General features: G+C 42.0%; 5 protein-coding genes across 14 annotated transcripts; 2 read left to right on the top strand and 3 right to left on the bottom strand.

Moving 5' to 3' along the window:
* Positions 1-12,653: 12,653 nt before the first annotated feature.
* RMP64 (ribonuclease MRP subunit p64) lies at positions 12,654-28,762 on the bottom strand. 2 transcript variants are annotated; one of them, XM_075852464.1, is made up of 9 exons: positions 28,371-28,762; positions 26,763-26,917; positions 24,666-24,742; positions 23,384-23,515; positions 18,906-18,983; positions 15,341-15,690; positions 14,884-14,942; positions 14,072-14,343; positions 12,654-13,074 (listed from the first exon to the last, which is right to left on the bottom strand). In XM_075852464.1, the coding sequence occupies exons 1-9, from the start codon at positions 28,453-28,455 to the stop codon at positions 12,720-12,722; spliced, it is 1,563 nt and encodes a 520-aa protein (XP_075708579.1). In that variant the 5' UTR covers positions 28,456-28,762; the 3' UTR covers positions 12,654-12,719. The 2 variants fall into 2 exon arrangements, with proteins under 2 accessions (XP_075708579.1, XP_075708580.1); XM_075852465.1 differs by lacking the exon at positions 28,371-28,762 and adding an exon at positions 28,164-28,185.
* On the top strand, positions 28,546-31,094 carry LOC142742572 (uncharacterized). The gene is made up of 3 exons (XM_075852472.1): positions 28,546-29,862; positions 29,961-30,114; positions 30,436-31,094. Exons 1-3 carry the CDS (start codon positions 29,676-29,678, stop codon positions 31,001-31,003), a joined length of 909 nt encoding a protein of 302 aa, XP_075708587.1. The 5' UTR covers positions 28,546-29,675; the 3' UTR covers positions 31,004-31,094.
* A 6,240-nt stretch (positions 31,095-37,334) lies between these two features.
* TEX30 (testis expressed 30) lies at positions 37,335-72,765 on the bottom strand. 6 transcript variants are annotated; one of them, XM_075852475.1, is made up of 6 exons: positions 72,549-72,765; positions 61,054-61,162; positions 60,458-60,716; positions 53,968-54,019; positions 51,416-51,618; positions 37,335-38,628 (listed from the first exon to the last, which is right to left on the bottom strand). In XM_075852475.1, the coding sequence occupies exons 3-6, from the start codon at positions 60,578-60,580 to the stop codon at positions 38,464-38,466; spliced, it is 543 nt and encodes a 180-aa protein (XP_075708590.1). In that variant the 5' UTR covers positions 60,581-60,716; positions 61,054-61,162; positions 72,549-72,765; the 3' UTR covers positions 37,335-38,463. The 6 variants fall into 6 exon arrangements, with proteins under 6 accessions (XP_075708590.1, XP_075708589.1, XP_075708593.1 ...); XM_075852474.1 differs by lacking the exon at positions 72,549-72,765 and adding an exon at positions 72,364-72,435; XM_075852478.1 differs by lacking the exon at positions 61,054-61,162.
* A 29,607-nt stretch (positions 72,766-102,372) lies between these two features.
* POGLUT2 (protein O-glucosyltransferase 2) lies at positions 102,373-182,641 on the bottom strand. Its single transcript, XM_075852471.1, has 10 exons — positions 182,135-182,641; positions 166,637-166,842; positions 160,566-160,771; positions 158,159-158,236; positions 150,129-150,298; positions 138,078-138,315; positions 128,411-128,620; positions 114,591-114,680; positions 103,531-103,635; positions 102,373-102,711 (listed from the first exon to the last, which is right to left on the bottom strand). Exons 1-10 carry the CDS (start codon positions 182,305-182,307, stop codon positions 102,694-102,696), a joined length of 1,494 nt encoding a protein of 497 aa, XP_075708586.1. The 5' UTR covers positions 182,308-182,641; the 3' UTR covers positions 102,373-102,693.
* BIVM (basic, immunoglobulin-like variable motif containing) lies at positions 182,169-243,679 on the top strand. Of its 4 annotated transcripts, none has more exons than XM_075852469.1 (10): positions 182,169-182,393; positions 226,311-226,879; positions 228,631-228,754; positions 229,140-229,235; positions 229,377-229,481; positions 231,834-231,928; positions 233,126-233,258; positions 233,398-233,481; positions 236,069-236,165; positions 242,340-243,679. In XM_075852469.1, exons 2-10 carry the CDS (start codon positions 226,414-226,416, stop codon positions 242,634-242,636), a joined length of 1,497 nt encoding a protein of 498 aa, XP_075708584.1. In that variant the 5' UTR covers positions 182,169-182,393; positions 226,311-226,413; the 3' UTR covers positions 242,637-243,679. The 4 variants fall into 4 exon arrangements, with proteins under 4 accessions (XP_075708584.1, XP_075708585.1, XP_075708581.1 ...); XM_075852470.1 differs by lacking the exon at positions 182,169-182,393 and adding an exon at positions 219,844-219,864; XM_075852466.1 differs by lacking the exon at positions 182,169-182,393 and adding an exon at positions 220,606-220,751.
* The last annotated feature ends 3,228 nt before the right edge of the window (positions 243,680-246,907 follow it).

The following is a 246,907-nucleotide window of genomic DNA, read 5'->3' as shown; positions in this document are numbered from 1 at the left end:
TGTTGCATTTTCTCATTTTCACAAGGGATGAAGGAGGAAAAAAACAACCATTTTTTATAAAGCAATTTCTCCCGAGTACGGAAATACCCCACATGTGGTCAAAAGTTTTTTTCATTAGAAATGAATTAACCCTTTCAGGACTGATCCATTTTTTGCTTTCATATTTTAGATTTTCACTCCCCGCTTTCCAAGAGCCATAACGGTTTTATTTTTCCATCAATAGAGTGGTGTGAGGGCTTATTTCTTGCGGGAGGAGCTGCAGTTTTTTATTGGTACCATTTTTTGGTACATAAAAAGTGATTCAAAAGTTGTATTACATTTTTTTTTTAGAGCGAAGGTGACAAAAAAAAAAAAAATAGCGATTTTGGCGGTTTCAATTATTACATTTTTTTAAGGTGTTCACTGTGCAAATTAAATAATGGTATATTGTAATAGTTCTGACTTTTACGGACGGAGCGATACCAATTTTGTTAATTTTTTTACATTACTTTAGAAGAAAAATGCGAAAAGGTGTTTTGTTTTTTTAACTTTAAAAAAAAAAATTCTCACTACTAATAACTATAATTCTTCTACACATTTTATTAGTCAATCCCCTTAGGGGACTTGATCCAGCGATCATTGGATCACTGGTACAATATACTGCAATACTAATGTATTGCAGTATATTGTTATTCTTACAGGCTTCTGTAACAGAGCGATCGCTGTTCCTGTCCGTTAGTACCGAGGGGGCCTGCTGTAATACACAGCCGACACCCGCAGCGTATGGAGCGGGCTCAGCACGTGAGCCGGCTCCATACATCAACCGCCGCATCATGACGGGCAATTAAGTCATAGTGCGCAAAGGGGTTAATGCGCAGCGGATGGTTCAAAGTGAAAATTGCAATTTTCCACTGATACGCCATTTTAGTGCATAATATGTTGTGCCCAGTTTGTGCCACAGAAGACAAATACCTCATAAAACGTTAAGCGGGTTCTCTCAGGTATGGCGATGCCATACGTGTGGGCGCAAACTGCTGCTTGGGCACGCTGCAGGGCTCAGAAGGGAGGGAGCGCCATTTTGCTTTTGGAGCGGAGATTTTGCTTGGTAGTTTTTCTGTTTTGGGTTTCGCTGGTATTTCAGTTTATAATGTGGGGTATATGTAATCTGTGCGGAGAACATCAGGGCATAATAAGAGGGTATGATAATGGGGTAAATAAACAATATTTCATAGATCTGTGGCCAGTGTCGCACTGATAAATGGCGCCCGATCTTATCCGCTTTTGGAAAACTCTGCACATTTAGCATCGCCATATTCTGAAAGCCAGAACTTTTTTATTTTTTTCCCCACCGGAGCTGTGTGAGGGATTATTTGTTGCGAGACAATCTGTCATTTTCATTGGTACCATTTTGGGGTACATGCGATTTTTTTTGATCACTTTTTATTCAATTTTTTTGCAATCCTGAGCAAAAAACAGGAATTCTGACACCGTTTTTTAGGTTTTCTTTTTGCGGCGCTCACCATACGCTATAAATTACATTTTTACTTTATTCTGTGAGTTGGTACGATTACGGCGATACCATATGTATATAGGTTTGGTCCTTTTTTTTAGCGTTTGCACAATAAAATGACTTATTTATAAAAAAAAAAAAATTCAGTGTCACCATATTCTGAGAGCCGTAATTTTTTAGTCAAAAAAGCTGTGTAAGGGCTTGTTTTTTGCGGGACGGATAGAAGTTTTTATTGGTACTATTTTCGGGTACATGCGACTTTTTGATCACTTTTTATTCTTTATTTAGGGAGCGGTGGTGACCAAAAAAATTGCGATTCTGTCGTAGTTTTTTATTGATTTTTTTTGGGGTGTTCATCGTGCGGGAAAAATAACATTATGGTTTTATAGTTGGGGTTGTTACGAACGCGGTGATACCAGATATGTGTACTTTTTTAACGTGTTCATTTTTTTTCTATAATAAAAGTCTTATTATAGGAAAAAAAGCATTTAGTGTTTATAGAACTTCTAACTTTTGTTTTTACACTTTTTTTAAAACATTTTTATTACTTTTTTTTACTTGTCCCACTAGGGGACACTTAGTCTTGCAGCTTTGATCGCTGCTAGAGTACATTACACTACACACGTAGTGTAATGTACTCTAACTGTCATTGTGACGTGACTGTCACACTGACAGGAAGCAGAGGAGGAACGGCCGGAGGCTGTTCCTCCGAGGCTTCCGTACATAGCAACCCGGAGGTCATTATCTGACCTCCGATTGCTGTGACAAGCATCGGTAGCCCCCACGATCACTTCGTGGGGGCTGCTGATGTGCTTCAAACCACTTAAATGCGGCGACGGCAATCCGTCGCCGCACTTAAGGGGTTAACTGCCGAAAGCAGCGGCGATGGTCCGCTGTCCGGCGAGACTGATGTCTCAGCTGTCTAGGACAGCTGTCAGCGCGGGTCTGTCACTCTGTGTTTACACAGAGTGACAGTTTGAAATGCGGACGAAAATGAACGTCCTGGTGCGGGAACTAGCAGCCGACCATGACGTTCATTTTCGTCCTTGGTCGTTAAGGGGTTAAGTTAAAGGCATTGCATGCAGCATTTTCGTGACTTTTGTTGTGGCACCAGTCTAACAGGCCAGTTTTATGTAGTTGTGATGTAGATACATCAAGAAGCAAGGAAAACTTAGCAGCTATGCCACTGAACTGGATTTTATGTAGTGCATTAAATCCGTGCCTTTGGCTGCAGTATTCATTCTCAAGTTGCAAACTGCATAACAACTGTTCATTAGGAGTAGGGTTGCACGATGCATTGAAACTTCGATACGGTTTCGATACCGTTGTTTAGTGTACATCGTGTTCCAAATTATTATGCACATTGGATTTAAGTGTCAAACATTTAATTATTCGTTTTTCAATTAAACTCATGGATGGTATTGTGTCTTAGGCTGGGTTCACACGACCTATTTTCAGACGTAAACGAGGCGTATTATGCCTCGTTTTACGTCTGAAAATATGGCTACAATACGTCGGCAAACATCTGGCCATCCATTTGAATGGGTTTGCCGACGTACTGTGCAGACGACCTGTCATTTACGCATCGTCGTTTGACAGCTGTCAAACGACGACGCGTAAAAATACAGCCTCGTCAAAAGAAGTGCAGGACACTTCTTTCAGCCGTAATTTGAGCCGTACTTCATTGAACTCAATGAAGCACAGCTCAAAATTTACGGCTGTCAGAGAAGCCTCGCAAAATGCGAGGAGGAATTACGGCTGAAACGAGGCAGCTGTTTTCTCCTGAAAACAGTCTGTCATTTCAGCCGTAAAAGCCTCTCACCGTGTGCACATACTCTTAGGGCTCTTTGTAATCAATCTCAGACACCTGTGATAATTAGTTTTCCAGGTGTGCCCAATCAAAGGAAGGAAAACTACTTAAGAAGGACGTTCCACATTATTAAGCAGGCCACAGGTTTCAAGCAATATGGGAAAGAAAAAGGATCTCTCTGCTGCCGAAAAGCGTGAAATACTGCAATACCTTGGACAAGGTATGAAAACATTGGATATTTAAAGAAAACTTAAGCGCGATCATCATACTGTGAAAAGATGTGTGGCTGATTCAGAGCACAGACGGGTTCATTCAGATAAAGGCATAATGAGGAAGGTTTCTGCCAGACAAATTAATAGGATTAGGAGAGCAGCTGCTAAAATGCCATTGCAAAGCAGCAAACAGGTATTTGAAACCGCTGGTACCTCTGCAGTCCCGCGAACCTCAATGTGTAGGATCCTCCAGAGGTTTGCAAGTGTGCATAAAGCTATTATTCAGCCACCCCTAAACAATGCTCACAAGCAGAAACGGTTGCAGTGGGCTCAGAAATACATGAAGACTAATTTTCAAACCGTGTTGTTTACGGATGAGTACCGTGCAACCCTGGATGGTCCAGATGGATGGAGTAGTGGATGGTTGGTGAATGGCCACCATGTCCCAACAAGGCTGCGACGTCATCAAGGAGGTGGCGGAGTCATGTTTTGGGCTGGCATCATGGGGAAGAGAGCTGGTAGGCCCCTAAAGGGTCCCTGATGGTGTGAAAATGACCTCTGCAAAGTACGTAGAGTTTACGACTGACCACTTTCTTCCGTGGTACAAAAAGAACCGTGCCTTCCATAGCAAAATTATCTTCATGCATGACAATGCACCATAGCATGCTGCAAAGAATACCTCTGTGTCATTGGCTGCTATGGTCATAAAAGGAGAGAAACTCATGGTGTGGCCCCCATGTTCCCCTGACCTCAACCCTATTGAGAACCTTTGGCGCATCCTCAAGCAAAATATCTGAGGGTGGGAGGCAGTTCACATCAAAACAGAAGCTCTGGGAGGTTATTCTGACATCCTGCAAAGATATCCAAGCAGAAACTGTCCAAATACTCACAAATTCAATGGATGCAAGAATTGTGAAGGTGCATCAAAGAAGGGGTCCTATGTTAACATGTAACTTGGCCTGTTAAGTTTTTTTTTTATTGAAAGAGCTTTTGATTTCTGTAAATATGACCTCCTGATGCTGCAAATTCAACAAATTACCATTTTAGTTATCTTTACAACCTTTAAAATGTTTTGATCAATGTTGTGCATAATAATATGAAACATTGCATTTTGAGTTTTTTACATCTAAAAAAAAATCTGTTATCATTAGGAGATTTGTTCAATAAAATTTGCATTATACTCCAACGGTTGATGGCTGGAAGATTATACTGACTGTCATTTGCATAGACTATTTAGGAAAATCAGCAGAAAATAACATTTGCATAATAATTTGGAACGCGGTGTATTTCGATACTAAGCTTTGTGGCCGCCCTGCTTACTATAGTACCACAAGAACGTAGTCAGAGCGGGGCTGCGGTTGTGTGATAGTCATTGCCACGCTCCCGAGTCGTGGACCAGGGCTGCACTAATGATTGCCAGCACTGAAGACAGAACATGGCGAGCACACTGCAAAACACCCCCATGTTCTGTCTTCAGTGCCGGCGCTCATTAGTGCAGTGCAGTGCCGGCCGCATTACCTCATGATGACCACTCGCGCACACGTAGGGTATGTGCACACACACTATTTACGTCCGTAATTGACGGACGTATTTCGGCCGCAAGTCCCGGACCGAACACAGTGCAAGGAGCCGGGCTCCTAGCATCATACTTATGTACGATGCTAGGAGTCCCTGCCTCGCTGCAGGACAACTGTCCCGTACTGTAATCATGTTTTCAGTACGAGACAGTTGTCCTGCAGCGAGGCAGGGACTCCTAGCATCGTACATAAGTATGATGCTAGGAGCCCGGCTCCCTGCACTGAGTTCGGTCCACTACTTGCGGCCGAAATACGTCCGTCAATTACGGACGTAATTAGTGTGTGTGCACATACCCTTATTGTGGCTGTATTACACAACCGTAGCCTCCCTCTAACAGCAGCGATCAGAGAAACCTCATCTCCCCTGCTATTCCCCTGAATCCTGCGATCAAAGCTGACCGCAGCATTCAAGTGGTAAATGAGAAGGGGGATGCTCTTTGGATCGCGTCACAGGAAATTCCTGTGACGTGATCGAGGGACACACCATATATGGGCAGACAGCTCAGGGTCCATTGAAGGACCCCAGGGATGTCTGACCATATTTCCTGTTAGGGCATACTGAGGTATGTCCTAATAACTGCCTGTGTGCTATCAGTATATAGATATATGCCAGTACATTAAAGTTTAAAAAAAATAGGTAATGTTAAATAATACAAAAAACTACTTTTTTTTTTTTTCTTTACAATACTTAGTCACAATACACATTCGGTATTGTCGCGACCGTAATAACACATTTATAGCGTCATTCATGTTTAAGCGATTCTAAAATTAAAACTGCTTTGTTTCACTTATTAACGTGAGGCACAAGGTATGATTTTCAAACCTCCATGTGCCCCACACATAAACCCAATGTTGTCCATTATGACTGAGGAACATGATGGTGTTAATTACTATTAATGTGAGGCACACGGGAGGTTCAGAATTCATCACACCACATGCCTCACAACAGAAAACGGAAGAACTTTTTATTAAATTAATATTGTTGTTGGCAAACTATCGTTTTGGTATCGAGTATCGCAATACTACAAGAAGTACCGGTATCGAAGTATTAAAGACTGTACTATGCCAGCATCATCTGGAGTGCTAGAGTCCGTACAGTACATAAAGGTGGCATTAGAGATGGTTTTCCCACCATTAGAGAAGAACTTGTATTTTTATGTTATTTTTAAAACTGAGCATTGCCTGTAAGGGTATGTGCACACGACAACGGCAAATATGTCTGAAATTACGGAGCTGTTTTCAGGAGAAAATAGGTCCTGAATTTCAGACGTAATTGCATGTACTCGTGTTTTTTGCGGCGTATTTTACGGACGTAATTGGAGCGGTTCTTCGTTGGAGTCAATGAAAAACGGCTCCAATTACGTCCCAAGAAGTGTCCTGCACTTCTTTGACGCGGCCGTAATTTTACTGCTGGTCATTACGCCTGAAAAATGGCAGTGTGCACATACCCCAAGTCTTCATACAAGCTTTGGCTCCTTAATGAGAACAAGCATTCTCTAAATCTATCGCTCTGCAAAAATAATGACCGGTGCACGGAAGGCATCCAGTGCGGTCTGCATTTTGCGAATACGTTGCTAGGAAACACCTGGGAAATTCCATCACAAGACCTTCCTAGGGGTGTTTCCAGGGGGGGTGGGACACGATGGTGACAATTTCCTCCTTCAGTTTTGGTTTTGCAGCCTGCAAAATACGGATGACACAGAAAAACGTCCGTAACACTTCTGAGAGATTTATGTAGTAAACATTCTGCCATTGGTGGCACATGATCTGCAGCCTATAGCTTCTAATCAATTTCTTACATTTCTAAACAATAAAAGGCAAATGCAGATTTCTATGAAATTAGTGCTAAATATCACCCCTATGTTTGCTTTTTAAAGAGTACCTCTGGTTTTCTCACAACCACAGAGGTGCAGCTGTGGGAAAAGCTTCTGGAGCAGAGGTATTTTGCATATTTTTTTCCCCAGAAAGCAGTTCCCTAACGACTCCCTACCAGCTGGATCTCCCTAAGGAGAATCATCCGTACCTCAAGCGAGTCTATACATAGGGTGGCACTCTTACAGTCAATGAGAACCCTACTCTGTATGGATGGGTCTCTCTGGTTTGGCTGAAGACCCATACCATTTCAAGGTTCATACATTGACATAAAGGGTGGAACCAGAGAGAGATTGTCCATGAGGAGAAATACATTAGCATTAACATAGTGCTTTAACCCCTTCCCGACATTTGACGTACATGTACGTCATGGAAAGTACTGACTTCCCGCATCTTGCCGTACATGTACGTCAAACGTTTGGCACCGGCTCAGAAGCTGAGCCGGTCCCATCATCACCGGATCTCAGCTGTATCTTACAGCTGACATCCGACTGTAACGGCGGGGACCGAAATTAGCTTCGATCCCCGCCATTAACCCCTTAAGTGCAGCGCTCAAACGCGATCGCTGCACTTAAGGTGTTTGCAGCTCATCGGAACCCCAGTAATGAAATTGCCGGGGTTCCGGTGGCTGCAATGGCAACCGGAGGCCTAATACTGGCCTCCCGGTCTGCCTAGCACCGAAGCCGGTCAAGATCCGCCCGGCGGCGGAGCCTGATCGGCTTCCGTAGCTGCCGGCAAGATGGCGCCGGGTCAGGAGCTGATCCGGCGTCATCAGCGGTGGAAGTCAGCTGTACTGTACAGCTGACATCCACCTGTAACGGCAGGAACCGGAGCTAGCTCCGATCCCTGCCATTAACCCCTTCGATGCAGCAATCGAAAGCGATTGCTGCATCGTAGCGGTTACAAGCAGATCGCCAGCCCTGACAGGCAATCGGGACTGGCGACTGCTGTTATGGCAACAGGAGACACAATGGTCTCCTGCTCTGCCATTACGGAAGCCGATTTAGGCCCCGCCGGGAGGCGAAGCCTAAACGGCTTGCTGTCAGTGAATGACTGACAGATCTAATACATTGCACTACATAGGTAGTGCAATGTATTAGAAAAAAAAAAATCTGACCGTTGGACCTTCAAGTCCCCTAGTGGGACTTGAGAAAAAGTGTAAAAAAAGTATAAAAAAGTGTAAAAAAAAGTGCAAAAAATAAAAGTTTGAAAACAATAAAAGTTTCAAGTAATCAAATAACACACAATCCCCCTTTTACTCTTATCAAGTCCTTTATTATTGAAAAATAATAATAAACCATATGTATTTGGTATCGCCACGACCGTAACGATCAAAATATTATATTATTTATTGCACGCGGTGAACAGCGTAAAAAAAACCCGTAAAAAACGTTACCAGAGTTTCTGTTTTTTAGTCACTTTGCCCTACAAATATTACAATAAAAAGTGATCAAAAAGTCGCACGTATCCAAAAATGGTACCTATAAAAACTATAGCTCGTCCCGCAAAAAACAAGCCCTCATACAACTCCGTCGACAAAAAAATTAAAACGTTATGGTTCTCACAACTTGGCGACAGAAAAAATACATTCTTTTTACAAAAGTAATTTTATTGTGCAAAAAGTTGTAAAACATAAAAAAGTTCTATAAATGAGGTATCGCCGGAATCGTACTGACCCGCAGAATAAAGGTAACATGTAGTTTATAATGCGTGGTGAACTCTGTATAAAAAAAAACCAAAAAAAGCTGTGCCAGAATTGCGTTTTTTGGTTTACCTGGCATCCCAAAAAATAGGATAAAAGGTGATCAAAAAGTCACATGTACCCCAAAATGGTACCAATAATAACTACAGCTCGTCCCGCAACAAACCAGCCCTCATACCGCTACGTCTATGAAAAATAAAATTAGTTATGGCTCCAATAAGTCAGGAAATAAAAAAATATGCAGTTGTGCCCGAGGAGAACATTTCTTCTGTTTCAAGAGGCGATTTATCAAGGACCTAAAATTAGGGAACCAGGAAGGGAGGGCCCAATCATATCCGATGGAAGCGACGGTGCCCGTATTATACCAGGATAATACTTTCCCAGCAAAATTCCCCAAACTACAAAGGCGCGGAGTGTGGACCAAAAGGGGGATAAGAAATGACACCATTTATCAGTGCGACACCGGCCTGTGCAGAAAGGATTGCTTCACAGCGTAACACACATCTATGGATTATTTTTATTTTTTTATACCACCTGACTATGCCCCTTATATACTCCGCCCCGCTTACATGTACCCCCACATTATAAAACACCAGCAATACTCAAACAAATATAGTACCAAGCAAAATCCGCTCTCCAAAAGCCAAATGGTGCTCCCTCGGCCCTGAACCCTACAGCGTGCCCAAACAGCAGTTTCCTTCAACATATATGGCACCGTCATACCCGTGAGAACCCTTTTAACAATTTTTGTGGTGTGTGTCTCCAGCGTCATAAGCTGGGCATGACATATTTGCCACTGAATGGCATATCTAGGGAAAAATATAAATTTTTAATTTGCACCATCCGCAGCGCATTCATTTATGGAAAAGACCTGTGGGGTGAAAATGCTCACTACACCCCTTAATAAATGCCTTGAGGGGTGCAGTTCCATAATGGGGTCACTTATCAGGGGTTTCTTTTTATTATTTCACATCTGAGCCTCTGCAGTTGTGAACCAATACTTTGTAAATCGCCAAATTAGGCCTCCACTCCGCATGGTACTCTTCACTTCTGAGCCCTGTCATATGTCCAGACAAAAGATTAGGGCCACATGTAGGGTGTTTCTAAAACCGGGAAACACCGCATAATAATTAGAGAGCTGTCTTGTTATGGTGGCACAAGCCGGGCACCACATATTGGCATATCTATGGAAAAAAATCCCATTTTCACTCTGCAACATTGAGCGCACACTAATTTCTACAAAACACCTGCAGGGTTAAAATGCTTACTACACCCCTTGGTAAATGCATTGAGGGGTGTAGTTTACAAAATGGGGTCACTTCTGGGGGGTTTCCACTGTTTTGGGCCCACAGGTGCCCAGAAACCAATCCAGCAACATCTGCACTCCAAATGGCGGTCCTTCCCTTCTGAGCCCTGCCGTTTGCCCAAACAGCAGTTTATGACCACATATGGGGTATTGCCGTACTCGGGAGAAATAGCTTTACAAATGTTGGGTTCTTTTTTTCCTTTATTTGTTGAGAGAATGAAAAAATTTGCGCTAAAGCTACGTCTTATTGAAGAAAAAGGACTGTTTTTATTTTCACTGCCTAATTCTAATAAATTCTATGAAACATCTGTGGGGTCAAAATGCTCACTACACCCCTAGATGCATTCTTCAAGAGGTGTAGTTTCCTAAATGGAGTCCCTTTTTGGGCGTTTTCATTGTTTTGTCCCCTCAGGGGCTTTGCAAATGTGACCTGGCCTCCGCAAATCATTCCTGCTAAATGTGATCTCAAAAAGTCAAATAGTGCTCTTTCCCTTCTAAGCCCTGCCGTGTGTCCAAACAGCCGTTTATTACCACATGTGGGGTATTGTTTTACTCGGGAGAAATTGCTTTACAAATTTTGTGGTGCTTTTTCTCCTTTAGTCCTTCTGGAAATGAGAAAAAATTAGCTAAACCTACATTTTCTTTGAAAAAATGTAGATTATTATTTTCAGGGCCTACTTCCAATAATTTCTGCAAAAAAACTGTGGTGTCAAATCGCTCACTATACCCCTAGATAATTTCCTCAATGGGTGTTGTTTCCAAAATGGGGTCACTTGTGGGGGGTTTCCACTGTTTTGTCCCCTCAGGGGCTTTGTAAATGTAACATGGCCTCCGCAAACCATTCCTGCTAAATTTGAGTTCCAAAAGCCAAATGGCGCTCTTTCCCTTCTCAGCCTCGCCGTGTGTCCAAACAGCCGTTTATTACCACATGTGGGGTACTGTTTTACTCGGGAGAAATTTCTTTACAAATTTTATGGTGATTTTTCTCCTTTAGTCCTTGTGGAAATGAAAAAAAATTAGCTAAACCTACATTTTATTTGAAAAAATGTAGATTTTCATTTTCACAGCCTACTTGCAAAAATTTCTGCAAAAAACCTGTGGGGTCAAAATGCTCACTATACCCCTAGATAATTTCCTCAAGGGGTATAGTTTCCAAAATGGGGTCACTTGTTTGGGGTTTTCACTGTTTTGTCCCCTCAGGGGCTTTGTAAATGTGACATGGCCTCCGCAAACCATTCCTGCTAAATGTGAACTCCAAAAGCCAAATGGCGCTCTTTCCCTTCTCAGCCAGCGTGTCTCCAAACAACCGTTTATTACCACATGTGAGGTATTGTTTTACTCGGGAGAAATTGCTTTACAAATTTTGCGGTGCTTTTTCTCCTTTAGTCCTTGTGGAAATGAGAAAAAAAAATCGCTAAACCTACATTTTCTTTGAAGAAATGTTGATTTTAATTTTCACGGCCTACTTCCAATAATTTCTGTAAAAAACCTGTGCGGTGAAAATGCTCACTACACCCCTAGATAATTTCCTTGAGGTGTCTAGTTTCCCAGATGGGGTCACTTTTGGGGGATTTTGACTGTTTTGGCACCGCAAGAGCCCTTCAAACCTGACATGGTGCCTAAAATATATTCTAACAAAAATAAGGCCCCAAAATCCACTAGGTGCTCCTTTGCTTCTGAGGCCGGTGTTTCAGTCCAGTAGCACGCTACGGCCACATGTGGGATATTTCCTAAAACTGCAAAAACTGGGCAACAAATATTGAGTTGCATTTCTCTGGTAAAACCTTCTGTGTTATAAAAAAAATTGTATTAAAAATGTATTTCTGCAGAAAAATATGAAATTTGTAAATTTCACCTCTACTTTGCTTTAATTCCTGTGAAATGTTTAAAGGGTTAAGACATTTTCTAAATGCTGTTTTGAATACTTTGAGGGGTGAAGTTTTTAAAATGGGGTGACTTTTTTGGGGTTTCTAATATATAAGGCCCTCAAAACCACTTCACAACTGAACTGGCCCCTGTAAAAATAGCCTTTTGAAATTTTCTTGAAAATGTGAGAAATTGCTGCTAAAGTTCTAAGCCTTGTGAGGTCATAGAAAAATAAAAGGATGTTCAAAAAACGATGCCAATCTAAAGTAGACATATGGGGGATGTTAATTAGCAACAATTTTGTGTATTATAACTGCCTGTCTTACAAGCAGATACATTTAAATTGAGAAAAATGCTAATTTTTGCAATTTTTCGCTAAATTTTGGTGTTTTTCACAATTAAATACTGAACATATCGAGCAAATTTTGCCAGTAACATAAAGTCCAATGTGTCACGAGAAAACAATCTCAGAATCGCTTGGATAGGTGAAAGCATTCCGGAGTTATTACCACATAAAGTGACACATGTCAGATTTGAAAAATGAGGCTCTGTCAGGAAGGTCAAAAGTGGCTAAAGAGGGAAGGGGTTAAACTACTGTGCATGTTGATTTTTGACTAATTGCACAATTTTTGCTTTGTTGCATTTACTATTATTGAAAGTTCCAGAAAAAAAAGTTACTTAATGCACTAGATCAATATAGCCAGAGGCCAATATGCTCAGTTCTGAGCATATAACAAATAAAGAACACTTGAGAGCTAAAGCTTATTAAATTTGTCTGACTACACAACATTAAATACAATTATGCCCAGAGACCTTGACTACACAAAATTGTGCATTTATTGCTTCCCATAACAATTCATCCTCCCCTCCACATAGAAGAGTCTGTTAGATTCCAATTGATGAGAATATATCATCAATGTCATCCGTGTCAGTAAGACTCCGCTCTATTCCTTTAGCGCTAATGCTGGACTCCTGGAGCTCAGATGTTGGAGGCCTCAAAGCAGAATCTGGAAACAAATCTAAACACAGTGGAGATATTTTAAAATCCTTCGTTTTCGCTTGAGAATGAGTAATGCTTGACTTCTGAAGTCTGTGCCTTCGGGAGAAAGTGACCACGTGTTTCCAAGCTGGCAGAAATCCTTGTATTCTCAAACATCTTCTTAGGTGATCTTTATTAAGAGTCTGCCAACGCAAACTGTGACACATCGACTTTTTCCAACACTGCAGCTTCTTTTTTAAACTTTAAAGATAATTTGGGAGAAAAGGAGTACAATAAGTTACAGTCACCAGTGAACAAATCATGAAAAGTTAAAGACGAAATCAACCAAAACATGCCAAACAGACCATTTTAGTTAGGCCCAAAGATGCCATGCAAACGAGAGAATTCTGGAAATACAGGGATGACACTCGCAGTTCAAAACCGTCCTCCACAGCCGCTAATCCGTGGCCGGAGCCAACTGCTTCCGGCAGGTACCTCCGGTGCACAGAGGCACTGGACCAGCTGATCTGGGCGGGGTCCGGGTGTCGACCCCCACAGATCATGTACTGATGACCTATCCGGTGGATAGGTCATCAGTTCTCAGAAGCTGGAAAACCCCTTTAAGCACTTGTTAAGTGAAAAAGACCCCGAATGGATAATTGCAAAAAATCCATAATTCCATAGTCTAACAGTCTGTAGAAGACACTGACGGACTGGACATTAGAACGCATTTATACGGATGCTGTTTTAGAACATGGATATCACAAACATGTGCAAAAGGGGTTCCAGGTTTTCAGAAAAGATGCGTTTAAAGTTCAAATGTTGCAGAGAGAAATCATCATTTTAAATCTTGACCCCATAGGAAGAAGCAATATTATTACCCACAGTTACATATTTAAAATGTAATTTCACAGGTATGTATGATAAAATTGCAGTTAAGCTTTTATTGTGTGTGGAGTATTAAGTGTCCCTCCAGTTCTACTCGCCCACCAGAACGGATATCGGACATGGCGGGAGACTCGCCTGCATGCTGGTCAGTACAATTGCCATGGCAACTGTTCCGCCCAGCCAGCAGGAGCGTCTCCCTCTATGCCCAATATCTGTCCCTCCAGCTGTACTCCAACGCATAAACTCTTTATCCGCTTTAAATTAACACGAACACAAAGCAGCTTTTCAGATTAATGTGCCGTTTTTGCACTATAGAGCTCTTACTATTTAAGGCATTTGCATATGTCTGCGCAGCTCTAGTCAAACACACCTGTATCCTAAGGCTTCAGCATGTCGCAGTCTGTTGCATCGAAGATATCGGTTCCTGAAGAACACACACTCTGTTTTCAGTTTCCTCGCTTTACACCATTTTACAGCATAAAGTAGCTGTTTGGAAAGAGCTTTAAAATCCTCCGCTGCCTTAATTTTAGGCACCAAGTGTCTCACACATTCCTTTTTTCTCCTGTGTTGTGACAAATCAGGTTTATTCTTGGACTCATTTGACTTCTGTTTCTCTGCAGGGTCTTGGTTGTAAACAGATTTCTACATGGAATACAAGATTATATAAAGAACACTCATAAAATATAAATTTAGAAGAAAAAAAAAAAAAAAAAAAGGGGAGTTATGCGCTATATGTCAGACGTGACATTACTAGGACAGGAACGGGGCTAGGCGGAACATTAATGCTAGTACCGCTATATCTGTTAAAACAAAAACAGATGTTCATCCCACTGAGCAACTATCCCATTGCCCATAAAGATACCAGAAACAGTCTGCTGCAGTAAACTGAGGGCGGGCATGATCATCGATACTTTATCGTCACAACCACTGCCTGCCGCTAGAAAATAAGAAGAGACAGACACTGGGCAATGAGAATCCCAGGACAGAATAGCAACTGTTCTGTGCAAATCCAATAATGTGCATCCCAAGGAAACAATATATTAGGACAGACCGAAACCCACTAGCGATGTTATCATTACACTTGTACCAAGTTACTGAAAGTTTCACACGGCACCGACAACAATATAGAAGACTTATTGCCATCAATGAGCAAGTTTATTCATTTTAGATCAAACAACTTACTTGTACGCCGCTTGCTTTTACCGGCAGAAATAACGCCTTATCAAGAGCGTCCAGTTTGCCTGCGTGCAACACAGAAACACAAGGCATGGTTTATTTCTGCACAGACTGACACATAATAAAGTCATGCGTTGTCTTAATCAGTGTTTCCCAACCAGTAGCCCTATAAAAAGGTATATTCACACATGCGTTGCAGAAATTTCTGCCATTATCCCATTTACCTTAATGGACCCTGCAGAAATCCAAGCACAAGCTGCAAAAACAGCCCCCAGTATGGAACGGATTTCAATCGCAAGACTTTCTGCAGAATACATTGCATGTGAATATATCCTAACTGCTGCAAAACTACAACTCCTACCATTCCCTGACGGCCTGCAGCTAGGAGGGCACCAGAGGACTTTTAGTTTTGTAACAGCCGGAAAAACACATCACCTTCTGAGAAGACCCTTCATTTTCCCACCTCTATTAAATCTCTGCCTCTGTATTGGTCGTCCCACATCAACAAGTGTCCCATTTGTTTCTTTTAGATCAACAGCTCCAATTTTGCTTTTCTTCTTTTCCTCCTTATCCAGATTAATGGTGTCAAATATTTTGTCGAGAAATCGTTTTTTGCCTTTTTTGGGAAACAGGTTTCGTAGTTTACGTGCAACTAAATCACCGAAAATAGAGCCAATGTGGTCTTCGATATTTGTAGGGAACACAAAGTCCTTAAAGTAGGGCATTTTCTGAAAGTCAGACACCTCTTGCTGCAGAGATCTGTGTGTGCTGTATAAGACAATGAGGCGTTTTAACAGTCCTCTGTACAAAACCCTAAAATAAAAAAAACACCACATGAATTACTGAATGATTAGTGTAAAGAGTAATCATTTGTGAGCGGGAGCAATTCTCAGTAATAGAGCATGGACGGTGCCGTGGTTTCCCTGCAGCCCATCAACAGACATGCTCATATTCAACATTATTCATTCTGTCCTAAACTTACAGGATAAAAGTACACCAGACATGCAGAAATTTATGACAACGCACGCCGTGTGATAAAGATGGCGCAAGACTAGACCCGTTAGACACTTTTCTCTCTTACGTCACCTCAAGTATGCCGTACTTTACACCAGTATTTTGCGAGAAAATGGTGCACAGCATTAATACATTAGTTATTTTATAACTTTTAGCAACGCCATATTTCAGACGCTTTTCAAAAACGGTCGACAAAGGTGCAAAGAGTGTCTCTTAGACACACGATAAATTAGGCACACACGGGATTTGTTTCACTTTTTTGGTGCAATAGGTGCCAGAAATCTGCCACATTTGCTTAATATATCCCGTTTTGTAGACATAAATATCAGCCTTTATTCTGCTCATGGATTCCTGAGGCGGTTGTCACGGTCCTGCTCCACTATGAGAATCTTATAAAAGGGAGCTATTATAAGAACACATACATTTTAGGGTATTAAACGTGAAATTACTCCAACAGAGGGCTAGGAAGGCTGTTAAGGGCGGGTTCACACATGGCGGAATTTCACTTAAATTCCGCTGCGGACACTCCGCAGCGTTAATCCGCAGCGGAGCCGTTTCTCCATTGACTTTCACTTTAATTTAGCAGTGTTCGTTTACACGATGCGTACAATTCCGCTGCGGAGCATAGGCTGCGGAGCGGAATTTGGTGTCCGCAGCATGCTCTGTCTGTTGCGGAGCAGTGGCGGACTGGTTGCGGACTCATGGCGGAATTTCTCCATTGACTTCAATGGAGAGTCAAAATTCCGCAATGAAGTCCGCAGATCTTATGTGTGCTGCGGAGCGTATTGTTTTTACTACCATGACATTTCTTCATTCTGGCTGGACCTATGTATTTCTAGGTCTACAGCCAGACTGAGGAAGTCAATGGGGCTCCCGTAATGACGGGAGCGTTGCTAGGAGACGTCTGTAAATAGTCACTGTCCAGGGTGCTGAAAGAGTTACGCGATCGGCAGTAACTGTTTCTGCACCCGGGACAGTGACTACCGATCTCAATATACATGTATCTGTAAAAAAAAATATAAGTTCATACTTACCGAGAACTCCCTGCGTCTGTCTCCAGTCCGGCCTCCCAGGATGACGTTTCAGTGTAAGTGACGGCTGCAGCCAATCACAGGCCAAGCACAGGCTGCAGCGGTCACATGGACTGGAGCGTCATCCAGGGAGGTCGGGCCGGATGCCGAAAGAGGGACGCGTCACCAAGACAACGGGCGGTAAGTATGAATTTCTTTGACTTTCACTAGGGAAAGTGCTGTCCCTTCTCTCTATCCTGCACTGAATAGGGAGAAGAGAAGCACTTTTCCTGCAGTCCGCAGCGGCCAGTCCGCATCAATTTTCTGCACATTTTGTGCAGATCCGCTGCAGAATCTGCAACGCAGATTCTGTGCGGCATTGATGCGGACAGTTGCGGAGGAATTCCGCCATGTGTGGTCATGCCCTTACACTGGGATCACGAGCTCTAATTTTACAGAATCCATGATGGCTATGACGGATCAATTTCGGTACATTTTGTAACAAATCCCACTCCGGGTATGTTCACACTGGCTATTTTCAGACGTTTTTCGGGCTGTAAACATCCCGAAAAACGGCTTAAAAATCTGAAGCAGAACGCCTACAAACATCTGCCCATTGATTTCAATGGGAAATACAGCATTTTGTTCCGACAGGGCGTTTTACGCCTCATTTTCAATACACGGCGCGTAAAAAAAGGCGCCCCGTAATAAGAGGTGCATGTCACTACTTCAGCCGTTTTTGGAGCCGTTTTTCATTGACAATAGAAAAACAGCCGTAAAGAACGCTAGTTTGATTAAAAAACGGCTGAAAATCAGGAGCTGTTTTCAGACGTTTTTTTGTTAAGCGTCTGAACATAACCTAACTCATAATGGGTCTGTCAACTGTTTTTTTTACTGGGTAGAATGGCGCAGCAGACTACACTACTCTGCCCATTAGGGACAACAACAAAAAAAACATGACACCATTGTAAACAGAGTGCAAGCTTCAGACTTGAAAAATGTATAGGAAAGGGTGGTTCAAAAATTTTTTAAAAAGGAAAGTCATACTAGATCCATGCTGTGATTTAAAGAGGCTCTGTCACCAAATTATAAGTGCCCTGTCTCCTATAGAAGAAGATTGGCGCTATAATGTAGGTGACAGTAATGCTTTTTATTTAGAAAAACAATCTATTTTAAACCACTTTGAGCGATTTTTAGCTTTATGCTAATGAGTTTCTTAATGCCCAAGTAGGCGTGTTTTACTTTAGACCAAGTGGGCGTTGTACAGAGTGTATGACGCTGACCAATCAGTGACCAGTCAGCGTCATGCACTTCTCTCCATTCATTTACGCTGCACTAGCGATATAGTTATATCGTTAGGTGCAGCCACATCCCCTAAGACTAACGTTACTGCAGTGTCCTGATAATGTATATACATCACTACCAGCCTGGACGTGATGTTTATTCAGAATCCTGACACTTCTGAATCTTTTCTGTGAGATTCCAGCAAGGCAAGCGTAATCTCGCGAGATTACAATGTAACCTGTCATTTCAAATGAGAATACGCTTGCCTTGCTGAAATCTCAGAGACGCTACAGACGTGTCAGGATTCTGAATACACATGACGTCCAGGCTGGTAGTGATGTATATTCATTATCAGGACACTACAGTAATGTTAGTGTTTGTGTATGTAGCTGCACAGAACGATAGAACTATATCGCTAGTGCAGTGTAAATGAATGGAGAGAAGTGTATGACGCTGATTGGTCAGCGTCATACACTCCTCTGTACAACCCCCACTTGGTCTAAAGTAAAACACGCCCATTTGGGCATTAAGAAACTCATGACAGACCCTCTTTAATCCTCTATAGTGACTGTTTGCATTACTTTATTCCTTAACTATTTTCTCAGCTTCTATATATGCTCAAGTGCATTAATAGAGGTGAAAAGTGCACGAAGAGGGACAACACACGCTGGCACTACAACTTGGAATTTGACTACACGGTAGAGTAAGAAGTATACAGACCATAAGCGGCTCAATAATCCCAGCAACACAACGTTTATGATAATAAATTCCTCTAAGTTCAGGTGCTGTAAACATAAACTGTTCAGGTTAGTAAAGGAAAAAAGTGCAGAATGTAAAAAGTATTTTATATTCAAATGAGTAGTACACGATGGTGCAGGGTAAACATGCCCGCCCTACTATTGAGAATTTAGCCCCCTACACTTCCAGTTATGGCATTCTTTACTTGATATGTATTTAACATTGTCAAAGACTAAAGCAGCTTCCTGCACAAAACTGAAATAAAAAAATAAAAAATCAAGCAAAAAGTTTTTATAATCCACACAAGCACTGGGGACCAATACAATGAATAAACTGCACTGCCAGGTGGTTGCGCTTGCTGCTAGTAAAAATAAATAAATATTAAATTAATTTATTTGTTTTGCTCGTTTCTAAGGCTCTTTCACATCATCATTTGCCTCTTACTAGGTTCCATCATTTTCACGGAATGCTGTAGTTAACATCTTCACTGATATCTATACAATTTTTCTGATGACAAATGCAATTATTTGGCTTTAGTAAGCATCCAAGCTATCCGGTATCCGTTGTTTTTGGTGTGCAGAATAGCGCAGTCGGCTATGCTCCTCTACACAGAAAAACAAAAACACCACACAAATCTAATGGATACCAACTCAATTAGAACTCATTACTCAGCAGCCTTGATGCAAATATGAACAGAGCCTATGGACTGTAGATCACTCCTCATAAGGCCCCTTGCACATAACATTTGGGAGATTTGCTCTCCTGTATGTTTGTTTAGATAAAAAGGTCTATCGATTCCCGGCACAAGAGAGGGGGGGAAACATTTCCTAAAGGTTCCTTGAAACAACCATCGAATAAGCGCCAACCTAACAAGTGGATCGGCACTCATTTAAAGGCCCTTTTACACGGGCTGATGCAGACAAATCATTGTTGATACGATTGTTCGTTTCCCACAGTTTGCATATCGTCGGCAGCAGATCCCCTAATATTTTTAGTCTGCATAAAAGATGCGATCAGCCGACAAACAAGCATTTGCTCGTTTGTTGGCAGATCACTGCCATGTTTACACGGCCCAATGATGGGGAACGAGCGCTCTTCCGAAAGCTTGTTTGGCCGATTATCGTCCGTGTAAATGGGCCTGAATGGGGCATACCTGAAAATCTCAACCATGGCTCATTAGGTCAAAGATGTAAAAACAATGCATACTTTCTCAGTTATGACCCCACAAATAACCCATTTAATACCAGTGCAGTCATCCTCCAGTAGTTCTGGACTTTCCTGGACTTGCATGCACAGTTTATCACCACTATATGTGCATTTTATCACTAGCTCTAGCTGTGCAGCGAGACCATGCATGTGCGGTTTCCCTGTGCTCTCTGAGTTGTGTCTTTTTGGTTTCCCGTCATCGAGCCTCTTCCCTGCATTTACTACTCGCTACTTGGCTGTGTTACAGCTGCAGCTGAGTGTGCACAGAAGATCAAGACAGGGATCAGGACAAGACAGGGAGGTGCCTTCAGGAGAAAGGAGACGCAGGGCATCACTGCAGCTACCCAGGTAAAAAGGGAGGTCACGCGGCCTCAGCAGCAGGACCGCCATGCCTGCTGTGGGAAGAACGCAGCACCAACGGGACAAAATCAGTCCAAAAACATGAAAAAAAGGGACCAAGGTTAATTTGGCAAGTGGTAATCGATTTTCCTCATATAGGAAAGTCCTGGGCTCTTGGAGAAAAAAGTTTGAATGTGGAATAAACCCTTTAAGGAAACATTAGAAAATATTTACCCTCTCCCCTGCTCCTTTTGATCTGAAAAGACGCACAGGAGAGCGGATCTCCTTAATGTTATGTATAAGGGGCCTACTTTTGGAGCTACGTTGTTTTTTTAAGCTCCTTTGAATGTCACGTTGATGATCAGTTGATCAGTCCGTAGTCAGACAATGGAGGTCTTATTTGGCTTTTGCACGTTTTAAACAAAACAGGAGTGGATGCTTAAGGGTATGTGCACACAAAGTTTTTTGCAGGCAGAAAATTCTGCCTCAAAATTGCGTTTGGAATTTTGATCTGCCTGCACACCATTTGTCACGGTTTTCGCCTGCGGCCATTGAGTGCCTCGGGCAAAAACGCTGCTAAGAACGCTTTCTCTGCCTCCCATTGATGTCAATGGGAGGTCAGAGACGTTAACGCCTGAAGCAAGGGCACGTTGGTTCTATTTCCTCTGATCCGGTCTTACGGATCGTGGGAAAAAAACACCTCTGCCTCCCATTGAAATCAATGGGAGGCGTTTTCAGACGTTTATTGGCGCGTTTTGCGATGTGGTTTCTACATAAAAAAAACTGTGTGAACAAGGCCTAAAAAAGGAAAAGAACAACAAAAGGACTTCACTTTATTTAGATCTAACCCTAGCTTTGGTTGTCGGGGAAAAACCTCACTCATTCAACAAGGCCTTTATGGGACTCTGAAAGGACCTCAAATCTTTCAGGCACAGTAGAAAGTTGAAAACGTATACATTTACGAGATATCCATAGAATATGTTGTTAATGCTTGATAGGTGCTGGGCCCACCCCAGGGACATGCACTTACCAGAACAACTGAAGTCTCATGACCCCCATTTAACAATTACTGACAGTCAGTCCCCATGGAATTTAATGGAAAGATGGCCGCACTTGTGCAAAGCACTCTACTAAAGTCTATGGGAATTACATAAAGAGCCAAAACAGCAGCGCCGGGCTTTTACCATAACGCCCGCAGTATACAATGAAGAGTGCTGCACGCAAGTGGGGACTGCACCTGCCGTGATGCAGCTAATAGGGGTCACTGGACCCCAATTTTCCAATAGGTGTGTGCATTTGACATCTACATTCCTTAGGATCTGTTCAGATCTGCATCAAGGCTATTGACCATAATGCTTATTAATTTGGCATCCATCAGGTATAGTGTGAATGTTTTTTTGTTTTTTAAGGTGAGGTTTTAAAAGGTGGATGGATATGCCATTAAAGGGTAACTAAACGTTTAATAAACTTCTGACACGTCATAGTGTGATCGCTCAGCCGCTTCGTTTTAGCGATTGGTGGGGGTCTCAGTTCTCAGACCCCCACCAATCAAAACTTCTGACATGTTAATATGACATGTCAGAAGTTGAACATTTAGTTACCTTTTAATGTTTAAGATGGAAATACCCTTTAACGGGCTCTTACATTTACATATCTAAAGCACCTATATAAAAGTCGTCTGCTTTTTCATTTGTGTTAAAAACCTTGACTTCTTAAAAAAAACAAAAAAAACTCCCACTGCTTTTAGAGTTATTTCCTGTAGATTTCTGGATGGCCAATTAGAACCACTACTCAGAACTTCACAGCAAGCGCAGGCTTTAAAAGAGCCCTACAAGAAGACAGGGTCTGCAGCAGACTAGTGAAACTTTTAGAGGTGAATAGAGAGCCTAAACTGAGGGAAAAGTGACACTAAAGGTTTTGTTCAGTTTTACATGAAAAAGTATTTTGCTGTTGAACAGCGTATAAAGCAATGACAAAAAAAAAGTTAAATTCACTGTGATTCAACATTATTACACAATAAAACAGGAGACTATCCTAGAGAGGAGATCACTTTATAGGCAATCTATTCACCTCTCAAATCAACTCATTGTGCAACATGCAATATGTTACTGGCAATTCATGACATCCTTATGCAACTAGTTTTATCCTGGCAACAAATTAGTGCTAGGTAAGGGGACTTTGCCCTTTGCGTATATGGTAAAAGGCAAATGAAGCCTCTTGTAAACCTGGTGACTATGTCAACTGGAACTTGAACATTTTTTGTATTGAGAATAGTTATAGTATTCGACTGCTTGAAAAAGGCCCCAGTGAGTTGCTTCTATGATGTCCACGTGCCCCAATAGGGTATTTTTTTTTTTAATGTACGGATTAAAAGGATTTAGTGAATTATAAGTTTTAGTTTCAGTAACATTTATGGTCTGAAATACATAGTGAATGGTAGGGCAGTGAACTTACTGTCCCCTGCTCTACCATTGTAGACATCGTGTCCAGCGATACATAGTGAATGGTAGAGCAGGGACCCTACGGCCCCCTGCTCTACCATTGGATTCAACTGTATATGCTTCCTGAAGATGCCAATACAGTTTAAACCGGGAGAAAACAATTGGTGAAACCGAAACCGCCATTGTAACACTTCTCTTCAGTGATAAGACAGAGACACTGCTGAACCACCCCTAGCCTGTACAGCAAAGTTGAAAACGAAGCTGCGTAAAACAGGATGTTTCCATCTATTAGGAGTGCTCCAGGGGCCAGAGTAAAAACTAGTCTTCTAAAGTCTTTTATATTAGCTGAAGACCTTTACTGGCACATAAAATAAGAAATACAAGCATTGTTCGTTATAAATAACACCATTAGCACCTGCACCATTTACCATACAGATTCCCCATTGGTTTATAGGAAATAAAAATAAAGGATACTGAAAGGCCTTACAGCAGCAATCCATGAGACGTACTAATAACTTGCAGGAACCCAGAATTTTCATGGACACCAGCTCTAAAATAGGCTGACTTGGCACAGTGCAGTACTGTGAGCTTTCAAGCTCCGCTTTCCTAAAGAAATTGAAGCTAAAAGGTCAGGTCTCAAAGTCCTTAGCATATAAATTTCCTAAAAATGCAACAAGCAATGGACAAGTAAAATAAAATAAAAAATTGAAGTAAACTAATCAAATACGGTATATCTAAAAAAACAAAGTTTCCATCCACACTACATAACCGGATATATTAACAAAAAATAATAAATTATATATATATATATATATATATACACACACACACACACACAAACTTCTGTCGTAAAAACTTATTTTTTGAGAAGGCTTTATACTAGGTTGTGATACAAGGCATGTTCATACAGTCATGTAAGCATTAATGAGGTCAGGCATAGATCGTAAATGATTAGGGCCTAGTTTTGAGCTGACGTTCCTACAGATCCCAGCGATGGATGTGAAACAGTCTCCCCCTGCTCTCCAAACCATCTACTAGAGAAGAGCTACTGACTGACATGGCACTCCTGGGGTGCTGCCTTTATGTCATTTTCACAAGAACTGTGAGAGTAGCAAACAGTGCCCTCCAACTTCAATTTGTTTGGGGGGGGAGGGGGAGGAGAGAGACTAGAGAGTGAGGTACTGTTTCATCTCCATAAAGCACAGTAGAAATGCCTTTAGTTAAAACAAGACAGTCACACGATAGTAGAAGCGCAAAAAAAGAAATAAAAACATTTTGAGAAACAGACAACCCATGGCAGTGCAGCTTTTTTGGAATCAAATTCTAAGCAGATCATCAAGTAAACATGTCTATTTAAGGAATGGAATTAGAAAAGGATGATCGTTTTTCTTTCTAAAGCCAAGTTCAGGTTGCAAATTCTCAAGGCAGAACCTGCACCAAAAAAAATTCATGTGAAACCCCATATACACATGGCAGCAAAAAAAAAATCGCCTCAGAAATCAGAGTATGCTACCGATTTGAAAATCCACTGCATTCTTACTCCTTTGCAGAAATAGTGTAGATTTTCATAGCGGATTTCAAACTTTGTAATGCAGAAGGTGAAATTCACAACAGAGTCCACATTTGGCCCATGCAGATTTTGCGGTTTTATTGGGAAACCTGCAATGGAAAAAGTCAGCTACATGTGGACAGAAAAATGAAGCACTTTCCCCAGCATGAAATCCACGGACATACAACGGACTGACTATAAACATACTTCGGGCATAATTCCATCAACTCTTTTAAGGAGTCTTCTAAGCCCATCGACCGTATTCGCTTTGTACATTGTTGTACCTTGAGGGGGAAACAAAAATAAAAGTGCTTAGAATTTGGTTTTCATAATGCAATATTTTCAGTGGGAATATGTGTCACTTCATACAAACCTATTACACAAATATCTCCCTTTACAAATAGAACAAATTTGTGTAATTTGAGGAAAGAGCAGATGAAAGGAAACCAAATATCAAGTGGCAGCTCTTCAGGGTGGTCAAGGAGAAGAACCACGATGCGTATTAGATGCTTCGTTCTGGCGATCCGCCAGAGCTTGCAGTCAGAACGGAACCCTGACAAACAAACGGAAACCATCGGTTTTTGCTTGAATTGCCATTGATTTCAATGGTGACGGATCCGGTGCAAATGGTTTCCGTTTGTCTCAGTTGTTCAAGGATTCCGTCTGCTTTTTTTGAGAATCCATGCCACTCTTGTACACGGGCTATGCCTCTGTGCCTACCATATCATACCAGACACTGCCTATGGACAGGAGTAGAGCGGTTTCTGGGTGGGAGGGGGTAGTTTTATGTGTTGAGACTTTTATTTTAATGTTTATTGTAAAAAAAATAAAAATATTTTTCAACTCTAATGTACTGGCACATATCTATATACTGATAGCAAACAGGCAGTTATTAGGACATACCTAAGTATGCCTTAACAGGAAATATGGTCAGACAGCCCTGGGGTCCTTCAATGGACCCCGAGCTGTCTGCCCATATATGGTATGTCCCTCGATCGCATCACAGGGATTCCCTATGACGTGATCAAAGGGGCTTCCCCCTTCTCATTTTCCTCTTGAATGCTGCAATCAGCTTTGATTGCAGCATTCAAGGGAATAGAGGCGGAGATCAGAGGTTTGTCTGATCTCCGCCGTTAGAGCGGGGCTGCGGCTGAGTAATACAGCCATTTCCCCACTCCTGACAAGTGTGCGCGCACGTTCAGCATAAGGTGATGCGGACGCAGCTGCACTAATGAGCGGCGGCACTGAAGACAGAGATCATGGTGGAGTTTTGCAGTGCGACCTGCCATGTTCTCTGACTTCAGTGCCGATGCTCATTAGTGCAGAGCTGGTCACATCATGCTGACCGCACACACACTTGTCAGGAGCGGGGCAATGGCTGTATTACACAGCTGCAGCCGCGCTCTTACTAGTCATGTGATCCAATAGGAAGTTGTGCGGCGGCACAGCTTCGTGTAGAAATACATGCATTAACAGTATGGAACCGTTTAAGCGTGCACGGCTTCAAATTGTATCGATATTTCGATGCATCATGTAACCCTAATAGACACATTCTTCTAATATATGAACAGAAAATAAACCTTCAGAGAAAGCAGCCCTGAGGCTGTGGAGCTAGCAATGCAACTGCAACTACCACTGCTGTAGCCTAAACGTGCACTGAAGTGACAATACAGGCTGCCATAAAGGTTCATGCAGTCTATTGGTAGATCATTCCATCTTGTACACGGAGTAATTCTGTTAAGAGCATGGTCTAATGAAATTTGAAACTTAGTATGATAACGAAAGTATCATCAACAGTGGACATTTAACACCATCTGCTGTGTAAGGGCTCAGAGATTGTACGGAGCTGTAATACACCCATGTACACAATATAGCTCGGAGCTCATCTTTTAAGTCTGGACTTTATATTGTTTGTCCATGTGGTTCTCCAGTGCCGGCGGGTGAACAGGAAAGCAGATCTCTCTATTAACTACAAGCTTACAATGTAAGTCAAAATTATACAAAACTTATTTTAACGGAGTTTCCCAGCACATTTATATACTTACTTTTTCTTGCTGGATATATGCAAGAATGGATTGTGGGCATGTACAGCAATATATTGGAGAAGCGGAGTGATCCACTGACTACATTTGGTGTACATCATCATGAGGTCCAAACAAGTTCCTATTCAACACTACAGATATTTTATAAGTCAGTAAGTTTACATAACGTGTGTCACGGTATGGCACTACCCATCCGGCGACCAGCACTGATCTCACACTGATGACACCTTTTACAAGCCCTTTTCCCATATAAAGTGCATACCTGTTTTAAAGCTAGATATGGTTTATGACAGCACAGCTGATGGTGATACACATACAGGATGGAATCCAAAGTTGCAACTTCAGCATGCAAGGCCTTGCTCGTAATAAATAAGTGCACAGAAGAACATCTATCAAAAATCTCCTTCATACATTTTTCTGGAAGAGAAAAGAAAAAAAGTATTAAAGTCTTTTCAGTGTATTTAAAATATGATCACCCAGACCAGCAGCGATAAATAATAAACATTGCTAAAACAACTCTATAGATAGTAGATGTAGACTTAACAAGCATATCCACTGGGCGGCATGGACGTGGCCGCAAACCGCACCGACACGCTGTTCAGCCCAGTTGTCAAATTGCTTGTAACGGGCCGCAAAGCGTTGCAAGTAAAACTGCTGGTTACCTGTAAAATCATGCGGCCATAAGTCCCTGTACACACAGTGTTTTGAAGGCAGAAAAAAAAAAAAAGCCTCAGAATGCCTTCAGGAATTTTGAGGCAGATCTTAAAAGGTCAACAAAACATTCAACAAACTTCTGACATGTCATAGTAACATGTTAAGATGTTTTAATTGGTGGGGGTCCGAGGACGGAGACCCCCACCAATCGCTAAAACTAAGCAGCAGAAGCGCTGAAATCGACGTAGCAGTGTACTGACTCAATAGAAAGCCTATGAGCCCGTACTCCGATACATCGGCTATCCGGAAAAAGCCGAACAGAAACTAAGCGGCTCACACAAACACTTCTGCAGCTTCGTTTTAGCGATTGGTGGGGGTCTCAGTGCTCGGACCCCCACCAATCAAAACTATGACATGTCAGAAGTCTGTTAAACGTTTAGTTACACTTTAAACTGCCTGCACTTTTTTCTTGAGGTCTTTGCCCACAGCGATTGAAGCTAATGCAAGTATCGCAGGCAAAAAAACGCTCAAACTAGCGCAACTGATTTTTTTCTGCCTTCCATTGATTTTAATGGGAGGTCAGAGGCGGAAACCTCGTCGAGAAAGGACATGCCACTTTTGCCTCTACCTCCCATTGAATCAATGAGGGGTGATTTCAGTCATTTCTTCTGTTTCAGCGCCAAACAACTCAGTTTGAACAGGGACAGTTCATTAATAACCAGCAGTTTTACACACAACACCACGCGGCCATTAACTAGCAGTTTGACAAGTGCCCCAAACAGCATGATGGCGCAGTTTTCTGCTGCACGGCGGTCACACAATTACGATTTACATAGGTGTATTATGGCTCTGTGGGAAGGATCCAATAAGAAATGGTTCTGTGTGCCCCTGACAGGACCCAAACACATCTTAGGATGGCAATATGGAGCATTTACATGCCATAATACACCCGTGCAAATAGGGCTGTAACCTACGATCATATATGTAAAGCACAATGGCCGTTGGTTACCAGGGCACGCTGTGTTTATTTCCACACCACATCATGTCCATGCCTAGCGGTTCTGAGGCAAATATTACATGAGGCTTTTTGTAGAAGACTGTAGTCCGCGGACACATTACAAGGACACACTCCAAGTCTATTTACCACAGCAGGATTAGACATTGTTATACTGCAGCCATGACAAGTACTTTATAACAGTAGGTCTTCTTATATCACCTGTTTTGGCTCCGAGGGGCACGGTTAACTGACAGTGAATAGCAGGTCGGGGGATATAGGTACGATTCCACGGATCAGGCGCCATACTGCAGAACCGTACAGTATATCACCCTGCAGCAACGTGCAACAAAGTTTACACTGCCCCGGAAGTAGTCTCCTCACACCGCTAACTACTTCCGTGTCGCACGCAATAAAATCCCTCCCCGGGAAGCCGTGTGTGCCGTGGCACGGTCCGTGGCTGATCCAGCACGCGGGTTGGAAGTGCCCCGGTTATTAAAGGAGACGTGCACGTACATGAGAAGTCTTCATATTAGGCCTTGTAGAAAAAAAATCATTCTGACTAAAGCGTCACGACCTCATCTGACCATGCTGCGGAATATGTGAGAGGCTGGCCGATGGAAATCTGCTGATTGGATCGGACCACTTTCCCCTATGACTAGTGGTGCTGCATGCACGTGATTATAGGGCCAGGGTGACCCGCTGTCGCCCATGAGTCTCCGTAAAATTATGGGATTCCGGTGACCCGACTTCAATGCTTCCCTAGTTGCGACTATTGTCAAATTTCCTACAGGGTTGGAGGTTTTTTTTTCAGCGGGAAAAATAGAGGCTACTACCGTGGTTTTAACCCTTTGGAGATACAGCCAACTTTAACTTTAGATTTTGCTATAGTTACGTTCCAAGAGCCATAACTTTTTATTTTTCTGTTGATTAAGGGTGAAATGTAGTTTCTATTCGTAGCGTTATAGGGAACTTGCGACATTTTGTTCAAAAAATTTTTGCACAAACGAGAGGACCAAAAACAGCAATGCTTGCATTGTGATTTTTTTTTTTCTTTTTCCCCCTACAGCGTTCATCTGGCGTGTTAAACAATGGGATATTTTAATAGTTCAGACTTTTTTGGATTCGGCGATACCAATTATGTTTACTTTTGAAACAGCCGGCACCTGCCACGCATGATTCAGTCTCCGCTCCTCAGATTTCGCACTCCTATCGAGCAGCTGTTTGAAGGGGCCACAACGTAATTTTATCTCTCTGGATAAACCCATTATTTTTTCATAATGAAGAGAAATTAGGCCCCATGCACACGAACGTAAAAACGGCCTAATTACGGGCCCATAGACTTCTATTGGCCACGGGTACCTTCCCGTTTGCTTAGAAGTCTATGCGGCTCCTGTAATTACGGGTGGCTACGCGTGTGCACCCGTAATTACGGAAGCGTTGCTAGGCGACGTCAGGGGATTTACCTGTCTGCAGGCTACAGCCTCCATTTCTTAGCAGAGTGGCTGAAGAGAATCTGAGCAAAAAATGGCACTCACAAAACCGCAGGTGGAGAGCCTCATTTTATTTGTGCAAGACTACCCAGTGATCTGGGACAAACACCGGGAGGAATACAAAGACACTGTGGCTAAGGAAAAAGCCTGGAAGGAGGTGGTGAAGTCCCTCCACCAGGAGAAATGGGAGTCGGCGACGGTGAAAGAGCGCCGTAATCTAGGTAAGTTGCCACCCCCTCCCCCCAAATGTTATTGCAATCACCCTTTTTTTTAAAAGAAAATGTATACTAAAAATCTGTGGTTTTTTTCCCTCACACAGTGGCCAATGCTAAGTCGCGATGGGGCACCTGCCGCGACCAGTTTCGGCGCGAGATGGTGTCAAAAGGCCGCAGGGGGGAAGGACAGATGACGAAAAAGCCATATGTCTACACCCAGCAACTGCAGTTCTTGAAAGCTGTCATGGACATTGGGCCGTAAGTATACAATTATGCCAAATGTCACATGCTATTGTGTTTATTTTATACGCATGCGGATATGTTATATCTCCCAGATACCTGTGTGACATCGCATAGCCCCATCCGTCACACCTTGATATGTGGTCAGGAGACCTGCTATTGTGTTTATTTTATACGCATGGGGATATGTTATGTCGCACAAGTACCTGTGTGACATCGCATAGCTCTATCCGTCTTTTTTTTTTTTTAATTATTTTTTTTTATCTCCTTTTATAAAAGCTTTAATAATATTTTATCTACCTATATTGAACTGATTCAATACTTTTATTTTAAACATAGAACTAGCGATAATCATCAGGAAGTTGACTCTGACGCTACGTTGGTGGAGTCTCCGTCAGGGACCACGAATCCACCCTTAGAGAAAGGTACGCCTGTGCGTCGTCGTAAGAGAAACCGACAAGTAGAGGAGAGACTCTCGTCCATAGACGCTCAAGTGCTGGCCCATCTCCAGCAAAGAGCAGAGGATAGTTTGGAGGACGTTTTTGGCAAAACAGTGGCTCAACATCTGAAAAAGATGCCGTCTGAAAGGCAACTTCGATGCCAATTGGCAATCCTTGGCGTCATTGACACCTTCATGAACAATCCTGCTCCGATGGAACTCTGCAATGCAATAGAGCTTCATCGGAGCAGGCATGACATGCAATTTTCCCCTATCACCGCTCCACCCCCACCGCCGCCATGTGCCTCCACCTATCGTGGAAATGTGCCCTCCTCCCAGCCTCAATTCAGCCAGGATCGGCCAAAGTTCAGTGCCCCCTGCCAGTATCCTGGTGACCAATACGCGTATCCGCAAGTGCAGGGAGGGGAACTGCAAGGTGCTAATGTGGCGGGGCCTTCTAATGAATGACTGTCTGTTTTTGTATTTTTTTTTTTGGTTATCTGACTGATTTTCTTGTTTTTCTTAAATTTGTGCTAGTTTTACTAAAAAAAAATTGTTGCACCAAAATACTTTGCGTTGTCATTTTATTTTTATTTTTTTGCTTATTAGGTACAATACATTTCACATGTATGGTAACAAACGTTGTATGTATGTAGATTTCCACCTTACACTTCATATTGGTCTGGATTTTAGAAAAAAAATCTGAACGTGTGTTACTTTTAACCAACAACCAAAATGATCATTTTCATGGTGTTTGCATTTTTTATTTATTGAAAAAGTGAACATATAATTGTAATGAGGTATTGGTATGTATTTCTGCGCACAATACCTTTTACCATTAACTTACATAACCTACAATGATATTGCGGCAGAAATACATAAACTCAACGTCAAGGGTCCTCATTGGCTTGCGAGTCCCTAACTAATAACTCCAACCAGGATCAACTAACTAAAATAAACAGTCTGGAACCAATTAAAAAATTATAACTTTCCATGCGCTGTGGATTGCATCTATCTGCCAAGGGACCGACACAACAGAGGACACAGAGTAGTCCGCATAGAATTCCCGCGTCATCAGTCCTGCTGCAAACTAGATCACAAACTATCTCCGCACAGGAATCGCACATGGCTCTCACAATGCACAAATGGCACATAAAATGGCGTTTTAGCGATCATGTGATTCTTTCAAGGGGTTAGGACATGATTGTGACATCATTTCCAGGCCCCACTTTTTTTTTTTTTACGAGTCCGTAAATACGGGTGGAATACGTGTGAGGCCTCATGCACACGAACGTAATTACGGGCCGTAATTATGGGCCCATAGACTTCTATTGGCCACGGGTACCATCCCGTTTGCTTACGGGATGGTGCCTGTGCCATTGAAAAATATGGAACATGTCATATGTCAGGCCGTAATAACGGCACGGGCAGGTCCATAGAAGTCTATGGGGTTCCCGTAATTACGGGTGGCTACGTGTGTGTGCACCCGTAATTATGGGAGCGTTGCTAGGCGACGTCAGGAGATAGTCACTGTCCAGGGTGCTGAAAGAGTTAATTGATCGGCAGTAACTCTTTCAGCAACCGGGACAGTGACTACCGCTGGAGTTAATAGTATTAAAAGTTAACTTACCTGCGTCTTCCTCTAGTCCGGCCTCCCGGGATGACGTTTCATCCCATGTGACCGCTGCAGCCAATCACAGGTTGCAGCGGTCACATGGACTGACGCATCATCCAGGGAGGTCGGACTGGATTTCAAAAGAGGGACGCGTCACCAAGACAACGGCTGGGGTACGTATGAACTTCTACTTACAATCGCTGCATTCCGCTGTGGAAACTGCCTGAAATGGCTGCCCCTTCTCTCTATCCAGCACTGATAGAGAGAAGGGGCTGCTGATTAGTGCAGTGCAATTTTGAAGAGAAAACGGGTCCATAAATACTAGTGGAATACGTGTGACAAAGTACCCGTATTTACGGGGAGGAAATAATACGTCCGTATGCATGAGGCCTGACAATGGACCCGTATTTACGCCAGTGTTACGGGTGGAAAAAAATATGTTTGTGTGCAGGAGGCCTTAGTCCAATACTTGTGAACTGCAGAACGAAGAATTCTCATTCTTGAACCAAGGCACCAGTGATCTACTTAGGACCTGTCAGATTTATAAGTAGATCCCAAACGACTTGTTGTCTATCTGGGCTTTGCGCCAATGGGAGTTCATACGTACCCCTTATGCCTATATGCGCATACTGTATCTGCACAAAATCATCATAACTGAAGAGACCCAAAGCCTCCATGATCTAGCTGGCAGTAAACATTTTAGAATACATAGTTGACAATTTGCCTGAATTGGCACAGGAGAGGGTGATTAGATGTGTAAGGGTATGTTCACACGGACTATTTTATTTAAAAACGGCCGCGTAAAAAAAACACAGTTTTTCCCATTGAAATCAATGGGCAGATGTTTGTGGGCGTTCTGCTTTCGATTTTTTGGCGGAAAAATCAGAAGCAGAACGCCTACAAACATTTGCCCATTGATTTCAATGGGAAAAACTGCGTTCTGTTCCGACGGGGCGTTTTTTTAAGCGGCCGTTTTGAAATAAAGCCGGGTAAAAAAAACGCCCGCGAAAAAGAAGTGCAGGTCACTTCTTGAGCTGTTTTTGGAGCTGTTTTTCATTGACACCATAGAAAAACAGCTCCGAAAATGCGAGTTGCTCAAAAAACATCTGAAAATCAGGAGCAGTTTTCCCTTCAAAACAGCTCCGTATTTTCAGACGTTTTTGAGTTTGTGTGCACATACCCTAAGGGTATGACCTATTTTAGATTTATGCTAATGACTTTCATTTTTTAGCTTTTGACCAAGTGGGCGTTGTGGAGAGAAGTGTATGACAGTGACCAATCAGCATCATACACTTCTCTCCATTCATGTACTCCGCACATAGTGATCTTGCAAGATCTGCTGTCACTTACTCACACGAGATCATGCTTGCTGTCATTAAGTCCCACACAAACATTACCGAAGTGTTGGGATTGTGAATAGACATCGCTTCCTGGCTGGAGGTGATGTCTATTCACTCTCAAGACACTTCAGTAAAGTTAATATGTGAGTAAGTGACAGCACATCATGATCTCGCAAGATCACTATGTGCGGAGTACATGAATGGCAAGAAGTGTATGACGCTGATTGGTCATCGTCATACACTTCTCTTTACAATGCCCACTTGGTCAAAAGCTAAAACATGCCCAGTTGGGCATTAAGGAAGTCATTAGCATAAAACTAAAATAGGTCATAACTTTTTTGATCGTTTTTCTAAATAAAAAACACTGTTGTTATCTACATTACAGCACCGATCAGATTATGTAGGAGATAGGGCACTTATAATGTGGTGACAGAGCCTCTTTAAGGTTTTAAAATACCTTCGGTATTAAGGGGTTAATGCACATGTACATATGCTATAAATATGCCCTACCATTCTTTAATTTTAGGACTTCCTCACGTGACATGCCTCCATGACACTAGAATTAAAAGGTACAGAGAATGAAAGTTGTGACGCAGCCCTGTGTTTTGAGCTCCTTTAGGCCACATACACATCAAAACCCCAGAAAAATGCAGGTATTTCTGCAGGTAAAATCTGCACTTAATGTTGCATGTTTAAGGCCGGGTTCCCACGTAGCGTAAACGCTGCAGAATTTCGGCAACAGAATTCGGTGTGGAAATCCCGCAGCATTTACAGTAGCAGCAAAGTGGATGATTCAGAAAATCTCATGCCCACGCTGCGGAAAAACACGCAACGTAAACGTTCATAAATTTACCTGCGGTGCGGAATTTAATTCTGCAGCATGTCAATTTATGCTGCGTTTTTGTTGATTTTACATTATGGGTTTTCCCCATTGAATTCAGTGGGGATGCAAAAGCCGCAACAGAAAGACAAGTGTTGCAACTTTTGTGGCGTATTCGCAGCGATTACGCTGCAAAAAAACGCAACTATGGAAAAAAAATAAAAAACCATACTTAACCAGAACGCCCTCCTCCTTCCTGGGATGACGTTTCATCCCATGTGACCGCTGCAGCGCCATCCAGGGAGGCCGGACTAGACTGCGATGGATGGACGTGTCAGCATAACAACGACCTACTTAAGTATGAGCGGTTTTTACAATGTGGTGCGGTTTTCGGACAGAATGTACTGTGGGTTCCAAGTCGGATACGCTGCGTGGTTTTTACGCAGCGTATCCGTCCCGTGGGAACCCGGCCTTGGTGCGTTTTTTACATTTTGATGCAGAAACAGGAGTGGATTTTATGCTGCATGTTATGGTGTGTTTTTTTTTTTACAAACTTATCAGATACAAATCAAGATAAATTGTAAAATCTGCACTGCAGGTGAATTTACATGCGGGCAAATTTCACAGATTGAAGATGAAATTACTTTGCTGGTACAGTATTATGATGTGCACTTGCCGCACAAAAATCCACATGTGCATTTAGGGCTCATTCAGATGAGCGTAAAACTCGTGAAAATCACGCACAGCACACGGACCCATTGATTTCAATGGGACCATTCACACATGCAGGAGTTTTCACGCAGCGTGTCCGTTGTCCGTTGCGTGAAACTCGCTGCATGTCCTATATTGGTGCATTTTTCACGCACCTAGTCGCCCATTGAACGCTATAGGTGAGTGAAAATCACGGACAGCACACAGATGCACATCCGTGTGATTTGCGCATCAATTCCATTAAAAAAAATATATTTGCTTTGCGATTGCGTAAAAAACACATGCCACTCGCAAAGCACACTAATGCATAATGCAACACACACGGACCAGATTGACACGCATGAATCTGATACGCTCGTGTGAATGTAGGCTTAGCCTAAAAACATTACAAACATCATTGTGAACAGCTGGACTTTTAGGGTCTTCTAGTTGATGGTTTTTTTTTAGACTTCTGTATCCATATGGTGCATTTCTCACTCTCTGCTGGATATACGGTTGATCTGCAGTTGTTTTCTCAGTATCCCACGTGCAGTTAATGAAGTGATCGTGAGGCTCTATCCTGTAGCACAGATGTTACGCAAATGTATCTGCAAGACGTTCTCTATAGGAATGACATTCAGAACATTTTCCTTTGCAATCTTCAAGCAGTCAATTACTATTCCCCAAGCATAATTTATTGTGAACGCAAATTATATCTAATAGCTTCTTAATTGAGATACCCCCTAGCAATGTAATAAAAAAATTGTTTAGTAGCCATTTGTTAGGCTATGTTCACACTGCATCTTTTGCCTCCGTTTCAAGTATACGCCAGGAACCACTTCCGAATTATACGTTAAACAGAGGCTGTGACGGGTGCCTAACAGTGGAATTAGTCACCCATAGGCTGCAATGGCATCCGTTTAATGTACACATCATGAAAAGATGTTGAGAATCTCATGACTTATCCATTAAACTTTGGTATCCGTCACCCAAAGGCTTTCCCAACGTACATGTTAAACGCAGGGCAAAAGCGCAGTGTGAACCCAGCCTTAGTTTACCAATTTAAAACACATTCTATCTGATTGCTAAGGCTGGGGCTAGACATAGAATTTTGTTTTAAAGTGAGCGATAAATCGCTGTCCATAGTAATGCATTAACCTGGAGCGATTTATCTCCTTACAGAAGAATCGCTGAGATATCCCTGCGATAAATCGATGTCCATAGAAAATCGCTTAAAACGCTACAGTCAATTGATTTGCTTACAATTTATTTTAATCTTGACATGCTGGAATTTTAGAGACACACACTTGTCTGGAGCGATTTTGAAGAGATATTCAAGCTATTCAATGCATTCCTATGGACAGCGGCGGTTTTTTTGTAGTAAGATTATTAGCTGTAGCCGAATGGATTCCTATGGAGAGCGATTTATTTCTCGCTACAAAAAAAAAGTCTATGTCTAGCCCCAGCCTAAAGGGAGGTGATAACATGAGGAAATGTTCACGTGAATGCACATACTGCAGATACCCAATATATGTGGATGGGGTTTTACATGCGGAAAACCGATCAAGGTGTGGATTTTCATATCCACAGCATGTCAATTCTTTCACCATGGATTTCACCCCTTCAATGTATAGGACTGAAATCTGCAGTGAATCCACAGCAAAATTTTGCAGATAGCACATGGAGCCATTCTTTTATATGGCCTGATGCACACAACCGTGATGTTGACGGATCCGTGTGGGGGCCACAAAAACTCAGGACAGGTCATTTTCTTTCCGTATTTGTGGATCATGTGACCTACAAACCGGTGACATCAATCCCAGCCTTCCTTTTTTTTTTTTTTTTGCGGATCTGTCCGTGAAAACCGATGACACACGGATGCACTACATTAGGCCTAAGAATTTTCATCCAGCTCCCAGACTTAAAACAAGTTCTGCGCCCCGAATATTGCACCTAGAGCTTTGATCCTGATATGGTTTAATTCACTTAATGCAGTGTTTCTCGAGTTCCTTGGAGCCTGGTCAGGGGTTCCCCAGAACACAGACAGCAAGACCTGTCACTTTTACAATAAAGATAGCAAACTGATTTCAATTTGCTCAAAGATGTTTAGCAAAACACATCTCCGCAAAAATGTAGAATTATATCCCTCTACACTGAACTTCTTTGGGGTAGGAATGAGAGTAGGGGTTCCCCAGGAGTGGAAAAGTCAGGGGTTGTCCCCATGGTCCTATGGTAGGGAAACATTGATTTAAAGTCATGCTGTATTACATATGTATTTGGCAGTAAAAGGCTAAACTAAATTAGTTATAGAAATAAAAGAATAAAATGCAACAGTGCCAAGAACCACAATGTGAACAAATTTATTAGAAAAAACATAAATTCAACTGTGTGAAAAATGAAGCATGAAAGTAATAATGTAAAATTGACAAAACAGAAAAGTGAACTCTATACAGTTTGGTCAGATGTGTCTGCCAAATTCACTACCCAGTGAAAATAACTGCAGCCATAGATTGTACCGTATAATTTTATTACATCACGACAAGTCATTCTGGGTGATGAGCACTGTGTCCAAAGGACAGAGATCAAGGCACAGCTTTAAGAAATGTGGCACCATTAACTCTATAAAGTGAAAAGGTGATATCACATGTACAGTATATAAGTACATATTCACAGCTAAGCCCAATCACTTATGGCATTTCAATATTACATTATAGGCATGACCTGTACTGCCAGGCGGGAGAACATCTTAAATGGATTTTACTTTATTATAGGGAATCTATAAGATGTCCTTCTACAAGGAAGACAGTGGGTTTTCCCTGTAGGCACTAACCTAGGCACTAACTAAACAAATCCCTAGGCTGAACGATCACTAAGAGCACATGCTTACTAAAAAACGTCTGAAAAATACGGACATGCACTTCTTTTTCGCGGGCATATTTTTACGTGCCGTTTTTTGAGAACAAGGCAAAAAAAAACGCCCCGTCAGAACAGAACGTCGTTTTTTTACCATTGAAATCAATGGGCAGATGTTTGGAGGTGTTCTGCTTCCAATTGTTCGGCCGTTTACGGCCCGAAAAACATCCGAAAATAAGCCGTGTGAACATACCCTTATGCTGAATACAAAAGTAGGCACACAAGCCCTCAGCGCTTCTTAGGTTACGTGCAAATCTGACACAAATTCCTGCATGATCAGTGGCAGAAATCCGAGGCATTTCTACTGCAAATTGTCATTCAACGAGGACAATCCTCTGATTTTCCATGCAGAAATTTTCCACAGCATGTAAACAGGGTTGTGGAAACCCCATTCACACGCATTGTGTCCAGATTGTCGTCAGATTTAATGCAGAATTTACCACGCCAAAATCTGGTTCTAATCCACAGGTGTGAACAAGGCATTATTGATCATGAAGGCTCACGAGAGGCCAGTGTGTAAGCCTTGATATGTGCATAGTTATCAAACGGTTTACAGCTCCACAATTTCCTGAATCCACGACAAAGTCTGTTCATTCATTTCTGGCAACACATCTTCCAATGTTTTTCCCTTGGTTGTCAGTCCATGATTTGCATTTTCAACCCAGTGGATCTTTACAGGAGCTTTAATTTTACTCACAACATTTGTCATCAAGGTCTAAAAAACGATGGATATAAAGAAATAAAAGGTAAATACAGATGTAAGTCTATCACAGCCTGAAAGAACGATTAAAATCTTTATAGATTCCTCAATGATAAAACTGGCTCTTAAGCCCAATAATACCGAACACAGGCATAAGAAAGTGGTCAAAGGGGTGAGAAGCGTCAGCGGGTTATAGGAAATGCATCCACCCGCAGATCGCAATCTCCCCTTATATAGAAATCCTCTCAACCATTGCCATTAGATAAATAATCCTACGCGTTTCAGTATCCCCTAGTTTGTGGGATACATCATGAGGGATTATGCGCTCATTTAGGCCGGTTAGCACTGTTTCTGTGCTTATTCAGTCTTCCGGCGTGTGCACGACTCTAGTACATTGGCCCACACACACGGAGGACACGCCGGATATTTAAAGGCTTAAGCCCTCCTACCATTTGATGTCAGTTCGGCAGTCCACCAATCCACATTCAGCACGTCATTACTGACATCCCGGGCGGTGGCGAGCCTCCCTTGTGACTGCCAATCAGCGGATCCGGACGACGAAGCGTCCCTAGTAACCCTGGGGAGCTCCAGGCGGTTTAAACATCACATCGTAATCGACACAGCAGTGGAAGTAAACAATGCAGATGTTGATACAATTCCGTGCATGTCATATGTTCAATGTTAGCCACAGAGCATCTCAAAAAAAGAACACATACTGGGTCACCTAACAACCATCAGTAAACAAATTCGGTAGGACAGACAAAAGTCCCGAACTGGATTAGTAATACAGGTATGTAATAGTTTGGAATACAGGAGGTGGAAGAATAATACAGTAAAGTTGATGCAGATTTTATCAGAATACTACGGGTCAATAATGAGCTATCATGTTAGGTCAAAGGAAGCAAGTATATGAAATTTGTTCATTCAGACCAGATGGATTGATAGTCTGCATACGAAAGATCCAATGTGCTTCTTTCTGCAGAATTCTCTTATCAAAGTTTCCACCTCCTTGAAATTTGAGGGTCGTTGCATCCCCTTAACCCCTTAAGGACGCAGCCTAGTTTTGGCCTTAAGGCTCAGAGCCCATTTTTCAAATCTGACATATTTCACTTTATGTGGTAATAACGTCGGAATGCTTAAACCTACCCAAGTGATTCTGAGATTGTTTTCTCGTGACACATTGGGCTTCATGTTTGTGGTAAAATTTGGTCGATATATTCAGTGTTTATTGGTGAAAAATTTCAAAATGTAGAGAAAATTTTTAAAAAATTGCATTTTTCAGAATTTAAATGCATCTGCTTGTAAAACAGACGGTTATACCACCCAAAATAGTCACTAGTTCACATTTCCCATATGTCTACTTTAGATTGGCATCGTTTTTTGAACATTATTTTATTTTTCTTGGACGTTACAAGGCTTAGAACATAAACAGCAATTTCTCATATTTTTAAGAAAATTTCAAAAGCCTTTTTTTTAAGGTACCTCTTGAGTTCTGAAGTGGCTTTGTGGGGCCTATGTATTAGAAACCCTGATAAAACACCCCATTTTAAAAACTAGACCCCTCAAAGTATTCAAAACAGCAGTTATAAAGTTTTTTAACCCTTCAGGCATTTCACAGGAATTAAAGCAAAGTGGAGGTGAAATTTGCAAATCTCATTTTTCTTGCTGAATTTCAATTTTATTCATTTTTTTTTCTGTAACACAGAAGGTTTTACCAGAGAAACACTACTAAATATGTATTGTCCAGATTCTGCAGTTTTTAGAAATGTCCCACATGTGTCTCTAGTGCACTCGTGGACTAAAACACAAGCCCTAGAAGCAAAGAAGCACCTAGTGCATTTTGAGTCCTCTTTTTTATTAGAATATATTTTAGGCAGCATGCCAGGTTTGAAGAGGTGTTGAGGTGCCAAAACAGTAGGAATCCCCCAATAGTGACCCCATTTTGGAAACTACACCCCTCAAGGAATTCATTTAGGGTTGTTGTTACCATTTTGACTGCACAGTTTTTTCACAGCACGTATTTGAATTGGGCTCTGAAATGAAAAAAATGTCATTTTTTCCAAAAAAATGTCATTTGTGATCAAAATTTCTTATTTTCACAGGGAACAAAATACCCCATTTTGTTGCCCAATTTGTCCTTAGTGTGGCAATACCCCATTTGTGGTGATAAACTGCCGTTTGGGCCCATGGGAGGGCTCAGAAGGAAAGGAGCGCTATATGTTTGTTGGAGTCCAGATTTTGTTGGATTGGTTTTCGGGTGCCATGTCGCATTTGCAGAGCCTCAGAGGTATCAAAGCAATGGAAACCCACCAAAAGTGACCCCATTTTGGAAACTACACCCCTCAAGGAATTCATTTATGGGTAATGTGACCATTTAGACTCCATAGTTTCTTCACAGAACTTATTTGAATTGGGCTGGGAATTAAAAAAATATATATTTTTTCCAATAATATGTCATTTTAGCTCAAAAATTCTTATTTTCACAAGAAATAAAATACTCCATTTTGTTGCCCAATTTGTCCTGAGTGCGGCAATACCCCATTTGTGGTGATAAACTGCCGTTTGGGCCCATGGGAGGGCTCAGAAGGAAAGGAGCGCTGTGTGTTCTTTGGAGTACAGATTTTGCTGGATTGGTTTTCGGGTGCCATGTCGCATTTGCAGAGCCCCAGAGGTATCAAAGCAATAGAAACCCACCACAAATGACCCCATTTTGGAAACTACACCCCTCAAGGAATTCATTTATGGGTGTTGTGACCATTTTGACCCCATAGTTTTTTCACAGAACTTATTTGAATTGGGCTGGGAATGAAAACAAAATGGTTTTTTTCAAATAATATGTAGTTTTGGCTGAAAATTTCTTATTTTCACAAGAAACAAAATACCCCATTCTGTTGCGCAATTTGTTCTGAGTGCCGCAATACCCCATTTGTTGTGATAAACTGCCGTTTGGGCCCATGGGAGGGCTCAGAAGGAAAGGACCACCATTTGGCCTACTGGGGATTTTCTAGTGCGAAGTCATGTATGCAGAAGCCCCTGAGATACCAGTACAGTTGAAACCCGCAAGAAGTGACCCCGTTTTAAAAACTACACCCTTAAGGCATTCATATAGAGGTGTAGTGAGCATTTTGACCGGAGACCTACACCCCATAAACTGTAATGTGGGTTCTCCCGGGTATGGCAATACCCTACATGTGGCTGTTATCAGCTGCCTGGACACACAGCAGGGCCCAGAGGGGAAAGACGAGGGGGGATAAGCTGTGCGGAGTGCATCAGGGTAAGTAAAATTGGGGTAAATTATAAACCAAGGGATGTATGATAAATTTTAAAACACTTTCATACAGAGCTCTGGTTATTCGGGACACGTGTCACATTGATATATTGCGTCATGCATTATCGCCCTCTTATAGCAGACTTTGCACCTCTTTTGACTTTTTCCCTTCTTGCCAGTTTGGGGAACTTCCCCTGGAAAGTGTTGCCGCCCTGGTACGATGCGTGTGGCCCCGCTTCCAGAAGTACTGGGTGCCCCCCCTTCTTGGTCCCTAAAGATTAGGTTCTTGGTCACCTCTTGAAATTCCAGGAAAGTTCCCCTCTGGCCTGCACATCGACGTAGCACGTACGCATTGTACAAAGCCATCTGTATGATGTGCCCGGCCAGCTTCTTATACCACACCGCATGGCGCTGTAGGGCTTCAGGGCTTGATCTTACAAGTCCATCCCTCCCATGTACCTATTGTAGTCCAGGATGCAGTCTGGTTTGGGGGTGGCCTTTCCTTCATATATCCTAAACCTGTAGGTATACCCTGATGCACTCTCACAGCTTATACATCTTCACGCCATACCTTGCCCTCTTACCCGGCAGGTACTGTCGGAATTGAACCCTCCCTTTAAAATGTACCAGGGACTCATCAATAGAAATACACTTCTCGGGGTGTATGCATGGGAAAACCGGGCACTGGAACGGTCTAATAGGGGTCTCCGTTTATACAAACGGTCAAAACTGGGGTCATCTCGGGGTGGGCACGGCTCATTATCAGTATAATGTAAGAAGCAAAGTATTGCCTCATTTATTTATTTTTTTAGGTTCCAGTTCAGTTCTGAAGTTGCTTTGAGGGGCCCATATATTAGAAACCCCTATGAAATACCCCATTTTAGAAACTAGACCCCTCAAAGTATTCACAACAGCATTTAGAAAGTTTATGAACCCTTTAGGTGTTTCACAGGAATTTAGAGCAAAGTAGAGGTGAAATTTACATTTTTTTTTTGTCAGAAAATCCTCTTTATACCATTTTTTTTTATAACACAAAAGGATTTATCAGAGAAACGCAACTTAATACGTATTGCCCAGATTCTGCAGTTTTGATAAATATCCCACGTGGCCCTAGTGCGGTAATGGACTGAAGCACCGGCCTCCGAAGCAAAGGAGCACCTAGTGGATTTTGAAGCCTCTTTTTTATTAGGCACCATGTCCGGTTTGAAGAGGTCTTGTGGTGCCAAAACATTGGGAACCCCCCAAAAGTGACCCCAATTTGGAAACTAGACCCCTTGAGGAATCCATTGTAGTTTTCTTGGGGTGCATGCGGCTTTTTGATCAGTTTTTATTCTATTTTTAGGTGGCGTGGTGACTAAAAAACAGCAATTGTACGATTGGTTTTTTTTTCGTTTTTTTTTACAGCGTTCACCGTGCGCTATAAATGACATATTCACTTTATTCTGCGGGGCGATACGATTACGGCGATACCAGATGTTTATAGTTTTTTTTTATGTCTTATGGCGTTTGCACAATAAAATACGTTTTGTAAACAATCATTCACTTTTTGTGTTACCTTATTCTAAGAGCCAGAACGTTTTTATTTTTCAATCAATAAAGTCGTGTGAGGACTTATTTTTTGCGTAACGAACTGTAGTTTCGATCAGGACCATTTTTAGGTACATGCGACTTTTTGATCTCTTTTTATTCCATTTTTTGGGAGGTGAAGTGACCAAACAATTGCGATTGTGGTTCGGTTTATTATTATTTTATTTTACGGCGTTCACCGTGCGGGATAAATAATGAAATAATTTTGTAGTTCAGGCCGTTACGGACGCGGTGATACCAATTATGTATAGTTTATTTGTTTGTTTATATATTTTTATTAATAATAAAGGACTGATAAGGGAAAAAGGGGGATTTTTACTTTTAATACTTTTAAATCTTTTATCTTCTTATTTTTACACATCTTTTTTTAACTTTTTTTTTACTGTATTACTTTGTCCCACTAGGGGACTTGAGGGCAGGAGGCCCTGATCGCTATTCTAATACACTGCACTACATGCGTAGTGCAGTGTATTAGAACTGTCAGCTACTCACTGACAGCAAGCATAGTGGGTCCTGACGTTGTCAGGACCCACTAGGCTTCCGTCTATGGCATAGCCGGACGCCATTGTTTGGTGTCCGGTTGCCATAGTCACCATCGCCGGCCGCTATCGCGTAGCAGGCCGGCGATGGCAGCTTAACCCCTAAAAAGCCGCGATCTCTATAGAACGCGGCTTTTAAGGGGTTAATCAGCGGGGACACAGCGATCGGTCCCCGCTGTAGGAGCTGTGACAGCTGCTGAACAAGAAGGCAGCGTCACAGCTCCTGTATGTGTCGGGAGGACGGCCGAAACGGCCGTTACTCCCGAGACGTACTATTACGGCATGGAGCGCTAACGATACAGCTGCCATGACGTAATAGTACGTCAAGGAGCGGGAAGGGGTTAAATACAGATGTAATTGCTTTGTCGTAGTCCATTATTACATTCTGTCGCACAACACACAATCAGGTCATATATATATGGTCCATATAATGGTCCATGAATAAATATATTTTCTAGGACTACACATGCACTCACAGAGGAGCAATAGAGTATATGGGAGTTATTAAAATACATATGGCAGAATGCTGGCTCAATTTGCACCAAAAAACTGGTGTACATGCCTTGTGTCATATTTATTACATGCTTTAGACACTATTTGCGCCTCATTAGACAGTTTTAAAAAGGAATGTGGCTTAACGGAAATGGGCATGGCTTAAAGAGATTCTGTCGCCACATTATAAGTGCCCTATCTCCTACATAATGTGATCAGCGCTGTAATGTAGATAACAACAGTGTTTTTTATTTTGAAAAATGATAATTTTTTAGGAAGTTATGAGCAATTTTAGATTTATGCCAATTACTTTCTTAATGCCCAACTCTGCATTTTTTTACTTTTGACCAAGTGGGCGTTGTAAAGAGAAGCGTATGACACTGACCAATCAGCGTCATTCACTTCTCACCATTCATACTCAGCACAGTGTGATCTCGCGAGATCAAGCTGTGCAGCGATTCAGTCCCACACAAACTTTACCAAAGTGTCGGGATTGTGAATAGACATCGTGTCCGTGATGTCTATTCACGGTCAAGACATTTCCGTAAAGTTAATGTGGGTGTATGTGACAGCACAGCGTGATCTCGCTAGATCACGGTGTGCGGACTATAAATGGAGAGAAGTGTATGACGCTGATTGGTCAGCGTCATACACTCCTCTGTACAACGCCTACTTGGTCAAAAGTAAAAAACACCCAGTTGGGCATTAAGAAAGTAATTAGCATAAATCTAAAATTGCTCATAACTTCCTCAAAAATGATAATTTTTCAAAATAAAAAACAGTGTTATCTACATTACAGCGCCGATCACATTATGTAGGAGATAGAGCACTTATAATGTGGTGACAGAGCCTCTTTAAAATGTGCAAATTTGCATCAAATTGGCGGAAAATATTGATCTAAAGTAAGCCAACCAAAAAGTGGAGTAAGGAAGGGAAAATCTTCTAACATATCTAGCAAGATGGGCCAAAGTTATTATATATTATGCGCCACTGTGATAAATTTCGTGAATCTTCTGCCTGGTCTAATTTTAAGCTATCGTAAAGAAAGGAAGGCAGGTCAGAATTTAGTTTAACCCGGTGTATATATGACGCTGTCGGGAAGGGGTTCCCGCAAACTGCAGTACCATTACGTTGCGATGATAGTGCGGGCTCAGAAGCAGAGCCCGCTCCATCACCGCCGGGAGTCAGATGTATATTACAGCTAACATCCTGCTGTAACGACAGGGACCAGAGCTAGTCTCCGATCCGGCCAACTAAGTCCAGAGATCCTGCGCTCAATAGAGATCATAGCATCTGAGGGGTTTTTAGCCAACCGGCACCCCAGCATCGCGATCGCTGGGGTGCTGATAGTTGGTATGGCAACTGGAGGCCGCCGTGTCTGCCTTGTCCGGCGGGTCCTCATAGGCTTGCTGACAGTGTATGACTGACAGCTCTAATACACTGAACTAAGCATGTAGTACAGTGTATTAGAATAGCGATCAGAGGTGCAGGCCTTCAAATCCCCTAGTGGGACAAAATAAAATAAAAAAGTTTTAAAAAAAAGTTAAAAAAAAAAATTGCCTTTTTTTCTCAGAAGTATTTTATTATTGGAGTAAAATAAAAAAAACTATACACAATTGGTATACCCAGGTGCGTAACGACCCAAACAATAAAACTATTACGTAATTTATCCCGCACGGTGAACGGCGTAAAAAAATAAATTTGAAAACACGCCAGAATCACTGTTTTTAGGTCCCATCACCTCCTAAAAAATGGAATATAAAGTGATCAAAAAGTAACCCCAAAATGTACCAATAAAACAAAAGCCCGTCCCGCAAAAAAAAAAATCCCTGACAGCTTTGTCCACTCAAAAAGAAAAAACTTATGGGTCTTAGAATATGGCAACGCAGAATACAAATGATTTTTTTTTTTAAAAAGTGATTTTATTGTGCAAAAGCCGCAATACATGAAAAAAGCTGTATAAATGTGGCATCGCCATAATCGTATCAGAATAAAGTTAACAGGTAATGTATGCCGCACTGTGAATGCCGCAAAAAATAACCCAATAAAAAACAAACAATTCCAGAATTGTTTGTTTTTGATAATTTCCTCTTCCAAAAAATAAAAAGTGATCAAAAGCTCGTATATGTCCCAAAATTGTACCAATAAAATCTATAGCTTGTCTCGCAAAAAACAAGCCCACACACAGCTCCATCTACCGAAAAATAAAAAAAGTTATAGTACTAGTAATGCAGTGATGAAAAAACATCACGATGTGCAAAACAGAGGGGAACATTCCATCAGTTTCAGAGCCCTAATATTTAGGAACTAGGAAGGGAAGGGACATAGCACATCTGCTGGAAGCGAGGTGCCCGTATTATACCAGCGCAAAACTTTCTAGCAAAATTTCACTACAAACAAGGAAAATTCCCCAAAAAGTGCAGCGTATTACAAAAGGGAGATAAGAAAGGATACCATTTATCAGTGCGACACTGGTCTGTGTATAATGGATTCCATACAGCGTACCACACATCTATGGATAGTTTTATTATTTACCGCACTATTATACCCTCTTATTATGTCCTGATGTACTCCGCACAGATTACATATGCCCCCACATTATAAACTGAAATACCAGTAAAACTCAAGCAGAAATACTACTAAGCAAAATCGACGCTCCAAATGGCGCTCCTTCCCTTCTAAGACTTACTGTGTGCCCAAACAGCGGTTTATGTCCTCATGTAGTTAGGAGACGTCCGTCGCTTTAAGGTTGTCATGACTACTAGCCTAGCTCCTGGGTGGCCCTGGTTTGAGATGCAGAGCCAATCTAATTTCTCTGTCTGCTACCTATCAGGGCCAAGAGTGTAGTATTTGAATCTGTTCAGTCTTCTCAATGTTGCTCGTGATTCTCTTGTGTATGCATGTTTTGATCAAGCTCCTGGTTACACCCCAAATCACCTTGACTGTTTGGATTCCTTGAACAGGACTTCAGCTTGTCTTTGAATTTACCCTCTGAGCATCGATTTGGACTTTTAGTATCTCCTGGTTTTGTACTCTGCTTGCTGATTATCCCTTTGGCTTGTCTGGTTATCCATTCTGGTATTGCCTGTAGTTGCACTTCCTGTCCAACACCGTATTCTGTAAAAGCAACCTGGGTTCTATGCAGCCAAATCCAACCTGCCTTGCGGTGGGCTCTGGTGAAGACCATAGAGTAGCCTTAGATTCAGCTGACCAGAGCGGTGATGGACTTGTGGTAGCGGATTTACTTGCATGCGTGATCCAGACAGTCTCCAGCAGTCTTTGGGGAATTGCTCATATAGCAATTCCATAAACTTGCACTCTGGGGAATTGCTCTGGTAGTGATTCTCTGACAAACGTAAGGCATTGCCATACCCAGGAGAACCCGCTTAACAATTTATGGGGTAAGATTCTCCAGTAGCACAAGCTGGGCACAACATATTGAGCGGTGAAATGGCAGATCAGTGGAATAATTTAAATTTTCACTTTGCATCATCCACTGCGTATTAATTCCTGATAAACACCTGTGGTGTCTAAATGCTCACTACACCTCTTGATAAATGCCTTTAGGGGTGTAGTTTCTAAGATGGGGGTCACTCTTTTTTTGATACATTAGGGGTTTTGCAAATGCGACATGGTGTCCACAAAGAATTCCTGCTAAATCTACGCTACAAAAGTCAAATGCAACATTATGGAATTGCAAGTTGAGATATTCCCCAAAGACTGCTGGAGGCCGCCGGGAGAAAGCATGCAAAAAAATCTGCAACCTCAAATCCGTAACAACTCTGATCGACAGAGTCTAAGGGCTCATTCAGACGAAAGTGAATAACGTCCGTGTGCTGCGCTTGGAAATCACGCGCAGCACACGGACCCATTGATTTTAATGGGGCCGTTCACACGTGCAGGAGTTTTCACGCAGCGAGAGTCTGTTGCATGAAACTCACTGCATGTCCTATAGTGGTGCGTTATCACGCACCAAAGCACCCATTGAAGTCAATGGGTGCATGAAAAACACGCACCACAAACAGATACACATCCATGTATGATGCGCGATTTGCACATCAATTCAATTGAAAGTATTTTTTTTTTAAAAGATGTGCTTTGCGAGTGCGTGAATAACGCATGCCACTCGCAAAGCACACTGATGCATAACGGACCAGATTCACGCACGTGAATCTGATACGCTCGTGTGAATGTAGCCTAAGACTAAGGTTTTCGCCAGAGCCGACCCAGGATTGTTTTTGCTGCATAGAACCCAGGTTGTCTTAGCAGAGTTTAGTGTTGGATAAGAGGTGCAATGAAGGCAAACCTGAACAGGAACCAGACAGCCAGAGGGTAAACAGAACGTCCAAAACAGTAAGCAAGTGGATATCAGGTAAAGCAGAGGCCAGGACCAGCCGGGAGCATATAATCAAAATCGGTAAAACAAAAGGGTTATCCAAAGACACGCCAAGATCAATTTTCAAAAAGTCCAGAAGTCAGAGGTAAAGGGTGTAGATAAAAAGCTTGATCAAAACACATGCAGACAGGAGAATCACAAGCAAAGAACAGGTGGAGGAAGCCAGGAATAAATACTAACCCTACACCTGACAGGCAGAAGGACAGAGAAAAGAGATAGGCTCAAAGTAAAACCAGAATCGCCCAGAAGCTAGAACAGTAGTCATGGTGATCTTAAGGAAACAGGCATTTTCCTAACATACAGCTCCATTTCTTCTTAACCGTCCCATATGTCTAAGCACAGCCTATCTGTACACATAGGGAAATAGAGGATTGTCTCAAAATGCACAAATACAACATATATCAAACAGTAATAATAGAAAAGTCTACATGTATCTAAATAGAGACGTCCAAATATATAAACCAAGCGTAACTTGGTGCATTGACCAAAACTATATCAATAAAAGTACAAACAAGAGGTCAATACTCGCACAACAGATCATAACTGGTCATAAAAAAATCACTTTATTGGGTGATAGATACAAAACATTAAAAGAGGAGTCACAAAGGCATCCGCCGAAACGCGCGTCGGGTCCTGGCGTCTCTCCTGTGCAGGAACGTGAATATAGGTATGTACTCTACTTTGTAGGGCCTTTGTTTTGTCCTTTTCAGGCCTGTGATAAATTTGACCTCATGGTATATTGATTGTTGCTTATGCCCTGTTTTTTGTTACACACGTGTGCACCTTTGTGCCTTCATCACTAGTATTATACATTGGCACGGACGGCAGTATAGAAGTGTTACATATCATGTGCTAGGCATAAGTCAGTATCCTCTCATTTACCTTTATATCCACATGTCTGTATACTTCTACTCATGCTTGTAAATGCTTTGACTTTACTATATTTTGTCCTGCACAGGCTGACGCCATGTTGTTTACATTGCGTGACTCATCTTTTAATGTTTTGTATCTATACCCTAATAAAGTGTTTTTTTTAATGACAAATTATGATCTTTTGTGCGCATATGACTAAACAGCAGTTTATAACCACATATGAGGTATTACCATAATCGGGAGACATTGCTTTACAAATGTTGGGGTGCTTTTTCTTCTTTATTCCTTGTGAAAATTAAAAATGCTGATCTAAAACTACATCTCATTGAAAAAAAATAATTATATTTTCATTTTCTCGGCTTAATTCTAATAAATTCAGCAAAAAAACCTTTGGGGTCAAAATTCTCCCAAATTGAGTCACTTTTGGGGTAGATCCCACTGTACTAGTACTACAGGGGCTCAGCAAATGTGACATGACGCCCAGAAACCATTCCAAAAGCCAAATGGCGCTCCTTCCCTTCTGAGCCCTACCATGTGTCCAAACAGCAGTTTATGACTGCATATGGGGTATTGCCATACTCGAGAGACATTTTTTTCAAACGTTGGGGTGCTTTTTGTCCTTTAGTTCTTGTGAACATTTTTGAAAAAATTGTTAAACCTACAATTTAAATTGGAAAAAAAATTTAGATTTTAATTACATTCAATACTTTCTGCAAAAAAAACCTGTGGGGTCAAAATGCTCACTGTACCCCTAGAGAATTTCCATGAGAGGTGTAGTTTCCCAAATGGGGTAACTTGTGGGGGTTTCCCAGTGTTTTGGCCCCACAGAGGCTTTGCAAATGCGACATGGCCTCTGCAAACCATTCTAGCTGAATTTGAGCTCCAAAAGTCAAACGGCGCCTTCCTTTCTAAGCCCTGCCGTGTGTCCAAACAGTTGTTTATGACTACATGTGGGGTATTGCCGTACTCGGGAGAAATTGTTGTACAAATGTATCAGTGCTTTTTTTACTTTAGTTCTTGTGGAAATGAAAAAATGATAAGTTTTATTGGAAAAAAAAAAAGATTTTAATTTTCACAGCCCAATCCTAATAAAATCTATGAAACACCTCAAGGGGTGTAGTTTCCAAAATGGGGTATTTTTTAGGGTGTTTGCTTTGTTTTGGTACCACAAAACCACTTCAGATCTGACATGGTGCTTAAAATATATCCTAATAAAAAGAAGGCCCCAAAATCCACTAGGAGCTCCTTTGCTTCTGAGGCCGGTGCTTCAGTCCAGTAGTACACTAGGGCCCTATGTGGGGTATTTCTAAAAACTGCAGAATCTGGGTAATACATTTTTAGTTGTATTTCTCTGGTAAAACCTTCTGTGTTACAGAAAAAAATGGATTAAAAATGCAAAAAACGCTATTACGACAAAAGACTAGACAAGTATCAGAAAAAAAATGATTTGTTATAGGACACTGGCAGATTTATCAACAGGGCATGCCCGTGCTGCACTGACTGGCGCACTATTGGTATGGTGTGTCGGTATTGATAAATCTTTCCCACTATGCATGCAACATGCATGTTTTGAATCTTTATTTTATTTTATAATTTTTGTAAATGTTCATGGTATGAAGCTGAAAAATCTACCATCCTCAGTCTTACCTTGTCACACATCTCATCGGCTGAACCAGAGATAAACAAGGCTGGTTTTGTTAGGCGTAACAGATCTTCATCTCGTAGCTTGCTTTTTGCTTTGGGAGGGTGCAGGGGATAGGACAGGCAGATCAGACCTTGGATGAAGCAGTCATCTTGTTCACAAGCTGTTTTCATTAGAGAAGCGGCAGCCCGAGAGCCCATCGATCGTCCTGTTCAACATAGTCAATATAGTGTTATACTGCGCAAATGTTAATATGTTGTCTTTCTGTATTTTTTATGCTTAAGCTGTTTACTTTTTGCTTCTGTATTCATATACTATACTTGTGTCATATACTTACTCACCCACGCTCCAGAACCATCTTCTTCTCCCCAACAACCGATTTCACAATGAGTCTAGCACAGGCTGACAACAATGCTTGGTAGAACAAAACACTACCCAGCGTATCCGACCTGGAACCCACAGCACATTCCGTCCGAAAAACCGCACCACATTGTGGTTCCGTTTTCTTGGTCGGAATATCCACTGCGGAGAGTAGCGGTAGAAAAAAAAAACCGTTTATACTTAACGCAGCTGTTGTCACGGTGACGCGTCCCTCCTTTGATGTCCGGTCCGGCCTCCCTGGATGACACTACAGCCCATGTCACTGCTGCAGCAGTCACATGGGTTGAAACGTCATCCCAGGAGGCTGGAATGGAGGAAGAAGCAGGGAGTTCTGGGTATGGGTAAGTACAATTTTTTTTTTTTTCTGAGCTGAGATTTTTGCGGCGGAATCACTGCGATTCCGCCACAAAAGTTGCAATACTTGGCTATCTGTTGGGGAATGGGGAAAACCCGCAACAGAAAAGCACAAAAACGCAGCATAAATTGACGTGCTGCGGATTTAAATTCCGCACCGCAGGTCAATTTGTTAACGTTTTTGCTACGTTTTTTTCCCGCAGCGTGGGCATGAGGTTTTCAAAACCTCATCCACTTTGCTGCTACTGTAAATGATGCAGAATTTTAGCACAGAGTTCCATTGTGGAAATTCCACAGCGTTTAAACTACATGGGAACCCGGCCTTACGGACTACTGGACAGCTTGTCTAGGCTTCTGTGACCCAATTTCTCCATGCTGCCCATCTCTGTACATTTTGAGTGACTTTTGCTTTTTTTGTTGCCCATAGCAATCATACCTCCAACTATTCCCAATCAATAGACCAACTAGGGGCATCCTGAGGCCAAACAAGTATCTCAACCCTAACCGAAATCCTGGTAAAGGGGGCTGCTATAGATTAATATGGGCTGTTCGGTTGTTATTTTTTTCTGGGTATCGCAGGAACCAGATTACAACTTGGTGTCCTCACTAAAAAAAACACATTGTGCTAACTGGGATAGAGTTGTAAAACATGCACTAATTAGCATACGTGCAGCTCGCATATTTTCAGATTCCGCTGAACTTCTGCCATTTACCCGTGTTTCAGGCATCCTTTGGTCCACTGTGTCCTCAATGCCCGCCCCATTTACTCTTTATTTCCGCCTCAATGCCCACCCTATTTACCTCTTGTATAGCCTCAATGCCCGCGCGCCACAGAGAACGGACTGTGCTCATCACAATAGAATACAGTATACAGGGATGATGGGGGTTATATATAGGGTTGGGGGGTAATATACAGGGATGATGGGGATTATATATACGGGGCTGATGGGGGTCCCTGTATAGAACCCCCATTATCCCTGAATATAACTCCCATCAGCCCTATATATAACCCGCGTCATTCCGGTATATACCATCCAGCCATCATCCCTGTATATATCCACCATCATCCCTGTATATTACTCCATCAGCCCTGTATACAACCGCCATCATCCCTGCATATAATCCCCTTCATCCTTATATATACTATTGGGGTGGGCACTATCTGTTCGCACGGGTAAATGGGGCAGGCATTGGGATAGAAATAAAAAAGAGTGAATGAGACAGGTATTGAGGACACTGTGGACCAATAGGATGCCTGAAACGCAGGTAAATGGCAGAAGTCCAGCGGAATCTGAAAATATGTGTGCCGTTCTTCTACCCCAAGGCCCTGTTCACACAGAGTTTTTTGATACGTTTTAAAATCGCGGCAATAAATGGCCGAAATTGCCTCCCTTTGTTTTCAATGCGAGGCGGAGGCCTTTTTCTTTCCGGGGAGCAGAAAAAGAGCGACAAGCTCTATCTTGAGGCGTTTTCCGCCTCAAAAACCCCATTAAAATTAATGGGAGATGGAAAAAACGCCGCAAACGGCCAACGCGTTTTTTTCCTTTACCTGTTGAAGAAATAGGTAAAAAACACGTAAAAAAAGCGTCCAAGAACGCCTGTGGTGCAAAACCACATTAAAAAAAACGGAGCTGATTTTTCTGCCTGCAAAAAAAACTCAGTGTGAACAGGGCCTAAGAAACCTAATAAAGCTCATACTGCTTTGTGCTAGTCCACTATGGGCAGTAGAGTCTCAGTATATGTGGCTTCCTAGTGAATAGCGCACACATTTCTCTATTTATCAGTATAAAAAAACTCTACTATATTAAGTGACAAAACTCACCTGCAAGAAAGACACCAGCAACTTTATATTCTTCATTAGACTTTAGGTATGTCTAGGAGTGCAAAGAAAATATTACTTCACTATCAGAATACAGGTGTGTGTTTGTTTGTATATATCTATGCAGGTTTGTTCTGTTACTGCCCCATATATTTGAATGGGTTTTGCAGAAATGGGGTTTGAGAAATTTCTGCAACAATCTGTCCTGTGTGAAAATAACCTAGTGATCTAGCAGGACCTTGAAATCCCATATGCCAGTATGTAAAAGTTATTTTATTTTACCAATACAAATAGTTTTTTCTTTATATTTTGGATGGTTTAAGGTAGAAACGTTACATTAAAGAGTATCTGCATTTTCATCAAACTTTTGATATATTTTGGATCGGTGGGGGTCTGGGTGCTGAGATCCCCACAGTCACTGAAACAAAGATACAGAAGTGCTCAGCTTAGTGCCCTGCATCTTTGGCTGTGATCGGCGCTCCCTGTTGGGCTGAAGACAGCTCACATAAAATTTCTATGAGCCCGTCTTCAGACTGACAAGAGCACTGATCACAGCCGAAGATGCAGGGGACTCCGCTCATCACCCCCACCAATCCAAACTTCTGATAAGTCTCTATGACAAAAGTTACTGAAAGTGAAGTTACTCTTTAAATTTCATGTATGCTAGATCGGCCTCCCGCCACTGCCCACCAGAGAGGATCAAGAGTTCGTTAAGCCGATAGAGACCTTTGCACCAAGAAGTAATGTACGTATACCGAGCAGGGCAAGCTGAACCAATCCCAGGGAACAACCAAAACATCCACTGCAAAAACCAGAGGCTCACTAATCTGTGCCACAAACTGGCGTTTGCAAATGAACCTAACCCATCAGTTCCACGTCTGGGGTTCCGTACCATCAGCATAACTGGTTGAAGACGTCCAGATGAAGAGACCATTTTCCTGGATCTAGACGTTCTCGGCTGACCCTCCAGCAGATGGGTCAAGAGAAGAAGAGACAAGTATATCGCCTCTAGCTCCAGAATGCTTTATGGAAGTACAGTTTCTGTTGACAATCAAGCGCCCTGCACTTTTAGATTTTGGAAGACTCCATCCCTGAAGACTTGTGTCCGTTGTTAGGACTGTCCAGTGAAGTGGAAGGAAATAGCAGCAGAGTGATAGTTGGAGAATAGAGATACTGGAGGAGTGCACCGCCATCAGGAGCAGAATAGGACGGTCAAACAAGGACGGGGACTGCTACCAGCAGGATAGAATTGTCTGTTGAAGAGGAGGAGTGTGGAACTGAATGCAGGGGATGAACTCAAGATCATGGCGAGATTGTGACCTTGATGAGACCATGGAGCACAGAACTCGCATGCAGAAGCGGAGAAGAAAAGGTGTCCCCTTCTGAAGAACTCGAATGTTCTGCCAAAGAGAGGACAGTCTGTCCTGAGGGAAAAGTGAGGGAGGACTTCTGGTAATTTATCACCCAGTCGAAGAAAGCAAGGATGTCTAGGGTGATTTGAAGGAGGTTTTAGCAACAGAAAGGGGCTTTCATCAGGATGTCGTCCAGGTAGGAGATGAACTGGGCTGAAGAAGTGCTATGACTGTGGCGAGCACCTTCGTGAAAACACAAGGAGCCGTCACCAGGCCAAAAGGGGAGAGCTACAAAATGATAGGACATATTGGGATGTGCAGATAGGCGTCCTTGATATCCACCGAGAAGGGAAACTCACCCTGTTCCATGGAAGTGATCATAGTCAACAGTCCCCAGTGTCCCACCCGAACAAAATTATTGAGATGCTTTAGTTCCAGGATAGGGCGGACAGACCCGTCCTATTTTAGGACCATGAAAAGGCTGGAGTTAAAGCCCTGAAACCTCTCCTTCTGAGGAACAGAAACGATTACGCCTTGGAATAGAAGAGAGTCCACAGCACGAAAGAAGGAGTGACTTGGGGGGGGGGGGCAGATTGAAGGAAACAGCTTGGGGGTATGGAAACTAATTTGATTTTCTAGCCTATAGAATTTACCTTGCAGACCATGCATCTGAGACGTGTCCAAAAAAGGAGGCGTCTGCCCCCCACCCAAGCTGGCCGAGTGAGGGCTGACCTTCAGGCAGATGTGACCCTGTTGAAACTCTGTTTAGGGAGTTTAGGCCGCGGACCCTAGGAAGGATGTCGCTTGAAGCCCGATTTCCTCTTCGTGTTTTGTTGAGCCCGACTTTCTCGTGGCCTTTCTTGTGGGCTGGTGAAACAACGAAAGGACTTAAAACGAGATCCAGACTTCTTGGTGGGACACAAATGCCGGGTCTTTTCTGAGGCCGAAGAAAACTGCTGCCCGTAGGTTGCCTTCAGAAATTATCTCGACCAAAGAGACGGAGAGAAAGGGAATCCTGTGAGTGAGTGCATGCAAGCCATATCGGCTGTCCAAGTTTTGAGACAAAGACTGCAACAGATCAACACGGTAAGTGGCGTAGAGTGTGCTAGTATTTTACCTTCGTCTAGAGAAGCTTCACAGAGATACTATCTGAATAGGAAGTCTCTCAGGGAACGGATACATCAGATCCAGACATTTTTTGTGAAGGAACGCCTGTCTGGGGGCTTACACTCCTTGCAGATGACTTCATCAAAATCCGAGTGGTGGGGAAAAAACCATAGAGTAGAACTTGGTCCAACAAATGGAAAAACCCACTTGACTAGAGGAGGGCTTGAGGTCCTTGATCTGGAGCATCTCCCGGACTGCAGCAATAAGGCTGTCCACCATGGAGGCAAATTTGGAGCTCTGTTCGGCATCCAAGACAGAGAACTCTCCATCTGACAAATCCTTACCCTGTGGAGCAGAAGTATCATAGAGGGCCTCCAGCAGGACAGGGGAGGCCAATGAGGGGGGAGTGGCGACCTGATCCTTTTACGAGGTCTGCTTCAATGAAGGTCCTGAGATTGAGGTTCAGTTGATAACCTCGTGGGAGGGGACTGGTCGGCCAGATAGCCCAGAATGCCCATCATAAGTAAAGTCAGTCAGAGACAAGGAACATGCTTAGTCCGGCTTAGCAGGTTCAGAGTGTGTGTAGCAATTGCCATCAACGGCATTGTCTCCCTCCGAGTCAGTCTCGGAGCCAGGCAGGTAGGACAGAGGAAGTCAGATTAACCACGCTGAAATTTAGTGTTGCACCAAGTGCAAGCAAAAATGGTAGCCTCTAGGTTCTGACACATCAAGTTGTAGCAGATTACAACGTGAAGAAATGAGAGTAATCTTAGTGCACAATTACTCCACTAAGATGAGTAATGGTTAGAAGGAGTAATGGTTAGAAGGTGTAATGTGTTTTCTGGAGACCCTTAGGAACTGCTGCTGCAATGTACAATTGGACGCAATACAATAGGAAGGGGTGTAGGGGAGAAATAAAGTCTACCAGGTTGGTGTGTATAGGGCTTCAGTCAGGATCCTTCAGCCACAGAGCCAGGAATGTGGAAGCTTACTTTAGAGGCAAGCACCACTAGTGCAGGGAAAGAGAAAAAGGAAGCCACGCTGCCTATTATCACATTTAGTCCCGCCCCAACTCCAGACAGGGTGCACCAATGAGGAGGGATAGAGAAAGCCCCACTAACAGCCCATTGGATTAGGGGCTTAAGGACACGCCCCATGCCACAGAGTGAGGCCTAGTAGGCCCAAGATAAGGGCAGATTTACACGAGCGTGTGCGTTTTGCGCACGCAAAAAACGCTGCGTTTTGCGTGCACAAAAGGCACTTAACAGCTCGGTGTGGCATCACATAGGATGGGCAGCTGCGAGATTTTCGCGCAGCCGCCATCGTTATGACACTCTGTTTGGATGTTTGTAAACAGAAAAGCACGTGGTGCTTTTCTGTTTGCAAACATAATCTTGACTGCTGTTGCGCGAATCACGCGCGTCCCACGGAAGTGCTTCTGTGTGCTGCGCGTGATTTTCATGCACCCATTAAATTCAATGGGTGCGTGATGCGCGAAAAATGCAGAAATATAGGACCTGTCGTGAGTTTTACGCAGCGGACTCACGCTGCGCAAAAATCACTGACAGTCTGCACTGCCCCATAGACTAGTATAGGTCCGTGCGACGCGCGTGAAAAGCACGTGCGTTGCACGGACGTATTACACGTTCGTGTAAATCCGCCCTAAAGCCGGGACTGTAGTAAATGTTGTGGCACAGAGCCAGCCAGAAGAAGGGGGAAGAGCTGCGTCGCGATAAAGAGGGGTGCCGCTCAAAGCCGGACCAGAAGGCTTACAACCAGGAGCTAAAGTAAAAGGCCTGGTCCGACCCACTGCAGTGCAGCTCAGGGAGCCCAGCTAGAGGATGAGGAAGAGCCAAAAGGAAAAGAAAACAGCTAGGAAAAGACGGCTAACAGGAGAAAAGGTGGTTTTAGGAGCAGGCAGGAACACTGGGTGACCCCATGGCCGGCAGGCCACAGAGAAGCTATGCTACTCTGTTCCACTATCCTCAGAGAGGTAAGGTGATAACTGCATGAAGAAATCAACGCTGTTAGCCTTCCTCATAAATGGACAACAGGGAGGCTGTGTCACCTGTTTCCCAACATAAAAAGAAAAGCGACCTGCAAAAGGTCTGCCTCCTACAGACACTAAGTTAAACTGGTTAGCTCATTATCCGAAGAAGTGGTATATGCTGTCTAAGGGGGGGGGGGGGGGGAGAGATAGCCCTTTTGGCTTAATATCCGCCTCCTAGTTGCAGCAGCAAGAACCCACGGTGTTCTGTATCCCCAAATGACACAGACAAGAAAGCAACATTTGCGGATTTGTGAGGATATTTGAACTCACTTGGTTTCACTTGTCATTTGCTTGAGAATAGCACTAACACTTGCAATGTAACTGTATTGATGCAATAAAAATTAATGGAATCTTACACTGGACGCGAGTGCTGTCATTTTGGAGATCTTCATGGAGCTACATTTTGAGGCTGGGATTCACTTAAAGAGGCTCTGTCACCAGATTTTGCAACCCCTATCTGCTATTGCAGCAGATTGGCGCTGCAATGTAGATTACAGTAACGTTTTTATTTTTAAAAAACGAGCATTTTTGGCCAAGTTATGACCATTTTTGTATTTATGTAAATAAGGCTTGCAAAAGTCCAAGTGGGTGTGTTTAAAAGTAAAAGTACAACTGGGCGTGTATTATGTGCGTACATCGGGGCGTTTTTACTACTTTTACTAGCTGGGCGTTCTGACGAGAAGTATCATCCACTTCTCTTCAGAACGCCCAGCTTCTGGCAGTGCAGACACAGAGCGTGTTCTCGAAAATCTGGTGACAGAGCCTCTTTAAAAAGGCTCCGTCACCACATTATAAGTGGCCTATCTTCTACATAATGTGATTGGCGATGTAATGTCAGATATGGTCAGTGTCCGGGTCTGTGCCTTATAACCACATTGATTATTAGGCCTTATTCACATGAGCATGTGTGTATTGTGCGCGCAAAAAACGATGCGTTTTGCGCACGTAGCAGTTCCGTGTGGCATAAGTATTTGGTGCGTGCCTGCGTGATTTTTGCGCATATGGCATCGTTATGAAACTGTTTTAAAAACAGGAGGTGCTTTTATGTTTTCATTCATTTATTTTACAACTGTAGCTTGAATCACGCGCGGCACACGGAAGTGCTTCTGTGTGCCGTGCGCGATTTTCACGCACCCATTGACTTTAATTGGTGCATGATGCGTGAAAAACGGCCAAATATAGGACATGTCGTGCGTTTTACGCAGCGGACACACGCTGCGTGAAAATCACGGACAGTCTGAACGTCCCCATTGCCTAACATAGGTTCGTGCGACGCACGTGTTTTTCACGCGCGTATCACGGACGTAAAATAAGTTCGTGTGAATAAGGCCTTACAATGAAGGGGCCGTGGACTCTTTGAAAAATTGTGTCCCTTTGACTTCCTGACTTGGACATCTTCAAGTCTGAATCTCCTATTCACTATAATAGGACTGTAATGCAAGTCAGAAAACAAAGGGTCACCTTTTTACAAGACAAGGTGTGTGCACATATGCTGTGTCCGGACCTGTGGATATGTCATAAAAGATGGAAAAACCCCGTGGGGTATGTTCACATGTAGTGTTCTCAGGCGTATTTCGGGACGTTTACGCCTCGAAATACGCAAGCAGAACGCCTCCAAACATTTGCCCATTGATTTCAATGGGAAATACAGCGTTTTGTTCAGACGGAGCGTTTTTTTATGTTGCCGTTTTTCAAAAACGGCATGTAAAAAGACGCCCGCGAAAAAGAAGTGCATGTCACTTCTTGGGACGTTTTTGGAGCCGTTTTTCATTGACTATAGAAAAACAGCTCCAAAAACAGCCGTAAAAAACACAGTGAAAAACGCAGGCTTGCTTAAAAAAACGGCTGATAATCAGGAGCTGTTTTCCCTTGAAAACAGCTCCGTATTTTCAGACATTTTTGATTTTGTGTGAACATACCCTTTTAGTTGTATGATGTGGAATGTGCATTTGATAACAGTATTTACTTAAAATGATGTACATACCAGCACTGCACAGTAAGCTTTCGTTCTGTACACTAAATTGAGCCCTTTACAGGTAAACCTTAGACACAGCAATCCGTGGGAGGCCAAGTACTTTGCCAGAGACACTAATTGTGAGAAATTCATGTCACCTCCAGCGCCATGTGTCAGAATAACTCCATATCTAACTCCACTGTAGATTGTAGGACGAGAAAGTATCGCATCCAGGTATTTCTCACCAAACGGTATTGTAATCTTTTCCTGGAAACACAAACCATACTCCCTAAAAAATGAACATCCACATGATATAGTGCCCCAACATTATATCATTCCCCCAAATACATGGTAACACCTAATATATTCCTGTATACAGAACTCAATATCTAGTATTATACAATCTGATCCTGCTGCTCACATCGCTCCTAATTAATTATTGAGTTCAGGTGTTTCAGCCACACACATTGCAAACAGGTGCATAAAATATAGCACACAGCCATGCAATCTCCATACGCAAACATTGCTAGTCGTGTGGGTTGCACTGAACAGCTCAGTGAATTTAAACATGGCACTGTAATAGGATACCAGAAGGAATGCCATAGAAAAAACAAAACATTATTTACCTCACAGATTCCCCGGCGTTTCAGCACTGACTCTAGTCCTCCACGCCACTGTTTATTGACATGGCTGCAGCGATGATGTGCCCGTATACTAGGGCTGGACAATTACGACCTAAATCAAAATCACCATTAATTAAACATGTGACCTCGATTACAATTATTGAACGATCATTTAGTCCACACCCCTTTTTGTATGCCAATCCTCCTATTTGCATAAAACGCTGTTGAATTAATATTTATCCGCTGAGCCTGCTGTATATAATATACACTGACACTGCCCCCACACAGTATAATGCCCTCATAGTGCTCCCCACACAGTATAATGCCCTCATAGTGCTCCCCACACAGTATAATGCCCTCATAGTGCTCCTCACACAGTATAATGCCCTCATAGTGCTCCCCACACAGTATAATGCCCTCATAGTGCTCCCCACACAGTATAATGCCCTCATAGTGCTCCCCACACAGTATAATGCCCTCATAGTGCTCCTCACACAGTATAATGCCCTCATAGTGCTCCCCACACAGTATAATGCCCTCATAGTGCTCCCCACACAGTATAATGCCCTCATAGTGCTCCCCACACAGTATAATGCCCCATAGTGCTCCCCACACAGTATAATGCCCTCATAGTGCTCCCCACACAGTATAATGCCCTCATAGTGCTCCCCACACAGTATAATGCCCTCATAGTGCTCCCCACACAGTATAATGCCCTCATAGTGCTCCCCACACAGTATAATGCCCTCATAGTGCTCCCCACACAGTATAATGCCCTCATAGTGCTCCCCACACAGTATAATGCCCTCATAGTGCTCCCCACACAGTATAATGCCCTCATAGTGCTCCCCACACAGTATAATGCCCCATAGTGCTCCCCACACAGTATAATGCCCTCATAGTGCTCCCCACACAGTATAATGCCCTCATAGTGCTCCCCACACAGTATAATGCCCTCATAGTGCTCCCCACACAGTATAATGCCCTCATAGTGCTCCCCACACAGTATAATGCCCTCATAGTGCTCCCCACACAGTATAATGCCCTCATAGTGCTCCCCACACAGTATAATGCCCTCATAGTGCTCCCCACACAGTATAATGCCCTCATAGTGCTCCCCACACAGTAGAATGCCCTCATAGTGCTCCCCACACAGTAGAATGCCCTCATAGTGCTCCCCACACAGTAGAATGCCCTCATAGTGCTCCCCACACAGTATAATGCCCTCATAGTGCTCCCCACACAGTATAATGCCCTCATAGTGCTCCCCACACAGTATAATGCCCTCATAGTGCTCCCCACACAGTATAATGCCCTCATAGTGCTCCCCACACAGTATAATGCCCTCATAGTGCTCCCCACACAGTATAATGCCCCATAGTGCTCCCCACACAGTATAATGCCCTCATAGTGCTCCCCACACAGTATAATGCCCTCATAGTGCTCCCCACACAGTATAATGCCCTCATAGTGCTCCCCACACAGTATAATGCCCTCATAGTGCTCCCCACACAGTATAATGCCCTCATAGTGCTCCCCACACAGTATAATGCCCTCATAGTGCTCCCCACACAGTATAATGCCCTCATAGTGCTCCCCACACAGTATAATGCCCTCATAGTGCTCCCCACACAGTATAATGCCCCATAGTGCTCCTCACACAGTATAATGCCCTCATAGTGCTCCCCACACAGTATAAGGCTCTCATAGTGCTCCCCCGCACCGTATAATGCCCTCATAGTGCTCCCCACACAGTATAATGCCCTCATAGTGCTCCCCACACAGTATAATGCCCCATAGTGCTACTCACACAGTATAATGCCCTCATAGTGCTCCCCACACAGTATAATGCCCTCATAGTGCTCCCCACACAGTATAATGCCCTCATAGTGCTCCCCACACAGTATAATGCCCTCATAGTGCTCCCCACACAGTATAATGCCCTCATAGTGCTCCCCACACAGTATAATGCCCTCATAGTGCTCCCCACACAGTATAATGCCCTCATAGTGCTCCCCACACAGTATAATGCCCTCATAGTGCTCCCCACACAGTATAATGCCCCATAGTGCTCCTCACACAGTATAATGCCCCATAGTGCTCCCCACACAGTATAATGCCCTCATAGTGCTCCCCACACAGTATAATGCCCTCATAGTGCTCCCCACACAGTATAATGCCCTCATAGTGCTCCCCACACAGTATAATGCCCTCATAGTGCTCCCCACACAGTATAATGCCCTCATAGTGCTCCCCACACAGTATAATGCCCTCATAGTGCTCCCCACACAGTATAATGCCCTCATAGTGCTCCTCACACAGTATAATGCCCTCATAGTGCTCCCCACACAGTATAATGCCCTCATAGTGCTCCCCACACAGTATAATGCCCTCATAGTGCTCCCCACAGTATAATGCCCTCATAGTGCTCCTCACACAGTATAATGCCCTCATAGTGCTCCCCACACAGTATAATGCCCTCATAGTGCTCCCCACACAGTATAATGCCCCATAGTGCTCCTCACACAGTATAATGCCCTCATAGTGCTCCCCACACAGTATAATGCCCTCATAGTGCTCCCTACACAGTATAATGCCCCATAGTGCTCCCCACACAGTATAATGCCCTCATAGTGCTCCCCACACAGTATAATGCCCTCATAGTGCTCCCCACACAGTATAATGCCCTCATAGTGCTCCCCACACAGTATAATGCCCCATAGCTTCCCCCACACAGTATAATGTCCTTATAGTTACCCTCCACACAGTATAATGCCCCAGAGTATAACGCCTCCCTTAGCTGCCACCACACAGTAGAATGCCCCCCGTAACTGTCCTCCACACCGTATAATGCCCCCCATAACTGCCCTCCACACAGTATAATGCCCCCATAACTGCCCTCCACACGGTATAATGCCCCCACACCTGCCTCCACGTAGTATAATGCCCCCATAACGGACTTCCACACAGTATAATGCCCCATAGCTGCTTTCACACAGTATAATTCACCCCACAGTATAAAGTCCCCATAGCTGCCCCCTCAATGTATAATGCCCCCAATAGTGCCTGATAAAAATATTAATCTACATACTTGCCTAAACCCGTTCCATAGGGTCCCATGCTCTACCATTGGATTTAACTGTATCTGCGTCCTGAAGATGCAGATACAGTTTAAACCGGGAGAAAATAATATTGATAAAACCGAAATTCGCAAGGAGGATGTCAATTAATTGTGCTGAATTTAGATTATTTTTCAATCAATTGCCCAGCCCTACCGTATACACATATATTCTGCTTCAACCAATCACTGGCCTCAGCGGTTCTGTGCTGTATACCCACTGAGACCAGTGATTGGCTGCAGCGATCATGTAGGTATACAAGAACATCATCGCTGCAGCCACGTCAATAAACAGCGGCGGGGAGGACAGAAACGGAGGCCCTGGAACGCCAGGGATCTGTGAGGCGAGTAATGGCTCTTTTTTTTTTATTGCATCCCTTCTTCCTTGGCCACATTTTTTAATAAGTCAGAAAACCCCTTTAACTACAGCATACAAAGACATTTTTGAACATCTGTATGCTTCCAACTTTGTGGGAACAGTTTGGGGAAGACCCTTATCTGTTCACAAAAATAAGACCATAAAGGCATGGTGTGATGAGTTTAGTATGGAGGAACTCGAGTGATCTTTAGGGTAGGAACACACACGGCGTATTCAGGGCAGATACGCTGCGTCAAGCTGCGCAGCGTATCCGCCCTGAACACCTCAGGGAAAGCCGCCCGAAAACCCACACCACACTGTGGTGCGTTTTTTCAGGTGTATATTCCTCTGCGTAAATTATCGCACATTCTTACTCACTCCCTCCCTCCTCTGACGTGCGCTCCGGCCTCCCTGCATGACGTTGCAGGCCATGTGACTGATGCAGCGTGGCCTGCAACGTCATCCAGGGAGGCTGGACTGGAGAAGAAGCAGGGAAATCTGGGTAAGTATAACTTTTTTATTTATTTTTTCTTACTTGCGACTTTTGCAACAGAATCACTTTGATTCCACCGCAAATATCGCAACACCCACCACTTTGTTGAAGGTTTAATCACCCCATTGAATTCAATGGGAAAACCAGCAACAGAAGAGCTGCGGTTCTGCAGCATTAATTGACGTGCTGCAGTTGAAGTCAATTTTTGTGCGTTTTCTGCGGCTGCATTTTTCCCACAATCCCTAAAAATTACGGTACTTTCAAACAATGAACAAAAGGAAATAACTAGTCACTCACAGCACAATGCAAAGAAAATAACACTACAGTCATACACAGTACAATTATAATAAAACTACACACACCCCCTATACAGTGCACTAAATATAATACAACAGCTACAGTATAGATATAGTGATAACACTAGTCTCACCAACACAGTGCAGTGACGTATTGATAACACTACAGTGATGATTATACTAGTTACACAGCACAGTACAGTGATGATTACACTAGTCACACAGCACATTACAGTGATGATTACACTAGTCACACAGCACAGTGATGATTACACTAGTCACACAGCACAGTGATGATTACACTAGTCACACAGTACAGTACAGTGATGATTACACTACTCACACAGTACAGTATAGTGATGATTACACTACAGTCACACAGCACATTAAAGTGATGATTACACTAGTCACACAGCACAGTACAGTGATGATTACACTAGTCACACAGCACATTACAGTGATGATTACACTACAGTCACACAGCACATTACAGTGATGATTACACTACAGTCACACAGTACAGTGATGATTACACTACAGTCACACAGCACAGTACAGTGATGATTACACTACAGTCACACAGCACAGTACAGTGATGATTACACTAGTCACACAGCACATTACAGTGATGATTACACTAGTCACACAGCACATTACAGTGATGATTACACTACAGTCACACAGCACATTACAGTGATGATTACACTAGTCACACAGCACATTACAGTGATGATTACACTAGTCACACAGCACATTACAGTGATGATTACACTACAGTCACACAGCACAGTACAGTGATGATTACACTAGTCACACAGCACAGTACAGTGATGATTACACTAGTCACACAGTACAGTATAGTGATGATTACACTACAGTCACACAGCACAGTGATGATTACACTACAGTCACACAGCAGTGATGATTACACTGCAGTCACACAGCACATTACAGTGATGATTACACTACAGTCACACAGCACAGTACAGTGATGATTACACTAGTCACACAGCACATTACAGTGATGATTACACTAGTCACACAGCACATTACAGTGATGATTACACTACAGTCACACAGCACATTACAGTGATGATTACACTAGTCACACAGCACATTACAGTGATGATTACACTAGTCACACAGCACATTACAGTGATGATTACACTACAGTCACACAGCACAGTACAGTGATGATTACACTAGTCACACAGCACAGTACAGTGATGATTACACTAGTCACACAGTACAGTATAGTGATGATTACACTACAGTCACACAGCACAGTGATGATTACACTACAGTCACACAGCAGTGATGATTACACTGCAGTCACACAGCACAGCGATGATTACACTAGTCACACAGCAGTGATGATTACACTACAGTCACACAGCACAGTGATGATTACACTAGTCACACAGCACAGCGATGATTACACTAGTCACACAGCACAGTGATGATTACACTAGTCACACAGCACAGTACAGTGATGATTACACTAGTCACACAGTATAGTGATGATTACACTACAGTCACACAGCACAGTGATGATTACACTGCAGTCACACAGCACAGTGATGATTACACTGCAGTCACACAGCACAGCGATGATTACACTGCAGTCACACAGCACAGCGATGATTACACTACAGTCACACAGCACAGTGATGATTACACTACAGTCACACAGCACAGTGATGATTACACTAGTCACACAGCACAGCGATGATTACACTACAGTCACACAGCACAGTACAGTGATGATTACACTAGTCACACAGCACAGTACAGTGATGATTACACTGCAGTCACACAGCACAGCGATGATTACACTACAGTCACACAGCATAGTGATGATTACACTACAGTCACACAGCACAGCGATGATTACACTACAGTCACACAGCATAGTGATGATTACACTACAGTCACACAGCACAGTGATGATTACACTAGTCACACAGCATAGCGATGATTACACTAGTCACACAGCACAGTACAGTGATGATTACACTACAGTCACACAGCACAGTGATGATTACACTGCAGTCACACAGCACAGTACAGTGATGATTACACTAGTCACACAGAACAGCGATGATTACACTAGTCACACAGCAGTGATGATTACACTAGTCACACAGCACAGTGATGATTACACTAGTCACACAGCACAGCGATGATTACACTACAGTCACACAGCACAGCGATGATTACACTACAGTCACACAGCACAGTGATGATTACACTACAGTCACACAGCACAGTGATGATTACACTGCAGTCACACAGCACAGTACAGTACAGTGATGATTACACTAGTCACACAGCACAGCGATGATTACACTAGTCACACAGCAGTGATGATTACACTAGTCACACAGCACAGTAGTGATGATTACACTAGTCACACAGCACAGCGATAATTACACTAGTCACACAGCACAGCGATGATTACACTACAGTCACACAGCACAGTGATGATTACACTACAGTCACACAGCACAGCATAGTGATGATTACACTACAGTCACACAGCAGTGATGATTACACTACAGTCACACAGCACAGCGATGATTACACTACAGTCACACAGCATAGTGATGATTACACTGCAGTCACACAGCACAGCGATGATTACACTACAGTCACACAGCATAGTGATGATTACACTACAGTCACACAGCACAGCGATGATTACACTACAGTCACACAGCATAGTGATGATTACACTACAGTCACACAGCACAGTGATCATTACACTAGTCACACAGCACAGCGATGATTACACTACAGTCACACAGCACAGTACAGTGATGATTACACTACAGTCACACAGCACAGTGATGATTACACTGCAGTCACACAGCACAGTACAGTGATGATTACACTAGTCACACAGAACAGCGATGATTACACTAGTCACACAGCAGTGATGATTACACTAGTCACACAGCACAGCGATGATTACACTACAGTCACACAGCACAGCGATGATTACACTACAGTCACACAGCACAGTGATGATTACACTACAGTCACACAGCACAGTGATGATTACACTGCAGTCACACAGCACAGTACAGTACAGTGATGATTACACTAGTCACACAGCACAGCGATGATTACACTAGTCACACAGCAGTGATGATTACACTAGTCACACAGCACAGTAGTGATGATTACACTAGTCACACAGCACAGCGATGATTACACTAGTCACACAGCACAGCGATGATTACACTACAGTCACACAGCACAGTGATGATTACACTACAGTCACACAGCACAGCATAGTGATGATTACACTACAGTCACACAGCAGTGATGATTACACTACAGTCACACAGCACAGCATAGTGATGATTACACTAGTCACACAGCACAGTGATGATTACACTACAGTCACACAGCACAGTGATGATTACACTACAGTCACACAGCACAGTGATGATTACACTAGTCACACAGTACAGTACAGTGATGATTACACTACTCACACAGTACAGTATAGTGATGATTACACTACAGTCACACAGCACATTAAAGTGATGATTACACTAGTCACACAGCACAGTACAGTGATGATTACACTAGTCACACAGCACATTACAGTGATGATTACACTACAGTCACACAGCACATTACAGTGATGATTACACTACAGTCACACAGCACAGTACAGTGATGATTACACTACAGTCACACAGCACAGTACAGTGATGATTACACTAGTCACACAGCACATTACAGTGATGATTACACTAGTCACACAGCACATTACAGTGATGATTACACTACAGTCACACAGCACATTACAGTGATGATTACACTAGTCACACAGCACATTACAGTGATGATTACACTAGTCACACAGCACATTACAGTGATGATTACACTACAGTCACACAGCACAGTACAGTGATGATTACACTAGTCACACAGCACAGTACAGTGATGATTACACTAGTCACACAGTACAGTATAGTGATGATTACACTACAGTCACACAGCACAGTGATGATTACACTACAGTCACACAGCAGTGATGATTACACTGCAGTCACACAGCACATTACAGTGATGATTACACTACAGTCACACAGCACAGTACAGTGATGATTACACTAGTCACACAGCACATTACAGTGATGATTACACTAGTCACACAGCACATTACAGTGATGATTACACTACAGTCACACAGCACATTACAGTGATGATTACACTAGTCACACAGCACATTACAGTGATGATTACACTAGTCACACAGCACATTACAGTGATGATTACACTACAGTCACACAGCACAGTACAGTGATGATTACACTAGTCACACAGCACAGTACAGTGATGATTACACTAGTCACACAGTACAGTATAGTGATGATTACACTACAGTCACACAGCACAGTGATGATTACACTACAGTCACACAGCAGTGATGATTACACTGCAGTCACACAGCACAGCGATGATTACACTAGTCACACAGCAGTGATGATTACACTACAGTCACACAGCACAGTGATGATTACACTAGTCACACAGCACAGCGATGATTACACTACAGTCACACAGCACAGTGATGATTACACTAGTCACACAGCACAGTACAGTGATGATTACACTAGTCACACAGTATAGTGATGATTACACTACAGTCACACAGCACAGTGATGATTACACTGCAGTCACACAGCACAGTGATGATTACACTGCAGTCACACAGCACAGCGATGATTACACTGCAGTCACACAGCACAGCGATGATTACACTACAGTCACACAGCACAGTGATGATTACACTACAGTCACACAGCACAGTGATGATTACACTAGTCACACAGCACAGCGATGATTACACTACAGTCACACAGCACAGTACAGTGATGATTACACTAGTCACACAGCACAGTACAGTGATGATTACACTGCAGTCACACAGCACAGCGATGATTACACTACAGTCACACAGCATAGTGATGATTACACTACAGTCACACAGCACAGCGATGATTACACTACAGTCACACAGCATAGTGATGATTACACTACAGTCACACAGCACAGTGATGATTACACTAGTCACACAGCATAGCGATGATTACACTAGTCACACAGCACAGTACAGTGATGATTACACTACAGTCACACAGCACAGTGATGATTACACTGCAGTCACACAGCACAGTACAGTGATGATTACACTAGTCACACAGAACAGCGATGATTACACTAGTCACACAGCAGTGATGATTACACTAGTCACACAGCACAGTGATGATTACACTAGTCACACAGCACAGCGATGATTACACTACAGTCACACAGCACAGCGATGATTACACTACAGTCACACAGCACAGTGATGATTACACTACAGTCACACAGCACAGTGATGATTACACTGCAGTCACACAGCACAGTACAGTACAGTGATGATTACACTAGTCACACAGCACAGCGATGATTACACTAGTCACACAGCAGTGATGATTACACTAGTCACACAGCACAGTAGTGATGATTACACTAGTCACACAGCACAGCGATAATTACACTAGTCACACAGCACAGCGATGATTACACTACAGTCACACAGCACAGTGATGATTACACTACAGTCACACAGCACAGCATAGTGATGATTACACTACAGTCACACAGCAGTGATGATTACACTACAGTCACACAGCACAGCGATGATTACACTACAGTCACACAGCATAGTGATGATTACACTGCAGTCACACAGCACAGCGATGATTACACTACAGTCACACAGCATAGTGATGATTACACTACAGTCACACAGCACAGCGATGATTACACTACAGTCACACAGCATAGTGATGATTACACTACAGTCACACAGCACAGTGATGATTACACTAGTCACACAGCACAGCGATGATTACACTACAGTCACACAGCACAGTACAGTGATGATTACACTACAGTCACACAGCACAGTGATGATTACACTGCAGTCACACAGCACAGTACAGTGATGATTACACTAGTCACACAGAACAGCGATGATTACACTAGTCACACAGCAGTGATGATTACACTAGTCACACAGCACAGCGATGATTACACTACAGTCACACAGCACAGCGATGATTACACTACAGTCACACAGCACAGTGATGATTACACTACAGTCACACAGCACAGTGATGATTACACTGCAGTCACACAGCACAGTACAGTACAGTGATGATTACACTAGTCACACAGCACAGCGATGATTACACTAGTCACACAGCAGTGATGATTACACTAGTCACACAGCACAGTAGTGATGATTACACTAGTCACACAGCACAGCGATGATTACACTAGTCACACAGCACAGCGATGATTACACTACAGTCACACAGCACAGTGATGATTACACTACAGTCACACAGCACAGCATAGTGATGATTACACTACAGTCACACAGCAGTGATGATTACACTAGTCACACAGCACAGCATAGTGATGATTACACTACAGTCACACAGCACAGTGATGATTACACTACAGTCACACAGCACAGTGATGATTACACTAGTCACACAGCACAGTGATGATTACACTAGTCACACAGCATAGTGATGATTACACTAGTCACACAGCACAGTGATGATTACACTGCAGTCACACAGCACAGTACAGTGATGATTACACTAGTCACACAGCACAGCGATGATTACACTACAGTCACACAGCAGTGATGATTACACTAGTCACACAGCACAGTGATGATTACACTACAGTCACACAAGCACAGCGATGATTACACTACAGTCACACAGTACAGCGATGATTACACTAGTCACATAGCACAGTGATGATTACACTAGTCACACAAGCACAGCGATGATTACACTAGTCACACAAGCACAGCGATGATTACACTACAGTCACACAGCACAGTGATGAGCAGAGTATTCATCCAGTAGCTTATACCACGTGTTACTATGCATCCTCTGGGCACGACTAATCCACTAACAGTACAGCCACAGTCCTGCACATACTCTCCAACATGTACCTCAGTATAATCCCCATGGCCTCCACTACACGTTGTTACCAGCACACACATCTGGGGGGATCTACACGATGAGGGGGAGGAGCTAGAGATTCTTTCCGGTTATTACGACATTCACATACACTTTGCTGCTGTGTAGACAGGGCTCGTATTTTTGTTCTCTCATTGCTAATAGCTTTCCATCTCACCTATGTTATCACAGTGATGTCAGTCAGTCAGTCAGCTGTGCGTGGCAGAAGGTGTGTGGTGTAGCTATCGTAGTGTGTGTTATTTCTCCATGTTCTCTCAAAGGCTGTGGCTTCTGATCTGTAAACACAAAGTGCCCTTTCCAGAGGACACACGGGAGATTTATGAAAATTGTTCAAGTGAAAAAATGTCTTGGTACCCAGCCAGAGCCACAAATTACAGCACAGCTTTCATTTTCGAAGAGCACTATAAGAAATCAAAGCTGTGCTGTGATTGGTTGCTATGGGTAACCAAGACAGTTTTTTTTTCTGTTAGGCTCCTTAGAGTCATTTTTTATAGAGATCTGTGTCATAGTTTGTTTTTGTTTTCTTTAGAAAAACCACTGTGGATTTAGCTTAGGCTTCCTTCACACACTTTTTTGCAAAAAAAAAAAAAAAAACTGCATGAAAAAACTAGTAATGTTTATGCGTTTTTAATGGCGTGTTTTTGCTTATAGGGTGTTTTACTACGTGCATTTTGAGCTGCCATTTTTGCACATCATACGGTTAAAAGATCATGTGATGCAAAGATTTCTATTTGCAACACATGGTTTATTCGCTAAAAAACGCTACCAGAAACACCTAATGCCTAAACGCATAAAAAAAACGCCCTGCACATTGACACATGCGTTTTTTTTGAAGAGGCAAAAAAAACCTATGGAGGTCTACAGGAGAAAAATGCGACTAAATGTCTGAAAAAACACCATTGAGCCAAAAAACAGACAAAATAAAAAACGGCACAAATAAAATGCACTGTTTGTACTGCAATTAATAATTTCCTTTAGGCCCTATGCACACGACAGTATTTTCATCTATCCCGAAATACTGTCAGTAAATATGGATCACTAGACATCCGTATATACGGGTCCTTAAAAGAGGGAGGTTGAAAATGATGTCAACATGTTGCCTAGCAATGCTTCTGTAAATACGGACAGTTTACGGATGCACATCAGTAGCCGTCCGTATTGCACGTCACAGTTACTTTGTCAGGGTTCTACTTTTGTCTTCATAAAAAAAAATGACAAAAAAAAACTAATAAAGGACCCATGTACACGACAATATTTTCATCTATCCCGAAATACTGTCCGTAAATACGGATCCTTACAAAAAGAGGGAGGTTGCAAATTATGTCATCAACATGTTTCCTAGCAATGCTTCCGTAAATACGGACGGTATACGGAGTCCTTGCCGTAATTACTGACAAGAATAGAACAGGTTCTATAATTTTTTCAGCACAGACACCATCCATAAAAATACTGAAAGGTGTCCGTGGCCAATGGAAATGAATGGGTCACGTAATTAATGGCAGTAATTACCGATGAAAAATACTGTCGTGTGCATGGGGCCTCAGACTTCAAGCTAACCTCTGACTGCAAAATTTTTTGCGTCAAAAAAACACCAGGAAATCTACCACAAAAAGTATTTGTGAAGGAAGCCGTAGGATATGTTCATATTGGTCGGATAAGTTGCAGAAAAGTAAAAAGCATGTCCGGCCTAAAACCTTCAAGGAATTCCAGCCGAAAGATCACACCAAATTGTGGTGCAGATTTTCGTCAAGGATCGCCACTGCGGAAATCAGAGTAGGAAAAAAGAGCCAATAATCAGCCTCGTGTCCATATACCCAGGGGCAATCTTTCATGATTATCCCCCACAGTGCCCTGAGAGATCGCCCTCTTTAGGGGGTGGTCCTACATAGTAATACCCAGCAAAATCGTGTTGCCATTGGCCACTGAAAGCAAGCCGGGCTTCGGTCACGCACAGCCACCACTACGTGGGACCTTACCCTTTTGCGCACGCAAAAAACGCGGCGTTTTGCCTGCTCAAAAGGCACTTGACAGCTCCGTGTGGCAGCATCATATGATGCGCGGCTGCGTGGTTTTCGCGCAGCCGCCGTCATTATGACACTCCATTTGGATGTTTGTAAACAGAAAAGCACGTGGTGCTTTTCTGTTTTCATTCATCCTTTTGACAGCTGTTGCGCGAATCACGCTGTTCGCATGGAAGTGCTTCCGTGTGACAAGCGTGGTTTTCACGCACCCATTGACTTCAATGGGTGCGTGATGCGCAAAAAACTCTCAAAGAACGGACATGTTGTGACTTTTACGCAGCGGACCAACGCTGCGTAAAAATCACGCACATGTCTTCACGGCCCCATAGACTAATATAGGTCCGTGCGACGCGCGTGAAAATCACTCGCGTTGCACGGACGTATATCCCGTCCGTCAGAATAAGCCCTTATAGTGCAGCAGAATATAAACACTTGGGGCAGGTTCATCTGTGTCATAGCTGCAGGACTATTAGCCTTTTTTATATCTTTTGCTATGTGATGTTGTACCACACAGTAAGGGTGTCTTCACACGGTGCGGTTTAGCGTTTTTTGCCGTGCGGCTGGAAAAATGCTTAAAAAATTCTATTTTACAAATTTCAAAAATCCGTGCGGCAAATCCGCACGTAATACGCGTCGCGTGCATTTGGTCTATGGTGGAAAAAAGGTGGTTTCATATAAATAAAGCTTATTTACCTTGTAAGAAAAAGTCACACAAATTTCTACTAGATTTTAGGGCATATTTATCAATGTACAATAGTCTAAATCAGGGGTCTCAAACACGCAGCCCGCATGTGGCCCCTGAGGCTGTCATCTGCGGCCCTGAGGGGCACCGAAGCTCCCTCGGGACAGGAGGGAGCAGGCCAAAGGAGGAGCGTGCGTGCGCTTCTACATGACGTCATGAAGGAGCGTAAAACCTTTCCCATTCTGCTGGATCGTTAGTGGTCGGTGAGCAATGGCCACACAGCCCACTGTAGATAATGCAACACCCCCTGTAGATAGCGCCAATGGGGCTCCCTCTAGGAGTGAAATCCACAGCCAGAGCGTTGCCGACGCACAGTCTGGGGATTCCCCTGCTGGAGGAGCCACTGAAGTCACTGTCCATATATGGATAGTGACTTCAGGGGCTCCTCCAGCAGTACTCTGGCTGGGGATTCCACTCCTAGAGGGAGGCTCAGTGAAGCTATCTCTAGGGGGGGGCAGGGCACTATCTGTAGGGGGTGTGTGTGGCACTATATAGGGGGTGTGTGTGGGGCATATCAATAGGGGTGTGTGGCACTATCTATAGGGTGTGTGTGTGTGTGTGGGTGTGTGGCACTATCTACAGAGGGCATTGTGGCATTATCTACAAAGGGCACTGTGGCACTAACTGCAGAGGGCACTGTGGCACTATCTACAGAGGGCACTGTGGCATTATCTACAGAGGGCACTGTGGCATTATCTACAGAGGGCACTGTGGCAGTATCTAAAAAGGGGCTGCCCAATCTTGACATTCTTGTGTCTGCCAAACGCTGCCAATTGAGCGGCCAAACTGCATTTAGCGACACTTAAACTGGAAAACTGGATTGTTAAAATAACCACGTGGAGTAACCTTGCAAATTTCTGGTAAGTTTAAACCTAGCGGTATTATTATAGTAATGTAGTATTATTATAGTAATGTAGTATTGTTATAGTAATGTAGTACAGGGTGGGCCATTTATATGGATACACCTAAATAAAATGGGAATGGTTGGTGATATTAACTTCCTGTTTGTGGCACATTAGTATATGGGAGGGGGGAAACTTTTCAAACTGGGTGTTGACCATGGCGGCCATTTTGAAGTCGGACATTTTGTATCCAACTTTAGTTTTTTCAATGGGAAGAGGGTCATGTGACACATCAAACTTATCGAGAATTTCACAAGAAAAACAATGGTTTGCTTGGTTTTAACGTTACGTTATTCTTTCATGAGTTATTTACAAGTTTCTGACCACTTATAAAATGTGTTCAAAGTGCTGCCCATTGTGTTGGATTGTCAATGCAACCCTCTTCTCACACTCTTCACACACTGATAGCAACACCGCAGAAGAAATGCCTCCCGATATGACCCCCTTAGACGTTTCAGTCCATGTGACGGCTGCAGCCACTCACAGGCCAATCACAGGCTGCAGCGGTCACATGGACTGCCGCGTCATCCAGGGAGGTCGGGCTGGATGGCGAAAGAGGGACGCGTCACCAAGACAACGGCCGGGTAAGTATGAATTTCTTTTACTTTTACTAGGGAAAGGGCTGTCCCTTCTCTCTATCCTGCACTGATAGAGAGAAGGGAAGTACTTTCACCTCAATACGCAACGGCTAGTCCGCATCAATATAATGCCCATTTTAGGCAGAGCCGCAACAGAATCTGCAACGCAGATTATGTGCGGCATTGATGCGGACAGTGGCGGAAGAAATACACCACGTCTGGTCATGCCCTTATAGTAATGTGGTATTGTTATAGTAATGTAGTATTATAGTAATGTAGTATTATAGTAATGTGGTAGTATTATAGTAATGTAGTATTATTATAATAATATTGTATTATTATAGTAATGTAGTATTTTTATCGTAATGTAGTATTATAGTAATATAGTATTCTTATAGTAATGTAGTATTATTATAGTAATGTTGTATTATAGTAATGTAGTATTGTTATAGTAATGTTGTATTGTTATAGTAATGTAGTATTATAGTAATGTAGTATTATTATAGTAATATAGTAATGTAGTAGTATTATAGTAATGTAGTATTGCTATAGTAATGTAGTATTATTATAGTAATGTTGTATTATATTAATGTAGTATTATTATAGTAATGTTGTATTGTTATAGTAATGTAGTATTGTTATAGTAATGTAGTATTATAATAATGTAGTATTATAGTAATGTAGTATTATTATAGTAATGTTGTATTATTATAGTAATGTATTATAGTAATGTAGTATTATTATAGTAATGTTGTATTGTTATAGTAATGTAGTATTCTTATAGTAATGTAGTATTATTATAGTAATGTTGTATTATATTAATGTAGTATTATTATAGTAATGTTGTATTGTTATAGTAATGCAGTATTGTTATAGTAATGTAGTATTGTTATAGTAATGTAGTATTATAGTAATGTAGTATTATTATAGTAATGCTGTATTGTTATAGTAATGTAGTATTGTTATAGTAATGTTGTATTATTATAATAATGTAGTATTATAGTAATGTAGTATTATTATAGTAATGTTGTATTATTATAGAAATGTAGTATTATAGTAATGTAGTAGTATTATAGTAATGTAGTAGTATTATAGTAATGTAGTATTCTTATAGTAATGTAGTATTATAGTAAAGTAGTATTATAGTAATGTAGTAGTATTATAGTAATGTAGTATTCTTATAGTAATGTTGTATTGTTATAGTAATGTAGTATTATTCTAGTAATATAGTATTGTTATAGTAATGTAGTATTATAGTAATGTAGTAGTATTATAGTAATGTAGTATTGCTATAGTAATGTAGTATTATTATAGTAATGTTGTATTATATTAATGTAGTATTTTTATAGTAATGTTGTATTGTTATAGTAATGCAGTATTGTTATAGTAATGTAGTATTGTTATAGTAATGTAGTATTATAATAATGTAGTATTATAGCAATGTAGTATTATTATAGTACTGTATTGTTATAGTAATGCAGTATTGTTATAGTAATGTAGTATTGTTATAGTAATGTAGTATTATTATAATAATCTAGTATTATAGTAATGTTGTATTATTATAGTAATGTTGTATTGTTATAGTAATGCAGTATTGTTATAGTAATGTAGTATTGTTATAGTAATGTAGTATTATAGTAATGTAGTATTATTATAGTAATGCTGTATTGTTATAGTAATGCAGTATTGTTATAGTAATGTAGTATTGTTATAGTAATGTTGTATTATTATAATAATGTAGTATTATAGTAATGTAGTATTATTATAGTAATGTTGTATTATTATAGTAATGTAGTAGTATTATAGTAATGTAGTATTCTTATAGTAATGTAGTATTATAGTAAAGTAGTATTATAGTAATGTAGTAGTATTATAGTAATGTAGTATTCTTATAGTAATGTAGTATTCTTATAGTAATGTTGTATTGTTATAGTAATGTAGTATTGTTATAGTAATGTTGTATTGTTATAGTAATGTAGTATTATAGTAATGTAGTATTATTATAGTAATATAGTATTGTTATAGTAATGTAGTATTATAGTAATGTAGTAGTATTATAGTAATGTAGTATTGCTATAGTAATGTAGTATTATTATAGTAATGTTGTATTATATTAATGTAGTATTTTTATAGTAATGTTGTATTGTTATAGGAATGCAGTATTGTTATAGTAATGTAGTATTGTTATAGTAATGTAGTATTATAATAATGTAGTATTATAGCAATGTAGTATTATTATAGTACTGTATTGTTATAGTAATGCAGTATTGTTATAGTAATGTAGTATTGTTATAGTAATGTAGTATTATTATAATAATCTAGTATTATAGTAATGTTGTATTATTATAGTAATGTAGTAGTATTATAGTAATGTAGTATTCTTATAGTAATGTAGTATTATTATAGTAATGTAGTATTATAGTAATGTATTCTTATAGTAATGTAGTATTCTTATAGTAATTTTGTATTGTTATAGTAATGTAGTATTCTTATAGTAATGTAGTATTATTATAGTAATGTTGTATTATAGTAATGTAGTATTCTTATAGTAATGTAGTATTGTTATAGTACTGTAGTATTATTATAGTAATGTATTGTTATAGTAATGCAGTATTGTTATAGTAATATAGTATTGTTATAGTAATGTAGTATTATTATAATAATGTAGTATTATAGTAATGTAGTATTATTATAGTAATGTTGTATTGTTATAGTAATGTAGTATTGTTATAGTAATGTAGTATTATTATAATAATGTAGTATTATAGTAATGTAGTATTATTATAGTAATGTTGTATTCTTATAGTAATGTAGTATTCTTATAGTAATGTAGTATTGTTATAGTAATGTTGTATTGTTCTAGTAATGTTGTATTGTTATAGTAATGTAGTATTATTATAGTAATGTAGTAGTATTATAGTAATGTAGTATTCTTATAGTAATGTAGTATTCTTATAGTAATGTAGTATTATAGTAATGTAGTAGTATTATAGTAATGTAGTAGTATTATAGTAATGTAGTATTCTTATAGTAATGTAGTATTCTTATAGTAATGTTGTATTGTTATAGTAATGTAGTATTATAGTAATGTAGTATTATTATAGTAATATAGTATTGTTATAGTAATGTAGTATTATAGTAATGTAGTATTATAGTAATGTAGTATTGCTATAGTAATGTAGTATTATTATAGTAATGTTGTATTATATTAATGTAGTATTTTTATAGTAATGTTGTATTGTTATAGTAATGCAGTATTGTTATAGTAATGTAGTATTGTTATAGTAATGTAGTATTATAATAATGTAGTATTATAGCAATGTAGTATTATTATAGTACTGTATTGTTATAGTAATGCAGTATTGTTATAGTAATGTAGTATTGTTATAGTAATGTAGTATTATTATAATAATCTAGTATTATAGTAATGTTGTATTATTATAGTAATGTTGTATTCTTATAGTAATGTAGTATTCTTATAGTAATGTAGTATTGTTATAGTAATGTTGTATTGTTCTAGTAATGTTGTATTGTTATAGTAATGTAGTATTATTATAGTAATGTAGTAGTATTATAGTAATGTAGTATTCTTATAGTAATGTAGTATTCTTATAGTAATGTAGTATTATAGTAATGTAGTAGTATTATAGTAATGTAGTAGTATTATAGTAATGTAGTATTCTTATAGTAATGTAGTATTCTTATAGTAATGTTGTATTGTTATAGTAATGTAGTATTATAGTAATGTAGTATTATTATAGTAATATAGTATTGTTATAGTAATGTAGTATTATAGTAATGTAGTATTATAGTAATGTAGTATTGCTATAGTAATGTAGTATTATTATAGTAATGTTGTATTATATTAATGTAGTATTTTTATAGTAATGTTGTATTGTTATAGGAATGCAGTATTGTTATAGTAATGTAGTATTGTTATAGTAATGTAGTATTATAATAATGTAGTATTATAGCAATGTAGTATTATTATAGTACTGTATTGTTATAGTAATGCAGTATTGTTATAGTAATGTAGTATTGTTATAGTAATGTAGTATTATTATAATAATCTAGTATTATAGTAATGTTGTATTATTATAGTAATGTAGTAGTATTATAGTAATGTAGTATTCTTATAGTAATGTAGTATTATTATAGTAATGTAGTATTATAGTAATGTATTCTTATAGTAATGTAGTATTCTTATAGTAATTTTGTATTGTTATAGTAATGTAGTATTCTTATAGTAATGTAGTATTATTATAGTAATGTTGTATTATAGTAATGTAGTATTCTTATAGTAATGTAGTATTGTTATAGTACTGTAGTATTATTATAGTAATGTTGTATTGTTATAGTAATGCAGTATTGTTATAGTAATGTAGTATTGTTATAGTAATGTAGTATTATTATAATAATGTAGTATTATAGTAATGTAGTATTATTATAGTAATGTTGTATTGTTATAGTAATGTAGTATTGTTATAGTAATGTAGTATTATTATAATAATGTAGTATTATAGTAATGTAGTATTATTATAGTAATGTTGTATTGTTATAGTAATGTAGTATTCTTATAGTAATGTAGTATTGTTATAGTAATGTTGTATTGTTCTAGTAATGTTGTATTGTTATAGTAATGTAGTATTATTATAGTAATGTAGTAGTATTATAGTAATGTAGTATTCTTATAGTAATGTAGTATTCTTATAGTAATGTAGTATTATAGTAATGTAGTAGTATTATAGTAATGTAGTAGTATTATAGTAATGTAGTATTCTTATAGTAATGTTGTATTGTTATAGTAATGTAGTATTATAGTAATGTAGTATTATTATAGTAATATAGTATTGTTATAGTAATGTAGTATTATAGTAATGTAGTATTATAGTAATGTAGTATTGCTATAGTAATGTAGTATTATTATAGTAATGTTGTATTATATTAATGTAGTATTTTTATAGTAATGTTGTATTGTTATAGTAATGCAGTATTGTTATAGTAATGTAGTATTGTTATAGTAATGTAGTATTATAATAATGTAGTATTATAGCAATGTAGTATTATTATAGTACTGTATTGTTATAGTAATGCAGTATTGTTATAGTAATGTAGTATTGTTATAGTAATGTAGTATTATTATAATAATCTAGTATTATAGTAATGTTGTATTATTATAGTAATGTTGTATTGTTATAGTAATGCAGTATTGTTATAGTAATGTAGTATTGTTATAGTAATGTAGTATTATAGTAATGTAGTATTATTATAGTAATGCTGTATTGTTATAGTAATGCAGTATTGTTATAGTAATGTAGTATTGTTATAGTAATGTTGTATTATTATAATAATGTAGTATTATAGTAATGTAGTATTATTATAGTAATGTTGTATTATTATAGTAATGTAGTATTATAGTAATGTAGTAGTATTATAGTAATGTAGTATTCTTATAGTAATGTAGTATTATAGTAAAGTAGTATTATAGTAATGTAGTAGTATTATAGTAATGTAGTATTCTTATAGTAATGTAGTATTCTTATAGTAATGTTGTATTGTTATAGTAATGTAGTATTGTTATAGTAATGTTGTATTGTTATAGTAATGTAGTATTATAGTAATGTAGTATTATTATAGTAATATAGTATTGTTATAGTAATGTAGTATTATAGTAATGTAGTAGTATTATAGTAATGTAGTATTGCTATAGTAATGTAGTATTATTATAGTAATGTTGTATTATATTAATGTAGTATTTTTATAGTAATGTTGTATTGTTATAGGAATGCAGTATTGTTATAGTAATGCAGTATTGTTATAGTAATGTAGTATTATAATAATGTAGTATTATAGCAATGTAGTATTATTATAGTACTGTATTGTTATAGTAATGCAGTATTGTTATAGTAATGTAGTATTGTTATAGTAATGTAGTATTATTATAATAATGTAGTATTATAGTAATGTAGTATTATTATAGTAATGTTGTATTGTTATAGTAATGTAGTATTGTTATAGTAATGTTGTATTATTATAATAATGTAGTATTATAGTAATGTAGTATTATTATAGTAATGTTGTATTCTTATAGTAATGTAGTATTCTTCTAGTAATGTAGTATTCTTATAGTAATGTAGTATTGTTATAGTAATGTTGTATTGTTCTAGTAATGTTGTATTGTTATAGTAATGTAGTAGTATTATAGTAATGTAGTATTCTTATAGTAATGTAGTATTCTTATAGTAATGTTGTATTCTTATAGTAATGTAGTATTCTTATAGTAATGTAGTATTGTTATAGTAATGTTGTATTGTTCTAGTAATGTTGTATTGTTATAGTAATGTAGTATTATTATAGTAATGTAGTATTATTAAAGTAATGTTGTATTATAGTAATGTAGTATTATTATAGTAATGTTGTATTATTATAGTAATGTAGTATTATAGTAATGTAGTATTCTTATAGTAATGTAGTATTATAGTAATGTAGTATTATAGTAATGTAGTATTATAGTAATGTAGTATTATTGTGATGTAGTAGTATTATAGTAATGTAGTATTCTTATAGTAATGTAGTATTCTTATAGTAATGTAGTATTCTTATAGTAATGTAGTATTGTTATAGTAATGTTGTATTGTTCTAGTAATGTTGTATTGTTATAGTAATGTAGTATTATTATAGTAATGTAGTATTATTATAGTAATGTTGTATTATAGTAATGTAGTATTATTATAGTAATGTTGTATTATTATAGTAATGTAGTATTATAGTAATGTAGTAGTATTATAGTAATGTAGTATTCTTATAGTAATGTAGTATTATTGTGATGTAGTAGTATTATAGTAATGTAGTATTCTTATAGTAATGTTGTATTGTTATAGTAATGCAGTATTGTTAGGGCGGGTTCACACGTGGCGGAATTTCACTTAAATTCCGCTGCGGACACTCCGCAGCGTTAATCCGCAGCGGAGCCGTTTCTCCATTGACTTTCACTTTAATTTAGCAGTGTTCGTTTAGACGATGCGTACAATTCCGCTGCGGAGCATAGGCTGCGGAGCGGAATTTGGTGTCCGCAGCATGCTCTGTCTGTTGCGGAGCAGTGGCGGACTCATGGCGGAATTTCTCCATTGACTTCAATGGAGAGTCAAAATTCCGCAATGAAGTCCGCAGATCTTATGTGTGCTGCGGAGCGTATTGGTTTTACTACCATGACATTTCTTCATTCTGGCTGGACCTATGTATTTCTAGGTCTACAGCCAGACTGAGGAAGTCAATGGGGCTCCCGTAATGACGGGAGCGTTGCTAGGAGACGTCTGTAAATAGTCACTGTCCAGGGTGCTGAAAGAGTTAAGCGATCGGCAGTAACTGTTTCTGCACCCGGGACAGTGACTACCGATCTCAATATACATGTATCTGTAAAAAAACATATAAGTTCATACTTACCGAGAACTCCCTGCGTCTGTCTCCAGTCCGGCCTCCCAGGATGACGTTTCAGTGTAAGTGACGGCTGCAGCCAATCACAGGCCAAGCACAGGCTGCAGCGGTCACATGGACTGGCGCGTCATCCAGGGAGGTCGGGCTGGATGCCGAAAGAGGGACGCGTCACCAAGACAACGGCCGGTAAGTATGAAATTCTTTTACTTTCACTAGGGAAAGTGCTGTCCCTTCTCTCTATCCTGCACTGATAGGGAGAAGGGAAGCACTTTTCCCGCAGTCCGCAGCAGCTAGTCCGTATCAATTTACTGCACATTTTGTGCAGATCCGCAGCAGAATCTGCAACGCAGATTCTGTGCGGCATTGATGCGGACAGTTGCGGAGGAAATCCGCCACGTGTGGTCATGCCCTTATAGTAATGTAGTATTGTTATAGTAATGTAGTATTATTATAATAATGTAGTATTATAGTAATGCAGTATTGTTATAGTAATGTAGTATTGTTATAGTAATGTAGTATTATTATAATAATGTAGTATTATAGCAATGTAGTATTATTATAGTACTGTATTGTTATAGTAATGCAGTATTGTTATAGTAATGTAGTATTGTTATAGTAATGTAGTATTATTATAATAATCTAGTATTATAGTAATGTTGTACTATTATAGTAATGTTGTATTGTTATAGTAATGCAGTATTGTTATAGTAATGTAGTATTGTTATAGTAATGTAGTATTATAGTAATGTAGTATTATTATAGTAATGCTGTATTGTTATAGTAATGCAGTATTGTTATAGTAATGTAGTATTGTTATAGTAATGTTGTATTATTATAATAATGTAGTATTATAGTAATGTAGTATTATTATAGTAATGTTGTATTATTATAGTAATGTAGTATTATAGTAATGTAGTAGTATTATAGTAATGTAGTATTCTTATAGTAATGTAGTATTATAGTAAAGTAGTATTATAGTAATGTAGTAGTATTATAGTAATGTAGTATTCTTATAGTAATGTAGTATTCTTATAGTAATGTTGTATTGTTATAGTAATGTAGTATTGTTATAGTAATGTTGTATTGTTATAGTAATGTAGTATTATAGTAATGTAGTATTATTATAGTAATATAGTATTGTTATAGTAATGTAGTATTATAGTAATGTAGTAGTATTATAGTAATGTAGTATTGCTATAGTAATGTAGTATTATTATAGTAATGTTGTATTATATTAATGTAGTATTTTTATAGTAATGTTGTATTGTTATAGGAATGCAGTATTGTTATAGTAATGTAGTATTGTTATAGTAATGTAGTATTATAATAATGTAGTATTATAGCAATGTAGTATTATTATAGTACTGTATTGTTATAGTAATGCAGTATTGTTATAGTAATGTAGTATTGTTATAGTAATGTAGTATTATTATAATAATCTAGTATTATAGTAATGTTGTATTATTATAGTAATGTAGTAGTATTATAGTAATGTAGTATTCTTATAGTAATGTAGTATTATTATAGTAATGTAGTATTATAGTAATGTATTCTTATAGTAATGTAGTATTCTTATAGTAATGTAGTATTATTATAGTAATGTAGTATTATAGTAATGTATTCTTATAGTAATGTAGTATTCTTATAGTAATTTTGTATTGTTATAGTAATGTAGTATTCTTATAGTAATGTAGTATTATTATAGTAATGTTGTATTATAGTAATGTAGTATTCTTATAGTAATGTAGTATTGTTATAGTACTGTAGTATTATTATAGTAATGTTGTATTGTTATAGTAATGCAGTATTGTTATAGTAATGTAGTATTGTTATAGTAATGTAGTATTATTATAATAATGTAGTATTATAGTAATGTAGTATTATTATAGTAATGTTGTATTGTTATAGTAATGTAGTATTGTTATAGTAATGTAGTATTATTATAATAATGTAGTATTATAGTAATGTAGTATTATTATAGTAATGTTGTATTCTTATAGTAATGTAGTATTCTTATAGTAATGTAGTATTCTTATAGTAATGTAGTATTGTTATAGTAATGTTGTATTGTTCTAGTAATGTTGTATTGTTATAGTAATGTAGTATTATTATAGTAATGTAGTAGTATTATAGTAATGTAGTATTCTTATAGTAATGTAGTATTCTTATAGTAATGTAGTATTATAGTAAAGTAGTATTATAGTAATGTAGTAGTATTATAGTAATGTAGTATTCTTATAGTAATGTAGTATTCTTATAGTAATGTAGTATTCTTATAGTAATGTTGTATTGTTATAGTAATGTAGTATTATAGTAATGTAGTATTATTATAGTAATATAGTATTGTTATAGTAATGTAGTATTATAGTAATGTAGTAGTATTATAGTAATGTAGTATTGCTATAGTAATGTAGTATTATTATAGTAATGTTGTATTATATTAATGTAGTATTTTTATAGTAATGTTGTATTGTTATAGTAATGCAGTATTGTTATAGTAATGTAGTATTGTTATAGTAATGTAGTATTATAATAATGTAGTATTATAGCAATGTAGTATTATTATAGTACTGTATTGTTATAGTAATGCAGTATTGTTATAGTAATGTAGTATTGTTATAGTAATGTAGTATTATTATAATAATCTAGTATTATAGTAATGTTGTATTATTATAGTAATGTTGTATTGTTATAGTAATGCAGTATTGTTATAGTAATGTAGTATTGTTATAGTAATGTAGTATTATAGTAATGTAGTATTGTTATAGTAATGCTGTATTGTTATAGTAATGCAGTATTGTTATAGTAATGCAGTATTGTTATAGTAATGTTGTATTATTATAATAATGTAGTATTATAGTAATGTAGTATTATTATAGTAATGTTGTATTATTATAGTAATGTAGTATTATAGTAATGTAGTAGTATTATAGTAATGTAGTATTCTTATAGTAATGTAGTATTATAGTAAAGTAGTATTATAGTAATGTAGTAGTATTATAGTAATGTAGTATTCTTATAGTAATGTAGTATTCTTATAGTAATGTTGTATTGTTATAGTAATGTAGTATTGTTATAGTAATGTTGTATTGTTATAGTAATGTAGTATTATAGTAATGTAGTATTATTATAGTAATATAGTATTGTTATAGTAATGTAGTATTATAGTAATGTAGTAGTATTATAGTAATGTAGTATTGCTATAGTAATGTAGTATTATTATAGTAATGTTGTATTATATTAATGTAGTATTTTTATAGTAATGTTGTATTGTTATAGGAATGCAGTATTGTTATAGTAATGTAGTATTGTTATAGTAATGTAGTATTATAATAATGTAGTATTATAGCAATGTAGTATTATTATAGTACTGTATTGTTATAGTAATGCAGTATTGTTATAGTAATGTAGTATTGTTATAGTAATGTAGTATTATTATAATAATCTAGTATTATAGTAATGTTGTATTATTATAGTAATGTAGTAGTATTATAGTAATGTAGTATTCTTATAGTAATGTAGTATTATTATAGTAATGTAGTATTATAGTAATGTATTCTTATAGTAATTTTTTATTGTTATAGTAATGTAGTATTCTTATAGTAATGTAGTATTATTATAGTAATGTTGTATTATAGTAATGTAGTATTCTTATAGTAATGTAGTATTGTTATAGTACTGTAGTATTATTATAGTAATGTTGTATTGTTATAGTAATGCAGTATTGTTATAGTAATGTAGTATTGTTATAGTAATGTAGTATTATTATAATAATGTAGTATTATAGTAATGTAGTATTGTTATAGTAATGTTGTATTGTTATAGTAATGTAGTATTGTTATAGTAATGTTGTATTATTATAATAATGTAGTATTATAGTAATGTAGTATTATTATAGTAATGTTGTATTCTTATAGTAATGTAGTATTCTTATAGTAATGTAGTATTCTTATAGTAATGTAGTATTGTTATAGTAATGTTGTATTGTTCTAGTAATGTTGTATTGTTATAGTAATGTAGTATTATTATAGTAATGTAGTAGTATTATAGTAATGTAGTATTCTTATAGTAATGTAGTATTCTTATAGTAATGTTGTATTCTTATAGTAATGTAGTATTCTTATAGTAATGTAGTATTGTTATAGTAATGTTGTATTGTTATAGTAATGTTGTATTGTTATAGTAATGTAGTATTATTATAGTAATGTAGTATTATTATAGTAATGTTGTATTATAGTAATGTAGTATTATTATAGTAATGTTGTATTATTATAGTAATGTAGTATTATAGTAATGTAGTATTCTTATAGTAATGTAGTATTATAGTAATGTAGTATTATAGTAATGTAGTATTATTGTGATGTAGTAGTATTATAGTAATGTAGTATTCTTATAGTAATGTAGTATTCTTATAGTAATGTAGTATTCTTATAGTAATGTAGTATTGTTATAGTAATGTTGTATTGTTCTAGTAATGTTGTATTGTTATAGTAATGTAGTATTATTATAGTAATGTAGTATTATTATAGTAATGTTGTATTATAGTAATGTAGTATTATTATAGTAATGTTGTATTATTATAGTAATGTAGTATTATAGTAATGTAGTAGTATTATAGTAATGTAGTATTCTTATAGTAATGTAGTATTATTGTGATGTAGTAGTATTATAGTAATGTAGTATTCTTATAGTAATGTTGTATTGTTATAGTAATGCAGTATTGTTATAGTAATGTAGTATTGTTATAGTAATGTAGTATTATTATAATAATGTAGTATTATAGTAATGTAGTATTATTATAGTAATGTTGTATTGTTATAGTAATGTAGTATTGTTATAGTAATGTTGTATTATTATAATAATGTAGTATTATAGTAATGTAGTATTATTATAGTAATGTTGTATTCTTATAGTAATGTAGTATTCTTATAGTAATGTAGTATTGTTATAGTAATGTTGTATTGTTCTAGTAATGTTGTATTGTTATAGTAATGTAGTATTATTATAGTAATGTAGTATTATTATAGTAATGTTGTATTATAGTAATGTAGTATTATTATAGTAATGTTGTATTATTATAGTAATGTAGTATTATAGTAATGTAGTATTATAGTAATGTAGTAGTATTATAGTAATGTAGTAGTATTATAGTAATGTAGTATTCTTATAGTAATGTAGTATTATAGTAATGTAGTATTATTGTGATGTAGTAGTATTCTAGTAATGTAGTATTCTTATAGTAATGTAGTATTCTTATAGTAATGTTGTATTGTTATAGTAATGTAGTATTCTTATAGTAATGTAGTATTATTATAGTAATGTTGTATTATAGTAATGTAGTATTATTATAGTAATGTTGTATTGTCATAGTAATGCAGTATTGTTATAGTAATGTAGTATTATTATAATAATGTAGTATTATAGTAATGTTGTATTATTCTAGAAATATACTATTGTTATAGTAATGTAGCATTATTATAATAGTAATGTAGTATTGTTATCAGGGGCATAGCTAAAGGCTCATGGGCCCCGATGCAAAAGTTCTTATTGGACCGGGCCCCCCCCCTGCAAACTTGTCATGGCCGACGGCCCGCAGCTTTCAGCTGCATCGCTGGGTCTCCTAAGTGACCCAACAATGCAGCACTAGCAGCCAGGGGCATCACTAAGTACTTAAAATGTCAGGGGAAATAGCGCCAATACATATACCCCCCCAAATAAAATTGTGTGTATGTCTGTGTATAGGAGACAGCATATCTATAGCACTACGACCCTATAAACTATGGATAGGATTAGATACAGTGGCTCAGCAGACAGTATCACACATGATAGGATTAGATACAGTGGCTCAGCAGACAGTATCACTGTAAAGGATCTGCCAGACACAGCTTCTGTGTCGACGCCCATGGTTAATCAGTCTGCATCTGTTCCTAAGTCTGATAGAGTGACTCGATCTGCTACCACTCAGGCTGGTAGGCTGAGGAGTGGGAGAACCTATCGCAGCCTGGCCAGACGGTTCTAGCTCCCGCCCTCGGTCTATTTATACCTTCATTTGCTGCTTGTCCTTTGCCTGTGATTCTATCTTGTTTCCTGGCTCTGCTGTTCCTGCTATTACTATTGACCTCTGCTTCATATAGACCCTGGCTTTACTGACTACGCTCCTGCTCTGCGTTTGGTACCTCGTACACTCCTAGTTTGACTCGGCTCGTTCACTACTCTTGTTGCTCACGGTGTTGCCGTGGACAACTGCCCCATTTCTATTAGCTTCTGTGTACCCTTGTCTGTTTGTCTGTCGTGCACATATTGAGCGTAGGGACTGTCGCCCAATTGTACGCCGTCGCCTAGGACGGGCCGTGCAAGTAGGCAGGGACTGAGTGGCGGGTAGATTAGGGCTCACCTGTCTGTCTCCCTACCCCGACATTACAATCACACATGATAGGATTAGATATAGGGCCAAGCTTGCTGACATTGCGGGTCCAGCACGGGACCCAAGAGAGGTAAGAATGATAATTGTTTTGCTTTTTTATGTGTTACTAATTATTTTTATGTGTTTGTTTTATTTTAGTAATGGCCGCTCGCTGATTGACAACCTCCATTACTAAGCCGGGGCTTAATGTTAGACATGATCAGTATCACACATGATAGGCTTAGATATAGGGCCAAGCTTGCTGACATTGCGGGTCCAGCACGGGACCCAAGAGAGGTAAGAATGATAATTGTTTTGCTTTTTTATGTGTTACTAATTATTTTTATGTGTTTGTTTTATTTTAGTAATGGCCGCTCGCTGATTGACAACCTCCATTACTAAGCCGGGGCTTAATGTTAGACATGAAGAGGCTAACACTAACCCCCATTTTTCATGACCAGCCAGATACAATAATGCAGCAGCAGGCTAGCATTACCAGGGTGGGAAGGTCTGATTTTTCTGGCCTGTCCCAGCCTCATAATACCAGCCTGCGGCCGCCCTAGTGCCCTCCATCACTACAGATGGTCAGGTACCGGATTGTACCTGGTTCTTCCCAGCACCCCTGGTGGCGGTGGGTACCGGGGTAATAATGGGGGTTAGTAAGCAAAGAAGAAGGTAGGATCCAGCGCTGGGTGCAATTAAAATGGATTTTCTGTTCCAAGTTTAATGGAATGAAATTAAAAGGAAGTCCAGTTGCATAGGGTCCTGGGTGTGTGAAAAAGTGGTGGTGCGTGTCCTCGGGGCCTACGCGTTTCGGACGTCTGCTGCGTCCTTAAACTTGGCTGTAGTAATGGATGCTGTCAATCAGCCGGCGGCCATTACTAAGGTGGTAGTAATATAGTTAAAACAAAACCCCACAAAGACATAGAAAAAATATGTTATTGAAATAAAAAAAAAAACATACAACCCTCACTAACCATTTTATTGATAATAAAAAAAGCCGTCATCGTAGTAGTCCTCGAATCTGATGTAGTCCAACGACCGAACCTGTAAGAAAACACAAACACAAAAAAGACGATTAGTAACACATGTGGTAGGCTTAGATACAGGAGGACTAAAGAGATAGTTGGCAGGTATGCAGACTGCTGAACTGCCCGCTGTATCACAGTAAAGTTACGGTATAGGTGCTAGCCTGACAATGATATTAAAAGCACAGTAGCCCCCCCCCCCCATGTTTCGCTGCAAAAGCAGCGTCCTCAGGGCATCAAATGGGGCTAATGACCGCGCGCTCGAGTTTCCCTTCCTTTAAAACCTCGGCTTGCAAACAGGTGAGTTCACCTGTGTTTAGAGCCAATGTAATCGCCTGAGACGAGACAAGCCTCCATCCAAAGTGATTGGCATGAGAGCTGTCCAATCAGGAGAGTAATAGAGTGCACCAATCGGTGCATGCAGGGCGCGCATGCGCATCACGTCAAAACCAGAACATAGTCGATTCCATGAGCCATCTCGTAAAGAGGTAGGTGTGCGCATGTCTAAGCACTTAGATTCTGCAACAAATGTATCAGGCGAGTAGTAGAAGAATCTAGTGATAGGGAACGGAGTACATGATAGTTCTCACTTAGAAAAAATGTACTGAGGCTGTTTGAGAGCATATATAGGAACGCTGAGAGGAAGCAGTAACGAATCATAAATAAATGTTTCGATGCACAGACTAAAAAAGGCAGTTAACCAGTACGCTATAGCAGAGAAATTATAATGTCTAGTGACAGATAACTGCGTATGTGCTGATGAACAGATCATAAATTAAGATATGTACTGCTAGAGGAAAGGGAATTGATGATATAAGAGATTAAATGTTAGGCCAAATGGACCTAGAATTACGATAATGTGAAAATGATATATATATATATATATATATATATATATATATATATATATATGTAAAAGTAAATACCATATATGTAATCACAATTAGAGATTAGAGATCTGGAGGCGCAAAATGTAACACTGAGGAAGATAGACAATTTTGAGCGGAGCTTGCTGCTCACAGAGCATGCAGTTAGTGGGTTAGAACTGGAGGGTGAAGACATGGGTGAGCAGGATCAGGTAAGTAGCTGGGTTAATGTAGTTAGGGGCAGTAGATAGGGGTCAAAGACAAGGAAGGCCGATCCGGTTTCTGGCATTGCAAGCAAAATTGCCAGGTTGGGTGATGATGCGAGGGTGTCAGTCTCCGAAAAGGCAGCCCTAGTGGATACTGATCTCCCTAACAGCCGGGAGAACAGCCCAGCTAGTAGTCGGCGGGATGGTAATGCAGGTAAGCCAAGACAATTGATAGTTGTAGGGGATTCTATAATCAGGAAGACGGATAGAATAATTTGTCGCCAAGACCGCCTCAACCGAATGGTTTGCTGTCTCCCTGGTGCCAGGGTTCGGCATGTGGTGGAACGGGTGGACAAATTGCTGGGAGGGGCTGGTGATGATCCAGCTGTTGTGGTCCATGTCGGTACCAATGACAGAATAAATGGTAGGTGGAGGAGCCTTAAGAATAATTTGAAAGAACTAGGCTACAAGCTGAAGGGAAGGTCCTCCAAAGTAGTATTCTCCGGAATACTGCCTGTGCCATGCGCATCACAGGAAAGACAGCGGGAGCTCAGGGAGTTAAATGCATGGCTTAAGTCTTGGTGTAGAGGAGAAGGATTTGGGTTCCTAGAGCACTGGGCTGACTTTTCATTGGGGTACAAACTGTATTCTGCAGATGATTTGCACCTAAATGGAAGGGGGTCCGCTGTGCTGGGGGAGAGAATTCTAGCTGGGGTGGCGGAGTGTTTAAACTAGGGCTGAGGAGGGAGGCCAATGTAGGAAATAAAGGGGTAGTTAGGTTAGAGAGGGGTCAGACTATATTGGTGGGGGGAGAAACAGACGGTGGGGAGAGGACTAGGCAACAAGATAAGGAGATCCTTTCGTTACAAAACAGCAGTGAAAATAAAAAGGCCCAAATGTCAAATAATCACATTTCTGATAGTGAAATTGAAACATTTAAAGGCAAGTTAAAGTGTATGTTCACAAATGCCAGAAGTCTAGCAAGCAAAATGGGGGAGCTGGAGGCCTTAATACTGGAAGAAGATATAGATATAGTTGGTGTTGCTGAAACATGGCTGGACTCTTCACATGACTGGGCTGTAAATCTACAGGGTTTTACACTGTTTCGGAAAGACAGGGCAAATAGGAAAGGTGGTGGTGTATGTCTGTATGTGAGAAGCGATATGAAGGTGAGTGTAAATGAGACATTAGAGGGTGAAGACTGTGAGGAGGTTGAAACCTTGTGGGTGGAATTACAAAGGGAAGTAAACACTGAAAAAATTACTTTTGGTGTAATCTATAGACCCCCCAATATAACTGAAGAGATAGAAGGTCAAATATATAAACAGATGGAGCGGGCTGCACAGGCGGGTACTGTAGTGATAATGGGAGATTTTAATTTCCGGGATATTAATTGGTGTCATGGTTCGGCTTCAACTGCAAAGGGGAGACATTTCCTCAACCTGTTGCAGGAAAATTTTATGGGCCAGTTTGTGGAAGACCCGACTAGAGGTGAAGCTCTGTTGGATCTGGTCATTTCTAATAATGCAGAGCTTGTTGGGAATGTCAATGTTCGTGAAAACCTCGGTAACAGTGATCATAATATAGTTATATTTTACCTATACTGTAAAAAACAAACGCAGGCTGGGAGGGCAAAAACATTTAATTTTAAGAAAGCCAATTTCCCCAGGATGAGGGCGGCAATTCAGGATATAGACTGGGAAGAACTAATGTCAAATAATGGGACAAATGATAAATGGGAGATTTTCAAATCTACCTTGGGTAATTATAGTGCAAAATGTATTCCTACAGGTAACAAGTATAAACGACTAAAATTAAACCCCACATGGCTTACACCTTCTGTGAAAGGGGCAATACATGACAAAAAAAGGGCATTTAAAAAATACAAATCAGAGGGTACATCTGCAGCCTTTGTAAAATATAAAGAGCTTAATAAAATCTGTAAAAATGTAATAAAATCAGCAAAAATACAAAATGAAAGGCAGGTGGCCAAGGATAGTAAAACAAATCCTAAAAAATTATTCAAGCACATAAATGCAAAAAAGCCAAGGTCTGAACATGTAGGACCCCTAGATAATGGTAATGGGGAGTTGGTCACAGGGGATCAAGAGAAGGCAGAGTTACTAAATGGGTTCTTCCGCTCTGTATATACAACAGAAGAAGGAGCAGCTGATGTAGCCGGTGCCAGTGCTGTTAATATATCAGTTGATATACTGAATTGGATGAATGTAGATATGGTCCAAGCTAAATTAAATAAAATAAATGTACACAAGGCCCCGGGACCAGATGGGTTACACCCTAGAGTTCTTAAAGAGCTTAGTTCAGTTATTTCTGTCCCCCTCTTCATAATATTTAGAGAGTCTCTCATGAGTGGTATAGTGCCAAGGGACTGGCGCAGGGCAAATGTGGTGCCTATTTTCAAAAAGGGCACTAGGTCTTCGCCGGGTAATTATAGACCAGTAAGCTTAACATCAATTGTGGGGAAAATGTTTGAGGGGCTATTGAGGGACTATATACAGAATTATGTGACAATAAATAGTATTATAAGTGACAGCCAGCATGGTTTTACAAAGGACAGAAGCTGTCAAACCAACCTGATTTGTTTTTATGAAGAGGTAAGCAGAAGCCTAGACAGAGGGGCCGCTGTGGATATAGTGTTTTTGGACTTTGCAAAGGCATTTGACACTGTCCCTCATAGACATCTAATGGGTAAATTAAGGACTATAGGTTTAGAAAGTATAGTTTGTAATTGGATTGAGAATTGTCTCAAGGACCGTATCCAGAGGGTTGTGGTCAATGATTCCTACTCTGAATGGTCCCCAGTTATAAGTGGTGTACCCCAGGGTTCAGTGCTGGGACCACTATTATTCAACTTATTTATTAATGATATAGAGGATGGGATTAATAGCACTATTTCTATTTTTGCAGATGACACCAAGCTATGCAATATAGTTCAGACTATGGAAGATGTTTGTGAATTGCAGGCAGATTTAAACAAACTAAGTGTTTGGGTGTCCACTTGGCAAATGAAGTTTAATGTAGATAAATGTAAAGTTATGCATCTGGGTACGAAAAACCTGCAAGCATCATATGTCCTAGGGGGAGCTACACTGGGGGAGTCAATTGTTGAGAAGGATCTGGGTGTACTTGTAAATCATAAACTAAATTTCAGCATGCAGTGTCAATCAGCTGCTTCAAAGGCCAGCAAAATATTGTCGTGTATCAAAAGAGGCATGGACTCGCGGGACAGGGAGGTAATATTACCACTTTACAAAGCATTAGTGAGGCCTCATCTAGAATATGCAGTCCAGTTCTGGGCTCCAGTTCATAGAAAGGATGCCCTGGAGTTGGAAAAAATACAAAGAAGAGCAACTAAGCTAATAAGGGGCATGGAGAATCTAAGTTATGAGGAAAGAGTAAAAGAACTAAACCTATTTAGCCTTGAGAAAAGACGACTAAGGGGGGACATGATTAACTTATATAAATATATGAATGGCGCATACAAAAAATATGGTGAAATTCTGTTCCATGTAAAACCCCCTCAAAAAACAAGGGGGCACTCCCTCCGTCTGGAGAAAAAAAGGTTCAACCTGCAGAGGCGACAAGCCTTCTTTACTGTGAGAACTGTGAATCTATGGAATAGCCTACCGCAGGAGCTGGTCGCAGCAGGGACAGTAGATGACTTTAAAAAAGGCTTAGATAATTTCCTAGAACAAAAAAATATTAACTGCTATGTGTAGAAATTTTTTACTTCCCCTTTCCTATCCCACTTCCCCTTTCCCATCCCTTGGTTGAACTTGATGGACATGTGTCTTTTTTCAACCGTACAAACTATGTAATTATAATAAGGTAAGTATAGTAACAATATAATTTTTGGAATAAGTATCAGCAGTTTCTCAATAAAAGAGGTGAAAGTGATAATTTAAGAGGTAACTGAATAAATACAAGAGTGACTTGTAAATTAAAAGGAAATTATAAGAAGGCTATAAAAGTAAAGCCTTCATTTAGCCCGTTAGGACTCAAGAACTTAATCTGCGGATCCATCGGGCTTCGTAACTGCAACAGCTTCTTGTCCAGATTACCAGCCCTAGGGCCCAGTTTGATTTGGGTGATACCCCAAAATTGGAGGGCACTGGTATTGCCATGATGAACAGCCCTAATGTGTTTGGAAAGAGGAGTATCCTCTTTGGTGTTAATGGTGCTGATGTGTTTGGAGATCCTTCTTCTGAGTTGTTGAACGATCTTGCCCACATACAGTTTAGGACACGGGCATTTGGCTGCATATACAATACCACTGCTCTGACAATTGATAAATTGTCTGATGGTAAAGGATTTACCATCAGATGGATTACAAAAAGTCTTAGTGGTAGGCATGAAGGGACAAAATGAACATCTGCCGCACGGGAACGAACCATGTGTAGGGGGTGGAAGCCAACTAGGCCAATGTTTTTGTAGGGCAATACCTAAGAGCCAGAAGGAACTGCTCTGAGGAACATACTTTTAAATCTTAATTTCTCTGCTACAGCGTACTTGTTAACTTTATATCATTGAAAGCTATATTTTATTTTCATTAATTTAGTAGTTGGGAACTAGGGATTCATTGTGCCTCAGGCACACTAGTTTTCTGAGGCTTAGATACAGGGCCCATGTGTGATACTGTCTGGCAAGGTACGCTTAGATACAGGGTCCAGCAGACAGTAATCTTATACAGTATAAGATTACTGTCTGCTGGAGCCTTGTATCTAAGCCTCTTTTTACGAGGCATTTTTCCCCTTGAAATCAATGGGCAGATGTTTGGAGGCATTCAGCCCCCGCATTTTTACCCGTTTTTCAGGGGGTTTACGGCCCGAGAAACTGCTGAAAATAGGCCGTGTAATCATACCCTCAGGGTAAGTTCACAAGTAGCATAAATACTGCAGATTTTGTGCAACGGATTTCGTTGCGGAAAATCAGCAGCATAATACAGTAGCAGAAGAATGGATGAGATTTGAACAAGTCTCATCCAGACAATGCGTAAATGATGAGAGGAAAAAAAACGCTCAGAAATTGACCTGCGTTTTTTTTAATCCGCAGCATGTCAATTGTATTTGCATAATCGCTGCTTTTGTGTAGCGGGTTTTCCCAATTGAATTCAATGGGGAGGTAAAAACCGCTATAAAAATGTCAGTTGCCCCACTGAGCTCAGGGAATACCGCGCTGTAAATGCGGCCACTGGCGGCACACATTTATGGCATAGTGTGAGAAGGGGTTGAAAAAAAGATGCATGTCATAACATTTTCAAACGGGGTGGGTTGGGGTTTTGATAAATAAATAAATACCCGGAGTGCTTCTTTAACCCCTTGGAGACGCAGCCATTTTTGGATTTTCGTTTTTTCCTCCCCGCCTTCCAAAAGCCATAACTTTTATAATTTTCTATTGACATATCTGTATGAGGGCGTGTAAATTGTGGGGCGAGTTTTCGGATTTTCACTGAATTATTTAAAAAGGCTCTGTCACCAGTTTATAACTTCCCTATCTCCTACCTAATCTAGTAGGCACTTTGATTTAGATAACTACTGGGTTTTTTTGTTTTTTTTAAAATGTTTATTATTGACCAAGTTATGAAAATTTTTCGATTGCGTGTGCGTTGTAAAGAAAAGCATATTACGCTGAACAATCAGCATCATACACTTCTCTTCATTCCAGCCCAGCTTGATTCACAGCACAGCGTGCTCTTGCGAGATCACGCTTTGATGTCACTTCCTCCCGCAGGTCCTTCACCGGAGCGACAGAAGACTGAAAATACATCGCCTCCAGCCGATGCAGATTCGGATAAACATCCTGGCATGGCTGGGGGCGATTAGATTAGGTAGGAGATAGGGAAGTTATAAACTGGTGACAGAGCTTCCTTAATGTGCCATATAATGTACTGAGAAACTGAAAAAAAAAATCTTTGTGGGGTGGAATTGGAAAAAAACTGTGAATCCACCTTTGTTTTTTGAGTTTCGTATTTACGACGTACATCGTGCGGTAAAAAAAAATTTTTTACTTTATTCTACGGGTTGATACGATTACGCCACTTTTATAAAGAAAAAACATTTTGTTAAAAAACAAAATAGTTTTGGGCCGCCACATTCTAGGAGCCAAAACTTTTTTATTTTTCAGCCGATTCTTATGGTCTGAAGGCTTTTTTTTTTGTGGGAAAATCTGTAGTTTTTATTGGTACCATTTTGGGTACATGTGACTTTTTGATCACTTTTCATTCCATTTTTTTTTGGGGTGCTAAGGTAACAAAAAAAACCCAGCAATTTGGGTGTTTTGATTTTTACGGCGTACCCCGAGCAGGTTAAATAACATTATATTGTAATAGTTCTGACTTTTTTACAGACATGGCGATACCAGTTATGTAAACTTTTTTAGATCACTTTAGGGAAAATATTCGAAAAAAAAAATAAATGTTTAACTTTTAATTTAAACATATTTTTGTACATTAAAAAAAACTTTATTTAACTGTATTTTACTTTTTTTATTAGTCCCCCTAGGGGACTTGAACCAGTGATCGTTGGATTGCTTCCATGATATACTGCAATACTACTGTATTGCAGTATACCGCTATACTGACACTATGAATTCCTACCGGAGGCAGGGCTTCATAGGAGTACAAAGATGGCAGACCTGGGGCCTTCATTAGGCCCCCAGGCTGCCATAAAAACCATCACCCACCCGATCGTGTTGCGCGGGGGTCTGATGGCACATCAAAGGCGGCCACCCCCCCTTATTTTAAGCCCTTAACGGCTTAAATGCTCCGGTTGCTATTGACTACGGAATTTAAGTAGTTAGACGGGCGGGATCAAAGTGATCCTTGATTCCGCCCGTTGCACTGGGGTGTCAGCTGTAACATACAGCTGACACCCGCTCGGCATGGAAGGCGTTCAAACTGTGAGCACGCTCCATACTTCCCCTTGGCAGCTGTCACATACATGTACGTGGCATGTCAACAAGGGGTTAATAAGTACACTATGCTGTTCATTGGCGTCATTCACTTGCAGACTTTACACTCCATTCATTTCAATATGAAGCAGAGTAGGAGGAGACTTGAATGACCTTTACTTCTACCCTGCTGAGAGTGATAATCGATCGGGAGATAGTTCGAATAAGTTGGATATCTTACATAATAGGGAATTACAAGCTAAATGTCTGTAGAAGGAACTTGATAGTTAATAAAGTCCTGTGATTACAGCAGCATTGGCACTATCTTCTCAGTGTGAGAGGAGGCAAGTCTGATGTGAGCTAGCAGGCTTGAAGAGTGAAAATAAATAAATAGGGCGGGTGTTCTCTTATTCTATATTAGAAACTTGTATTTACACACAGGTTTTTATGTCAATCACTGGAGGTACGCTTTATTGAAAACCATATTTTTGTAGCTGCATGGCAGGGGCAGGATCTCTCTACGTGTATGCCAGGATGTCGTGTACAGATGCCGGTGCCCTAAGTTCCCAGAAATCATTGCGGCATCATCGAGAGTATTGCACGCTGGAGAGGACCGGAGGATATCCGTATCCACTGCTAGCCAGTACAGTATATGGATTTTGCATAGCAATGGTCAACAGAGGTTTTGTTTACTTTGAGAATGCCACTTAGCAACGGGAGATAGAGAGTAAAAGAAAGTAGGTATTGAGCCATAATTTGTAAATATACTATATTTGTAACTCATCATTCTGCAAAGTATGCAGTTCAATTGCAAAAAAAATACAATCAAAATTATAGTAACACTTTAAGCATTTAGCAAAGGTTAGTATTTGTTAAAGGAGGTTGACAGATTCTCCATGTCCGATCCTCTTTAAAATACTCCATATGTACGGAATAGTGCACCTCAATAGTGCAGACCAAAGCAAGTAAAGCTCTGTGATAGGTCTCCACGGACAACATGTTAGCCAATTTTAATAAATGAGACTTTTGAATCACACCCAGCGGAATGAGTGCATGGATCTTGTCAATGAGTAGAAGCTATCCATGGGTACAAAATAAGAAATAGCAGCTATTGCTCGGCTAGGATTTGAATCCAGGATTGCAGTTCTGCAAGTCACCAAGTTGCTTGATTCAATCCATTTATTTAATCGCCTACAGGAATTAGGAGATAATGACTAACTATGATCGACAATCAATTGCTTTTAGCATTCTTTTTGTCAAAAAAGCCACATTTTGTCATAATGTAAAATCATTTATATAGATATTGTGGTTTATAAAAGGAAATTTAGTAATCTGCTTAAAAGTTCTTTCAGTTCAGCCTGCTTCAAAACAGGGCATAGTAAATGGAAAATAAAAAAAATAACCAAACAATTCAGAAACAATGTACCACATACTTATCTTAGACCTTAACTTCTTAAATAGTTATTGCCAACTCAGACATTTATGGCACATCCGCAGGGTGTCTCATAGATGCGGGTCCCAGCTCTGGGAACTGCACCTCTAGTGAAAACCCCGAGTTCGCCAGGTGAGGCAGCCGCTTGCTGCCGATTCTAGGCAGGGACTAAGTGGAGAGGTAGCCGCACGCTGCTCGGCTGTTTCTGTAACTCCCATGCGTGTGGCTCACCATGTGGCCACCAATCTACTTAATGCCCATCTAGAATCGGCAGCCAGCAACCGCCTCACAAGGCGAAACGAGGGTCGGGTGACCCCCATTCTCACGAGAGCTGGGACCTGCATCTATCCATCATTTATGGCATATTCAGTGGATATGCCATAAATGTATGAGTTGGGGATAATCCTTTAAGTACCAGCCTATTTTGGGCTTTCAGGACCAAGCTATTTTTTGTTCTTTTATTGCCGCATTCCAAGAGCCATAGTGTTTTAATTTTTCCGTTAACATGGCCGTATCATGGCTTTTTTTTTTTTCAAAACAAGTTGTATTTTTTACTGGACCCATTTTGGGTACATATCATGTGTTAATTAACTTGTATTCATTTTTTGAGGGGGGAATGAAAAAAACGTAGTTCCATCATTGTTTTCTGTTTTTGTTTTACGCAGTTTACTGTGCAGTATAAATCGCTTTATTCTACTATTATGACTATGGCAATAACAAATTTATGTAGTTCATGTTTTAATACTTTTGCACGATAAAAGCAAGTTTTCTATATATAAAAAAAAAACAACATTTTTGCGTGCCGCATTCTGGCGATATAAAACTGTATGATGGCAATACATAGTATTCCAAAGCCTTATTGCCTGTCAGTGTATCATAGGACATAGCCTTATAGGCAGACCTGGTGGCCTTTGTAAGGCCATGGTAACCCGTTGGCACCTGCTCCCTCTATCAAGATCTTTAGATGCTGCGGTCACTATTGAACATGGCATCTAAGGAGTTAACAACTGGGATTAGAGGTTTCTCTGACCCTGGCCGTTACAGAAGGAGCCAAGGTGTCAATCACATGTACATTTAGTCTTCAAATATAAGGTCCTCATAGTTATTGGGCAACATTAGAAGAGCCTCTTGTTCACATCAAATGTAACAATCGTGTTAGTGGCAGTGGTCAGTTTCATGTGATTATATTGAAAAGGACAGGAAAATGAAGGAGTAGCCCCATGATGTGTGTGTTTGGGGGTGTTTAGCATGACAGACATGAGATAATTGTCAGCCAAAACAGATGATTATGACGGATTTGTTGAATTACTCATTCACGTCAAGGATGATTACCGCCCGTCAATCTGTAGAACGTGTAAGTGATTATGTTTTTTTATAGTATAAACAGGCAAAACATTATACAAGAGCTTGACACCATTTCCATGGTGGTAAAATAAAAAACAACACTGTATGTGACAATATTTATCATAGACGTTTATAGCAGTATCGGCAGAAATACAGTCACACGACCAATTAGTCATAGATCAGGTAGTTGATTTTTAGCGCATGTCTATGGCAATTACGCATGTAGTTGAGTAGTTTAAGTCCTGTACGGCTCCAATGGAGTATAAAATTGGAAACTAATAATATGTCATACATTTCTGTAGACGTTAACACATCAACTTAAAAAGTATAAAACAATAGGATATATAAATTTTTTCTTATATATTACAAAATGAATCCCAAAAACCATATTAGTGTTCTGTGTAATAAAATAGAAGGCGCCTGTAAATCATCTGTCATCAAAGTTCATCCTTGACCTACAAGAAAGAAAAAAAAAGTGATATTTTTGTCTAGTAGTGCACAACAATTTGTTCCTTGTTTCTGCTTACTTTAACGGAATATTTATAGGTATACGACAGAAATATCCCTAGACTGTCAGTAGTGCTTATTATTTGTGCATTCTCTCTCTCTTCTCGAACATTGATCAGACTGTGGCTGGGGTGATAAAATATTTATCTATTTTAATGTATAGTCATACGTCACTGCTATGTTTTTTTTTTTTCTTTTATGCAAGATCATCTGATTCTTTTATAAAATGTAGTTTGAGAGCTGGAATCTGATTCGTTGCTATGAGCGACATGGATGTATTTAGAGCGGAGGATTGCCTAGCCTAAATCCAGTTGTAGAAATGTGAAAAATATTAGGTCTTCCTTACTAATTTACCACGGATTGTTACGCCAATATGTCATTACAATGTAGCTTTTGGCGTATTCCCACAGATGGCACACTATGGGAAATACAGTGCAGCTACCGAACTATAAAAGACTGTACCTGGAATAGTTCACCAACAGTTTTCTGCATGGAAAAGAGATGACAAGCTTTTGTAAATAAGTCGCAGTGTTGAAAGCCACACTCTCCGTTTTCTGACATATACGAAAATGCTGTATATGTTGGTAAAAGTGACAGGTGGCCTGATAAATATAGCGACAAGGACGCCATACTTTTTAATGCATATGGTGTCTTTATACCCTAATAGAGCATAGTGGTCTTATATAGAATTCCCACGGTACATAAAAAAAATAAAAACATTTTTTTTTTGTTTTGTGATTAATTTAATCGATTATTTTTTTTCTCACCTTATTCCTTTGACATTCGCATGAGAAGAAATTATCTGAGGAATTCTCCACTTTTTCCATTCCATCTCTTATTTTTGGTTCACTCACCTGCAGTTTTGCATAGCCCTAAAATAATTGAATGATATTTAGTAACAATGATCTGAGGGTATTCCATCAATAAACAATACTTGTAGACCCTCGGATTGTGTGCTCCATCCCTGCAATGGTCACCCTCTACTAGATGTGGCCCAGAGCCAAGGCGTCTTGCCCTGGCAGCAGAGGGGCTTCTGGGCCTCAGGGTTGCTCCTTCTTCCTTCTGCGGATGCGGTATTGTGGTGGCAGGCGCCGCCGTGCGGTGCTGCAACCAATAGAGTAGGGACCTACTTATCGGAGGTCAGCCATGAAGTGGCAAGTGGGCTTATACAATTTGACCAAAATGCTAACTAAGAACCTCATGTTAATTTTCATTGATTGATATTGTGGATGTGCAGTCCTTAATTCTCCTCTCCAACCAGCAACATAAATTGATATGCTGCAGATTTCTAAATCCGCACCGCAATTCAATTTACGTGCGAACAAATTCTGCAACATGAAGAGGAGATCACTTGACATCTCATTTACTTTGTTGGTACTGTGTTACGCTGCAGCAAAATCCATGTGACAAATCCATACGTAATACGAATTGTGTGCATGTGGCCTTACAGCAGCCTTTTATCCTTGCAGATTCTTTGCACAGTGTATCACAGCAGTGACTTCTAGCGGTCCATTCAGACATTGCGGACACTGCAGATTTTATTGCAGAAATTTCTGAAACTGAAAATCTGTTCTATTCATCGGAATGGGGTTGTTTCTACAGCAAGAACAAAATCTGCAACAAAATCCACCGCATGTGCGGGAGACCTTAGGCTGGATTCACACATGGCGTTTTGCAGCATTTTTCATTGCAATTTTAGGTAAAAAATGCTGCAGCCAGATGTTACTTTAAGTCTTTGGGGACAAAGCTAACGTTCGCTTTTTCAGTTTTGTTTTTCCATCGTCACATTCCGAGAGCCATAACTTTCTTATTTGTGGACATAGCCATAGGAGGGCTTGTTTTTTTGCAGGTCAAGTTGTAGTTTCTAATGGCACCATTTAGTGTACTGTGTAGTGTACTGGAAAACTTAAAAAAAAAAAAATCTTTGTGGGGTTAACTTTATTCTGGGGGGCAATAGGATTACATCGATACCATATTTATATAGTTTTTTTTTAATGTTTTACTGTTCTGAGAGCCAGAACTTTTTATTTTTCTGTTGATTGAGTGTTGTGAGGGCTCATTTTTTTGAGTGTCGAGATGTGTTTTTTGGTACTATTTTCGGGTACATGGGATTGTTTGTCCACCTTTTTATTCCATTTTTTGGGGGAAGTTGGGTGACCAAAAAACAGCAATGCTTGCATTGTGGACATTTTTATTTTTAGTATAGTAAAGCTTTCTACACGCATGTAGCTTATGAATAGCTGGTAAATACCTCATAAAAGTTGTTAAGAAGTCTATCGATTTAGATAGTACAAAAGTGGAGTTTCATTTATACCTTTAGGCCAAATGCACACGATGCGTAATATACACAATGTATTTTTGCCAAGCGTATATTACTGCGGCAAATCTGAAGAATAATACAGTACCACCAAAGTAAATGAAATTTCAAGAAATCTCATCTACACAGTGCAGATTTTTTCAGCACGTAATGACCTGCGGTGCACATTTTAAAATCCGCAGCAAGTCAATTTATCTTACGTTTTCGCTTGCAAATTGCATCTGACAAGTTTATAAAAAATGCACCAAACTCTACAGCATAACCGCACCTATGCAAAAACCGCACCTGCGGAATTACCTGCAGTTACGTGTGCATGTAGCCCTAAGAATCCAGGAGGGAGTGTGGTATCTTGTGAGAGCTGGGTAAGACCTAGGTAGATTGTTAACTAGTAGAGCTACCAGGTCAGCTGTTCAGTCAGAAACTTGTTATCAGTTGCTCTGTGGACAGACCTTAGAAATGGAGTACACGATCCTGTGTCAAGCATTATGTAGATACAGTGCTGTGCATTTTTGATGTTCTCATACATAGTTAAATGCTACAAATCCTTGGTGTTTTTGAAAGACCGTATAAGTGAACACTGCGTAAAAGAATGTACTTGTAAAAAAACAAAAAGTAAAAAAGGCACACAAACCTTTTATTATTACAATTAGGTATTTTGCTTATTACTCGTCTTGATTTCAAGCAAAATTGGCATTGTATTGTATTTCATGGCTTCGTATTGTAAAAGTGAGGGTTAAACCAATAAACAGGATGTTAAATATTAAATTACTTCAAGGTAATGGATTTTACTACATATATCATAAAAAAACGAAAAGAATATTAACGCTATGCTGTTAAGTAGTAGGAGAGGGCTAAGTCAGCAGAAATATTAGCAAATCCTTAATCTCCTAATTTACCCAACAAATGCTTTATTACATTACATTTTAAAAGAGGATGGTGAGTGTGGTTTATTAGGCTCTTTTAGATTTGAGGAGGGACAATATTACATAGTTACATAGTTAGTACGGCTGAAAAAAGACACATGTCCATCAAGTTCAACCAAGGGACGGGAAAAGGGTAGGAAAAATTTCTACACATAGGAGCTAATATTTTTTTGTTCTAGGAAATTATCTAACCCTTTTTTAAAGCCATCTACTGTCCCTGCTGTGACCAGCTCCTGCGGTAGGCTATTTCCATAGATTCACAGTTCTCACGGTAAAGAAGGCTTGTCGCCTCTGCAGCTTGAACCTTTTTTTCTCCAGACGGAGGGAGTGCCCCCTTGTTTTTTGAGGGGGTTTTACAAGGAACAGGATTTCACCATATTTTTTGTATGTGCCATTAATATATTTATATAAGTTAATCATGTCCCCCCTTAGTCGTCTTTTTTCAAGGCTAAATAGGTTTAATTCTTTCAATCTTTCCTCATAACTTAAATTCTCCAAGCCCCTAATTAGTTTCGTTGCTCTTCTTTGTATTTTTTCCAACTCCAGGGCATCCTTTCTATGAACCGGAGCCCAGAACTGAACTGCATATTCTAGATGAGGCCTCACTAATGCTTTGTAAAGTGGCAATATTACATCCCTGTCCCGCGAGTCCATGCCTCTTTTAATACACGACAATATCCTGCTGGCCTTTGAAGCAGCTGATTGACACTGCATGCTGTTATTGAGTTTATGATTTACAAGTACACCCAGATCCTTCTCAACAAGTGAATCTGCCAGTATAGCTCCCCCTAGGACATATGATGCATGCAGGTTGTTGGTACCCAGATGCATAACTTTACATTTATCTACATTAAACGTCATCTGCCAAGTGGACGCCCAAACACTTAGTTTGTTTAAATCTGCCTGCAATTCATGAACATCTTCCATAGACTGAACTATATTACATAGCTTGGTGTCATCTGCAAAAATAGAAATAGTGCTATTAATCCCTTCCTCTATATCATTAATAAATAAGTTGAATAATAGTGGTCCCAGCACTGAACCCTGGGGTACACCACTTATTACCGGGGACCATTCAGAGAAGGAATCATTGACCACAACTCTCTGGATACGGTCCTTGAGCCAATTCTCAATCCAATTACAAAACTATATTTTCTAAACCTATAGTCCTTAATTTACCCATTAGACGTCTATGAGGGACAGTGTCAAATGCCTTTGCAAAGTCCAAAAACACTAAATCCACAGCGGCCCCTCTGTCTAGACTTCTGCTCTACTCTTCATAAAAACAGATTAGGTTAGTTTGACAACTTCTGTCCTTAGTAAAAGCGTGCTGGCTGTCACTTATAATGCTATTTATTGTCACATAATCCTGTATATAGTCCCTCAATAGCCCCTCAAACATTTTCCCCACGATGGATGTTAAGTTAATATACTTTGCTTTTAACAAGAGCTGGTGCCGTAAAAATAAGATATAACCAAGGCACCATAGAATGCAGAGGAGGCCTGGCTCTGAGCTGTAATTTTGGGACAAATTTTAAAAGGGGTATATACGCTTTATAAAGACACTACTTGGATTCCTTGATACAGGTAAAGAAACAACATGCATGAGAAGTGAACACCGAAAAGATAATGTCCAAAAATAGAAAGACTTAAAGAATGGGGTCAGTGACCTACAGGACATTCTGGGTAACAGAAAAGTAACTAGTATAGAAGGGCATAGGCTCTCACGCAACATTCAAAAAAGAAAAAAAAATATTACGAGGAATTTAAAATGGGCAGAACAAACCCAGAACCACAAATCATGTGGCCTTGGTATTCTAAAAGCAAAAGAGAAGAATGCTAAACTATAAACCTTTAACAATTTTAGTCACAACAATTTTCAGACAGAAAAGATGTGCGGGACTACTTGCAAGTTAACTTAGGTAAATTTCTCCTTGGAACGTAAAAGGACATTACGGCAAATATTAAAAGGCTAATATACAATACTGCCATTTACAATTTTAAATTCTATGTACAAAGATTTGCATAAACTAATTTTATCAATGTGGCTCTGTAAGCAATGAGGGTAAAATCTCGAGAATTGATGAGATATAAACTAGGAGTAGGAGGTAACGTTACAATACAATGTACATGAAAACGCCTGCTATAAACATCTATTCTAGCATCTGGTATAGACAACATTATGTGGGTTGGTTGGTAGATTGCAGTGTTTTTAGCCTCATCAGGATTATACTTGAGTGATGGTCTGTCATGGAATTTCTGTATCATTTAGACTTTATTACAGCGGAAGACCCAGCTTATGATATGCATTCTATCTAGACTACTGTGTATAGATAACCCATAAGTGGCTATGTTGCAGTCATCTTAATCTGTGAAATTAATCTAGATTTGTAAGATAACTAATGAACAAGGTTCAATGTCTCTTGATGGGACTTCAGATAAACCAAAATAAAACTACTGCCAAGCGTAAATAAAGTTGCTTCATAAAAAAACTTATGGATAGAACTTTGATTACGGAATCAGATAATGCGTCAGGACAGTGCAAAACAACAGGTATAATAGTAGAGACAGCAAATACTTCCCGAGAAATAACAAGAATAAATCATGGCATAGTCTGTGATCAAGAGATCAGCAGCACAACCAAGTCAATTTTCACCAGCAGGAAGGGACAACGCCCCAATCATGGGTGGTGCACGCAGCAGAGTAAGTCCCTGGTCCAAGGGAAACAAATGTATACAAATTGAAGAAAAAAACGACAACACTCTGGATAATCCAACGAAAAGTGTGTTTTATTCACCAAGCATAAAAACACTTGCAACGTTTCAACCCAACATGGGTCTTTATGAAGCACGGTAAAGTTGGGTTGAAACGTTGCACGTGTTTTTATGCTTGGTGAATAAAACACACCTTTCGTTGGATTATCCTGAGTGCTGTCGTTTTTTTTTCTTCATTGCATAGTCTGGTCACAATCCGCTTGATACTAAGATTGTTTTGCAAGCAAGACACCTTTCTAAACATGTTACCAAGATATATACTAAAGTATTAAATGTTGTTTTTTTTACCCCATCAAAAAGGTGGTCATCCGGTTTGCACAGACAACGGTGGCTTCCGGTTTCCATTTTTTCAATGACTGCCATTTATGCTGTATCTACTACATTTGCCATAAAAGTCTGACTGTTGGTGGTCCACACACTAGGACCCCCAACAATCTTAAGTGCTCTGCCTGTTTCAATAGTCTGCAGTGCTCTTTATTATCGTGTTGTTTTTGGACACTGACTCATCGGCTGTTGGACCTGGTGTATTCATACTGTATTCACTGGAAACAACCTGACAGCGGACATGTAATCTCCACTCCACTAGTCATGTGACTGAAACCACTTCCAGTAATGATTCTAGATTGTCACAGGAAAATGGTGGTATATTTATGCCTTATTTATATGTTTAATCATTGTATTGAATGTAGGTTACATGTACACATTTATTTTCATTTCAACATTTTAAGGCTACATGCACACATGCAGAAATTATGCACCAAAACCGCAGAAATACGCAGGAAATTTGCAGGTAAAAAAAAAAAAATTGTATGCGTTTTTCAGTGCAGTTTTTACGTTTTGATACGTTTTTTGGCGCATTTGTATGCCGCGGATTTTGAAAATCCGCACCGCAGGACAATTTACGAGAAAAAATACCACAGCGTGTACATGAGATTTCCTGGAATCTCTTTGACTAAGCTGGTACTGTATTAAAATACGCGCGGCAAAACCGTACATAATACGCATCGTGTGCATTGACCCTAAAAGAGTAGTTTTCTCTTGATCAGTTTAAAACTTAGACTAAAAAGACTAAGGCTTTATTCAGATGACTGGGTGTCAAATCGGCCGTGAAAAATTGCAGTTTTTGCAAGAAGATTTGCACTCGTGCGAGAGTCGTTTTCACAGATCCCTCATAGAATGGAGTATATTGAGGGATCTGGGAAAAATAGGACATGTACTATATTTTCCCGGGCTATAAAAACACCCACAAAAAAAACGGCTGTGTGAATAGCCCCATAGACATGCATTGATTTATTTAAATGCAGACGTGTAACGGCCGTTAAAAAAACGTCCAGTTTTCCCGGTCGTCTGAATGAGGCCTAAGACTAATAGGCATGAATGAATAATGGAAAGGTAGTGTCTAGTTTAATGTAAATTGTATTTTGAAAAGTTTTGCAACTATACATTTTTTAATTTCTCACCATAATAAAGATCTCTGTTTGCTGACTGTAAACGGAAACACTCTTGTTTACATCCAGAGAAACTGGTCCTGATCATATTAAACTGCAAAAGGGGGCACTAGGACCAATGCTGCAACAAGGGCACTGCTGCTGGAATTTTTTTAGCGTATATTCACACATGGCACATTTGTTGCAGAAATTTCTGCAACTGTCCCATATATCTGAAAAGCTCCTGCAGAAATACATACACATGATGTAGAAACAACAAATATGGCACTTGTAGACATACTATTAAGGCATGGAGCAGGGGTAAGCAACCTTCAGCACTCCATCTGTTGTGAAACTACAACTCCCAGCATGCTTTGACCAAAGGCTTTATTATTCCAGCCACAGGCTTGTCAGAGCATGCTAAAAATTGTAGTCTTACAACAGCTGGAGTGCCGGAGGTTGCTGACCAATGGAATAGAGTCTCCTATTGATGGGGTAAAGAAGAAAGGACTGCAAGAGTTGATAGTGCAGGAAAACCAGGATTATATAAACTGATCAGTCATAACATTAAAAAACCTGCCTAATATTGTACAGGCCCCCTTGTGCCTCCGTAACAGCTCTGACCCTTCGAGGTATGCCCTTCACGAGACCTCTGGAGGTGTCCTATGACATCTGGCACAAGACGTTAGCAGCAGATCCTTCAAATCCCGTAAATTGGGAGGTGGGGTCTCCATGGATGGGATTGAGATCTGGGGAATTTGGAGGCCAAGTCATACCTTGAACTCTTCGTGATGTTCCTCAAACCATTCCTGAACAATTTTTGCCGTGTGGCAGGGTGCATTATCCTGCCGACAAAGGGCCACTGCCATTACAGAATACCATTGCCATGAAGGGGTGTACTTGGTCTGCAAGAATGTTTAGGTAGGTTGTACATGTCAAAGTAACATCCACATGAACGTCAGGACCCAGGGTTTCCCATCAGAACATCGACCAGAGCATCACACTGCCTCCGGTGGCTTGCCTTCTTCCCATAGTGCATCCTGGTGCCATCTTTTCTCCAGGTAAGCAACGCACACCCGCTCAGCAGTCCTCATGATGTGAAAGATAATGTGATTTATAAGACCAGGCCACTTTCTTCCATTGTTCCACGGTCCAGTTCTGATGCTCACGTGCCTATTGTAGGGGCTGTCAGCACTGGACAGAGGTGAGCATGGGCACTATTAGGGTATGTTCACACAGTTTTTTGCAGGCAGAAAATTCTGGCTGAAAAAAATCTCCGTTTTTTTTTTTAAGTGGTTTCGCACCACACGCGTTTTTTGCCGCAGTTTTTTATGGCGGTTTTCTTTAGCTATTTCTTCAACAGACAAAAGGAAAAACCGCAAGCTTTTTTTGCGAAAATCACGTAAAAAAAGCATCAAAGATTGTGGCAAAAAACGCGTTTATTTCCGTCTCCCATTTATTTCAATGGGGTTTTTGAGGCGGAAAACACCTCAAGATGGGGCATGTTGCTTCTTTTTCCCGCGAGCTCGCGGGCAAAAAACGCCTCCTCCTCCCATTGAAATCAATGGGAGTCAATTTCAGTCATTTTTTGCTGTGTTTTTTTGCCGCAGTTTCCACGGCAAAAGCCGCTGCAAAAAACTCAGTGTGAACAGGGCCTTACTGGTCTGCGGCTATGCAGCAAGCGACATCTTTCTATCATAGCCAGCATTAACTGTTTCAGTAATTTGTGGTATAGTAGCTCTTTTGTGGGATCAGACCAGACGGGACAGCTTTCGCTCCAACGCGCATCAATGAGCTTTGGTAGCCCATGTCCCTTTGCAGGATCACTTGTCCTTCCTTGGACCACTTTTTGGGGATGTTATGACCCAGTCATCTGGCCATTGACAAATCTTAACCCTTGCCCATTTTTCCTGCTTCCAACATATCAACTCAAGAACTTACTGTTCACTTTCTGCCTAATATATCTCAACCCTTGACAGGTGCCATTCTAAGGAGATACTGTTATTTACACCATCTCTCGTTGGTCTTAGTGTTATGCCTTGTCGTTGTAGATCAGCATTTACGCTGATGGAGAGAAACTGTCTGACCAAATGACCACTTGGCTTTAATTGTTTAGTAATGCAATACTTTTCAAGACAAACCAACCTCATCCTCAGGCATAAGAATGGAATCACGCATGCAATTTGTGGCAGCTTTTTTTTAGCCAAGGCCAGGAGTGGTTACAAAAAAAAACAAAAAACAGTTTTGTATTCACTCTTGTGTTTCGAATCAAAAACTTCATGTGTGATTTCAGCTTAATAGAATATGTTATTATATGAGCCATTTACCCTGCAGCCCTCTTTTCTGCATTACATTAATAGAAGATTCAATGCAGCACCGTGTATCTTTTCCTTGCAGCGATTACAATTCTGGATTCGTTGAAGACAGCAGTCACCACCGGAGGCTAATCGCTACAACGTGAGTGAATTTCCATTTTACACACATTGCCAGACGCTCAAAGTTCTTACCAGATTACTACCCCATGAAGCCCTGATGCTGCTTTTTCCTTTTATCAGTGTGGTGGAATTAAGGCTGATACATTAAGGGTATGTTCACACGCTGAGAGGCAGTTACGTGTGAAAAGACAGACTGTTAACAGCTGCCTCGTTTCACACGTAAAAGCTCCTCCTCGTAATTTACGAGGCGTCTGAGACGCTCGTAAACCTTGAGCCGTGCTTCATTGATTTCAATGAAGAACGGCTCAAATTACGTGGCAAAGAAGTGCCCTGCACTTCTTTGCCGAGGCAGTAAATTTACGGGTCGTCGTTTGACAGCTGTCAAACGACGACTCGTAAATAACAGGTCGTCTGCACAGTACGTCGGCAAACCCATTCAAATGAATGGGCAGATGTTTGCCGACGTATTGTAGCCATATTTTCAGACGTAAAACGAGGCATAATACGCCTCGTATACGTCTGAAATTTGGCCGTGTGAACATACCCTTATGGAGACAACTCAAAAATTTGCTACAACATGCACATTGGAGATACACCAAACTCCTCAAGTACAAGTACCTCTTAGTGATGTGCCTAAAACCGCCACTCACGGCCCCCGACTTCAGATATAGTAAATAACAGAAATAACATAGCAGTAATAGGCAAAGTACAATTGAAATAGCCTTGGGTGTAAATTTATTGAAAATTCTTTCAATCAGATGGTTCCAGGCTTAAAGACATACAAAAATTATCATTTACATCAGAGTTAATTTTACCATCTATTATTAAGTGGCTCTATGACCACATTATAAATGCCCTATCTCCAACATAATGTGATTGGCGCTGTAATGTAGATAACAGCAGTGTTTTTTATTTAGAAAAATGACCATTTTTGCTAATGAGTTTCTTAATGGACAACTGGGCGTGTTTTACTTTTTGGCCAAGTGGGCGTTGTGGAGAGAAGTGTATGACGCTGACCAATCAGAGTCATACACGTCTCCCCATTCATTTACGCTGCAATAGTGTTCTTACTAGATCACTATGTGCAGCCACATACACACACACTAACGTTACTCAAGTGTCCTGACAGTGAATATACATTACCTCCAGCCAGGACGTGATGTCTATTCACAATCCTGACACTTCTGTAGCGTCTGTGTGATATCTACAGCAAGGCAAACGTAATCTCGTTTTAAATGACAGGTTACATCGTAATCTCGCGAGATTACACTTGCCTTGCTGTAAATCTCAAACAGACGCTACAGAAGTGTCAGGATTGTGAATAGACATCCCGTCCTGGCTGGAGGTAATGTATATTCACTGTCAGGACACTTGGGTAACGTTAATGTGTGTTTATGTGGCTGCACATCGTGATGTAATAAGATTACTACGTGCTGTGTAAATGAATGGAGAGAAGTTTATGACGGTGATTGGTCACTGATTGGTCAGCGTCATACACTTCTCTCCACAACGCCCACTTGGTCAAAAAGTAAAACACGCCCAGTTGTCCATTAAGAAACTCATTAGCATAAAGCTAAAATAGGTCGCAACTCCATAAAAAAATTATCATTTTTCTAAATAAAAAACACTGTTGTAATCTACAATACAGCGTCGATCACATTGTGTACAAGATAGGCCACTTATAATGTGCTGACAGAGCCTCTTTAAGACGCCTGATCTGAAGAAGCCATTGAACAGAATGGAATGCCCATTTTTAGATTCGGATCACTAATATAGTACATACTTGAATCAAACAAGGCATTTTAAATAGAAAATAAGATTACAGCCCATGCCTTATAACCCAGTGACCACAGCACTTAGCATTAAATCCATCCAGCATGATAATAAAATGAATGCACACACAAGGCTAGCAAGATTTGCTGTACAGTTATTTTAGAACAATGCAACTTACTTGGAAAAGCTTAAAATAGTAGCAGAAAACATGATCACCCATTAAATTGTTTCTTGCAAACTTTTGTCCAGCCTCTGCAATTTTCTTAGCCTATAAATGAATGTATGGATGAAAGAATGGATTAAATGAATATCTATCTAATGTATCTCATATCCACACACGTGATCAGATTTGAATGTTAATACATACAATGAGACCTCTTTGAGTCGACCACCCAAGATTGCATTGAAAAGAGGTCTTCAAGCAGAGTGGTCTTCCCAAAGAGGATGTCACAGAAAAACTGGTCTGAACAAGGGGGTGGTCTTACCAAAGAGGTGGTCTTTTGGAGGTAAATAAATGCAAGACAGAATAAAAATGTATGAATGAATTAAAAAAAAAAAGTAATACACCTACTATGAAAATATTATACAAGGCAAATTAATCTCTACATTATTCTAATCTGCAGAAGCATATATACCCATCATTTTAATTACATATGTATTTCAAATTAAAATGTTTTATATTCGAAGTAGTTAAATAGAAGTTCTAAGGCTGTATATTCACATGCCAAATAACACTGGTAGTGTGCTGCGTGGCAAATAACCATCCGGCACAACATTTTACTGCAGATAACCAATTCCGCACAGCTTGTAGAGGTGAAATACATGGTTTCAAAGTGTTTTAACTGTACAAGCTGTATGGCCAAAAGCCGGATTGCAAAACAGTGGCAAAAGCACACAGTTTTGCAGCTCAGTTGTTGCCAGCGGCACACACTACCAGTGGCATTGGGCACCTAAGAATGGACCCGAACAGTAAACAAAGGACGTTAACAATTGGTCCATGATGGATAAGATAATAACCCTGTGAAGGGATGTATACCCTAAATCATGAATTCTTCAATGTCTGTGCTATTATTAAAGAATACATGGTTCCCTAAGGATGTGGCACAAAATGTACCACTGAATTGCACTTAGTCAATGACAAGAAGACATGGCACAGTGTATGAAAGATGTTAGCGGACTCCTTCGTTAGTGGAAGGGTTGGTCCCTGTGATCACTGTTATGAACAGGGGAAGGATCCAACGAATCATTATTTGCAGTGGAAACTAAGCATTACACAGCACTATTTGAAATCAATGGGTAATCTGTGTAATACACTTATAGAGGACGCCCCCACCCCAATTCCCTATTAGCACAGAATGTGTATTTTTCCTTATTGTATCTAAAGATTACATGACAGTGTCCAAATACATAGGTAAAAACTGTTAGGCTGTAATCACATGTTGTGGTTGTGGTACAGCACAATGCCTCACCACTACCACTACAAAAAAACTAATGAAACCGCTTGCTAACACATACTGTTTTGCTGCAGTCAGCGTTTGTGGATGGTTGTAAAAAAAATGTTCACAGAGCCAAACAAATGTAATGGCTTTGGTAGGCCAGCGGTTATAACAGAAAAAAAATTACACAATAAAACGTAAACTTTTGTTAATAGGTTGTTCTTTAACCCCTTCACGACTGCCGTATAGCCTTTTTACGGCAGCCGTTCGGGGTAGTTCTTCTGAAGCGCCGCTTTTTCACAGCGGCACTTCAGAAGAGCTTTACCCTGCATCGGGCGGGGATCTCCTGAAGCCTGTGCTGTTGTGAACAGCCTCGGGTTTCAGGGCAACGATCGGAGACCACTAGCAGTGGTCTCCAATCATATTTAACCCCTCAGATGCTGCGCTCAATAACGAGCGCCGCATCTAAGTGGTTTTGGGGTGATGGGGCTCCCTCACCCCACTGGCATCCCGTGATGCAATCGCGGGGTGTCAATGGTTCTATGGCAGCCGGGGGGGGCCTAACAAAGGCCCCCAGGTCTGCCTCTAGTGATTGCAGGTTAACAAATGCCTGTCAGTTTCACACTGCCAGGCAATAATACAATGCAATTGCAGTGTATTATAAAAGCGATCAAAAGATCGCACAGTAAAGTCCCCTAGTGGGACTAAAAAAAGTTAAAAACGTTTAATAAAGTTTGAAATAAATAAAAAGTCCCAAGTAAAAAAAAAGAGTTAAAAAAAAACACTTTTTTCCCTACAAAATACTTTATTATGAAAAAAAAAAAGTTAATAAATACACATATTTGGTATTGCCGTGTCCGTAACGACCCCAACTATAAAAAAATGACATTATTTAACTTGCACAGTGAACGCCGTAAAAAAATAAAATAAAAAACAATGCCAGAATTGCTATTTTATGTTCATTCTGACTTTAAAAAAAATAGATAAAAAGTGATCAAAAAGTCGCATGTACTTCGAAATTGTACCAATAAAAACTACAAGTCGTCCCGCAAAGAATAAGCCCTCATACACCTGCATTGGCGGAAAAAAAAAAAAGTTATGGCTCTTCAAATATGGAGACACAAAAACAATAATTTAAGGTTTAGTTTAGTGTAAAATTTGTAAAACATAAAAAACCTATATAAATATGGCATCGCCGCAATCGTAATGTCCCGCTGAATAAAGTTACTATGTTATTTATACCACACGGTAAACTGCGTAACTTTAAGATGCAAAAAAGCATGGTAAAATTTCCAATTTTTATACTCTACCCCAGCAAAAAAGTAAATAAAAAGTTAATCAATAAATTATATGTACCCCAACATGGTGCTATTAAAAAATACAACTTGTCCCACAAAAAAAAAAGTCCTTATACAGCTATGTCGATGGAAAAAGAAAAAAAAGTTATAGCTATTTGGAAAGACTTAAAAATGTACTCGCTCATTAAGGTTTAAAATACCTTCGGTATTAAGGGGTTAAAAAAGTGTGTCAAAAATGCTATAGGGAAAACAATCTGACCCTGTTAAACCCTACCAGGTCACCCTGCCTGAACAGAGCAACGCCCGTACTCAAGGGATGGCCCCGACCTCCAACAAGGGTTGCCAACCGTCTGTAAATTTACGGACAGTCCGCAAAAATGGTTGTTATTTTCTGCCATCCATAGCGTCCGGCAAAAAAAAACACGATCCGGGATTTTTCCCTCATTCTTCGGAACTTTGCACTGCGCCGAAATGTACATACGCAGTGCAAAGGAAAAATAGGCTGCGGCCGGGCATAATTTTCAGATTACGCTTTAATCCGCGGAATCTGGAAATATTCAGGCCACTGCCAAGTGATGTTGGTGACGGCCAATGTGAGGTCAGTGAGTGGGACCAATCCAGTCACCTGACCTCACCTCAGCGTCATGAGGTCAGGTAACTCAGGTCTGGTGACTGATCCACTCCCATGCCGTCACCGACCCCAGTCAGAAGTGTACCTGTCAGCTGCGCAGCATTACCTCGTCTCCTCCTACGGTGAGTCACGTTAGGGAAAGCGGTGAGTGTAGCAGTAGGCTACCACTCCACTCTGTTTGCAGTGTCACACTAAGAGCCAGGGGTGGGAGTGTGGCACAAAGAGCAAGGTGGGGGGAGTGTGGCGCTAAAAGAAGGGGGGAGTGTGTCGCTAAGAGCAAGGGGAGAGTGGCACTAAGAGCAAGGGAGGGGAGAGTGGCACTAAGAGCAAGGGAGGGGAGAGTGGCACTAAGAGCAAGGGAGGGGAGAGTGGCACTAAGAACAAGGGGGGGAGAGTGTGGCACTAAGAGCAAGGGGGGGAGAGTGTGGCACTAAGAGCAAGGGGGGGAGTGTGGCGCTCAGAGAAGGGGGGAGTGTGGCGCTCAGAGAAGGGGGGAGTGTGGCGCTCAGAGAAGAGGGGGGTAGCACTAAGAGCAAGGGGGGGTTGGCACTAAAAGAAAGGGGGTTCGGCACTAAGATAAAAGGGGTTTGGCACCGAGAGCAAGGGGGGGTGTTTGGCACCGAGAGCAAGGGGGGGGTGTTTGGCACCGAGAGCAAGGGGGGGGTGTTTGGCACCGAGAGCAAGGGGGGGGTGTTTGGCACCGAGAGCAAGGGGGGGGGTGTTTGGCACCGAGAGCAAGGGGGGGGTGTTTGGCACCGAGAGCAAGGGGGGGGGTGTTTGGCACCGAGAGCAAGGGGGGGGTGTTTGGCACCGAGAGCAAGGGGGGGGTGTTTGGCACCGAGAGCAAGGGGGGGGTGTTTGGCACCGAGAGCAAGGGGGGGGTGTTTGGCACCGAGAGCAAGGGGGGGGTGTTTGGCACCGAGAGCAAGGGGGGGTGTTTGGCACCGAGAGCAAGGGGGGGTGTTTGGCACCGAGAGCAAGGGGGGGTGTTTGGCACCGAGAGCAAGGGGGGGTGTTTGGCACCGAGAGCAAGGGGGGGTGTTTGGCACCGAGAGCAAGGGGGGGTGTTTGGCACCGAGAGCAAGGGGGGGTGTTTGGCACCGAGAGCAAGGGGGGGTGTTTGGCACCGAGAGCAAGGGGGGGTGTTTGGCACCGAGAGCAAGGGGGGGTGTTTGGCACCGAGAGCAAGGGGGGGTGTTTGGCACCGAGAGCAAGGGGGGGTGTTTGGCACCGAGAGCAAGGGGGGGTGTTTGGCACCGAGAGCAAGGGGGGGTGTTTGGCACCGAGAGCAAGGGGGGGTGTTTGGCACCGAGAGCAAGGGGGGTGTTTGGCACCGAGAGCAAGGGGGGGTGTTTGGCACCGAGAGCAAGGGGGGGTGTTTGGCACCGAGAGCAAGGGGGGGTGTTTGGCACCGAGAGCAAGGGGGGGTGTTTGGCACCGAGAGCAAGGGGGGGTGTTTGGCACCGAGAGCAAGGGGGGGTGTTTGGCACCGAGAGCAAGGGGGGGTGTTTGGCACCGAGAGCAAGGGGGGGTGTTTGGCACCGAGAGCAAGGGGGATTGGCGCTATTTACAATGGGGCTGTGTGTGGAGCTATCTACAAGGGGGAGCTGTGTGGCGATATTTACAAGGGGGAAACTGTGTGGCGCCATCTACAAGGGGGGAACTGTGTTGCGCCACCTACAAGGGGGGAGCTATGTGGCGCTACCCACAAGGGGGGAGCTGTGTGGCGCTACCTACAAGGGGGGAGATATGTGGCACTATCTACAAGGGGGAGATGTGGCACTATCTACAAGGGGGGAGCTGTGTTGTGCTATTTACAAGGGGGGAGCTGTGTGGCGCTATCTACAAGGGGGGATATGTGTGGCACTATCTACAAGGGGGGAGCTGTGTGGCGCTGTGTACAAGGGGGGAGCTGTGTGGCGCTATGTACAAGGGGGGAGCTGTGTGGCGCTATGTACAAGGGGGGAGCTGTGTGGCACTACCTACAAGGGGGGAGCTGTGTGGCACTATTTACAAGGGGGAGCTGTGTGGCGCTATCTACAAGGGGGAGCTGTGTAGCGCTATCTACAAGGGGCTGGGTTACCGATGGGGCACTTTAATTGTAGCGAGCACTGAGGGATCATTATTACCATCTTGACCACTGGATTACGAGTTTGTTTAGAGGATGGGGTATTGGTGGGGGAAGGTGCTAAAAAAGCGAGAAACCAACATGTCCGTGTGTCAAATTCTGCATAGACGAGTCGTGGCTGGAATAAGTAGTCACAGTGGTCTGGGCCGGATGGAGAAAAAAAGGGAAAGTGAACGACTAATCACCTAAGTTAGCGGGGGAAAGCTACACAGAGCTGTGACTGGTGGGTTACTTCTGGAACACTGCACAGGCAATGATTTTGGAATGTGTCCGTAAAATATTTGATCTGTCCGTGATTTTTAGCTCAGTTGTCCGAAATTTCTGAAGTGGAGGTTGGCAACCCTCCAACCTATACCCTAGATGCCCTGTTAATGGCCTATCCGATTTAAAGAGGCTCTGTCACCAGATTTTGCAACCCCTATCGGCTATTGCAGCAGATAGGCGCTGCAATGTAGATTACAGTAACGTTTTTATTTTTAAAAAACGAGCATTTTTGGCCAAGTTATGACCATTTTTGTAGTTATGCAAATGAGGCTTGCAAAAGTCCAAGTGGGTGTGTTTAAAAGTAAAAGTCCAAGTGGGCGTGTATTATGTGCGTACATCGGGGCGTTTTTAATACTTTCACTAGCTGGGCGCTCTGAAGAGAAGTAACATCCTCTTCTCTTCAGAACTCCCAGCTTCTGACAGTGCAGATCTGTGACGTCACTCACAGGTCCTGCATCGTGACGGCCACATCGGCACCAGAGGCTACAGTTGATTCTGCAGCAGCATCAGCGTTTGCAGGTAAGTCGATCTTACCTGCAAACGCTGATGCTGCTGCAGAATCAACTGTAGCCTCTGGTGCCGATGTGGCCGTCACGATGCAGGACCTGTGAGTGACGTCACAGATCTGCACTGTCAGAAGCTGGGAGTTCTGAAGAGAAGAGGATGTTACTTCTCTTCAGAGCGCCCAGCTAGTGAAAGTATTAAAAACGCCCCGATGTACGCACATAATACACGCCCACTTGGACTTTTACTTTTAAACACACCCACTTGGACTTTTGCAAGCCTCATTTGCATAACTACAAAAATGGTCATAACTTGGCCAAAAATGCTCGTTTTTTAAAAATAAAAACGTTACTGTAATCTACATTGCAGCGCCTATCTGCTGCAATAGCAGATAGGGGTTGCAAAATCTGGTGACAGAGCCTCTTTAATAATCCAGAGAATGGGTGGGGTGTAAACACACAGTGACATTTGTTGTGATACCATTAGGTAAAATAAAAAAAGAAGAAAAAGCAGCAGTGCAGTATTCAGATAAATAACAAACTGACCTATATTTCTCAAGGATTGAAATGGTGTATTGTAAAAAGTAATAATATACATGTGCTACATTTCAGATCTCATTGGCCTTATGTTTCTCTAATAGAAGGAGGTACTGCACATAAAAAAAGAAACAAAATAAGTACAGATAATAAACACAGTTCCAACGCGTTTCCCCTGGTAAAATAACAGGTTTATCAGGGAACCACACAATCATAAAAACAAAAAAAACTGATTGCCACCAGGATAACTGGTGCAACCTGAGATAAAAGCTGGATCAATGAGCTGTTATAATGTATAAGCTGCCCAATATACTTAACAGGTGAAAAGAGAAAAAAGAAAAAAACCAGTACCAGCGGTCTGTGGCAGACTTGACATGGTGACAGGGGTCGTGAGTAGCAACATACAAATGACCCAGACAACACTGACTACTGAAGTGTTTTCTTCTCTTTTTTCTCGGTTCACCCGGGGCGAGCTCTAATTTTTATTAGTCAAAAAATAGAAATGGGCACATCAAAAATGAGACAACAACCTGTTAAAGTTGAAAAAAGATATATTCTTTCTATAAATATGATGGTATGCAAAAACACTATAACAATAGTGTGATGGGGTGATTACTTTTTTGCACTTTCGCACTTGTTATAGTGTTTTTGTATACCATCATATTTATACAAAGAATATATATTTTTTCAACTTTAACAGGTTGTTGTCTCATTTTTGATATCTCCATTTCTATATTTTGGCTATTTTTGAGATTATGTGAAGAATCTCATTGGCACATTACACCCCTATGTATTGTAAGGTCTATTTATTTATTGTATACAGTAATTTCTATTAGTACCACTGGGAGATACATAAGACTTTTTATTCACTTTTTATTAAATTTTATTAAAATTTTTGTGGGATATGAAGGGATATAAGTTTTTACGGCGTTCACTGTGCAGTTGAAATAAAGTTATATTGTAATAGTTCAGACGCGACGATACCAATTTTGTTTATTTTTTTACATTTGTTACATTACTTTAGAGGAAAATTTTTTTTTTTTAACTTTTTATAGATAATATATATATATTATATTATATTTTTTTACTCAGCGGGTGAGCAGGCTCCATACATCACCCCCCGCACCAGGACGTGCTATTATTTAGTAGTGCAGGAACGAGTTAAAGCGTACCTGACTTTCAGGTGAGTTTTCAGAATAAACTTTTATATGTCTTGTACATGAGAAATAACACTATATCTGACCATTATGTGACTTGTATCCTGCATTTGTTTTTTAGCTGTTGTCCCCTCTGCAATCTCTGATGCTTAGTTGTTTCTGAGCTAGTGGGCGGAGCCTAAAGGCTATCTTGTCTTCTATACACTACACACATAGAGTTAAGGGAGCAGGATATACTCTTCTGTATTACATACATAGAAGCTGCAGCAACATGGAGGACATTATTCAGCAATAATGAGCAGTGTAGCTGGGAATCAAGCACTGGTGTGACATATAACTCTTACCAGCAGCCTGTGTCTCCTCTCTGCTCCTCCCTCCCCTCTCCATAAGACTTCTATGGGCAGTCTGTGTCTTCCTCTCCCTGCTTCTGTTCCCCCTCTCCTTAGAATTCCATCGGCCACAGTGTTTGTTGTCCACTCTTACTCTTCTCCCTCTCCCCTCTTCATGGACTTCTCTTCATGGACTTCTATGGGGACCATCATCAGAGTCTCTCGCTGTACTCCCCCTCCCCTCTCCATAGACTTGTATGGACAGTGTGTCTGTCTCTCTCTCCTCCATACTCCCACCCCTCTCCATGGATTTCTATTGGTAGGTAGTGAAGAGACACACCTCCACTTCCCGAAGTCGGTCAATTCTGCTCTGTAACCAGGGACGGACTTTGCTTGAAAACATAGGATGCACAGTAGATTGCTGTAAGGGTGGCACCTAGGGGCAGTAACTTCACATAGAATTTGCATGAATAAAACAACTACATTTTAAGAGTAAGTAAAATATATAGTTGATCTATATCCGTTATAGTATTAGATTAACATAAGTTGTTTGAAAAGGTAGTGTCCATTTATTTTACATTTTAGAACAATAAAAATAAATTGTTGTGAAGGTGGACGTTCCCCTTAAACCTACAAAATATCCCTTGTGACCCAGAAGATATTCATACTGTCACGATCCGTGAGTATGTGGACCCACTAGGCCGCACCGCCGTAGCAGAGTAGCAGCTGGCCAAACAGTCCTAGTACAATAGTACCTTTTATAGTCCAGACAGTAATGGAGGCTCGGCACAGATGAACTTGTAGACACCAGACGTGGTGTATAACAGCAGGCATGACCGGTGGGACAACACGACTCCAACAGGTTAAGGCACAGGAACAGATATAGCAAGGGATACAGGATACAGGTAGCAGGGCACAGGAACAACGGAAACGGGATAACACTAAGGGACCATTTGCTAAGACTAACATGGGTAAACACAACAACGCTCAGGCAATGAGTAAAAGGGCAGAGCCCTTTTTATAGTCCAGGGTGATCATGGGCTAGCTACAGATCTTAGTCATGTGTGTGCACTGGCCCTTTAAGGCCAGGCGCGAGCGCACACCCTACGGGAACCAGTGCAGCGATGCAGAAGTGAGTGCCGGCGTCTCTCAGTAGGGAGATGCCGCCTGGCACTCACTCGTCCATGGCCACCGGGGGGCAGGTAAGAATGACGGTCTGCGGCTGTGAACGTTACAGTATCCCCCCTCTTAGACCCCCTCTTCATGGGGCCAGAGCGAGAGAGGAACTTCTTAATCAGGGTGTGAGCATTGAGGTTCTCTTCTGGCTCCCAGGACCTCTCCTCTGGACCAAATCCCCTCCAATCCACCAAATAAAAAGTCCTTCCTCCTACCCTCTTGCAGTCCAGGATCTCCTTCACCTCAAACACATCAGATGAACCGCTGGGAGCCACTGCGGGTCCACTAGTCTTACTATAGTGGTTCAGGACCACAGGCTTCAGGAGGGACAAATGAAAGGAGTTGGGGATTCCGAGGTTAGGAGGCGGCCTTCACATTTTTGTCAGCAAGTTGGTAGTGGAGAACAAATTGGAATGAGGGGGGAAGAGTAGCGACCACCTGGCTTGACGGGGGTTCAACCGTTGGGCAGACTGGAGATACGTGAGGTTCTTGTGGTCGGTATATAAATCAGGATGGGGTGAGCTGCGCCCTCTAGTAGATGTCTCCACTCCAGAGCCAATTTGATGACCAGTAACTCCCGATCCCCAATAGAATAATTGCGCTCTTCAGGAGAAAAAAAGTCTAGAATAATAGCCACATACCACTGCCTTCCCTTTGGAAACTCTCTGGAACAGAAGCGCACCTGCACCAACAGAGGAGGCATCCACCTCCAACAAAAACTGTTGAGATACGTCATGATGATGGAGGGTTGAGGCTGACGTGAAGGCACTCTTGAGGCTATTGAATGCAGATTCTGGCTCTGGAGTCCACACCTTGGCGTTCATACCTTTTTTGGTGAGGGTAGAGATGTGAGCCTTCAGTAAAGAGAAGTTTGGGATAAACTGCGGGTAGAAGTTGACGAATCCCAATAAACACTGTATGGACCTTAGGCCTTGAGGTCGTGGCCATTCCAGGATGGACTTTACCTTCTCAGGATCCATCTGGAGGCCTTGGTCCGAGATGATGTAGGCCAGGAAGGGTAGAGAATTCTTCTCAAAAATGCACTTCTCCAGCTTGGCATACAAACGATTCTCCCTTAATCGCAGCAGAACATGACGGACAGGACTCCAATGAGACGTCGGATCTGGAGAAAAAAAATTTCTGAATATCATCGAGATAGACCACAATACAGACATAGAAGAGATCTCGGAAGATAGCATTGACAAATTCTTGGAAGACCGCGGGAGCGTTACACAGACCGAAGGGCATTCCAAGGTATTCATAGGGCCTGTCTCAAGTGTTGAATGACGTTTTCCATTCGTCACCCTGGTGGATCCAGATAAAATTGTAAGCCCCACGCAAGTCTAGCTTAGAAAAAAATCTTGGCTCCACGTATGTGGTAAAATAGTTCGGAAATTAGTGGCAATGGATATTTGTTCTTGACCGTGATTTGATTGAGACCACGGTAGTCAATTCAAGGTCGAAGAGATCCGTCTTTTTTCTTGACAAAGAACCCGACCACGGCCGGGGAGGAGGGTTTTTGCATGAAACCCCTCTCCAGATTCTCCTTGATATAGACCGACATAGACGGACCCTCTGGCAAGGAGAGAGGGTATACCCGTCCACGTGGAGGGGACGCATTTGGAACCAGTTCAATGGGACAGTCATAAGCCCGATGTGGGGGAAGCGTCTCAGCCTCCTTTTTGCTTAAGACATCTGAAAACTCATCGAATTGAGGGGGCAATTCTGCCAATGACTGAGGCAGAGGAGGTTGGACAGGATGGATCTGCAACAGACAGCAGCTGCGACATTTGGAGCCCCATTGGAGAATCTCTCCGGAGTTCCAGGCCAGGGCTGGGGCACGTGGTCGGAGCCAAGGCAGACCCACTAGGACAGGATTGACGGCTTTAGGAAAACAAGAAACAAAATAAGTTCAGTATGAAGGTCTCCAACTTGGAGCTTCAGCGGCTAGGTTTCAGATACAATCAGGTCTGGCAGAGGCAGTCCATTCACTGAATCAACAGCCAAAAATGTCTCCAGAGGGACTGGAGAAGATCCACTAGGTCTTTGTGGATGAAGTTTGCCGCGGACCCAGAGTCCAGATAGGCAGAGACCGGGTGCGTCTTCTCGCCAGACACTATGGTCACGGGGATGGACAGTCTAGAAGAGAATTTTTTATTCAGCGCCGTTCCACCTAGGGTTGTCTCCCCAACCAATTCTAGGCATTGGAGTCTTTTTGGCTTCTCAGGACACAAACGAACAACATGGCCTCCGAGGCCGCAATACAGATAAAGTCCCGAAGTGTGTCTGTGTTGTTTCTCCTGGGCTGACAATTTGAGCCGGTCCACCTACATAGGCTCCTCTGGTGGAACAACTGGTGAGGGCAACAGGGATTGCTGGAAAGTAGGAGCCAGCCTGGGGAATCTTCTCTCCCGACGAACCTCTTGGGATCGCTCCCGGATCCTCATGTCAATCCGGGTGGCAAGAAGAATGAGGTCATCCGGGGTAGGTGGCAGATCATGAGCGGCAAGTTCGTCTTTAATCACGGTAGACAGTCCCTTCCAGAATGTAGCCACCAAGGCCTCGTTGTTCCAGGACAGCTCTGCCACCAGGGTGCGAAACTGAATGGCGTACTCGCCCACGGAGATGTCTCCCTGGTGAAGGGTCAGCAGAGATGCAGTGGTTGACGAGATTCGTCCACGTTCCTCAAATGCCGTGCGAAAAGTCTGTAGGAAACTCTGGAAGTCAAAGGTCTCTGGTCCCTGACTCTCCCAGATAGGATTTGCCCATGCTAGAGCCTTGCCAGTAAGGAGAGAGATGATGAAAGCGATCCTTGCGCCATCGGAAGGAAATGCTCCGGCATGTAGACTGAAGTGGATCCGCCACTGGTTCAGAAATCCCCTGCAGGTACTCGCTTCTCAGTCATAGCGAGGAGGTAGTGGCAGCTAAAAACGGGAGTTGGCACCAGTACTGACAGTTGTAGTAGGAGGAACAGCCGGAGCAATAGGAACAGGTGCTGTGATGGCTGCAGCATGCGCATCCAGTCGCTGTGTAATGGAGTTCACTGCCAGAAGGAGTTGGTCTTGTTGTGACTGAAGGTCTCGCAGGTATGCCTGCATGGCTTGCGACGTCGTCTTGGTCTTGGGTTAACCAGCGGGGTCCATGACCTGAGCGTACTGTCACGATCCGTGGGTATGTGGAACCACTAGGCCGCACCGCCGTAGGGGAGTAGCAGATGGCCAAACAACAGTCCTAGTACAATAGTACCTTTAATAGTCCAGAAAGTAATAGAGGCTCGGCATTGATTAACTTGTAGACACCAGACGTGGTGTATATCAGCAGGCGTGACCAGTGGCACAACAGGAGTCCAACAGGTTAAGGCACAGGAACAGGTATAGCACGGGATACAGGTAGCAGGGCACGGGAACAACGCGAACAGGATAACACTAAGGGACCATTTTCGAAGACTAACATGGGTAAACACAACAATGCTCAGGCAATGAGTGAAAGGGCAGAGCCCTATTTATAGTCCAGGGTGATCATGGGCTAATTACAGACCTTACTCATGTGTGTGCACTGGCCCTTTAAGGCCGGAGGAGAGTGCGCACACCCTACGGGAACCAGTGCAGCGATGTGGAAGTGAGTGCCGGCGTCTCTCAGGAGAGATGCCCCCCGGCACTCACTCGTCCATGGCCGTCGGGTGGGCAGGTAAGAACGACGGTCCGCGACTGTGAACGTTACACATACTGTAAAAGTTATTGAAGGTTAATGATGAAATATATCCTATAGGACTATATTTTGCTTAATGCCTAGGCTAAACGCCTTCCCTACAGATATTATTGTCATAGAATTTTACATTATCTCTAATAATAGTATGAAGGATTGTCAATTGCATACACTATTTATTGAGTGGAAGAGAAAGAACAGCAGGCGTCTTTAGCAGTCTGTAAAAGACCCATATGTATATGGAACTAGTGTGATTGAAGATTAACTCCATATAGGATCTTAGTTTCGTGAAGACGTCAGTCTGTCAGTGAAGCATGTTGGGAGAACATTAATAATGATCTGAACAATTCCAAGAAATTGATCATGTTTGGGTTGTAATCCTGCACAAATGAACCTTTACATTTTCTGCCATATACAGGGTGGGCCATTTATATGGATACACCTAAATAAAATGGGAATGGTTGGTGATATTAACTTCCTGTTTGTGGCACATTAGTATATGGGAGGGGGGAAACTTTTCAAGCTGGGTGTTGACCATGGCGGCCATTTTGAAGTCGGCCATATAAATGGCCCACCCTGTATATATATATATATATATATATATATATATATACACACACACACACACACACACACACACACACACACAGTATATCTCTAGGTTTGCTACAAATAATAACTGGTAAATGGTTATGATACCTCTTCTCAGATGAGAAAATATTTAAAGGCTAACCACATAACATAGCCATAATTATGCAAAATGACTCAACAACATAAACGCATAAAAACTCACTCATACTATAATGGCTTTCCATCCAAGCTCATGTAACCTACCTCTGCCTCATGATCTTTAACCCACTGGATTTTTTCAAGCAGATCACTAAGGTCTTTTTTAAAAGGCACATAATGCTTCCAGGGTTGGAGCTCATTATAAAAGTGTTCATAGTAGATGGAATCTTGCTTAAGTATTACACTATTCCCAACAAGGAGATATGGCATTCTGTACGCTGCCACTGTCCCATCAATAAGAATCTGATACTTGTACTGAAAGGTGGAAAGTTAGAAAAAAAAACAAACAACTGTTAGTATGGAAAACATTTCACGTTCCCTTTCATTCTGAAATTCACAGCACAATAAAAATAACGTACATTGTATTGTGTATATGGTAACATTGTATTGTGTAAATGGTAACATTGTATGTTCACATTTATATTTTAACGTTCTGCTATCCTCTCCATTTTTTGTTAAGAAAACTTGGTAATTGTACAAGAGGAAAGGATAAAGAGGCATTCCGAATGTAAAGCATTGCACTTCTCACTCTACCATAATCCATTACTGTTTTTTACTTAAAAAGACAAAATTAGGGGTTCCGCTGAGATTTATTCATATCTTATTCCTTACATTTGGTGGCACTCTACGTGTTTAATACCTGCTAAGACTGTATTGTTTTTGTCTGGGGTAGAATAAAGCTACCAGTTTTTGTGAATAATAAATATAGCAAGTTATGAATGAATAAAAGGTGTTGTGTGTATTAGCCAATCCTAAGCCCTATTATTTAATAGATCGAGTCCCCCACTCTGAGCAACTCAAAAAAAAGCAACTCTCCCTTGAGGACCAGTATTTTAAACAAAAAGGAGAAGACTCTATGATTCTACTGAGACGTTTCTTTCCAAGTTTATTGGATTTGTTTGGTGCAGCATGACATCTGAAAGTTCACTGAGAGGAATCTAACACTTTGCATCCATGTCTGTACATAATGTACAGTACATATACAGTAGACACATTTGGTGTCCCCTATTTGCCACAGAGCATTATATCAAAAGAACGAAAAATGAAGGTCATAAGCCTGTAGTATGTTCTAATAGCTGTTTATTGCAGGTACATTACATTCTTTAAAGGGTAGGGCTTGCATAAAAATACCACAGGGTGTGCCTACAAATATTACTGACACAATTTCAACAATCCACGTTCCTCTCTAATAACATTTTATGAAACAAATGTCATGGTATAATGTGCAAAAGTACACTACTTAATTCTTTGAGAAAAGTACAGTGTGGTGACAGCAGGTTCAGTGGCTTTGGTGCCATTTACCTCTTTAAAGTGCGCCTAACCTTCAGGTGTCTTTTTCAGAAAAAGCGGTCATATGCGGTCTTGTTTTTCTCAGAATTAGTGGGTGGAGCCTAACTACTATCATGGCTTCTATACACTCTACACAAAAGAGGAGAATCGTGCTCTTCTATTTCTATCGAACACACACACACACACACACACACACACACACACACACACACACACACACATATACACTACCGTTCAAAAGTTTAGGGTCACTTAGAAATTTCCTTATTTTTGAAAGAAAAGCATAGTTTTTTTCAATGAAGATAACATCTAATTAATCAGAAATACACTCTATACATTGTTAATGTGGTAAATGACTATTCTAGCATCAAATGTCTGGTTTTTAATGCAATATCTACATAGGTGTATAGAGGCCCATTTCCAGCAACCATCAGTCCAGTGTTCTAATGGTACATTGTGTTTGCTAACTGTGTTAGAAGGCTAATGGATGATTAGAAAACACTTGAAAACCCTTGTGCAATTATGTTAGCACCACTGTAAACAGTTTTGCTGTTTAGAGGAGCTATAAAACCGACCTTCCTTTGAGCTAGTTGAGAATCTGGAGCATTACATTTGTGGGTTCGATTAAACTCACCAAATGGCTAGAAAAAGAGAGCTTTAATGTGAAACTCGACAGTCTATTCTTGTTCTTAGAAATGAAGGCTATTCCATGCGAGAAATTGCCAAGAAACTGAAGATTTCCTACAACGGTGTGTACTACTCCCTTCAGAGGACAGCACAAACAGTCTCTAACCAGAGTAGAAAGAGAAGTGGGAGGCCCCGCTGCACAACTGAGCAACAAGACAAGTACATTAGAGTCTCTAGTTTGAGAAATAGACTCCTCACAGGTCCTCAACTGGCAGCTTCATTAAATAGTACCCACAAAACGCCAGTGTCAACGTCTACAGTGAAGAGGCGACTCCTGGATGCTGGCCTTCAGGGCAGAGTGGCAAAGAAAAAGCCATATCTGAGACTGTCTAATAAAAGGAAAAGATTAATATGGGCAAAAGCACACAGACATTGGACAGAGGAAGATTGGAAAAAAGTGTTATGGACAGACGAATCGAAGTTTGAGGTGTTTGGATCACACAGAAGAACATTTGTGAGACGCAGAACAACTGAAAAGATGCTGGAAGAGTGCCTGACGCCATCTGTCAAGCATGGTGGAGGTAATGTGATGGTCTGGGGTTGCTTTCGTGCTGGTAAAGTGGGAGATTTGTACAAGGTAAAAGGGATTTTGAATAAGGAAGGCTATCACTCCATTTTGCAACGCCATGCCATACCCTGTGGACCACGCTTGATTGGAGACAATTTCATCCTACAACAGGACAATGACCCAAAGCACACCTCCAAATTATGCAAGAACTATTTAGGGAAGAAGCAGGCAGCTGGTATTCTATCTGTAATGGAGTGGCCAGCGCAGTCACCAGATCTCAACCCCATAGAGCTGTTGTGGGAGCAGCTTGACCGTATGGTACGCAAGAAGTGCCCATCAAGCCAATCCAACTTGTGGGACGCGCTTCTGGAAGCATGGGGTGAAATTTCTCCCGATTACCTCAGCAAATTAACAACTGTAACCTCATCCTCTAGGGAGTTAATAATCAGCCTTGTCTTGAGGAGACGGAAAAAACTGTCAATTCAGAGTGAGTGAACAGTTGGGGGATGGGGGGTGCTTGATAAGTGGAGAAAAAAAATAAAATAATTTTCTAATAAAATATATTACATAGTTTCTTATAGTCGCTTGTACTATTGATTTAGGCACAGTTTGTTGAAAAGTTAGTGACCATTTAATGAAACATTCTAATGCACTCTAAAAATGTTGCTGCCTAAGTATAGGTCTTTCCATAATTTAAGGAACACCTACTTCCACTCGTAGTGAAGATAAGAGGTAACTACACCCCAAATATATAAGAACCCTATTACATTATTAGGTCTTCTTTTCATATATGATTTAGGCGGGATTCACACAACCGGATCGTTCCCGAGCTCGAGTGTCGGCCGGTAAAATCGGCCATTTTGCCCGGCCGGTTTGCATTAAGTTTTACATCCGTGCCGGGCTGGGCAGATCCGGACAGTGACATCAGCGGCAACTCCTGAAGGGGAATCCCCATGTGTTCGGGGATTCCGCTTCAGGAGTTTCCCCTGATGTCACTGCCCAGATATGGACAGAGACATCAAGCGCTCTGTCCAGGAGCGGAATCCCCGAAAACACGGGGATTCCGCTCCTTCAAGGAGCTAAAGTGCGGCTAGCACATAGCAGAGCGGGTAGATACCTCCCCGCTCTGCTATAGTGGCGTCGCTACAGTAGTAGTAGCAGCCGCAGCAGCAGCATCTGCAGCTGCTAGCGGCGCCATCGAAGGTGTCGCCGGGCCAGGGTGCTTTTAAAACAAGCAGGGGAAGGGAGCCAGCGCAGCGCTCCCTCCACCTGCTGTACACCCCGGCCCTGCCACACAGTGTACAGCGATGCCATTCATCAGAATGGCATCAACTCCTCCTCCGCACATGCACTCTGCGCTGTGAGGAGGAGGAGATAGAGCGCAAGCGCCGGAAAACCCGGCCATCACTCGGGACACATCCCGGTGATGGCCGTGTAATACCCGGCCCCATAGACTTCTATGGGAGCCGGGCGGCCGGGCGAAGATAGAGCATGTCCTATTTTTTGACGGCCGGTTTTCCCGGCCGTCAAAAAATCGGTCGTGTGAATAGCCCCATTAGGGGTCTATTATTCCTAATGCAGCCGGGTGCCGGCCGACTTATGAACGGCCGGCACCCGGCCGGGAAACCCTGCCGTGTGAATGAGGCCTAAGTGTTCATGAGAGTCAAAACATGTACCCAACAATTTGATAAACAACTATTCTTGGTTTCATAAAAATGAATAACAGGTTGTCACAGACAGGAAATGTATAAATCAATTTTCTTTCTATTTAAGTTACCATTTCTAGCAGACATTTTTAATTCTTTCCTACCTTGGTCGAGCTTAGCGTTCCCCTGCCAGCTGATATCTGTGTAGGTACCACACTTGACGTTGAACATGGTTAGATGCACGAAAAATGGACAATTCTCTAAATCTGTCATTTCTACTATTGTATGGCTACCATAAGTGTTTGGAAAGTTTTATTTACTTTGATTTGTATACTGAATAGCAAAGTTGAAAAAGTTTGAATGTGGAAAAGAAGTCTGAGTGCTGAGCACTCTCTATGCACAAATTACATTTAAAATGGGGACAATCCTTTTTATAGACCAACCCTGGTGACATTTACATAAGTAGGGCTGCTAAATGCTTCCCATGTTTTGGCATCTCAGCTTGAAGTACCTGTAAGTCTTGCAAGCATCACGAGTAAACAGCACGCATCCTAAGGACAACAATGTTCAGATGGTAATTTAATCAACATAGAAATGAGTTCCGCCTAATTGCAACTGAATTGGATTTTATATAGTTAATTTACCAGCACCCTGATTGCAGCGTTGATGAACTGGGGAGCTCCAGACATGGCAGTGGTAATGACATCCCATTCAATGTTACAAAAGATACTCCATATACGCTGCCCATAAAACGTGGAGCAGTTTAGACAGAAAATCAGCCTTACTGACTTGAGTTGCTACAGATACCCTGACAGATAAAATGATCTATGAGAACAGACTAGGCAGATATTCCCCATACCGATCTCTTCTATTATGACACAGCTTAAAGCATTTCAGATGCAGAGAACTATATTGATCTATAAACGTCAGCAAACTCTTCTTTGACAACATAAAATGGAATTATGTGTTGCTTCAAGGAAGGGTAAATGATTCTTTTATTTTCCAAGAACCAATTTAGATTTATGGCTTGGGGAACAGAAGACAAGTTTTGTTTAGTCATTATTCTGGAGTTTGTGTTTAAATGCTTATAAAAAGGTTGTTGACCCCAGAACTTTTCACATCTCGCAGCCGAGGCAAAGGTCTGTTTCTCAAGGAGAAATCCGCACATACAAACACGCTTTTCCATTTAGATCTATTTTTGCTTGTGTCCTCACAACAATTGCATTTCTCAAAAGATTCAGTACTTCTCACCAAGAAATGACTCTGGATGTTAGGGACACTTACTAACAATGCAAATATGAGTCACCTCTTAATCTCTGCCGGCCAAGAGCGCTTTAGTCAGGTCACAAACAGCATCAAAGAGGTCTAAAAGAAATCCTCCCAATACCCCTTGGTGCCGCAGCCATAGTTCATTTTTTAATTTTATTTTTTTCCTCCTCACCTTCCAAAAGCCATAATTTTTTTATTTTTCCGTCAACATAGCCTTAGAAGGTCCTATTTTTTTAGTTTTTAATGTCGTCATTTAAAGTCCATATAAGGTACTGAAAAACTAAAAAAGAATCCTTATGGGGTGGAATTGGGAAAAAACGTATTCCTCCAGTTTTTTGGATGTCATAGTTACGACATCCACCGTGTGGTAAAAACGACACCTTAACTTCATTCTGCAGGTCAATACGATTACGGCGATATTACATTTACATGTTTTGTTTTTTTATGATGTAATAGTCTTACAAAGAAAAAAATAGTTCAAAAATTATTTTGTGTCGCCATATTCTGGGACTCATAACTGTACATGTAGTTTTTATTTGTACAATTTTAGGGTACACGTGACTTTTTGATCACCTTGTGCTTCATTTTTTTGAGTAGCAAGGTGACCAAAAAACATCAATTCTGGAAGTGTGAATTTATTTTTTCCTCCAGCGTACATCCGGGGGATTAAATAAGGTGATATTTTCAGAGTTTGAACTTTTAAGGATGCAGCGATACCAATTATATTAACTTTTTTTTATTTCTTACATTACTTAAAAGGGAAAATGGGAATATTATTTTTTCTTTACTTTTAATATTTTGTTGTACATTTTAAAAATTTGATCGAGCATTTTTTTTTTTTTTATTCATCCTAGGAGACTCTAACTTGCAATAATTTTATGAATTGTTCATTATGCTGCAATACTTATGTATTGCAGTGTATTGCTCTATTTATCAGCTCCTAATATCAAGCCCTCGCTTTACCGGGTGGGGGGGTGGATTGGCTGACGAAATAGAAGCCCTCTTTCTAAAGGCTTAGATGCCGCAGTTGCTATTGACCGCAGCATCTCAGTGATTAAACGGCCGGAGTAGGTAATATACAGCTAACACCTGCTGAGTATGGAGTGGGCGCAACCTGTGAGCCCGCTCTATACTCCCCCTTGGCGGCTGTGACGCACAGTTACGTCACGTGTCACCAAGGGGTTAAAACCCAAATTGATTGCTCATACCAGAACAGATGCACTTCCCCAGGTATAGTATTAGGTCTCACTTCTACATCTAAACTGTTAAAAATCTTTTGTGTGTCTATGCTTCGAATGGGAGAAGCAAATACGAAAAAAACAGACTGATGTTACTAGACATTTTACTCCCCTTCAACTCCACTGCTGGTCCTTCTCTTAGCATCTAGGGACATATAGAGACATGGGAAAGCATCTATAGAAAACTGAAACTTCAAGGTTTGAAAAAAACAAACAAAAAAAAAAACACACACATAGAGACACACAACATGCCTAGAAGAACACAAGTTTTAACCACATTGTGCGATTTCGACTTTCGGTACTGTGTAAAATCTTTCTGCTGTGTGTGAACTTATCCTATTTATCCTTTTTGCACCTGATATACAAGTGACGGACATCTCAATGGACCAGAGTTGCGTTGTTTCTTGGAAAAATAGCAGCAAGTTTGTTTAGCAAACAACGGAGTAGCCATGAGAACTGTGTAACTGTTAAGTGCATAGAACTGAAATGTATGTCATTCTATACATTCTAATAAATATTGGTTTGTCTGAGATTTTTCCCCCTCTATTTTAAAGAGGACAGGTACATTTTAACGAGGTTTAACTGTATTTTTGTCTAGTCTTATCTGTTCTATATAACTCATGCACTGAAATAAAAGTCACCAAACTGTACTATTATGATTTGTGAAGGAGCCTACCATGCAACAACATTCTATGTTTGTTTGTAGAGGGTTAATGTTTTAACTGGTTACCAGGACGCATTCTGTCTGTCATTATTCTCTCTCTATGAAAGTGTTCTCATGTGAGCGGTTTAAGAGTACTACTGACCAAAGTCCAATTGTGCAAATGGCACACACGTACCTTCACACCACTATATTCGGCACTTTCCCTTCACATATCACAAATTGTACATCTGATAATTGTTATACTACCTTACTATTAAGATAACTAGTACGGCATGGTCTTTTATAGCAAATTTCTTACATTATCTAAATATACATCAATGTTTTATTACCACTGTAAAGATAATACAATCACCTTGTAGATGTACCATTGAGATACATTTCTAGATTAGAAAAAGTGCGTAGATTTTACTTTTAAATTTGCACAAACTAGGTAGAAATTCGGTGCAAAGATCGCCTAAATAAATGAAAAGTGGGACGAAGTTATTCTACATATAATAGTGGTGGCCCTTTGACAAATTTAAAATAATAGGGTTTGTGTTAGGGAATTTTGGTTTTCACAAAGTTTGCTGCTTTAGTTTTTATAGTGGCAATTTGCATTAACTCTAGATTGTTATGAAGAGTGATCATATGAATTGCAATTAATTGCAAAGTCATTCCTTGCCATGAAAATTAACTTAATCACAAAATTCCCATTTCCACTGCATTTCAGCCCTGCCACAAAATGACCTGCTAACATCATGTCAGTGATCTTCTCAATAGCCCAGGAGAAATTGTAAACGATGACAAGGCAGCTGATGTCACTCTGTCATGCTGATTGAATTATAAGAGCAGACTGGTTGCTTTAAAAGGGGGATGGTGCTTGAAACTATTGTCTTCTTCTGTTAACCATGGTTACCTCCGAGGAATACACAAGCAGTCATCATTGCTTTGCATCAAAAATTGCTTTACAGGCAAGGACATTGCTGCTTGTAAGTTTGCCCCTAAATTAACCATTTATCGGATCATCACGAATTCAAGGAGAGAGGTTCAATTTCTGCATAGAAAGTCCAGCAACTGCCAGGACCATCTCCTAAAGAGGATTCAGCTACGGAATCGGTTCAAGTCCAGTGCAGAACCTGATCAGGAATGGCAGCAGGCAGGTGTCAGTGCATCTGCACGTACAGTGAAGAGAAGGCTTTGGAGGCTGGCCTGGTGTCAAAAAGTTAATTTTCTCTGATGAAGCCCCCTCCAGACTGTTTAGGACATCAGGTGGAATAATTGTCCGGAGAAGAAAAGGCGAGCGCTACCATGAGTCCTGTGTCATGCCAGCAGTAAAGCATTCTGAGACGACCATTCATGTGTGGGGTTGCAAGGGAGTGGGCTCACTCACAATTTTTCCATGAATAAAGAATGGTATCTAAACATCCTCAAAGAGCAACTCCTCCCAATGATCCAGGAGCAATTTAGTGATGAACAATGCTTTTTCCAGCATGATGGAGCACCAGGTCATAAGACAAAAGTGATAACTAAGTGGCTCGGTGAACAAAATATTAAAAATTTTGGGTGCATGGCCAGGAAATTCCCCAGATCTCAATCCCATTGAGAACCTGTGGTCAATCCTCAAAAATTGGGTGGACAAATAAAAACACAGAACTTGTGATAAACTCCATGAAAGAATTGGTTGCCATCAGTCAAGATTTGGCCCAGAAACTGATATCCAGCATGCCAGGGCGAATTGCAGAAGTCTTGAAAAAGAAGGGTCAACATGGTAAATATTGAGTCTTTGCAGAAACTTGATGTATTTGTATCTATAAAAGTTGAAAAACGAATGAAAGGCTTATGATTGTACTTCAGTATACCATAGAAACATCTGACTAAAAGATCTAAAAACACTGACGCAGCAACTTTGTGAAAACCAAAATTTGTGTCACTCTCAAAACTTTTGGCCAGGACTGTAGTTGCTTTACAAACTAAAAACTCAGGACTGCTGCCTAAAGCGGACTATTCACTTCATATACTGGCCTGAACGCTTGTTCCGACGTCAGCTTTTCCTCCCGGCTTCACCATTAACATACACGCGCATTTTCTTTTTTTTCAGTGGAAGGGGGTTAAGAAGCTGCTGCCAAACCCTTCGACCAGCGGCTTATCTTTCGCAGGAAAAAAAGGACTACTGCCGTCAGGGAGAGACCCCCAAAAACATTAGACAGTCAGTCGATGCTGCCAAAAATCAGAGGATTCAGACAACTTTCACCAATTGAGTATGGCCAGCTTAAACTACAGTGACCTTTGCATTAGGGGAAGGTGGAAAAGCACAGTGAAAATGGTGTCTTAGAAGGCATCTTTATAACAGCCGAGCTTAGGTTGGCCATCTACAATATGCTCATTATATCCTGGAAATAAAAAAAAGTGATACTTACTAAAAGTTACGTACCTTAAAGAAATCAAAAAATGGTATGGGTTGAACAATTGGACCATAGAGGTTCTCATCATGTTTGAAGAAAAAGAAGTGGGTAAAAGCAGCATCTATCATGTCTGGATGATTCCTGCCCAGTTTCACCAGTTCAAGTCTCTCCTTACAGCTGTCTCGTCCTCTCCAAAAGGCAGTGTTGTTCTTCTCCTCCCATTTAGGGCCAGTGTTTGCCTGAACAGACATCATGTCTAGACTCACCCTATGGAGATAATATTAAGAATGGATTTATATAAAATGTAGTAGACCATTTTTTGCAATTAAAAAAAGAATACATTTGACATATTATGGGTTTACTTTAGGAACTGAAAACAGACAATCAGCAAGTCAATTCAGCCATTGTAATCTACATGGTCTCTAATCTGAAGATCAGTGAATTGGTTGGATTAATATGCCAAAATTGAAGACCCTTTAACAGGGGCCAATTATCAGGCAAACGAGCATTCATGTGAACACTCGTTCCAGATCATTGCCCTGTGTAAACAGGGCAACGATCAGCCGATGAACGAGCAAACGCTCATCGGATGATTGTATTGTTTATGCTGCAAGAAATATTTTCGTTGTCGGCAGCACAACTTCCTATGTAAACAGGGAGACGTGCTGCTGACATAATAGAAATGTATGAGGATGAGTGATCGTAGTAACAAGCGCTCGTCCCCATGCATTGCTCCTTGTAAAAGGAGCAAACGAGCGCCAATCAATGAGCTGTCGTTTACACAGCCCATGTCGGATCCTTACACACTATGCAGTATTCAAGTTTTTTACCCTGAGGCTTTTGAGGAAACCTTCTATAATCAGTTGCTTAGACTTTTACGGCACTGTAATTAATTGAATCTCTTGTTTTGCAGCAATTGAACTTGCTGTCCACAGAATAATAGCTCAATTTATAGCAGCCTACAGTGCATTCGGAAAGTCTTCAGACCCTCTCACTTTTTTCACATTTTGTTATGTTGAGGTCTTGTGCATTATCCCATAATGACAAAATGAAAACAAAAATATAGAAATTTTCGCAAATTTATAAATCAAAAATTCTAATTTCACATGGACATAAGTATTCAGACCTGGGGGTCTCATTTTTCTACATCAACTTTGAAATGCTTTTACACGTTGATTGGAGTCCACCTGTGGTAAATTAATTTGATTGGACATGATTTGGAAAGAAACACCCCTGTCCATATAAGGTTTCACAGATGACAATGCATATCAGAGCAAAAACCAAGCCATGAGGAGAATAAGAACTGCCTGTAGAGCTCAGCAACTGTTGTGTGGAGGCACAGATATGGAGAAGGGTACTGAAAGTTCCCAAGAACACTATTGGCTCCATAATTCTAAAGTGGAAGAAGTTTGGAACAACCAGGACTCTTCCTAGAGCTGGCCGCCCCACCAACCTAAGTAATCGGGGGAGCAGGGCTTTAGTAAGAGAGGTGACCGAGAACCCAATGGTCACTCTGGCTGAGCTTCAAAGATCCTGTGTGCAGATGGGAGAAACTTCCAGAAGGTCAACCATCACTGCAGCACTCCACCAATCTGGGCTTTATGGCAGAGTGGCCAGAAAGAAGCCGCTCTTCAGTAAAAGACACATGAAAGCCCACCAGGAGTTTGCAAAAGAGCACCTAAAGGACTCTCAGACTGTGAGAAACAAAATTCTGTGGTCTGATTGAACCAAGATTGAACTTTTTGGTCTCAATTCTAAGCGTCATGTATGGAGAAAACCAGGCAATGCTCATCATCTGCCCAATTCCATCCTGACAGTGAAGCATGGTGGTGGCAGCATCATGCTGTGGGGGTGTTTTTCAGTACCTGGGACAGGGAGACTGGTCAGGGTTGAGGGACAGATGAATGAAGCAAAGTACAAAGATATTCTTAATGAAAACTCTGGAGTGCTCTGGACCTCTGACTGGGCCGAAGGTTCACCTACCAACAAGACAATGACCCCAATCTCACAGCCTAGAAAACACAGGAGTGGCTTAGGGACAACTCTGTGCATGTCCTTGGGTGGCCCAGCTACAACACTGATTTGAACTAAGTGGAGTTCTAAAACCGGATTGTGTTGCTGTACTTCTATTCGTTCCAGCTGAGCAGCTGACGAGGGGGAAGGGGTTAACTGGACACAGATTCGTTCCAGCTGAGCAGCTGACGAGGGGGAAGGGGTTAACTGGACACAGGTGGTATAAATTAGTCAGCAGACCTCATTTTGAGCTTGCTCTTTCTGAGCTTGGTGGTTTAAGTGGCTTGTGAACTAAGTGGAGTTCTAAAACCGGAGTTGAAAAGAGGAGTTGAAGCCCCAGTAAGTACTCTTCTTTTTCTTTGACAATTGTTCGCTGTTTTGGTGTAACTTGGATAATGGATAGCAAGATTGGAGGTTTTCTTCAGTGCACAGTTTGTCATATGTATACACGACTGGAGCCGGAGTTCCAGGGTGAATATCTCTGTGGCAGATGTGAGCATGTTGTTCACCTGGAAGCTCGCATTAGAGATCTGGAGGCGCAAAATGCAACACTGAGGAGGATAGACAATTTTGAGCGGAGCTTGCTGCTCACAGAGCATGCAGTTAGTGGGTTAGAACTGGAGGGTGAAGACATGGGTGAGCAGGATCAGGTAAGTAGCTGGGTTAATGTAGTTAGGGGCAGTAGAAAGGGGTCAAAGACAAGGAAGGCCGATCCGGTTTCTGGCATTCCAAGCAAAATTGCCAGGTTGGGTGATGATGCGAGGGTGTCAGTCTCAGAAATGGCAGCCCTAGTGGATACTGATCTCCCTAACAGCCGGGAGAACAGCCCAGCTAGTAGTCGGCGGGATGGTAATGCAGGTAAGCCAAGACAATTGATAGTTGTAGGGGATTCTATAATCAGGAAGACGGATAGAATAATTTGTCGCCAAGACCGCCTCAACCGAATGGTTTGCTGTCTCCCTGGTGCCAGGGTTCGGCATGTGGTGGAACGGGTGGACAAATTGCTGGGAGGGGCTGGTGATGATCCAGCTGTCGTGGTCCATGTCGGTACCAACGACAGAATAAATGGTAGGTGGAGGAGCCTTAAGAATAATTTTAAAGAACTAGGCTACAAGCTGAAGGGAAGGACCTCCAAGGTTGTATTCTCAGGAATACTGCCTGTGCCATGCGCATCACAGGAAAGACAGCGGGAGCTTAGGGAGTTAAATGCATGGCTGAAGTCTTGGTGTAGAGGAGAAGGATTTGGGTTCCTAGAGCACTGGGCTGACTTTTCATTGGGGTACAAACTGTATTCTGCAGATGATTTGCACCTAAATGGAAGGGGGTCCGCTGTGCTGGGGGAGAGAATTCTAGCTGGGGTGGCGGAGTATTTAAACTAGGGCTGAGGAGGGAGGTCAATGTAGAAAAAAAAGGGGTAGCCAGGTTAGAGAGGGGTCAGACTATATTGGTGGGGGGAGAAACAGAATGTGGGGAGAGGACTAGACAACAAGATAAGGAGATCCTTTCGTTACAAAACATCAGTGTAAATAAAAAGGACCGATTAATGTCAAATCACATTTCTGATAATAAAAGTGAAAAACTGACAGGCAAGTTAAAGTGTATGTTCACAAATGCCAGAAGTCTAGCAAGCAAAATGGGGGAGCTGGAGGCCTTGATACTGGAAGAAAATATAGATATAGTTGGTGTTGCTGAAACATGGCTGGACTCTTCACATGACTGGGCTGTAAATCTACAGGGTTTTACACTTTTTCGTAAAGACAGGACAAATAGGAAAGGTGGTGGTGTATGTCTGTATGTGAGAAGTGATATGAAGGCGAGTGTGAAAGAGACAATAGTGGGTGAAGACTGTGAGGAGGTTGAAACCTTGTGGGTGGAACTAGAAAGGGAGGTAAACACTGAAAAAATTACTTTTGGTGTAATCTATAGACCCCCCAATATAACTGAGGAGATGGAAGGTCAGATATATAAACAGATGGAGCGGGCTGCACAGGCGGGTACTGTAGTGATAATGGGAGATTTTAATTTCCGGGATATTAATTGGTGTCATCGTTCGGCTTCAACTGCAAAGGGGAGACATTTCCTCAACCTGTTGCAGGAAAATTTTATGGGCCAGTTTGTGGAAGACCCGACTAGAGGTGAAGCTCTGTTGGATCTGGTCATTTCTAATAATGCAGATCTTGTTGGGAATGTCAATGTTCGTGAAAACCTCGGTAACAGTGATCATAATATAGTTACATTTTACCTATACTGTAAAAAACAAACGCAGGCTGGGAGGGCAAAAACATTTAATTTTAAGAAAGCCAATTTCCCCAGGATGAGGGCTGCAATTCAGGATATAGACTGGGAAGAACTAATGTCAAATAATGGAACAAATGATAAATGGGAGATTTTCAAATCTACTTTGAGTTATTATAGTGCAAAATTTATTCCTACAGGTAATAAGTATAAACGACTCAAATTAAACCCCACATGGCTTACACCTTCTGTGAAAGGGGCAATACATGACAAAAAAAGGGCATTTAAAAAATACAAATCTGAGGGTACAGCTGTAGCCTTTGTAAAATATAAAGAGCTTAATAAAATCTGTAAAAATGTAATAAAATTAGCAAAAATACAAAATGAAAGGCAGGTGGCCAAGGATAGTAAAACAAATCCTAAAAAATTCTTCAAGCATATAAATGCAAAAAAGCCAAGGTCTGAACATGTAGGACCCCTAGATAATGGTAATGGGAAGTTGGTCACAGGGGATCAAGAGAAGGCAGAGTTACTAAATGGGTTCTTTAGCTCTGTATATACAACAGAAGAAAGAGCAGCTGATGTAGCCGGTGCCAGTGCTGTTAATATATCAGTTGATATACTGAATTGGATGAATGTAGAGATGGTCCAAGCTAAATTAAATAAAATAAATGTGCACAAGGCTCCGGGACCAGATGGGTTACACCCTAGAATTCTTAAAGAGCTTAGTTCAGTTATTTCTGTCCCCCTTTTCATAATATTCAGAGAATCTCTAGTGACTGGTATAGTGCCAAGGGACTGGCGCAGGGCAAATGTGGTGCCTATTTTCAAAAAGGGCTCTAGGTCTTCCCCGGGTAATTATAGACCAGTAAGCTTAACATCCATCGTGGGGAAAATGTTTGAGGGGCTATTGAGGGACTATATACAGGATTATGTGACAATAAATAGCATTATAAGTGACAGCCAGCACGGTTTTACTAAGGACAGAAGTTGTCAAACTAACCTAATCTGTTTTTATGAAGAGGTGAGCAGAAGTCTAGACAGAGGGGCCGCTGTGGATTTAGTGTTTTTGGACTTTGCAAAGGCATTTGACACTGTCCCCCATAGACGCCTAATGGGTAAATTAAGGACTATAGGTTTAGAAAATATAGTTTGTAATTGGATTGAGAATTGGCTCAAGGACCGTATCCAGAGGGTTGTGGTCAATGATTCCTTCTCTGAATGGTCCCCGGTTATAAGTGGTGTACCCCAGGGTTCAGTGCTGGGACCACTATTATTCAACTTATTTATTAATGATATAGAGGAAGGGATTAATAGCACTATTTCTATTTTTGCAGATGACACCAAGCTATGTAATATAGTTCAGACTATGGAAGATGTTCATGAATTACAGGCAGATTTAAACAAACTAAGTGTTTGGGCGTCCACTTGGCAAATGAAGTTTAATGTAGATAAATGTAAAGTTATGCATCTTGGTACCAACAACCTGCATGCATCATATGTCCTAGGGGGCGCTACACTGGCGGATTCACTTGTTGAGAAGGATCTGGGTGTACTTGTAAATCATAAACTCAATAACAGCATGCAGTGTCAATCAGCTGCTTCAAAGGCCAGCAGGATATTGTCGTGTATTAAAAGAGGCATGGACTCGCGGGACAGGGATGTAATAATGCCACTTTACAAAGCATTAGTGAGGCCTCATCTAGAATATGCAGTTCAGTTCTGGGCTCCAGTTCATAGAAAGGATGCCCTGGAGTTGGAAAAAATACAAAGAAGAGCAACGAAGCTAATAAGGGGCATGGAGAATTTAAGTTATGAGGAAAGATTGAAAGAATTAAACCTATTTAGCCTTGAAAAAAGAAGACTAAGGGGGGACATGATTAACTTATATAAATATATTAATGGCACATACAAAAAATATGGTGAAATCCTGTTCCTTGTAAAACCCCCTCAAAAAACAAGGGGGCACTCCCTCCGTCTGGAGAAAAAAAGGTTCAAGCTGCAGAGGCGACAAGGCTTCTTTACAGTGAGAACTGTGAATCTATGGAATAGCCTACCGCAGGAGCTGGTCACAGCAGGGACAGTAGATGGCTTTAAAAAAGGGTTAGATAATTTCCTAGAACAAAAAAATATTAGCTCCTATGTGTAGAAATTTTTCCTTCCCTTTTCCCTTCCCTTGGTTGAACTTGATGGACATGTGTCTTTCTTCAGCCGTACTAACTATGTAACTATGTAACTATGTAATAAATTAGCAAAGATTACTAACATTCAATTTTCACTTTGCCATTATGGAGTATTAAGTGCAGAATTATGGGGAAAAACATTAACTTTTTTTTATTTTAGCACAAGGCCTCAACATAACAAAATGTGAAAAAATGGAAAGGTTCTGAAGACTTTCCGAATGCATTGTATTTTCTGTGAATGCAATGCCAATAAAGGCATTTGTGATGACTGCAAATGTATATCAGTATTGACAGTATACAGGCTGCCATAGACATGTGGAAGCCACATACAGTGCTGTAGGGTTGCAACTGGTTCCCTTCATAACAGTTAGTTATGCAATTGCTTATTATAATCTGTAAAGTGGCTCTAGCCTGGAGGTACAAAATGACTCTCAAAAACAATTTAATCGTACACACTATAATTCAGTCATTATTTAGCTCATTCTAACAAACTGTTTCATTCATTGGTGTTTAATGTAAACATCCAAGTCTAGAGGAACGGAAAAAAAATAACATAATAAAGATACAGATGGCAATACAAAATCTGTTCACATAAGTCAGTCTCTACACAACAATAAATGCTTTATAACAATGTTTTATTGTCTGATACATTCTGAATAATTTACTTCTCAAAAGGAAATAAACAGAAGAATTCTTGTTAGGATTTAATGAGCACAGAGAAATATATGCTTAAAGAGGCTCTGTCACCAGATTTTGCAACCCCTATCTGCTATTGCAGCAGATAGGCGCTGCAATGTAGATTACAGTAACGTTTTTATTTTTAAAAAACGAGCATTTTTGGCCAAGTTATGACCATTTTTGTAGTTATGCAAATGAGGCTTGCAAAAGTCCAAGTGGGTGTGTTTAAAAGTAAAAGTCCAAGTGGGCGTGTATTATGTGCGTACATCGGGGCGTTTTTAATACTTTTACTAGCTGGGCGCTCTGATGAGAAGTATCATCCACTTCTCTTCAGAACGCCCAGCTTCTGGCAGTGCAGACACAGCCGTGTTCTCGAGAGATCACGCTGTGTCGTCACTCACAGGTCCTGCATCGTGTCAGACGAGCGAGGACACCGGCACCAGAGGCTACAGTTGATTCTGCAGCAGCATCAGCGTTTGCAGGTAAGTAGCTACATCGACTTACCTGCTAACGCCGATGCTGCTGCAGAATCAACTGAAGCCTCTGGTGCCGGTGTCCTCGCTCGTCTGACACGATGCAGGACCTGTGAGTGACGTCACAGCGTGATCTCTCGAGAACACGCTGTGTCTGCACTGCCAGAAGCTGGGCGTTCTGAAGAGAAGTGGATGATACTTCTCGTCAGAACGCCCAGCTAGTAAAAGTATTAAAAACGCCCCGATGTACGCACCTAATACACGCCCTCTTGGACTTTTACTTTTAAACACACCCACTTGGACTTTTGCAAGCCTCATTTGCATAACTACAAAAATGGTCATAACTTGGCCAAAAATGCTCGTTTTTAAAAAATAAAAACGTTACTGTAATCTACATTGCAGCACCGATCTGCTGCAATAGCAGATAGGGGTTGCAAAATCTGGTGACAGAGCCTCTTTAACTACTGAACACAAAACATATAGCAGGACTATAAAGACCATAAAATGGAGAAAACGGCGCAGAACAAATTTATCGTTTTTTTTTAAACGTTGGACAAGTATCTTCTTTTTCACATACCACCAATATCTTGTGAGATGCCCACAGAACCTAGCAGTAGCCACATTTTACTGTAGATCACAGCGCAGGAGTGTCAGCTACTGTACCAGACCATGGATGTTGGAAACGGTGATCATTTTTCATAAGAGCAACTTAATTTTGAGACATATTAGAATATTTGATCAGTGAGGTATGGGTGCGGAGACACCCACCATTGCTGAAACGAAGGTGCAGAAGCACTAAGCCAAGCACTCTGACCCTTTGGCTGCGATCGGCGCCCCTCGTTAGGTAAGACAGGGTCATACACGTTCTGTTCCACACCTTTGTTTCAGCGATGGTGGGGGTTTCAGCACCCGGACCCCCACCAATCAAAACTTGTGATATGTCTCTAGGACATATCAATTGCTTTGTGAGAGTAAAGGTACTCTTTAAATATATAAATCATATTTTACATTTTAATTTGAAAATATCAAATAATATCTCTACTAAAAGGGGTTGTATATGTTTTTTTTTAATATTGATTGGTCAACTACTTTCCATATGCCCTATTAGAGCATGTGAACGTCATAGAGGGAGATCCCCGCCTAGGTCTCTAGTCAGCGTGGATAGCCCATGGAAAGAGCAACCCCCCCCCATACTCTGGAGGACCCAGCACCACCAAATGTTACATAGTTGGCTACTCATTTGAATTAATAATACATTTCCTGCTCAGTGTCGTTTCCTAGGGATAACAAATAAATCGCCAAATGTTTCAGCTGTCAGACCTAGAGCTGGCCATACACATTAGATGTAAAGCAGCCGAACTTGCTGATTTCGGCAGGACCGGCTAACTATATAACGTGTATGGTGGTGTCCCGAATCTCCCCCGATGGCAAATATCGGAAGAGGGAAGGGTCAGCCATGTTGAAATTCAACAGCGGCTTTCTCCCTTCTGCTCATTGAAAACACATGGACGATTAGTCGAGCCAAGCATGCATGTGTATGGGAATGTCCGGAGGAATAGATGTCGGACAAATGATCGAACATATGATGGGACAATTTCTTTAAGCTGTGTGCTTAAAGGGATATCTGGGTCAATTAAAAATAAGTGCTGCCATACTTGTTTTTTTAAAAACCAAAAAGATGTCCCATAGTTTATAAAATGCTAACTTTTCTGCATGCATCCTCTGTTCATCTCTTAGGGTATGTGCACACGAGAACTGGCTTTTACGTCTTAAAAGACAGACTGTTTTGAGGAGAAAACAGCTGCCTCGTTTCACACGTAAAAGCTCCTCCTCGCATTATGCGAGGCGTCTTTGACGGCCGAACATTTGAGCTGTTCTTCATTGAATTCAATGAAGAACGGCTCAAATTACGTTTCAAAGAAGTGTCCTGCACTTCTTTGACGAGGCTGTCATTTTACACGTCGTCGTTTGACAGCTGTCAAACGACGACACGTAAATTACTGGTAGTCAGCACACCCATTCAAATGAATGGGCAGATGTTTGCCAACGTATTGTAGCCGTATTTTCAGGCGTAAATCGAGGCATAATACGCCTCGTTTACGCCTGAAAATAGGTCGTGTGAACCCAGCCCAAGAGTTGCATAAACTGGATGTTACTGTTGTTTATTTGGTGTGACTGACAAAACGACACATGCTGGGGCAAACTGTATTTTGTTGAATTAATCGTTGAACAACGACAAGTACTGCAACTTCCTACTATACTTTGTGTTTTAATTTCTCAACTAAAATTTCTCAAAGCTGAGAGTTTGTTACAATTGTATCCAGTCTAGTGAATCCTCTATGAGCTGAGCAGCCCGGTCCCCAGGCTGCTACATTTTACCTACATAGATACATTTAAATTTATTATTAATGAAAACTAATAGGTCTGTATGGGTTTTCGGCCTCTGGATGTAAAGATTATTTTTCATTCAGTTGCAGGAACCAGAGGTTTTGAAAATGGTGAGGAATTGTAACACAAAGTAAATTAGATAACTTTCCACTATATAAGAGATTTGTGCTGCCAATGTATGAAGCTCACAGAGGATTGTCTAGACTGGATACAATTGCAGAAAACTCATCTGTGAGAGCTATTGGGTCCGCAAAAGGTTTTTATCCAGTGGATGTAAACTAACAGCAAACAAATATCTTGACTATGATGAGTAACTAATATACAAGGCGTATTATAAAAAGTGGCAGAGCTTTTCATTATACAATGATTACATAAAGCTGGAAAACCTTTTAGTTAAAGTACTGATACAGGTACGGCTGCCTGGATGAGCACTCAATTCATATAGTATTCACCGAGATCAGTTCCAGGGACAAGATTACAATATATGTATTTATCAATGTCACATGTGCTGAATCTTTGCTTCTACACGATTAAAAAAAATCCTAAAATTAAACTTTCTTTTATTAAGTGTTTATCCACAAAAAGAAACCATAAAAAACCATAACAAATATCAGGATCAATTATTCATAGTAATGCAATGTGAAACTAATAACCAGCGATAATGTCATTCAATCGTGAGGTATACATTTCTACAAGTTCGTAATCTCCTTAAATTTCCTGTACAGGTTCCGGTCACATCTTCTCCCAGCAAGATCAGCTGTTTGCTGGGGGTCTAGGATGCGACCGCTCTCATATTGTCTACGGTGAGACAACCTCTTTAATAAAACTGCTTTCTCGAAACATAGGGGTTTTGAGATCTATAACAGGTTTCCCGGTTCTTATCAGATTGTTCCCACAGCTAACAAGAGCAATTCTTATTATATTAGGGCTTCTTAACAGATTTATTAACCTTACTAATAGTACATATTGTACTTTCCTTTGGGAATCGTGCCCCAGAAATCTGTATAGAAAATATTTAGTGATGCACTATTCCAAAACTGATTGTAATCATTACTATTATTAGAAAATCCAAAACTGATTGTAATCATTACTATTATTAGAAAATCCAAAACTGATTGTAATCATTACTATTATTAGAAAATCCAAAACTGAAAATAAAGCACGTCCACCCTTGGATACTAAATTTTACACATATATATATATATATATATATATATATATATATATACACACACACACACACACACACACACACACACACACACACACACACACACACAAGTGTATATATATATATATATATATATATATTTGTAGAAGAATGATCGAGGCACTCACCGAAGCAGGCAAACAATTTCTTTATTACAAAAAGATCTTGGTCAGGATGTGGAATTGCCTACGGCCGTTTCACGTGCGTACACGCTTTCTCAAGGCCCTTTTTTGTAATAAAGAAATTGTTTGCCAGCTTCGGTGAGTGCCTCGATCATTCTTCTACAAATATATCCAGCCGATTGTGCTACCCTTTCGATGAGCAACTCCGTGGCAATTTACCTGCAATCATCCAAATAGAAAGTAAGCCATACCTTTATACTCCCATTCCGATTGTGCGGTTTTGGCAGTGCCAGCCTCCTTCCTTCTTCCCATTGAGTATATATATATATATATATATATATATATATATATATATATATTTATTTTCATACATACACACACACACACACACACACATATATATATATATATATCATGATGATGCAACATTTCAGTCCCACCCTGGGACCTTTCTCAAGCATAGTGATACAACAACACAAGTGGTATATAAGGCATGTGCCTCATTTACAAAATTAACATCATTAAAAGTATATAAATGCAAAAATTGCAGGGATATAGATCATTTGTTGATGTTTTTTCCAATGATCTAGAGCGATTCACAAGTATTATTAGGTATTGCTGATATTGCAATTCCCTAAATACAAGTGAGGTTCACCAAAGGTTTCAAAAGAGAAATGACCTTCTTGTAAAGTCTTTACATTATTCCTGTGTAAATCTTTCACTTTTCCATTCTATCATTGAAATAAATAAAAACACAATTACATAAGGACCAAATTACCTTCCCATAGTCTCTAATACAGAATCGGTCAGGTCGTACGTGGGCATTACAATATCTTTTGTTTCTAGAGATCCACACCAGGAGAAGATGGGGTGAAAGGGCAATACCTTCCTCTTTTCTAATGGCCAGTCCCCTAAATTTACAAAAAATTCAACATCTGGAACTTTCACCTGTAAAATAAATACATTAAGATGAATTCATCACAGCAATTGATGTAAACGTGTCAGTCATGTAATGGAAAACTACTAATGAAAAATAACTTACCTTGTAGCCTACAAATCAGTAACATTTACACCATATATTCTTCAGTGCAGTGTATACAGTGGTGTATGCTGCCACCTGCTGAAACCTTGCATTGTATTTACAAGGATAAAGAACTCCAGAATGTGTGCACAATACACCAGTATTTCCCAACTATGTGTAGCCCCTAGGCACCTTACATGTGGCTCCAAGGCTGGGGCGCTCACAGGCACTTGGAACTATAGCCAGCACTATAGATCTGGGCTTTTCATGTAACTTAGCATTCTTTCACTCTTTTGGTTGTAAGTTTTGTTATGGGTTTTATTTTAAGATTTCAGGTAAATGTAACATGGGGCTATTGTGGCAATCACAGCCACGGGGCTATTGTGGCAATCTCAGCCACGGGGCTATTGTGGCAATCACTGCCACGGGGCTATTGTGGCAATCACAGCCACGGGGCTATTGTGGCAATCACAGCCACGGGGCTATTGTGGCAATCACAGCCACGGGGCTATTGTGGCAATCACAGCCACGGGGCTATTGTGGCAATCACTGCCACGGGGCTATTGTGGCAATCACTGCCACGGGGCTATTTTGGCAATCACTGCCACGGGGCTATTGTGGCAATCACTGCCACGGGGCTATTGTGGCAATCACTGCCACGGGGCTATTGTGGCAATCACTGCCATGGGGCTATTGTGGCAATCACTGCCACGGGGCTATTGTGGCAATCACTGCCATGGGGCTATTTTGGAAATCACAGCCATGGGACCAATGTGGCAATCACTGCCATGGGGCTATTGTGGCAATCACTGCCAAAGGAATCATTGTGGCAAGCACTACCAAAGGAGCCATTGTGGCAATCACTACCATGGCGCCATTGTGACAGGCACTGCAAAGTCCATGGGGCCCAGGTGGCAGGAATTCTGGCACCATGGGGATGCTGTGGCAAATGTGAATTGCCGATAACATGCTTTCATAATTATGGCCCCTGAAAAGAAGCTATTCAAAGTTTTTACTACAGTAAACATATAACCTGCAGAGAACCTAGAGAGCAGCTTTTTGGGAAAGGGCAGGAATCACAATTGTAGGTACGGTATTTTCAAAAGTTTGGTATTTTCCTTTTTATGTCCTTATAAAGGGTTTTCATAAACACATTAAAGGGGTTGTCTCAGGACGCCTATATACACAAAAAGTGTCCAAGTTCAAAACGTATTATTAATGGAAGCATCGGAGTGTCTTTATACTTTGAAAAGACTTACTCAGATATATGTTATGCTTTATTCATCTCTAATGTGGCTCCTCTGTTGTTCCTGGTTAGTGGGCAGGTAAAGCAGGGGGGCTTCACAGAGCTGTCAAATGTGAATCCCTATGCCAGCTTCCCTGACTGCTGCCCTGCACTAGTTTTCAACACTAAAACATGTAATGGGCGGTCAATGTAATAAAATCCCATACATATAATATAATGCACTACTTGGGGAAAGAAGATAAGAGCAGGATGCGCCTCTGAAACCCAGAAGTGAGGAGCCTCCTGCTCCTATCTGTTGCTATAAAGCAGTTGACAGAGCATTTAAGGCTGACTTCACATGTCCGCTTAGAATATGAGAGTGTGCGGTAAACTTTTTTTTTTTTTTTTACCTGGTAGCCTATGGTAGACGGATGCCACTGTATGCCTATTCAGCGTCATGAGTCGGCATTATACGTCAATAAATACTCTCAAAGTATACCTCCGATGCACACTGCCAACGCAGTGTGGCCAGACCCTTACACTACAGCAGGACGTCTCAGCCATCCTGTCACTGTACTACAAGCAGGAGGGAGAGATCACAGTGAGTGAGATCACTCTGCCCGGCTTGTAGATGACAAGAATAGGGAAAGCAGAGGACAGGGCTGTCCTATCTGCATTTTTAACGTCCTCTTTAGAAGGGAACAGATAGATGACATAACAAATGACTACAGGAATAGACAGGGAGTGCTCCATTGGCATTTCATTTACAAATATCATTTTAGCCATGCATTTTCTGTAAATACAGATAGTTAAGAAGATTCATATTTTCAGGTATGGAGCATCGGTAAATGGGATGTCTGTGGTAAGGCAACCCCTTTAAACACTTATTGTGGCTATCTACCTACTGTTTATAATTCTTGATCTAGTTTGGAGTCTTCTGCAAATGACTAATATTATTATTTTTATGTTCAAAATGCTAGCAGTGGTTTAAAATACCAAAGTCTTCCATAAAAGAAACAAAAGTCATAAATTAATCATAAAACTTAAGTGAGAACACATTTTAACAAAATAATCAGCATATTAGCTTTGTAGTTGAGACCTTGATGAAAATGATGAACGTTAAAGAGGCACCATCACCAGATTATAAGTGTCCTATCTCCTACATAATCTGATCGGTGCTGTAATGTAGATAACAACAGTGGTTTTTATTTTGAAAAACGATCAATTTGAGCAAGTCATGAGCAATTTTAGATTTATGCAAATTAGTTTCTAAATAGACAACTGGGCGTGTTTTTACCTTTTTACCAACTGGGCGTTGTAAAGAGAAGTGTATGACGCTGACCAATCAGCGACCAATCAGCGTCATACACTTCTCTCCATTCATGTTTAGCTGTAATTGCAGCACAGCGTGATCTCGCGAGATCATGCTGTGCTGTCACATACACCCACACTTGAGAGTGAATAGACATTGCCTCCAGCGAGGATGCGATGTCTATGCACACTCCTGACACTTCGGTAAAGTTTCTTACAATCTGGTGACAGAGCCTCTTTAAAGTGTAACTAAACTTTTGACATGACATAGTGACATGTCAAAAGTTTTGATCGTGGGGTGGTACGAGCACGGAGACCCCGACCAATCGCTAAAACAAAGCGTCAGAAGTGCTTGGCTGGGTGCTGTGCCGCTTCGTTTCTGATAGTCTTTCCTCGGGCCGGTGTAGGGCTCAATAGAAAGTCCAAAGAAAGCCAATAAGAAATAAAGAGGCACAGCGCTTACTCGAGTGATTCTGCCGCTTTATTTTAGCGATTGGTGGGGGTTTCAGTGCTCAGACCCCCACCATTCAAAACTTCTGACATATCAATATGACATGTCAAAGGATTTTAAAAAGTTTAGTTACCTTTTAAAGTCACTCTTCACCATTAAACAATTCCATAATATATAAATTATTTCACAATAAAATCCCAAAGACTCCCTTTTACAATAACAATAGTGAAGCAGAGCACATTTCCAGCTGCCAAGCAGCAATTAGTTATGACGGCCTATATTCTGTAAATGAGGTGAGCAAAGCGGACATCTCAAATCCTGTCAGCCTCACAAGTCGTTTATTGAATAAAGACTCCCGTAAACAGCTGAGAATGATTACTCCGCACTATTATCAGTATCACTCCTAGGGAAAAAAAGATGCTTGTAATAGTATGCAGTGCTAGAAAGCAATTCCTAATATAATATAAAAGAAAAACACATACTTTGAAGATGCAAGGTTCTCTTCAAGTCTGGACTGGGATCATAATTGGCAAAACTTGTAACATTACAACAATAAATAAATACGCTGTGTATACATGGTTGCCAGGAGTTCCTTTTAAATGTTCCGATTTTCCCTCAAACCTGCCCTACTTGAAGTAAAAGCGCAGTAAAACCAGATGCATTTCATTGTTGTTTCCCAAAGCCCTGTCAGTTTGGAGTAAAATGCGTGTGGATTTCAACCATGTGACAGTAAATATACCCTGAAGGATTCTTGAAGCAGCCTAATGAACATCTAAGGCCTCCTTCATACTTAGCGGAAATTTCCACTGTAAATCCGTGGAAAATCCACAGCAAAATCTGCATGTGTAACATGCGGATTTTGCTGTGGATTTCTCCCTTTGCAATGAAAAAGGTGAAATCCGAAGTGAAAATTCGCAGCAGATACTGACATGCTGCGGATTTAAAAACCCGCTCTGCAGGTCAATTTCTGTGCAGAGAAATTCTACAGCATGTAGACGAGATTTGCCCAAATCTCATCTACATGGCTATTACTATATTGCGCTACGGATTTGCCATGTACAGCTAATACGCAATGTGTGCAGTGGACCTTATAAAGACATCACGAAGTGCAAAACTACCAAAGAACTATTCATTCTGACTCAGGCCCTGCACAAACAGATGCTAAATATGATCCTTGAACCTAATCCTCTTCATGGGTCATTTGACATGCTGTGAAAGCCCTGGTGTTCATTGAACCTTATTGTGAAAGTTCCTTCATTCCATCTCAAGGAATGAACTTTGAAATCATAGTTTCCAGGATCCTGCAGGGAAATAGGAGTGCCAACGGAGTGTAAAGATATATATAGTATAGTGTTTATGCATGGTGGTCTCGTAATCCACAGGAAATCAGAAGGGAAACCACAGGGGGAACATTTTCAAAACTAGTGCAAAGTAAAGATGGAGCCAATAGCCACCAATCAGATTCCAGCTCTTTTCGGAGGCCCTTTTAAAAATGAAAAAAGCAACTTGATTGGTTGTTATGGGCAACTGCTCCAACTTTACATTGCACTAGTTTTGATAAATCTCCTCCTGCGGTCTTCTTTTTACAATTGATTCCTAAAATCTCTCCCTTTGTACCCTGCCCTGGTCGAGGAAGAAGGGGAACTATCTCTTTCCTTCAGATTTTTCTGCTAGTTACTGGAACCAACTAGAAGGGATATTTCCCACATTACAAAAAATGTGTGAATTTTTGCTACATTTTGTGCATGACAGTGGTGCAGTTTTAAGCAATGTCACTATGACCCTAACTCCTCTCTGTATAAATGTAGCCTAAGGCCATTTCACACAGCTGCAATTCACACATATTTTTCTACGGAAACTGTGGCGAAATAAGCAGCAAAACCGCTTACAAACAGCGTACAATTGATTTTAATTGAAGCAAGTCAGCAGAATTTTTCACATGCTGAATTGAAAACTGGATCATGGAAAAACGAAGTGACATGTCCCTTCTCGACGGGTTTTCCGTGTGTATTCTGTGCGAAAAACGCTTTGGGTAGTCACACATGAATTTGCCCCATCGAATCGGGCTAATATGGCTGTGGATCAACGGCAGATCAAAATGCAAATCCGCGTCAGAAATTCGAGGTACAGCCTGTAATTTCTGCTGTGGATTTTGGGCCAAAAATCCGCCATGTTAACATGGCCTAAAGGATGCAGAGACCACTTGAGCCGGAAATATGAGTTTTGGAAGAAGCAGTGAAAGCTTAAAGAGGCTCTGTCACCACATTATAAGTGTCCTGTCTCCTACATAAGGAGATGGGCGCTGTAATGTAGATGACAGCAGTGCTTTTTAGTTTAAAAAAACTATCTATTTTCACCACGTTATTAGCGATTTTAGCTTTATGCTAATGAGGTTCTCAATGGACAACTGGGCATGTTTTACTATTGACCAAGTGGGCGTTGTACAGAGGAGTGTATGACGCTGACCAATCAGCATCATACACTTCTCTCCATTCATTTCCTCAGCGCATAGGGATCCTTAGTATAAGACATAAGTCTTATATTATAACACATTAACAATACTGAAGTGTTTAGACAGTGAATAGACATTCCACGGGATGTCTATTCACAATCCCGGCACTTCGTTAATGTTTCTGTGGTAGTTACAGCAGAGCAAGAGTAATCCCGCGAGATTACGCTGTAAATGACAGGTTACAACGTGATTACGCTTGCTCTGCTGTAACTACCACAGAAAGATTAACGAAGTGCAGAGATTGTGAATAGACATCCCGTGGAATGTCTATTCACTGTCTAAACACTTCAGTATCGTTAATGTGTTCGTATAAGGGCTCGTTTACACGAGCGTGTTATACGCACGTGCGGCGCGTGATTTTCACGCGCGTCGCACGAACCTATAATAGTCTATGGGGCCGTGCAGACAGGTGCGTGATTTTCACGCAGCGTGAGTCCGCTGTGAAAAACTCACGACCTGTTCTATATTTGTGCGCTGTTCGCGCATCACGCACCTTTATGTAGGAGACAGGGCACTTATAATGTGGTGACAGAGTCTCTTTAACTGTTGCTTCATGGAACCAAGACTTTATCTCTACTTTGTACAGTATATCTCTTCATCTACCTTCAGCACTTCACGTACATTTTATCTAATCTCCATCAACAGCCATATCATGAAATTACAACTATCAGTTAAACCCAACAATTGGTATCTAAGAGAGTAAATAGATAGTACAGTCATATTTCTAAATACAGCTACTGCTTTTTTCTCTGTGAACACACTCTCTTTTTTTTTTCAATTTACAAGTTCCCAACAGTGATATATAAACACATAAATAATCCATTCACCCATTATAATCCCTTCCTTCCATCTCACTCATGGACACGTGATTAAATATCATATCTACTTTTCTTTTTCTAATGCCCAGTTCACGCAGAGTTCCTTTGCTTTGTTTTTGACGCGGAAACCGCGCCAAAAAATGGCCAAAATCACCTCCTATTGATTTCAATGGGAGGCAGACGCGTTTTTTCCCCGCGAGCAAATAAAAAATATCTTGGGAAAAGAAGTGTCATGTTCTTTCTTCCCGCGTTTCTGTCTCTGACCTCCCATTGAAATCAATAGGAGGCAGAGAAAGCGTTTTTCGCAGCGTTTTATGCCTGTGGCTCTCAATGGCCGTGGCCAAAAAATGTTGCAAAAAACGCTGCAAAAAACGTGGCAAAGAAAGTGCAGGCAAGTCAATTTTTCTGCCTGCAAAAAACTCTGTGTGAACATACCCTAAGGCCTCATGAACACGACTGTAGCCATGTGCACAGCCGTGATTTTCTGGTCGGCCGGGGGCGGAGTGTCACCCGCAAGCCGCCCGCAAATCGCGGGCCGTGCCTATTATTTCCTATGAGCCTGGAACGCAGAACACGGCTCTAATAAGACATGCCCGTTCTTTCTATGGTTCGGGCTCCTGGGCCATGCACAGACCGTGGAAACCACGGTCGTGTGCATGGCCCCATAGGAATGAATGGGGCCGCAATTCTCCCGTGGATTTTCAGGGGAATTGCGGCTGCAAAAGCACGTTCGTGTGCATGGGGCCTAAGACTTGCTATTTATTTAGGCTTATGTCAAGCCATTTCATTGTTATTAAAAATGTTAAGATATTTATAAATTGTGCATACTGAGGAGGATCCTTTTATATCCACCGGTTCATTATAGCTTTTTTGCAACAGCAGCAATCAGAATCAAATTGATTATTTGTTAATTTTTTCTAATCTGAAAAGACATTGTCAAGATCTATTCTATATGAAAAATAAATCTCCATAGATTACGGAAACATGAAACTTTAGATATGTTCTGGATTAAATCATGTATCTATTTCCAAAATGTATTGAAAAGCACTGTCAACTGCACTTTTTAATACAAATATGTACACAAAAAAAAAAAGTGTAGTTAATGGTAGATGTATACAACTGTATAGGCATAAAGTTGTATACGTCAGTCTACTGCACATTTGTGAATATTGCCAACCTTCCATATAAAGCTTTTAAATGATCATGAGCCTTGTTTAAATGCATATGTAATATCAGCTTCATATTTGGCACCTGAGTTGTTTTGAAATGCTGTCGTTCTACGGTACTCACCTAAACTATAAGGAGACTACATCCTGAGCAGTGCCCTAATATAAAGCAATGGAGAGCCTTGTGCAAACTTCCAATGTGATCAAACAGCCGAAATGTTGTGTACTCTGTATAATATTCATCTGTTCATTATACTTCATTATCAGATTAGTAGCACTGTCAAAGTTTACTGGAGTTACTTACTTTATTTGTCAAGGACAGAAGCAGAGAATCCATGAAAATTCTGAAGCCAACATGTTCCCCATATGTTTTTAAATAAATCTATAAAAAAAATGAAAGATTCAGGACACTTGTGAGGCTGTTATAATGAAAGGGTTTTTATGTAATCATCAAATAATGAAATCATGCAACTTTCTAATCATACTATCTCTGCTTGCTAGATAGAATTGTTCATTAGACTATGTGCCCTCACTTTGGAAAATGAGCCACGCACGTGCATTAGCCCAACATTATTTTCTGGTAAACCAACACATATACATTAGGGAATAGTATAAAAAGTGATGCATAAAGGAACCTGTCAGTAGGTTTGGTGCCAGTAAACCACCAGCGTGTTGTTATGCAGCGAGGGTTTAGTGTTCCAAACCTACCTGCCTGCCTCAAAAATGGACATTTAGGGAATAGTTAGTAAAGTAGATTGCAGCTTATCGAAAGAAGTGCGAGTAAGGAGTCCAGCGGCATCAGGCGCACGCGCATGCGCACATAAAGCCTAGGTCAGTACACCTCTCTTCACTGTACGTGCACAGTATATTGTCCTCGGCTTCATGTGCCTAATGCCGCTCCCGGTCTCATCTCTGTAAATTGTCATTTACTTTACAAACGGTTTGTTTTTTTGAGGTACGCAAGTTTGAAACACTAAACCTGCCGGTGGTTTAGTGGCTCCAAACCTACTAACGGGTTCCCTTTAAAGTAGAGCCACTACTGGAATCATTGCCTTTACTACTAGCAGGAGTGATCGAATTATATTGCAGGGTAGCTATAGGCAATTCAACCAAAAAGAATAAATTCCTTTATTTTACACGAGAGGTTATTAGAAATTTCCAAAATACAAAGTTAGTCAGCATGTTCTAACGAAGTAAAAAAAAGTGTGCAAGTGCCGTGACTGTGTTGCATTAACAAGATGCAGAAGAATTCCGCGGCCACTGCGATTAAGGGCTTGTCCACACATTGCTGCGTATTTTCCATCTGGAATTGCAGTCGGAAAATACGCAGCAGAATACAGTAGCAGCAAAGTGGGTGAGATTTAACAAATGTCATCCACACGCTGCGTAAAATGTCTGAGCAGAAATTCACCTGCGGTGCGTATTTTTCGTTCTGCATGTCAATTCTTGCTGCGGAAAGTGGACTGAATTGCTGCGTTTTCCAGAAGAGATGCCACCACCTCCCAGCATTGTTAAAAACGCACTAAAATCCGCTCCATTTTCTGCAGTAAAAACCGCAGGAAATGGTGCGGTTTTCCGCAGCGGAATGTCTGCTAGTATTAACGGAAATGCTGCAGAAATTCCGTTATGTATGGACAAGCCCTTTTACCTGCACAAGAGAATCACCTATCTCTCTTGGGTCTGTAATAAAACCTATGTATGTAAGACTATGCATATTCCTTGTATATTTTTCTTTGTATCCTGCTCTTTACATGTAGTAAATAGAGAACCTTTCGCGTGCAACCAGAAGCTGGGATCTGACGAATAACATGTATCTGATGTAAGCAGCAGCTGTTTACATGTGGACCTCTACCGTTCCGAATCAATACATTGAAAGGTATCAGTGACGTTTCATTCTGTTGAATCAGACTAAGGCTAGATTCACACGAGCGTAGCAAACCTCGGACGTGAAAAACCGCAGTTTTCACGTCCGAGGTGCATTCGTGCTGCACCCCTGCGGGAAGCGTTATCACGCATCCCCCATAGACTAGAGTCTATGGAGGGATGCGTGAAGTGCAAAAAATAGGACTTGTCCTATTTTTTAACGGACCCTTCACGCGCTCCGTTGAAACAACGGCCGTGTGAACGGCCCCATTGAATTACATAGTCCGTGTAACGGCCGTTGTTTTTCCATGGCCGGCACACGGACGTATTCAACGTTCGTGTGAATAAGGCCTAAATGTATCAAGGTTTCCTGCTCAATAAGATGGCCCTTATGTAAGATGCTTGGATTTAGGCTGACTTATAGTAACCTGAAATATAAGTCATCCGTGGTATACAGATCAGTGACATATTTATAGACAGCTCATATACATCATTGGAAAATACTAATAAACAAATGCGTCCGTAACACTTATCTAGTTCAAATAAATCAAAAGGTGCCATAGATGAAAGACAGTAAGCATTCTGGGTATAAACTATGACGGGTGAAATAATACCAAAGCACTTTATGAAATATATCCAGACACATTTTTTAAAACCAATCCTTTCATACTGTCGGATCGTGTTGACCATATTACACTATTGGGATAAGGTCTCCTGTCATTCCATCTTATTGCTACCGTCATGAAAGTAAAAGGGTTTCTATTAATCCGGACTGTGACGTATTTTAGCACGCTTAGTGTTACTTACAATAAAATAACCACATAATGCATCATATCCAAAGAACATACCTTATTATCCTTGATGGTGTAATGACACAGACTCTGGCGGTCACCAAATCTTTTTGGGATTTCCACTGCAATCTTGTCAGGATCAACCGTTGGAAAATGTTTCAGATCACGCTCAATTTGTGGAATGGAGTCATTACAGGACATATGTTTTAACCAGATGTCACGGTCTGGTTCAGGGCAATGACATTCTTCACTGTAAATTGGACCTTAAATTTAATATGATGCAAAGTGCGACAAAGTTAATGACTGAAGATCTGTATGTACTAGTATTTACATTATATAAGCATGGACCAAAGCACTATCACCTACAGTACCAACTTACTTACCCCTATTGATGTTATGATAAACCCGAGCTTTGTAAAATGTATTTATATTGTTGTAAAAGCCAAAATATGTCTGCTAAATAGTAAAAAAAAAAAAAAGTGAATGAGCTTATGCAACAATGTCACGATTTACTCTCCATACTTCTTATAGTTTGTATACTTTATATTTATACTCTATACTTGTATACTTTATATTTTGCATACATAGATGCAAACATGCTTACAGTGGTTAGAAGTAGAGATTGTGTAGTATTTCCCTTGGCCTTAAGATGTCACTGTTGCAATTTCTTTATTATGCTTTATTTAACCCCTTCCCACTGCGGCCAGTTTTGACCTTCCTGACCGAGCCTAATTTTTCAAATCTGACGTGTCAATTTATGTGGTAATAACTTTGGAATACTTTTACCTATCCATGCGATTCTGAGACTGTTTGTACTTTATGTTAGTTGTAAAATTTGGTTGTTTCATTCAGTATTTAATTGTGAAAACCACCAAAATGTAGCGAAAAATTGCAAAAATGTGCATTTTTGTAAATTTAAATGCATCTGCTTGTAAGACAGATAGTTATACCACACAAAATAGTTACTGATTAACATTTCCCATATATCGGAATGCTTTTACCTATCCAAGCGATTCTGAGATTGTTTTCTCGTGACACATTAGACTTTGTTACTGGCAAAATTTGCTCGATACGTTCAGTATTTAATTGTAAAAAACACAAAAATTTAGCGAAAAATTGCAAAAATTTGCATTTTTCTCAATTTAAAGAGGCTCTGTCACCAGATTTTGCAACCCCTATCTGCTATTGCAGCAGATAGGCGCTGCAATGTAGATTACAGTAACGTTTTCATTTTTAAAAAACGAGCATTTTTGGCCAAGTTATGACCATTTTTGTAGTTATGCAAATGAGGCTTGCAAAAATCCAAGTGGGTGTGTTTAAAAGTAAAAGTCCAAGTGGGTGTGTATTATGTGCGTACATCGGGGCGTTTTTAATACTTTTACTAGCTGGGCGCTCTGAAGAGAAGTAACATCCTCTTCTCTTCAGAACGCCCAGCTTCTGACAGTGCAGATCTGTGACGTCACTCACAGGTCCTGCATCGTGACGGCCACATCGGCACCAGAGGCTACAGTTGATTCTGCAGCAGCATCAGCGTTTGCAGGTAAGTCGATCTGTGGGACCAAAACAGTGGAAACCCCCCAGAAGTGACCACATTTTGGAAACTACACCCCTCAAGCATTCACCTAGGGGTGTAGTGAGCATGTTAACCCCGCAGGTGTTTTGTAGAAATTAGTGTGCACTCGATGTTGCAGAGTGAAAATGGTATTGTTTCCATAGATTTGCCAATATGTGGTGCCCAGCTTGTGCCACCATAACAAGTCAGCTCTCTAATTATTATGCTGTGTTTCCCGGTTTTAGAAACACCCTACATGTGGCCCTAATCTTTTGCCTGGACAGTTGACAGGTCTCAGAAGTGAAAGAGTACCATGTAAAATTAAGGCCTAATTTGGCAATTTACAAAGTATTGGTTCACAATTGCTGAGGATCAGATGTGAAATAATAAAAGAAACCCCTGAGAAGGCATTTATTAAGGGGTGTAGTGAGCATTTTCACCCTACAGGACTTTTCCATAAATGATTGCGCTGCGGATGGGGCAAAGTAAAAATTTCAACTTTTCCCTAGATATGCCATTTCAGTGGCAAATATGTAATGCCCAGCTTATGCCACTGGAGGCACACACCCCAAAAATTGTTAAAAGGGTCCTCCCGGGTATGGCGATGCCATATATGTGGAAGTAAATTGCTCTTTGGGCACGCTGTAGGGTTCAGAGTGGAGGGCGCGCCACTTTTAGAGGGCGGATTTTGCTTGGTAGTAGTTTTGTTTGAGTATTGCTGGTGTTTCAGTTTATAATGTGGTGGCATATGTAAGCTGGGCCGAGTATATCAGGGGCATAGCCAGGTGGTATAATAATGGGATAAAAAAACAATAAAATGATCCATAGATGTGTGTTACGCTGTGGAGCAATCCTTTATGCACAGGCACTGATAAATGGTGTCCTTTCTTATCCCCCTTTTGGTCCACACTCTGCACCTTTGGTGTTTGGGGAATTTTGCTGGGAAGTGTTGTCCTGTATAATACGGGCACCCTCGCTTCCAGCAGATCTTTGGGAATGCCACTTCCTGGTTCCCTAATTTTAGGGCCTTGATAAATCGCCTCTTGAAACAGAAATGTTCCCCTCGGACCTGCACAACTGCATATTTTTTATTTCCTGACTTATTGGAGCCTTAACTAATTTTATTTTTTCATAGACGTAGTGGTATGAGGGCTGTTTTTTTGTGGGACGAGCTATAGTTGTTATTATTGGTAGCATTTTGGGGTACATGCAACTTTTTGATCACTTTTTATCCTATTTTTTGGGAGGCCAGGTAACCAAAAAACTGCAATTATGGCATCGTTTTTTTCGGGGTTTTTTTATACAGCGTTCACCATGCGTTATAAATTACATGTTAACTTTAATCTGCGGGTCAGTACGATTCCGGCGATACCTAATTTATAGCGCTTTTTTATGTTTTACAACGTTTTGTACAATAAAATGACTTTTATAAAAACAATGTATTTTTTTTCTGTCGCCAAGTTGTGAGAAACATAACTTTTTAGTCGACGGAGCTCTATGAGGGCTTGTTTTTTGCGAGACGAGCTATAGTTTTTATAGGTACCATTTTTGGATACGTGCAACTTTTTGATCACTTTTTATTCCAATATTTGTAGGGCATAGTGACCAAAAAACAGAAATTCTGGTATCGGTTTTTACGTTTTTTTTTTTTACACTGTTCACCGCGTGCAATAAATAATATAATATGTTTATAGCTCAGGCCGTTACAGCCGCAGCGATACCAAATACGTATGGTTTATTATTTTATTTTCAATAATAAAGGACTTGATAAGGGAACAGGGCGATTGTGTTTTATTTTATTACTTGAAACTTTTATTATGTTTTCAAACTATTACTTTTTTTTCACACATTTTTATACTTTTTTTCCAAGTCCCACAAGGGGACTTGAAGGTCCAATTGTCTGATTTATTTTTTTCTAATACATTGCACCACCTACGTAGTGCAATGTATTAGAGCTGTCAGTTATTCACTGAAAGCAAGCCGATTAGGCTTCGCCTCCCGGCGGGGCCTAATCGGCTTCCGTAATGGCAGAGCAGGAGGCCATTGTGTCTCCTGTTGCCATAGCAGCAGTCGCCAGTCCCGATTGCCTGTCAGGGCTGGCGATCTGCTAGCAACCGCTAAGATGCAGCGATCGCTTTCTATCGCTGTAACGAACGGGTAATGGCAGGGATCGGAGCTAGCTCCGGTTCCTGCCGTTACAGGTGGATGTCAGCTGTAACATACAGGTGGAGCCGTTTTTCATGGACTCCATTGAAAAACAGCTCCAATTACGTCCGCGAAAAACGCGTGCACTTGTCAAAACGTCTGAAATTACGGAGTTGTTTTCGCCTGAAAACAGCTCCGTAATTTCAGATGTATTTGGCGTTGCCGTGTGAACATACCCTTACGCTGTGAAGCAATCCGACACGCACTGATAAACGGTTTCCTTTCTTATCCCCCTTTTGTAACACTGCACCTTTTGGGGACTTTTCCTCCTTTGTAGTTTTGGAAATTTTTCTGGGAAAGTATTGCCCTGGTATAATACGGGCGCCCTCGCTTCGAGCAGATGTGCCATGCCCCTTCACAATAAAATCACTTTTTTAAAAAAAAGCATTTGTTTTCTGTGTCGCCCTATTCTATGACCCATAACTTTTTTATATTTGCTTGGACAAAGCTGTGTTAGGAATTTTTTTTTTGTGGGACGGGCTGTCGTTTTTATTGGTACTATTTTGGGTACATGTGACTTTTTGGTCACTTTTTATTCCATTTTTTGGGAGGAGATGTGACCTAAAAACAGCGATTCTGGTGTTGTTTTTAATTTCACCATGCGGGATAAATGACGTAATAGTTTTAGAGTTTGGGTCGTTACGGACATGGCGATATCAATTATGTATCGTCTATTTATTTATTTTTGCGTTTTTTTTCCAATAATAAAAAAGACTTATTACGGGGAAAAAGGCAATTTGGCTTTTCTAACTTGAAAACATTGACAACATTTTTATGAACTTTTTAAGACTTTTTTTGCGCCATTAGGGTATGTTCACACGTAGTCAACCAAAACGTCTGAAAATCCAGAGCTGTTTTCAAGGGAAACAGACCCTGCTTTTCAGACGTTTTTTTACCAACTCGCATTTTTCGCGGCGTTTTTCGCGCCGTTTTCGCGGCGTTTTTTACGTCCGTTTTTGGAGCTGTTTTCATTGGAGTCTATGAGAAAACAGCTCCAAAAACGTCTGAAAGAAGTGTCCTGCACTTCTTTTGACGAGGCTGTATTTTTACGAGTCGTCGTTTGACAGCTGTCAAACGACGACGCGTAAATAACAGGTCGTCTGCACAGTACGTCGGCAAACCCATTCAAATGAATGGGCAGATGTTTGCCGACGTATTGGAGCCGTATTTTCAGACGTAAAACGAGGCATAATACGCCTCGTATACGTCTGAAATTTGGCCGTGTGAACATACCCTTACTGTTCCTGGCCGTTAGAGCAGACACTGTAAAAGACAGCTGACACCTCTCTGCAGGACAACTGTCCCGTACTGTAATCATGTTTTCAGTATGGGACAGTAGTTCCACGGAGAGGCAGGGACTCCTGGCATCGTACATAACTATGATACTAGGAGCCCGGCTCCCTGCACTGTGTTCAGTACGGGACTTGAGGCCGAAATACGTTCCGTCCTTTACGAACCGAACATGCTCGTGTGAATCCAGCCTGAGGCAGCTATCCACTCTATGTAGGGGATGGGGATTTAGTAGATAATGTGGAATAGAGAAAATTAGGCTATGTTCACAAGGATTATGGTCAGCCTGAAAAATGCAAGGCTAATTTCAAGAGAAAATAACCTGCGTTTTTAAAGCATTTTTTATTTTTGCAAGCATTTTTGAAGCGGATTTTGAGGCGGATTTTCAAAGCTTTTTTTTTTTTTTTAAGAGTCAATGGAAAATGGGAAAAATTAGCTGGCAAAACGTTTAAAAAATGACATGACACTTATTTTTCACGTAACAGATTTTTACGAGGCGTTTTTTCATTCACATGGGACGTCATCCCAGGAGGGCCGGACTGGAGAAGAAACAGGGAACTCGCTGTGATTCCGCCGCAAATGTCGCAACACACACCACTTTGTTGCGGGTTTAAAGAGGCTCTGTCACCAGATTTTGCAACCCCTATCTGCTATTGCAGCAGATAGGCGCTGCAATGTAGATTACAGTAACGTTTTTATTTTAAAAAAAAACAAGCATTTTTGGCCAAGTTATGACCATTTTTGTATTTATGCAAATGAGGCTTGCAAAAGTACAACTGGGCGTGTTTAAAGTAAAAGTACAACTGGGCGTGTATTATGTGTGTTACATCGGGGCGTTTTTACTTCTTTTACTAGCTGGGCGTTCTGACGAGAAGTAGACTACCACAGATTGACAGATTTACCATAACTTCACCTATCTTAGATTCTGCATAAACCACACGAATGGAGCTGAACTACAATACCAGACTTCCCCTCTAAAGCTCCAGACAGAAGCTGGTATTTCAAGTGGGATCATGAGCTTCCAAGTCACCCCTGCAGTTTACATCTCAACAAACTCCTATTATACAGAAAAAAAAAATACCTTTAAGGAAATAAGGAGACTTTGCAACTTGTCTGCCATTCATTTTAACCTCAATCTGAAGGCTGCTGTAGCTAGCATACAGTTTGTATCTTACAAGGAAGGAGCCATCTCTTCTGTCAAGTAACTGAACCCCCACTCTGGTGTACTGCTCCCCCGGTGCAGTGATGTTGACTTGAAACTGTTCGTTTTGAGGAGTAGACGTGAACCTAAAGAGAAGACGACAAATAGATTAGTAAACAATTAATATAGTATATCTGCATCTACCTTGCGGTCTAGTATCTCTAGTCACTCTTTTACCAAGACAAAAAATTGGTGGGAAAATTTAAGGTATAGTATCTCCACCATACCTCCCAACCGTCCCGGATCCGGCGGGACAGTCCCGGTTTCTCACCCCTGTCCCGCCGTCCCGGGCGGTCTGCAAAATGTCCCGCTGGGCGCTGCATCAAGACAGCTGATCGCTGCTGACTGCAGCAGCGATCAGAAGAAGGCAGGAGTCTTGCGGCGGTGTTCCCACTGGGATCGATGCCGGAATGGGAGTGGACCAGTTCAGTCACCTGAACGGTCACCTGACCTGTCATCTGACCTCACTGGTCAGGTGACTGGACTGGTCCACTCCCAGGCCGGCATCGACACCAGTGAGAACGCCACTGCAAGACTCCTGCCTTCTTCTGACGGTGAGTGACGTCAAAGCAGAGTGGAGAGTGGCAGCAGTAGGGCCAGCTACCTCTACCGCTATGGCGGCATTGTGGAACAAAGTATAAGGGAGTTGTGTGGAGCTATCTACTGGGGGGGGGCTGTGTGTGGAGCTATCTACTGGGGGGGGGCTGTGTGTGGAGCTATCTACAGGGGGGCTGTGTGTGGAGCTATCTACAGGGGGGCTGTGTGTGGAGCTATCTACGGGGGGGGGGCTGTGTGTGGAGCTATCTACGGGGTGGGGGCTGTGTGTGGAGCTATCTACGGGGTGGGGGCTGTGTATGGAGCTATCTACGGGGGGGGCTGTGTATGGAGCTATCTACGGGGGGGGGGGCTGTGTGTGGAGCCATCTACGGGGAGGGCTGTGTGTGGAGCCATCTACAGGGGGGCTGTGTGTGGAGCCATCTACAGGGGTGCTGTGTGTGGAGCCATCTACAGGGGGGGCTGTGTGTGGAGCCATCTACAGCGGGGGCTGTGTGTGGAGCCATCTACAGGGGGGGCTGTGTGTGGAGCTATCTACAGGGGGGGCTGTATCTGGAGCTATTTACAGGGGGCTGTATCTGGAGCTATTTACAGGGGGCTGTATCTGGAGCTATTTACAGGGGGCTGTATCTGGAGCTATTTACAGGGGGCTGTATCTGGAGCTATCTACAGGGGGGCTGTATCTGGAGCTATCTACAGGGGGGCTGTATCTGGAGCCATCTACAGGGGGGCTGTATCTGGAGCCATCTACAGGGGGGCTGTATCTGGAGCCATCTACAGGGGGGCTGTATCTGGAGCCATCTACAGGGGGGCTGTATCTGGAGCTATCTACTGGGGGGCTGTATCTGGAGCTATCTACAGGGGGGCTGTATCTGGAGCTATCTACAGGGGGGCTGTAGCTGGAGCTATCTACAGGGGGGCTGTATCTGGAGCTATCTACAGGGGGGCTGTATCTGGAGCTATCTACAGGGGGGCTGTGTCTGGAGCTATCTACAGGGGGGCTGTGTCTGGTGCTATTTACAGGGGGGCTGTGTCTGGTGCTATTTACAGGGGGGCTGTGTCTGGCGCTATTTACAGGGGGGCTGTGTGTGGAGCAATCTGCAAGGGGGCTCTGGTGGATGATTTTTCCATTGACCGGTAGCAGAGTTACACAACTGGAAAAAAAAAATCCCCATCATGTAACTCTGCTACCTGTCTATTGAAAAGTCATCAACCACAGGGTTTCCCTCTTGACTTTCATTGTTCTCAGCCTTCTGGTTTGTCCTGCAGCTGCTGAAGCCGTGATGAGCAAATGTTATACCCAAGTTAGGAACATAAAGACGACATGACCGGATCCATAATATCTGTGATATCCAGACGGTCTAGAGTGACAGTGACAATCCGCAGTGACAATGTGCGCGCGTTATTTGCAGAAGGATCTGGTCGTGATTTGATGTGTTTATGCACGATATTGGGAGTGGTTAGGGGCGTGGCTTAAAATGTCCCTCTTTTCCGAATTCAAAAGTTGGGAGGTATGTCTCCACGATGCAGAGAAAAACAGAAACTGTGATATACAGCAGTATACAATTGTGCTAGATTGAAAAAAAATTCCTATTAAAAAAATGCAGCCAAACCTTCAGTATGCCCGCTGTGGATCCCACAGATTTCACGTGTCGGTGGGGACAGCAGGGAGAGCCGATCGCTTCTCGAGGAAGATACAGCCAGAATCATAAGGATTAAATCCTTCCTTATAGATTCTTTCTGAATAGTTCACATTCTTATCAAAAAAGATTTTTACAGCTCTCTAAAGATATGCATTAGGCAGGATTCACACACTGCGTTTTTTGATGCGTTTTTTTTAGTGCGGCCAGATGTTACATTAGGTATATAGTGAAACATCATATGCTTTACACACAACTGCGTTTCTGTTTGTGGCGTTTTTTTAAGCAATTTTGTGGTTAGTGGCATTTTTTCAAAACGCAGCATGCTCTGGGTATGGTGTTTTTTCAGTTATTTTCCAATAGGCTTCTCTACAGGACTTCAAAAACAGTAGAAACAAAGTATGAACAAAATGACACAAAATGAAAAATTACATTCAAAATGGCTAAAAAAAACGTACATTTTAATAACGCTTATGTTTTAAGAAGCGTTTTTTATGCAGTTTAAATTGTGAGAAACATTCTGTGTGTGACGGTGATCTAAGGATTAAAATATACTGTACAAATAATTCAAAATCACAATAACACAAGAGAGCTTTAGGTTGTGATCTTTTGCGTCTGCTCAAAGGAGGCCTTAGGGCAGAGGTCCCAAGCACGCGGCCCGCGGGCCGCATGTGGCCCCTGGGGCTATCATCTGCGGCCCATGGGACGCAGAGCCGCTAGTATCGGCTCTGCTCCGAGACTCTGGAATTCCCTGACATCGCTGTCCACATATGAACAGCGATGTCTGGGGCTTCCCCAGAGCCGGAGTCCCGGGCAGAGCGCTAGTACAGGCTCTGTTCCGGGACTCTGTGGAATTCCCTGACATTGCTGCCCATATATGGAGAGTGTGTCAGGGTCTTCGCCCAGAGCGGAGTCCCGTGCAGAGCTCTAGTATCGGCTCTGCTCCGGGACTCTGTGGAATTCCCTGACATCGCTGCCCATATATGGACAGTGTGTCAGGGTCTTCCCCAGAGTGGAGTCCCGGGCAGAGCTCTAGTATCGGCTCTGCTCCGGGACGCTATGGAATTCCCTGACATCGCTGCCCATATATGGCAGTGTGTCAGGGTCTTCCCCAGAGCGGAGTCCCGGGCAGAGCGCTAGTACAGGCTCTGCTCCGGGACTCTGTGGAATTCCCTGACATCGCTGTCCATGTTTGGACACACGATGTCTGGGGCTTCCCCAGAGCCGGAGTCCCGGGCAGAGCGCTAGTATAGGCTCTGCTCCGGGACTTTGGGGAAGCCTCTGACATCGCTGTCCATACATCGACAATGATGTCAGGGGCTTCCCCAGAGCAGGAGTTCCAGTGATGTCAGGACCACAGCTGGAGTACCAGGAAGAGCCTACTAGCGCTCTGCCCGGGACTCCAGCTCTGGGGTTACCCCTGACATCTCTGTCCATATATGGACAGTGATGTCAGGAGCAGAGCTGGAATCCCAGGCAGAGTGCCAGAAGTGGCTCTGCTCCGGGACTCCAGCTCTGGGCAAGCCCCTGACATCACTGTGGCAGCATCTGCGAAGGGCACCGTGGCAGCATCTGCGAAGGGCACCGTGGCAGCATCTACGGAGAGCACCGTGGCAGCATCTGCGGAAGTCACCGTGGCAGCATCTGCGGAGGGCACCGTGGCAGCATCTGCGGAGGGCACCGTGGCAGCATCTGCGGAGGGCACCGTGGCAGCATCTGCAGAGGGCACCGTGGCAGCATCTGCAGAGGGCACCGTGGCAGCATCTGCAGAGGGCACCGTGGCAGCATCTGCAGAGGGCACCGTGGCAGCATCTGCAGAGGGCACCGTGGCAGCATCTGCAGAGGGCACCGTGGCAGCATCTACAGAGGGCACCGTGGCAGCATCTACAGAGGGCACCGTGGCAGCATCTACAGAGGGCACCGTGGCAGTATGTACAGGACACTGTGGCATTATCTAGGGATGTGTTGCATTATCTACAGAGGACACTGTGGCAGCATCTACAGAGGGCACTGTGGCAGCATCTACAGAGGGCACTGTGGCAGCATCTACAGAGGGCACTGTGGCAGCATCTACAGAGGGCACTGTGGCAGCATCTACAGAGGGCACTGTGGCAGCATCTACAGAGGGCACTGTGGCAGCATCTACAGAGGGCACTGTGGCAGCATCTACAGAGGGCACTGTGGCAGCATCTACAGAGGGCACTGTGGCAGCATCTACAGAGGGCACTGTGGCAGCATCTACAGAGGGCACTGTGGCAGCATCTACAGAGGGCACTGTGGCAGCATCTACAGAGGGCACTGTGGCAGCATCTACAGAGGGCACTGTGGCAACATCTACAGAGGGCACTGTGGCAACATCTACAGAGGGCACTGTGGCAGCATCTACAAAGGGCACTGTGGCAGCATCTACAGAAGGCACTGTGGCAGCATCTACAGAGGGCACTGTGGCATTATCTACAAGTGGGTGTGTGGCAGTATCTGCAGAGGACACTGTGGCATTATCTAGGGGTGTGTTGCATTACCTACAGAGGGCACTGTGGCATTATCTAAAAGGGCACTGTGGCCTTATCTAGGGGTGTGTAGCAGCATCTACAGAGGACACTGTGGCAGCATCTACAGAGGACTCTGTGGCAGCATCTACAGAGGACTCTGTGGCAGCATCTACAGAGGACTCTGTGGCAGCATCTACAGAGGACTCTGCGGCAGCATCTACAGAGGACTCTGCGGCAGCATCTACAGAGGACTCTGCGGCAGCATCTACAGAGGACTCTGCGGCAGCATCTACAGAGGACTCTGCGGCAGCATCTACAGAGGACTCTGCGGCAGCATCTACAGAGGACTCTGCGGCAGCATCTACAGAGGACTCTGCGGCAGCATCTACAGAGGACTCTGCGGCAGCATCTACAGAGGACTCTGCGGCAGCATCTACAGAGGACTCTGCGGCAGCATCTACAGAGGACTCTGCGGCAGCATCTACAGAGGACTCTGCGGCAGCATCTACAGAGGACTCTGCGGCAGCATCTACAGAGGACTCTGCGGCAGCATCTACAGAGGACTCTGCGGCAGCATCTACAGAGGACTCTGCGGCAGCATCTACAGAGGACTCTGCGGCAGCATCTACAGAGGACTCTGCGGCAGCATCTACAGAGGACTCTGCGGCAGCATCTACAGAGGACTCTGCGGCAGCATCTACAGAGGACTCTGCGGCAGCATCTACAGAGGGCACTGCGGCAGCATCTACAGAGGGCACTGCGGCAGCATCTACAGAGGGCACTGCGGCAGCATCTACAGAGGGCACAGCGGCAGCATCTACAGAGGGCACAGCGGCAGCATCCACAGAGGGCACAGCGGCAGCATCCACAGAGGGCACTGCGGCAGCATCCACAGAGGGCACTGTGGCACTATCTAAAAAGGGGCTGCCCAATCTTGACATGTGTGCTGACTGAGCCGCCGGAATGCATTTAGCGACACTTAAACTGGAAAGCTGGATTGCTGAAATAAGCACGTGGAGAAATATCTCAAATTTTAAACCTAGTGGTATTATTATAGTAATGTAGTATTATTATTATATTAATATAGTGTTATAGTAGTTCAAGTAACTAATTGATTAACAATGATTTTGTATTGTATCAAATTTGAAAGTAATGCGGCCCGTCAACTTCCCATTTTTTCTATATGCGGCCCACTTACCCGGCCGAGTTTGAGACCCCTGCCTTAGGATATGTTCCCACGGGTCGGATACGCTGCGTAAAAGTCTGCAGCGTATCCGACCTAGAACCCACAGGGAATTCTGGCCGAAAAACTTCACGTAAATTGTGGTGCAGATTTACGGGCAGAATCTTCGATGCGGAAACAGTGCTGGAAAAAAGTCAGTACTTACCCCCCATGTATTGCCACAGCGGCACATCCCACTGTTCTCTGTACAGGTTTGCCTTCTGGGATGACACCGCAGCCCATACGATAACAGTGGCTGCAGCAGTCACATGGGATAACACGTAATCCCAGAAGGTCGAGCCGGACGCAAAACAGTAGGAACGCGTATCTATGACAACCCCGAGGGGTAAGCATTAAATTCTTTATTAATTTTAAAGAAAAAAAAGGTATTTGTTTTTTTTTCTGTTTTGTGGCGGAATCGCAGCATTTGCTATTTGTTGCAGGTTTTTACCTGCCATTGAATTCAATGTGGAAAACCCGCAAAACAGAAAAAGTTTCTGCAGCATAAATTGACATGCTGCGGATTTAAAAACCAATCAACTTTTTTGTGGCGGAATTTTTCTTCAGCGTGTGGATTTGTTCAAATCTCATCCTCATTGCTTCTACTTTAAATGCTGCGAATTTCCTCACAGAAAACTAAGTTTATGTTCACACAAGTTATTTTCAGCCGTTTTTTGGGCCGTAAACACCCCGAAAAACTGCTCAAAATCCAGAGACTGAACGCCTCCAAACATCTGGCCATTGATTTCAATGGGAAAAACAACGTTCCGTTCCCACGGGGCGTTTTTTATGTGACCGTTTGTAAAAACGGCGCGTAAAAAAAAACGCCCCGTAAAAAAGAAGTGCATGTCACTTTGTGAGCCGTTTTTTATTGTTTCAATAGAAAAACAGCTCCAAAAAGGCTGTAAAAAAAACGCATCAAAAAACGCCTGATGCTTAAAAAACGGCTGAAAATCAGAGGCTGTTTTCCCTTGAAAACAGCTCCGTATTTTAGAGCTGTTTTTTTGTTTAACGTGAGAACATACCCTAAAGGAGTTTTATGGAGAGGGAAATTGATCGCCTATCCTCATGATAGGCCATCAATATCTGATCAGTGGGAACCCCACTCGCAGCACCCCCGCCGATCGGCTGTTTTGATGCGAGCGCTACTTCCCCTTCATTCCCTTTACTCAAACACTTGTAGCGGCGGTTCACAGTATTAGGGCTTATTTAGACGAACGTATAATAGGTTCGTGCAACACGCGTGATTTTCACGCGCCTTGCACGGACCTATGTTAGTCTATGGGGCTGTGCAGACTGTCCGTGAGTTTCACGCAGCGTGTGTCCGCTGCGTAAAACTCACGACATATCCTATATTTGTGCGTTGTTCGCGCATCACGAAGTCAATGGGTGCGTGAAAATCACGCGCAGCACACGGAAGCACTTCCGTGTGATGCACGTGATTCGCGCAATAGCAGTAAAAAGTATGAATGAAAACAGAAAAGCACCATGTGCTTTTCAGTTTACAAACATACAAACAGAGTGTCATAATTAGAGATGAGCGAACTTATGATAAGTTCGGTTCGGCTGGTTCGCCGAATTTCTTGAAAAAAGTTTGATTCGGACAGAACTAGTTCGGACTGAACCTGTAATTCAAGAAAGCCCATAATAAATCATGTATGGAGCTCCCGTAATGACGGGTGGCTACATGTGTGCACCCGGCATTACGGCAGCGTTGCTAGGCGACGTCAGTAAATAGTCACTGTCCAGGGTGCTGAAAGAGTTAACTGATCGGCAGTAACTCTTTCAGCACCATGGACAGTGAATTCCGATCACAATATAGAGCAAACTGTAAAAAAAAAGAAAAGAAAAAGACGTTCGTACTTACCGAGAACTTCCTGCTTCTTCCTCCAGTCCGGCCTCCCGGCCGTTGCCTTGGTGACGCGTCCCTCTCGACATCCGGCCCGACATCCCTGGATGACGTTTCAGCCAATGTGACCGCTGCAGCCAATCACAGGCCAATCCCAGGCTGCAGCGGTCACATGGACTGTCGCGTCATCCAGGGTTGTCGGGCTGGATGTCAAAAGAGGAACGCGTCACCGTTGCCTTGGTGACGCGTCTCTCTTTCGGCATCCAGCCCGACCTCCCTGGATGACGCGGCAGTCCATGTGACCGCTGCAGCCTGGGATTGGCCTGTGATTGGCTACAGCCTGTGATCGGCATGTGATTGGCTGCAGCGGTCACTTGGACTGAATCATCATCCCGGGAGGTCGGACTGGAGGAAGAAGCACGGAGTTATCGGTAAGTAGGAACTTCTATTTTTTTTTACACGTTGATGTATCTTGTGATCGGAAGTCACTGTCCAGGGTGCTGAAACAGTTACTGCCGATCGCTTAACTCTTTCAGCACCCTGGACAGTGACTATCTCCTGATGTCGCGTACCGGAAAATCAGTGACTCATAAGCCGGGTTCGGTCAAAACGTGTTCGGCCAAACCCGGTGAAGTTCGGATTCGCTGCGAACCGAACTTTTCCCGATGTTCGGACCGAAACAGGGTTCGGTTGTCCCGGTTCGCTCATCTCTAGTCATAAAGATGGCGGCTGCGTGAAATTCACTCAGCCACGCATCATACGCTGCTCACTCACAAATGAAGATGTTTTGCACCTTTTGCGCGCGCAAAACGCCGCATTTTTTGTGCGCGTAAAACGCACATGCTCGTCTGAATCCGGCCTAAGTGTCAGTGTTTCACAGTATTGAGCAGCGTGAGCGATGAAGGGGGAGCAGTGCTCGCACGAGTGACGTGGCACCTTCAAAAAAGGCCAGGATTGGGGTCCAGCACACATTTGTGCATTTTTAAGTGTTTTTAGATTTTGTCTGTTTGCTTTATACTTTGCATTTTTTTTGCATATTGTGGTAATAAAGTGATTTCATTTATATTTAGATGTGCAGTCTGCTATACGTATGTCCTTGACAAACACATTTTTTTTACGTTTATTGAACACGTTGACAGGCACTCTTCCAGTATCAGTATGTGGTGCCCGCTACTCTCTTTATTGCCACTTCAAAACAGCTGATTGGCGGGAGTGCTGAGAGTGAGACCCGTACTTATCAGATCTTGATGGCCCATCCATAGTAACCACCGCTCCATTAATTTTTATGGGGCTGCCTAGCGCTATCTTCAGCAGCCCCATAGAAATGAATGAAGTGATGGTTGAGCAGGCGCACTACCATTCCATTCCTATGTGACCCACAAGAACGGCAAGTTAAGCTCGTTTTTGTGATCGGTGGGGGTCCCAGCAGTCAGACCCCCCACTGATCAGATATTTATCACCCATCCTGTGGTGATAAATATTTATTATGGGAAAACCTTTTTAACCCGTTAGTGACCAGCCCATAGTGTTTCTACGTTGGTCACTAACGGGGCTTTATTCCGATGCAATAGACTTTTTACGTTGCTGCATCGGAATAAGTAAACAGAGCAGGGAGCTGTCAAATCTCCCTGCTCTCAGCTGTCAGAGGCAGCTGAGGGCTGGGGGCGTCCCTGTTCGAACGTGTGAGATCGATGTTAGTATTGATCTCACCCGTTTAACCCTTCAGATGCGGTGCTCAATATCGAGTGCCGCATCGGAGTTGTTTTGGAGAGAGGGAGGGAGCTCGCTCTCTCTCCCACCGACACCCGGCGATAAGATCACCGAGTGTCTGTAGTGAATGCCTGCTAGGTCATGCCAGAGGCATGGCCTAACAGATGCCTGTCCGTTTTACACGGTCAGGCAGTAATACACTGCAATACAAAAGTATTGCAGTGTATTATCGGATAATCGCATAGTGAAGTCCACTAGTGGGACTAGTAAAAAAGTTACAAAAAATGTTTAATAAAAAGTGAGAAAAAAAAAGTGAAAAAAAAAATATTGAAATACCCACTTTTCCCCCTTACAAACTGCTTTATTATTAACAAAGAAAATAAAGTAAAAAAGTTACACAAAGTGTTTTTACTGTGTAAGGCTATGTTCACACGGAGTATTTTGGGGGAGGAATATCTGCCTCAAAGCTCCAAACGGAATTTTGAGGCAGATATTCCTCCCCCAAAATACTCCGTGTGAATAGCAATGATCGCGCCGTTTTTCGCCCGCGGCCATTGAGCGCCGCGGGCAGAAAACACGCTTTCTCCTGCCTCCCATTGAAGTCAATGGGAGGTCGGAGGCGGAAGCGCCCGAAGATAGGGCATGTCGCTTCTTTTTCCCGCGAGGCAGTTTTACTGCTCGCGGGAAAAAGACGCCGACGCCTCCCATTGAAATCAATGGGAGGCATTCTCGGGCCGTTTCTGCCGAGTTTTGCGACGCGGTTTCCGCGTCAAAAAACTCGGCAAAAGACCCCGTGTGAACATAGCCTAAAAGTAGTAAAACATACAAAAACTATACAAATTTGGTATCGTTGCAATCGTAACAACCCGCTGAATAAAGTTATTGTGTTATTTATACCACACGCTAAACGGCGTAAATTTAGGACGCAAAAAAGTGTGGCGAAATTGCTGGGCTTTTTTCTATTCCCCCCCCCCCCCCCACCAAAAAAGTCAATAACAGTTAATCAGTAAATTCTATGTGCCCTAAAATGGTGCTATTAAAAATTAGAAGTTGTCCCGCAAAAAACAAGACCTTATACAGCTATGTCAACGCAAAAAAAAAAAAACGTTATAGCTCTTTGAATGAGACGATGGAAAAATGTAAAAAATGGCTTGGTCATTAACCCCTTCAGGACACAGCCTGTTTTGGCCTTCAGGACGCAGCCAATTTTTTCAAATCTGACATGTTTCACTTTATGTGGTAATAATGTCGGAATGCTTTTACCTATCCAAGCGATTCTGAGATTGTTTTCTCGTGACACAAAATTTGCTCGATACATTAAGTATTTAATTGTGAAAAACACCAAAATTTAGTGAAAAATTGCAAAAATTAGCATTTTTCTAAATTTATATGTATCTGCTTGTAAGACAGATGGTAATACCACACAAAATTGTTGCTAATTAACATCACCCATATGTCTACTTTAGATTGGCATTGTTTTTTGAACATCCTTTTATTTTTCTATGACATCACAAGGCTTAGAAATTTAGCAGCAATTTCTCACATTTTCAAGAAAATTTCAAAAGGCTATTTTTACAGGGGCCAGTTCAGTTGTGAAGTGGATTTTAGGGCCTTATATATTAGAAACCCTCGATAAGTCACCCCATTTTAAAAACTTCACCCCTCAAAGTATTCAAAACAGCATTTAGAAAGTTTCTTAACCCTTTAGATGTTTCACAGGAATTAAGGCAACATAGATGTGAAATTTTCACATTTCTTTTTTTTTTTGCAGAAATTAATTTTTCATCTATTTTTTTTGTAACACAGAAAGTTTTACCAGAGAAACGCAACTCAATATCTATTGCCCAGATTCTGCAGTTTTTAGAAATACCCCACATGTGGCGCTAGTGCACTTATTGACTGCAGCACCAGCCTCAGAAGCAAAGGAGCACCTGGAGGATTTTGGGGCCTCCTTTTTTATTAGAAAATATTTTAGGCTCCATGTCGGGTCTGAAAGGCACTTGCGGCGCCAAAACAGTGGAAATCCCCCAAAAGTGACCCCATTTCGGAAACTATACCCCTTGAGGAAATTATCTAGGGGTATAGGGAGCATTTTGACCCCGCAGGTTTTTTGGAGAAATTATTGGAAGTAGGCCGTGAAAATTAAAATCTACATTCGTTCAAAGAAAATGTAGGTTTAGCTAATTTTTTCTAATTTCCACAAGGGCTAAAAGGAGAAAATGCACCACTACATTTGTAAAGCAATTTCTCCCGAGTAAAACAGTACCCCACATGTGGTAATAAACGGTTGTTTGGACACACGGCAGGGCTTAGAAGGGAAAGAGCGACATTTGGTTTTTGCAGCTCAAATTTAGCAGGAATGGTTTGCGGAGACCACGTCGCATTTGCAAAGCCCCTAAGGGACCAAAACAGTGAAAACACCAAAAAAGTTACTCCATTTAGGAAACTACACCCCTTGAAGAATCCATCTAGGAGTGTAGTGAGCATTTTGAACCCACAGGGGTTTCATAGATTTTATTAGAATTGGGCAGTGAAGATAAAAAAAATACTTTTTTTCCAACAAGACGTAGCTTTAGCTCAAAATTTTTCATTTTCTCAACAAATAAAGGAATAAAAAAAAAAACAACATTTGTAAAGCAACTTCTCTGGAGTACGGCAATACCCCATTTGTGGTCATAAACTGCTGTTTGGGCACACGGCAAGGATCTGAAGAGAAGGAGCGCCATTTGGCTTTTGGAGCACAGATTTTGCTGGATTGGTTTCTTGACACCATGTCACTATTGCAAAGCTCCTAAGGTGGCAGTACAGTGGAAACTCCCAAAAAGTGATTCCATTCACAAAACTACACCCCTTGAGGAATTCATCTAGGGGTGTAGTGAGCATTTTGACCCCACAGGTGTTTCATAGATTTTATTAGAATTGGGCAGTGAAAATTAAAAAAAATCCTTTTTCTTCAATAAGACTTAGTTTTAGCTGAAAATGTTTCATTTTCTCAACAAATAAATGAAAAAAAGCACCACAACACTTGTAAAGCAACTTCTCCTGTGTACGGCAATACCACATATGTGGTCATAAACTGCTGTTTGGGCACACAGTAGGGCTCAGAAGGGAAGGAGCGCCATTTGGCTTTTGGAGTACAGATTTTGCTGGATTTGTTTCTGGGCGCTATGTCGCATTTGCAAAGTCCCTGTGGGACCAAAACAGTGGATCCCCCCCAGAAGTGACCCCATTTTGGAAACTACATCCCTCAAGGTATTCACTTAGGGGTGTAGTGAGCATATTAACACCACAGGTGATTGGCAGAAATTGGTGTGCACTCGATGTTGCAGAGTGAAAATGGGATTTTTTTTCTATAGATATGCCAATATGTGGCGCCCAACTTGTGCCACTGGAGACACACACCCCAAAAATTGTTAAAAGGGTTCTCCCGGGTATGGCAATGCCATATATGTGGAAGTAAACTGCTGTTTGGGCACACTGTAGGGTTCAGAAGGGAGGTAGCGCCATTTGGCATTTGGAGTGTGGATTTTGCTTGTAGTAGTCTTGTATTGAGTCTTACTGGTGTTTCCGTTTATAATGTGGGGGTACATGTAAGCCGGGCGGAGTATATAAGGGGCATAGTCAGGTGGTATAATAATGGGGTAAACAAAACAATAAAATAATCCATAGATGTGTGTTACGCTGTGACACAATCCTTTCTGCACAGGCCGGTGTCGCACTGATAAACTGTGTCCTTTCTTATCCCCCTTTTGGTCCACACTCCGCACCTTTGCAGTTTGAGGAATTTTGCTGAAAAGTGTTGTCCTGGTATAATACGGGCACCCTCGCTTCCAGCAGATATGTTTGGGCCCTCCCCTTCCTGGTTCCCTAATTTTAGGGGCCTTGATAATTCGCCACTTGAAACAGAAGAAATGTTTCCCTCGGGCCGGCACAACTGCATATTTTTATTTCCTGGCTTATTGGAGCCTTAACTAATTTTATTTTTTCATAGACGTAGTGGTATGACGGCTGTTTTTTTTGCGGGACGAGCTGTAGCTTTTATTGGTACCATTTTGGGGTACATGCAACTTTTTGATCACGTTATCCTTTTTTTTTGGGAGGCAAGGTGACCAAAAAACAGCAATTCTGACATTATTTTTTTAATTCTTTGTATACAGCGTTCACCATGCGTTATAAATTACACGTTACCTTTATTCTGCGGGTCAGTCAGATTCCGGTGATACCTAATTTATAGCACTTTTTTATGTTTTACAACTTTTTGCACAATAAAATAACCTTTGTAAAGAGAAAGGATTTTTTCTGTCGCCATGTTGTGAGAGCCATAACGGTTTTAAATTTTTAGTCGGCGGAGCTGTATGAGGGCTTATTTTTAGCGAGACGAGTTATAGTTTTTATAGACACCATTTTTGGGTACATGCGACTTTTTGATCACTTTTTATTTCAATTTTTGGAAGACAAAGTGACCAAAAAATAGCAATTATGTCAGTATTTTTTAGTTTTTTTTTTACGGCGTTCACTGTGCGGAATAAATAACATAATATTTTTATAGTTCAGGTCGTTACGGTCGCAGCGATACCAAATATGTATGGCTTTATTATTTTTTTCAATAATAAATGACTTGATAAAGGAAAAAGGGCGATTGTGTTTTGTGTTATTATTTGAAACTTTTATTGTATTTTTACAACTTTTATTTTTACTTTTTTTACACTTTTTTTTTTACACTTTTCTTTAGTCCCACTAGGGAACTTGAAGGTCCAACTGTTTGTTTGATGTTCTAATACATTGCACTACCCATGTAGTGCAATGTATTAGAACTGTCAGTTGTTCACTGACAGCAAGCCGATCAGGCTCCGCCTCCGGGCGGGGCCTAATCGGCTAACGTAATGGCAGATAGGAAGCCTTTGTTAGGCTTCCATTTGCCATAGCAATCGCCCCCCCGCAACAATCGGCCCCCGCAATCGCGTAGCGGGGTGCCGATGTTGCTATAAGAACTTAAATGCGGCGGTCACTATTGACTGCCGCAATTAAGTGGTTAATCGGTTCGGATCACCGCTGTGATCCGACCCGATGTTTTCCCCCAGTACTAAGGCTGCTAGTAGCAGCCTGTACTGGGAGATGCCGGGCTGCGGGGAGCGTCTGTGTGCTCTGTTAGGAGCACACGTGGATTAACGGGCTGCAGGCACAACGACCAGCTTTGCAACCCGTTAATCTACGTGGGGTGGTCGTGAAGGGGTTAAGGTCTAAAATAGGCTGGTCATTAAGGGGTTAAGTGAATGACTGTCCATCCATCAACAATCACACTAAGGCCTGATTTACACGAGCGTGTCCATTTTGCGCACGCAAAAAACTCGGCGTTTTGCGTGCGCAAAAGGCACTTAACAGCTCCGTGTGTCATCAGTGTATGATTTTGACACTCCGTTTGGATGTTTGTAAACAGAAAAGCACGTGGTGCTTTTCTGATTACATTCAGTTTGACAGCTGTTGCACGAACCACGCAGTTCGCACGGAAGTGCTTTCGTGCGACCTGCGTGGTTTTCACGCACCCATTGACTTCAATGGGTGCGTGATGCGCAAAAAACGCAGAAATATAGAACATGTTGTGAGTTTTACGCATTGGCCCATAGCCTAATATAGGTGCGTGTATTACGCTCGTGTAAATGATGCCTAAATTTCAGGCACTGAGGGTGGAGGGGTTTGAGGTGAACCTCCCAAAAACCACTGCCTTGAGCAGCAACAGAGCTTGTCCCTCCGCTGCATAAAGTACATAGTAAAAAGTGGAGGGGCTGTTCATAGTAACCCATAATGGAATTAGTAACCTAAACTTGGTTGCCATGGCTATCGGCTTCCTTACTAGTCTGTAGTCACTGTCTGTATTCAGTGTCGCACTTTCCGGCACAGTTGTGTACTTACTTGTTCCCTTGTGTGTCCGCAGCCTGGATGTAGAAATAGCGGGCAGGAAGAGCAGCCTCTCCCCGCAGCCCGGGACCCCATACTCGGCTGAGCTCTGCACATACAGAGGGGGGGCTCTCAGCGCAGCGCAGGGGGGCTGCTACAGCGGCTACTGCCAAGAGCTGCCAGAACATTGACAACACACTACAGGCAGCCACCAGACATGAGCCGGAGCACGGACTGTTTACTGCTCTGTGCCGGGACTGCAGCTGCCAATAAAGTAGGAACTACTGTGTGCTCCAGATGTGCGCAGTCTACAGAGTCTATGGGAGGGAAGGCGGAGATCAGCGGCTCATGTGTACTGCTGCTGCTGGGGGACATCCCTGCACTGCACAGGCGCTGTGACTGCGGACGATGTCGCTAATAACAGCAGACGGCCATGATGGAGGAGCCGTGGGAGACCAGTACAAAGAGAAATCGCAGACATTGCCTCAGCTGACTGCGCCGCCCCCTCAGCTGTCTCTCAGACTATACTTATATTCCGTGCAGTGTCCTGTACCAGGAGGGCACTCTGTGCAATGTATATCTGCGGATGGCAGTGCTGCTGTACTCATTGATCTGGGACCTGCATGCCTTTCATCTGCAGCCAGATGTTATATGCAATTTAGAGATGGCTTAAAGGGGTTATCAAAAAAGTTGGCCAATGTAGGAGGGATGCAAAAAAAACAAAAAACTAGCTATTACCGCACAGATCCCCGTCGTTCCAGCGCTGTCGCTCCGTTCCTTCCCGCCGCGGTGTATTAACATAGCTGCAGCGAGGACGTGCCCATATACCCACGTATATGCAGCCAAGCACTGGCCTTAGGGATCCGGTGCCGTATACCCACTGAGACCACTTATTGGCTGCAGCGATCATGTGGGCATACAAGCACATAATCGCCGCAGCTATGTCAATACACAGCGGCGGGAAATAACGGACGTGGCGGCGCTGGAACAACAGGAATCCATGAGTTGAGCAAATGCTCTTTTTTTTTTCTGCATTTCTCTTACCGTGTCCAATTTTTTTTTAAATAACTCGGAAAACCCCTTTTAATATATAGTTACATAGTTCGTACGGTTGAAAAAAGACACATGTCCATCAAGTTCAACCAAGGGATGGGAAAGGGGAAGTGCGTGCACGCACGCCCGCGCGCGCGCACACACACACACACACACACACACACACACACACACACACACACACACACACACACACTCTCTCGCTTCATATTCTGGATTTAGATCATCCTGATCAATAGATATTTAACTGGTTGCCGACACAGGACGAGTATGCTCGTCCTGAGCGGTGAGCACTTCGCGCATTAGGACGAGCATACTCGTCCTGTGTGACAGCCGTCCCTGCGCGCGTCTGTGCGCGCGATCGAGAGCGGGGCAACGGCTGTAATACACAGCCACGGCCCCGCTCTGACAGCGGAGAAAAGAGAAACATCTTTTCTCCGCCGTTAATCCTTTGAACGCTGCGATGACAGCTGATCACGGCGTTCAAAGAGGGGGGACTGCACATTGATCGCGTCACAGAAAATAACTGACGCGATCAAAGCCCACAACTCGTATGGCCAGACAGCCCAGGGCCCATTGAAGGACCCCAGGGCTGTCTGAACATATTTCCTGTTGTTAGGGCATACTGAGGTATGCCCTAACAACTGCCTATGTACAATCAGTACACAGGCTAATGTACTGGCATATAGATCTATGCCAGTACATTACAGTTACAAAATCAAAATGATAAATCCCTTTATGGGATTAAAAAAAAAAGTTAAATGAATGTAAAAAAAAATTAATGATAAATAAATAAATAAAAAGTAAAAAAAATACACAGAAACACACATTTTTTATAATAAATAAACTTTTTAAAATATAAGTCCTAAAACATGAAATAATATAGACATATTTGGTATCGCCACGACCGTAGCAACCTGTACAACAAATGTATAACATTATTTATGATGATCGGTGTATGGTGTAAAAAAAAAATATTAAAACTGCAGCGGAACTGCTTTTTTTCTGCATTTTCGCCAAAATAAAAATTTATAGAAATTAAACGATAATGTATTTGTACCAAAAAATGGTACCTACATAAAGTACAACTCGTTCCGCAAAAAACAAAGTCTCATACAACTACGTCGTACAAAAAATAAAAGAGTTATGAGCGTCGGGATGCAAAGAGGGGAAATTGCTCTGTCCTCAAGGCCAAAATTGGCCGTGTCCATAAGGGGTTAATACCAATGAGTTTGTGATTACATTTCTTCGTTGGACACATATACTGTATACATATAGTTGTAGTAGATTGTACTTTATCCTTTTTAACAGTTGTAGTAAAGTTACAACACTTTGCATTCCTGAGGTTTATTACATTAAGTACAGTTTATGGGAAACAGATGGGAAAATTCAGGTAATTTAAAAGATTATTGGGCAAAATATCTTTTTTCTAGTCAGGTTTTTTACTTTATATTCTGTGACAAATAACAGTCAATGCCCACAGATGTCTTGTTTTATGTTAAAGGGGTTATCTGGTGACATAAAATTCATAGCCTATCCTCTGGATAGGCCATCAATATCTGATCGGTGGAGGGTCTAACTTTTGCACCCCTTACAGATTCCTATCATTCAAGTGTATTAACAAAGCTGTAATAATGTGCACAACCACTAAGAATGTGACAGCGTTGAGCAGTGCAGAGCTGTGAAAGCAATGAAGCGGAAGCGCTCGCCTTAATGCCACGGCCCCTTCAAACAACTGATCGGTAGAGGTGCTTAGAGTTGGACCTCCACCGATCAGATATTGATGGCCTATCCTGAAGATAGGTCAGCAATTTGAAAGAATAAATTAAAGGGGTTATATGGAGATGTAAAATGGAAGGAATAGGAAAGAAGCAGAGAAGTAGCTCTACCTGTATTTTGAGAAGTAGGCTTGTACTCAACAGAAGTTTCAGTATAAAAAAACTATAGTATTTTGAGATTTACTTTCCTGTACTTAGTTTCTATTCTTCTTTTTAAAAAAAACAACAAAAAAAAACATCTGTACTGTACTCGTTATGCAGAACCTAATAAGATGCCTGTCAGTTTTACCCTGACAGGTATAGTACACACAATACAGACGTTTTGCAGTGCATTATGAAAGCGATCAAATGATCGCATAGTGAAGTCCCATAGTAGAATTAAAAATAATTGTAAAAAAAAAAATCAATACATTTTATAGAAAAAAAATAAAAAATCCCAAGTACGAAAAAACTATTTTTCCCTTTCCAAAATTCTGTACTATGAAACTTTTGTCAGAAAAAACTACACATAATTGGTATCACCGTGTCTGTAATGACCTGTACTATAAAATCATCAGTTTATAAATCCGGTGAACTTCGTTAAAAAAACAAAAAACAATACTAGAATTGCTGTTTTCAGTTCAACCCGCCTGCCAAAATATAAAAAATGATCAAAAAGTCAGATGTACCCCACAATGATACCAATGAAGTCGTCCAGCAAAAAATAAACCCTCTTGGTGACACAAACTATTTTTATTGTGCAAAAATGGTAAAACATATACTAGATCAGGGGTCTCAAGCACGCGGCCCGCGGGCTGTCATCTGCGGCCCGCGGGACACAGCCACTAGTACAGGCTCTGCTCCGGGACTCTGTGGAATTCCCTGACATCGCTGTCCACATATGGACAGCAATGTATGGGGCTTCCCCAGAGCCAGAGTCCCATGCAGATCGCTAGTATAGGCTCTGCTCCGGGACTCTGTGGAATCCCCTGACATCGCTGTCCATATATGGACAGTGTTGTCAGGGTCTTCCCCAAAGCAGAATCCCGGGCAGAGCACTAGTATAGGCTCTGCTCCGGGACTCTGTGGAATCACCTGACATCGCTGTCCATATATGGACAGTGTTGTCAGGGTCTTTCCCAGAGCGGAGTCCCGTGCAGAGCGCTAGTATAGGCTCTGCTCCGGGACTCTGGGGAAGCCTCTGACATCACTGTCCATACATCGACAGTGATGTCAGGGGCTTCCCCAGAGCAGGAGTCCCAGTGATGTCAGGAGCACAGCTGGAGTCCCAGGAAGAGCCTACTAGCACTCTTCCCGGGAGACTCCAGCTCTGGGGTCGCCCCTGACATCCATGTCCATATATGGACAGTGATGTCAGGAGCAGAGCTGGAATCCCAGGCCGAGTGCTAGAAGTGGCTCTGCTCCAGGACCCGAGCTCCGGGCAAGCCCCTGACATCACTGTCCATATATGGACACTGATGTCAGTGGCTTCCCCAGAGATCCGGCGCAGAGCCTATACTAGTGCTCTTCTCTGGGACACTGGCTCTGGGGTTGCCCCTGATATCACATTCCGGTCCAGGAGGATCCCCTGACGTCAGGGGCTCCAACAGCAGAGGAATCCCCAGCCAAAGCGTCGGCAATGTTCTGGCTGGGGATTCCAATCCTAGAGGGAGCCCCAATGGAGCTATCTACTTGGAGTGTGTGTGGCATTATCTGCAGAGGGCACTGTGGCAGCATCTGCAGAGGGCACTGTGGCAGCATCTGCAGAGGGCACTGTGACAGCATCTGCAGAGGGCACTGTGACAGCATCTGCGGGGGCAATGTGGCAGCATCTGCGGGGGCAATGTGGCAGCATCTGCGGGGGCAATGTGGCAGCATCTGCGGAGGGCAATGTGGCAGCATCTGCGGAGGGCAATGTAGCAGCATCTGCGGAGGGCAATGTGGCAGCATCTACGGAGGGCACTGAGGCAGCATCTACGGAGGGCACTGTGGCAGCATCTACGGAGGGCACTGTGGCAGCATCTACGGAGGGCACTGTGGCAGCATCTACGGAAGGCACTGTGGCAGCATCTACGGAAGGCACTGTGGCAGCATCTACGGAGGGCACTGTGGCAGCATCTACAGCGTGCACTGTGGCAGAATCTACAAAGGGCACTGTGGCAGAATCTACAGAGGACACTGTGGCATTATCTAGGAGTGTGTTGCATTATCTACAGAGGGCACTGTGGCATTATCTACAGAGGGCACTGTGGCATTATCTACAGAGGGCACTGTGGCATTATCTACAGAGGGCACTGTGGCACTATCTAAAAAGGGGCTGCCCAATCTTGGCATGTGTGTCTGACAAACGCTGCCAACTGAGCCACTGGACTGCATTTAGCGAAACTTAAACTGGAAAACTGGATTGTTGCAATAAGCACGTGGAGAATTAGCTAAAATTTTAAACCTAGCGCTATTATTATAGTGATGTAGTATTATTATAGTAATGTAGTATTATTATTATAGTAATATAGTAATATAGTGTTATAGTAGTTCAAATAACTAATTGACTAACAATAATTTTGTATTGTATCAAATTTGAAAGTAATGCGGCCCATCAACTTCCCATTTTTTCTATATGTGGCCCACTTACCCGGCCGAGTTTGAGACCCCTGATCTAGATGGTACACACAAAAAATAATGGCGAATTGCTGCTTTTTTCCACCTCCCAAAAAGTTAATAAAAGATTACAACTTTGAGGGGACAGTTTGGGAGGACTCTTTTCTGTTCCAGCATGACTGTTCCCCAGTACACAAAGAGACATGATTTGATGTGTTTGGTGCGGGGGAACGCAAGTGGCCTGCACAGAGCCCTGACCTCAACCTCTTTGGGATAAATTGGAACGATGATTGCGAGACCTTCTTGTCCAACATCAGTGCCTGACCACAAATGCTAATTTGGCTAAATGGGCACAAATTTATGAGCATTTTTTTGGCTGACTTTTTCCTCTGTATGAGAATGAAATTTCAAATCTCACCCACACTGCTGTTACTGTATTATGCTGGGGATCTTCCGAAATGAAATGTGTTTCAGAAAATCTGCAGTGTATTACAGTGGCAGCATTGGCATCGCTGCTCTACTGTTGCAGGTTTTCCCCATTGAATTCAAAGGGGAGGTAAAACCTGCAAAGAAGAGCTATGTGTTGCGACTTTTGCAGCGGAAATGCTGCGATTCCGCCACAAAAATCGCAATTGAGAAAAAAAAAGCTATTTTTTATTTTAAAATAATAAAAAAAAGCTTATGCTTACCACCTGTCCTTAGTACTAGAGACGTGATCCTCTATTCTGAGAGTACGGCCGAGGTAAGTAGAAACTTTTTTTTTTTAATTGCTGCAGGATTTATGCAGCGGACATGCCACCTGAAAAACGTCACCACAATTTGGTGTGTTTTATTTGGACAGGACTCCCTGCGGGTTCCAGGCAGATACTCTGTGTAGTATAAGGCTGGGTTCACACCCCCTATTTACGGACGTAATTCGGGCGTTTTAACTTCGAATTACGTCCGAAAATACGGCTCCATGAAAACATGATTACAGTATGGGACAGTTGTCCTGCAGCGAGGCAGGGACTCCTAGCATCGTACATAACTATGATGCTAGGAGCCCGGCTCCCTGCACTGTGTTCGGTCCGGGATTAGCGGGCGAAATACATTCCGTTCATTACGGACGTAACATGGTCTTGTGAATCCAGCCTAAGGCCTCATGCACACGGCCGTGTCCGTAATCACGGCCTACGATTGCGAGCACGGCCGACTGCCAAAGGTCACATTTTCGTGCCGTGCTCCCATACAAAGTATGGGAGCACGGCCCGTAAAAATCGAAATGTAGGACATGCTCCATAATTCCCGGAGACGGTTCTATGGCACGGACACCTATCCGTAGCGGTACGGAAATATGTCCGCAGCCAATAGAACTGGACGGGTCCCTAATTGCGGACTGTATTGCGGTCCGCAATTACGGAGCTTTTTTACGCTCGTGTGCATGGGGCCTTAGGGTGTGGCGTCTTTTCTGGGTGTGTCTTATGGGTTATCTGGTGGGTGTGCCTTATCTGGTGGATGGGCGTGGTTTTCCAGAATTTCTGCATACAAATAATAAACAAAAATGTCTGCACTAGTTTGGCTGACAACTATTATGGTGGCCGGTATGTCTCTGGTTATCTGCCTGTTTACAGGCAGGTGATGTCTCACTTTATAACTAGAGCTAGGCGATATGTGCTGACCACTACTGGTAGCGTGAAAACCAGCATAGATATTGCCACACACTGCTCCCTGTATATATTGTCACACACTGCTTCCTGTAGATAATGCTCCCTGTAGGTAGTGCCACATGGCCCCCCTGTATATAGTGCCGCACGGTCCCCTGTAAATAGTGCCACATCGCCCACTGTAGATAGTGCCACAGTGCCCTCTGTTGACAGTGTCACACATTCACTTTTTAGATAGTGCCACACAGCCCCCCTGTAGGTAGAGCCACACAGCCCCCCTGTAGATGATGCCACATAGCGCCCCTGTAGATGATGCCACATAGCGCCCCTGTAGATGATGCCACACAGCCCACTGTAGATGATGCTACACAGCCCTACTATAGATGATGCCACACAGCACCCCTGTAGATAGTGCCCCATACTCTCTCTGTAGATACTGCCACATACTCCCCCTGTAGATATTGCCAAACCCCTCCTCCCTGTAGATAGAGCCAGAGTCATTGTGGCTCCCTCTAGGAGGGGAATCCCCAGCTAGAGCATTGCCGATGCTCTGCTCAGGATTCCGCTGCAGGAGGTGCCCCTGTCGTCACTGTCCATACACGTTGTCAGTGGCTCCCTCTATGAGCGTAATCCCAGGCCAGCACGTCGGCAATGCTCTGGTCGAGGATTCCACTGCAGGAGTTGCCCCTGACGTCACTGCCCTTATATGGACAGTGAAGTCAGGGCTCCATCTATGAGCGGAATCCCAGGCCAGGACGTCGGCAACACTTTGGCCGGGGATTCCGGCGCTCCAGGAGGACACTGATGTCGACTGTGGCTCCCTCTATGAGTGGAATCACAGGCCAGCATGTCGGCAATGCTGTGGTCGGGGATTCCGCTGCAGGAGGTGCTCCTGATGTCACTGCCCTTATATGGACAGTGAAGTCAGGGGCTCTGTCTATGAGTGGAATCCCCGCCCGGGGCGTCAGCAATGCTCTGGCTGGGGAATCCGCTGCAGGAGGTGCTCCTGACGTCACTGGCTGCCCTTATATGCACAGTGAAATCAGGGGCTCTGTCTATGAGCAGAATCCCCAGCCAGGGCGTCGGCAACGCCTTGGCCGGGGATTCCGCTCCAGGAGGAGTGAATGGCAGAGCAGGAAGCGGATTGTTTCCTGCTCTGACATATTATTCAATTGTATCTGGTATCTGCGTCCTGAGGATGAATATAGTAGTTACCGGGACAAGTGCAGGGACAGTAATTTGCCGGGACTGCCTCTGTAAATTCTGGACAGTCCCGGCAAATTCGAGACTGTTGTTGCAACGACCCGCCCTAGGCGACAGGGTACAACTGGGCGGCGGTCCCTGCACTCAGTAAGTGCACGACAAACACGACAAACATACAAGGGAACACAAGCAAGGGAAAGGGGCAGTTGCCCACGGCAACACCGAGAGCAACCAGAGTGGTGAACGAGCCGAGTCAAGCCAGGAGTGTGCGAGGTACCAAACGAAGAGCAGAAGAGTAGTCAGTAAGCCAGGGTCTGTATGGAGCAGGAACAAAATAAAAGGAGCTGTAGCTGGGCCAGAAAACCACACGAAAAAGAATCACAAGCACTGGAGGAACAGGAAAAGCAGGCTTAAATAGACCGAGGGCGGGAGCTAGCTGAGTCTGGCCAGGTTGCGATAGGCTCTCCCACTCCTAAGCCTGCCAGCTTGAGTGGTGGAAGCTGGAGTCAGTCTCAGGGATGTAGATTCAGGTGCTGACTGATTAATTAAGGGAGTTAACCCCGAAGCTGTGCCTGGCAGATCCTTTACAGTTGTCAAGTATGTTAACAGTGCAATCCCTTCGATGGACAGACTCTCAGCTGTAGTTTTCTCTTTCATTTTTCTGCAGCAAGCTGCTGATCTTCTTACCACCAGACTCTCTCTCACCACTCCCGAACCATATTCCCTTCTTACCGGAACTAACGGCGCATACCACTTCCGCTTTAGTTCTCATCTGATATTCCAGCACTCTTAACCACCACCGCCCTCTGCTTACTGCTTCAAATACTGCAACACCAGCACAGACATGGGTTACACATATGAATTTCATACATACACATTTATTTCATATACATGAAATTTTCATGACTTATCCAATAAAAAGGGATGCCATTAAAGCCTATGGGTGAGGGATGCGTTAAAGGTATGCCTAAGGCTACACGAAGGTGTCTATTTTGTGTCTGCAAAAAACGCTGCGTTTTTCTTGCGTTACAGTTCCGTGGGTGCGTGAAGTCATACTTCAATGTGTGTGTGATCCGCAAAAATGCACCAGAATAGGACATGCAGTGAGTTTCACACAACGTGCACATGCTGTGTGAAAAACAACGCATGTCTGAATAGCCCCATTTCATAGGTCTGTGTGTTGGCCGTGAAAAAAATTGACAGAACACGGACGTGAAATACACTCATCTGATTTAGGCCTAAGGCTGGGTTCCCACAGTGCAGATTTGCTGCAGATTTTGCATGTATTAGGCTGCGTTCACATCCGCGTCAGGACTCTGTTCCGACGTTCCATCTAAATTTTCCGTCGGAACGGAGCCCTGACTAACACAAACAGAAACCAGAGGTTTCCGTTTCCATCACTATTGATTTCAATGGTGACGGATCCGGTGCAAAATGGTTTCCGTTTGTCTCCGTTGTGCAGGGGTTCCGTCGTTTTAATGGAATGAATACAGTAGTCGACTACGCTATTGATTCCGTCAAAACGACGGAACCCCTGTACAACGGAGACAAACGAAAACCATTTGCACAGGATCCGTCACCATTGAAATCAATGGTGATGGAAACCTCTGGTTTCCGTTTGTATCAGTCAGGGCTCCGTTCCGACGGAAAGCTCAGACGGAACGTCGGAACAAAGCCCTGACGCAGATGTGAACGCAGCCATATTTAAGCCAAAACCAGGAATGGATCTCTTGTGGATCCAATTCTTGTTTTGGCTTACAAAATGTATTAAAAATCTGCAACGAGTCTGCACTGTGGAAATCCAGCCTTAGAGTATGTTCAGAAGCTTAACAAAATACGGCTGAAAATACGGAGCTGTTTTCAAGGGAAAACAGCCTCTGATTCTCAGCCGTTTTTTAATTAAACTAGCGTTTTTTACGGCCATTTGGAGCTGTTTTTCTATTGAGTCAATGAAAAACGGCTCCAAAAACGGCTCAAAAAGTGACATGCACTTCTTTTTACGGGGCGTCTTCTTACGCACCGTTATTTGAAAATGAGGCATAAAAGACGCACCGTTGGAACAAAACACTGTATTTCCCATTGAAATCAATGGGCAGATTTTTGTAGGCGTTCTGCTTCCGATTTTTCAGCCGTTTTTTGGGACGTTTACGGCTTTTAAAAACTGCGGAAAATAGCCTGTGTGAACATACCCTTAGTGTTATACATTGATTATAGCAAAGTATATGTGCACCTGCGGATTTGCAGCCTTTTTTTACTGCGTTTCCGCTGTAAAATCTGCTACAAAACAAATCTTTTGCCAAATTTATGTTCCCCATTGAAGTCTCTGGGCCAAACATGCAGCATCTCCACACACAGAACCCGCAGCACAAATTGACATGCTGCGGAATTGAAAGTCGCACCGCAGAACACTTTCCCCACAACTATTCTGCGTCTTTTTTTTTTTTTTTTACACAGCGTGTGCCTGAGATTTGTGAAATCTCATTCACTTGGCTGCTACTGTAAATGCTGTAGAGTTTATGCTGCGTAGGAACCCAGCCTAAGGCCTTATTCACACGAACGTGTATTACGTCTGTGATATGCGCGTGAAAATCTTGCGCATCGCACGGACCTATGTTAGTGAATGGGGATGTTCAGACAGTCCGTGATTTTCACTCAGCGTATGTCCGCTGCGGAAAACTCACGACATGTCCTATACGTGGCCTTTTTTCGCGCATCACGCACCCATTGAAGTCAATGGGTGCGTGAAAATCGCTCACGGCACACGGAAGCACTTCCGTGTGACGCACTTGATTCGCGCAACAGTAGATAAAGGAATGAAGGAAAAAATAAAAGCACTTCCTTCATTTCTTTTTCTAAACTTTAAAACCGCGTGTCATAAGCATGGCATATGCGTGAAAAATCACGCAGCCACGCAGCACATACTGATGACACACGCAACTGAAATGCGCAAAAAACGCAGCATTTTTTGCGCGCGCAATACGCACGCGCTCGTGTGAATAAGGCCTAACAGTGACATCCTTAACCCATAGGTTGTATTGGTATCCGTTTAATTCATACGTCATGAAAAGGGTCATGAGATTTCAGGACATATCCGGTAAATGGATACCATTGTAGCCTATGGGTGACGGATGTACCTGTTGGGTATGTTCCAATGGCTTTTTTTCAGGGGTATTTCCGGTATAAAATTATTATTACCATACCATAATACATTAGAAATATGCCTGCAAACAGTTCCCCATTGATTTGACTGGGAAATACACTGTGTGGTTTGTATGAGGTGTATGTTTACGCTGCTGAATAAAAAAAAAAAAACTCTTGGAAATATATACCTCTTAAAAAAGAAGTCACTTCTGAGAGCATTTTATAAGCTGATTCTCCATTGACACCACAAAAAAACCTTTTAGAAAATATGCCTCAAAATACGCTTCAAAAAATGCTTGCAAAAATAAAAAAACATTTTAAAATCGGCTCCAAAAGTGCCTGGATTCAAAGGCTGTTTTTCCTTGAACTCAGCCTCGTACCTCAAGCATATGCCGTATGAACATACCCTTAGGCCTTATTCACACGAACGTGTATTACATTCGTGATACGCGCGTGAAAATCACACGCGTCGCATGGACCCATGTTAGTGAATGGGGCCGTTCAGACAGTCCGTGATTTTCACGCAGCTCATGTCCGCTGCGTAAAACTCACGACATATCCTATACTTGGGCGTTTTTCGCGCATCACGCACCCATTGAAGTCAATGGGTGTGTGAAAATCAAGCGCAGCACACGGAAGCACTTCTGTGTGACGCGCGTGATTCGCGCAACAGTAGATAAAGAAATGAAGGGGAAAAAAAAGCACTTCCTTCATTTATTTTTCTAAACATCAAAACCGCGTCATAAGCATGGCATATACGTGAAAATCACGCAGCCACGCAGCACATACTAATGACACATGCAACTGTAACGAGCAAAAAACGCAGCGTTTTTTGCGCGCGCAATACACACACGTTCGTGTGAATAAGGCCTTAGGCTGAGTTCCAACGTGCGGAAATTCCACAGCATTTACAGCAGTAACAAAGTGGATAGGATTTAGAAAATCTCATGCCCACACTGCGGAAAAAATGTAGCGTAAACGGTGCGGAATTTAAATCCACATCACATCAATTTATTCTTCATTTATTTCTTCATTTTCTGTTGGGGTTTTTCCCCATTGAATTCCATTGGGGATAAAAAAAACAGCAACAGAAAGCCAAGTGTTACGACTTTTGTGGAATCGCAGCGATTCCATGGCAAAAATCTCCCAATTTTTTTTTTTTACTTACCCAGAATTCCCTGCTTCTTTTCCAGTCCGGCCTCCTGGGATGATGTTTCATGCCATGTGCTGGCTGCAGTCAATCACAGACGTCACATGGCCTGCAACGTCATCTTAGAAGGCGGGGCTATGCGCAGAGAGGAGGGAGGGGGTAAGTATGAACGTTTGTTTTTCTTCCCAGCGCTGCATTCCACAGCGGAAATTCAGCTAGAAAAACAACACCACATGTGGTGTGGTTTTTTGGACGGAAGGTGCTGCGGGTTCCAGGTCAGATACGCTGTGTAGTTTTTACGCAGCGTATCCGACCCGTGGGAACTTGGCCTTAGGCTTTATTCAGACGAACGGGAATTACGTCCGTGCAACGCGCGTGTTTTTCACGCGCGTTGCACGGACCTATATTAGTCTATGGGGCCGTGCAGACATGTGCGTGATTTTTACTCAGCGTGAGTCCGCTGAAAAAAAGTCACGACATGTCCGTTCTTTGAGCGTTTTGCGCGAATCACGCACCCATTGAAGTCAATGGGTGCGTGAAAACCACGCATGTCGCACGGAAGCACTTCCGTGCGAACAGCGTGATTCGCGCAACAGCTGTCAAAAGGATGAATGAAAACAGAAAAGCACCACGTGCTTTTCTGTTTACAAACATCCAAATGGAGTGTCATAATGATGGCGGCTGCGCGAAAAGCACGCAGCCGCGCATCATATGATGCTGCCACACGGAGCTGTTAAGCGGCTTTTGCGCACGCAAAACGCCGCGTTTTTGCGTGCGCAAAAACGCCACGCTCGTGTGAATCCAGCCTTAGGCTGGGTTCTCGCAATGCAGATTTGCTGCTGATTTTGCACGTATTGTTTAAGCCAAAACCAGGAACGAAACCTAAACAGAAGAAATCTATAAAAGAAGCAATTCTGATGCAATTCTGGTTTTGGCTTACAAAAGGTATGCAAAATCTGCAGCCAATCTGCACTGTGAAAACCCAGCCTTAGATTGGATTTATACGTGCCACAATTTGTTGCAGAAATTTCTGCGAATGAAAATCAGTTCCATTCATGTGAATAAAATTTGCTGAAATTCATGCAGCTGCTGCAGAAACAACCCCATGCAGATGAATGGAACTGATTTTCAGTCGCAGAAATTTTTGCAACAAAATCTGCCGTTTGTGACTGCACCCTTAGGTCATGTGCACATGGCGTATATTCCGGCTGAAAACTATATTCAAGCTGCAAATCTCATCCACATTGTTTCCGAGATATGGGAACACGGCATTAGGCTTTGTTCACCCAGTGCAGATTTGCTGAAGTTTATGCCAGTATTTTTAAAGTCAAAACCAGAAATGTAACCTAAACCTCTTTCCCGACATCTCCTTCCCCCTCGCCATGTTTGTTTTCTCTACCAATCGACGTGTCATTTCTTTTCCACATTTGTTTTTATGTAGCTCAAGCATAAAGACATTTGTACATTTTACAAGCAATATAGTTCTATACACAACACCAGAATAGTGCTCAGTACATACGACGCAAGTGGCGCAAAGTATCGTGCCGCTTCACTCGTAGAATGGCGCTGAATGGCCGGGCACGAAACGTACCCGGCCATTCATTGCTTCTAATTTTACCTGTGTCCTATAGACGCAGGTATGATTATAGTGCAAGAGGGGGTTGCGCCGGCGCCCCCCCTCTATGTTGCGCCCAGGGCACATGCCCCTCCTGCCCCCCCTAGCTACGCTCGTGCCTAAACATAAGAAATATATAAAGGAAGACATTATTGGTCTACTGTACCAGATCCAATACTTGTTTTGGCTTTAAAAAAAAAAAAAAAAGCATGCAAAATCTGCACTGTGTGGACAAAGCCAACACTTAATGTATATGTTGGGAGCTTTTTTCAACGTATACGTTAAACGTAGGCAAAATAAATTCATGAAAAGAGGAGCTTAATTGTGGCAAATTACCTATTTAGCATTCCGTTTAGCAGTTTGCTTTGGTTAAAAACTTGTTTGGAAGGGCCTGTTCACCTCACCGTTCGCTTTCCGTTCCGGGGTTCCGTCTGAGGTTTCCGTCGGTTGAACCCCACAACGGAAAGTGAAAGTGAAACCACAGCTTCCGTTTCAGTCACCATTGATCTCAATGGTGATGGAAACATTACTAGTGGTTTCCGTTCGTCACCATTGCGGCAGGTTTCCGTTTTGACGACGGAATAAATAGCGGAGTCGACTGCGCTATTGATTCCGTCGGAAAACTGGAAACCTGCCGGAATGGTGACGAACGGAAACCATTAGCGATGTTTCCGTCACCAATGATATCAATGGTGACTAAAACAGAAGCTATGATTTCACTTTCCGTTGCGTGGATCACCTGATGGAAACCTCCGACGGAACCCCGGAATGGAAAGCGAACACTGATGTGAACGGGTTATAATAATGGGTTAAACGTTTTATAATAACATTCCAACAATCCAGTTATGCAAGCGCCGGAATATCAGAATTGTTTATTCAGAATTCCACTGCGGGTCAATTAGGCTATGTTCAGACGCTTAACAAAAAATGACTGTAAATACGGAGCTGTTTTCAAGGGAAAACAGCCCCTGATTTTCAGTCTTTTTTTAATTAACCCCTTAATGACCGGGCCATTTTGCACGTTAATGACCAAGGATTGTTTTTTGTTTTTTCACGGTCGCATTCCAAGAGTCGTAACTCTTTTATTATTCCGTCGACATAGCCGTATAAGGGCTTGTTTTTTCCGGGACGAGTTGTATTTTGTAATTGTACCATTTTTAGATGCTTACAATATATTGATTAACTTTTATTAACTTTATTTTAGGAGAGAATTGAAAATAAGCAGCTATTCCAGCATTGATTTTCACGTTATAAGTTTACGCCGTTTACTATGCAGCGTAAATAACATGTTAACTTTATTCTATGGGTCGGCACGATTACGGGGATACCAAATATGTAAAGGTTTTATATGTTTTTTCTATGTTTGCACAATAAAAACCCTTTTAGAAAAAAATTACTTGTTTTTGCATTGCCGCATTCCAAAAGACGTAACGTTTTTATTTTTCCGTCGATGTGGCCGTACTTGGGCTTGCTTTTTGCGGGACAATGTGTAGTTTTCATTAGTACTATTTTGGGGTACATAGGACTTATAGATTAACTTTTATTTTATTTTTTATGGGGGGAATGGGAGAAAAGAGAGAATTTTGCCGTTGTTTTTTGCGTTTTCTTTGGACGCCGTTCATCCGGCGGTTTAATTAATGTGTTTATTTTATTGGTCAAGATGTTACGATCGTGGGGATACCATATATGTGTATGTGTGATTTGTTTTGACCGTTTTATTAAATAAAACCACTTTTTGGGGCAAAAAAGTAGTTTTATTTGACTTTGGCTGTAATTTATTTTTTTTTTTTTTCACAAACTTTATTTAACTGTTTTACATTTTTTTTTTTAGTCCCACCAGGGGACTTCACTATGCGATGTGCCGATCGCATATATAATGCTTTGGTATACTTCGTATACCAAAGCATTATTGCCTGTCAGTGTAAAACTGACAGGCAACCTGTTAGGTCATGCCTCTGGCATCGCCTAACAGGCAGATGCTGAAGACAGACCTGGGGGTCTTTGTTAGACCCCCGGCTGTCATGGAAACCCGACGGCGACCCGCGATTTGTTTGCGGGGGCGCCGATCGGGAGACAGAGGGAGTTCCCCCTTCTGTCAAACACATTAAATGCCGCTGTCACTATTGACAGCGGCATTTAATGGGTTAAACTGCCGGAATCGGCGCGCGCTTCGATTCCGGCAGTTGCAGCAGGAGCCAGGCTGAGTATAACAGCCGTGCTCCTGCCGCTGATCGCGTGTGTACACTGGCAGTACCCGCGCGATCACAGGACGGATATATCCGTCCTCCTGCGCGAACTAGCAGCTGCTGAGGACGGATATATCCGTCCTTCGGCGTTAAGGGGTTAACCCCTTAGTGTCTAAGCCTGTTTTGGCCTTGCGGACACAGCCGATTTTTGCAAATCTGACATGTGTCACTTTATGTGGTAATAACTCCGGAATGCTTTTACCTATCCAAGCGATTCTGAGATTGTTTTCTCGTGACATATTGTACTTTATGATACTGAAAAAATTTAGTCGTTAAATTAAATATTTATTTGTCAAAAACACCAAAATTTTGAGAAAATCTGCATTTTTCTAAATTGTAATGTATCTGCTTGTAAGGGCAGATACAGACGGACGTTGCGTTTTTGCGCGCGCAAACAACGCAGCGTTTTGCGCGCGCAAAAACCATTTGACAGCTGCGTGTGTCGTCCGTGTATGATGCGCGGCTGCGTGATTTTCGCGCAGCCGCCATCATAGAGATGAGGCTAGTCGAAGCCCGTCACTGTCCAAGGTGCTGAAAGAGCTAACTGATCGGCAGTAACTCTTTCAGCACCCTCGACAGTGAATGCCGAACACAATATACAGCAACCTGTTAAAAAAAAAGAAAAAGTTCGTACTTACCGAGAACTTCCCGGCCGTTGCCTTGGTGACGCATCCTTGGTGACGCGTCCTTGGTGACGCGCCTCTCTTGACATCGGGCCCCACCTCCCTGGATGACGCGGCAGTCCATGTGACCGCTGCAGCCTGTGCTTGGCCTGTGATTGGCTGGAGCTGTCACTTGGACAGAATTGTCATCCCGGGAGGTCAGACTGGAGGAAGAAGCCGGGAGTTATCGGTAAGTCAGAACTTTGGTTTTTTTTACAGGTTCATGTTTATTGGGATCGGTAGTCACTGTCCATGGTGCTGAAACAGTTTAACTCCTTCAGCACCCTGGACAGTGACTATCTCCGGACGTCGCGTACCGGAAATTTTTTTGCCGGGTTCGGCCAAAGCGAGTTCGGCCGAACCCGGTGAAGTTCGGTTCGATTGTCCGGGTTCGCTCATCTCAAAGACACTCCATTTGGATGTTTGGAAACAGAAAAGCACATGGTGCTTTTCTGGTTACATTCATCCTTTTGACAGCTGGTGCGCTGTTTCAGTCGGTTCGCATGGAAGTGCTTCCGTGCGACCTGCGTGGTTTTCACGCACCCATTGACTTCAATGGGTGCGTGATGCGCGAAATACGCGGAGATATTGAACCTGTCGCGCTTTTTGCGCAGCTGACAAACGCTGCGCAAAAAGCACGGACTGTCTGTACTGCCCCATAGACTTGTATTGGTCTGTGCGTGGCGCGTGAAAACCACGCGGCCCGCACGGACCGAATACACGCTCGTGTGAATCCCCCCTAAAACAGATAGTAATACCACACAAAATATTTACTAGTTAACATTTCCCATATGTCTACTTTATGTTTGCATCGTTTTTTGAACGTGCTTTTATTTTTCTAGGACGTTACAAGACTTAGAACTTTAGCTGCAATTTCTCGCATTTTCAAGAAAATTTCAAAAGGCTATTTTTTCAGGGACCAGTTTAGTTCTGAAGTGGCTTTGAGGGCCCTATATATTAGAAAGTCCCCAGAAGTCACCTCATTTTGAAAACTACACCCATCAAAGTATTCAAAACAGCATTCACAAAGTGTTTTAACCCTTTAGGCGTTTCACAGGAATTAAAGCAAAGTAGAGGTGAAATTTACAAATTTAATTTTTTTTCTTCGAAAATTCATTTGTAATACATTTTTTTCTGTACCACTGAAGGTTTTACCCAAGAAATGCAACTCAATATTTATTGCCCAGATTCTGCAGTCTTTAGAAATATCCCACATGTGCTCCTAGTGCGGTAATGGACTGAAACACAGGCCTCAGAAGCAAAGAAGCACCTAGTGGATTTTGGGGCCTCCTTTTTTTAGAATATATTTTAGGCACCATGTCAGGTTTGAATAGGTCTTGTGGTACCAAAACAATAAAGACCCCCCAAAAGTGTCCCCATTTTGGAAACTATACCCCTCAAGGAATTTATCTATGACTATTGTTAGCATTTTGAACCCACAGTTTTTTTGCTAAATTTATTTGAATTAGTATATGAAGATGAAAATCTACTTTTTTTGTGAAAAAAATTAGAAATGTTAAATTTTTACAAGGAATAAAGTAGAAAAAACACCAACATATGTAAAGCAATTTCTTCCGATTATAGCAATACCCCATATGTGGTAATAAACTGCTGTTTGGACCCACAGCAGGCCTCAGAAGAGAAGGAGCACCATTTGGATTTTGGATTTCAGTGCCGTGTTGCGTTTGCAATGCACTGGAGGGATGAAAACCCCCCAATAGTGACCCCATTTTGGAAACTACACCCCTCAAGGAATTTTTCTAGGGGTAAAGTTAGCATTTTGACCCCACAGTTGTTTTGCTGAATTCATTGGAATTAGTCTGTAAAGGTAAAAATCTACTTTTTTTCTGTAAGAACTTAGACATTTTTAATTTTTACAAGGAATAAAGGAGAAAAAGCACCCCAACATTTGTAAAACAAGTTCTCCTGATTACGTAAATACCCCACATGTGGTAATAAACTGTTGTTTGGACCCACACCGGGGCTTAGAAGGGAAGGAGCGCTATTTGGCTTTTGGAGCACAAATTTAGCTGGAATAGTTTTTGGGTGTCATGTCGAATTTGCAAAGCCACTGAGAAACCGAAACAGTGGAAGCCCCCCAAAAGTAACCCCATTTGGGAAACTACACCACTTAACCCCTTAAAGCTCAGTGACGTACTATTACGTCATGGTAAGCGCCCTGTTCGCGCTCCATGACGGAATAGTATGTCTCGGGAGTAACGGCCGTTTCGGCCGTCCTCCCGACACATACAGGAGCTGTGACAGCTGCTGTCTCGTACAGCAGCTGTCACAGCTCCTACAGCGGGGACCGATCGCTGTGTCCCCGCTGATTAACCCCTGAAAAGCCGTGTTCAATAGCGATCACGGCATTTTAGGGGTTAAGCTGCCATCGCCGGCCTGCTACACGATAGCGGCCGGCGATGGTGACTATGGCAACCGGACACCAATGGCGTCCGGCTATGCCATAGACGGAAGCCTAGTGGGTCCTGACGAAGTCAGGACCCACTATGCTTGCTGTCAGTGAGTAGCTGACAGTTCTAATACACTGCACTACGCATGTAGTGCAGTGTATTAGAATAGCGATCAGGGCCTCCTGCCCTCATGTACCCTAGTGGGACAAAGTAAAAAAGTTAAAAAAAAGATGTGTAAAAATAAGAAAATAAAAGATTTAAGGCCTGATTTACACGAGCGTGTGCGTTTTGCGCGCGCAAAAAACGCTGCGTTTTACGTGCGTTTGTATTGCGTATGCACTGCGTATACGCAGCGTTGTTGCGTTTTAAACGCGCGCACGACTAGCGTTTGCATCGCGCGTAAAAAACGCAGAGGGGATTAGTGGGACGCCAGCCTACAAATAGGCCAGCTGGCCCAACCCCTGCTTGCTGGGAGAAGGCTGTTTAGAACCTTATTTCCGCCTCTGCAGAAACAACAGTGTGTGTTTCTCCCTTCACGTTGGAATCGCTTTGACACGCCACTATTATGCCTTCGCCATCGCTGGCGCGTGTGCTTCTTGTCTGGATGATCTCACGTCGGTTTGGCGAACGGCGACACATGCTGCAGCACCATACGCCTGTAAGAAGTCGCATTTGGGTTCATCCACTTGTGGCCCAACGGACAATAAAAGGCCATTTCCATACCCTGTATGAGGACTTACGCCGGCATCCAGACAAATTTCGAGCCTTCTGCCGCATGTCTGAATACTGGGAAGACCCCAGCAGTTGGCAGGCACGTAATGGATACAAAAAGAACTAAGTGTACCAAAGCACACTGAAAGCCAATTTCCCAACTGCTGACTGATATTATTAAAAAATAACTTTTAATGATTTTACCACTAGGAATGTCCAGGTGGACATAAACAATGTATACGAACAATTTAAAAGTTATAGCCGATGTTGCTGCCACACACGCTCAGTTTACACTCCGTCTGCATGTATTGCCAGACAGAGCACAGAGTGCTAGAATTTATCCAGTGACAGATATGACATCTAGATAGCTGCAGACTGCCGTACTGGGACGGATTCAAGTTAAATTCAAAATTGGATTCGTGTGCTGGATTTGCTAGACAAGTAGGGCTGGATTTGCTAGACAGGGGAGGCAACCTTGATAAAAAACTTCTACAAGAAGAGGCCAAATGGATCCACAGGCTTGGATCCTTGAGCCCCAATGGACTAAATGAGGGCTTCACTTATGTTGCCTTCCTATAGTCTTTTATGACCTTCAAATGTCAGATAGATTACTCTGTAATCACCATCATTCGCTAGATAGCGAATTAGAAATCCCACATTTTTATCTATTAAAATGACAGCTTATCTCTCCACATACCCTTCTAATTTACATGCCCTTTTGGACCACTATTTATCTTCCTTTTCTTTTCTTCTTCCTAAGTGAACCACCCCTTTGGACTTATACAAGTATCTGGACACTATTTTTACACACTTATCTGGAGTGTAGACAATGCATACACATATATTGGAATACATACCTGATTCCCATTCGATCTCTTATCTAGGCATCCAGAAACGTGCACTTATCCATATATCCGCTCGATTTGGTTAGGTTAAGTTAAATAATGAGACTTATCAACGTTACTATTTATCCAGATCTGTACTACAAAATTCATCTAAGTCCCTCCATGTCCCCAGTGCGCAAATGCGCTCCACGTTACCTCCTCTGTAAGCCATGCGATCTAAGACATACGCCTAAATATTTTATAAATGTCAAAATTGACTAAGTCCGATCGGTCTCTAAATGCGCATGCGCCGCTAAGAGAACCAAATGAGTATCTTATAAATGTCAAAACTGACTAAGTCCGATCGGTCTTTAAATGCGCATGCGCCGCCAAGTGAACCAGAGGAGTAGCTAATTCTACTATGTCCGATCCTGGACACAGTGCCCATGCGCCGCTAAGAGAACCAGAGGAGTAGCTAATTTTACTGTGTCCGATTCTGGACACAGTGCCCATGCGCATTTGGCGCACTCTTATTGGCTACACGGATACGGCCCTTACATTGGCTAATTCCCATGTCAATCTTAGGATGTGGAGGCTCGTCCTCGTAATCGACACTCCATTGGTTCCGACACAGGTGGACACTGTGAATTACGAAATGGAAGTCTTTAAAGGAAGTAACAACACGTACTCGCGCTTACTAGCCCCATTTTGATCCCCTGAGGACGCTGTGTTGACAGCGAAACATGTCGGGGGGGCTAAATTCATTGTTTTAAACAGCCCTACTTGTCTAGCAAATCCAGCACACGAATCCAATTTTGAATTTAACTTGAATCCGTCCCAGTACGGCAGTCTGCAGCTATCTAGCTGTCATATCTGTCACTGGATAAATTCTAGCACTCTGTGCTCTGTCTGGCAATACATGCAGACGGAGTGTAAACTGAGCGTGTGTGGCAGCAACATCGGCTATAACTTTTAAATTGTTCGTATACATTGTTTATGTCCACCTGGACATTCTTAGTGGTAAAATCATTAAAAGTTATTTTTTAATAATATCAGTCAGCAGTTGGGAAATTGGCTTTCAGTGTGCTTTGGTACACTTAGTTCTTTTTTTTTCTGCCGCATGTCTGTGGCCACATTTGACCTACTGCTTGAGCAAACTCGCTCTGGTCTCACCTACCAGAATACCAACATGAGACGCTGCATTTCGGCCGAGGAACGGCTGCTTGTGACCTTGAGGTATGTGTGCAGCTGCTCTAACTTAGTCCATGACGCTGTCTGCTTCACCAGCCCCCCCTAACATGTGTTCTGCCTTTCTTTATCTTTCTCGTTGTTTTATAGATTTCTGGCCACAGGCAATAGTTATCATTCGTTGCATTTCGAATTTCTTTTGGGAGTGACCACCATTTCGTTCATTGTCACATCCACCTGTGTCGTGTTGTGGCAGAGGTTAAAGAGCACGGTCATGCCTCAGCCCTCGACAGAACAGTGGCTAAGTATTTCAGAGGGATTTCTTAGAGCTACAGAATTTCCAAATTGCATTGGTGCCCTAGACGGCAAACACATTCGTGTGAGAAAGCCCCCACGCAGTGGCTCCCAATACTATAACTACAAGCAGTATTTTTCTATGGTATTGTTAGCCTTGGCGGACACGAATTATTGTTTCACTATTGTTGACATTGGCTCGTATGGAAGCTCGGCCGATGCACGCATATTCCGTTCATCAAGAATGGGGAAACGACTCGTGAATAGGCGACTGGCGGTGCCGGAACCTTCCATCCTCCCGGGGTCCAGCGGCCCCCCAATCCCGTATGTTATCGTGGCGGATGAGGGGTTTGCACTCACAAGGCAAGTCATGCGTCCCTTTGCAAGAAGGGGCTTGGATGGCCGTCGGCGCATGTTCAATCTCCGCCTGGGCCGAGCTCGGCGATGTGTGGAATGTGCTTTTGGCATTATGTCAAACAAGTGGCGTGTCTTTCTGTCAACAATGCAATTGTCCATGCCGAATGTCACACGTGTTATACAAGCGGGTGTAGTTCTGCATAACTTCTGCCGCATTAATGATGCTAGCTTTGATGCAGAATATATCCTAACACATGCAGGCACCAGTGACAATGGCCCGGTGATTCGTCTTGGCCGATCTGTCTCTTCCGGCCTTCGAGTGCGGGATACTTTGGCGGCATATTTTTAGTGCCCATCTGGACCCGCACCGTGGGGGGTTGATGACCTTTGAAGGGGTGTCTGTTGTTTGCCGGCTTCACTCCATACGTCACATGTGACCTGTTATTTTGTGTTTTTTTGGGGTTGGTGGTGGGTTAGGGACTCTCAAAACATGAGGACCCTTGACGCGGGTTGCGAGCTTACATCTCTCAGGGTTTGAGCAGGACTTTAGACAGTTGGCGACGTACTTTCCAGAAATATCATGTTGTGCGGCCCAAAGTTGGGAAAGTCCAATAGCAAGTGTACTTAGTTTGCTTCGGGGCCCATGGCAGCACCTAAACGTTGCCACCATTTGCAATCCATGTCAAACCCCGAAAGATTAACTAAAACCTCATATCACGTGTGTATGCATTGGACCAAAAGGCCAGAAGTGTGGGAGAGTGTAGGCCAAGGAAATGTGTGCCAAACCTTGTGTTGTGTGGTATCAATGAATAACAACACGAAATCCAACCAGTAACCATGATTTTTTTTAATGCTGTGTTTGGCCACAACACCAACTATTTGAATCACAACATAAACACCAACATGGTGTATATTAATACACATCCAAGAAAAGAAAACTAAAGAAACTTTGGCAGGCCTGCACCACACACTACTGTGGCGTCCAAAACTATTGCCACCAACACACTCATAAGTGTTGGTATTGTTGGCCCGGGGAGGCATACGCCTGCATTTCAGCACCACTATGCTGGACCTGGAGCTGGGTAGGTTGTTCCTTGCCAGCATAGTGGTGCTGATGTTGGGGGTGGAATGCTGGGCCAGGAAAGTGGGGAGCCATAGGGCGCATGTACGGATGGGGCCGTGCCATCTGGGGGACAGGGTGGAATTGGGCAGGCACCTGGGGCGTGGTGGCCGCCATGTAGGAACTGCGCCATTGCTCTATGGCCGTGAAGCAGATATTTGGATTGTGGGGCGGTCTGGAGGCGTCGATCAATGTGACTATCGACGCCTGCAGACGGCCCATACGGTCCATGGGCACCAGTCGTAGGAGGGGAACGATGCTTCGTCCAAACGCATCATTCCCGTCCACTTCATCGGCTCGCCTAAGATACTCGAGGACACGAGTATCTACCTGGGCAGATGTGGAGGGCTGTGGAGCACGGACACGGTGACTGCGGGCACGCACAGGGCGCTCCTCTGCTGGAGAGGCGACGGCCCCTGCTGACTGGCCAGGTGCGGGCTCCTGGGGTGTCGGCTCTGGGCTGGGCGGCAGGACATTGGGAGCAGGAGGTTCTTCCCGAGACTCGCCCACCTCAGTCTCCTCTGCGGTGTCCTCCAAATTGTCGGTGGTTCTACAAGGAGAAAAAAACGTAAGAATGGAATATTGAACAATGCCCACACCAACACGTTGGCAAACAGGGCATGTGCAAACACACATTAGACACATGCAAAGACATAAACTCTTACGTGCGCATCTCCATGATGTCCTTCAAGAACATGAGCTGCTTAGTGTAGATATACGGGCGTTTGCGAGATGCACCATCTCCGCTGCGTCCCCTGTCACCCATCTCTCGCCGAAATTGATCACGGCAGCTCCGCCACCGTGTCTTGATATCTTGGACTGTTGGATTTAACAAACACATAACACGCCATCAGAACTATCACCTCTCACTTCTAAATGAAGGGCCCTGCAGTGCCTATGACGTGGGACACGGTGATGCGACTGCGACCACCTCCCAGGCGTCCTCCTTCACCGTCCTATTGTGGTACTCCTCGGATCGCGTGTCCCAGATTGCTGGATGGTCCTGGACAAAGAGGATGAGGCGCTCGACGTCCATCCCGCGCGGCATGGCAGTAGATTCGTTGACACACAGCAAGCAACCTTGACAGAGTCTCCAGGCACTGAGTAGGCTTGCCCCCTCGCACTGGAAACGCAGGCACTTCCTGGTTTGCCTTTGCTTTGTCTAGCTTTAGAGACTCTTTTGCATGGACATAACAGCTCTTGCGTGATTTTCGCGCATGCAACGCTGGAGCGTCCGTGTGGCATGCGTTGTTTTCACGCACCCATTGACTTCAATGGGTGCGTGATGCGCGAAAAACGCACGATTTTAGAACATGTCGTGAGTTTTACGCAACGCACTCACGCTGTGCAAAATTCACGCATCGTCTAAACTGCCCCATAGAGTAATATAGGTGCGTACGACACGCGTGAAAAGCACGCGCGTCGCACGCGCGTATATTACGCTCGTGTAAATGAGGCCTAAAAGTAATAAAAGTAAAAATCCCCCCTTTTCCCTTATCAGTCCTTTATTATTAATAAAAATATATAAACAAACAAATAAACTATACATAATTGGTATTGCCGCGTCCGTAACGGCCTGATCTACAAAATTATTTTAGTATTTATCCCGCGCGGTGAACGCCGTAAAATAAAATAATCATAAACCGTCCCAGAATCACAATTCTTTGGTCACTTCACTTCGCAAAAAATGGAATAAAAAGAGATCAAAAAGTCGCATGTACCTAAAAATAGTATTGATGGAAACTACAGTTCGTTACGCAAAAAATAAGTCCTCGCACGGCTTTATTGATGGAAAAATAAAAACGTTATGGCTCTTAGAACAAGGTAACACAAAAAGTGAATGATTGTTTACAAAACGTATTTTATTGTGCAAACGCCATAAGACATAAAAAAAACAATAAACATCTGGTATCGCCGTAATCGTATCGCCCCGCAGAATAAAGTGAATATGTCATTTATAGCGCACGGTGAACGCTGTAAAAAAATAGAATAAAAAAACAATAGTAGAATTGCTGTTTTTTAGTCACCACGCCACTTAAAAATAGAATAAAAACTGATCAAAAAGCCGCATGCACCCCACGAAAACTACAATGAATTCCTCAAGGGGTCTAGTTTCCAAAATGCTGTCACTTTTGGGGGGTTTCCACCGTTTTGGCACCACAAGACCTCTTCAAACCGGACATGGTGCCTAATAAAAAGGAGGGCTCAAAATCCACTAGGTGCTCCTTTGCTTCGGAGGCCGGTGCTTCAGTCCATTACCGCACTAGGGTCACATGTGGGATATTTCTCAAAACTGCAGAATCTGGGCAATAAGTATTCAGTTGCGTTTCTCTGATAAAACCTTTTGTGTTATAAAAAAAAGTGGTATAAAAAGGATTTTCTGACAAAAAAAAAAGTAGATTTCACCTCTACTTTGCTCAAAATTCCTGTGAAACACCTAAAGGGTTCATAAACTTTCTAAATGCTGTTGTGAATACTTTGAGGGGTCTAGTTTCTAAAATGGGGTGTTTGATTGGGGTTTATAATATATGGGCCCCTCAAAGCAACTTCAGAACTGAACTGGAACCTAAAAAAATAAATAAATTAGGCAATATTTCGCTTCTTACATTATATTGATAATGAGCCGTGCCCACCCCGAGATGACCCCAGTTTTGACCGTTTGTATAAATGGAGACCCCTATTAGACCGTTTCAGTGCCCGGTTTTCCCAAGCATACACCCCCGAGAAGTGCATTTCTATTGATGAGTCCTTGGTACATTTTAAAGGGAGGGTTCAATTCCGCCAGTACCTGCCGGGTAAGAGGGCAAGGTATGGCGTAAAGATGTATAAGCTGTGCGAGAGTGCATCAGGGTATACCTACAAATTTAGGATATATGAAGGGAAGGACACCAGTATTCAGCCCCCAGAATGCCCCCCCCCCCCCTTACTGGGAGTTAATGCAAAAATTGTGTTGGATTTGGTGCACCCACTGCTGGACCAGGGTTACCACCTCTACCTGGATAATTTTTATACCAGCGTCCCACTCTTCAACTGCCTCACTCCCAGAAGTCCTGCGGCATGCGGCACTGCTAGAAGAAATCTGAGAGGCCTCCCTAAGACTCTGCAGGGCAAACGCTCAGAAGGGGTGAGAGCAGGGCACAATCTAGCAGCAACATATTGTGTTTCAAGTACAAGGACAAGAGAGATGACACACCAGTACCCATGTACCTGTACGAGGTACCAGTACAGAGACCCCCAAACCAGACTGCATCCTGGACTACTATAGGTACATGAGAGGGGTGGACTTGTCAGATCAAGCCCTGAAGCCCTACAGCGCTATGCGGTGTGGTATAAGAAGCTGGCCGGGCACATCATACAGATGGCATTGTACAACGCGTACGTGCTACATCGATGTACAGGCCAGACGGGAACTTTCCTGGAATTTCAAGAGGTGGTTATCAAGAAACTAATTTTTATGGACCAAGAAGGGGGGGGCACCCAGTACTTCTGGAGGCGAGGCCACACGCATCGTACCAGGGCAACATGTGACACATGTCCCGAAAAACTAAGGCTCCGTATGAAACAGTGCTTAAAAATGTATCATACATCCCATGATTTTTAATCTACCCCAGTTTTACTTACCCTGATGCACTCCGCACAGCTTATCCCCCCTCGTCTTTCCCCTCTGAGCCCTGCTGCGTGCCTAGGCAGCTCATTACAGCCACATGTAGGGTATTGACGTACCCGTGAGAACCCACATTACAGTTTATGGGGTGTATGTCTCCGGTCAAAATTCTCACTACACCTCTAGATGAATGCCTCAAGGGTGTAGTTTTTAAAACGGGGTCACTTCTTGGGGGTTTCAACTGTACTGGTACCTCAGGGGCTTCTGCATACATGACTTTGCACCAAAAAATCCCCAGTAGGCCAAATGGTGGTACTTTCCTTCTGAGCCCTCCCATGGGCCCAAACGGCAGTTTATCACCACAAATGGGGTACTGCCGCACTCAGGACAAATTGGGCAACAGAATGGGGTATTTTATTTCTTGTCAAAATTAGAAATTTTCAGCCAAAACTACATATTATTGGAAAAAATAATTTTGTTTTAATTCCCAGCCCAATTCAAATAAGTTCTGTGAAAAAACTGTGGGGTCAAAATGGTCACAACACCCATAAATGAATTCCTTGAGGGGTGTAGTTTCCAAAATGGGGTCACTTCTGGTGGGTTTCCATTGCTTTGATACCTCTGGGGCTCTGCAAATGCGACATGGCACCCGAAAACCAATCCAGCAAAATCTGGACTCCAACAAACACATAGCACTCCTTTGCTTCTAAGCCCTCCCATGAGCCCAAATGGCAGTTTATCACCACAAATGGGGTATTGCCGCACGAAGGACAAATTGGGCAACAAAATGGGGTATTTTGTTCCAAGTGAAAATAAGACATTTTGATAAAAAATTCCATCTTATTGGAAAAAATGTCATTTTTTTTATTTCACAGACCAATTCAAATAGGTGCTGTGAAAAAACTGTGGGGTCAAAATGATAACCACAACCATGAATGAATTCCTTGAGGGGTGTAGTTTCCAAAATGGGGTCACTTCTGGTGGGTTTACATTGCTTTGATACCTCTGGGGCTCTGCAAATGCGACATGGCACCCGAAAGCCAATACAGCAAAATCTGGACTCCAAAGAACATATAGCGCTCCTTTCTTTCTGAGCCCTCCCATGGGCCCAAACGGCAGTTTATCACCACAAATGGGGTATTGCTGCACTCAGGACAAATTGGGCAACAAAATGGAGTATTTTATTTCTTGTTAAAATAAGACATTTTGAGCTAAAACTACATATTATTGGAAAAAAATATTTTTTTTTAAATTCCCAGCCCAATTCAAATAAGTTCTGTGAAGAAACTATGGGGTCTAAATAGTCACATTACCCATAAATGAATTGTTTGAAGGGTGTAGTTTCCAAAATGGGGTTACTTCTTTTGGGTTTCCATTGCTTTGATACCTCTGGGACTCTGCAAATGCTACATGGCACCCGAAAACCAATCCAGCAAAATCTGGACTCCAACAAACACATAGCGCTACTTTCCTTCTGAGCCCTCCCATGGGCCCAAACGGCAGTTTATCGCCACAAATGGGGTATTGCCGCACTCAGGACAAATTGGGCAACAAAATGGGGTATTTTGTTCCCTGTGAAAATAGGAAATTTTGATCATAAATGACATCTTATTGGAAAAAATTTCATTTTTTTAATTTCACAGCCCAATTAAAATAGGTGCTGTGAAAAAACTGTGTGGTCAAAATGATAACAACAGCCATAAATTAATTCCTTCAGGGGTGTAGTTTCCAAAATTGGGTCACTATTGGGGGATTCCTACTGTTTTGGCACCTCAACACCTCTTCAAACCTGGCATGCTGCCTAAAATATATTCTAATAAAAAAGGGGCCTCAAAATGCACTAGGTGCTTCTTTGCTTCTAGGGCTTGTGTTTTAGTCCACAAGCGCACTAGAGCCACATGTGGGACATTTCTAAAAACTGCAGAATCTGGACAATACATATTTAGTAGTGTTTCTCTGGTAAAACCTTCCGTGTTACACAAAAAAAAAATTTAATAAAATTGAAATTCAGCAAGAAAAATGAAATTTGCAAATTTCACCTCCACTTTGCTTTAATTCCTGTGAAATGCCTGAATGGTTAAAAAACTTTCTAAATGCTGTTTTGAATACTTTGAGGGGTCTAGTTTTTAAAATGTTTTTTTTTTATCAGGGTTTCTAATACATAGGCCCCTCAAAGCCACTTCAGAACTGAAGAGGTACCTTAAAGGGAATGTGTTGCCAGAAAAACATGGTTTTTTTTTTAAATTAAACATTTAGTGTGTGGGTGATTAAACATTGTTCAAATTTTTTTTATTTTTTTCACGAGTCAGGTAATATTATAAATTAATTCTAATTTATAATATTACCCATTTCTGGTCACTAGATGAAGCTATTCCCAAAATTGCAGCATTGCAAAATTGGGTGAAAAGCCCTCGCTCTAGTGAGCTCTCAGCATCCCCCCCCCTCCTTTATCCTGGCTAGTGCCGGGATAAACGAGGGGTTTGAACGGTGTAACCTCCTACACTGTGTATCGCCATTTTTTGAGCTAACACACAGTGTAGTAGGTTTACATACAGTAGTAAACACACACAAACACGGAACATACATTGAAATCTCTTACCTGCTCCTGCCGCCGCGGCTCCCTCCGGCCCGTCCGCTCCGTCTGCTGCCGCTGGTCCAAGTGCACAAGTCCGGAAGCCGCGACCGGAAGTAGTAATATTACTGTCCGGCCGCGACTTCCGGTCCACAGGAAAATGGCGCCGGACAGCGCCAATTTCAAATTGGACTGTGTGGGAGCGGCGCATGCGCAGTTCCCACACAGACGCCGTACACACAAGTGAATGGGACGGGAGCCGTTCGCAGTCCCTATGGGACTGTGGCTGCCGTATTCCATGTCTGTATGTGTCGTTAATCGACACATACAGAAATGGAACAAAAAATGGCAGCCCCCATAGGGAAGAAAAAGTGTAAAAATAAGAAAAAGTAAAACACAAACACACAAATAAATATAAACGTTTTTAATAAAGCACTAATATCTTTAACATATAAAAAAATAATTTGTGATGACACTGTTCCTTTAAAGAAAAGCTTTTGAAATTTTCTTAAAAAAAAAGAGAAATTACTGTTTATGTTCTAAGCCTTGTAACGTCCAAGAAAAATAAAAGAATGTTCAAAAAACGATGCCAATCTAAAGTAGACATATGGGAAATGTGAACTAGTAACTATTTTGGGTGGTATAACCGTCTGTTTTACAAGCAGATGCATTTAAATTCTGAAAAATGCTATTTTTTATAAATTTTCCCTAAATTTTGCAATTTTTCAACAATAAACACTGAATATATCGTCCAAATTTTACCACTAACATAAAGCCCAATGTGTCACGAGAAAACAATCTCAGAATCGCTTGGATAGGTTTAAGCATTCCGACGTTATTACCACATAAAGTGAAATATGTCAGATTTGAAAAATGGGCTCTGAGCCTTAAGGCCAAAACAAGGCTGCGTCCTTAAGGGGTTAAGGAATCTATCTAGGGGTATAGTGAGCATTTAGGCCCCACACGTCTTTTGCAGAATTTATTAGAATTAGGCTGTGAAAATTAATATCAACATTATTTCCACTAAAATGTTGATTTTTTTCAATTTCACAAAGGATAAAGGAGAAATGCCGCCCAACATTTGTGAAGCAATTTCTCCCGAGTACGGCAATAGCCCACATGTGGTCGTAAATGTTTTTTCTTTAAAACATAAGATTTTTATTGAGAAAAATAAATGGTGTACATATATTACACATAAATGTTTTTTCATTAGAAAGTAATTAACCCTTTCCGATCTGATCCATGTTTTGCTTTTTCGTTTTTCCTTCCCGCTTTCCGAGAGCCACAACTTTTTTATTTTTCCGTCAATAGAGTGGTGTGAGGGCTGATTTTTTGCGACACGAGCTGTAGTTTTTATTGGTACCATTTTTTGGTGCATAAGACTTTTTGAGCACTTTTTATTACATTTTTTGGTAGAGCCGAGGTGACCAAAAAACTGAGATTTTGCCATTTCAAATTCTTTATTTTTCACGGCCTTCACCGTGTGAGTTAAATAGTGGTATATTCTAATAGCTTGGACTTTTACGGACGCAGCGATACCAATTTTGTGTATTTTTTTACATTACTTTAGAGAAAAAATGTGAAAAGGGTTTCTTTTTGGACTTTAAATATTTATTTAATTTTTTCCACTGATAATAACTATTTACTTTTGTTTTTACACATTTTATTAGTCCCCCTGGGAGACTTGAACCAGCGATCGTTAGATCACTGGTAGAATACACTGCAATACTAATGTATTGCAGTATATTGTGATTTTTACAGGCTCCTGTAACAGCGTGATCGCCAGTGGCGTAACTACCGCCGTAGCAGCAGTAGCGGCTGCTACGGGGCCCGCAGCATGAGGGGGCCCGTGTCGTCCGCCGGCACGGGCCCCCACCATGGCCGGAGGCTCCGCTAGCAGCCGCTATGGCTGCTACAGCGGGACGCCACTGAACACTACGGCAGAGCAGGAGGTATCTCCCCGCTCTGCCATTTACTGGTTCCCGACCGCTGGCTGTATTTTTACGGCCAGCGGTCAGGGTCCTTAAAACCCGAGCCATAGACTTTCTACGGCTCAGGTTTTAACTTGCTGCCCGCGCGATCGGGCAGCTGAATGTCGGGTCTCCGGCTGTCAGTGACTGCCGGGGACCCTGAGGAGAGGATAGAAGCAGCTTTCGCTGCTTCTGTCTTCTCTGATCACTTGTACACAGCGCTGAATGCGCGCTGTGTACAGGAATAGAGACAGCAGCAGCGGCGCTGTCTCTATTCCTCCCGGTGATCATGTGACGGGTCACATGATCGCCGGGTGCCGTTACTGATAGACTGCTGCTGGGTCTAACCAGACCCAGCACAGCCCTATTAGTGACAATCGTCACTATGAGAGGGCTGATTTCCCCTGTAACTGGGGCTGCTGTGCTCCAGTTACAGTGGAAAAACATGGTGTAAAAGAAAGAAAAAATATATATAAAGTTCCCCAAAGGTCTTCTTTGACCTTTGGGGGACAGACCATAGTAATAAAAAAATAATAAAGTAAAGTGCAAAAAAAATGTAAATAATAAATACACATAAAATACCCACCCCCAAAAAAAAAACGTTCCCCCTGCCAATCATTGTTGTAACGCTAGCGCTGACCCAATTACGCTAATATAGACATGTAATATTATTACAATTTATGGTACACAATGACGATCACAAATAAAAGGTCTATTTTAGGGTAAAACTATGTTATTACCCAAAAAAAATAGCTGAAACGTAAAAAAGCTTATTTTTTTACTATTATTTTCAAACTTTATGAATAACAATTCTAAAATAGCAAAAAAGGTGTGTATAAAAATGATAAAAAATGAAACCTGCATTGTCTACGGAAAAAACGTCGCAAAAATCACTTCATTAGCCCAACAAATAAAAAAGTTATAGCCATTTAACGAACACGTGCTAAAAAGGGCTAAACGGTGTCTGGTCCTGAAGGTGCAAAATAGAGCAAAAGACATGTATCCCCTCTCCACAGGATCTCCACAGGACAGGATAGGGGATACATGTGTGATCGCTGGCATTGATAGGGAGAACGGGGGACCGAAAGTCCACTGAAGTTCTCCATCACAAACCTCGGACTTCCGGGGTCTGTGTCGGCAGCTCCGGAGAAATGAATGGAGCGCCGGTCGCGCTTGTGCGCATGCGTGACCAGCGCTCCTTTCATTTTTATTGAGCTGCGCAGACGCCGGAAGTCAGAGGTGAGTCATGGAGAACTTCAGGGGACTTTCAGTGCCCCGTTCTCTCTATCGCTGCCAGCGATCACACATGTATCCCCTATCTTGTCCTGTGGAGATCCTGTGGAGAGGGGATACATATATTTTGTAGGACACATTGTAGGTCGCATTTTTTTGGGAGGGGGGACGCTGTATGGCGTTCCCTACAGGGGGGGGTGGCTGTATGGCGTTCCTTACAGGGGGGGTGGCTGTATGGCGTTCCTTACAGGGGGAGGAGCTGTATGGCGTTCCCTACAGGGGGGGGGCTGTATGGCGTTCTCTACAGGGGACGGCTGTATGGCGTTCTCTACAGGGGGGCTGTATGGCGTTCCCTACAGGGGGGGCTGTATGGCGTTCTCTACAGGGGGGGCTGTATGGCGTTCTCTGCAGGGGGCTGTATGGCGTTCTCTGCAGGGGGGCTGTATGGCGTTATCTACAGGGGGGCTGTATGGCGTTCTCTACAGGGGGAAGTATGGCGCTATCTACAGAGGGGGGGCTGTATGGCGTTATCTACAGGGGGAGGGCTGTAAAAAAGGCACTATCTACAAGGGGGGGTTGTGTGATACCCAGGGGAGGGGGGGCCCCAGTCAAAAGTTTGCTATGGGGCCCAGTCTTTCCTAGTTACGCCCCTGGTGATCGCTGTTTCTGTCCGTTAGTCCCGGGTATCAGCTGTAATACACAGCTGACACCCGCAGCATATGGCGCGGGCTCAGCGCGTGAGACGCTCCATATATCACCCCCCACACCATGACATGCTATTAAGTCATGGTGCGCGAAGGGTTTAATGCGCAGCGGATGATGCAGAGTGAAAATGACAATTTTCCACTGATGTGTCATTTTAGTGCACTATATGTTGTGCCCAGTTTGTGCCACAAATACCACATAAAATATTAACCGGGTTCTCCCGGGTATGGCGATGCCATATCGGTGGACGTAAACGGCTGTTTGGGCACGCTGTAGGGCTCAGAAGGGAGGGACGCCATTTGGCTTTTGGAGCGCATATTTTGCTTGGTAGTAGCTCTGGCGTTTTGCTGGTATTTCAGTTTATAATGTGGGGGCATATGTAGGCTGGGCAGAGTACATCAGGGCATAATAAGAGGGTATAATAATGGGGTAAATAAATAATAATCCACAGATATGTGGCCAGTGTCGCACTTATAAATTGCACCCGATCCTATCCGCTTTTGGAACGCTCTGCACATTTTGCATCGCCATAATCTGGGAGCCGGAACTTTTTTTATTTTTTCACCACCGGAGCTGCGTGAGGGCTTATTTGTTGCGGGACAATCTGTAATTTTCATTGGTACCATTTAGGGGTTCATGCGATTTTATTGATCACTTTTTATGCCATTTTTCGGCAAGCAAGGTGACCAAAAACCATCAATTCTGACAATGATTTTTATTTATTTTTTGTGGCCTTCACCTTGGGCTATAAATGACCATTATATTTTATTCTGCAGGTCGGTACGATTACGGCGATACCATATGTATATACGTTTTTTTATGTTTTGCAGGGTTTGCGCAATAAAATAACTTATTTAGAAAATAAATTATTTTTTGTGTCACCATATTCGGAGAGCCATAACTTTTTTATTTTTCAGTCAAAAAAGCTGTGTTAGGGCTTGTTTTTTGCGGGACGGGTTGTAGTTTGTATCGGTACTATTTTGGCGTACATGCGACTTTTTGATCACTTTTTATTGCATATTTTGGGAGGGGGTGACCAAAAAATAGTGATTCTGCCATTGTTTTTCGTTTATTTTTTTTGCGGCGTTCACTGTGCGGGAAAAATAATATTATAGTTTTATAGTTGGGGTCGTTACGAACGCGGTGATACCAAATATGTGTACTTTTTTTTAAATGTTCATTTTTTCCTATAATAAAAGACTTATTATAGGGAAAAAAAAGCAGTTCTTGTTTATATCACTTATAACTTTGATTTTTACACTTTTTTTTAAAACATTTTTATTCTTTTTTTTACTTTTTTCACTTGTCCCACTAGGGGACACTTAGACTTGCAGCTTTGATCGCTGCTGGAATACATTACACTACACACGTAGTGTAATGCATTCCGACTGTCAGTGTGACGTCACAGTCACACTGACAGGAAGCCTACGACGACCACCCTCCGGCTGGTCCTCATAGGCTTCTGTACATGGCAGCCCGGAAGCCATTGTCCGGCGTCCGGTTGCCATGGGTACCATCACCAGCCCCCGTGATTTCACGTGGGGGCTGCCGATCGGCGCTAAATACCTTAATTGTGGTGCTCAAAATCGAACGCTGCAATTAAGGGGTTAACTGACTAAATCAGCGGCGATGGGCCGCTGATCGGCAACGGGGACTGCAGGGCAGACACCCTGCACAGTTAACCGCCGCTGCGGTGTTGCGCCGCGCGGCGGTTAACTGTCAAGGCACAGACGTAACAGACGTAAGGTGTGTGAACTTACTGCACACCTCGACGTACAGTTACGTCAAGGTGTGTTAAGGGGTTAAGCAACTAGTGTTTTTTGCGGCCGTGTTTGGAGCTGTTTTTCTAGTGAGTCAATGAAAAAGGGCACCAAAAACGGCTCAAGAATTGATATGCAATTCTTTTTACGAGGCGTTTTTTACACGCCCGTTTTTAAAAGCGGGCCACGTAAAAAAACGCCCCGTGGGAACGTAAAGCCATTTTTCCCATTTAAATCAATGGGGAGATGTTTGGAGGCGTTCAGCCCCCGCATTTTTAGCTGTTTCTGCGGCGTTAACACGTAGGAAAATAGGACATGTCCTATTTTTTCACGGACCCTTCACACGCTCCGTTGAAACAACGGTCATGTGAACGGTCCCATTGAAATACATGAGTCCGTGTGACGGCCGTTGCTTTAATGGACAAGATACACGCTCGTCTGAATGAGCCATTAATGTGTGTTGTATTTTTTATGGCTTTTTTGTGGCTCTTTTTTTTTAAATATATTATGTGTTGCTAGGAGGAATCTTTAAATCACAGTGTTTGAATCACATTATTTGCAAAGAGAAAAAACGCAGGTACTAAAACACAGTATTTTGAAAAAACAAAACCACAAAAACCATTGTGTTTTCCGCATCAGAATCAGCATTAATTTGTCAGTAACAAGGCTTCCATTGATGTCAAGAGCAACAAAACTGACTCGCTGAAAAAAAAAAGTGACGTTACTAATTGAAACAGGTTTCACAGCATATTTCACCACAAAAACAGCGTCAGAAGCCACAAGAAGATTACTTCCATTGAATGGGTATAATCTGAGTGCAAAAAAAAAAAAAGAGACTGTGAACTACTACAGAAATACTGGTCAACCTTGCGATTTCTGCCGCAGAATATCGGCAAAATACACGTCGTGTGAACAAAGCCTAAGGGTATGTTCACACGGGCTATTTTTCAGCCGTTTTTCGGGCCGTAAACGTCCCAAAAAACGGCTGAGAAATCGGAAGCAGAACGCCTACAAAAATCTGCCCATTGATTTCAATTGAAAATATGGTGTTTTCAAAAAACGGCGCGTAAAAAGACACCCCGTAAAAATAAGTGCATGTCACTTCTTGAGCCATTTTTTTTAGCCGTTTTTCATTGACTCAATAGGAAAACAGCTCCAAAACCAGCAGTAAAAAACGCAGCAAAAAACACATTTGATTAAAAAACGGCTGAAAATCAGGAGCTGTTTTCCCTTGAAAACATCTCTGTATTTTCAGCCTTATTTTGTGAACCGTGTGAACATACCCTAAGGCCCTATTCACATGACAGGGTTTCCCGGCCGTGTGACTGTCGTTCCAAAAATGGCTGTCGCATTAGGACATAGGAACAATAGACCCCAAATGGGGTTATTCACACGACTGATTTTTTGACGGCCGTCAAAAAGTGGGACATACCCTATTTTCGGTCTATGGGGCCGGGTAATACACGGCCATCACTTGAATGTGTTCCAAGTGACGGCTGTGTCTTCCGTGGCTCGCTCTCTCCTCCTCACAGTGCGAAGTGCATGTGAGGAGGAGGGTATTACTTTTCTCCCTGTAGGAGCGGAATCCCCGGCCACAGCTTTGGCAACACTGTGGCCAGGGGATTGGGGATTCCGCTCCAGGAGCAGTCCCTGACCTTCACTGTCCATATATGGACACATTGACGTCAGGGACTTCTGAAGCGGAATCCCTGTCTCTGTGGCCGGTGGTTCCGCTCCAGGAGAAGTCCCTGACTTCACCGTCCATATATGGACACATTGACGTCAGGGACTTCTGAAGCAGGATCCCCGGCACTGTGGCTGGTGTTTCTGCTCCAGGAAAAGTCCCTGACTTCACTGTCCATATATGGACAGTGAAGTCAGGGACTCCTCCTGGAACGTTCCCCTACAGTGGCGCTATCTACAGAAAGGTAGGTGGGGGTGCCATCTATGGGGGGTGCTATGTAAAAGGGTGCTGTGTGGCATTACCTACAGGGGGCTGTGTGGCATTACCTACAGGGGGCTGTGTGGCATTACCTACAGGGGGCTGTGTGACATTACCTACAGGGGGCTGTGTGGCTCTATTTACAGGGGGGCTGTGTGGCACTACCTACAAGGGGAGCTGTGTGGCACTACCTACAGGGGGGCTGTGGCAGTATCTATAAAGAGAAGTGTGTGGCATTATCTACAGAAGGAAGTGTGTGGCAAAAAATTTACAAATGAAATTCATCCGTTTTCAAAACGGACAGGGGAAAAAACGGATGCAAAACGGGTCAAAATCGGGTTTTAAAAACGGAAACATGACACGGACCAAAACGTCAGTTTTTATCGGCCGACACTCGGACCCTGTCCTGCGAATATAGCCTAAAATGTACTATTAAAACAAAAAAGATGGCAATTTTTAAATGCATTTTTAGAAAACATTGCAAGAAGAAAGTGTGTGAAGGAAGCCTTATAGATAATGATACAGAAAACACTGCCAGTACAGATAGAGCAGCATTTAATTATTAATTGTACATTACAAGCTGAAACCGAAACGAGATGTAATGACTGAGATAACCACAGTCATTAGCTAATCGGATCTAATTACCATGTGGATGACTGCGGTACTGAAAGAGTTAAGCGATGAGGTCTTCCCTACAGTAGGGGGCGATGATGTTGTGTAGAACAGTCCAGGGTAACGTTATTACTGTTGGGGTGGGGAGTGCTGGAATAAGAGGACAGGGGATGAGAGCTGCCGGCTTGATTTGTTCTGACATCGCACAGGACTCCCATTGAGCTCCACTGGGCACCTGACACTGCTGGAACCAGAGGGCAGGTACGTTGTGAAGCTGGGGTCCATTTATAGCTCTGCAGGAAAGGGTTAACCAGTCGGTCTGGTGAAATGGCTGAAGTGAACGTGTCACTAGGCTGCGGTTCTCCTGCTTGATCCCCTGTACACACGATGGGGTCTGTATCCGCCATCTGCTGAGGCTTTGCTATGGTTCGGTTGTCTTGGTGCTGCTGACGCAGGTCCTTCATCCATGTTCTGCCATTTCCTTCAATACTTGTATCCTGATTTTGCTGGATGTCATTGCTACATTGTGGATCTTTTAAATAGTGATGTCTAAAAGTAATCCCTCTGTTCACACGTGTGCATCAGAGACCTCCCTCACGGATGTCGTCGTTATTGCTAGACAAAATAGCGCAGCGTGCAACGATTATGACGGAAGCAGTTCAAGGCCATGGTTTCCATCATACAAGTGTATTTCCCGTTATGTAGTAAACAAAGCCTAAGGCCGGGTTCACACGTAGCGTAAATACTGCAGATTTTCCGCAACGGATTCCATTGCGTGAAATCCACAGCGTAACACAGTAGTAGCAAAGTGGATGTGATTTGAACAAATGTCGTCCACACACCGCGTATAGAACACACCGAAAAATGTTTAAATTGACATGCGGTGCGTTTTTAAAAAAAATCTGCAGCATCACAAAGTACGCTGCGGAATCGCTGTTTTCTGTTGCAGGTTTTCCCCATTGAATTCAATAGGGAAGTAAAACCTGCAACAAAAAGCAGATGTTGCGCTTTTTGCAGCAGATTCCGCCACAAAGATCGCAACTCAGAATAAAACCTCATACATGCCCAGATCTCTCTGCTTCTGTTTCCAGGGATGAAGGTTCATGTCATGTGACTGCTGCAGCCAATCACAGACTGCAGCGGTCACATGACATGAACTGTCATCCCAGGAGGCCGGGCTGTCACAGGGACGCGTCGCCATGGGTACCGCTGGGTTAGTAAGTATGAACTTTTTTTTTTTCTAGCGCTGCTTTCAGCAGCGGAAATTTTGCCCAAAAAGCTTCACCACAATGTCGTGCGGTTTTTCGGACAGAATGTGCTGTGGGTTCTAGGTCGGATACGCTGCGTAGTTTTGCGTAGCGTATCCGACCCGTGGAAACTACACAGTTAAGCCGGAGCAGTTAAATTTAAATACGCGTTGAGTGTAAAAATATTTTTTTTGATGCTGTATAGATTTCGAGACTTTTGCATAATTACTGTCTATTGGTGTATAATTCACAGTGCGGTTTTTGCTGTGACGCCGAAAATGTTATCGAAAAATGCAAATCTCTGTAACCACTTTTTTAGTGTGGTTTTCAGCCGCGTGGCAAAACAGGCGGCAAAACCGCACCATGTGAATACACCCTTATTGAAATTCACGGTTTTTCAAAAATATTTTAGCATAATTGGAAATTATAAAATAAAACATTCAGGGGCAAGCGTGTCAAATTGTCAGTGTGGTAAACTAAAGACGCTGCTGGGTTATGAGCTTGTATTCTGGTGTGATACAAATGTACTGTACACTTAAAGGGAATGTGTCGCTAGAAAAATATATATATTAGTATATAAATGATTACACATTGTTTAAATTTTTTCACAAGTCAGGAAATATTATAAATTAGATTCTAATTTATAACATTTCCATGTGCTGGTCACTAGAGGGAGCAATTCCCAAAATTGCAGCATTGGCATGTGTTAAAGAGGCTCTGTCACCAGATTTTGCAACCCCTATCTGCTATTGCAGCAGATCGGCGCTGCAATGTAGATTACAGTAACGTTTTTATTTTTAAAAAACGAGCATTTTTGGCCAAGTTATGACCATTTTTGTAGTTATGCAAATGAGGCTTGCAAAAGTCCAAGTGGGTGTGTTTAAAAGTAAAAGTCCAAGTGGGCGTGTATTATGTGCGTACATCGGGGCGTTTTTAATACTTTTACTAGCTGGGCGCTCTGATGAGAAGTATCATCCACTTCTCTTCAGAACGCCCAGCTTCTGGCAGTGCAGATCTGTGACGTCACTCACAGGTCCTGCATCGTGTCGGCACCAGAGGCTACAGTTGATTCTGCAGCAGCATCAGCGTTTGCAGGTAAGTCGATCTTACCTGCAAAAGCTGATGCTGCTGCAGAATCAACTGTAGCCTCTGGTGCCGGTGTCCTCGCTCGTCTGACACGATGCAGGACCTGTGAGTGACGTCACAGATCTGCACTGTCAGAAGCTGGGCGTTCTGAAGAGAAGTGGATGATACTTCTCATCAGAGCGCCCAGCTAGTAAAAGTATTAAAAACGCCCCGATGTACGCACATAATACACGCCCACTTGGACTTTTACTTTTAAACACACCCACTTGGACTTTTGCAAGCCTCATTTGCATAACTACAAAAATGGTCATAACTTGGCCAAAAATGCTCGTTTTTTAAAAATAAAAACGTTACTGTAATCTACATTGCAGCGCCGATCTGCTGCAATAGCAGATAGGGGTTGCAAAATCTGGTGACAGAGCCTCTTTAAAGCAACCTCATTGCTTTATCCCAGCTAGTGCCAGGAGAAAGGAGGGGGTTAAATGTTCAAACCTCCTACACTGTGTGCCGCCATTTTTTGAACGAATGCACAGTGTAGGAGGATTAGGTACAGTGGTAATCACACAGTATAACACGAACATACACACACATCACATACACAAACATAACTTACCTGCTCCTGCCGCTGCTCCCTCCGCTCCTAGTCCTTGCTTCTGAACATATGGACGGAAGCCGCGACCGGAAGTAGTCATCTTACTGTCCGACTGCGGCTTCCGGTCCACATGAAAATGGCGCTGGATGTCGCTCAGCTGAAGACCTTCCTTTTGGACTGTTTGGGAGCGGCGCATGCGCCGTTCCCACACCGGAGTACGCTATAGTGAATGGAACGGCGCCCGTTCGCATTCTCTATGGGGATGTATGTGCCGTATTCCATCTCTGTATGTGTCGTTAATCGACACGTACAGAGATGAAAAAAAAAAATGGCAGCCCCCATAGAGAAGTAAAAGAGAGAAAAAAGAAGAGTACAACACAAAAACACAAATAAATAAATAAAAATTTAATGACCTACTAAAAGCAATAACATATAAAAAAAAAATTTTCGTGACACATTCCTATGGCATATTCGCTTTAATCACAACACCCCTTGTATATTTATCTAAAATAGTTTATGTGGAATGTAGTGGGCAAGTCACAACTTGAGGCATGGGTTTTTCCAAAGTGATTTTTTTATTTTATGCAGTTTTTTTAATAATCTTAGTTGGTCAAGAAAAAAACGTTTTTAGTTTTGCAGCAAATGAGGTAGCAAAGCAAAGTTCTGCCGGGAAACCCGGAAACAAAAGCCACTTTCACGTCACATTCGGGACTTCAGCTCTCCCGTAGGTCTCTTAATTTATAGGGAGGATGGAATATTGAAACGAGAGTAAGGCCCCTTCACACACACTATATTTTTTTCAGTTTTTCTAAATGCTTTTAAAAAATGTCATGAAATTCAAGCGTTTTTTTCATGGTGTGTTTTTTAGAACCGTTTTCAGTGGCTCTTTTTATTTTGAAACATTTTGTACATGCGTTTTTTTTCTGTAATTTTTCAAGTCCTATAGAGAACCCCCTTGAGAAAAAAACTATAGAAAAAAAGCCATACCCAGAGCGTGCCTTTAAACAAAAAACAAAAATGCCACTGATCCCAAAAAACGCCACAAAGATACCACATACCAAAACACTTTGTAGCCTTTTCAATAATCTGCCGCAAAATGCTGTGTGTGAATCCAGCCAGAGGCCGCTTTCACACGAGCGTAATACGGATTCTTTTTTGTGCCCGTATTACAGACACAAAGCCCAAACCTCCTGCCGCTTTGGATGACCGGAGATAGAGCACCACAGAAGCCTATAGGGCTTTAACTCCAGTTCCGATGAACCGTGGGAGGTCCGGTTGATGCACAATTACTTCAATCCAATAAATGCACGGCCTTTAGTTCCTATGAGTCCTTGCTAGCCTTGATCATGGGGAGCTCCATTGTTTACCTATCGCCGTATGAATAGAAGTACCAGGAGATGTAGAATCTAAATTTGCTTATGTTACTTTGTAATATACTTCATCTAAAGTTATTCAATGCCTGCGAGCAGCTTTTGCAACTCCAGCTACCTAGACAGCGCGGCATACAATATACCCATAGCAGGTCCTGCACGTGGTAAAAAAACCGCACTATCCGCGTAGCGTCCCAAATACTGCTCTGAGAGATTGAGTAACTATATAGACGTATAATAAAATGTAAAAGCACGTCATGTGCTCATTGCAATACGTTTAAAGTCCAGAAAACCCCGTCAAGTAGAAATACATTTTCTCATTACTGACTATTACATCGCATGTACTATCAACAATCAGATAGATATAATTAGACCAGTGGTTCTGACTAATCCGATGATTTTTAAATCACTATTAGGCCTGATTTACACAAGCGTGTGCGTTTTGCGCGCGCAAAAGGCATTTGACAGCTCCGTGTGTCATCCGTGTATGATGCGCGGCTGCGTGATTTTCGCGCAGCCGCCATCATAGAGATGAGGCTAGTCGACGCCCGTCACTGTCCAAGGTGCTGAAAGAGCTAACTGATCGGCAGTAACTCTTTCAGCACCCTCGACAGTGAGTTCCGATCACAATATACACCAACCTGTGAATCAAAAAAAGACGTTCATACTTGCCATGAACTTCCTGCTTCCTCCAGTCCGGTCTCCTGGCCGTTGCCTTGGTGACGCGTCCCTCTCTTGTCATCCGGCCCCACCTCCCAGGATGACGCGGCAGTCCATGAGACCGCTGCAGCCTGTGATTGGCTGCAGGCTGTGCTTGGCCTGTGATTGGCTGCAGCTGTCACTTGGACTGAATTGTCATCCCGGGAGGTCGGACTGGAGGAAGAAGCCGGGAATTATCGGTAAGTCAGAACCTCTTGTTTTTTTTACACGTATATGTATATTGTGATCGGAAGTCACTGTCCATGGTGCTGAACCAGTTTAACTCTTTCAGCACCGTGGACAGTGACTGTCTCCTGCCGTCGCGTACCCGAACATTTTTTGCCGGGTTCGGTCCAAACGAGTTCGGCCGAACCCGGTGAAGTTCGGTGCGCTCATCTCTAATTTGACACTCCGTTTGGATGTTTGTAAACAGAAAAGCACGTGGTGCTTTTCTGTTTACATTCATCCTTTTGACAGCTCTTGCGCAAATCACGCAGTTCGCACGGAAGTGCTTCCGTGCGGCATGTGTGGTTTTCACACACCCATTGACTTCAATGGGTGCGTGATGCGTGAAAAACGCACGATTATAGAACATGTCGTGAGTTTTACGCAACGCACTCACGCTGCGCAAAAATCACGCATCGTCTGCACTGCCCCATAGAGTAATATAGGTGCGTACGACACGCGTGAAAAGCACGCGCGTCGCACGCGCGTATATTACGCTCGTGTAAATCCGGCCTTAGGAAAGTTTACAACTTATTTTTAACTAAATAAGCAAAAAATATCTGCTGGATTTTTTTTCTTGAACCGATATTATATCTTACAGGCATTCCATTCATTTATGAAGCTTGTCATGTGAAAAAATACTCACTGAGCGATAAGCTATTGACCTCAAGCCTTTGGTAACCTCCATCTTGCCTCTTCATTCAATGCCTAACGTAGAGGTGGACAGAGAAGCTAAAGGTACCTCCAGCAACGAGCACGAGTCCAAAGGGAAGTCTCCGAGAGATCATTTACAAGAAAATGTCCAGTCCTTCAATGTGGGAGCTTCTGCAAACATAGGTTCTGGTGCTGAGCGAAATTACCCTTGGGGATGTCCAGTGACTCACACACGGGAAAAGTTCTATACGGTCTGTTCAGACTATGCATTCTTGAACCAAGCAACATCTCTGTGCAAAACGCCAAGCTCAGTGAGTAGTTCAAGCTCTCAAGATAAACCTGCCTTGAACAACACCTTAAATTACATTGATCTTCAGGCTAGTGGGTCGGATGATATTTATGATGAAGGCCCAAATTTGGATTCATTGTCTAGCGATCTTGGGAGTCTTCCTCTTGCCTGGGAAATTGACACATCTGACTTCAACACAATGACTACAAAGATCAAGACCAAACCAGGTGAAAAACAAATAAAGTGTATATGTGTGTGTGTGTGTGTGTGTGTGTGTGTGTGTATATATATATAATTTGTGTTTGTTACATATTGTGACTCATACCCATGACTGTGGCACTACACCTGTCACCGATGTATGATATATCATGTAACCAGATCTGTGACCTGCTTAGTGGATGATGATTAGACCACGACTTACATCTGAAGTCATACAGTGTTATTACATGGGCAGGTATACCCGTTACCCTTATACCACCATTATCAGAAAGATATAGAAGAATTGGATACAATTTCTTCCAACTTTAGTTGGCAGCTCTGGCAATGTTTAGGAACGGTCCTTTCAAACTATTCTCCTGCAACTACAAGAAATGTATCTAACGCGGGGGTAGGAAAAGTGACAACTATTATAAACGTATTTCTAGCTTATAGTTGTGGTTGTCACATTTTCAGCCGCAATACACAGGTCAGTATTCAAAAGAGACCCCATGCAGAATTGCACAATATGGCTTGTTAGATTCACACACAAGTCCCATGATGTCCGGGGTATGTTCACTTAAAAGAGATGACCGTACATATAAGATGGCACAGAACTCCTTACGGAGAATTCTTTTTAGTTTGTTTGGCAGGTTATTAAAATTAATTACTCATTCGGCCAATTTTTCTTTACTGTGTAGCCGTGTACCCGACTTTACACACACTTATATTACAGACCTAAGACCCTGTTTACACTGAGTTTTTTGCAGGCAGAAAAAATCTGCCTCAGAAATTCTGAGGCGGATTTTGAACTGCCTGCACTTTTTCATCTGTGGCCATTGAAGCCAATACAAGGACCGCGGTCAAAAATGCAGCAAAAAACACTCAGAAATTAGCGCCGCAGGTTTTTTCTGCCTCCCATTGATTTCAATGGGAGGTCAGAAGAGGAAGCCGCGGCAAGAAAGGACATGTCACTTTTTTTTCTGGGAGCGGCCAAAAGCTGCCTGGAAAAAAATGGCTCTGATTGAATTCAATGGGGGGTGATATTCTGGTGTTTTTGGTGCTGATTTCGACACGGTTTCCACGCCAAAAAACTGTGTGAACTGACACTTAACCGTCTAACATCAGCACAATACAGGGTATCCAGTCCAGACAAACCTCTGTGACCTATATAAAGCCTGAACTCTAGGATGACTGTCCTTTGCTACTCTGTATCAGTGTAGTTATCACTCGGGGAAGAAGACGGGTAACATTCTGTTAGGCCTAATGTACACGGTCCGTAAATACTGCACAGACGAGCCGCGGAGTGTCACCCGCATTTGTGGACCGTACTCGCAGTAAAGTATAGGAGCACAGTCTGTAAATGCGAAAAATAAGACAAGTCTTATTTTTTGCCGCTCATTTCTACGCCCCGGACACACACCTGTAAATATATACGGGAAGGTTCAGTGGCCGATAGAAATTGTCACTATTTTATCCGTAATTGCGGATAAAAACTACGGTCATGTGCATGAGGCCTACGTCTGGATACAGTGCAGCAAAACAAATTGTTTTTGTCCATTATTAATAATTTTGCTTTATTTTTCACGAGACAATTCTCTTTACGAATTCTCTGAATCTTTCAGATATTGGTGATAATTGTTCCATATATTTGGACCTTTAATTCATTTAGATCTAGTTTTATTCCAGATGATAGTTACATTGTTTTACACATTCTGTATAAGAGATTGACCTTTGAATGGATTCTAATGTAACTTCTACTTGCATTTCATGTTTGATGTAGGAGTTGTTAATAAACAAGTCCCAAAGAAGAAACCGGACCGGAAGGTGAAGCCATTAAGAGAATGTAGCCAACACTTCATTGTGGATGATATAAAGCAACGGAAAGTTCTCGATCTTCGGAGATGGTATGAATTATTACAACACTTGACAAACTATAGAAAATTAATTTATAGTCCTTTTATTGCCGCAACCAGATAAGCACACGTCTAAAAAAATAGTGGTAGTCGCCATGACATGACCGCTACATCTGAATATAGCCTATGGCTGCCACTGTTACATACAATACAACGTGCATTTATTATTCTATGCCATCTGCATTGTTTTCATTTTCTGTAAAAGCTGGCGTGATTATTTTTTAGCAACAGGACTAGGTTTCACAAGTTGGCAATGTGATTATGAAGCCTTGTAAGCGGCTACTTGATTTTGCTTCGCAGTAGCCGTTCAGGTGTTTATGGTATATCTGCATAAGTGTATACACGCTCTGAAATGTTTATGCTTCTTGTCTACAAGGTACTGTATCAGTCGACCCCAGTATAAGACGTCATGTGGCATTTCTTCCTTGGTATCCTGCTGGAATTTCCTGTACAGCACTCTTGGATCAGGAAGGTACTGAAGAGGAATATTACTAATTCCGGGTGTAGACCATTGGGCATCACTACCTGTTCTGGTAGATTTGTCATTTTGATAAAAATATATACCAACTGCAGTTTATTCTGATAACATTACATTTTTTATTTTTTTTCAAAGCCTTCCACCATTAACTCAAGAGGAAGCGCTACATATTTTGGGTTTCCAGCCGCCTTTTGAAGAAATTCGTTTTGGCCCTTTTACTGGAAATACAACATTGATGAGGTAGGTCCTTCCACTAGTGTTTTCTTCAGTGCGGTAGAATGCAAGGTACCTTCTCCTGTACTAAGAGAAACCACCAGAAATATTGGGGCAGGTTTACTACCGTGTCTCGGACTAGAAAGTGTTGAAATTTGCCAAATTTAGGCGAAAAAATTATGTTTGCATCTCACTAGACACTGTTCAAAAATGTGTTCAGAAAAAGGGGTGTGGTTTGTCGCAAAGGGGGCGGGCTTAAAACGCTCCAAAAATGGAGAACTACTCCACTTTTCCTTCGCACCAGTTTTACTAAATCTCTGTCTTTTGTACAATTACTTTGACTGCAGACATTCTATTTAGCTCATTTGGCTCATTTTATTGGGGCTGTAAATGCCTGATAATTCTTTTTCTCTCACTGGCAATTTTAGTTTCCAATAATTATTCGATCCTTGATGTAATGAAATCCCCACCTCTTGACCTAGTTAGCCTGCTGGCCTTGGTCATTTCACAAATCAGTCAATATGAGCAAGCAGAGCTTTAGTGTAAACCATGGTGGTGGGGCGAAGGAGCAGTCTGAGCCTCTGATAAGGCAATAGGCGGATTTTAAACTACCTCAGACTTCCAGCAGGATCTGATCACAGCTCTGCCCTTAGGGTTCATCGCTAAAAGCAGCAAAACAGCCAGCCAAGAAGAAAATAATTTGAAATTAATGGCGTTTCTAAAGGTGATATTACATGGCCCAACGTGGGCCATGTAAATGAGTGCCGACCAACGAGACGTTGTTGATCGGCGCTCGTTTGCTCCTGTCACAAGGAGCTATGGATGGGGACGAGCGGTCGTTGCTCCGATCGCTCGTCCCTATACATTTTTATCATGTCATCAGCACGTCTCCCTGTTTGCACTGTTAGCAAGAACATTTTTTCAGGGGCCGGTGGGGGTTAGTCAGTTCACACATTGTGTAAATACAGCGTATACCTGTATTATAATACCTGTATTGTGCTGTGGGAAATCCGCAGCATAATACAGTAGCGGCAAAGTGGATGAGATGAAACAAGTCTCCTCCATACTCTGCGTAAATACTGAGCGGAAAAACCGCTCAAATTGTCCTGCGGTGCAGAATTTTATTCCGCAGCAAGTCCATTGTATTTGCGTAAACGCTGCTTATTTTTTTTGAGGGTTTTCCCCATTGAACTCAATGGGGAGGTAAAATCGACAACAAATAGCAGCACGGGCGTAGCTAAAGGCTCAGGGGCCCTGGTGCAAGAATTTAGCTTGGGCTCCCCAACACCACCAGACCCCTGCACGCACCTATGCCCAGCCTTGCCCAACAGTCTCCATGGATGCCCCCACATTATAATGCTCCCCATCACTGCTCCCACACAGTACACTGCCCTCATAGTATAATGCGCCCCATAGCTGCCCCCACACCGTATAATGCTCCCCATAGCTGCCCCATACAATATAATGCTCCCCAAATCTGCCCCATACAATATAATGCTCCCCATAGCTGCCCCCATACAGTATAAGGCCTCCCTTAGCTGCCCCATACAGTGAAATGCTGCCACCATATCTGCCCCCCCTCCCATACCCCCCCATATGCGCCTAATAAAAAAATTCTAATATAATTACTTGCCTATCCCCGTTCCCACGACGGGTGGGGGAGATCCTTCTCCTCCGGTCTGTGCTATGAATGACTCCGCGCAGACAGGCACGATGACATCACAACACCGCGCCTGCCTGTGCCAAGACGCTCACGACAGAGTGAATGCTGGGGCAAGGAGCCGTAACTCTTTCTCCAGCATTCAATTCAACTGTATCTGCATCCTAAGGATGCAGATGCAGTTGGAACTAGGATCAGCGGCGGCCACATGGGATGAAACCTCATCCCAGGAGGCCGGCCTGGGTGACGTTAGAGGGCCGGCCTCCTGGGATGATGTTTCATCCCATGTGGCTGCAACGGCGGTCAATCACAGGAGGCCTGCTCAGCAGTTTTCCACAGTGGACACTCCGAGCAAAAAACTGCACCACAGTTTGGTGCGGTTTTTCACCCGAAATTCCCTGAGGCCATTGGGGTGGATACCGGATACCGCGGCCCGGTACCAAAGGATCCGCGGCGCGGTGGTTGGGGATCACTGTTGCTAAAAGACATATAACGTACCAGAGCTGGCATCTCTGCCCTTGATCAGAGGATTAGGAGTCCTACTAGTGTCTCCTTATTAAAGCATCTTATTGATCAGCTTCTGCCAGATGACAAATACCTTTTTAATGACGTTCGTTCAATCTTTAGGTGCGGAGTCAAGTCACATACATAGTCTTCCTTTTTCATATCTCCGTTTGTAGTTGAACCTCCGTAACATATATTTCCTTTTTGATTTTTAGATGGTTTAGGCAAATCAATGATCATTTTCATGTGAAAGGTTGTTCTTATGTCCTTTATAAACCTCATGGAAAGAATAAGACTGCGGGAGAATCTGGTGAGTTTATATTCATAATGAAGTCCTGACAGGACAAAGTGAATAAGATATTGAATACCTTCATACATTACCTTTTGTATAGTGTTGCTTAGGGGTTGCTGCAGCTTTAAAACCCCCGCATGGCCGAACTGGCATGTTTTAGTGACGCAAGTAAAGTGACATGTAAAAACCATTGTCACTTTTAAAAAAAAAAAATTATATGCTCTAACGCAATTACGTTTTTCATAGATTCCATTCCAGAAGCGTTTTCTATAGTTATGCATTGTCTGAATTGCGGAACATAAACATTAATGTGTTTTCTAATGTGTATCTGTTTGTAGTCATTGAATGGGAACCTACATTGTTTACTTCCAGCCAATGAAAATCTGTCCTGGTCATGGGATGCTCACAGTTGTATGGCTTGTTACACTACAGTTAGAGTGGGGTTTCACACATCGCGATCGATTTTGCCATGATTTTCACAAAACCGCAGCAAAGTGAGCGTTGTTGCTGCAATTTTGCAGATTCTGTATATTTTTGGGCAAAATACAGGGGGATCTGATCACAGCAAAATAAATTTTTTTTTGTCTTTAGCAAAGGTTTTCCTAAAATATACTGAACCTACACAACTGATCACACACACTATGTGATTTCAAGAAGCGGATTGATGATTTTACAATTGGAGAATATACTGGGGCATTTCAACCTATAATACAATTATTTTATTTATTAAAAATTGTAGTCCGCCATTTCTTGTTTACATCTATTTCTTCCATCTCGGTTATCCAAAAGTGACAACGGTTATGTCTACCATTACCAGCAAGCGCGAGTGGTAAATGTCACACAGCTTGACTTGCAGTCCCAGGGACCACTCCATGTAGGAGCTGCAGTGGCGGTCACATTGGTTGGCTCTCAGCTGACTCAGAAATAAATATCATTTAGAAATTGCGGAGTAGAAATTTTGCCAACTTGACAGAAGACGACAAAGTACAGAATTGGATTTTCAGGCGTATTTATTCTAGATATAAATTCTCTTTGATTTGTTTGACCGTCCTTCGTCAGAGATTTCAACAATGAAGAATTATTTTTTTCTACGTGGGTTCAGAACGGTAAACTGTAAACCGTTTTCTGTAATTCGAGGCTGCAGTAAGTCTTATTTGTTGCGCTTTAATAATTAAAAGTCGCCGTTCTGACCTGGTTTTCAACTTGTGCTTTCAGCTGTTGGCGCATTGACAAAGTTAACTCAGGGCTTGAAAGATGATTCAATGGCCTATATTTATCACTGCCAGAATCATTATTTTTGCCCTATCGGATTTGAAGCCACCCCTGCAAAGGCATGCAAAGCATACAGGTGGGTGCCAAAAATGATAACTGCTGCATGTACTTATCTAGCCATGGATTCAGGTTCTGAAAATATATTTGGCTATGACCATACTGTAATTGTTTTTTTTCCCTTGCACATGCTTTAAAAGTGTTTATTTTCATTTTAGGGATCAGCTTTTCCAACATGAAGTGGAATATTGGATATTAATAGGAGAGCCGAGCAGGAAGCATCCAACAATTCATTGTAAAAAGTATGTTACATGCCCTCTGATAAGAATGAACCCACTTAGGTTTGCCAAATTTAGATCTATGGACAGACCGGGCCAGTTCAAGGTTAGGGGAGGCCACTAGGCAAAACATTTTGTGGGTTTCCCCTCCCAGCAGCAGTCATACGTTGCATGGCAGCAAATTCATTAGTAAGTTTTTGTTTAATTAAAAGTCATACAATTTTCCAATATTCTTACTATATTAATTCCTCACAGTTTAAGATCTCTGCTTGCTGTTGTTCAGTAAAAACATATTTTTTTTTTACTTCCAGTGGATCCAATTCTGTCCATGGTCATGTGATGGACACACAGGTGCACAGCTCACTATATATAGTATGTGTATCAGAGCCGTGTCATCTAACGATCCCAGCACCTGTGATAATCACGTGACCATGGACAGAACTTTATCCATTGGTAGTAAACAATGAATGTTCCTACTCAATAACAAGCACAGATCTTTAAAACCGTGAGGAATTAATACAGAAAGTATATTAGAAAATTGTATAACCTTTAATTATACAAAAAATAACATTTAATTTGCTGAAACGAGACAACCCTTTTTAATACAACTATTATTATGCAACTTTTTTTTACATGTTTTAATTGGGAAGTGGGGCTACTAACTCTATGGCAACTTTCAGTCAGCACTGTTTAAACAAGAATTATCAAATGTGGATGGTGATTTAGATCTACACAGTGCCACTATGAAAACTGGTAACAGGCAGGAAGTGTTGTCATAGGAACATCGGAGTAGTGACCCTGGAGAATTTATACCTGTAAGGTCTTATTCACACAACTGTGTTCGGTCCGCGATATACGGACCGAACACCGTTCAGGGAGCCGGGCTCCTAGCATCATAGTTATGTATGACGCCAGGTGTCCCTGCCTGTCTGCGGGAATACTGTCCCTTACTGAAAGGGACAGTATTCCCGCAGGGACACCTGGCGTCATACATAACTATGATGCTAAGAGCCCGGCTTCCTGAACTGCGTTTGGTCCGGGAAATGCAGCCGACATGTGGTCCATATATCACTGACCGGACACGATCGTGTAAATGAGACCTAAGGCTACATTCAGACAAGCGTGTAGAATTTACGTGGGTAAAAAAACGCAGCATTGTTCCTACACTTCATGGCTGTGTGCGTTGCGTATTGGCATCAGTGCGCTTTGGGTGTGGCATGCATTTTAAGGACTATTTAAAAAAAAAATGTATGTCTCTGCTTTTTTCTGTAACTGATGCATGAAACACGGATGTCACCCGTGTGCTTTCTGTGGTATTCACACACCCATAGATTTCAATGAGCGATTAGTTGCGAAAAAAAACGCACCAATATAGGGCATGCAGTGCGTTTTACGCAGCAAATTCTCAGTGTGAATAGCCCCATTGAAATGTATGGGTCCGTGTGCTGTGAGTTATTTTAATACACAGCACACGGACGAGTATTACGCTAGTTTGACTGAGCCCTAACTGTCTTCAAGCACTGATAAGCAGCATTTACACTACAATGCCTTTTATATAACACAAAGGGGTGAATTTATCAACCTTTATACGCAAATTTTCTGGCATTGAAAAGTCGCAAAAGTCACAATTTGGTGTAAAATGACAACTTTTAGGCATCTAATGCCGTCCTTCCCACTTCTGTGGGAAAAAAAAAAAGGTGGCCTTACTTCCCAAAAGGGGACGGGGTCACAGTGGCCCAAAAAATTTATTATAATTTTACGCCCAAAAACTGGAGTAAATTATAGCGGAAATCTATGCCGGCTCCTAGCTTGTGTAGATTTCACTCTGTGGGGTGTAGAAAGTTAGAGGCCCATACCTCAGCCAATTGGACTACACCCCCCTTCCGCATCGGACAATATAAAAAAAAAAAAAAGTATGCTTACCTCACTGCTTCTTCCCTCCAACTCCCTCCACATTCCGCAGCTCATGCAACGTACTGACACCCGCCTGCAGCTTCGGGACGTTTGTATGTGACGCAGCACTCAAAATGTTGAGTGCTGCATCACATACAAGTCCCTGACGCTGCTTGGAATCAGGACATTGTATGAGACGCAGCATCCTGAGGTGACCTGGAGGAGAGGAGCAGAGAGTACAATTATTTTTTATTAGATGGTGAGGGGGATAGACTCCTGCAGTCATTATGATACAATTGTGGCGCACGCCCAGCTGAAAGATGCAACAGAGGCATGCATCTCTTCATTAATCTGTTGCAGCGTGTTCCAGCGGAGCAGAAAGACTGGCGTATGAAATGGCAGTCTTAGTAAATATGTCCTGTTGGCTATAGTAAATTATGAGCAAACAAACACACTGCCGATTTTGGGGTCAGTGGCGTTTTTTCAAAACACAGCATGCTTTAGATATGGCTGTTTTCCATAGGTTTTTCTAGGACTTCAAGGACTCAAGGGAAAAAAACGCAATGTAAAAGTAAAATGCAGAAAAGTGTGTGTGTGTATAGGAGGCCTAATGAAAATCTTCTTTTTACTGCTCAAGTAGAAAATAATGCTTAGGAGTATTCCAATCTGTTTACCCTGAACTTCGTTGTAACCCTTTACTGAATACATTTCTTTTCAGGTGGGCAGATATTGTTACTGATTTGAACACCCAAAACCCTGAGTTCTTTGATATAAGACATACAGAAAGGGGCCTACAATACAGGAAAACGAAAAAGGTATGTTTTTATCATAAACTTTGCAAACACGGTAACTAAAAATAAGTTGGGATATCCACAGAAGTTGGGTCCTCCCATAGAAATGAATGGTGAAAGGCACGCAGCAAGTGGGACTGGGGTCAGGGACCTGCGTTTTAGAGATTGGTGAATGTCCCAGAGGTGGGACCCACACTTATCAGACATTTTTGGCATATCCTGTGGCTGATATGACATTTTGGACATCACATAACTGCTCCATTTAATAAATTCTTTTCTTTTTGACACTTTTTTTTTTTTTCCTTTTTAATTTTTTATATATATATTTATTAGTAACTATGTGTACAAGGAAAAAAAAGTAAGGTTTGTGGCTAAAAGTCTGACAAAAGTAAAGCCTGAGACGCACATTATCCCCTAAAATTAAAGAATAAGGTGGGCAGCGTTCATACATGCCATTTCTTCACATATTAACCAGAACTGAAGAGACCATAAATCTATGGAATCCAGATGCTTGTAAACATCCAAGTTACGGAGTCAATATATGGTCTGCAGACATGTCAACTCCTGTTTTACCGAGAGCCACCCTATTTTTAACCTCCCTCAATCAGTCACCCAGTGATATCCAGTTTTTACCCACCTCCCCAGGAGGGAGGCCAAGACTGGAGCGCAGGAGCAGCAAAAAATAAATCAATTAAAAGATCCGAGAGTGAGAAGGGTAAGTATAGTCTGGTCTGGGGTCTGAATATATATCTTTTTTATTTGGTCTGATCTTGTCTGAATTAAGTTGGGGTTTTGATCTGGGATCTGAATTAAGTTAGGGGTCTAGGATGGTGACTGAATATATTTATAGGGGGTCTGAATATATTATAGGGGTCTGGTCTTGGGTCTAATATTAATATACTGTTCTGATAATAACAGTGGCCTGGTGTCGGATATTAATGTAGGGGGTCTGAATATATCTAAGGGTCTTGTCCCTGATCATATAGGGGGTCTAAATATATTTGCCCACGCCCTTTTATATAAGCAACACCACTACAAAGGGTCACTCCCATTTTTGCTGCAACCTGCTGCCCGAGTATCACCCTGTGTAGGGTTCTCCCTGGTTGACATCTCTGGGTCTAATTAGATGTGTATATTCTTACCCATTTTGAAGGTAAGGATCACTGGAAGGATGTACAGGGGCAGAGATGACTGAAATAGGCTGTGATTTTTTTTTTTTTATCCTGCTCTCACTGGCACACTTTCCCACCACTACAAAGACACAAAACTTCCCGACTACAAATGGGTGTTGCGCTCTGAATATTGCACCTAGAGTCTTGAGGCTGGTATCATTTAAGATTCCATCTGTTCACATGTTGTGGGGTGGCGTCTGTTGCTGTAGTGCTGCGCTTGTGGGGGCTTGCCACAATCTGAGAGCTTGGGTACTTTTGAGCCTCTGGGTTGCTCCCTCTGCAGGAGCGGTGCTGCGGTGGTGGCCATGCGGTGCTGCAACCCATAGGGTAGGGACCCACTTTGAAAGAGGTCGCCGTGAAGTGGCAAGTGGGCTTATAAAGTTTGATCAAAATGTTAACAAAGAACCTCATGTTCATGTTTATAAATTATGCCTAGCTGCTCATATCAACGTATATATTGTGGATGGTGCGGTCCATGTCTAGTTTCTCACAATGCTGATCATTTAAGATTCTGGGCTTTAATATTATACCATATAGGCTATAATCTTGTAGTGGCAAGTGATTAAAACTATGATGTATTATATACATCCCAGGCAGTGAACGGTCATTGGTGCTGCCCATTTATGCCTTTTTAGCCAACTAGTAATTTAGTTCCAATTTAGCTGGTTAGAGAAAATGCTTCGGTTGTAAATGGTACGGTTGCCATTCTCAAAGTAATAGTTGAGAATTGCTATTTAAAGAGGCTCTGTCACCAGATTTTGCAACCCCTATCTGATATTGCAGCAGATAGGCGCTGCAATGTAGATTACAGTAACGTTTTTATTTTTAAAAAACGAGCATTTTTGGCCAAGTTATGACCATTTTCGTATTTATGCAAATGAGGCTTGCAAAAGTACAACTGGGCGTGTTGAAAAGTAAAAGTACAACTGGGCGTGTATTATGTGCGTACATCGGGGCGTGTTTACTACTTTTACTAGCTGGGCGTTGTGTATAGAAGTATCATCCACTTCTCTTCAGAACGCCCAGCTTCTGGCAGTGCAGACACAGCCGTGTTCTCGAGAGATCACGCTGTGTCGTCACTCACAGGTCCTGCATCGTGTCAGACGAGCGAGGGCACCAGAGGCTACAGATGATTCTGCAGCAGCATCGGCGTTTGCAGGTAAGTCGATGTAGCTACTTACCTGCAAACGCCGATGCTGCTGCAGAATCAACTGTAGCCTCTGGTGCCGACACGATGCAGGACCTGTGAGTGACGTCACAGATCTGCACTGCCAGAAGCTGGGCGTTCTGAAGAGAAGTGGATGATACTTGTCGTCAGAGCGCCCAGCTAGTAAAAGTAGTAAACACGCCCCGATGTACGCACATAATACACGCCCAGTTGTACTTTTACTTTTCAACACGCCCAGTTGTACTTTTGCAAGCCTCATTTGCATAAATACGAAAATGGTCATAACTTGGCCAAAAATGCTCGTTTTTTAAAAATAAAAACGTTACTGTAATCTACATTGCAGCGCCGATCTGCTGCAATAGCAGATAGGGGCTGCAAAATCTGGTGACAGAGCCTCTTTAAGCAACTTCTTATACACTTCGGGGGAGATTTGCTTAAACAGGCATTTCATACACCAGTCTAAGAATGAACACTGCTGGAGTAAGATGCGATAAATATAATTAAGAGGTGCATGCCTCTTAATAAATTTGTTGCATCTTTGTCTTTCCATGCGCCAGAAAAGAATCTCTGCTAGCAACGAGTTGGTGAAGATTTCTCTATAATTTATGCCAGTTTCTGGTGTAAATCATAGTTAAAGGGGTTCTCTACCTTCTGACGACCTATCTCCCCCATGATCTGTGGGGGGTCCGACACCCGAACCCATCAACTGGTCCGGTGCCTCTGTGCACTGGACATACATGCCGTAAGCACTTCGCTCCGGGCACGGACTGCAAGTGAATAGGAGAAGACCTGCATTTTTGCAGCATGGCCGCTATGCTATGTACGGAACCAACTGCTTCCGGGCTCCGTACACAGCATTATGTGCCACAACATCCGGTGCCCGCAGGCAACCGGAGCGGCTTATCATTGCGGGCTCCGGGTGTCGGACCCGCACAGATGGTATACTGATGACCTATCCGCTGGATAGGTCATCAGTTGTCAGAAGGTGGACAATCCCTCTAATGTACCCAGCATAGTAAAGCACACTTCTGTTAAGCTCTGCCCACTTTTTGGCAGCAGAAAAGAAAGTAATATTTTTGTGCAATAAATATGTTTGCGCAAAAAGCTAGTTTCTGCACAAAATTCAGATTTTTCGATAACCGAAAACTGGCATAGTGTGTTTAATAAATTCCCCGCATAAAATATAGCCTTCACTTTAACGAATCACTTTTTCAGACGGAATCAATAGCGCAGTCGACTCCGCTATGGATTCAGTCGTTAAAACGGAAACCAGCCGGAACTGTGACAAACGGAAACCATTAGCAATGTTTCCATCACCATTGATACCAATAGTGACGGAAACGGAAGCTGTGGTTTCAGTTTGAATTTCCGTTGTGGGGTTCACCCGAAAGAAACCTCAGACGGAACCCCCGAAAAGGAAAGCCAACGCTGATGTGAACAGGCCCTTATCTCTCTTGGCAAGACTATTCCTGTAAGATGGGGGAGGCATTCCCACAAGCATATTTGCCGCCCTACCATCTCACTCCCTGTGCCTTCTCTGCAAGCTTCGTATGGGAACCAAGGTCAAATATAACTAAGAAACATACGTAATCAACATTAATATACTTGTATTAAAGGAACAATGACTTTCTTATTCACTACAAAAGAACCAAGATGGGAACTCCAGACAAGATGTCTGCTGCACGAAATTAAATCATTTAAACATTCTTATCACTTTCACATAATACATAACTTAGCAATTCGGCATCCTGCTTGATAATTCATAATGTAATTTCATACAGAGAATATAAGCAAATAAACCATCCTTCACAGAGCCCATTTAAAGTTCTTGCACAGGGTTCTCTGTTGTTGGTATCTGGCATCATAAGTGGGTTTCCGTCAGGTATGCTACTGTGCGATCACGAGAGCTTTCTTTAGTCAGGTAAGCTGCTGTGACATGGCTAGTTTTAGTCAAGTCAGCAACTGTAATATCATAAGAGTTTCTGTCAGGTAAGCTGCTGTGACATAGGTGGGTTTCAGTCCGTAAAGCTGCTGCGATATCACAACTGTGTTTCGGTCAGTTAATATACTGTGACATCACAACTGGTTTGTCAGGAAAGCTCTCAGGGGTGGGCATATCATTTGTATCAAATTAACCTTTGGAAATCAAGAAGCCCATATACTGTTCTTGCACAGCTCTGCCGTTGATGTCTGGCCGTGTTATTAGCGATGTGTGACAAGACCTCTAGAATAAATAACTAGATTTACACACTCTTTAGGGCAGGGGTCTCAAACTCAGCCGGGTAAGTGGGCCACATATAGAAAAAAATGGGAAGTTGACGGACCGCATTACTTTCAAATTTGATACAATACAAAATTATTGTTAATCAATTCGTTATTTGAACTACTATAACAATACTACATTACTGTAAGGGTATGTTCACACGCTTAACAAAAAACGTCTGAAAATACGGAGCTGATTTCAGAGAAAACAGCCTCTGATTTTTAGGCGTTTTTGAAGCTGAGAATGAAATTTGGAGCTTCTTTTGAGGCTTGTTTTCAGACGTCACTAAATGCAGTCCGGCGGCTGGCAGACACACGTCAAGATTGGGCAGCCCCTTTTTAGATGCTGCAGTGCCCTCGGCGGATGCTGCCGCAGTGCCCTCGGTAGGTAGTGCAACACACCTCTAGATGCTGCCACAGTGCCCTCCGTAGATGCTGCCACAGTGCCCTCCGTAGATGCTGCCACAGTGCGGTCAGGGGCTTTCCCAGAGCTGGAGTCCCGGAGCAGAGCCGCTTCTAGCACTCTGCCTGGGATTCCAGCTCTGCTCCTGACATCACTGTCCATATATGGACAGAGATGTCAGGGGCAACCCTAGAGCTGGAGTCCCGGGCAGAGCGCTAGTAGGCTCTTCCTGGGACTCCAGCTGTGGTCCTGACATCACTGGAACTCCTGCTCTGGGGAAGCCCCTGACATCATTGTCGATGTATGGACAGCAATGTCAGAGGCTTCCCCAGAGTCCCGGAACAGAGCCGATACTAGCGCTCTGCCCAGGTCTCCACTCTGGGGAAGACCCTGACACACTGTCCGTATATGGACAGTGATGTCAGTGAATTCCACAGAGTCCCGGAGCAGAGCCAATACTAGCGCTCTGCACGGGACTCCGGCTCTGGGGAAGCCCCAGACATCGCTGTTCACACAGCAGAGTTATTGGAGAGAAGTCTGCAACTGTCCTAGTCATCTGAATGGTGCTTGTAAAAAGCTGTGCACATGCTGCAGAAACGTCATTCCAACGTATGGAATAAAACATTTTTAGTCGGAGATATTTCTGCTACGAATTTGCCCTTCTGGAAACTGACAGAAACAGATTGTAAGCCAGGACTGGGTGGCATCCTATGACACTCCCCCATTTAAAGTCACAGCTCTTCAGTGTAAATTCTACTACTAGCAATGTTTTCCTATGGAGATTGTATGGCTGTGTGCTTGATTTTATGCACCAGTTTGCAATAGGTGTGGCTGAAACACCTCCACTCAATAATTAGAAGGGATGTCCACATACTTTTGGCCTTATAGAGTATCTTCTGTTGATTTTACAGATGATCCATGATTGTAATAGATGAGCTGTGTATACTACCTGGAATACTTGTATTGTGATAGTATTTTTAGTACTCTAATTATATTTTTTTAATGTGACCACTATTGGGTGCGTGATAAAGCATGTGATTGAAACAATTAAAAGGTAAACCATCTCTGATTTTCATATTTATTGTTACTTGTAGTTCAATCCTGTTTTTAAAAGTGTCATTATTTATAACCTATGTATTTATTTATTTAGACTAATCTAATTCTGAATTTATTTATTTTTTCTTATTTTCTAGGCTGGGGGAAATCTCCATTGTCTCTTGGCATTTCAGAGACTTAGCTGGCAGAGATTTGGTCCTTGGACCCTGCAGATTGGAAGCCTGAGACCTGAACCTCAACCCCCCGTTCATGCACGAAGAATCCCTAAATCTGAGAGTGAAGATAATGTCTCAAAGAAACTGCATGGGCGTTTGGGAAGGTCATTCAGTGCGAGCTTTCAGCAAGAGCTTTCATGGAAGAGAATATGTAATATTAGTGAGAGACGGAGTAGTGGATCTCCAGAAAGTGAGACGGACTGTGAAGGAATAGACTAATCTGAAAGGTGTTTAAACCGTAAAAATAATAAGATCCGGATATCCATCATTCTTCGTATGGCCCTAAGCAATACTCTTGAAGTGGAGATTTTGCATTCCAGAAATGTGACCTGAAGTACACAAATATACCTCCCCCTTTCTGCAAGTTATGTTTTTGACCATTTCTTTACTCAACCAGGACTATAAAACAATTTTAAAATGCTCTCAGTTACATCACCAGTGACACTTATCACAAGAGGTCTTCACTATATGGCTGTAAGATGTGTAGGGCCAGGATCACACAAACCGTTTTGCTGCCGTTTTTGGCTTCGTTTTTTCTTAGCCAAAGTATTGGACACAAAAGAAAGGAGATGCATCAGTCTTTTGTTTATACCTTTCCTTCCTTTTGGATCCACTTCTGGCTTTGGCCCAAAAAACTTGGCCACAATCTGCACCAAAAACTTCATCAAAACTGTGTGTGTGATCCAGGCCTAATGCAGGTAGGTTTTGATGGACTTTAAGGTGACCATGATGTGGATATGCACATACCAGTTAAAAAAAAAAGTTAGTATGATTTACGTAGCTGGTGTCTCAATATTTAGAGTCTTCTCCATATTTACTTGGGGATGAAGGGGTTCCCAATGAATGTAACTGGATTTATATTTTCTTTACACTCGGTTGATCACTGTGATTCATCAGACAGCAGATCAGCACGTGTCGTCTGTCAGTAGTGATACAATATTAACTTATTTGGCACTTGTTCTCAGGCCAGAATTGCTTAGGTGTGTGAAAAATATCTATATAATGACATTATTACACAGCATGTCATTGAATTGCATGGTTTCCTGGTAAAGAATAGAGGTCTTTTCATTTGTCATCCACACATTTGGTGCAGGAATGAACAGGTTTTTTTTTCCATTCACAAACTTGATATGGAATTTTGTAAGTCTTTCCACATGAAAGTAATGACCATACCAAACTGTATAGGTATGATAGTTATGCTGGGATATCTTATTTATTGACTCAAACCTGACTTTACAAACTAGTAAAAACTTATTTTCTACTTTTGTAGTTGTAATTGGTTAATGTATCTGTTTCCTTTTGATACTGTATCATTTTTTTCCTTCTTATGAAATCCATAAAATGCAAGACCCTAAATTTACATGTCTTTTTCTTTCAGAATAGAAATTAAAAAAAAGTTAAGATTGATTTGTATTGTTTTCATTAAAAAAAATATGGATCATATTTCAAAAAGGGCTCTAGGTCTTCCCCGGGTAATTATTGACCAGTAAGCTTAACATCCATCGTGGGGAAAATGTTTGAGGGGCTATTGAGGGACTATATACAGGATTATGTGACAAAAAAAAATAGTATTATAAGTGACAGCCGGCACGGATTTACTAAGGACAGAAATTGTCAAACCAACCTGATTTGTTTTTATGAAGAGGTGAGCGGAAGCCTAGACAGAGGGGCCGCTGTGGATTTAGTGTTTTTGGACTTTGCAAAGGCATTTGACACTGTCCCTCATAGATGTCTAATGGGTAAATTAAGGACTATAGGTTTAGAAAGTATCGTTTGTAATTGGATTGAGAATTGGCTCAAGGACCGTATCCAGAGAGTTGTGGTCAATGATTGCTACTCTGAATGCTCCCCGGTAATAAGTGGTGTACCCCAGGGTTCAGTGCTGGGACCACTATTATTCAACTTATTTATTAATGATATAGAGGATGGGATTAATAGCACTATTTCTATTTTTGCAGATGACATCAAGCTATGTAGTATAGTTCAGTCTATGGAAGATGTTCGTAAATTGCAAGCGGATTTAACCTGTTAGTGACCGCTAATACGCCTTTTCACGTCTGCCTCTAATGGTCTTTATTCTGATGCATAAGCCTTTTTACGGCACTGCATCAGGATAAATAAACAGAGCAGGGAGCTGTCAAATCTCCCTGCTCTCAGCTGCCAGACGTAGCTGAGGGCTGGGGGCGTCCCTGCTCGAACGTGTGAGATCGATATAAGTATCGATCTCACCCGTTTAACCCTTTAGATGCAGTGCTCAATAGCATGTGCCGCATCGGAGTTGTTTTGTAGAGAGGGAGGGAGCTCCCTCTCTCTCCCACAGACACCCGGCGATAAGATCGCTGAGTGTCTGTGTCTCTGATGGCAGCCGGGGGCCTAATACAGGCCCCCAGGTCTGCCCGTAGTGAATGCCTGCTAGTTCATGCCGGAGTACTACAGTGTATTATAATAGCGACCGGAGAATCGCATATTAAAGTCCCCTAGTGGGACTAGTAAAAAAGTTTAAAAAAAAGTTTAATGAAATAAAAAAATAAAAAATAATGAAAAACCCACTTTTTCCCCTTACAAAATGCTTTTACTATTAAAAAAAAACAAAATAAAGTAAAAAAGTTACGCATATTTGGTAAAAGTGGCATGGACTCACGGGACAGGGATGTAATATTACCACTTTACAAAGCATTAGTGAGGCCTCATCTAGAATATGCAGTCCAGTTCTGGGCTCCAGTTCATAGAAAGGATGCCCTGGAGTTGGAAAAAATACAAAGAAGAGCAACGAAGCTAATAAGGGGCATGGAGAATTTAGGTTATGAGGAAAGATTAATAGAACTAAACCTATTTAGCCTTGAAAAAAGACAACTAAGGGGGGACATGATTAACTTATATAAATATATGAATGGCACATACAAAAAATATGGTGAAATATTGTTCCATGTAAAGCCTCCTCAAAAAACAAGGGGGCACTCCCTCTTTACTGTGAATCTATGGAATAGTCACCGCAGGAGCTGGTCACAGCAGGGACAGTAGATGGCTTTAAAAAAGGGTTAGATAATTTCCTAGAACGAAAAAATAACCGCTCTTATGTGTAGAAATGTTTCCCTTCCCCTTTCCCATCCCTTGGTTGAACTTGATGGATAGGTGTCTTTCTTCAACCGTACTATGTAACTATATTACATGTTAAAAAAAATAAAATTATAATCTGTAGCAAAAAAATTAAAATATATTCATGGCCAATGGTTTGTCCATTGGATAGAGCAGATTGGCTAGAGGTAGAAGATGCCCATCTGTTGTCCTGCTTTTTGTGTCATAAAAGTCATTGGGGGAGATTCATTTAGACTGGCACCAGTCTTAACCCCTTCTGGACTAAATGACACAGCCCCATTTTTCAAATCTGACATGTCACTTTGTGGTAATAACTTTAGAATGCTTTACCCAAGCCAAGCGATTCTGAGATTGTTCCCTCGTGATACATTGTACTTTGTCAGGAGTAAAATTTTGGTCGCTTTTTAAATTAATTCCTTATTTGTGAAAAACACAAATTGAATCTCCAAAAATGTGCATTTATCGAAGGCCTCATGCACATGACCGTAGCCATGTGCACGGCCGTGATTTTCGGGTTGGCTGGCAGCGGACTGTCAGCCGCGAGCCGCCCGCAAATCGCGGGCCATGCACATGGCCGCGACCATTATTTTCAATGGGCCATGCCACAGTCGTGTGCATGGCCTCTTAGGAATGAATGGGGCCGCAATTCTCCCGTGGATTTTCTGGGGAATTGCGGCCGCAAATGCACGTTCGTGTGCATGGGGCCTTAATGTAAATGTATCTGCTTGTAAAACAGAGTTATGCCACGCAGAATACTTGCTAATTAACATTTCCCATATGTCTACTTTGTTGGCATTGTTTTTTGAACATCCTTTTATTTCTCTAGGACGTTACAAGGCTTATAAGTTTAGCAGCAATTTCTCATTTTTTTAAGGGCCAGTTCATATCTGAAGTGGCTTTGAGGGGCCTATATATTAGAAACCCCCGTAAATCACCCCATTTTAAAAACTGCACCCCTCAAAGTATTCAAAACAGACATGCTTTAAAGCTGGTGGGAATGTGGTGGTGTAGCCATGTAACACGTATGAGGCAGAGGCCTATAGACAACTTGACCACCGATGAACCAACTATACCTACACTGTATCTACTCCCGAAGGTGCACAAAAACGAAACAACTCCTCCAGGAAGACCTATAATCTCGGGTAGGGGCAGTATCCCGAGAAAATCCGTAAATTTATTGATTTTTATCTCAAAGGGCTTGTTGAATGTTTGCCATCGTACATTCGTGGTACAGCAGACCTTCTACAGAGGATCAATGGCGTTAGCATTGAAGAGGACATGTTGTTAGTCACCTGTGACGTGGAGTCTTTTTATTCCAGCATACGTCACATGGATGGTATTAGGGCTGTTACTCACTACCTTACTATGGCTAATATAGGGACATCCCTTTCAGC

This window comes from Rhinoderma darwinii, chromosome 2, assembly GCF_050947455.1.
Source record: "Rhinoderma darwinii isolate aRhiDar2 chromosome 2, aRhiDar2.hap1, whole genome shotgun sequence".
Classification (NCBI taxonomy): Eukaryota; Metazoa; Chordata; class Amphibia; order Anura; family Rhinodermatidae; genus Rhinoderma; species Rhinoderma darwinii.
This window is presented reverse-complemented; position numbering and strand designations above follow the sequence as displayed.

Excerpts from the sequence above, each read along its gene's own strand:
- RMP64 (XM_075852464.1), bottom strand. The coding sequence starts at position 28,455 with ATGGCGCCTGATCCGTGGAATCGTACCTATATCCCCCGACCTGCTATT. Across the intron at positions 24,743-26,762 it reads CATATCTAGCTTTAAAACAG|GTACAACAATGTACAAAGCG; the intron begins GTATGCACTTTA and ends TTCCCCCTCAAG. Across the intron at positions 14,344-14,883 it reads TAAAAGCAAGCGGCGTACAA|AAATCTGTTTACAACCAAGA; the intron begins GTAAGTTGTTTG and ends TATTCCATGTAG.
- LOC142742572 (XM_075852472.1), top strand. The coding sequence starts at position 29,676 with ATGGCACTCACAAAACCGCAGGTGGAGAGCCTCATTTTATTTGTGCAA. Across the intron at positions 29,863-29,960 it reads GAAAGAGCGCCGTAATCTAG|TGGCCAATGCTAAGTCGCGA; the intron begins GTAAGTTGCCAC and ends TCCCTCACACAG. Across the intron at positions 30,115-30,435 it reads GCTGTCATGGACATTGGGCC|AACTAGCGATAATCATCAGG; the intron begins GTAAGTATACAA and ends TTTTAAACATAG.
- TEX30 (XM_075852473.1), bottom strand. The coding sequence starts at position 72,414 with ATGTGTGTGCTGGTAACAACGTGTAGTGGAGGCCATGGGGATTATACT. Across the intron at positions 60,695-72,363 it reads GCCATGGGGATTATACTGAG|GAAAAGATTACAATACCGTT; the intron begins GTACATGTTGGA and ends TTGTGTTTCCAG. Across the intron at positions 38,629-51,415 it reads CCGATGAGATGTGTGACAAG|ACCTTGATGACAAATGTTGT; the intron begins GTAAGACTGAGG and ends ATCGTTTTTTAG.
- POGLUT2 (XM_075852471.1), bottom strand. The coding sequence starts at position 182,307 with ATGTTCTGGCAGCTCTTGGCAGTAGCCGCTGTAGCAGCCCCCCTGCGC. Across the intron at positions 150,299-158,158 it reads TTCTGTCCTTGACAAATAAA|GTGAAAGTTCCAGATGTTGA; the intron begins GTAAGTAACTCC and ends TTTATTTTACAG. Across the intron at positions 114,681-128,410 it reads TTAAAGATCATGAGGCAGAG|GCTAAGAAAATTGCAGAGGC; the intron begins GTAGGTTACATG and ends ATTCATTTATAG.
- BIVM (XM_075852469.1), top strand. The coding sequence starts at position 226,414 with ATGCCTAACGTAGAGGTGGACAGAGAAGCTAAAGGTACCTCCAGCAAC. Across the intron at positions 226,880-228,630 it reads AAAGATCAAGACCAAACCAG|GAGTTGTTAATAAACAAGTC; the intron begins GTGAAAAACAAA and ends TGTTTGATGTAG. Across the intron at positions 228,755-229,139 it reads GTTCTCGATCTTCGGAGATG|GTACTGTATCAGTCGACCCC; the intron begins GTATGAATTATT and ends CTTGTCTACAAG.